This window comes from Orcinus orca, chromosome 4 (genome assembly GCF_937001465.1).
Source record: "Orcinus orca chromosome 4, mOrcOrc1.1, whole genome shotgun sequence".
Lineage (NCBI taxonomy): Eukaryota > Metazoa > Chordata > Mammalia > Artiodactyla > Delphinidae > Orcinus > Orcinus orca.
Window position 1 is genome coordinate 153,490,291 of NC_064562.1, and position 210,338 is coordinate 153,700,628.

At 48.3% G+C, this 210,338-nt stretch overlaps 5 protein-coding genes across 5 annotated transcripts; 4 read left to right on the forward strand and 1 right to left on the reverse strand.

Annotated features, from left to right (window-relative positions):
• Positions 1-3,129: 3,129 nt before the first annotated feature.
• On the forward strand, positions 3,130-17,421 carry MXD4 (MAX dimerization protein 4). The gene is made up of 6 exons (XM_004265178.3): positions 3,130-3,349; positions 3,454-3,553; positions 7,111-7,140; positions 12,591-12,705; positions 13,644-13,806; positions 14,120-17,421. Exons 1-6 carry the CDS (start codon positions 3,286-3,288, stop codon positions 14,272-14,274), a joined length of 627 nt encoding a protein of 208 aa, XP_004265226.1. The 5' UTR covers positions 3,130-3,285; the 3' UTR covers positions 14,275-17,421.
• Positions 7,147-10,574, forward strand: LOC117199577 (uncharacterized). The gene is made up of 2 exons (XM_033419606.1): positions 7,147-10,264; positions 10,503-10,574. Exon 1 carries the CDS (start codon positions 8,495-8,497, stop codon positions 9,470-9,472), a length of 978 nt encoding a protein of 325 aa, XP_033275497.1. The 5' UTR covers positions 7,147-8,494; the 3' UTR covers positions 9,473-10,264; positions 10,503-10,574.
• A 4,389-nt stretch (positions 17,422-21,810) lies between the features above and the next one.
• HAUS3 (HAUS augmin like complex subunit 3) lies at positions 21,811-34,118 on the forward strand. Its single transcript, XM_033419608.2, has 6 exons — positions 21,811-21,890; positions 22,656-22,711; positions 23,084-24,137; positions 25,100-25,539; positions 27,096-27,324; positions 33,794-34,118. Exons 3-6 carry the CDS (start codon positions 23,229-23,231, stop codon positions 34,025-34,027), a joined length of 1,812 nt encoding a protein of 603 aa, XP_033275499.1. The 5' UTR covers positions 21,811-21,890; positions 22,656-22,711; positions 23,084-23,228; the 3' UTR covers positions 34,028-34,118.
• Positions 34,119-35,867: 1,749 nt separating this feature from the next.
• Positions 35,868-193,781, forward strand: POLN (DNA polymerase nu). The gene is made up of 24 exons (XM_004265219.3): positions 35,868-36,006; positions 48,218-48,297; positions 50,245-50,748; positions 57,906-58,102; positions 61,551-61,663; positions 72,013-72,170; positions 74,729-74,797; positions 76,025-76,085; positions 76,779-76,843; positions 90,017-90,100; positions 90,412-90,507; positions 98,586-98,642; positions 99,540-99,593; positions 100,208-100,273; positions 131,292-131,349; positions 132,302-132,376; positions 133,290-133,404; positions 171,400-171,482; positions 176,228-176,359; positions 181,256-181,366; positions 183,618-183,696; positions 189,761-189,828; positions 192,370-192,431; positions 193,503-193,781. Exons 1-24 carry the CDS (start codon positions 35,868-35,870, stop codon positions 193,680-193,682), a joined length of 2,706 nt encoding a protein of 901 aa, XP_004265267.2. The 3' UTR covers positions 193,683-193,781.
• Positions 193,782-195,467: 1,686 nt separating this feature from the next.
• Positions 195,468-204,311, reverse strand: NAT8L (N-acetyltransferase 8 like). The gene is made up of 3 exons (XM_033419609.2): positions 203,831-204,311; positions 202,336-202,500; positions 195,468-200,273 (listed from the first exon to the last, which is right to left on the reverse strand). Exons 1-3 carry the CDS (start codon positions 204,204-204,206, stop codon positions 199,906-199,908), a joined length of 909 nt encoding a protein of 302 aa, XP_033275500.2. The 5' UTR covers positions 204,207-204,311; the 3' UTR covers positions 195,468-199,905.
• Positions 204,312-210,338: the final 6,027 nt, after the last annotated feature.

Sequence of the window (210,338 nt, forward strand, 5' to 3'; positions counted from 1 at the left end):
GCAGTAAGAGCTGGGTAGGTGAGGGGTTAGGCAAGGAGGCAGCAGGCCCAGCCTGGGCTCCCAGAAGTCTTCCTGGAGGAGGTGATTCGGCCTTGTTGGAGACCTGCCCTATGGAACAGGTCCTAGGGGCGGCACCTCGCGCTTTCCTCGGGCCTGGACCAGCCAGCGCCGACCCAGGGCCGCCAGCGGCACCCACACCGCCCCTCCCACCTGGGGGCAGGGGCTCACTGAGGCTCCGCGTGTGGAGACTTGACGGGTCCCGGGCAAGGCCATCACCCCATATATCCTCCCCCGTCCCAGCACCCCAACCCGCGGTTCATCGTCCTCCGGAATCTCCCCGGGGAGCTCTGGACTCGCTCACAGCTGCGCGTCGGGCCGGAGCGAGGTCCAGCTCGAGGACACGCCCGCTGCTCCCCTGGCCTCTCTCCTCCCCCCATCCGCCGTCCGGCCCACGCGGCGCCGCAGGGCTCCCCTCGGCCTGGGACCCCGACGTTTCACTCACTTCGTCGGCCCCGCCCACTTCTCCCCGCACTCCTCGCGGCGCGGTGGTGCCCACACTCACAGGCAGTGTGGACCCCGCGGGCACCGGGAGGTGGCCCGTCTCGGGTATGGCTGGGGGAGGGGTCCCCCAAAAGGCCTAGATGTAGTCGGAGGCAAGGTGGGGACCACGCCCCTCCCCTGCAGTTACACCTCGGCACCAGCACCTGTGCTGTCCGCTGTGGCACAAAGCGCACCTCATGCCCCGCGGCAGGAAGGACGGTGGGCGTCCTGCAGGTGCACTTACACCGGCATAAGTGCAGGCTTTAGGACTGGGGCCAGCAACCCACCCCTCACATAAGCAGGGATGGAGTGACCTTGCAAACACCAAGTGGTGAGCCAGGGGTCCTGCCGCCCACACCCAGAGCCCCGAATGCACCCAGCCCTCCCCAGAGCTGGGCGCCCTCCGTTTACCCGCACAGCCCTGAGCAGCTCTCCGGAGTAAGCTGGAGGGGCGCAGCACCCAGCCTGTGATAGGGCTCTGCCCTGGCCCTGGGGTGATTGTGGAGCAGGGGCAGAAAGGGCCAGGGTTAACGTCGAGGTTTTTGGTTTTGTTATTTTTATTTATTTTAAAAATTTATTTATTTCATTTATTTATTTTTGGCTGCGTTGGGTCTTCGTTGCTGTGCGCGGGCTTTCTCAAGTTGCAGCGAGTGGGGGCTACTCTTCGTTGCGGTGCACGGGCTTCTCATTGCTGTGGCTTCTCTTGTTGCAGAGCACGGACTCTAGGCACACGGGCTTCAGTAGTTGTGGCACACGGGTTCAGTAGTTGTGGCACACGGGCTCAGTAGCTGTGGTGCACAGGCTTTGTTGCTACGCGACATGTGGGATCTTCCCGGACCAGGGCTGTAACCCGTGTCCCCTGCATTGGCAGGCATCCGGATTCTTAACCACTGCACCACCAGGGAAGCCCTGGTTTTGTTTTTGGGGTGTTTTTTGGCTGCGCGCGGCATGCGGGATCTTCATTCCCCGACCAGGGATTGAACCAGGGCCCTCTGCAGTGAAAGCGCAGAGTCCTAACCCCTGGACCGCTAGGGAATTCCCTTCAGGTGTTGTTTTAATGTCCACACAGAGCTGTCTAATGCCAGTTTCCAAGTTCCTCACTGGGCCCTGACACCCTAGGGGGGCACACATTCCTAAGCCCATTTCTCAGATCAGGTTGTGCTGGTCCAGGAAATGATTTGGTCTCCACGCTCCTGTGTCACCAGCCCTGGGTCATGTGTATGACAGCCCTAATCTCCATTCCGCTGGGACTGCTGGGAGACCCTGGTGAGTCCCTAAACCTCAGGATTCCCAGCTTCTTGTCTGTAAATTGAGGGTACGGAAACCCAAGGAAACCCATATAGAGCAGTCAATAGGTCCTAGGACTGAAAGTGTTTGATTTTTAGTTTTCGTTCTGTTTTGTTGGCAGCAGCAGTGCGGGTGGGGTGTGGTGGGTGGGTACAGTCACTTATACCCCACACTCTCCAGCCTGAAGGTCCCCTCCGCAGAAGCCCCCAGGCCATCAATCTCAACCACCTGTGAGAGGGGACATCAAGGGGGACTGAGGCCAATCCGGGTTTGCCCCCAGGCTGCCAGTCCTGCTCCTATGGGCCAGCTTAGGGTCAGGAGTCACCAGGGCCATCGGCCAGCCAGCCAGCTGGGAGCTTGATGAGGAGCTCTCTCCCCTCCCAGGAAGGGCAATTCTCTTCCCTAGAAAGCGCTTCCGTGGCCAGAGGGGACAAGTGCTAGGCTCTTGGAATGTCCCCACCCTTTGGGCCAGACGTGAGCACGAAGTCCTCCACTCACGGGAGCCCTTCTTGGACTGTGGCGGCAGATCTCTGTCCCCTTCTCTTCTCAGACCCTTCCTTCCACTGGGCAGCACTGAGGCATCCCTCCTGCTCTGGGCCTCAGTTTCCCCACTGAGATCCTCAAGGAGGTCTGGCTCTTAGGCTCAGACCGTCTACGCCCCTTCTCCAAGCCCCAGCCTTTCCTGGGGTCGCGCTGTGTCCGGCGGGGAGGGTTGTAGTTTTGCAGCCCCACGGGAGACCCCGAGCTTCCGCGAAGCCAGTGTGGCAGCAGGCCCGGGGCAACAGGTTCCTGCGTAGAGGGTGCAGACCCGGCAGACCGACGAGGGTGTCCGGGACTCTCCCAGCGCCCTAACGGGCCCTCGCACGGGGCCCGGCGGCTGGCTGTCCCACCGCGCTCCGCTTCCTCTCGGCAACGAGTCCGGTCGCGGAGCCCTCATTGGCCGCGCGCCCCGCGGCCGGCCATTGGCCCGCCGTACCTACTTTACATAGACCGCTCTGGGCCAATCGGCGCGCGTCGCCTACTTAACATGCACGCCGGCCGCCAGTCAGCGAGCGCGGGGGCTGGGCCACCACGTGCTGTTGCTAAGCTTGCGCTTCTAAATTGTTACTATCGCGGCGGGCCTATCGGAACCGAGCTTCGCATCTGTCAACATTCTCGGCCCGGCCCGAGGCGTTCGGCCGGCTCCCATTGGCCCCGGCCCAGCCGAGCGCCCGCCCCCGAATCCGCAGTGCCGGCTTCCATTGGCTGCATCGGCCGTCGCTCGCCCTTATGTGTCAATTTGAGAGCCTGAGGCGGAGGGTGGCGGCCGAGCGCACAGCTAGTCCGCGGGAGTCGGGGAAGTGGGGCCGCCGGGCGCGCGGGGCGGTCGGCGAGCGGAGCCGGCCGGAGCGGGCCGGGCAGCGGCCGCCGCCGTCCCGGAGCGCGCGCGTGCGCGCGGTCGGGCTGGTGGGCGGGAGGATGGAGCTGAACTCCCTGCTGATCCTGCTGGAGGCGGCCGAGTACCTGGAGCGCAGGGACCGAGGTAGCGCCCGCGCCCCTTTGTGCGCCGGGCCGCGGGCGGGCGGGCGGGCGGCGGCGGGGCCGGGGTCGGGGCGGGGGCCCGCTGACCGCGCCGTCTGTCCGCAGAGGCCGAGCACGGCTACGCCTCGGTGCTGCCCTTCGACGGCGATTTCGCCAGGAAGAAAACAAAGGCGGCCGGCCTGGTGCGCAAGGCCCCGAACAACAGGTACCGCCCCCCGCGCGGCTTCCCCCGCCCCGGCCCGACACCAGGGCCTTACGCCCCCGGAGCGCCCTCCCCAGCCCAGACCCCAGCCTGTAGCCCGGCTGCCGCCGCGCGCCCCGGCGGCCAGCCTGGAGGAGGAGGCGCGTCCGGGCCGCGGCAGCCCCGCCCGGCCGGCCCCGCCCGCGCCGTCGCCATTTTCCTGCGGGCCGCGCCTCCTCGGCCTCTCGCGTAAACAGTGCCACGCGTACAGCGCCCGCCGCCCGGGGTCTCCTCCCGTAGCAGCTCCCCGCCCCCAAGTTGTTCTGGACTTTTCCGGGCAGGAAAAGTGTTGTTAGGGCCGCTGGCCGGTGCCCCGTGGGTCTGGGGAGACTGAGGCTCGGCGCAGAGCAGCATGGAGCTGCCCGCCCTGACCTCTGCTCGCCGCGGGCGGGTGGGCTGCATCTCTCCGACTGTCTCCGAGGGCCGAGCCCCGCTACTGGGCTGAGTCCACCCACCCCCAGGGGTTTGCACGAAGAAGGCAAGAAGGAGCGTGGAGGCCCTGCCCTGGGCCCCCACCCCTCGCATGGTGCCCACCGCCCCCACCCAGCCTCCTGACACAAGTGAAACTCCAGCGATCAGGGTAGGGGCACCCTTCTTGGGTCAGAAGGCCTTTTCTAAGGGACCGGAAGAGGCTGCAGGCTGCTCTGCAGCAGCCTCTCCTGGTGCCAGTAATCCACCCCTTCCTCTGGCCTTGTACCCAAGCTGTGGAATCCCGAAAGCCGGCGTGCACGTCCCTGGGTGGGAGAGAGGACCCTCAGCTAGGGCTCCCATGGGATTCCACTCTCCTGGCTGCCGTGGGGACCACAGCACACCTGGCACGGCACAGGGGCCCACTTCGGCCCTGGACCATGTCACCAGGCTGGGAGCCATACTTCCAGGGGCTTTGGGGCCCCTTGGCAGAGGGTGTGGCTCATTCCTGTGGCCTACTTGTTCTTGGGAAACAGAAAGGCTGGCACAAGAACCCATCTCCTGTGACGTCCTGGCGCCCTGGGCCTGGCAAGGAATTGGTTTAGTCTCCATCTGCTCTGGCTGGACATGCCTCTGAGTCCCAGCCCTTGGTGCCCTGCTGGGGACAGTTTGGGAAAGGACATGCATGGGTGGGGGGACACCACTGCCTCAGGCGTCCTTAGTGAGCGAGCTGGGCCCCTGCTGTTGTTTCTCACTTGTTGGTCCCAAGTGCCCTGCCACCCGTGGAAAACTTTGGGCTGTGACCCTTTACTTCCGTGGTATAGAGTAGCCAGAGCTGATAACCAGAATCATAGCTGAGGTTCTCACACGCGTGCTAGTTAGTAGTCACCCCACCGCCTGAAGGAGATGTTATTTTTGTCTCTACTTTAGGGCTGAGGCTCAGGGAGATTCAACTACTCGCTATCTAGGGCCATCTCTATCCCATCTCTAGGGCTCCTGTTCTGAGGTGGGATCCTGGCCTCCTACATTCTGCTGGGATGGAGACCTTGAGGGCACCGCGGAGGGACCGAGAGGGTCTCCCAAGCCAGGGTGCACCTCCCTGCTGCTCCTCTGGGTGGAGCCCGGCTCCCCCAGTGCTTCAGGCACCCCACGGCTCACAGGCGGCCCTGCGCGGCTGTCCTGGCCCAGCAGGGCCTCAGCCAGCCCAGCCCAGGGTCCAGAGGATGCAGAGCCCTGACTTGGCAGGGCAGCTCCACATCTCTAAGGCTCTGTGTCCCCTGAGGTGAGGGGAAGGAATGGGCGCAGCAAGGACCAGCATGAGGCGTGAGTCATGGGGCAGAAGGGCAACCTGTGTTGGAGGAGACGGCAGCCTCCACGGTTGCCAGGGCTTCAGCGAGGGCTTTTTGGGGGCAGTGGTTCAGCAGGAGGGGGCTGGAGCCAGCCTGCCAGGGATCAGGTCCTGCAGTGAAGTGGGCAGAAGGGTGCCTACTTCGAGGGGTTGAAGGCATGAGTGAACGGTGAAGCTGGGAACCCACTTAGCACGGCCCTGGCCAGGGAGTCCCTCCCCTCCCCAGGCCACTGTGCTCCTGGGACCTGAGTGACCATCTCCCCACAAGGCTCTACGAGTGTCTGGACCAGGGGAGGGCTTCAAGAGGGCTTTGGCCCCTCTGCGTCCCCCGGTTGCCCAAGCAGCGCCCCGTCCGTCCAGGATGGGGTCCAGCCCAGCCGTGAGGGGCAGGCTGGCAGGCTTCTCTGCACTGAGGGGCGCTCGCTGCACCTCACATCCCTGACAAGTGAGCAGACCCACAGATCCACAGCGCCGGGCTGTGGTTCAGGCCAGAGAGGAGCCTGACGGCTGTGCCCCCTCCTGGCCCCAGCCAGCCCTGGCAGAGGTTCGGAGGCTCCTTGCCCAGCCTATGTGACCAGCAAGGCCCTCGAGGCCCTGGAACCTGGGTCTGGAGGTTCTGAGGCTGCACAGGGCAACCCGGGAGCCGGCCGCCCTGCTGGGCCCCACTTGGCTGTGGTGGGACCGTGAACCGTGGCAGGTGCACAGGCAGGCAGGATGGGCAAGCTGGAGGTAGGGATGGGAGACACCTACTCCTGAGCTCCTGGGGCAGGAGGGAGTGAGGGCAGGTAGGCAGAGGCGGCAGAGTCTCTGGGAAGGAGTGCGGGGTAGGGGTTGCAGGGCCTGCTCTGGGTGTGCTCCAAGGGGACCTGGGTCCTCTGTCCCGTGTGAGGCAGCCTGGGAAGCCTCGGAGCCCTGGCTGGCCCACAGGATTCCTGCCTGGACGAGGAGGGTGACCTGGAAGTGGGAGCTGGCCTGTGCTGCCTCCCTGTCACCGTGCTCCTGCTCTCTGTGGCACTCAGACTCTGTGCTCCTGTCTGCAGGCGGGCAGGGCTTGGGCAGCAGGTGGGGCCGCCGCCCCCAGAGAGGCCAGTCCTGCCAGGCCCTGGCCCCTCAGGGAAGCAGAGGGGCCAGCCTCAGTCTCCCCACTGGCCCAGAAGCATCCCTATCCCAGAGGCCCCCTTAGGGGCTGATCCCTCTGTTGCCAGGTGTCCCCGTTGGCATGGTGGGCTGTGATCATGCAGGTGTATGAGCCGGATGGGGTGGGGATGGTGCTCTGTCTGGTGATACTGGGCCAGGACGCCCGTGTCCAAGTCCTGGCCTCTGTGGTCACCTGCCCTTGGCCTTGTGTGCCAGCCCAGGTGGCTCCCAGGACACCACTAGCCTCGGGGACTGGGGAGCTGAGAAGGCAGGTGGCTCAGTGCCCAGGCAGCCTTGGAAGCGCTGGGTGGCTCAGCCCCAGGACCGGCTACTGCGGCTCCTCGGGCCCGGCCCACCCCTTCTGAAAGGGACCTGGACCCTCCTGCCAGCCGGGCACCCTGGACACGGCTGCACCTCTGTCTCTCTCATGTTTGTCATTGGGTGTGAGGTCTTCCAGCTTTTGGTCAGTAGCTACTCACCTGCCCCAGCGCTGCCTGTCTTGGGCCATCCTGGGGCCCAGACGCTCTCCACACTGTCTGCAGGTCCCCGGGCCCCTGAGTAGGGCTCTCATCCTGTGCTCTGATGGTGGGCAGTGAAGTGAGCTCTGTCTTTGTGTCTCTCTAAACAGGTCTTCACACAATGAACTAGAAAAGCACAGGTAAGTGATCTCCTGTTCCGCACGCTCCGCCACGTGAGCCGCCTGGTACATCCCACCCGCCCTTCTGCTGCGGGGGTGCTGTGGCCAGCCGCCACCCCCTCTCCCTGCCTCTGTGTCCTGGCTGTGGCTCAGCACGCTGCTGGGCTGTGCCACCGTCTTGGGAAGGGGCCTTCTTGACGGAAGAGGCCAGGCTCTGCTCTCAGGCATTCCCATGCGAGCAGGCAGGGGTGGGGGGCCAGCCCCTGCTCTTGGGAGCTCAGCCTGGGGTCCGGAGCCAGGTGGGGGTCAGCGACTTGGGGCAGGGCCCCTTGTGCTGTGTGTCATTCAGGGCCAGCTCCCTGGAAGAGGAGCTCTATCTGTTTTGGGGTGTCTGAGCCCTTTTGGGAGCAGGTCCTTAGCCCTTAGGATGCTGGCCTGCCACCAGGAAGGTTCAGCCCTCTTGGACTGGGATCTCTTGTGCCCTGGGGCCTGCCTTCCAAGGAGTTCCCAGTAGAGTCTTGTCCACGGGCAGTGGGATGGGCAGCCAGTGCCTGGCCACGTGGGCCTGGTGGGAAGCTCTGGCCCAGGGCAGGATCCAGGGGAGTCCACTTCATGCCCACCCATCGGCCCCGGGGATGGGTCCATTCTTGTCCTCCTCTGAGGAGTTGGGGGGCTTGCAGTGAGAAGGAGGAGGGGCAGCGTGGCTGCCCAAAGAGCCTCTGCCCCCCAGCCCTAGTCCACCCAGGGCCCTGTGCTCGTGACTGCCGTCCTCTCTCCCTGGCTGGCTCAGCCCGCTGCTCTAGCTCCGGGCCTCCCTCTGCAGTGGGGACGAGGTGCGGTGGACAGGTGTCCTCATGGCCGATCGCAGCCAGGCTGTGTGTGCGTGCAGGAGCCCTGAAGCCAGGCCCAGGGGTGACTCCCAGAGAGATGCTCACGGTAGCTTTCTCCTGACCTTTGCTCCCATCTCCGGAATGGGCCAGTTCTTTCCTCCTTTCTTGGCTTGGGATGGGGTGGGGAATGGGGGTCTGCACACAAGATGAACTCTCCCAGGCTGCCGTGGAGCTCGGCCAGCCCTGTGTCCCCACCCCCATGTCTGCACCCACGGCAGCGCCAACTGCTTCTCCCCTGGGATCAGGGCCTCTGCTGGGCGGCGCTGAGCGGGGACAGAACGCTCTGTTCTCTGGAGGAGCCGCACTTCCTGGACTGTTCCTGTGCGTTTGGGGGGTTCCTGAGAGACCATGGAGGTGGGGCAGGTGCAGGGGCCTCTGTTCCTGGCTGGCCCATAAGCAGGTGTGGTCCGCCCTGAGGATCCCACAGACCTGGGGCTTGGGACCCTGTTGGGGCCCTCGGTCACGGCTGTACCTGCGGCTGCCTGATGCTGACGCCGGACGCTCCTGGTCGCTGGCCACAGGAAGGCCGTGTGCCGTCCCAAGGAAGGAAGGAAGCACCTGGCTGGGTCACCCGGCTGGCCCCAGGGAGGTTGGCCCTCGATGTCGCCTTCCCTGGGAGGCATGCCACGTTGGGCCTGCGGGACTTCCCCTTGCTGGTGCTGGGAGCTCGCTGGGAGCCAGTGGCCCACCCTAGGCCCACTCTAGCCTGCCCTGTTCCTCCTCCCCTCCCTCCCCTTCCGCTCAGAGAGCAGCTCCAGCTGGTCTGCTCAGGCCAGTGCTTGGCTCCTGACCCCGGGGACGGGTTTGTGACGGCCATGTGTTCCCGCCCAGGCTCAGCTCCAGGCTTTAGCTTTTGTAGGGGGGAGGGGGCCATCAGCATCCCCCTGGCGGGGCAGGACCCATCACAAAGGCCAGCCCAGGGCCTTCAGTGGAGCTGCCCACCTCTCCCCAGCATGGAGATGGTTATTCGGGTCCTGGGTGGGTCCTTCCGAGGGAGGCCTCCTGTGCAGCTGCCCCGTCTGCCTGATGCAGCCATGCAAGACCTCACAACAGCTAGGAAATACAGGGGGACAGGGACGACCGGGCTACCTCACTCCCCGTCCCACCCGCTGAGGAACCACGGGTGGGTGTCCTTGTTGCCTCTTCCCCGAAGCCAGGCTTGGGGAGGTTCAGAGCCTGGCTTTGCCCGGCGGCTGGGGGACCTGATGTGGGAGCTCTGGTCCTCTTCTGAGGAGCAGGGGGCTCTCGGTGAGAAGCTGGGTAGGCCTGCGTCAGGGCTGGGCTGTGGCCAGATGCACGGGCAGGAGCTGCCGTTCACAGCGATGCAGGTCTGCACAGGGTGCCTTCAGGAAGTGGCGGGTTTTCAAAGCTCCCAGGAATGCTGGGCGCAGCTGAGGGGCACTGGCGCAGGGCTGGGGCACTGTAGCTGCTTCAGACGAGGGCCGAGTGCAAGCCTAGTGTAGCCCGGGTCCTTGGCACCCCCTCCAGCGCCAGGGAGGTGGTGGCGATGCCCACTCCCCACAGGGGTGGGACCCTGAGGCTCAGATGGTTGGGGGCCTGCCCGGGGCCCCACTGGAGCTGCTTCCCATCCTTGCAGCCCCGCTGGACGCTCTCCGGGAGTTGGCTTGGCGTGTGGTCCGGTGTTGAACATGGCACGGCTGCAGCCGGCGGCCTCTCTTTGTCTCTCGAGAAGCCTCTGCTTTATGATTTCTAACGCGGTCTGTTCATGGACGTGCGAGGACCCCCCTGCACCCCACCCCAGAGACAGCATCCTAGGCAGTGGGGTGGCCAAGCCTGCATTCTCCTCCTCCATGCGGGTACTGAGGGATAAGAACAGAACTTCGTTACCTGCTATTTCCTAACTTGACCTTTCCCCAGACACCCCGCGGGCCCCGTCCACCTGTGTCCGTGCATTCTCCTCGTCCCCTAGGCCGGGTGCCCGCACAGGACATGCAGCTGTACCGCAGGGTTCTGAGTGATGGCTCTCCAGTAAACACAGATGGTGCTGCAGTCTGCTGGGTCTGGAGCCGGGGGGTAGATTTGTGGGGCCGAAATCCTAGACCTAGACATGCCGGTTGAGGGCTTGAGTCGCCTTGGTGGCCCTTCTGAACTTCCCTCCCACCAGGGAAGCTGGAACTGCCCGCTGGCCAGCTCGACAGCTAGTCGCACCTTTTCATTTCAGCCCAAATTACCATCTCTCCTCGGTAAGCTTTCCTGTTCTAGATCGCTGCCAGATGGAGTTGGTTTTGTGTTAGGTTAGCTGTTTGTGTTCTGCAACCTGCCTGTCTGTGTCCTTTGCCTGTTTTCACGTTAAGATCCTCCTCTTTTTCATTTTGGTGCGTATGAACTCCAAATGGCATGAATACTAACCGCTTGTCTTCTACGTGTATTTGCAGATGTTTTTTTGCTGTTACTTGTCGTTTACCTGTGTTTTTTCTTTCATGTACAAATATGTCCTTTTCTGATTGTAAAAGTGTTATGTGGATTTTTTAGCATAGAAAATCTGGAAAGTACAAAAAACGCACAAAGCCGAAGAAATAAACGTTGCCAACCACGTCACGTGGAGACGCGTGCTTCCTGCTCTTCATTGTGTCCCGTGGAGTCTCTCGTGTGCGTCTGTTGCTTTATTTTTTGACCCTATCTTGGGTCAGTTGTCACATAGGTGGTTTTGTGTTCTGATGTTTTCACTTCTGTTCGTGATGTGAAAACGTGGAATATACTGAAACGATGACATGCTTGCCTCTGGGTGGTAGAATTGGGGGGGTACTTTTCATTTATCTTTTTTCTTTTGATTTGCATCTTCCAATTTTCCACAAAGGTCACGTACCGTGTCCGTACTCGAATGGTAGATTGTAAGAATCGCCACTCATAGATGAGTGGACAAGGGACCCCCGCTTGTGAACTTGGTGCATGTGGTGGGTCGGGGGTCTCTGATTGTGAGCTGTGCTTGAGCACATAGCACCATTGGCTGGGGGGGCTTTGCGCCTCCTGCCCCACAGTCCCAGCACCTTGGAGGCGGGGAGGCTGAGGCTGCCAGGCCCTGGGGGCCACGCGGCAGTGAGCCCCCTGGTGTGCCCCCTTCCGCAGCCCTGTGTGAGCGTGGGGCAGGGCTCCTCTCTGAAGATCCTCCAGCCTTGAGGTGGACCCTGAGGCCTGCTCGGAACGCAGATCCCTGGTGTTCAGGCTTCAGGCCACTGCTCTGCCTGGCCTGGTGGTCGAGTGCAGCCTCAGTCTCGTGTTCTAGAAGTTCTTTCTAAGGTCAAACTCAGGTTCACCAGGAAAACTCTAGGCCCCGGGTGCCAGGGGCTGGGGTGCCGGGTGGGGAGGAGCTTCGTCAGCAGGAGGGTGCCATGTGGACGTGGGTGGCAGACGTAGGGCCCTCCTCCTGTCGGGTGGGGCTGTTATCGCTGCTCTGCAGATGGGCTGCTGCCCTGCACTGAGCTGCCCACTCCCTCCCTACGCTTCGGGGGGCCCCCTCTGTCCTAGGGACATGGCCATTGCTGCCCGATTTCCTTCCAGAGTCTAAGGGAGACTGGATTTGCCAGGGCTTTGGAACATGGGGGATGACAGGGGGGCCGCCAGGGTTGGCGTCCTTGCAGGAAGGAGCGCGCCGACAGTGGTGATGGGGGGCAGCGGTTCGTCAGAGCCTCGCGGGGAAGCCTGCCGTGTGCCCTTGCGATCCTCTCATAAGAGCTTCGCCTAAGCAGGGCATCTTTGTTTGGAAACCACCTGGGCAGCCTGCAGGGGCTCCGGTGGGTCACGTGCCATCAGCGTCCTTTGGGGGTGAACCTTGGCCGCCCTGTGCCCCCGCGCCCCCGTGGCCTCTGCCACCCACCCTCCGCAGACCAGATGAGCCAGGGAAGAAGGGCACATCTAGGTCACAGCTCCTCGCCCTGTATGTGAGCAAATGCTGTTGACTCTTACGGTTCCAGTTCCGTGGGAAAACTGCATTCATCTGCGTGGACACGGGGACAAAATCTAGAACGAAGCAGTTTCCAAAGGGGTCCCAGACTCGAGTAGGAGGGGTCTGTCCTTGGCCTTCCCTGACTTGGACGGACTCATGTTTCTGTGGTGACGACAGTGACCAGAGAGCTCCCTGCACTTGGCGAGGTGGGGGACGGAAGGCTTGTAGGGGGCGTCCCTGATCTCCGCCTGGGAGAGCGTGACCAGCACCCCGTGCCTCTCCCCCTCCAAGTTTCCCCCCACCACCTTCCGGACCCCACTGGAGAGGGTGGGGACAACAGGGTGAGCTGGGGCTCTGGGAGCCTGGCTGTAGCACTCGGAGGCTCTGGGGGCCATGATGGGCTGGCTGGCCACACGGGCCCAGCCACAGGCCCCGCCCTTTTACTGGGGCTTCTGGAGGGCCGTGGGTGCCAGGCTGCTCCAGGGGGCTGGAGGCGCTGCCCTCTGGGCTGGGAGGGGAGCCCGGGGAGGGACCCTCAGCAGGTCCGTGCAGGCTTCCGGCTGACCGCCCCCTGCCCCCTCCCCCCGCCCTCCAAAGCTCTTGGGCTGCTGTGCCGCACGGCCACCGTGCCAGGCTGTGCCGCCCCCGCCTGACCGTTCCGTCTCTGGTTCTTTCAGACGAGCCAAACTCCGGCTCTACCTGGAGCAGCTCAAGCAGCTGGTGCCCCTGGGCCCCGACAGCACCCGCCACACCACGCTGAGCCTCCTGAAGCGTGCCAAGATGCACATCAAGGTGAGCAGGGCCGCCCCCGTGCACCCGGGGGAGTGGTCAGAGGGCCTGAGGGTGGGGTGGGGAGCCCGCCCTGCAGGTGCGCAGCGGGCCAGCGTGGGGGGCACGGCAGTGGGAGCCGCTGAGGGTCGAGGTAGCGGCAGGCGCAGGCTGGGTTTTGTGGGGTGGGGGTGGGAGGCGGGGGTGGGCTGCACGTCGCCCCCCGGGCCCTGGGGTGTGAAGTGGCAGCAGCTGGAAGGAAGGCTGGCTCCTTCCATGCCGATGCCACCGTTGGAGGCCGGTGGGAAGCAGACGGCCCCGGCGTGTGCGGAGTTTCTGGGGCGAGGGTTAGGGGTTGCTCTCTAGGGGCTGGCGGTGGGGTGTAGACTGAGTGAGACGCTGCCTGGGGCTGGCCCCCTAAGTCTTAAGACTGAGACCTACTGTGTTGGGGGTCTAGGGACACTTGGGCCAACCAGGGAAGGTCTCAGTCCTCCCGCCGGCCCCTCCCGAGCCTGCGCAGGTGTGGGCTCCCCCAGGCCCCCGACGGAGAGGCCGCCCCCGACGGAGAGGCCGCGGCTCAGTGCCTGGGAAGGTGTGGAGCAGTTGGGCGGGCAGGGCGGCCGGATTGAGCAGGGAAGAGCCCCTGTGGGCAGGGCTGTTGTCTGGGACGGGTGCCAGGCCACGGCTGGGCGGCGCTGTCCCAGGGCTTCAGGCCCACACGTGACTCGGTTTGGCCAAGCTGGCTGGTGGCTGTAGGCCTTCTGGAGCTGGTCAGCAGATGCAGGGCACGGGGCTGGGAGGTGGCACCTACATAAACTCCTGGTGGGCGCGAGGAGGGGGTGCATCAGGCCTTTGGGGCCCAGGCCGAGTGGGGGATGGGAACCTGCCCTGGCCCTTGTGCCCTGGCGCGTCCCGGTGGCCGGGGCTGCCCCGCCCCGGGCTCACAGCTCCCGTGCCCCCAGAAACTGGAGGAGCAGGACCGCCGGGCGCTGAGCATCAAGGAGCAGCTGCAGCGGGAGCACCGCTTCCTGAAGCGGCGCCTGGAGCAGCTGTCGGTGCAGAGCCTGGAGCGCGTGCGCACGGACAGCACAGGCTCTGCCGTCTCCACCGATGACTCGGAGCAAGGTGGGGACGTGGAGGCCGCCTGCAGGGACTTTGGGCATGGATGTCGTGCAGCCCTGGGTGGGAAGCTGGGAGGGTGGGGCCGGCCTGGTGGAGGCCCCGGGGGGAGGATGGGTCGAAAGTCCCCGGCATGTCAGAGGGACGTCAGGGCCCCTGTGTGAGGTGGCAGAGGGGACGGGATGAGGAAGGTGAGGCGTGGAGGCCTGGTGACCTGCCCACGTGAGGGCCAGAGCTAGGCTCGGGCCCGGCAGCGTGCCTCGGGAGGCCTGGCTGGCACTGGCACGGCGTCTGACCCCACCCCGTCTGTTCTCTGCAGAAGTGGATGTAGAGGGTGTGGGGTTCGGCACCGGCGAGCTGGACAGTGTTGGCAGCGGCAGTGACGTGGACGACCACTACAGCCTGCGTGGCGGCTGCAGCCACGGCAGCTACGGGCCCCCCTGCAGGCGGCCTGGCCGCCCCGGCCTCTCGTAGGCCCTGCCCTCTGCTCCTCGGCCCGCCTGCCCGCCCGCCCGCCCAGCCGAGCGTGTCAACCCTCCGGTCCTTGAAGTCTCTCCACGGGCCCACTGCTGTGCCATTCTGGAAGCTCCGGCTGCCGCCTGGGCTGCCCGCCTCCGCCTGCCTGCCGGTCAGGGCCTGCCGCGCCGCCCACTCCTCCCACCCAGGCAGGGACCCCTATGGGGAGGCGGGGCCCAGCTCCCGGGGCCCGGAGCCCAGCATAGCCGCCCACGGTCTGTTCTCAGATTCCTAATCATTCCAGAAGTATTAAACATCATTGCTGCAAACCTCGGCGGGCGCCGTGTGAGGGGCTTAATGACCACCTCGGGGAGCTCAGACCCCAACCCCGGCCCCCAGGAGAAAGGAGCGGACCGAGGAAGGAAGGAAGGCGCGGCTCTCCGTCCATCCGTCCGTCTGTCTGTCGGTCCACGTAGGCTCCTGAGGCGTGGACAGAGGGATCCATGAAGGGCGGGACTCGGGTGAGCACCCTGGGGCAGGTGGGCGGACGGGGGCCTTGGCACCCCCAGGTGTCAGGAGCCAGGGCTGGGCTTCTGGGGGCTGCCAGGCTACCCCACTCCGATCTGGGCAGCTTCTGCTCTGTTGTTAGATCCCTCAGATGTACACACGCATATGCACCTAGGCACACACGCCTGCCCGCACACACGTGCACACATGCAGACACACGTGGTCACTGGACCCAGAGGTCCTTGGGAGCCAGAGGGCGCATGTCCTGGGGCCTTCAAGGGTCAGTCGGGCAAATGCTGGCCCGTGGCCTGTGCCTGGCTCCCCCTCCCCCCCCCCCCCCCCCCCGGCTCCCCTGCCCAGTCTGGCCAAGGCAGGGGACCTCCCCCCGCAGGGGCTGAGGAGTGCTGGGGGCTATGAGCTGGAACCACTGGGTCCTCAGAGGGCTTGCCTGTTTCCCTTTAAGAGACAAAAACAAAAAGTTGCTGCACTGCCCAGAAGCCCAGAACGAGGCTCCGGGAGGGAAGCTTTTCCCAAAAACCAAGGAGAAACATTTTTAAAAAGAGAAAGAGGCCGTGATGCCGGTGTGTGCCGCCTACTTCCTGTACGAGATTTCTCTACTCTATTTTCCTAGCCGTTATCGCGTCCTTGTTTGCTGAGGGGTGGGAGCGACCCAGCGTCTCAGGGACTCGTCTGTCTGTCACCGTTGTCCAAGCGTGCCTTGTGTCCCGTGTCTGGCTCCACCCGACCGCCACCACCAGCATCTCCCGCGTGGCTCACGGGACGCCCCCAGGTGCCCTCCTGGCCTCCTCCCCGTGGGGCGCCCCTCCTGGCAGCCAGGCCAGGTCAGGTCGGCGGCTGTGCAGCAGCAGGGCGGCGCTCTGTCACCTGGTGGGAGGGGCCGTGACCTGTGCAGCCTGGCCTCCTTGGGGCCGGGGCGGTGTGTGTGGGGTGTGGGTGCGGCCGCTACCAGAGAAGTAGGTTCCTCCCTGCACCTAGCTTGAAGCCTGCCTCCTCCCGACCTGAGCAAGGGCTCCGGGTGTCAGGCGTTGGCAGCTGCTGAGGACAGCTGTTCACCCTGGGCGGTCCGGCCTGGGCATTAGGAGGCTTCTCCTGGCCTTTTGTCCCTGGGTCTTTGTCCCCGGGGACCACACAGCAGCGTTCAGGTGGAGGGCTGTTGGGCTGACTCACAGCGTCGGCCTCCCTGTCTGGTGCATTGCAGACGATTTCCAGATCGCAGGGGCAAGATTTGTGTTTATCTTTGTCACGCTGACGGACACCCCAGGTGGGTGGCCTGCTGAAGCAGAAAGGGATCCCTGGAAACAACTCTGGCACAGAACCTGCCCTCCACGGGCCGGGGATGGCGGTGGAGAGCAGGCTTGTCGGGGGGCGGTGCACGCGGCCGGGGAGACCATCCGAACGTTTTGCCGGTGGTTGCAAGGCAAAGCGTTGTGTTGGCACCTCCTTCCGGCGCCCTCGGGGTCCCCTGGGGTCCAGCGTGCCCGGGAGGGGCTTCCGCCGTCTGCCAGAGCACGCCCACTGAGCGCTCCTTGCGAGGACCCCGCACCACCTGAGCGGGGCAGGAACACCCATGTTTAAGAGCCTTCTTCAGGAGATACAGCTCTAGGTCCCCGGGATGGCCCGTGTTCTGAATTCTTAAAGCATCCATTCTCTAGCCAGCCCCGACACGTGGGGGAGGTCCTGCTCCCCTCTCTGGCCGGCAGAATCCTACCCAGGTGACTAGCTGTGGCCCTCAGCCGACCTTCCGGGCAGCTCAGCCCATGGCTTTTCTGGCCTCGGTTCCCATGTGGACCGGGGAGTTGGCCTCACTGGCCATCCAGAGGTGCTGGGGTCCCAGATGCCACTCCTCGCCACCAGCAGACACCAGTGAGGGTCTGGTGCTAGAGCTACTCACGTACCCACACCCCTCCTCCCCCGGCCGTCGGCACAGTCCCTGCTGCTGGCCAGGGGGACCCACGGGGTTGTTAAGAGCAAACCTGAGTGTTGTGGGGCCCGTAGAGAGCCAGCGGGACCAGAACAGGGCCCCGGGCGTCCTGTGCCCTCTCTGCGTGTGCCCTCCCACGCCCACCTGGGCCTCGGTGGACGAGAGCTTGGAAGCCCAGGCTCAGGTTTGGGTCTGCGACCTCACTGTGAGGCGGCCCTCAAGCCTCAGTGCAGGCCCAGCCGGCTGGGGCGGCTGCAGGAAGGCTCTCCCCCCACCCCACCCCACCCCACCGTGGGCCCTGACTCTGTGACTCTGCCCGGGCAGAGCGGGTCTCAGAAACACGGCGCCCAAGCTCACTTCCTCGGGCGGATGGAGCTATGGCCCCGAGGGCCCCCGCCCTCGTGTCTGCCCCAGACAGTCCCCACCTGCTGGGTGGGAAGGCTCCTGCACTCTCCACCCCGTCTCTCTGGGCCAGCTAACCGGGTCCCCGCCACGGCCGTGCACAAAGGACTCTGACCACACGCAGCCACGTCTTGGGCGGTAGGGCAGGTTCTGCGCCAGAGTCTGGGGCCGCCCAGGGGGCCTGGTGCTGGCCAGGTGGGCATGTTACAAGAGCCACGCTGGACAGAGATGGGCCACCCACCCGCCTGTTCACCGGGAGGGACTGTGCTGTACCGTTCTGTCTTTGTAACATAAATACAGATTTTTATACCTCACCTCTCTGGCTTCCGGTTCTTTCCATCACCATGTTGGGCTCCCCTCCCCTCGGCCTCCATAGGGAGCCTGAGCCCACTGGCGGGCTTGGTGGTCCTTAGCACCCTGCCCATAGCCTTGGCTTTCTGGGAGTCCCAGGAGACCACGGGCTTCCCAGAGGGCTAGGTCGGGTCCCAGGAGACCTACTAGTCGGCCACCAAGACCCCACCATCACAGCTGCCTCTCTGGACAGTCACCTGGAGATGAAGGTGGGGGTCAAGGTGGAAGCCCCGCCCCCCCCAGCCTTGGCCTGTTTGCCAAGCAGGAGCTCTTGCTGGCCTCAGACTTTGCCTCTGGGGCTGGGGCACTGCCCCGTGAGGACAGCTAGGCCCTCAGGGTGCTCCGTGCCAGCCAGGTGTCCTCTGCTGGTGCCCGCAGCCCACCCGCGCGTGTCTGTGCCCTTTCTGCACAGCGGCTGCTGGCTCTAAGGGCTGCAGCTCGAGAAACCCTCCTTGTCCCCAGGACGTCCTGTTGTGCAGGGTAGGGGTGTGAAGCGGTGTGGCCCCAGGGAGCGCAGCCTGGGGAGGAAGTGCCCACCCAGAGTCGGGCAGCCAGGATGGGGCTTTCCCGGGGACCGGGGCTGCCATGCTGGGCTCAGGCACGGCGCGCACAGGCGGCTCCACGAGACCTGCCCGCGGGTTTGGTGCGCGTCTGTGGGAGAGGACCTAGAGGGACGCTGGGGCATCTGACTTGTCCTCCCTCCCCCAGCAGGAAGCAGTATTCTGGCCTCTTGAACCTGTGTGAGTCCCCTGGGGGCACCTCTAGAAAAGAAGGGAATCCTACTTGGGATGCAGCTGGGGCCTTGAGCCGCCAGGACTCGGGCATGAATGTAAGTGGGAGTATTTGAATCTAAATATTACTATGACTTTAAATCACCATCACTTTTTATTGAGGGCGTCAGGGCTAAACACTTGAGGTAGTTAGCACCTGAGGTCCTCACCCTGGGCCTGTCTCACAGGTAGCTGAGTCTCAGGGAAGGTGCCTGCCTTAGGTCGCCCGCCGGAAGGTGGTGGCCCTGGGACCCGACCTAGCCCTCTGGGAAGCCCTTCCACAGCCCAGTGCCATCTCTGAGTGTCAAGCCTGGATTATAGCAAGCACCACCCACGCCCCAAGCGGGAGGACACCTGCCTCAGTCTCAACCCTCCCGCCCACGCTCTCCTTGGCAGCCAGATGGCTTCTGGTGGTCCTGTTGCCCCCATCGCCTCCAGGATCAAAGCCAGGTGCCCTGCCCTCTCCCCACCCACTCCTGTGCCTTCAGCTCAGCCCAAGCCCACCCCGGCTCCCTCCCCCGTCCCTCCACACTCACCAACCCCTCGGCTCCCAGCTCCCGGTTCCCAACTCCTCTGGGAAGTGGGTCTTCCTATCGCACTTTTGCTGGGGTTATGGCCGCCCAGATCGGTGCTGGGGTAAGCTGGCTACTCAGTGGCCAGGCCCTTTTCAGGCTGGTTCCTTCCCTCCTTTCCCAGCTCCTCGCCAGGCCAAGCCTCAGGGCACACTAGCCTCAGAGGGATCTTTCCAGAATGTCACTGGGATTATCTTCTTACCCGTCTAGTTTGCGGTCTAGTTTGCGGTCGCTCTCAACCCCTCCGTCCTCATTGCCTGCCGGCTCCTCAGCCTGTCCTGGTGATCCTTAGGAGCTGCCAACCCCCTCCAGGTGCCTCGCTGCTCCCACCCCCGCCGGGTCATCTCGGGCAGCTCCTCACCCCCAGCCACTCAGGAGTTTGAGGACTGAGTTTTCACCTTCGCACATGATTGTCAACGTGATGGAGGACAAACGCGCTCTCCTCCCACCCTCCTCCAGCCCCACAGTGTAAGGTACACAGTGGTGTTCTTCTGAAGGGGAAGGACCAGGAGGGAGAAAAGGAACCAGAGCCACTTCTTACTCAGCTGCACACGGACAGTCATGCAGACTCTGGCTCTCCCTGGCCATCAGGCCCCAGGCGTCTGCCCTCCAGGCTGCTCTCTGCCCTACCCCCCCATCTTCACCCCCAACCCCCGCCAGTGCACAGGATGCTCCCAGCATCTGTCTCTTGCCACCGATGGTCACTTTCGTGACTGCAGAATCGAGCTTCTAACACTGTGTGAGAGTGTCACTCCCCCACCTGAAGGATGGACTCCCACCACCGTCACTGAAAGCTATCCACACATCTGAAAACAAAAGATCTTCAACATCAGTCTGCAGTTTAACGTATCTGAAAAGAAATCGTCCAAAACCTAAAATTCTTTTTAATATCAATAGGGGAAAAAAGATTTCCACAGGAAGAATGGAAATAACAAACACACTCACATTTTGGTCTGTTTAGTCCAACTGAGTCTCACGGGCTTTCGCAGGGAAGAATCATCACCGGTTCCCTTTACCTTTTGACTCCCTAGGTTCTCCACTAAAAGCCCAAATGATTTTGATTGGAGGAAAGAAAGCTTGTCCTGGGAGTACGTGTAACACGCTTGCTTTCTTAAATTCCGAATGCAGCCTCAAGTAGAGAAGTACCCTAATAACTCCAGTTCTCAAGGAGAACTTTCTGAGTCTGGGTAGTTAACCCTCTAGTATTTGTCATTTGTACCCTGGAGGCTAACACCGTTGTGATTTTTACTTTTTATATTTTTAGGGCTTTTTTTTTTTTTTTGACTCCACGAACATCTTTCAGGCAAATAACTGCGGTCAGCATTTCAAAGTCATACGCGGAATTTTGTGGGCCCAGGAAACGACGCAGGAGTCACTAGGAAAAGTGGGCTGATAGTTCAGCCTCCGTGTGCTGGGGTCTCACCCTCCCACGTCCCAGGGATCTTTCATGAAAGCAGCCCTTTTCTTTCTGCATCCTTACTTCTGTCTCCTCTGAGTTCCTCCTCACAGTCTATAAATATCCCCAAGTTCCTCCCATCTTAAAACAAAACAAAACCCAAGCCCTCCCCCCAGCTCTGCATTCCCACCCCCTCATCTCCTGTCGTCCTGCTGTTTTCTCTCTCCCTCAGTCTTTGCCTCCTCAGCAGAATTTCTTGAAGGCGCTGCCTCCACAGCCTGCCCTTCCTCCGCAGAAAGCTGCTCGGTTCCTCTCCCCGCAGCTCGCCCCCATCCCATCCCCATCCCCACGGCTGGGCAAAGGAGTGAGTCTTCACGGGCCCGGGGCTCTAACCCAGCCTCCCACCTCACACCAACAGGACCGTTCCCCGCCCGCCCGGGGCCAGGGCCCTGCTTTCGGGCCGGGCACTGCTCTGTGAATTTTTTCTCCTGTAATGTTTATTTTTCCGATCATTTTAGGCTTTATCGTCTTTTGGAAGAGGAGGATTAAAAAAGTAAAACGAATTAATAAATATGTGCAAGTCAAGATTAATTTCATGGTATCTGCCCCAGAACATTATTCTTTCTCTTCTTAAAAATACTAAGAAAAATTATCCGGAAAGACTTTTGCCCTTACGATGTCGCACTAGACAAGGACATTGTCTAACAAGCCACCTTAGGGCCATTTGATGCTGGGGGTGGGTGGGGGGGTATTGACTATGTAGTAATGACCAGGGCCCCAACCTTGCACATTTAGATGTTAATTTGTAGAAGATTGGTAACTTAAAAATGATTTGTGTCTGGTAGAGATGCAAATGAATTCTGCCCAATACAAATGATAACCCCCAAAAGTCTGGTTTCATTGGACGGTAGGGCGTCAACCAGATTTGCATCAAACTCGGCAATCTTATTTGAGCACTGCTCCTTTCGCTGACCACACATCTTCCGTTTCCGGCATCCTCCTTGGAAACCGTCTCCATCCCGACACATATCCACTGTATGTCTACATGAGTTATAGTTTCAACTTTTATTTAGAAGTCGTATGTGGAAAATGGGATTGTCAGGTGAGGGCTTGGTAACTAAGCGCTCCTGCAAAACAGCGTTCATCGTAAAAGGCTGTGAGGCGAATAAGTCCGCTCCGCGAGCTCGTCCACGCGCACTCCGGAGGGGAGCGCGGCCCCGCGGCCGGGGAGGACGGGACACAGAGGCCACGGGGCCGAGGCTGCCCGGTCACAGGGCGGCCGGCAGGGCAGGGCGGGGCTGGCTCCGGTGCGCGCTCCCGACCCAACGAGGCTGCGGCTGAAAGCCGGCTCCTCAGAGGGTGCAAACGGGGTACTGCGTGCAGGCGCAGCGACTGTGCGAGGCCGGACCTCCCGCCTAGGCGACCCCCAGACCTCACCCCACCCCTCCCCCTCGCGCGCCCCGGCCCCGCCCCTGAGGCAGGGAGTCAATCAGCTCGCTCCCTGCTGGTAGACGTCAGGCCGGGGGCCCGCCCCATCCAGCCCCGCCTCTTCCGACCCTGCGCCTGTGCAGAAGGTCGCCCCGCGACCCGACCTCGGTCTTCTGCGCGCGCGCGCGCGCGGGGGGCGGCGTTCCCGTGAGGCCGTGCGAGGCGTGGCGGCGGGCTGTTGAGGGGCACGAGCCGAGCTTTCTGAGGTATGTGGCGGCCGCCTCGCGGTTCTATCAGGCGGGAGGTGGGGCTGTGGGAGCGGCGCGGGTCAGCGGGCTGCGTCTTTCTTCTGGGCGTCCCTGGGGACGTCCTTCGGGCGCGCAGGTACTTGCCCGCGCGGCGCAGTCGCTGTCCGCAGGGCGAGGGCCCGGGGGTGCGAGTGGGGGCCGGGTGGGTGAGGGGAGCGTCCGGAGCTTGGCGGCTCCAGTGCGGTCGGGGGGCGGCGCCCGGAGGGTTGAGGAGAGCGGCGGGACACTGGGGGCTCCCTCCGGTGCGGGGGGGGGTGCCGGGGGCGCGAGTGAGGGGCGAGGGGCGCGGCCGGAAACGGGGGGCTCCAGTGCGGGCGGGGCGGGGGCGCCCGGGGCCCCGCCCGTCCAGGCCCGACCCTGAGGCGCTGCTAGGACGCGGGGGGGCGTACCTGAGCCCCGCAGGCCGGCCGGGCACCCGCCTGAGGTTTGTGCAGTTTGTCTTGGCGCCGATTCGGCGGCCTCTGTGGACGAGTAGTTTATTGACGCGCGTCCCAGTCGTCGCTGAATGCATCACCCCAAATCACCGAGTGCCGCAGATGTGTTACTGGGGCCCTCCTCTGTGCCTCCTGTTTCCGTCCTTGGAGTTCGCAGCGTGGACAGGTGGTCCCTGTGCTGAAAATAATAAATGCCTGAAGTACCTTTATTGAACGACTGCTCAGGCTTTTGGCCCTTCTCGACTCGGGGGTGGTTCTTAAACCTTAAGCCTGATTTTCTCTGCACTAGGTTCGTCGTGTCTGACTGGTTCTTGCGTGAATGCGGATGCTGACTGAGTTATTCAGGTAAATATTTAGTTGACTCTCGTAAAAAACTTACCATATTTATTTCTGTTTTCTCAGGAAGGACAGGGAAAGGAGGCTGCTTAGCCGCGTGATGGCTTGGATATATTTACATCCATGTATTTTGAATTAAAAACTGAACTGCTGCTTTCTAAAATACAACGTATTTTAAACCGTGTTATCTTTGGAAAAAATAGGATTTCCTTGTTAATTAGGTTTTCATTACTGTTGCATTGTTTTAAGTAATACTCTAATTGTTTATCTTCATCAGACTTTCCAGCTACAACTGTATCTTGTGATGTTTAGCTGTATCATCCTTTCAAAGATATAGTCGCCCTATTTGTGGTCTAACACTTGTTTTTTTTCCCCCCCCAGGAGAAATTATTATAGAGTCTAAAAATATATTTCTCCCTTCTCTGTGGACTTAACATAAAATTAGTTTTGTATGTATTTGGATTCATTTTCTAAATATCAACACTATAAAGCCTTATCAGTTACAAAAAATTTGGGTAGTTAGACCATGAGTTGTGGAAAGGAGTTTGTGGAAACGTTAAAAAAAATTGATTATCCCAAAGCTGATATTCTTAATGGGGAAGATTTTGACTGGTTGTTTGAGACTGTTGAAAATGAATCATTTTTGAAGTGGTTTTGTGGGAATGTGAGTGAACGGAACGTATTATCTGAAGAGGAATTGGAAGCTTTTAGCATTCTTCAGAAATCAGGCAAGCCCATCCTAGAAGGAGCAGCGTTGGATGAAGTTCTTAATACCTGTAAAACTTCTGATTTGAAGACACCTACCCTGAATGACAAAGAGCTGGAGAAATTAGAGGATGAGGTTCAAACTCTGCAGAAATTAAAGAACCTGAAAATTCAGCGACGTAATAAATGCCAGTTGATGGCTTCAGTAACTAGCCACAAGTCTCTGAGGTTAAATGCTAGAGAAGGAGCAGCCAATAAGAAGCTGAAGCAGAGTCAGCGAATTCTAAATGCTACCAATACTAAGATCAGTAATGAGCTTCACGCTCTTAGTGATGGAGTTGCAAAATTACTGGTGTTCTTCAGACATTCGAATTTGGGTCAAGGGACAGATCCACTGGTGTTTTTATCTCAATTTTCATTGGAAAAATATCTAAGCCAAGAAGAGCAAAGCACAGCAGCATTAACCTTATATACCAAAAAACAGTTCTTTCAAGGTGTACATGAAGTAGTTGAAAGTTCAAACGAAGAAAATTTTCAACTTTTAGATATACAAGCATCCTCTATTTGTGATAATCAAGAAGTTCTTGAGGAGAGACGGCTAGAGATGGCTAGGCTGCAGCTGGCATATATTTGTGCTCAACATCAGTTAATTCACTTGAAAGCAAGAAATTTGAGCCTGAAGTCAAGTATAAAATGGGCAGAGGAGAATCTTCATAGCCTCACTAGCAAGGTAAACATGAGAAATGGGACTGGATTCATATTGAAATTGTTGTTGATAATGGAGTAATGCTGATAGTAAAGTCTTTAGAAATGGGGATATAATAAGGAATCACAGTCTCTTATTTTCTGTTTGTTCAGTGTTTAGTTGTGATCTGTGTCATTGTTTCGTACAAATAGATCTTCATATTAGCCGAGGGCAGAAATAGTAATTATAATCCGACCACATTATCTAGTTCATTTTAAACAAAAGTACTTTTGCATTCTGTGTTGGTTCAGATACAGATGACCCTGACATTTCCTTTTTTATGATGAATGGGTAAAGAGCCTTATTGCTGTGTTACGGGTTTTCTGCCTTGTTTGCGCTGACCAGAGGATGGTGCTAATGAAGTTAGAGATCCGGTTCAGTGGATTGAAACCCTGATTCTTTTCTAAGAATGTATAGATGTATTATAGTTAGCCATCTGCACTCTTGGGAAGCTTGCTTTCTCGGTAATGTAACCACTAGATAGTTGAGTAAAAATAACAGCTTTTCTGAAGCTGAATACCTATAACTGACACAAACTTTGGAATGATGTGTGAAGTCCTGTTATTCTGTAGAAGTGCTGAAATCAACAGGCAGGCTGGGAGAATAGCTACTGAGATTATTTTAATTTTAAGAAAAACTTAAATAGTATACATTAGCATTCGGTGAGTAGTGTGCTTTTTATTAAGACAAACATGACAAGATGTCCATTACTGTGTCTAGTATTTTACATGGTAGTAATAGCATTAAAAGTTAGCAGTTCATAATGGCTTTACCCTTGGCTTAGTCTACACTTTGCTTTTTTAAACTGTGATTTTGGCTTCTGCTAATATGAAATAAGTTATTAGTGAGTATGCTATCTGATAACCTAAAATGGAAAGTGAAAATAATTTAAAAACTATTTCAACTTTATACTTACAGTTTGAAATGTAATTGTTTTCTTTGTGTAGGTTCTTGGCAAAGATATTTTGGATGCTAAAATTTCTAGCTTGAACAGTGAAATTCTGAAACTTGAAGAACAAATCACTCATATAAAAGACAAAATTTTGCCTGCTGTGGTAAGAGAGAATGCCCAGTTATTGAATATGCCAGTTGTAAAGGGAGATTTCGACCTGCAGATTGCTAAACAAGACTATTACACAGCAAGACAAGAGTTAGTTTTAAATCAGTTGATAAAGCAAAAGGCATCATTTGAACTTGTACAATTATCTTATGAAATTGAATTGAGAAGGCATTTGGACATATATCGTCAGCTTGAAAACTTGGTTCAAGAACTTAGTCAAAGTAATTTGATGCTCCACCACCAATTAGAAATGCTGACAGACCCATCTGTATCTCAGCAGATAAATCCAAGGAATACCATTGATACCAAGGATTATTCTACTCATAGGTAGGCTTCATTGTTTCTTTAGTGAGTAATTATTTTTCCATTCGTTTTTGTGAAATACTAGAGTTTGAACTAAAATTGTGGACGTTTAAAGAATTCTTTGCACTCCGTTTTTGGCCTTTGTATTCTTTCCTTCCACCTTTCTGTTATATTCGTATGTGTTTCTTTTTCCTTTTTAATTCTTGCTCTCTTTTTCATTTATGTTAAATCTGGAAGTAGCTGGTTTAGAGGTGAGGTGGATGGGTTGGAGGATTGAAAATATACAATACAAGGTCTTTATTCATGTTTAGGCGCTATTTATTGATAGATGTTTTTAGATTTGGGGCAGGAGTTTAACTTACAGCAGGAAGTTTGAATACAGCTGGGTGAATAGCAAGTATTGCAGAGCAGAGAATTGACTTCATGTGGAGAAGGCAGCAGTAGAGAGGAGAGAAGACTTCATTTTTGCGTCTAGTCAAGGTGAATCAGCAAGAATGAATGCTAGCTTCCAGTCTTTTCTGGATGTCTAAGCAATTGATGGTATGGGGATACTGAAACTGGAGGGCTAAAGTAGTCAAAGGACTCAAAAATCTCGATCCTACTCCTGATTTTTCTCTAGGCTAGAAGAAAATCATCTAATACTTTGTGTTCTTATTAATGAAATGAAGGGCAGGGATAGGGCTGCCTCACTGCACACTTTCAGAGGTGGCATTGACCTCATGATTCTGTGTAAATGGTGCCCCCTGGAATTGTGTAGTGACATTCCACAAGAGCAGAATTAGCCTTAGGCTTGAACCTGTTTTAGGAAACCTGTTGCAACTTGTTAAAATAATTAAAATAATACATTTAAGAAAAATTCTGAGAAAAAGAGCAGGCACTTTTTGTCATAAATATGTAGAAAGTGCTGCCTCACATTTTTCCATTAGTCTTGTAGGACATTTCTGCCATTAATGTTTGAAGTGTTAAAGTGACCTCATGGTTCATTAGGAATTTAATTTGTCAAGCAAATATGGACATGACTGGAGTAGCAAGTTTACTATTACTATTTACGTGGCTCTTTACTGTTTACTTTTTTAAACATTTTACATTGTTTATATTTTCATTTTTTCTCTTTTAAGTTTACCACAGTCCTTTAAAATTAGGTAGGTATTACGATGTGAAAATTAAGTCTCAGAGGTTGACTTGACTTAGGTCTTACATGGCAGCCAGAACTCAGATCTAGGTCTTCTGTTTCAAGTTCATTGCTGTTTCTACTACGTCATAGTTGTGTTCTGTGAAAGAATTGTTTTCTAGGGAGGTACCTCTGAAATGTTTGTTTGAGGTAGGTTAATGGCAGTTAAAGTCAAAAAATTTTTTGTCTAAAACTTGGAAGATGGGAAAACTGGGGATTCAGATATAGTAATTAGAATACATATTTCTGTAATGAGGTAGTATTTTAGTTGGAATGTTTTTAGTTGTTTGATTAATATTTATAGGTTGTTAGCTTTCCCCAAAGATGCCCCAATATATAGTGGATTATAATTTTGAAAACTGTACTGACTTGAGAATTTTTTTCTGTAATTTTTAATCTTACATTTTAGGCTTTATCAACTTTTAGAAGGAGAGAATAAGAAAAAAGAATTGTTTATAACCCATGGAAACCTGGAAGAAGTGGCTGAGAAATTAAAACAGGACGTTTCTTTGGTACAAGAGCAGTTAGCAGTATCTGCTCAAGAGCATTCTTTCTTTCTGTCCAAACTAAATAATGATGTGGACATGCTTTGTGATGCTTTGTATCAAGGAGGAAATCAGCTTTTGCTTAGTGATCAGGTGGGTGTTTGCTATAGTAATTAAAAATACTTAAAAAAATAGTGTTCAGGGCTTCCCTGGTGGCGCAGTGGTTGAGAGTCTGCCTGCTGATGTAGGGGACATGGGTTTGTCTCCCAGTCCGGGAGGATCCCGCGTGCTGCAGAGCAGCTGGGCCCGTGGGCCATGGCTGCTAAGCATGCGCGTCCGGAGCCTGTGCTCCGCAGCAGGAGAGGCCACAGCGGTGAGGGGCCCGTGTACTGCCAAAAAAAAAAAAAGTGTTCATTGTAAAAGATGCTAAAGAAAATGTTAACATGAGGAAAATATTAATCCATATCTCATTGCCCTAATAACATTTTCATACCTCATTTTTATTCATATAAAAACATGAATATATTTTTCAGATCGTTTTGATCAGTGCACAATTTTAAAAATTTATGAAATATTTCAGATGTAGAGGGATATATAATGTTTATGCTAAGAATTAAGAAAAATAAAACCACCCCTGTATTCTTTTCACCTATCTTAGTAAATAGAGGATTGCCCTTATATCTCTAAAATCCTCTGTACACTTAGTAATAGCGTGCTCCTCCTAATAGCATTCTCCTCTCTTCTTCAAAGAGTAACTACTACGCTTAATTTTGTCATTCGCTTTCTTTTGTTTATAATACAGACCATGTGTTATTTAGTTTTGTATGTTTCTGAATTTTATATAGATTGTATTAATGTATTCTTTAGTAACTTGCTTGTTTCTTAATATGATTTTGAGATTCATCCATGTTGATATTTGTAAAGCTATAGCTCATTTATAGTTTTCTCTTTTGTATAGTTAGTATTCTCTTATGTGAAATTCCACAATTATCTGTTCTGTTGACAGACATTTAGATTATTTCCAGTTTTTGCTGTTGTAGATCATACAGCTATGTATAGTCTTGTTGCATGTCTTGTAGATGCATGCCTACACACACACACACACACACACACACACACACACTCTCACACTCACACATCACTCGCTGTCCCCTCACACAGGCGTGGAATTGCTAGATAACAGGTTCAGTTTTACAGTGTACATCAAACTGGTTTCTAAAGGGGTTGTATCATATTGTACCAGCGATGTTTAAGAGATGATATGTATCCATATCCTGTTCATCACGTAGCACTGTCTGATTTATAATTTTCTCTCACTCTGTAGAGATGTAAAATAGCGTCCCGTTGAGATTGTAATTTGCATTTCTCTGATGGTTAGGGAGGTTGAACCCCCTTTCAGTAGGAGTTATTTATGTATTTCAAATACCAGTCCTTTGTCAGTGATGTGTGTTATGTATATTTGCTCCCTATTTGTGGCTTGTTTTTTTCTTTTTTACTGTTTCCTGTTAGTTTATTTTTGGCTTTTTTTTTTTTTGATGTTTTAATGTCATGTAATTTAATCACTCTTAAAGTTTGCCCTTTTTTATATCTTGTTCAGGTTTGCCCATAATATGATAATGATAGTCCCCTTTACTTTATCTTAAAGTTATGCTGTTCAAGTTCAGTTCTTTAATCCACCAGGAGTTTATTTTTATGTATGACATGAGAGGTAGAGTTCTCATTTTATTTTTATTTTTTCCCTATGAATAACCAGATTGTCCCATCACCATTTATTGAGGCATACAAATTTAAAATCAGTATCTTTCTGGTGAAGGGACCCCCTTACATTATGAGATAACAAAAGGATCCTTAAATGCCTTCTGCCTTCATGTATGTTTTGTTAGATATTTTGGGCACCACCACTTCTGAACCATAAACTGGGTTCAGACTCTGTTTTCGGAGGACCCAGGTGACTCCTATCTGGGCTGTAATTCTAACCAAGGGCTCTTCCACCTCTGGCCATCCTGATCTTAAGATTGTTGGTGTCCTTGGAGTCCTTAGTTTATTATGAAGAGTCTCCTGTTTGACTTCCCACCTTCTGTGGACCTTGGACTTTGATTTTTCTCCCAGGAATCATGGATTCTGATTTTCCAAGATTGGCAATTGAATAAGCACCTCCTGGGCTCCCTTACCAACCTGCATTGTTTTATGGTCTTGTAGTTTCTTTTAATGTCTTGTTACCTCTTTGTTGCTTTTAGGAAGCTTTTGTTTTGTTTGACTAAGTACTTCATTTCACCTTTCACATTTTTTCCTATAGAAGAATTGATCTGAGTAACTAGCTTACTTTTCTTGAAATAAGGCGGCTTATGATTAGTTTTTTTAAATAATTTTTTTACTGTGGTAAAATACACAAAGTGTAAAATTTACAATTTTAACCACTTTAAAGTGTGCAATTCAGTGACATTAAATACATTCACAGTGTCGTGCAACCATGACACCATACATTTCCAGAACTTTTTCCTCATCCCAAATGGGCCAATCTCTGTGCCTGTTAAATATTAACTCCCCATTCCTCCTTTCCCCCATCCCTGGTAACTCTATTCCAGTTTCTGTCTCTATGAATTTGCCTACTCTAGGTACTTCATGTAAGTAGAATTGTATAATATTTGTCCTTTTGTGTTTGGCTTATTTTACCATAATGTCCTTAAGTATCATCCATATTGCATGAGGTGTGAGAATTTTATTCCTTTTTGCGGCTGAGTATTCCATTGTGTGTATACATCACATTTTATCTGTTCATCTGTTTAATAGACACTTGGGTTGTTTACACCTTTTGGCTGTTTTGAAGAATGCTGCTGTGAACATTGTTGTACAAGTACTTGAGTCCCTGTTTTCATTCCTTTTGGGTATATACCTAGGAGTGGATGCTGAGTCATGTGGTAAGTCTCTGTTTAACTTTCTGAGGAACTGCCGAACATTTCCACAGCAGCTGCACCAGGGTTCCAGTTTCTCCATGTCCTCGCCTACACTTGTTATTTTCCCTTTTTAAAACATATGTAACAGTCATCCTAATGGATGTGAAGTGATATTTGTGATTAGTTTTTTTTTGTGATTAGTTTTTTAAAGTCTCCTATTAGTGATTTTTATCTTCTTGATTTTTTAAACAATTATGTGAAAATCCCATGATGGTGGATTTGAAAATTTCTCCTTGTAGTTCTGTCAGTTTTTTCTTTATATTTGAGTTTATTTTATAAGTTACATCCAAATTTAAAATCGCAGTGAAATATTCTGGTAGACTTAAATTGCAGTGAATTGAACCATTGAGCATTATATAATGACCCTGTGTTGTGCTTTTTGTCTTAATGTTCTCTTGTCTGATATTAATATTCCTATGCTATCTTTCTTTTGGTTAGTATTTGCAAGGTGAATGCTTTTTTCCTTTACTTAATGTATCTTTCATGTTCTTCCTTTATACTTAGCCTTATGAAATAAACATATCCATGCTAAACGATTTTAATTTTTAAAGTTTATAATACTCTTGATTTAATTACTGTGTCATAATTTGTGTAACCAGTCCACCATCTTGGAGTATTTTGATAGTCTTCGTTTTTTTCTTTTGTTTGCTCTTGAATGAGATCATGTATATCTTGTGTATATAGCTTTTTGTTGTTGGATACTTTCTTTTTTTTTTTTGATACATTCATTTGGATGAAGTCTTAGAAGTAGAATTATTGGATTTCTTGGGTATACACATTATTTTTTGGCCTTTGATACTGCCATATTGCTTTTCAAAGGAGTTGTACCTACTTACAATGTCACCAGCACTATTAAATGTCTGCTAGACACCACTTATCATATGATACACCATAATTTCATGAATTTCTAAGAAAGAAAAAACTTTTTCAGTTAAACTGACACAGTATTTCCTTATTTAGAATTTTTATTTCATGCCTATTGGAAGATACCTTTTAGGTGTGGGTTTTTATCATATCACTGTTGAATATACATTAAAAGGGAAAAAGCCAATTAAAATGGTTACGGTGTTTCTAAAGCTTCACATTTAGTGTCCACTTCTATGTTATATCTTGACTCAAAGTACTTTTAATATTTTTCCACATTATACATCAAGAATGTTGGTGATAGCAGAAAACTTAATAACCTGATTTTAAAATGGGCTAAGGACTGGAATAGACATTTCCTCAAAGAAGAAATACAGATGGCCAACAGGTTTATGAGTAGATGTTCGATTATCTAATTATCAGGGAAATGCAAATCAGAACCACAGTGAGATAACACCTTATGCCTGTTAGGATGACTGTTATCAAAAATCAAAAGACTAGGATTGGTGAGGATGTGGGGAAATTGGAACCCTTGTACATTTTTGGTGGGCATGCAAAATGGTGCAGCTGCTGTGGAAAACAGTATGGAATTTCCTCAAAAGTTTTTAAAATAGAACTACTGTTATAATCCTGTAATCCTACTTCTGGGTATATATCCAAAGGAAATGAAAACAGGATATTAAAGAGATGTCTGCACTCACATGTTCATCGCAGCACTTACTCATAATAGCTAAGCTGTGGAAACAACCTAAAAGTCCATCAGTGGAGGAATGGATAAAGAAAATATAGTACACACATACAATGGAATATTATTTAGCCTTAGAAAAAGAGAACTGCAAAATGCCACAACAAGGGTGAACCTTGAGGAGATTATGCTAAGTGAAATAAGCCAGTCACGAAGAAATAGTGCATGATTCCACTTATATGAGCATCTAAAGTAGATTTATTAGAAGCACAGAGTAGAATGGTGGTTGCCAGATGGGAAGTTGTTGATCAACAGGTCTAAAGTTTCGATTATGCAAAATGAACAAGTTCTAGCCATCTGCTATACAACATTGTGCCTGTAGTTAACAATACCGTATTGTACTCCTGAATTTAAGAGGGGAGATCTCATGTTATGTGTTCTTACCATAATAAAAAAATATATATATATTGGTGAGGGAATTCCTTGGCGGTCCAGTGGTTAGGACTCGGCGCTTCCACTTCAGGCGGCGCAGGTTCAGTCCCTGGTTGGGAGAACTAAGATCCTGCAAGCCTTGTGGCATGGCAAAAAATAAAATATTGGTGATAAAGTGCTTCTAATGAGTGTCTGGTCAATAACAGTTACATGATGCTCTTGATTGTACAGTGCATGTTGATTTCAGTTATATTAAAATGTGAAAGATTCCATCCTAGAATCACTAAAATATGGTGATTTCACTATAATATCATTGGGTATCATTATTTAATGTTTTTCCCTATCCCAGTGAGGTATAAAGTGTCATCCATATGAATTTTAACTTGCATTTTTATTAATGAAGTTGAATATTTTTCAGTATTTGTAGGAGTATTATTTTAGTAACTGTTAAGATCTTTAGTATTGAAACTAAAGGTTAGATGTTTCTGATTGTATTCAAGTTTACAGAGTTTTTCCTCAAAGAGAGACCAATTAATGTGGATATTACTTGATTTTTTTTTTTAATGTAGTTAGTTTAAGAAATACTCTCTGGAACTGGCATTTATGACAGGTGTGAAGCTGTTATTCATGAACTTGTACGTTAGAATCACCAAGGAGCCTGTTGAAATGTAGCTTCTGGCCCTGTTGCAGAGTGATTTAGTGTAGAATGAGGTGCAGGAAACTATTCTTAACAAACTCCCCCAGGTGATTACCATGCTGTGGACCATGCTGAGAGGCTGTGGGAGGTTGAGGTGTAGTTACAGCTACAGATTTTCTGAGAACCTCTTTGGTAATACTGGCTGAAAAATTATAGGAGTAGAATACATGACTAGAAGGCCATGGAAACTTGTTAATAAACTGCTTTTAATGTTAAGAAGTGAAGAATTTCAATTATTAACTGTGAAGGGTCCAGCATGTCTAGGTTTTTGAGAAGAACTACACGGTAAGTCAGGACTGTTGAATGTCACATATAGTTCCATCTTCTGTAACAATGTGAAAAAAGAAAAATGAGATTTTTGTTAAGGTAATTCTTTTATATTGGTAATTGCTTCATTTCAAGGTTTTCTCAGAACCTGTGATGTCTAGAGTAAACAGCTTAGGCTAAAACAAGGTTTGATTACTTAAGCAGAGTGTAAGTTCCAGGAAGGAAATGGTGCTCATTCTTCTATTTGTATACTCTAAAACAGTGCTTGGTGCGTGGTGGGCATTCAGTAATATTTGAATGTATGAATATGCAGAACAGTTTACATATCAAGTACTCTTCAGGGAGTAGGAGTTTGCTTTGAATCACTTAAAATTGCCTATAGGAAGTGGTTGCAGTGGGTCTTATCAATACATAGACTTTTTATTAATCCTGCTATGGATTTTTTTTTTTGCCCGGGGCCCGCGGCCATTGGGATCTTAATTCCCTGACCAGGGATGGAACCCCCCCCCCAACCCGCTGCAGTGGAAGCTCGGGGTCTTAACCACTGGACAACCAGGGAAGTACCCCCTGCTATGGATTTTTAATTGAGGTTCATTTATTGTTGAGATTGTGGGAATAATCATTATATCATTTAGATTCTTCTTATGTAAATTACATTTTAAATTTATAATTGGTAGTATGAATAGAGCTCTTGAATTAAAAACATTACTGTTTTCCTTTTAGGAGTTAATGGAGCAGTTTCATCAAGTTGAATCTCAGCTAAATAAGCTAAATCATCTTCTTACTGATATTCTTGCTGATGTGAAGACAAAAAGAAAAATTTTGGCATCTAATAAACTGCATCAAATGGAAAGAGAATTATATGTATATTTTTTTAAAGATGAAGATTATCTGAAAGATATTGTGGAGAATTTAGAAAACCGGTCAAAGATTAAGGCTGTTGGTCTTGAAGATTGAAAATGAAATCTTTACTGCACGTGCTGTGTTTTAATATTTTATATATTAGGAGGAGAATATAGCTAATAAACACTGAAAATTTTAAATTCGAGGTCAATGGAACGTTTCATTTAATGAATTCAAGTATTATATCAATTTGGTTTATTATATGTTTGTTCAAAGTCCCAGTGCTTTTTATGACTTGAACATTTGCTTGGTGGCACTTAGTCCTGGTAACTTTTAAGTTACAGGGAAAAAGCATTATTATATAATGCAGATATTTTTTACAGAGTTAATTGTATCTTTTTTTTTTTTAGAGATAGAAATTTCTGCTGTTAAATATTTTAAAAATTTGTAGGACTTTGAATCAGCATTGTTAAAGCTGTAGACCTTAATAAATGGAATAGTTAAGTCCCCTCATATTTGTCTATGAAGTAAAATTCTGCCACTCAAACTGTATTCACCCATAATTCCCTGCTGTAGACTTCGAGACTTAAATTTTAATGTTCCTGCTTGTACCACAAAGAATGTCAAGTCTCCATTGGCCATTGCTCATTTTAGCGGTTGGGTCCTAGGGATTCAACATATCTTCAGGACAGATCTCAGCAGTGCTTTGACTTCAGTCTGACTTACATATAATGAATGTCTTTCAAAATGAAATTTCAAAATTCCATGGAAGTGGTTGCTCAGATGATGTATAACACTATTTTAATCAATTTCTTAAGAGTGAAAATACCTAAGTGTTGGATTCTATTGGTTGGGATACAAGTGTAGTATTTGGACAATTAGAAATTATTTTAAGAGTTGAGGTAAAATAATTTGAAGTAGCTTATTTATCAGTTATTACATCAAATGATTCTTGAGTGCCTAGTTTATATGTGACCTCTGTTACATACTAAGTAAGCTTTATGGAGAAAAGAGAAGATTTAGACACTACTTTCAAGAAATATTACTGCTCCAAAAATGTATTACCTGCTTGTAATGTGGAATGCCTGTCTAAAGACTTCACATTTTAGGTGATGTTTATGGAGTTTTTTAGCTATAACCATCAGAAAATGGGTATGCTTAGATGACATATGGGCCTTGACAATTTTGAATTTGCTAATTATTGTATTTGTACATTTTTCAAATTTTGTATTTGTTAAGTAGATCTTAATATGCTTGAAAAATTTGTAGCAATAAGTTTTGCCTAAGATTTTGTTATTAACTCCTCACAGGTGACCTTTGTTTGTTCCTGTTTTTCCCTCTGCCCTACCTTGGAATTGAGAATTTACTTGAAATTTTTCTCCTCTCCAGTAATGTGGGAAAATGTCATCTGGTTTTCTGGTTCATGAAACAACAAATTCTGTTTAGATTAGTGCCAAATACATTAGATGTATTACCAGCTACTCGATGATTTGTACTGTCCCTTCTAGACCTTCACCTGCTCAGCCCAGGGGACCAGTACAGCCCAGCAGTGCGAGTGAAAGGATGTTAGGTTATGTGTCTGTCATAATAACCCAAGTCAGTTAAAAATAATTTTTATGTTACTAGATCTGTATGTTTGAAGATTATAATAGCCGTTTGTTTCAAACCTCAGGAAGTAGGAAATATTTGAGTAGATTGCTTGCTTCAAGATTGGAGATACATTCTTTACTTTGTTGTCTATTTACCATAATACCCAGTTGAGCCTCTAAATGTTTCACTTTCTTCTTACTATCTTATCTGTATTATGGAGACAATTAATACCTATTTCCTGTAGTGGTGAATATAGTAATTTTTATGAATGTCTCTATGTAAAAATTTTTACATGACTTGTTTCTTATTTTGAAGTCTCAAAATTAATATATGGGTATTATGTTTATCTTACGTTTAGGATTTTATGAAAATGGAAGGTTACGAGGCATTTGTAGGCTTTGACCTCTGTAAGATACCACTCTCCAGTGTTGCTCAGAAGATTATGTCTGCTATGCATTCAGGTGATTTAGTGGAGTCTAAGAATTGGACAGAGAGTGAAAAGAGTGAGTAATTTTTATGAACCTTCATATTTTTTGTTACCTGAGTCTTAATTATTCTTAAGACTAAGTTTTGAAAATCATTGACCTTAAAAATGAAAGAGTTATTTTACCAGCAAAAGTGGGTTTACTTGAGAATAGCAGAGAATTGCAATTTGGGACAAGCATGCTATACAAAGGCCAAAGGCAAGTCTGACAAAGGAGAGGAACATTATTTTATAGAGAAAAAGGTGGATGTTGGCAGGGGTTGTTTTGAATCAAAGTCTATTGGAGAAAAGTGAGAGTTCAAAGTGCTGGTGGTTTCCGGCTGAGTTGCTGGGGAAGTGGATTTCTTGTAGGAGATGCCCTGTACATCTTTTCCTGTGGGGACCTGTAATTGATGATTCTTTCCTGTTGATTCTTCCTCCTGCTGACTTTGCGTGGTACTGCATGAGAGCTCCCCCTTCTGGTCTGCCAACTCCACTTTAGTGAGCCTTCTTATTAATTTTCACAAAACGAAATGTAGCAGAGTTTTTCTATAGAACTTTTTATTGTGTAGGGAAGTTCCTGCCTACAAACAGTCCAGCTTCCCCTTGTTTTACTCTCATTCAGTGATGACTGAGCTTCTGCTCACTAAATTTTATATTCTCTTAGCCCTTACTGCTTTGAAAATGTGACACTCTCTTCGTTGTTTCAGGCATTTCTGCCAAACATTCCCTTAGAATCTGGATCAGCTGTTTAAGTAACTTCAAAAGAGATGGGCTCTTTCATAGTGTCCATTTCTAAACCCTTAGCTCTCAGGTCATTGAACCTGTATTTGCTTATTTGTGGTAGACAAGAGAAGTGTTCTTGACAGTATGTGTATTATACCGCCGTAGAAATGTATAAACTGTTACGTGACAGATCAGTGGATCTGTGTACATATGTTTATGACATATGATATAATAGTAAAAGCAGTGACATAATGCTCACAAGTGTGACTGAAATGGTTGGAATACCAGGTGTGTTTTTTGTTGTTGTTGTTGTTGTTGTTTTTTTTTTACTAGCAAAGCAGTTTTTATTTTAAATTGTAAGTCTGGACCGATAATTTGTTTTTCTCTTCTACAGAGTAGGTTATAAGTGAGTGAGATACAATTAATTATATTGAGATGAAATAATTGAGAAGTATTAACACATAGTGCAAAAGCTGTTATAAATGCAGTTTGTCGATTAAGATACAGTAACGCTTAACGTTTCAGTCTATTCATATTCAGACATCTGTTGCCCTTGTTATGGAAGTCAATAATGAAGAGTAAGAATTTTGGGGTATGGACTACATACCTAGCAATTGATAGTGTTTTAGGGGGAATGTTGGTGCTGGGGGAAGTAGTAAAGAAAGTTAACATCAAACAACAAAGAGCCGGGACTTCCCTAGTGGCACAGTGGTGAAGAATCCGCCTGCCAATACGGGGGACATGGGTTCGATCCCTGGTCTGGGAAGATCCCACATGCCGCAGAGCAACTAAGCCCATGTTCCACAACTGCTGAGCACACATGCCACAACTGCTGAAGCACACGTGCCTAGAGCTTGTGCTTTGCAACAAGAGAAGCCACTGCAATGAGAAGCCCGCGCACCGCAACGAAGAGTAGCCCCTGCTCGCCACAACTAGAGAAAGCCCGCGTGCAGCAACGAAGACCCAACACAGCCAAAAATAAGTAAATAAATTAATTAATTAAAAAAAAATCAAAGAGCCTTCTCCTTTATTCTGTATACTTGCTTTCCAAAATAAAAGAGCAGTGTGCACTTGACAGAGTTCAAAATATACTTACCTTCAAAAACTGAGAAAATAGGGGCTTCCCTGGTGGCGCAGTGGTTGAGAGTCCGCCTGCCAATGCAGGGTACACGGGGTCATGCCCCGGTCCGGGAAGATCCCACATGCCGCGGAGCGGCTAGGCCCGTGAGCCATGGCCGCTGAGCCTGCGCGTCCGGAGCCTGTGCTCCGCAACGGGAGAGGCCACAACAGTGAGAGGCCCGCGTACCGCAAAAAAAAAAACAAAAAAAAAAACTGATAAAATAATAAAATGCCTCTTGAAGCAGTAATGTGAGTCTCTGTTGAGAAAAATTAATGGCAGTCAGCCCCTGTCATGAGCTGTCTTGTCATGCTCTTAAAATACCCTGTTAAAATCCTAGTTTTCGTAAATTTATTGAGAAGATAAGGTATTTTCTGTCAAGTGTTCTTGGATTTGGAAAAAGAGTGGAATTTTCACAAAGATTATATTTGTTCCTGTGTCACACTCTTATTGTGAACTTAGTTAAAACAACACACATTTGTTACCTCATAGTTGCTGTGGGTCAGGAGCCTGGGCACAGCTTAGCTGGGTCCTCTGCAGGGCTGCAGTGCAGGTGCCAGTCAGGGCTGGGGTCTCATCTGCGGCTCGAAATGGGAAGCATTTGCTTGTAAGCTCACACGGTTGTGGGCAGAGTTCAGCCCCTTGTAGGCTCTTGGACTGAGGGTCTCAGTTCTTGGTGATGGTTGGCTAGAAGCCACCCTCAGTTCGTTTCCACGTGATTCTCTCCATAAGCAGCTTTACGTTATTGCAGCTTTTTCAAAGCCGGCAAGAGAGTGTCCCTGGCAAGACTGACGTTACATTCCTATGTAAGGTAATCACATTCTGTCACCGTTGCTCTATACTTTTGGTTAGAAGTAAGTCCCACCCACACTCAAGGGGTTACACAAGGGCATGAATACTAGAAGGCAGGGGACGTGGGACCACCTTAGAGTCTGTCTGCCACACGGTCCCACCAGTTTTATTCTTATTTCATGTAAATCTGAGTTAAAGTTGGATTGCTCGTGGGTTGTTGGTGAATGAATGATGCTGAACCTGAATTGATTCCCGGACTCTTGTCACATGCTGAGCTGTTATGTCAAATCCTTCTCTCTTATAAATAAAATCGTAAATCAGCATTTCATTTCTAAAAGCCCGTTTCATACCAGATAAATAGCGAAATTGAACTCAGAAATCAATGGAAATAAACGACAAATATTTGCTTTTACAAAAATGTATTAACTAAAACCAAACAATGTTATAGGTCATTTTGGGATATAATTTTCTGATCTGCTAGACTGACTGAGGTATACACACCCAGTAAGAATTGAACAGTGTGTATCTTCTTGAAGCAAGATTGGTCTTTAAAAACCCTTTGCTGTGAAAAAAAGATGCAAAAACTTAAAATACAGCTTAATGAATTAATATAAAGAGGACATCATGTAACTACCTCATGCATTGCCAATATCTCAAAATTTCCTTCTTTTCCTGCTCAAAGGTAACCGTTATGCTGACTTTTATGGCAGCCACTTCCCACTTCCTAATCATATGAGGGAGTTTTACATTGCTCCAAAGACCTTTCTGGCAGAGATTACTTGTCCGCCACACCGGAGTCCATCCATCCTCCTCGGAGGCATGCCAGCAGGTGACGTGGCTGAGTGTCCCTGCAGCCGGGTGTGGCCAAGTGGCAGGTTCCTGTCAGCAGGGTGTGCTGTTGCCAGGGCAGTCCTGAAGACACCTGACTTGCTTCCCAGCTGGCCTTTTTCCTTCCATCCAGTTGGAATCTGGAACGACGCCTTTCCAACCTGCAAATGATAACAGTGTCCTAGAGGACTGTGGACCAACGTGCTGGAGGGACCCCGGGTCCAGAGTGACTTCATGAAACAGCTGCTCCACCAGCTGAGACCACTCACCTCAGAACAAGAGAGAAATAAACTTCTGTGGTTTAAACCATTGTATGGGTGGGTCTTTTGTGACTGTGGCTTAGCTTTTTACCTTAACTCTTACACCTTTAAACTAGATTCAGAATTGGGTTCGTCTGACTTGAATTTACATTGCCGTTTTTTTTTTTTTTTTTTTTGCGGTACGCGGACCTCTCACTGTTGTGGCCTCTCCCGTTGCGGAGCACAGGCCCCGGACGTGCAGGCTCAGCGGTGATGGCTCACGGGCCCAGCTGCTCCGCGGCATGTGGGATCTTCCCGGACCGGGGCACGAACCCGTGTCCCCTGCATCGGCAGGCGGACTCTCAACCACTGTGCCACCGGGGAAGCCCTACATTGTCATTTTAGTGTTTAGTAATGCCACTGAAAGTCTTTGGGAAATACTAGGGGAGGAAGATTTTTCAGGGTGATTTCAAGGTTGTCAGCTGGCCTGGTGCTATGTATAACATGCATTTGATTAAGCACATGTTTATTAGACTACATCTCTGTATTTTCTCTAAGTACCTATAGAAATCAAATAACGTTTTCTAGTACACATTTATCCAAAATTGTTTTTAACTTAATAGAGCTTAGGGGTGAATATGGGTTTTTTCTAGTAAGATAAGAATAGTTTTATAGACATTACATATTTTTCTTTAAAGGGCCATTTTATTTAATTAATTTATTTAGTTTTTGGCTGCGTTGGGTCTTTGTTGCCGCACGTAGACTTTCTCTAGTTGTGGCGAGCAGGGGCTTCTCTTGTTGTGGAGCATGGGCTCTAGGCACATGGGCTTCAGTAGTTGTGGCATGTGGGCTCAGTAGTTGTGGCCCGTGGGCTCTAGAGCGCAGGCTCAGTAGTTGTGGCGCACGGGCTTAGTTGCTCCACAGCATGTGGGATCTTCCCAGACCAGGGCTCAAACCCGTGTCCCCTGCATTGGCAGGCAGATTCTTAACCACTGCGCCACCAGGGAAGCCCAGGCATTACAAATTAATACAGGTGTAAGGCTCCTCAAGGTAAATACTTGTCAAAATCCAATTCATTAATGTGAAGTGTGTCTTTAGTCCCACCATGTAGTGGAAATCTTTGCAATTTCAAGGACGGATAACATAAAGCTAAATGACAAAGTAGATTTATTTTTATTATATTCATTCTGGTCAAGAATAATGTGGATAAACGTTTTTATTTCTATCAAATAAACATAAAATCCTTATGTCCAGTCACTTAGCAAACCCTGCCAGGTGTTAGATTCCAATTCCCACTGCTCTAATTCAAGCCTTCGTTCCTTCTCACTTGAAAATTTGCAGAAGTTTCCTAATTGCCGTTTGCCGTCAATTTATTGCCACTTTGCTCCTGCCTTTGCACTGTTGCTGGGATTAGCTCAGCTCTTGTCCTTGCTCTCTGCAGAATTTATCTGTAGAAACATCCCCATGTGTTCCTACAGTGCAGCCTGGCCCTTGCCTGCCCTTTAAGTCTTAATGTCCCATCAATTTCCTTCTCTTTATGCCCCATTCAGATTTTTTTTTAATTAATTAATTTAACAGCAGGTCCTTTTTGGTTATCTATTTTAAATACAGCAGTGTGTACATGTCAATCCCAAACTCCCAATCTATTTTTCCCCCCACCACCCTTCCCCCCTGGTACCCAAGGCAATCTACAGACTCAGTGCAATCCCTGTCAAATTACCAATGGCATTTTTCACAGAACTAGATAAAAAAAATCTTAACATTTGTATGGAGACACAAAAGACCCTGAATAGCCAAAGCAATCTTGAGAAAGAAAAACTCAGCTGGAGGAATCAGGCTCCCTGACTTCAGACTATGCTACAGAGCTACAATCATCAAAACAGTATGGTACTGGCATATAGATGAAAGGAACAGGATAGAAGGCCCAGAAATAAACCCACGCGCCTGTGGTCAATTAATCTACGACAGAGGAGGCAAGACTATACAATGGAGGAAAGATAGTCTCTTCAGTAGATGGTGCTGGGAAAACTGGACAGCTACATGTAAAAGGATGGAACTAGAATATTCTTTAACACCATACACAAAAATAAACTCAAAGTGGAATAAAGACCTAAATGTAAGACTAGATACTATAAAACTTAGAGGAAAACATAGGCAGGGCACTCTTTGACATAAACTACGGCAATATCTTTTCTGATCCTTCTCCCAGAGTAATGGAAATAAAAACAAAAATAAACAAATGGGACCTAATTAAACTCAGGAGCTTTTGCACAGCAAAGGAAGCCACAAACAAAACAAAAAGACAACCCACAGAATGGGAGAAAATGTTTGCAAATGATGCGACCGATAAGGGATTAGTTCCCGTTCAGATTTGACTCTTAACTTCCAAACACGCGTCATTTCCTGACTTCATCCTCTGCTTACCTTTTCTTTCTCTCCTTCGTACATGACTCCGAGTGGTGAAATCATAGCATTTTACAAATTTCTGCTCAAATGATACTTCATTACCAGAATGCCTTATTGGAAGTAAACTGCATTTGATTCATTGGCAACTCAGTTTAGAGAATTTCCTGTGATGTAGTTTTGGGTTATTTGCATAATGCTTTAACTCTTGGTATGTTTTGAGCTTTTTGAAGGCAGGCAAAGGTGGTCTCATCTTTGATGCTGCCACAGGTGGGTTGATCTGTGAATTCAGCTCTTACCGATTTGTAAGAGCTTCATACAGACATGTAAAATATATAGGAAGGACTTTACTATTTCATTATTTATGTTGTATTTTCCTCAACATTTTGGGGGGTCTGTTTTTGTTTGTACTACTTCAGAAAAAGTTTTTTTTTTTTTTAAACAGAAAAATAAAGTCCATAATCCCACATTAAAAAAAAATTGGGGGTGGGGGACTTCTCTGGTGGCGCAGTGGTTAAGAATCCACCTGCCAATGCAGGGGACATGGGTTCAAACCCTGGTCTGGGAAGATCCCATATGCCGCAGAGCAACTAAACCCGTGTGCTGCAACTACTGATCCTGCGCTCTAGAGCCCGCGAGCCACAACTACTGAGCCCGCGTGCCACAACTACTGAAGCCCGCATGCCTGGAGCCTGTGCTCCACAACAAGAGAAGCCACCACAGTGAGAAGCCCGTGCACTGCAACAAAGAGTAGCCCCCACTCGCTGCACTGCAACAAAGAGTAGCCCCCACTCTCTGCAACTAGAGAAAGCCCACATGCAGCAATGGAGATCCAAAGCAGCCAAAAATAAATAAATTTATTTTTTTAAAAATTTATTTATTTTTTTTACATTTATTTTTTTCACACACACAGTGAAAGGGTTTATATGTACATTGTTTTCTTAGTTCAGGCTTTTTCTTTGTTGAAACATCTCCCCTTATTGCTTCCCTGTGTTAACAACTTAGCGTATGCCTTTTATGTTTTTGTTTTCATGATAGTAATTATAGCTTGTGTGTGTGTAGCTATGTTGTGCCACCCAGACCTCCGCCTCCTTGGATGAGATTGGCTGAGGGCTTTGTTGCAACTGTATCACATTTGAGCTTCCACTCCCTCAGTCCTTCTGCTCCCCAAGAGCATCCCCAAGTAAACGTTTGCAGGAAAAGCTCAGTCTGGTCCCCAGGGAACTTGATCTATGCAGTGGGTGCCAGTAGTGGTCTGAGAAAGCAGACATGGCATTTTGGAATTTGGTCACCCTTAGGTGGGCTGGCACTGATGACTTCATCACAAGTTGTAGGTGAAATACGGATGGCAGCGGTGCAGTTAAAACTTTTACTAGGGGTGGCTGGTCTGGCATACCAGTGCAAGCAGCTGTGCAAGCTGCTGGGCAGTGCTATGTATTTGAAAAGAATAGGACAATGGAAGAGAATGGCATTGGTGGCTGTGGCTGGGTCCTTTGGAAAAAGACAAAGGCCAAGCGTGGTTAATTAGCAATTAAAGGGTAAATGTGATAGCCAGAGGGCTCACCTGCTAGCCTGTGAAGAGACCACCTGCAGTCACAGCCCCCCCCACCCCCACCCCGCCCCAGCCTAGTATGGCTGGTAGAGCTCCAGAGGAGGTTGGATGCTCAGCCCTGGCGGGTGTTCTACCTCAAGGTCAGGGCCTTGACCAGGAAGAGGGACCTGACCCTGAGATGCAGGATGGGGACGTCTCGATTGGTGCATTCAAGTTTGAATCCCAGGTACCTCTGGGACCTGCAGAAGTAGCTACTCCTCTCTGTTAAAGGCCAGCCCCCTTCTCTCTCTACCCGCCAGTTCCCCAGCTTAAAGACAGTGCAAGAGGGTTCTATCTTGAGAAATAACACATCCTCCCTCAGGAAATGCCACCTCCTCTTTTGGCCATTAAGTCACTACATAACCTGGCCAAGAGGTACCAGGGCCTGTTAAGGGAGTGGATGAGACGGGCTGGTCAGGGAACAGAAACCCTATAGTCATTGGAACAGGGAAAGTTTAAAGCATTATTAACTAGTAATGGGATTAGCTGACAAGAAGTAAAGAAAACAGGATTACGATAATAGCAGGGAGCATCTACCTGCGGCAGTGTTGAAGGAAGGAACAAAACTGGAATGACCTGGCCAGGTGACGTCCACCAGCCTCTGTCATCTATTGTCCCTGTATGGGCAACTTGGGCTCTTTACTGGAGTGATCATGGGGCTGGGGCAGAGGCTATGCATGTGCCCAACAGCATGGCGCTCCCACTCCCCAGGGCCGATCTCGCCGTTGCCTCTGTTGAATTTCCAATGACACACTGAACTCTGGGTCCCCAATAGTACTGAACTTTGAGAACAGTCACTTGGGGGCTAGTTGGCAATACTGGACCCCTTGTGCCCCCAAAGGTGCCGTTATTCGTCTTGACTCGAATCCACACGTATTCCAGGCACGGGTTTGCCTTTCCCATACGCAGGGCCTCAGTGAGCTCCGTAATACAAGGCTCACAGAGCCTTTGACCCACTGACACAGAATCCTGCATAGCATTGCCCTGGATATAGGGACCCACTTTACAGCAAAGGAGCTGCAGTGGGCACATGATCGTGGGACCCACAGGTTCCGTCACAGCCACACACCCAGAAATGCCAGCCCAACAGAGTGGTAGAGTGGTGGGTAGCAGGCTGAGCTCAGGTGACCTCCAGGCTGCAGTATACACTGTACATCAGTGACCATTGCAGGATGCAGTGTCCCCAGTATAGATAATTAAGGGCTCTGGTAGCCAAAAGGTGGCAGTGGGAGTGGCCCTGCTTACCATCACTCCCAATGCCCCTCCCAATAAATTTGTGTTTCTCTCTCCAGATACCTCTGGGTTCTGCAGGTTTAGTCTTGACTCCCCAGGGGAAACCCACCAGGGACAAAGGAAGAGTACTGTTCGATTTCAAGCTATAGCTGCTGCACAGTCGTTCAAGTTCTGTACTCCAGTAGACTGGCAAGCAAGTGAGGTACTCTCCATCCTGCTAGGGGTGACCTCCTGTTCACCAGAGGTCAGGGCTGCCGTTACATAATGGGGCAGGAAAGCATCTACGTGGCACCCAAGTGATGTGATTGGCCACCTCTTGGTCCTCTGACCAAATTTGCTGGTAAATGCAGTGGCCGTGGCCTGAGAAGGGTATGGTGACCAGGGACTTACACCCCTCAGGGATGAGGGTTTGGGTCACGATCAGGCAAGCTACCTAGACCAGCAGAGGTGCCAAGCCAGGGTGAGGGGAACCTCAGAATGGGTAGGAGAGGGAGGTGAATAGCATTTGCAGCTTTGAGACCAGCTGCAGGACAAGGACAGGCAGTTCACCCCATTAACCTTCCTTTTAAGTTCCCTCAGGAAGAGGCCCAGCAGAGTCCCGAAGGAGCTGCTCCCAGAACATATCTGAGCTGCGCAGTGTAGTGAACCGTAGGCAGGACTGTAGTGAACACTGTGGATGCCCCGAGCCCCCCATTCATCACCCCAGCTGCTGCTCACCACACAGCCCCTCCCGATGGTTGCCTCAGCTGCAAAGAGCTTCTTTGCCCAAGGGCACACCATTTTCCCAGGAGCAACCAGGTAATGACTGGTGGGTGCTGGGGAATAAAGGCTCAGCTCCCTTGACCCTGTGGGGGACAACTATACAGGACCATGCCAGGTCCAGAGCAGGCCTTTGTAGCGGCCGCATCTTGGACCAGTCCTCCCTCCTTCACTCCCCTACAGACGTTGATCCTGAGAGCGCTACCCCAAAACCTTTCTGAATGCAAGCCTTCATCTCAGGGTCAGCCTCCCAGGGACCAGACTTGTGGCAGTGTATGGGTATAACATACTCATGTACATAAATGGGGAGATTTGGTCATTGTTTTAAAAAATGGGATCATATTTTCACAGATCTCTGCATCTTCAAGTCAACTAATACAGCTCATTCTTTTCAATGGCTCTGTGCTTCATGGTGTGGATGTTACATAATTTATTCATCGACTGTCCTCATGATTGTTTTCAGTCCTTTGCCGTAAAGCAATACTGTCATAAATGTTTTGCTTTAAACCTATTTACTGTTGCACATATTTCTGTGAAACAGATAGCCAGGAGTGAGGTGGTTTGGTTAGATGATTTATATGTCTTTGTTTTTATTGAGGTTACAACACACACACACAGAGCACAACTATCCTAAGATTATAGTTCAAAATTTCACAAACTGAACACCCGTATAACCTTCACCCAGATCAAGAAACAGAACATTGGTAGCATCTCAGAGGCCCATCTTTCCTCCCTTTGGGTTCGTTCTTTTCTTCCCAACTCCTGAGAGTGATGTGCGTATTTTTAATTTTAATAAGTGTTGACACTGTGCTTTCCAAAAAGATCCTAACCATTCACATTTTTACCAGCAGTGAGTGAGACTACCTCTTCTCCTTCATCTCCAGTTATGTTTAATTTGTGTTTCCCTGACTACTAGTGAGTTTGAGTATTACATAATGTTTGTTTGCTTTTTGGATTTGCTATTTTGTGTGTTGCCTCTCCCTGTCTTTTGCTCACTTTTCCATTGAATTGTTTCTTTTTTGGTCAGTGTAACTTGTATAATAAAAATATTAACCCTTTGTCTTTTTTGTCCCAGTTTTCCCAATGTATTATTTTCTTTCAGAAGTGGTGCTGGTTGTACTATCCCTATTCATTAATCTATCCTTCTCTACTGCATTAAAATACCATCTTCGTTGTATATTAAATTCTCATAAGTCCTGGGGTCAGTTTCTGGATTGTCTACTCTGTTTTAGAGATCTTTTTGTCTATTCCTATTCAAATACCTTGTGGATTTGGTTACAGTGCCTTTATAGTATGTTCTGATAATATGGCAAAGCAAGTCTTCTTTTATTTTTTTAAAAAAACTTACCTTTCTGGGTCCTGCCTGGTGGTCCAGTGGCTAAGACTCCACATTCCCAATGCAGGGGTCACAGGTTCGATCCCTGGTCAGGGAACTAAGATGCCGCATGCTGCACGGTGCAGCCAAAAAAAACCCTTACCTTTCTTCTCTATTTTCAGACATTTAATATTTCATATGTACTTTGAAATTATTATTTTTTTCAATTAAAAGAACCCTGTAGGGTCTCTGATGAGAATTACATTAATTTATATATATATATATATATATATATATATATATATATTTGGCTGTGCCGGGTCTTAGTTGTGGCACGTGGGATGTTCATTGCTGCGTGCAGGATCTTTTAGTTGTGGTATGCGGGGTCTTTAGTTGAGACACGTGAACTCTTAGTTGCGGCATGTGGGATTTAGTTCCCTGACCAGGGATCGAACCCAGGCCCCCTGCATTGGGAGCGTGGAGTCTTAGCCACTGGACCACCAGGCAAGTCCCTGCATTAAATTTATATTTAGGAGAATTAAATATTTTGTTCATATCTCAGTGCTATGTATTTGCATTTGTATAGATCATGCTTTATGCCATTTTATAAGATTTTAAGTTTCCATCATTGAGTGCCTTGTGCTTTTCTTGTTAAATTAATCCTGAGTATAACTTTCCTCTATCGTAAGTGAAAGATTTCCCCCATTTGCATTTCATCATTGTTATTGTTGCTATAGAGAGAACGTACATCCCAGAGGTTATGAGCCGAAACTTTAGTCATGTTGCCTGGGGTTGAACCCAGGTTCCATCACTTCCTGTCCAGCCCAAACTTATTAAAATTAAAACAAAATCTAAATGAGAAGTTTGTATTAATGATATTTTACTGAAGTTGTAATTGTTCCATTACAATATTATTCAGTCTAAGAATTTCTTCACCTTTAATACTTACAAGCTTTCTGTAAAATGGTGAACTTGGGTTTTCAGAATCAAGTATTCAAATGCAAATACCAGGTACTACTTTTTAATAAACACTGCATGATTACATAGATCTGTCTCCAGTTAATTTGAAGATACTTTGCATAAATGTTTACTACAATGGTAGTATGCATTTTGGTTGTAAATTTTACTACATTGTTTTAATTAAGTAAATAATGAGTAAATGATTATAGAGGCTATTTTCAATGTTTAGCTAATTATATGATTTTAATTTCTTTATTCCCTCATGCTTCCTTTCTGTGTCTTTTAAAGCTGCAGAAGTGGTGGACAAATCCAGTGTTAGGTATTCAGTACTACCTGAAGATGGGAAGAATCAGTCACTGGAAAAAAAGGTGAAACCTTGCAAGTATGACTAATTCTAAACAGATAACTTTCATTCATTCAATAAATACTTATCAAGTGTCTACTATATGCTAGGCACTGTGGATGCAACGGTTAAAAAAACGAAAGGAGTTCTTCTCCAGGAGCTGATAGTTTAATTTGTATGAGGGGACTAGGAAGACAGAGAAGCACAATATTTCTCTATGACGCGGTGAATTAGTGTCACTATGGGAGACAGGGCCAAGTGCTTTGGGAACGATAGGGGAGATGGCTAACCCAGTTTTTGTGCTGTTTCGTTCCGCTCTTTCTGGGAGGTGGGGAGAGGAATCTGGGACGTTTGTCTGAAGTATGAACACTCTGACTTGACGTCTAAAAGATGACTAAGAAATGGTCAGTCTAAAGAGCCTCACCTTTAGAGAGTGGGGGAAGGACTTTGGGAAAAGTTTTTAGGTTAGGGGAAGAGAGCTTAGAACTTTGGGGTAGTGGAAATAAAGAGAAGTTCAGAAAGAAAGGGGTATAAAATTTGCAATGGGTGAGTTACGTGGTTTGGGCTTGGGAGAGAGATGAGAAGAGGTCATGTTATTACCCAAGACCTTCTATAGGAAGCAGTGGTGGAGGTGGCGTAATAGTTAAGGGAGTGGGCTCTGGAGCAAACTACCTGTGTCCAAATCCAAATCTAACTTAGTCTAATGTAAGCTCCCTTAGTAAATCCCTGGATTGATGGGGTGGTTATTTGCCCCTAAAGTGGAAGGAGCGGCATCTTTGACAGAAAAGGGACTGTGCAGCCCTTTGAAAGTGAATGGAAATTCTCTATCCCAAAGGTGTTCAAACTGTGCTCCTTCGATCCCTAAGGCAGAGGTCTTCAAATCGTCTTGCTCCCTTTCTCACAAAAGCCTTTTGAAAAGCCATGTATCTCCTGACATATTTTTAAGTTGACGTTTAAAATATTTATCACAAGTTTAAAAAGTTTCATAGGACATGATTTCTGGTGGATTAATAATATTGACATTTAAAAAACTTATATCACAGTTTAAAATATGTCCACTAATATCTAAATACTATACTCTGATAACTTGATATCTACAATCATTCCTTTAAAAAATACATGAGCAGGATGTTCTTCAACAATCTGAATTTTTATATTTTCCTTTTCCTTCTTGACTCCTTTTCTTGTATACTTCTCCACAGAATTTTTATTTTGATATAATTTTATGTTTGGAAGTCTTTTCTTAAAAAGCATATAATATTTCTCTGCAATAAAAATGACTATAAGTTTAAATTTTCTGTGATCATGTGACTGTGTTAAAACATTTTCTTTCAAAATTATTTTTAAAGTATTATTGGTATATGTTTGTTCAGAATAGCATAAATATATCATAAAATCTGAAAAATAAACATAAAAAATAAAATTTTATTGTAAATGAATCCTACAATGAAACGGAGAGATGCTTTTTCCCCCTCAGTCTGTGAATTGATGAATGAATATTGCACATTGCTAGATCGAAACAGGAAGAGGATTGCTGCCGAGCTGTATTTTTAAAGAAATTTTAGTAGGTAGATTAACATATTATCGACTAGTTGTGGTGATTTAATTTTCTCTATAAATGGCCTTTGGTTGGAAGTTGTCAGTGATTCATCCTCACTCTTATGCACATGTGCAGCACAGTCCCCTCCACAGCATCTCCTGTTACACGCATGGTGCCAGCGCAGGGCTGTGGTGGGAGACTTTCTAAACTAACTCCTGCCTATTCCAGCCCAGGATGCAGATATGCACTCCTGCCTGGTTGAGAAAAAACACTGCTCTGGAAGACACTCCATAGTTCATTAGAAAGTTGGGTCATAGTTAATGTGAAGCTGTGTTCCCACTTTACCTTAGATGAGTTTTATCAGATTTTACTTTGGTTTAGACCTGTCTTATGAATCCATATTCTAGTGAAATATTTTCCATTTTTCTATAGACTCTTAATTCTCTTACGAGCCAGACATCAAGAGTTTCCATCAAGTTCTCGTCTCAGTCCTCCAGTATCAGACTCACAGATCAAGTGTCTACTGACCAAAACCAGAAGAATATCAGCTCATTGGCTTCTTCCCGGTGTTTAATTCCACAGTGTGACCAAGAGGCTTCAGTTCTACAGAAAATGGAACATAAGAGAAAACACGTACCAAAGGAAAGCATAAATAATGAAAACAATGAAGAAAGCATGAGTCTGAAAAGAAAACATATCACATGTAATAATTCATCAGAGAAAACAAGTAAACTTACGGCACTGGAAGAAGATGCTGATGAGGTTGAAACCTACCTAAATTCTAGGAACTCAAAAGCATTCACAAACAATTTTTGTGATATTAGGTATCTGGATGCTTTGGAGAAAAGCCAGCTGATTGAAATGCTCAAACAGGCAGTAGCTCTGGTGGTGACTCTGATATATAAGGATGGCTCAACTCAGCTGAGAGCAGACCAGGTTAGTAAACGGTGTTGGTTTTTGTTTGTTTGTTTTGTTGGCACCATGAAAGAAACCCATTTTCTTAGTGTCTGATTTTGATAGGAGAGCAAGAAGTAAGATTTTAAGCCTTCCCCTTTCCCCCAGGGGTGAGTGACTGACTCTGCATAGTTCTCATGAGGTTGTTAAGAAACTGCTGAATGGTTCCCATTTTCTATTCCACCAGCAAAGTGTGAGTTTCCAAATTCTCCACCTCCTTGTCAATACTTGTTGTCTTTTTTATTTTAGCCATTCTGCTGTGTGTGAAGTGGTATTTCACTGTGGTTTTAAATTGTATTTCCCTAATAACTGGTGACATTAAGCATCTCCTCATATGCTTACTGGCCATTTGTGTATCTTCTTTGGTGAAACGTCTTGAAATTCAAGTCTTTTGCTCATTTTTAAATTGGGTTATTTGTGTTTTATTTTGGATCTGTAAGGGTTCTTTATATATTTTAATACCAGTCTCGTCAGATATATGATTTGCAGTTCTCCAAATCTGTGGCTTGTTTTTATCAATTTCCTGATGGTGTCTTTTGAAGCACAGAATTTTTTAATTTGATGAACTCCAGTTTACCAAGTACTTTTTTATTGCTTCTGCTTTTGTTGTTAAATTTAAGAATGCTTTGGGACTTCCCTGGTGGTCCAGTGGCTAAGACTCCGCACTCCCAATGCAGAGGGCCCGGGTTTGATCCCTGGTCAGGGAACTAGATCCCACATACTGCAACTAAGAGTTCACATCCTGCAACTAAAGATCCTGCATGCCGCAACGAAGATCCCATGCGCCTCAAGGAAGATCCTGCATGCTGCAACTAAGACCTGGCACAGCCAAATAAATAAATAAATATTGCTTTTAAAAAAAGAATGCTTTGCCTATACCAGGTCATGAAGATTTACTGTATTTTCTTCTAAGAATTTATAGTCTGAGCTCTTACATTTAAACCTGTGACCCGGGACTTCCTTGGTGGTCCAGTGGTAAAGAATCTGCCGTACAATGCAGGGGACGTGGGTTCGATCCCTGGTCAGGGAACTAAGATTCCACTTGCTGCGGGGCAACTAAGCCCGCGCACCACAACTACTGAGCTCGTGTGCCTCAACTAGAGCCCATGCACTCAGGAGCCCGTGCGCCACAACTACAGAGCCCACGTGCCCTGGAGCCTGTGCGCCACAACTAGAGAAGAAAAAAAAAAACCCACACGCCACAACTAGAGAGAAGCTTGTGCACCACAACAAAAGATCCTGTATGCCTCAACGAAGATCCCGCGTGCTGCAACTAGACTAACTATGGCATACCCCACCTTCCGGGTTTCCATTTCTAGAAAACTGCTCCCATCAGTAAACCACTCAACCTCAGGGCTGTCAAGAGGCTCATCTAGAAGATCAGGCCTGCTGGAGTAAGTTTGCTCTCCGGTCTCTATACACTGATGCACTAAGTCTCCATTCTTGGCCGCTGGAAGCAGAGTTGCTGGGTTCAGGGTTTGGCACACCTTTAAGGGAATGTCGGGGGTTCCATTAGGAGGGCCTGATATCTTGTTAACCTTCCTCCAGTCAACTAGTGATGTCCTTTGACTTCTAGCACAGATTGTACCTGATGAGGGGTTAACACATCTGAGTGTTGTCCTAGGGTGAGCTTGAAAGCCTCATTAACCAATAGAGCCATGGCTGCTACTGCTCACAGGGAGTTTGGCCATCCCAGGGCCACCGAGTCCAGTTGTTTTGAAAAGTAAGCCACCAGTCTTTGATCTGGCCCCAGCTTTCAGGTCAGAAGTCTGAGCGCTATCCCTGACCTCTCATGGAGTATAGGGTGAAGGGTTTGTCTGACGTTGGAAGCCCCCATGCTGGTGTCCTACTCAACTCAGTCTTTAGAGTCTCAAAGGCCTACTGGTGGCCCCTATTCCCTTTCTTCCCCCTTCAGAGCCTCATATAGGGGTTTTGCTGTAAGGCCATAATTTGGAGTCCAGATACAATAGAACCCAGCCATCCTGAGAAAGCCTTGGAGTTGTCTCTTCGTGGTTGGAGATGGTAGTGCGCTAATTGCTGTCTTTCAATCCATGGCCAGGACTTGCGCTCCTGGGGTCAAAATAAATCCTAAATACTGAACACTGTTGTGAAATCTGAGCCTTTGTCAGAAAATTAGGACCTTAGCAGTATTCTGAGCTGAAACTTGCTTTGTCTCACTACTTATTAGCAGATCATCAATATATTGTAATAGAGTTCCATTTTTCAGGCTTAGTTCCCTCAATTCTTTTGCTAACGAGTTTCCAAACAAATGGGGACTATCCTGAAAACCCTGCGGAAGCACTGTCCAAGTGTATTGAGTAGCCTCCAGAGGGTCAGGGTCCCTCCGTTCAAAGGCAGAACAGGTATTGAGGGACTTCCCTGTGGTGCAGTGGTTAAGAATCCACCTTCCAATGCAGGAGACGTGGGTTCTATCCCTGGTCGGGGAACTAAGATTCCACATGCTGCGGGACAGCTAAGCCCACAGGCTCTAGAGCCTGTGCACTGCAGTGAAGATCCTGAACGCCACAACTAAGACCTGATGCGGCCAAATAAATAAATATTTTATATATATATATATATATATATATATATATATATATATATATATACACTTTCCTCCCTTTCCAGAAGAAATTTTTTTAAAAATGGTATTGAGATCCTGGATGTAGAGAAATACAGAAAAATGCATCTTTGAGGTCCAACACAGAAATACTGAGTGCTTCCTGGCACTTGGGCAAGGAGGGTGTGTGGGTTTGGCACCACTGGGTGAATAGGGATGACTGCCTAGCTCACTGCTTGTAAGTCTTGCACAAACTGATACTCCCCATCAGGCTTCTGAACAGGGAGGATCGGGGTGTTACAAGGGGATTGGCAGGGCCTAATGACTCTGTGTTTTAGGAATTTGGTGAGCAGCTGTTGGATCCCCCTCAGGGCCTCAGGCTTTAAAGGATAGTATCGCCAGGAGCTGGGGCCAGCTGGGGTTGTTGTTTGGCCATCCCACAGGAGGGTGCTCAGGACATTCCCTTTCCCGGTGCCCCTCCTTCCAGAAAAAGGCACACTGACTCCTGCCCAGGTGGTTCCTGGGCTGCTGGTCTGGTCTTCTCAGCTGTCTAGTGTCTCCTCAAGATGGCGGGTGGATCAGAGCAGCTAAGAGCTGTGTTTTCTTTGTTAATCTCCTATCCGTGTTGGCCTCCTTTGCCATGTCCTCGTTGTTATAGACCTTGAAGGCCTCCTCTACCAAGGTTGACAATGGGGTTTGGGGCCCAGCTTCAAGCTTTTGTAATTTCCTCCCGATATGAGGAGAGGACTGGGTGATAAAATGCATGGCCAATAGTGACCTCCCTTGTGCAGACTCAGGGTCTGTATTGGTGTACTTCCTGAATGCCTCTGTCACCCGACTCAGGAAGACTGCTGGGTTTTTATCTTTTTCCTGTGTAATCTCTTGGACCTTATCATAATTTACAGGCTTCACCATATGCCTTTTCATTCCTTCTGATAAACAAGTAATATAACGTCTCATCCTGGCTTGGCCTACATGATCCTCACAATCCCAGTTGGGGTCCTGTTGTGGGATTGCGTCACCAGTTCAATAAATCTGGTGCTGTGGGTTGGTGGCCACTAGGCTGTCTGTGTGTTCCCTGGCCTTTCTTAGTATACATTCCTTCTTGTCCAGGGGGCAACAGTGGTTCAGAATAACTGTAATTCTTGCCATGTCAGGGAAAACATTAACCCCAGCATGGTAAATTTGTCCCTAAACTTGTCAGGGTTCTATGAGAACCTGCCAACCCCCTCCTTACGGATTCCTAAGTCTCTCATCAAGAAGGAGACATGCACTCTAGTAATTCCCTATTCCCATCAGCTGCTTCCCAGAGGGGGTAAAGGCCCTGTGGTGTGAAAGTGGGGGCTAATTTTGAACCTGATCAGGGCCCCATTGGGGACAGCACTGGGGGCTCTGGTTTCAGGGCTCCTGGCTAAATGGGGTAAGGTGGGGGTTGAGGGACTGAAGGTGATGTTGAAGGGGAAGAAGCCCAATGAGAAAGAGGCCCAATGTGCCAATGACTAGTTGGCGTTTGAAAGGGGATCTATGAGAAAGTCTGGCTCTAAATCTTCTGGGGACAAAACAGAAATAGAGGCCACACACACAACAGGAATCCCTCAAACCGGGGTCTTGATAAAGTTTCATAAAGGCCTGCACGTAAGGGACCTCCCCCCATTTTGGGGACTGCTTACAATATTTTGGTCCAGTTGTAAAATGGTGCTAAAGTTAAGGGATCCATTCTGTGGCCAGTTCTTCCGGTCACCCAAGGCATATTGGGGCTAGGCTGTGTTGCAAAAGAAGATGGCTTTTAAACCATCTAATTTAAACTGTCCCGAATTTTTAAGAGTTTTAATCTTTGGGGGCATTTCCCATGTTTACATATAAATCTGGCGGCTAACAAACTGAGATCCTGCAGCTGGATGGAGTCCTCAAGACCCGGCATAACAAAACCAAAGGGTGAGATGACAAAGGAGATCTCAGAACTCCCTTCCCCACAGTTGAGCACACAGGACAGAGAAATATTGGGGGGTTGTGTAAAGTTCACCTCAACAGGGGCCTCGGGGGCTGGGGGTTTAGATGTATGAAGTAAGGAAAAAGAAATAGGAGAAAGAGAGAAAGCCTGCTGTTTCAGCCTGCCCCTCTGCGTGTGTCTATTCAGGCAGTTCCAGTCTGCCGTGCTCTTCCACAAGGGCCAGTGGAGGGAGGCACTCTGTCCACCACCCACCAGGGTGATCAGACCCAGAAACCAGTGCTGGTGGGACTCTAACCCACACCTGGGACTTTAACCCAGGAAAAAGAAGTTGAGAAGTTTGTGACGACTGGGCTCCCAGCCACTGCACAGTATGAGGATTGAACCTCTGTCACTCTCAGAAATCTCCCCTCAAGGAAAGCCCACCGGACCAAGATCTGCACGGTATGAGGCAAGCCTCTCCCACCTCTGTCACCTGTCAGGGTGGGCCGGCGCCAGCCAGAGGGAGCATGGTCTCACCAACTAAGGAGTTAGGCTGTAGGTGCCCAACACTCACTTCTCAGAAGGATGCGACAGAGAAGTAGGAGAGGACAGAGCAAGGAGTTGTAGAGAGAGAGAAAGAGATCAGGAGAGGGAAAATGGACACAGGGAAAATGGAAGGGGAAAGCTGCCTGAATGAGGATGGTGACACCCCTGGGGCAACCGAAGGCAGACTTACCAATCCCTGCAGCACTGAAGCAAAGATTCAGGTGGCCACGTGTCAGCTGCAAGGAAGCTGCAATCAGCTATACCAGATGGGCCCAGATCCTCTCTCAGAGGGGCAAGGAAAAAAAGAAGGCCCCACAGGTCCCAGCAGAGTTGCCAAAAAGTGTTACCAACCTGGGCCCTTGGACTCTTTAATCAATAGAAATTGACAAGAGGCCAGATGAGAATTTCAGGCAAGGCTTTATTGGGGCTTGTGCTACAGCACAAGGGAGCAAGAACAAGAGACAGGTTCCCTTGCCTGCCCCCTGAGAGGACCTGCTTGGGTCCTTAAATGGGGTAAAAATGGGGGTGGGTCTGTGCGTTGGGGTCTGCCCACCCCCTTGGTGCCATGTGCAGAGATGATGCACCGTGCCCTGCTTTTGCTCCCAGCACCTCAGAAATGGCAGTTTGTTTGTGGCCTTTTTGTATCCTATTGCTTATTATTGTCCCAGCTTGCCCATGCATCCGTTATTTTTAGTCACTTGTAGTTTCTTTGTATCCTGTTGCTCACGGAGACGTTTGTCCAGGTGCAAGCACTCTGGTGGAGGATCCCAAGTCCCAGCCTGGCTCAGTTTTGCCATCTTAGCAGTATTGAATTTTCTGATCCATGAACACGGGGTGCCCTTTCATTTATTTAAAACTTCAATTTCTTTTAGCAATGTTTTGTAATTTTCAGTGTACTGTATAAATCTTGCTTTACCTTTCACTTTTTTTTTTTTTTTTTTTTTTTTTGCGGTACGCGGGCCTCTCACTGTTGTGGCCTCTCTCATTGTGGACCACAGGCTCCGGACGCGCAGGCTCAGCCGCCATGGCTCACGGGCCCAGCCGCTCCGTGGCATGTGGGATCTTCCCGGACTGGGGCACGAACCCGTGTCCCCTGCATCGGCAGGCGGACTCTCAACCACTGCTCCACCAGGGAAGTCCTACCTTTCACTTTTGAAAGGCATTTTTATGGGGTAAAGAATTATAAGTTGATAGTTTTTTTCTTTCAGTAGTTTAAAGATGTTATGCTGCTGTCTTCTAACTTGCTTTGTTCCCCATAAGAAATCTACTATCACCCTTATCTTTGTTTCTTTCTAGGCAATGTGTCCCATCCCCCCCCCCCAGCTTCTTTTAAGGTTTTCTCTTTATCACTGCTTTCAAGCAATTTGATTATGATGTAACTTGGTGTAATGTTTTTCATGTTTATTGTACTTGGAGTTTATTAATCTTCTTGGTTCTACAGCTCAGCTTGGGAGAATTGACATTATTATTTTGAGTTTTGTAGTCCTTAAACATGTATGTATGTCTGTTATGGAGGTCTTCTCTGATTTCTTTCATGAGTATTTTATAGTTTTCAGTATACAGATCCCATATATGTTGTATTGATTTCTATCTAAGTATTTAATTTGGTGGAATAGTTATTATAAATGGTAATTCTTTTTTAAAAAGTTAATTTGTACATGTTCATTGTTAGTGTATGGAAATATAATTGATTTTTGTATTTTGATCTTGTATCCTGCAACTTTGCTAAACTCACATATTAGTTCCAGGAGGTGTTTTGTTTTGTAGATTCCTCTGGGTTTTCTACACAAACATTTATGTTATCTGTATATAGGGACAGTATAGTTCTTCCTTTCTAATTTATATGCCTTTTATTTCTTTTTCCTGCTGTATTTCATTGGCTAAGACTTCCATTATGATGTTGAATAGGGAGGAGACCAGATTTGGACAGTGAGATCATGGGTTTGGCTTTTGACCTTGATTGTCATTAAAAGAGGTGTTCATTTACAAATTTTAATTTTAGGCCTTTTCTTTCTGCTTAATTAAAAAACTTGACAGATCTTTTTTGAATAAATGCATTGTTTATGTTTGATTTTGGAACTTTATTTTATTGTGTATTCACAGGCTCTGGTTTCCTCTGTTGAAGGCATTGTGATGTTACCAAGGAGCCATGCAGAGAAAGGCAGTGGTCCTCTGGCTGCCCCAGTCTCTGACAGTGTTCTGGAGGAAGGCTTCATGCCCAGTGATCAGTGTATCTACATAAAAACTGAGCCCTCTTCCATTTGGGACCAAGAACAAGAGGCACATCATCAATTTGCCAGGTAAGAAATCTTCACTAATTACCTTAAATCCTACTTATTCACCTGCTTTATCCTAATTTAGAGTTTCCCAAGCTCCAGTTTTAGTTATTTAAACTTTCAGAAGTTTTGTATGAGCACATGAAAATAAAATGGATCTAAATGACAGAAACCACTACAAACACCCTCTCTCCCTCAAAGAGCTTCTGGAATGGAGAGTCCATCCATGGGAGCCTGCTCCGGGATTTGAGTCAACATCACAATGAGAGGTTGGTGAGAAAAGCATCATCTTAAGACGTGAAAACCCACTGTTGCTGCTGGAGCCCTGGCTGATTTCCTCATTACACTTGTTCTCTCACTCACGGCCTTAGAAAATGAAGTTAACACTGCCTTCAAAGAGTAAATAGTCCTCAATACCACCAAGATATTACTAATTTCAAAGCTTCATTCTGTGAAAATAGAGAAGAAATGTCTCACTTATATTTGCCTTCCTAGAATCTTAGAATTTCAGAACAGGCAGGGATGCTTCTGCTGCCCCTTCTCAGTCCTGAAAAGTCTCGTCGTGGGTTGGAGCCTGTGCCCCTCGTCACTGTTTCTTTGCTCACGTTGTCAGCCTGACTCACTTCTGCTTTGGGTGGGGACATCCACTTCCTGTTTGCCCAGCCCTCTGCACTCAAGTCAGTTAGGTGCCTGGAAGGAGCTCCTTGAAGCCACTGCCCTGAAGAGGGTGAGAAGGTGGGGGCCTGGTCCTGGCCCTTCCTGCCTAATACATTCTCGCTGGGCTCTGGGTGGGTTTTAGGTAGTTGTTGTGTCGGTTCCAGCCTACAGATAGTGATGCTCTCTAGGCTGGGAGTGCCTGAGGCACTGGTTCCGCCTGTATTCCTCACACCAAGCCCCCACAGACATTTCCTCCATAGGGGCCAACGCTGTAGCTGGACCAGCCCTTGTGGTTCTTATGATCACAGGACACGCTTCAGCAAAAACCATTAGGGAATTTGAGGAACAAGATTTATCATTCACAAGTTCTGGAGAGTACACAGAGAGGTTATGGGTAGAGAGAGAGAGAGAGAGAGAGAGAGAGTGCATGGACCTGGGCCTCTGCCTTTATTAGGGTTTGAAGGTGGGGTGTCTAGGTTTTCACGGATTCACCCTTTACTGGCTAATTTAAAGCATAAGAGCAGGAATTAGGGCACAGGAAGGTTGAGAAGCCGTGTCATCACACAGTCAGTTATCTGGGTTACCCAGGGCTTTCTGGAAGAGGGAGCTTCATCTGGTTCCTTCTCTGGTGGTTTTGCCAGCAGCTGTGTTGCATAGCTGGCAACATGTCTATTCAGGATGGATGTCTTTGAGATGGATGCCTTGGCAATCAAAGTGTGATGTCAGGCATGTACACCACAGTGTGTACATGGGATGATGTTTGACAATAGAGCGCTCTGCTCCCAAGAACCCGTAACCTTTTCTTCCCATAATTTTCTTTTGAAAGAACAATTGGGCAGGCTTTTTCTACGGAAGACCTCTGTGAGAATAGGGCCCTAATATTCGGACAGCGCTTTCTGAATTCTGGATTTATATATTCTACTCGACATTCTCCATTTGGACATCTGATGGTCACTTCAGCTCCGATCCTCCCTGTGCCTTTTATTTAGCAGATGTGGCATAATTGACTTCTGTAACTGACTTAGAAAATACACTGTGTTTTAGCCACTTTGTCTTACAAGATATTCTTTGTGTCGCTTGTCCTTTCTTAAGCTAGAAATCAGCTAGGGTTTGTCTCTTAGTGGGAGAGATCATAGTTGTTAGATGGCCTTATTGAGAACTTCCGGGTTTCCAGCTACAAGAGCATCAAAGTGGGAGGACGCTCCAGTAGTCCCAGCTTAACTCCCTCATAAGCTGCCCCCACTCCTACACACCTCTCCAGGTCCAGCAGAGGCAAGACCTAAAGCTATGCTGTCAGCAGTGGCCCTCTTCAAGGAAAACCAAAGTGAAAGCACACAGAAAAATGGAAAAAGCCTGAAAATGTCTGCCTGCGGAGCAAGCAGAGCTAATCGGACCCCAGGTTTCCTTCTTCCTCAGCCTTATCTGAAGACCCTCACTGATGTATTAATAAGCAGTTACCATAAAGGGGGATTAATACCTTGGGCCCTGGCAGCAGCAAGATCGGGTCTCAGACCTCAGCTTTGCCACTTCTCAGTTGTGTAAGGCTGTGAAAATTGTTTCACCCCTCCGAGCGTCAGTTTCCTCATCTGTAAAATGGATCTAGTGCCTGCCTAATGGGATTATGATGAGGTTTCAACACAGCAATCCTCGTGAAGTGTTTAGTGTGGTATTTGCACATGGTAAGTGTTTGATAAACGTCAACAATTATGAATCCCATATTCAAGGAGCTCGTGATTTAATGGGCCAAGGTAAATTACAGTATCGCAGATGTGGCCCCCGCTGTAGCAGGTGTGTGGCCAGGAGTACTAAAGGAACCGGGAACCGGGCAACTCCCTGCCCAGGGAATCAGGCACCTGAGCAGTTTGTAGAAATTGTGGGAGGGAAATTTTAGGCAGGAATACAGCATGTGCCTGTGGCCCTGGAGTGTGAGAGGACGTGCACAGTCTGGTGATGGAGGAAGGAGAATCCAGTGTGGGCAGAGGGTAGACTGGGGGTGTGTTGGGAGCGCAGGCTGGGGCCAGCTGGGAGGAGTCCAGGGTGCATCAGCTCTGCTCAGGAGCTGGAGGCTGAGTCTGTAGGTCGTCGTGCTGCACCCAGGGATTGGCTCTGAACAGTTGTGTGAACTTGAGTTCATTACTAGCCTCTTTGTGTCTTGGCTTCATCATCTGTAAATTGCAGATAATAAGTAACACCTACAAAAAATAACGCAGGAGACTGCATATAAGAAGTTTATTTGGGGTCTTAAGAATTGCAGTTCAGGAGACAAAGATTCAGGAACCCCCGAAAGAGTGTTCTGGGGAAGAGAAAGAGTCAGGGACTTATAAAAACAAAAAGCCACAAGATTGTCAAAAGTTGCCTGGCAGGAATTGGGGATTGACTCTGATACAAATCAGAAAACGTTTGTCCTTAAGGAATCACGAATTGTTTCAGGGTAGGGGTCTGACAAGTAGATAGGGTGTCCTGGGTTTCTGGCAGAGGTTCTGGATACCCTCACCAGGTTAAAAGGTCAGATTCCATCCAGGCTGAGACACACGAGTCCCACTTCCTCAGAGGCCTCCTGGCTCCGTTCTGGGGACTGAGCAATACCGTCCCTGCTTCGATTTTCCTTCCACACCTCTTAGGATTTGAGTTAATCTGTGGAAAGCTTGCAGAAGAAGAATGTCTGCCCATAGAACTGCATAAGTGACAGCTGTTAGTGGAGTAGTAATAATACTTTCCCAAAGTGACAGCTGTTAGTGGAGTAGTAATAATACTTTCCCAAGGTGAAGAGCTCCAAATTACTGTGTCAATCAGTGAATGTCTTTTCATCTTCTAGGAAGGTGCTGCTTCAAACACTGAAATGTAAATGTCCTGTTATTTGTTTTAACGCCAAGGATTTTCTGAGAACAGTGATGCAGTTTTTTGGTGATGATGGCAGTTGGAAGTGTGGTATGTTTTAGTTTTTATAATCTCCTAAACTTAACTTTCCAACAGTGATTCCTCCTGGGAATGGGAGCACGGCAAGGGCTGCTGTGTTTCACAACTCGTGGGTTGGGGGTGGAAGGGAGGTCGCACAGCTGCGATGCACTACCTGTGTGGCCATGTGCCCTGAGCGTGAGAGGCACTTTCCCTCTGTGTTTTAGATTATTTGAATTTTTTCAAGTATATGTTACTTTTGTAATTTAAAACAGGAAAGAAGTAAATTATGCAGCATGGGCAGATGGGATTTGTTGTTACCACAAATAGCTTATATATAAACTTTCTAAGAATTAAACTAAAGTCCAGAGTAATTAACATCAAAACAATATGAAACACGTTTTTTATCTTTCATTTAAAATTGTAAATAAGAATTTTTAACACCTTTTTTTATTAGATGCACAGATATGTAATAAAGCAAATATTGAAAGAATGTTCATTGTAGATTCTAGGTAGTAGATATATGAGTGTTGACTGTACAGTTCTTTTCAAGTTGAATGTTTGAAACTATTCATAACAAGATACTGGAAAAAATCTTTTTATTGTACAAAATTTCCAACACGTACAAAAGTGCCTGTGATACGACAAGAAATGTATATTTGGTCTTTGTCCCTGGTTCCCAGCACTCAGCTCCCAAAACCCATATGGTCTCCAGAGTGAGGAGTGTCTTTTGTATGCTGATGTAGGACTGGTGCCTGGAGGCCCCCATGGCTTTAGGGTGGGCGTCGTCAACAGGAAGAAGAGGCACCATTAGAGGAGTGGTGCTCAGGAAGGGGAGCAGGGCTGGAGAGCAAGTTAATCACCAGTGGCCAGTGACTTAATCAATCATACTGATGTAACAAAACCTCCATAAAATCCCCTCAACGGTGGGGTTCCTAGGTGAGCTCGTCAAGGTGCTGGGAGCATGGTGCACCTGGAGAGGGTGTGGAGGTTCTGCGCCCTCCCTATGCCTTGCCCTACGCATCCCTTCCATCTGGCAGTTCCTGTGTTGTAGCCTTTATAATAAACGGGTGTCGTAAATAAGGTGCTTTCCCGAGTTCTGTGAGCCATTATAGCAAATGATGGACCCTAAGGAGGGGTCGTGGGAACCCCCTATTTATAGCTGTTTGGTCGGAAGTACAGGAGGCCCTGGACTTGGGGCTGGTGCCTGAAGTGGGGCCATCTTGTGGGGCTGAGCCTTGACCTGCAGGGTCTGCACTAACCCCAGGTAGTTTGTGTCAGAATTGAATTGAGTTGTTGGACACTGGCTGGCGTGTGCAGAGAACAGCAAGTGTGTGGTGGGGAAAATGCAACAGAGTACACAATACCCAATTTCAACAGCTATTGACTATGTCCAGTCTTCTCTCCCCTATAACTTCCCACATTTCCAAATCTCCATCCCCTGGGTTATCTTGTAGCAAATCCCAAGCGTCATATTATTGACCTGTAAATACTTCAATTAGATGAGTAAAATATGAGGATTTCATTTTTCAGATGATGCCGTCATGCCATAATCTTTTCATATTATTAGCTATCCAGTCAGTGTTTGTACTTCCCCAGTTGTCTTTAAATATTTTTGTTTGTTTGTTTTTGTTGTTCACAGTTTGAACTGGGATCCAAACAAGGGTTAGTGTTATCCTATACTTGGGTTGGGTGTTTCTTTTACTCTGTATATTTTCTCCGTCTGTTGTATTTTCTTGCAATTATTTCGTCGTTTTTAACAGACCAGGCTTTTGTCCTGTAGGATTTCCCTTTCTTGGCATTTAGCATGTTCTCTCTCTTCTCTTTCTTGTAAATTGGCAATGAGATTCAGTGGCTTCATCAGATTCAGGCTAGATTTTGGGAGTGCAAGACTGCTTCATAGTCCTGACCCTAACTCCGAGTGGTGCTGTGTCCTTCTGTCAGGAAATACATAATGTCTGGTTGTTTATCTTTTTTGTGATGTTCAAATTGTTATTGTGACTTCATATGTTGAATCTTCTCCATGTTTCCTATTTATCACTTTACCTAGAATCCATTTTCAGTCTCTTCATTTTTTAATTTAAAAAAATTTCCTCTTTCCCATCTTCATTTTAAGAAAACTTAAGGGAGTTCCATGATGCTCTAGTGGTTAGGATTCGGTACTCTCACTGCCATGGCCTAGGTTCATTCCCTGGTCAGGGAACTGAAATCCTACAAACCACATGGTGTGGCCAAAAATTTTAAAAAATGAAAATAAATTTAGGAACTTCCCTGGTGGCACAGTGGTTAATAATCCACCTGCCAATGCAGGGGACATGGATTCGAACCCTGGTCCAGGAAGATCCCACATGCCATGGAGCAACTAAGCCCGTGTGCCACAACTACTGAGCCCGTGTGCCACAGCTACTGAAGTCTGCGTGCCTAGAGCCTGTGCTCCTCAACAAGAAAAGCCACCACAATGAGAAGCCCGCACACCACAATGAAGAGTAGCCCCCACTTGCCGCAGCTAGAGAAAGCCCACACGCAGCAACGAAGACCCAAAGCAGCCAAAAATAAATAAATAGATTTTTTTAAAAAAGGAAAAAGTTTAAAAAAACTTTTTTTAAATATAAAAATACTTATGGCATTATCTATTGCGCTTATTTGCTTTTGTGTATTGCCAGTTTAGTTTTTATTTCAGAAATTTTGTTTTGTTTTGTTTTACTTTGCTTTCCTGAATTCTTTCATTTCTTCATTAAGCTTTTCTTTTACTAAGTCACCTAATCTCTAAGTATTTCTAATTCTGAGTTCTTTGTTTTTCATAACTTCTATCATTCTCTTAATTTTTCTTAGCTCGTTTAAAATCTGTTTTGTTGGCATTTCTTTTTCAGTTACTGCCATTCTCCCCAGTGTGAGGCTTGTCCTGGTGGCTTCAGTTTATTAGTTATAAGAGTTTATAGGGACCAGCCCCCAGACCACTCCAGTGCTGTCAGAACTTCCCCACGGATTTTTCAAAAATATATGTTGAGCAGGAGTTCTTCTCGCCCTGCCCTGGACGGTGCCCCCGGAGCATCCAGGTCACCCCTCAGGTGCCTGAGGCTGAGCAGTGGCATCATTTCGTGTTCCCAGCGAGCCCCTTGGATCCCCACTGTGGTGGTGCATCCAGGGAGCAGCTTTCTTGGGGATCAAGATGCCATGTGGCTGACAGGGTCTTGGTGCTCCAGCTGGGTGTCAGGCCTGAGCCTCTGAGGTAGGAGAGCCGAGTTTAGGACATTGGACCACCAGAGACCTCCTGGCTCCAGGTAATATCAATTGGCGAGAGCTCTCCCAGAGATCTCCATCTCAAAGCTAAGACCCGGTTCCACTCAACAACCAGCAAGCTCCAATGCTGGACACCCTATGCCAAACAACTAGGAAGACAGGAACACAGCCCCACCCATTAGCAGAGAGGCTGCCTAAACTCATACTAAGTTCACGGAAACCCCAAAACACACCACCGGACACGGTCCTGCCCACCAGAAAGACAAGATCCAGCTTCATCCACCAGAACACAGGCACCAGTCCCCTCCACCAGGAATCCTATACAACCCACTGAACCAACCTTACCCAGTGGGGGCAGACACCAAAAACAACGGGAACTACGAACCTGCAGCCTGCGAAAAGAAAACCCCAAACACAGTAAGTTAAGCAAAATGAGAAGACAGAGAAATATGCAGCAGATGAAGGAGCAAGATAAAAACCCACCAGACCAAACAAATGAAGAGGAAATAGGCAGTCTACCTGAAAAAGAATTCAGAGTAATGATAGTAAAGATGATCCAAAATCTTGGAAATAGAATGGAGAAAATACAAGAAACGTTTAACAAGGACCTAGAAGAACTAAAGAGCAAACAAACAATGATGGAGAACACAATAAATGAAATTATAAATTCTCTAGAAGGAATCAATAGCAGAATAACTGAGGCAGAAGAATGGAAAAGTGACCTGGAAGATAAAATAGCGGAAATAACTACCACAGAGAAGAATAAAGAAAAAAGAGTGAAAAGAATTGAGGACAGTCTCAGAGACCTCTGGGACAACATTAAATGCACTAGTATTCGAATTATAGGGGTCCCAGAAGAAGAAGAGAAAAAGAAAGGGACTGAGGAAATATTTGAAGACATTATAGTCAAAAACTTCCTTAACGTGGGAAAGGAAGTAGTCAATCAAGTCCAGGTAGCGCAGAGAGTCCCATACAGGATAAACCCAAAGAGAAACAGGCCAAGACACATATCAATCAAACTATCAAAAATTAAATACAAAGAAAAAATTTTAAAAGCAGCAAGGGAAAAGCAACAAATAACATACAAGGGAATCCCCATGGCGTTAACAGCTGATCTGTCAGCAGAAGCTCTGCAAGCCAGAAGGGAGTGGCAGGACATATTTAAAGTGATGAAAGGTAAAAACCTACAACCAAGATTACTCTAGCCAGCAAGGATCTCATTCAGATTCGACGGAGAAATTAAAACCTTTACAGACAAGCAAAAGCGAAGAGAATTCAGCACCACCAAACCAGCTTTACAACAAATGCTAAAGGAACTTCTCTAGGCAGGAAACACAAGAGAAGGAAAAGACCTACCATAACAAACCCAAAACAATTAAGAAAATGGTAATAGGAACATACTTATCGATAATTACCTTAAATGTAAGTGGATTAAATGCTCCAACCAAAAGACACAGACTGGCTGAATAGATACAAAAACTAGACTCATATATATATACTGTCTACAAGAGACGCACTTCAGACCTAGGGACACAGACAGACTGAAAGTGAGGGGATGGAAAAAGATATTCCATGCATATGGAAATCAAAAGAAAGCTGGAGTAGCAATTCTCATATCAAACAAAATAGAGTTTAAAATAAAGATTATTACAAGAGACAAAGAAGGACAGTACATAATGATCAAGGGATCAATCCAAGAAGATATAACAATTGTAAATATCTATGCACCCAACATAGGGGCCCTCAGTACATAAGGCAAATGCTAACAGCCATAAAAGGGGAAATCAACAGTAACACAATAATAGTAGGGGACTTTAATACCCTACTTTCACCAATGGAGAGATCAACCAAAATGAAAATAAATAAGAAAACACAAGCTTTAAATGATACTTTAAACAAGATGGACTTAGTTGATATTTATAGGACATTACATCCAAAAACGATGATACACTTTCTACTCAAGTGCTCACGAAACATTCTCCAGGATAGATCATATCTTGGGTCACAAATCAAACCTTGGTAAATTTAAGAAAATTGAAATCATATCAAGTATCTTCTCTGACCCCAATGCTATAAGACTAGATATCAATTACAGGAAAAAAAACTGTAAAAAAATACAAACACATGGAGGCTAAACAATATGCTACTAAATAACCAAGAGATGACTGAAAAAATCAGAGAGGAAATAAAAAAAATACGTAGAAACAAATGACAATGAAAACACAATGGCTCAAAACCTATGGGATGCAGCAAAAGCAGTTCTAAGAGGAAAGTTTATCAATACAATCCTACCGCAAGTAACAAGAAAAATCTCAAATAAACAACCTAACCTTACACCTAAAGCAATTAGAGAAAGAACAAAAAAAACCCAAAGTTAGCAGAAGGAAAGAATTCATAAAGATCAGATCAGAAGTAAATGAAAAAGAAATGAAGGAAATGATAGCAAAGATCAATAAAACTAAAAGCTGGTTCTTTCCAAAGATAAACAAAATTGATAAACCATTAGCCAGACTCATCAAGAAAAAAAGGGAGAAGACTCAAATCAACAGAATTACAAAAAAAGAAAACTACAGGCCAATATCACTGAACAAAATACTAGCAAACAGAATCCAGCAGCACATTAAAAGGATCATACACCGTGATCAAGTGGGGTTTATCCCAGGAATGCAAGGATTCTTCAATATATGAAAATCAATCCATGTGATACACCATATTAACAAATTGAAGGATAAAAACCATATGATAATCTCAATAGATGCAGAAAAAGCTTTCGACAAAATTCAACACCCATTGATGATAAAAACTCTCCAGAAAGTAAGCATAGAGGGAACTTACCTCAACATAATAAAGGCCATATATGACAAACCTACAGCCAACATTGTTCTCAGTGGTTAAAAACTGAAACCATTTCCACTAAGATCAGGAACAAGACAAGGTTCCCCATTCTCACCACTATTATTCAACATAGTTTTGGAAGTCCAAGCCACGGCAGTCAGAGAAGAAAAAGAAATAAAAGGAATACAAATGGGAAAAGAAGAAGTAAGACTGTCACTGTTTGCAGACGACATGATACTATACATAAAGAATCCTAAAGATGCCACGAGAAAACTACTAGAGCTAATCAATGAATTTGGTAAAGTAGCAGGATACAAAATTAATGCACAGAAATCTCTTGCATTCCTATACACTAATGATGCAAAATATGAAAGTGAAATAAAGGAAACACTCCCATTTACCACTGCAACAAAAAGAATAAAATACCTAGGAACAAACTTACCTAAAGAGACAACAGACCTGTATGCAGAAAACTATAAGACACTGATGAAAGAAATCAAAGATGATACAAACAGATGGAGAGATATACTATGTTCTTGGATTGGAAGAATCAACATTGTGAAAATGACTCTACTACCCAAAGCAATCTACAGATTCAGTGCAATCCCTATCAAACTACCAAGGGTATTTTTCACAGAGTTAGAACAAAAAATTTTACAATTTGTAAGGAAACACAAAAGACCCCAAATAGCCAAAGCAATCTTGAGAAAGAAAAACAGAGCTGGAAGAATCAGGCTCCCTGACTTCAGACTATACTACAAAGCTACAGTAATCAAGACAGTATGGTACTGGCACAAAAACAGAAATATAGATCAATGGAACAGGATAGAAAGCCCAGAGATAAACCCACACACATATGGTCACTTTATCTTTGATAAAGGAGGCAAGGATATACAATGGAGAAAAGACAGCCTCTTCAATAAGTGGTGCTGGGAAAACTGGACAGCTACATGTAAAAGAATGAAATTAGAACACTCCCTAACACCATACAGAAAGATAAATTCAAAATGGATTAAAGACCTAAATGTAAGGCCAGACACTATCAAACTCTTAGAGGAAAACATAGGCAGAACACTCTATGACATAAATCACAGCAAGATCCTTTTTGACCCACCTCCTAGAGAAATGGAAATAAAAACAAAAATAAACAAATGGGATCTAATGAAACTTCAAAGCTCTTGCACAGCAAAGGAGACCATAAACAAGGTGAAAAGACAACCCTCAGAATGGGAGAAAATATTTGCAAATGAAGCAACTGACAAAGGATTAATCTCCAAAATATACAAGCAGCTCATGCAGCTCAATAGCAAAAAAACAAACAACCCAATCCAAAAATGGGTGGAAGACCTAAATAGACATTTCTCCAAAGAAGATATACAGATTGCCAACAAATGCACGAAAGAATGCTCAATGTCATTAATCATTAGAGAAATGCAAATCAAAACTTGAATGAGATACCATCTCACACCAGTCAGAATGGCCATTAGCAAAAAATCTACAAACAATAAATGCTGGAGAGGGTGTGGAGAAAAGGGAACCCTCCTGCATTGTTGGTGGGAATGTAAATTGATACAGCCACTACGGAGAACAGTACAGAGGTTCCTTATAAAAGTAAAAATAGAACTACCATATGACCCAGCAGTCTCACTACTGGGCATATACCCTGAGAAAACCATAATTCAAAAAGAGACATGTACCACAATGTTCACTGCAGCACTATTTACGATAGCCAGGACATGGAAGCAACTTAAGTGTCCATCGACAGATGAATGGATAAAGAAGATTGGCACATGTATACAATGGAATATTACTCAGCCATAAAAAGAAATGAAATTGGGCTTCCCTGGTGGTGCAGTGGTTGAGAGTCCGCCTGCCGATGCAGGGGGCACGGGTTCATGCCCCGGTCTGGGAAGATCCCACATGCCGCAGAGTGGCTGGGCCCGTGAGCCATGGCCGCTGAGCCTGCGCGTCCGGAGCCTGTGCTCCGCAACGGGAGAGGCCACAACAGTGAGGGGCCCGCGTACCGCAAAAAAAAAAAAAAAAAAGAAATGAAATTGAGTTATTTGTAGTGAGGTGGATGGACCTTGAGTCTGTCATACAGAATGAAGTAAGTCAGAAAGAGAAAACAAATACCATATGCTAACACATATATGGAATAATTTTTTTAAAAAGCTTCTGAAGAACCAAGGGGCAGACAGGAATAAAGACTCAGAATTAGAGAATGGACTTGAGGATACAGGGAGGGGGAAGAGTAAGCTGGGACAAAGTGAGAGAGTGGCATTGACATATATACACTACCAAATGTAAAGTGGATGGCTAGTGGGAAGCAGCCGCACAGCACAGGAAGATCAGCTGGTGCTCTGTGACCACCTAGAGGGGTGAGATAGGGAGGGTGGGAGGGAGATGTAAGAGGGAGGGGATATGGGGATATATCTATATGTATAGCTGATTCACTTTGTTATACAGCAGCGACTAACACAACAATATAAAGTAATTATACTCCAATAAAAATGTTTTTAGGGCTTCCCCGGTGGCGCAGTGGTTGAGAGTACGCTTGCCTATGCAGGGGACACGGCTTCGTGCCCTGGGCTGGGAAGATCCCACATGCCATGGAGCGGCTAGGCCCGTGAGCATGGCCACTGAGCCTGCATGTCCGGAGCCTGTGCTCTGCAACAGGAGAGGCCACAACAGTGAGAGGCCCGCGTACCACAAAAAAAAAAAAAAAAGAAAAAGTTTTTAAAAAAGTAAATTATAATTAAAAAAATGTTGATAAGAGCCCTTAATTTTGGAACATTACAGCTTTGAAAAGGCAAGTAGAATGAAATAATCTGGCTCGGTCAGTGTTGGCAGACATGGCTACATGAAGTCATGACGGCTGACTTGGGCGGCAAGTAGCCAGAGTGCCTACAGACTTCCTGTCAACCCAAGTTCCATATCTGCCAACATAGGAGACGTCCCACGCATCAAACAAAAAAGTGATGATACTGGCTGCTTTGGTAAATATAAATCTCTTCGACTACTATGATTTAAAGGTGCCAGAAAATATATTTAGTGTGATGTAATCTAAGATTACAGTTTTATTTAAAGGCAGAGTCCTTGTTTTTGTAAATCACACTTCAAAATGTTAAAGTAACTTCAGAAAGCAGTCACTTAGGATTCAGACTTACGTCCTAATTTATCAGTCTCCCCATCCTTTTATAACTCCTCTCCATGTCTAAAATACTCTGGTACTAAAATGTATTTAGCAAATATCACTTTATTTTATTTTTTTAATAATAGTAGGACATGCTCTTATAGGGCTCTTTTTTAAATTTGGTTGCACCAGGTCTTAGTTGCAGCAGCGGGCTCCTTAGTTATGGCTTGTGGGCTCAGTTGCAGCAGGCGGGCTCCTTAGTTGCAGCTTGCCAGCTCCTTAGTTGCGGCTCATGGGCTTCTTAGTTGCGGCATGCATGTGGGATCTAGATCCCTGACCAGGGATTGAACCCGGGCCCCCTGCATTGGGAGCATGGAGTCTTATCCACTGTGCCAACAGGGAAGTCCCCATCACTTTTATGTTTTGAAAAGCACCTTCATATGTGTCCCATGGATACTTACAGTGACTTTTCTCCCAGTTTTCAGACAAGAAAACTACACTTAAGGGGTGACGTGGCCTCCCAGGCTCACAGGCAGCCTTCTACCACCACTCTTTTCACACATCACGGTGCAGCACACGAGCTGTCTCACAGGGTTTCCTCACCTCAGGGTGACTGAACAGAATGTCCGGCATCTTCATCCTCGCGTACACTGCCCACCAGCCACCGTGTGCTCAGGCGGCTCCACCGCTCCTCCTTCACTCGAGAGACTTTTCTCCTGACACCCCGATGCAGGGTTAGGGGTGGCCTGGGAGGCAGCCCAGCAGGAGGGTGGGGGAGGGGAGGCTTGGAAAGAGTGGACGCGGGGACGTGTGTGGTTGAAAAGAGGTGTGTGGGGCAGAGAGGCTCCAGAGCGGGGAGAAGAGTTGGGAGGAGAAGGCAAGGGTGTGGCTGAGGATTCTGACTTCTGTCTCTTTCAGCGTTTTTGAGAGCGTTACTTTGGGATGGATTCCCCATGGAGATTGGCTGTGTGGGACCCGGTTTGTGGGGGCCACTCTTATCAAAGGCTCAGCATTCTTTAGGAGTGAGGGAGCATCACTTTGGTACTTAGGTCTGTGATTTGAGGGGATGGTAGTACCATAATTATTAATTTGAACCTTGAGAACCTTGTTAAAGCAGGGAAAAGTGTAACTATTCATTTTTCTTAGAATGATTAAATGATCTTTTTCTCTGTAGTTGCTGATTTTGTAGGGCTAGATCCCAGAATTGCTGCATGGCTTATAGATCCTACTGATGCTGCACCCTCTTTTGAAGATTTAGTGGCAAAATACTTTGGAAACTCCATCACAGTTAAGGTGAACAGCACATATGGAAATTCCTCAAGAACGACTGTGGTGAGTTGTTTTAAGATAAGGTTTATCAACCTTAATACAACCCAAATTTTCCTCTAGGAACTTCTTCTACTTCATAGATAGTCCAGTAGTAAAAAAAAAACATTGCTGACATTCATTTTTACTTACTCAGCAGAAATGCTGTTTACCCTGACATTTCTGGTAGAGGATACTGAATAAAGATGGGTGATCTCTGTCAACTGTTCCTGGGAGGTGCCGTCCGAAGAGTGGTTCTTCTAAATGGATTCTTTGTGTCAGAGAGTCGCCAGCTCTGTGAGCAGAGAGCTGCTTGTTTATAAATTCTTCATGCTGGTGACACAGCTGCTGTGGCCAAGGCCTGGGAAGGCCTCTCCTCAGTCCCAGCGGGGGGAACTGTAAGACTGCCCAGGTCTGTCTCTCTGACCCCCTCTTTCAAGATGCACCCAGTTGTTAGGAACCACTGCCTGGAGAAGCACGGGTGCTTGCAGCTCTGGAACCTGCCCGGAGCCCAGCAAGAGGGAGACTTGACATGGCCGCACAGCAGGGCCAGAGGAGGCGTCCCAGCGGGAGCAGCGCCGGCCACCATCAGGCCACTCTGTTCAGACTTCCCGGGTGTAAGTTAACAGGCACATGTTAAAAGCACGACTAGAAGGCCACGCAGGAGGCCACGTGAGCCTGCCCTGCGTGCCGGGGCTGAGCTGGGGCTGGTCGCTGCTTGGGGTGCTTGATCCTACAGACCCGCAGTTGAGGAGGGATCTGTGTCAGATAGAGGCTTGGGGTTGGAAATACAGAAACTCAGTCTCCCTTAATTTAAAAAGAGATTTGTCAGAGGAATGTGGGGTAGCTCAGAGCCTCAGAGGAAAAGCAGAACCAGGCTTTGGGAAGACAGGCGTCAGGCGGGTCTGGGGACCCAGGCAGCAGGAGCTCACGGGCCGGGGGTCAGCAATGAGCTGTGATCATTTTCTCTACACGTCACTTTTGTCCAAGATTCAAAGTTTTAGCACTTAGAGTCTCCTTTCCACGACTGTGTCACATGTCCGCCCCTCGGCAGGGCAGGCAGGGTGTGGAGATTGGCAGTCTCCCCAGATCCATGCTGCTGGAGTGGGAACTTCCCCAGACACAAGCCGAGATATCATTGCTGAAGGAGGGAGCTGTCCGCCTCTGTGTTAGCCCAGGTTTACAGAGGAGAACCCAGGTGCAGAAGGGTTCATGTACACGCACCTTGCCCAAGGTCATGGTTCAGTTCAGAGTTTGGATTTCTGACTCTAAAGTATAGTTTCTTTCCAGTATACACACGTGCAAGTTAGGGATGGGAGTGGCTGCACGGAACAAAGCACCAGCTCCAGCGGGTGTGTTTTCTCCCTGGCAAGAAGTTGGAGCCCCTCACCCAGGCCGAGCAGCTGCTCCCAGAGCTGTGCGACTCAGTCGCTACCCGCGCGGCCGTTGCCTTATGGTCCCACCGGGAAGCTTCGCCCGAGGCCCTCCTCCACACACCGGGCGGGAAGGAGGCTGCCTGGGATGAACTTCAGCTCGTATCTTGTTAAACAGGGCAGCAATGCGTCTGCTGGAGGTGGAAGGCGTCCCGCTGCTCCGCAGGGTCTCCTGCTGCCCTGGAGCAGTGGTATGAAAGGAGGGGAAAGGAAAGCGCGGTCCGGGTCAAGGAGCAGCAGGGAAGCAGTGAGGACTCATGAGAGTGTGGCTCCTGTCGGGGAGGCGGGAGATCTCGGATGGCGAGAAGGAAGATGACGAGCTGCGGCCGGGCTGAGCCGCGAGGGGCTGGAGCTCCGTCACCGAGCACGAGCCGTCCCGGGAAAGCCTCGCGGCTCAGCGCTGCCGTCGGGGAGGCGCGTTCAGGCAGCAGGGTGGTGGCCGTCTGCCGGTCACAGCCGACGCGTTCACGTGGACGTGTTCGTGGTGCCTCCCAGCTAGTGGTTCCCGGGAGAGCCAAGACCCGGGATGGCGGCAAGACAAACGCGGGGTGCACAGCCAGCCGCCGATCATCGTGGCGGGGGTGGCGGTGTGTGTGTCTCTAAACTGAGGCCAGGCACCTGGAGTCTGGGGGGCCGTGTGGCAGCAGGAGGGGTGCAGTGGGGACGCAGGGCTCTGCGCAGGGGGGCAGAATTCGACTGTCGGGGCCGCGGCTCACCACCGCCCTCTTGGTCAGCTGGACACAGACCCTGTTGGCCCACCTCCCAGGGTCTCTGTGTGTGTCTGGGACGGGGACCGGCGGTGAGTGTGGGCGAGGCACTGGCTCCCAGACGCCCACGGTGGGTAGAGGGGCAAGCCGAGGGGCCAGGTCTGTCTCTACCACCATGCGATCTTTGCACCTTGGGCACTTAGCTCCTTTGTGGGTCATTTCCTGTAAAATGAGGAAAACTGGGTTGGGGAGAAAGTAAGAAAGCAATAGGTAGCTTGAATTTGCCTGAAAAGTATCTTCCGAAGTGTGGGAACTGCTCTGCTTGAGGCGATGGGTGGCGGCACCAGACGTGTGCTCTCTGCCGAGGAAACACTGCCGCTTCCTAGATTGTGATGAACGTTGCTGCCAAATGTGCCTAATGTTGAATTCTTTTGATCTTTTAAAGAATCAGAATGTACATGCGAACCTGAGGGTGCTCTACAGACTTACGATGGGCCTTTGTTCCCAGCTCAAGGCAAGGCATTTCATTGTAACTTCACTGTCCAAGGGCTGTCTTTCATTCTCAACCATGCTCACAGGAAACAGTACCCTCAGTGTCTTTGTGCAGGAAACGGGGTTCTGAGGCCAAGTGAACCTGCGCATCACTCATAGAAGGGCAGTCCAGATGATAAGACCTGAAAATGTTTAAATGTTTTCTATAGGTTGACAACAATTGTAACATTTTTTTAAAGACTCAATTCAATTGGAATGTTTCTAACCCTGCAGTTAACGTAAAAGCTAAGAGTTTATTTCAGTTAGTAGTGATGGACACAGCTCCACTCAGTCTCATTGGGAAGCAGAGGTCATTTGAAGGACCTGTCAGGAAGGGTTGAGTGAAGGCGCTGTGAACCACAGCAAGGGCAGGAGTCAGGGGGCCAGAAGGGACGGAGAAGTCTGCAGGGCAGGCACTGGCTGGAAGCTTTCCACCCCTGGGCTCAAAGGGCGGGCTGTTACAGGGACCCTGGGAAAGCAGTGGCCATGCAGGGGGCTGCTGGCCAGGAGCTGGGTGCCAGAAGTGGTGGCTGCAGGCCAAGGACTGGGGCCAGAAGTGCACCGTGGGCTGGCGCAGGGGAAACCCGCTTCCCTCTCCTCCTGCCCCTGAATGGGCAGAACCAGCCCGAGGGCAGAGAAGGAGCCCAGCTGATGTGGCCTGGAGGGCATCTACCCTTCTTCCAGGGCCAAGAGCAGGACAGAGGATGGGTCCTAGGGGCAGCCGAGAAGGTGAGGGCACAGCAGAAGGACAGACGAGGCAGAGGGCTCTCAGATGGAAACCCTGATAAAGAGCGTGGGAGGTGATCCGAGTAGATGAAGGTGGTGCATGTCTCCCCACGTTAATTTATAAAGTCTGTGCAAAATCGAGGAAAATTCTAGTTAAATTTTTGGGAATTCAGAAAACCTATTTTGAAATTAAAATGGGAGACTAAAAGTCCACAAATACCTAAATCACACTTAAAAATAAGAAAGATTAAAGAAAATTGGGAGTGGGACTTCTCCTACCAGGTATTTCTGAATATCTCTACTAGGGCTTGGTAATAAAATAGGATACTTGACAAAAATAGGGATTTTATTAGGAAGGAGGATAGGGGAACCAACCATGCCCACCAGAGGAGTTGCTCAGTGAAATTAAGTAGGCTGTTCAGCAAACACAGGTAGGAATAATAGTTTAAAAGTAACACTGATGTCATTTCTTCCTATGAAACAGGTTTACGGTTTATGGCAACTGTTTTGTACTTTGGAGCTTCCTCTGATACCAATTTTGGCAGGTAAGGTACCCTAAAGATGATGCCCAGTCATCCTTCTAGGGAGTTCTTTGTACCTTTTGGGAAGACTGTTTTCTCTTGACTTAGTTTGGGGTGGGCAGTGCATCATATGGGCACCGAAGAGGTAGTGAGCCCTTAACTTTCCCTTTCTCTAACAAGAGGGATTGGACCGCATCACCTCTTGGGGTAGAAGGACTCTAAGGTTCTAACATCTGGGTCACGTGGTATCGCTTCTGTACTGCCGGTTCTGCAGGTGTCCTGCCAGACTCCCACAGCCCTGAGAGCAGTGGTGGGGGGAGGAGGCCTGTCTGGATGTTTTCCAGGTCAGCACTTGTCCTGGTCCTGGTGTGATGGACCCTTCTGCTTCGTGAGAACCCCCTGCAAGCAGTGTTGCAGGCTCTGCTCTGCCTTTGCTCTTAGCCCCTAACCCGCCCTGTCCTGCTGGGCACCTGGGAGAGCAGAGCCTCGCCCAGCATGGCAGCTGAGTGGCCGGAGGTGACTCTCCATCCAGAGTGTCCCCATGCCCACTGCCACCATTGCTGGGCTCCAGTACTGACCCTCATGGACGCTGCCGAGCTCGCACTGTCATCTTGGTCCTCATCGGGGGATGAGGCTTGCTCCTGGCACTGCAGTCTTTCTCAGAAATGATTTGTTGCTGCAGTACAGATTTTTATCTGCTTTGGTTTTGAATCACAGTGATGGAAAGCCACAGCATTCAGGTGAACAAGGAAGAGATGAAGAGGACTTCAGCACTTCTTGGGGTACATTCTTCTGTCAGACTGTTTGCATGTGTTAGCTCTCTCCTGTCTGATGAGTTGGTCTCCTTGGCAGTTCTCGGGTGACTTTCCTTTTCTTCCCTTCCTTGCTTGTCCCAGACTGATGTTGGCACTGTTCCTCCTATCTCTGACTCCTGCAGCGGAGTACCACGCTTTGAAAGGATTGAAACAAGCGTCACATCTGGGTACTCTCCATGTGGATGTGTGCATGGTTTAATGGATACCCACTGACCTTCTCCAAACTTAGGTTCTTGCAAGGACATTGCCCCTTGTAGTTGGTGACGTTTCTTGGATTCTTTAAAGAAGCAAAATCAAAGTTTTCTAACTGTGAAAAATAAACAATACAGAGCGATGCATAAAGATGCATAAAAAAGATGCATTAAAAGTTCCACTTAAGTTATTTTAAAGGAAACTCCGGTATAACCATCACTTAGGTCAAAGCAGAGAATTTCCAGAAGCCCTGCTTGCCCTGCCCTATCAGAACCCTCTTCCTGCTGCCAAAAGCAACCCCCGTCCTGACTTTTATAGTCGTTACGTTGTTGGGTTTCTTTACAGTTTTCCACTTCAAAACCTAAGTGATATAGTCGTCTCTCCTTTTGAAGGAACTGTAAGTTAGTGGTGGTGTCTGACCTCTCTCACTCAGCCCCTGTGTCTCAGCTTCTAGTCCATGTCCTTTGGTGCCTTGTCCTCCGTTGAAGGACTCCATCCCACTGTTGATGGCATCAGGGTCATTTCCAGTTTGCAGGCATTACAAACTGTGCTGCACGCCTGAGCACATCTCCTGGGCCCGTGGGCACATGCTTCTTAGGGTACAAGGCAGGGTGGGCTGCTGGTGCAGCTTTATCAGACAACACCGAATTGCTTTCCAAAGTCACAGCTGCCAGAATTGCACACGGGGTTCTGTCTTTGCGCATCCTCCCTCGCATGGGTCCACCGGCCTCTTAGTACAGCCATTTTGGTGAGGACGTAATGGTATCTTGTTATGATGTTGGTTTCTATTGTCCTGATTACTGAGGAGGTTGAATAGCTTTTACTTCATCGTTGGCTATTAGGAGTTTCTCTTTGGTAAAGGATCTGCTCAAAATTTTTACCTTTTTTTTTTTTTTGCGGTACACAGGCCTCTCACTGTTGTGGCCTCTCCCGTTGCGGAGCACAGGCTCCAGACACGCAGGCTCAGCGGCCATGGCTCACGGGCCCAGCCACTCCGCGGCATGTGGGATCTTCCCGGACCGGGGCACGAACCCGCGTCCCCTGCATCGGCAGGCGGACTCTCAACCAGTGCACCACCAGGGAAGCCCTTTACCCATTTTTATATTGAGGTTTTTGTCTATCGCTTTCTGGTTTTTAGGACATCTTGATATATATTCTGGTTACAAGCCGGTTACATATACCTTTGCCCTCTCTGTCTTACCTTTTTATTCTCCTAATGGGGTCTTTTGACCAACAGAAGTTCTTAATTTTTAATGTAGTGCACAATTTATCAATCTTTTTCTTTATGGTTAGTGCTTTTTTGCATCTTAAGAAAGCTTTCCTTACTTCAAGCTCATGAAATACTCTCATGTGTTATGTTTGAAGCTATTTTCATTAGCCTTCACACTTAGGTTTATAAACCTGCAACTGTTTTTTTTTTTTTTTTTTTTTTTTTTTTTGCGGTACGCGGGCCTCTCACTGTTGTGGCCTCTCCCGTTGTGGAGCACAGGCTCCGGACGCGCAAGCTCAGCGGCCGGGCCCAGCCGCTCTGCGGCACGTGGGATCTTCCCGGACGAGGGCACGAACCCGTGTCCCCTGCATCTGCAGGCGGATTCTCAACCACTGCGCCACCAGGGAAGCCCTGATTTTTTCTTTTTATGTAATTTTTTTATTGAGAAAGAAATTATACACAATAGTGCAAATCTTTTAAAATTTATTGTGATAAAGTACACTTCACATAAAATTTATCATCATAACCATTTGTAACTACACAGTTCAGTGGTGTTAAGTACATTCATGTTGTTGTGCAGCCATCACCACCGTCCATCTCCATAAATGTTTTCATCTCATAAAACTAAGACTCTATACCTATTAAACAATAACTCCCCATTCTCCCCCCCATACCCCCGCAGCTTCTGGCAAGCACCCCTCTTCTTTCTGTCTCTATGATTCTGACTACTCTAAGTGCTTCATATAAGTGGAATCAGACAGTATTTGTCTTTTTGTGACCAGCTCATTTCACTTAGCATCGTGTCCTCAAGGTTCATCCATGTTGTAGCATATTGCAGAATTTCCTTCCCTTTTGAGGCTGAATAATACTCCATTGTAGGGACTTCCCCGGTGGTCCAGTGGTAAAGAATCCGCCCTCCAATGCAGGGGACGTGGGTTCAATCCCTGGTCAGAGAACTAAGATCCCACGTGCCACGGGGCAACTAAGCCTGCGCGCCACAACTACTGAGCTCGCGCGCCTCAATGAGAGAGCCTGCATGCTGCAAACTACAAAGCCCATGGGCTCTGGAACCTGAGCCACAACTAAAGAGAGAAAAACCCCATGCCACGGCTAGCGAGAAGCCCGCGCGCTGCAGCGAAGATCCCGTGCGCTGCAACGAAGACCCGATGCAGCCAAAGAAATAAATATTTTTTTAAAAAAATACTCCATCGTATGTATATACCACATTTTGATTATCTGTTCATCTGTTGTTGGATGCAACCTAGGTTGCTTCCGTATTTTAGCTATTGTGAATACGGGCTATGAAAATGGGTATACAAATATCTCTTTGATATCCTGCTTTCAGTTCTTTTGAACATATAACCTGAAGTGAATTGCTAAATCTTGTGGTAATTCTGTTTTTAATTTTTTGAGGAACTACCATACTTTTTCCACAGCCCCTGTACCATTTTACATTCCCACCAACAGTGCACAAGGGTTCCAATTTTTTCTATATCCTTGCTAACACTTACTGTTTTCTGTTTTCTGATAGTAGCCATCCTAATGTGTATGAGGTGGTATCTCATTGTAGTTTCGATTTGCATTTCACTAATGATTAGTGACGCTGAGAATCTTTTAATGTGTTTATTGGCCATTTTTATGTCTTCTTTGGAAAAAATGTCTATTCAAGTCCTTTGCCCATTTTTGAATTGGGTGGTTTTTCTTACTGTTGAGTTTTAGGAGTTCTCTCTGTATTTTGAATATTAATCCCTTATGAAGATAATATGATTTCAAATATTTTCTCCCATGCTATGGGTTACCTTTTTACTCTGTTGATACTGTCTTTTGATGCACAAAAATTTTTAATTTTCATAAAGTCCAATTTAAAATTTTTTTCTTTTATTACCTGTGCCTTTGGTGGTGTATCCAAGAGGTCATTGCCAAATCCAATGCTGTGACGTGTTTTTCCTCTCTTCTTCTAAGAGTTTTATTATTTTAGGTCTTACATTTAGGTCCTTGATGAATTTTGAGTTAATTTTTGTATATGGTGTTAGGTAAGAGTCCAGCTTCATTTTTCTGCATGTGGACATCCAGTTTTCCCAGCACCATTTATTGAAAAGACTGTCCTTTCTCCACTGAATGGTCTTGGCACCCTTATCAAAATCATTTGACTATATATGCAAGGGTTTATTTCTGGGCTCAGTATTTTATTCCCTTGGTCTGTATGTCTGTCTTAATGCCAGTACCACACTATTTTTTATTATGTAGTTTTGTAGTAAGTTTTGAAAGCAGGAAGTGTGGGTCCTGCAGTTTCGTTCTTCTTTTTCAAGATTGTTTTGGCTACTTGGTGTCCCTTAAGATTCCATATGAATTTTAGGATGGATTTTTTTATTTCTGAAAAAGAAGTGTCTTTAGGATTTTGATAGGGATAGCATTGAATCTGTAGGTCACTTTGACTAGTACTGACATCTTAATATATTGCCTTCCAATCCATGAGCATGAGATGTGTTTCCATTTATTTATGTCTTTTTGAATTTCTTTCAGCAATGTTTTATAGTTTTCATCATATAAGTCTTTCACCTCGGTTAAGTTAATTCCTAAGTATTTTACTCTTTTTGATACTATTGTGAATGGAATTGTTTTTGCAATTTCCATTTCAGATTGTTCATGTGTAGAAATGAAACTGATATTTGTGTGTTGATGTTGTATCCTGCTATTTTGCTGAGTTCAGAAAGTTCTAACAGTTTTTTTTTGTGGAATCTTTAGAGTTTTGTATATATAAAATCATGTCATCTGCAAACAGGGATAATTTTATTCCTTCCTTTCCAATTTGGATGCCTTTTATTTCTCTGTCTTACCTAATTGCTCTGGCTAGAACTTCCATACCACGTTGAATAGAAGTGGTGAAAGCAAACATCCTTGCCTTAGAGGAAACGCTTTCAGTCTTTTACTACTGAGTGTGATGCTTGCTCTGGGTTTTTTATTAATGACTTTTGCTATATGGAGGTAGTTTTGTTCCATTTCTAGTTTTTCTGAGTGTTTTTATCATAAAAGGGTGTTATATATTGTCAAATGCTTTTTCTGCATCATTTGAGGTGATCATGTGTTTTCCCCCATCCATTCTGTTGATGTGGCATATTACATTGATTAATTTTCGTATGTTGAACCATCCTTGCATTCTAGGAACAAATTCCACTTGGTCATGATGTATAATCCTTTAAATATACTGCTGAATTCTGCTTGCTAGCATTTTGTTGAGGAATTTTGCATCAGTGTTCATAAGGGATACTGATAGGTAGTCTTGTAGTGTGTTTGTCTGGCTTTGGTGTCAGGGTAATGCTGGCCTTATAAAGTGAGTTGGGAAGTGTTTCCTTCTCTTCAGTTTTTCTGAAAAATTTTCAGAAAGATTGGACTACTTCTTTCTTTAAATGTTTGCTGGAATTCACCAGTGAAGCCATTGCATCCAGGGCTTTTCTTTGTTGGGAGATTTTTGATTACTGATTCAGTCTCCTTGCTAGTTACAGCTCTATTCAGTTTTTTTTGTTTCTCCATGATTTAGTCTTGGTAGGTTTTATGTTTCTACGAATTTGCCTATTTCATCTAGGTTATCCATTCTGCTGGTGTACAGTTGTTCATAGTTCTCTCTGATAATCCTTTTTATTTCTGTAAAATTGATAGTAATTTCTTTTTTTTTTTTTTTGGCCTCACTGTGAGGCTTGTGGGATTAGTTCCCTGACCAGGGATTGAACCCAGGCCCTTGGCAGTGAAAGTGCGGAGCCCTAAACACTGGACTGCCAGGAAATTCCCTGATAATAATATTTTTCACTTAAATTTCTGATTTTTGTAATTTGAGCCTTTTCTTTTTTCCTTAGGCTAGCTAGCTAATTTTGTTGATCTTTTCAAAGAACCAAATTTTGGTTTCATTGATTTTTCTTTACTGTTTTTATATTCTCGATTTCATTTAAGTCTGCTCTCATGTTTATTATTTCCTTCCTCTGCTATCTTTGGGTTTAGTCTGTTCTTTTTCTAGTTCCTTAAGTTGTGAAGTGAGGTTATTGAGTTCAGATTTTTCTTGTTTTTTAATATAAGCATTTATAGCTATAAATTTCCTCCTTAGCACTGCTTTTGCTGCATCCCATATGCAGGTATGTTGTGGTTTTGTTTTCATTCATCTCTGAATAATTTCTAAGTTTGCTTTTGATTTCTTCTTTGATCTTTTGGTTGTTTAAAAGTGTGTTGTTTAACTTATACAATTTTGTGAATTTTCTAGTTTTCCTTTTGTTATTGATTTCTAACTTCAACTTGCTGTGGTCAGAGAAGATACTTTCTATGATATCTGTCTTTTAAAATCTCTTGAGACTTAATTAGTGGCCTAACATGTAGTCTATTTTGGAAAACATCCCATGTTCACTTGAGAAGAATATCCCATGTGCATATTATTGTTGGGTAGAGTGTTATGTACATGTCTGTTAGCTCTAGTTGGTTTATCGTTGCTTAAGTTCTTATTTCCTTACTTACCTTCTGTTTGGTTGTTCTATCCATTATCATGAGTGAGGTATTCAAGTCCCCAACTATTACTGTAGAACTATCCATTTCTCCCTTCATTTCTGTTAGTTTTTCTTCATATATTTTAATGGTCTGTCATTAGGTATGTAAACGCTTATATTATATCTTCTTGCTGTATTGAAAATATAATGTCATCCTTTGTCTCTTGTAACCAGTTTTTATTTAAGTTCTATTTTGTCTGATATTAATACAGCCATCCCTGCTCTGTTTTCATTAATATTTGGATGGAATATCTTTTTCCATCCTTTCAATTTCAACCTGTTTGTCTCTTTGAATTTAAAGTGAGTCTCTTGCAGACAGCATATAGTTGGACCATGGTTTTTTATCCATTCTGCCAATCTCTGTCTTTCAATTGGAGAGTTAATCCATTTACATTTAATTAATTACTGATAAGGAAGGACTTACTTTTATCATTTTGCTATTTGTTTTCTATATGCCTTATAGCTTTTTTGTCCTTCATTTCCTGCATTACTGTCTTCCTTTGTGTTTAGTTGATTTCTTGTAGAAATGTTTAAATTCCTTTCTCATTTCCTTTTGTATATATTCTATAGTTTTTTCTTTGTGGTTACCATGGGGATGATATCTAACACCCTAAAGTTATAACACTCTAATTTGAATTTATATGAGCTTAACTTCAATGACATACAAAAACTGTGCTCTTTTACAGCTCTGTCCCCCCACTTCCAGTTGTTGATGTCACAAAATTACATCTTTATACATTGTGGGTCCCAAAATATAAACTAATAATTTTTAAAAATTATGTAGAAAGGAAGATTTGGAGTCACAAACTAAAGTTACAGTACTACTAGCTTTTATACTCATAATTGTTTTTTTCTTAAATCATATAGAAAACAAAAAGTATAGTTACAAATTGTTATAATACTGGCTTTTATAATTCACGTATTTACCTTTACTGAGATCATTATTTCTTCATTTGGCTTTAGATTACTGTATAGTGTCCTTTCATTTCACCTTGCAGGACTTCTTTGAGCATTTCTTCCAGGGCAGGTGTAGTGTTCACATCTCCCTCAGCTTTTGTTTATCTGGGAATGTCTTAATTTCTCTCTCACTCTTGGAGGACAGTTTTGCCAGATAAGGATTTTGGGTTTACAGTTTTTTCTTTTAGCACTTTGAATATATTAACCTACTGTCTTCTGGCCTCCAATGTCTCTGATGAGAAATCTGAGGATAATCTTATTGAGGATCCCTTGTATGTGATGACACTTTTCTCTCGTTGCTTTCAAAATTCTCTTTTGTCGTTGTCTTTTGAAAGTTTGATTATATTATGTCTTCATGTTCATCTCTTTGAGTTCATCTTACTTGAAGTTTTTGAGCTTCTTTGATGTTTGTATTCATGTATTTCATCAAATTTGAGGAGTTTTCATCTTTAGTTTTCTAAAGATTCTACCAGAAAACTACTAGAGCTAATCAATGGATTTTGTAAAGTAGCAGGATACAAAATTAATGCACAGAAATCTCTTGCATTCCTATACACTAATGATGAAAAATATGAAAGTGAAATAAAGGAAACACTTCCATTTACCATTGCAACAAAAAGAATAAAATACTTAGGAATAAACCTACCTAAGGAGACAAAAGACCTGTATGCAGAAAATTATAAGACACTGATGAAAGAAATCAAAGATGACACAAACAGATGGAGAGATATAACATGTTCTTGGATTGGAAGAATCAACATTGTGAAAATGACTCTACTACCCAAAGCAATCTACAGATTCAATGCAATCCCTATCAAACTACCAAGGGCATTTTTCACAGAATTAGAACAAAAAATTTTACAATTTGTATGGAAACACAGAAGACCCCAAATAGCCAAAGCAATCTTGAGAAAGAAAAACGGAGCTGGAAGAATCAGGCTCCCTGACTTCAGACTATACTACAAAGCTACAGTAATCAAGGCAGTATGGTACTGGCACAAAAACAGAAATATAGATCAATGGAACAGGATAGAAAGCCCAGAGATAAACCCACACACATATGGTCACCTTATCTTTGACAAAGGAGGCAAGAATATACAGTGGGGAAAAGAGAGCCTCTTCAATAAGTGGTGCAGGGAAAACTGAACAGCTACATGTAAAAGAATGAAATTAGAACACTCCCTAATACCATACACAAAAATAAATTCAAAATGGATTAAGGCCAGACACTATAAAACTCTTAGAAGAAAACATAGGCAGAACACTCTATGACATAAATCACAGCAAGAAATAGGTAGCTAGTGAGAAGGAGCTGCATAGCACAGGGAGGTCAGCTTGGTGCTTTGTGACCACCTAGAAGGGTGGGATAGGGAGGGTGGGAGGGAGGCTCAAGAGGGAGGGCACTTCCCTGGTGGTGCAGTAGTTAAGAATCTGCCTGCCAATGCAGGGGACACGGGTTCAAGCCCTGGTATGAGAAGATCCCACATGCCACAGAGCAACTAAGCCCATGCACCACAACTACTGAGCCTGCACTTTAGAGCCCGTGAGCCACAACTACTGAAGCCTGTGCACCTAGAGCCCGTGCTCCGCAACAAGAGAAGCCACCACGATTAGAATCCTGTTCACCACAACAAAGAGTAGCCCCCACTCGCACAACTAGAGAAAGCCTGCGCACAGCAACAAAGACCCCACACAGCCAAAAATAAACAAACAAACAAATAAATTTATTTAAAAAAAGAAGGAAGGCATGGGGCATATATGGATACATATAGCTGATTCACTTCGTTATACAGCAGAAACTAACAGAACATTGTAAAGCAGTTATACTCCAATAAAGATGTAAAAAAATTTTTGAGGGGTTTTCAGCTATTATATCTTCAAATATTCTTGCTATCCTTTTCTTTCTCTTTTCCTTCTGGGGCTCCCACAGTGTGTGTATTGGTCTGCTTGATGGTATCCCACAGGACCCTTAAGCTCTGTTCACTTTTCTTCAATATTTTTTTCTTTCTGCTCCTCAGCCTCAATATTTTCATTATTCTCTCTTCAAGTTCACTGATTCTTTCTTCTGCCTGCTCAAATCTCCCTTTGAACCCTCAAGTGACTTTTTAATTTCAATTATCATACTTTTAAGCTCCAAAAATTTCTTTTTTAGTTTCTTTTTACATTTTCTGTCTCTTTATTAATATTTCTATTTTGTTCACACATTGTTTTCTTGACTTTCTTCACACCTTTCTTTAGTTCTTTGAGCATCTTTAAGATGGTTGTTTTAAAGGTGTCTGGTATATATCTGCCATTAGGTCTTTTTTTTCAGTGATAGTTTCTGGGTTTTTTTTTCCTTTGAATACACCATATTTTCCTGTTTCTGTGTTTGTCTTGTGATATTTTTGTTGAACATTGGACATTTGGATCTAATCATGTGGTAACTCTGGAAATCAGATTCTCTCCTTTCCCACAGTTTGCTCTTTCTGTGTGTTATTGTTTCTGTTTATTGTCTTGGGTTTTTTAATTTGCTGTAGGTTGTCTCTGTGTTGAGGATCAACCTAAAGTATAAACCTAAGGTCTTCACAGTTCTTTTCTGAGCCTTTTCCTTGGCATGCACGGTCACTTTCTAATTTTCCCCATGTATGTGAAGTTATTTTTGAATGTCCTTGTCTTTAATATCTGGCTTCAAAGGAGAAAAAGCAAAAAATGCAGAGGGGTTAAAAAAGGCACTAGCCCTTTAAGTCCCCTGGAAGTCACTTCAGCTGGAGGGGGAGGGTCTTGCAATAATGGGGGAAGTGCAACAACAATGGCCTGTTCATCTGCACCTCTGTGATCAGAAGCAGCAATCAGTGATCAGAGCAGAGGCCCCCAGTATCTGTACAGGGTCTTTTTTGCCCCACCAGTTCCTGCAGGCTGTGGGCAGGCTGCTCCAGAAACAGGTGCATGGCCTCCTGGCCTCGGGCCTCCTGTCTGGGGGAGGTGGGGTGGGTAGCTTCTATGGTACCAAGAGCTGAAACTGACCAAAATGAACTGCGGTTTACCATCCAAGGCTTCCCCTGGAAGCCATCAGCAGACTCCAGAGTTCCCAGACCGTTACATCAGAGGGTTCTTCCCCTGCAGTTGCTGTCCAGGTGGGAGATGGAGTCTCACCTCACAGGTGCCTCCTACTCTGCCATCTTCCCTGAATCTGCTTGGTACAAATCTTAAGTGTACAGCTTGACGTATTTTTATATATGTACACATCCATGTAACCTCCACCCAGACCAAGGTATAGAATATTTCCAGCACCCGGAAGTCTCCTTCCTGTCCCCTCCCAGTCTGTACCCCCAGATAGCCATTCATCTGACCCTGTCCTTGGTGATTCTGAGCTTCATGTAAACCACACAGCATGGGCTCTTTGGTTCTGGCTCCTTTTGCTCACATTCTGTCTGTGGGATTCACCAGTTTGGTTGCATGTAGCAGAAGTGCATGCCAATGAAAATTGCTTGTAGCACCTATTGTAAGAAGGTGCCATAATTTCCTTACACCCTCTCCCATTGTTGGGCACTGTGATTGCAGTGGCTGCGACTATTCATGTGGTGTAACTATAACCTGTGGTGGATAAGAGAGCTCTTGGTTTTCTATCCAGAAGTGGAATTGCTGGGTTACAGGGTATGCGTATATTTAGCGATAGTAGGTACTTCCAAATAGCCCTTCAAATTGGTTATAACATTTTCTAGTCCCATTTGCTACATCCTCACCAGCGCAGTACTGTCAGTCTTTTTCACTTTAGCTATCCTGGTGGGTCTGTAGTCGCATTTCATTGTGGAGTTAATTTGCATTTCCCTGATAAGTAATAATAGTGAGCAACTTTTCATATGCTTGATGGTATTTCGGATATATTCTTTTTGTGATCCAATTTTTCAAAGAATTTGCCTATTTAAAAGTTTATGTCAGCTTTTTCTTATTTACTTATAGGAATTGTTTATATATTCTGTATGTGGGTCCTTTGTAAGATATATTGAAAGTACTTTCTCCCAGTCCAGGGTTTGACAAACAGTGGTCTATAGGCCAAATCCATCCTGTGGCCTGTTTTCATATGGCCTGAAATTAAGAATGGTTGTTACAATTTTTAAAAAACAAAAGTAGAGAAGAATATGTGACAGAGACCATATGTGACCCATAGAGTCTGGAGTATTTACTGTCTGGCCCTGTCTTTGTCTACAGCTTGTCTTTTTACTCTCTCAGTAGCTATGTCCTTTGATGAACAGAATTTCTTCATTTTCATGAAGTCCAATGAACCATTTCTTAAATGTTTGAGAATTTTTGTGTGCTAAGTACTCTTTGACCTCTAGTAAAGATATTCTCCTGTGTTTTCTTGTATAAGCTGTATTATTTTAAGCCTATCCTCCACTTCAAATTAATTTTTCTGCATGGTATAAAGTACAGTTAAGATTTTTCCCAGGTGGATTTCCATTCATTTAAGCACAATTTATTAAAAGTGCCACTGTTTCCTGCACTAAGAATTACAGTAGTGTCTTTGTCATAAATCAGGTCACTGTGTATGTGTGGGGTTTTTTCTGGACTCTTTTCTGTTTTTTTGTTTTGTGTGTCTGTCCCTGTGCTAATACTCCCCTGGCTTAGTTACTGTAGGCTTATAATATGTCTTGATATCCTACAGTCTTCCATCTTTGTTCTTCCACATGGTATTTATCAATCCAGGTTCTTCGCATTTCCATATAAAATTCTCTGATCTACTTTTTAAAAACCAGCTGGGATTTTGATTGTACTTTCAATGCATGTGATAAAGGACTCATATGCAGACTCTATAGATAACTCTTATAATAAGAAAAAGCCACTTAACACATTTAAAAAATATTTTATTTATTTATTTGGTTGTGCCAGGTCTTAGTTGCGGCAGGTGGTCTCCTTAGTTGCAGCATGCGAATTCTTAGTTGCGGCATGTGGGATCTAGTTCCCTGACCAGGGATCAAACCCGTGCACCCTGCATTGGGAGTGTGGAGTCTTAGCCACTGGACCACCAGGGAAGTCCCCATTATCTTTTTTCATGCTTTGTTCCTTGTTTTTCTTTTCATCATTTGTTCCCTTGACTATAGAATTCTGGCATACCTTAACTGAGGCCATTGTCTGTGGGTTCTTCTTTTTGCCTAGTGCTAGTTTTTTGTATCGTACTTGTCCTGCTCCTATTTGTAAACGTCTTTCAGTATTTCAGCCGAAAGGCAGTTCTTGTCTGGTAAAGGTAGAGTGCAGATGATATTTCCTAAGAGTTGGTTGATTTAGACTCTGCTCTCTCTTTTCTTTTATAATAATTTTTTTTAATAATAATTTTTTAAATATGTAAATCTATGTGTTTATTTTTGGCTGCATTGGGTCTTCGTTGCTGCGCGCTGGCTTTCTCTAGTTGCAGTGAGCAGGGGCTACTCTTTGTTGTGGTGCACGGGCTTCTCATTGCTGTGGCTTCTCTTGTTTTGGAGCACGGGTTCTAGGTGCGTGGGCTTCAGTAGTTGTGGCTCATGGGCTTAGTTGCTCCGCGGCATGTGGGATCTTCCCAGACCAGGGCTCAAACCCATGTCCCCTACATTGGCAGGTGGATTCTTAACCACTGCGCCACCAGGGAAGTCCCTATAATAATTTTTTAAAAGTCCTGGTCATGTTCTACTTTTCTTCTGACCAAAATGGTGAGGGGGTGAGGGGTTCATAAATTCAGCATGTCCTACTGCTCTGCTCAGCACCGTATTTATCAGCTGTTTCATAAGGTACCCTTGTCTTTTCCCACCTGGGCCTTGCATGCCGCCCACCCCTCGCCCTGGGCTGTGCCCCAGTTTGTGTGGTTGTTCAGAGCGTTGTTGCTTGTTTCCGCTGCAGCTGCTCCTCTGTTGGGAGGGAATGTCCTGCATCATGATCACTGTGGTCACCATGCAGTTTGGTCCTAGCTCTTCTGCCCTGGGATACTTTGAAAGTTTTGAGGTTTATGGTTTGATGCTGGATCCGTTTACTTGTCATAATGTTGCTGGAGAATTCCTTCTTCTTTCCCTCCTTCATTTTGGTGTGTTATTTACTATTTTTACTTCTTTAAGTTTGTTTCCTTGGGTCCACTGCACTTAAGAGAGTGATTCTGAGCCTGAGTATTGCATCATGAGTCAAAATATGTATTTTGTAATGTCCATTTTGGTAAATTTTAGATTATTTTTTATTCTTGCAAGATCTCATGTTGAGAAAAATAATCTTAAGTTGTGAAAACTATTAATAACATTGTGTCTGTCACATTCATAGTCTCGTCTCAAGGAACTGGAGCAAGAAGCCCATTTTGTTGCAGGAGAACAGTTTCTTATAACAAGCAGTAATCAGCTTCGAGAGGTAAAGCTAAATTTCAGTTCTTTTATTAAATATACTTCCTGTTCAGGGGTTAAAGGGAGGTTTATTCTGATTTTATAAACATTATTTTATGTGATCATCTGAAAAGTGTGTAACTTGTTCATGTCTTTCACATTGAGATTCATTACTTCAAAGCCTTTACATCTAAGAAAAGTACTGAATCAGAATCTAAGCATTTTGTCACACCTAGTCAGGTGTGTCCCCTCTGGCTGGTTGCTTTAACTCTGTTATAGTGATGTCAGGTCCTCTCAAATCTGGGACCCGCTCATCACGTGAAATGGCTTTTGTTGCAGATCCTGTTTGGCAAGCTGCAGCTGCACCTGCTGCGTCCACAGGAGACTCTTCCCAAAACTGGGCTCCGGAAACACCCGTCCACATCAGAAGCCGTGGTAAGGGTCGACAAGTGTCCCCTCACTCTCCGAGACAATAGCACCTCCCACCACGTGCGAGTCCCTTGCAGAGCCCCGTGCTCCTTGTGGTGGCACAAGCCGGCAGCAACCACCACGGAGCAGTTCCGTTCCATCACTTCCTTTCTGCGGCAGGAGAGGTGCCCCCACCCCAAGGTTGCCCTTCAGTTATGAAGGGAGGACAAAGAGGCTTATGGTACAGTTTTCCAGAGGCAATAAATTGCCTTGATTTCCTGCAGAGGATAATTTGATGGAACTTTGTTCTGGAAACCAAATTCTTGACAATGTAGTCGTGACTTCTTTGTTTCATGCCCTCATAAGAGACTGGAAATGGGAAAAGTCATCAGTCTTCTCCTTTCCCCAAGTTTGTTTTAGAAAAATTTAGCTGCCCTTCCCTTGAGAGGAATGCATTTTTTAAAAGACAGGGTGTAGTGAGATGCTGCTTTAATCAAATGGCAGAGTGTGAATAGATATTCAGAGCCCCGTGAGTATAATGATACCGCTGGAAGCCTGCAGCGAGGAGCTTGGCCAGTGGGCGAGAGGACATGTGTTGCTCTGCTGAGGGCCGGCTGTGGAGGCTCCAGCTTATCCTTTCTGTGCCTTGCTCAGCGTTGGATTTTGCAGCCGAGGAACGCTTCCCTCCAGACTCCTCTGTGCACATCGCCCTTCCAGCCCCGCACTTCCTGCTCGTCTCAGCCCTGGCGGGGCACCACGCTTGCCAAATGTCCCCACACCTGGCCCTCGGGGCCCAGGCATCAGTCACCGAGTGAACGCCCACCCCTGGGGAGCGCTGCTCCCGAGAGGGCCTCGCATCTTCCCTCTTCCCCAAGTCTTCCCCACCCTGGTCAGTGTCCCCCTCCTGGTCCTTGGGAGCCAGCAGTGAGCTTACCCCTGCTGGTGACTCGTCACATCCAGGCAGAATGATCTTTTAAAAGTGTTAGAAAAGTCATGTTGATCCCCTGCCTTCAACTTCAATGGCTTCCTGTTTTTCTTTTTTTTGTTTGGCTGTGCTGGGTCTTCGTGGCTGTGCGTGGGCTTTCTCTAGTTGGGGCGAGCGGGGGCTACTCTTGGTTGCAGTGCGTGGGCTTCTCATTGCGGTGGCTTCTCTTGTTGTGGAGCGTGGGCTTGAGGCTCTCGGGCTTCAGTAGTTGTGGCACACAGGCTCAGTAGTTGTGACTCGCGGGCTCTAGAGCACAGGCTCAGTAGTTGTGGCGCTCAGGCTTTGTTGCTCGGCGGCATGTGAGATCTTCCTGGACCAGGGCTCGAACCCATGTCCCCTGCATTGGCAGGCAGATTCCCAACCACTGTGCCACCAGGGAAGTCCCCCAGTGGCTTTCCATGCCACTTAGAATAACATCCAAGCTCTCGAGTGTGCCTCCCCCAGGCCCTGGGTCTGGACTTGGCCCTTCTTTGACTTCCCTCACTCCTCACTCCCAGCACCCCACTGAGGACACTTCTCACAGGCTCCTTCCTCAGTCTGGAAACTTCCCACGGAGTGTGCTCAGCTGTCTTCTGATTGTCAGCTTAAGCATTGCTTCCAGAAAGTCCTCCTCTGGTCACAGGTGACAGTAAGACCCCCAGCCACAACATATTCCTTCACCTCGATTTGTTTTCTGCACACAACTTGCCAAAATGCTGGAGAGGGCGTGGAGAAAAGGGACCCCTCCTACACTGCTGGTGGGAAGGTAAGTTGGTACAGCCACTGTGGAGAACAGTATGGAGGGTCCTTTAAAAACTAAAAAGAGAACTACCGTATGATCCAGCAGTCCCACTACTGGGCATCTATCCAGAGAAAACCATGGTTAGAAAAGGTGCATGCATCCCAGCGCTCACAGCAGCACTGTTCACAATAGGCAGGACATGGAAGCAACCTAAAAGTCCATCAACAGAGAAATGGATAAAGAAGCTGTGGTACATATATACAATGGAATACTACTCACCCATAAAAAAATAATGCCATTTGCAGCAACATGGATAGACCTAGAGACTATCATAATAAGTGAAGTAAGTCAGACAGAGAAAGGTATATATCACATGATATCACTCATATGTGGAATCTAATTTTTAAAAAATGATTTAAATGAACTTAATTTACAAAACAGAAACAGACTTACAGATATTGAAAACAAACTTATGATTACCAAAGAGGAAACGTTGGGGGGAGGGATAAATCAGGAGCTTGGGATGAACATACACACACTACTATATATAAGATAGAAAACCAACAAGGACCTACTGTATAGCACAGGGAACTCTACTCAGTATCCTGTGATAACCTATATGAGAAAAGAATCTAAAAAAGAAGGAATATATGTATATGTATAACCGAATTACTTTGCTGTACACCTGAAACTAATGCAACATTGTAAGTCAACTATACTCCAATAAAATTTTAAAAAATAAAGTTACCTAGTCACTTGTTTGCTTGTTCCAGTAGGATGTAGGTTGCACAGATCAAAGACTTCATCTGACTTGTTCACTACATCCCCAGAACCAAATGGCCTAGAACTAGCACTTGCTGGGGCTGAACTGTCGGCTGTGTGTTCACAGAGCACAGCGAGGGCAAGGGGCAGGACCCACCTTGCTGGAGAGACTCTGGAGTGGGTTTCAACGCCACATGGCAGTGTGCCCTCAAGTCCCAGGGGTGGCAGAACCTGGGAAAGCACACGTTTCCACTCGGACTGCACCTGAGCTGGGGGTCTTGGCCTGATTTATTCTCCATCTGGGCACCAGCTGGCAGTGTTGCCCTTCCCTTTGCTACTCCTTAGCTCTCCCAGACAACCAACAACAGAAGAGAGGAAATGTGATTCTCCTCTGGTGTCGAGGTGCTTCACTGTGCACAGAATTCAGACAATGCCCTGAATTTTTCTTCACAAAGACATAATCAACATGAATCATATTATATTAACTTTAATCTCTTACTTAGCTGAACAAGTCACACTATTCTGTACATTTAAAAAGATGAACCTGCGCTAGGCAACATGTGCACATGGTTCTCAGTTCAAAATTAGGACTCCTTCTTCCCACTTCCCTTCACCCTCCCTGTTCCCCTCCCCGTGGGAAGGGTTGTGGTCTTCTGGTGAGATGGACAGCCTGGAACAATTCAAGTAAGGGCGCAACTATGAGCTTAGATATGCTTTTATTAGACTTTGTTTTTTAGAGTAGTTTCAGGTTCACCGCAAAATTGAGCAGATGGTACGGAGAAGTCTCATATACCCCCTCCCCAGCCCAAACACACACAGCCTCCTCCACCATCAACATGCCCCACCAGGGGCTACATTTGTTACAGCTGATGAACCCACACTGACACATCATCATTGCCCAAAGTCTGTAGTTTGTATTAGGTTTCCTTCTTGGTGTTATACAGGCTATGGGTTTGGACAAATGTGTAATGACACGTATCCACCATTAGAGTATTGAACAGAGTGGTTTCACTGCCCTAAAAAGCCTCTGTTCTCCCTATTCATCTCTCCCCTCAACCCCTGGCATCCACTGTTTTTACTGTTTCCATAGTTTTGTCTTTTCCAAAATGTCATATAGGAATTATACATTATGTAGCCTTTTCAGATTTGATTCAGCTAGCAATATGCACTTAAGTTTCTTCCACGTCTTTCCACAGCTCATTTCTTTCTAGCACAGAATCATATTCCATTGTCTGGATGAACCACAGTTTTATTTATCTATTCACCTATTGAAGGACATCTTGGGTGCTTCCAAGTTTTAGCAGCTATGAATAAAACTGCTGTAAAACATTTGTGTTCAGGTTTTCACGTGGACATAAGTTTCCATCTTATTTGAGTAAATAAATAGCCTGATTTCTGGATTGTATGGTAAAAGTATATTTAGTTTTGTAAGAAACCACCAAACTGTCCTCCAGTGTGGCTGCACCATTCTGGTTCCCACCGGCAGTGACGAGGGTTCCTGTTGCTCCACACCCTCGCCAGCACATGGTGGTGTCGGTGTCCTGGATTGTGGCCGTTCTGACAGGCGTTAGCTATGTTTTAAAAAGACCACTCTCGTCACTGGTTGGAGAACGGAGGAGTCCCATTAATAGGCTGTCGCTGCAGTGTGGGCACTGCTGGCTCAGTGTCCAGGCGATGGCAGTGAGGATGGAGCAGAGCAAACACATGCTCAGAGCATTTTGAGAACAGAAAGGAGCTTCTCTGAGTGTGAGTTCACATGAGTGTGAATGCAGAGTAATTCCTGGTTTCCTTAGTTGTGCACCTGAGCAGATAGTGATGGCCGCTGCCCAGAGAAAACCAAGAGAGGAACAGTTTACGGGGGTTGGGGGTCAAGTGTTCAGCCTTGGACATGTGAAGACAGATGTGTGCACAAAACATTGATACAGAGCAGTTGGGTCTGTGAGGAGAAGTCCTGTGCTAGAGATGCACACCTGGAAGTAGTTGGCCCTGGGATGGTCGTCCTGTACCCTGGCAGTAGCGTTGGAAAAACACTCATGCCCAGGCCCACAACTGATCCACAAAATCAGAGTCTGTGGGCTGCGTGGCCCAGTCGGACATTTTTTTTCTATGGATTAGTCTTGCTTAATAATGTCTTATTTATCTATCTATCTATCTATTTATTTATTTATTTATTGCTGAGTTGGGTCTTTGTTGCTGCACGTGGGCTTTCTCTAGTTGCAGCGAGCGGGGGCTACTCTTCGTTGTGGTGCGTGGGCTTGTCATCTTGGTGGCTTCTCTTGTTGCAGAGCACAGGCTCTAGGCGTGTGGCCTTCAGCAGTTATGGTGCGCGAGGGCTTCAGCAGTTGTGGCTCGTGGGCTCTAGAGCACAGGCTCAGTAGTTGTGGCACACGGGCTTAGTTGCTCCGTGGCATGTGGGATCTTCCGGGACCAGGGCTCGAACCTGTGTTCCCTGCATTGGCAGGCGGATTCTTAACCACTGCGCCACCAGGGAAGCCCCAGACATGTTTTTGAAGCTCCCCCGCTAATTCTAGAAGCAGCCAGCACTGATAACCACAGAACTGAACTCTGAGAAACTGACATTTAGGGGTCAGAGAGAGAAGTGGTGCCAAGCAGAGGCTATGGAACGACCACAGAGAGAGAAGGGAGCTGAGAAGAATGTGGGGTCAGGAGCCAACAGAGGGAGCGTTTGATAAAGCTTGTAGAGCGGCAACGGCCACGGCACTCCGCCTCTGATCATGAACCAGTGCGGCAGGGCTTTATCCAAAGCGTTATGAGATCAAACACTTCATCCTTTTCAAGTGTTCTCAGACAGCTCGATTCGAGATATACAGGGAGACTGTGGTTAGAAAGTTATTTTGTGAGTAAGGTATCAGGATAAAGAGAGTTAGTTGATCTTAAGCAGTTTTCTTGGCTAAGATTTTCATGCACTTTCATCCCGCTAGGGATAGCTTTTCTGAGAAACTGCAGTTCTGGATTACACCGAGGCAGGAGTCCTCCCCCTGGGTAGAGCCCTGCTCCGAGGACACCAGTGTTGGCCCTCCTGTTTATGTTCTATGGCTGGCCAAGACTCCGTGGCCTCAGTCTATTACATAGAGAGTAATGCAGTTCCGTGGCTCATGCTAGTACATTAAAGTTATGTCATCAGTTCTCCCCCAAGTTGATTTTTAGATTCAGAATGATCCTGACTAATACCCTAGCAGGAACTTTTGGTAGAAATTGGCAAGCTGAATCCCAGATTTGTAGGGAAATGCAAACAACTAAGAAGAGCCAAGATAGTCTTGGGAAAAAGCACTATTGAAGGACTTGGTCTGTTGGATATCAAGACTAATCATGAAGCAATAGAAATTATGAGGAATTAATTAATCAGTACAAAGTAGTGTCAATTCCAGGATAAGCAAATAGACAAATGGTCCAGGATAGGGAATCTACAAACAGACCTGCACATGTGTGTATAAAGTGCATGTTCTCTGAGAGGGAGGGCTCATTACATAAGGGGCCAGTGCATCTTGACCCCTGTTTCACACCATATACAAAAATAAATTTCAAATGAATTGTATATCTAAATATAAAAAGTAAAACAAAGATTGTAGAAGATACCATAAGAGAATACCTTCAAGGCCTTGAGGTAGTTAAACATCCTTAAACAGGACACAAGATGCATCAGCCATAAAGGAAGAGATTGATCAATTGGGCAATAGTAAAATTAAGAATTTCCATTTATGAAAAGACACTATTGGACTTCCCTGGTAGCGCAGTGGTTATGAATCTGCCTGCCAATGCAGGGAACACGGGTTCAATCCCTGGTCCGGGAAGATCCCACGTTCCGCAGAGCAACTAAACCTGTGCACCACAACTACTGAGCCTGCGCGCTACAGCCCACGAGCCACAACTTCTGAGCCTGTGCGCCACAACTGCTGAAGCCTGAGTGCCTAGAGCCCATGCTCCACAACAAGAAAAGCCACCGCAATGACAAGCCCGCACACCTGCAACGAAGAGTAGCCCCCGCTCACCCCAACTAGAGAAAGCCCTTGTGCAGCAACAAAGACCCAATGCAGCCAAAAGTAAATAAAATTTTAAAAAATAAATAAATAAAAAAGACACTATTAAACAAATAGAAGAACAAGCCACAGAGGGGTAGAAGATATTTCCACTAAATATAGCCAACTAAAGAAAACCCTGTCCAGAAAAATGAATTCCTACACATCAAGAAGAAAAAGACATACAAACCAACATTTTAAATGACAAAAACATGAACAGGGTTTAATGAAAGGAGATATACAATTGGTCAATAAACATTTGAATCATGTCTGACTTTATTAGTCAGGGAAATACACACTAAAACTACATTGAAATGTCACTTCACATTTGCCAGAATGGCTAAAATTAAGACCTAGGAGAACATGTGTTGGCGAAGATGTTGAACAAGGAGAACTTTGTGCTGCTGATGGGGACAAAAACCATTGTGTTTACCTTGGAGAACTGGCTGGTATCAGCTCTGCTACAGGTGACCCAGCGCCTCTCTCCTCTTTACGTACATGTTCAACAGAACCATGGATGTGTGTTAACCAAAATCTGTGTACCAGAATGTTCACAGCAGCACTCTTTGTAATAGCCCTGCAGTGGAAACAGCACACATGTCCATCAGGGGTGGAATGGGTAAATAATTGTCCTGCATTCAAATAATTCCATACAGCAGTGCAAGTAAATCATACAACAAGGACCAACCTTAAAACCAGAATGTTGAACGAAAGAACCCACACACAAAGAGTACCTATCCTATTCCATTGATACAAAGCTCAAAAACTGGAAGAAGGGCTTCCCTGGTGGCGCAGTGGTTGAGAGTCCACCTGCCGATGCAGGGGACACGGGTTCGTGCCCTGGTCCGGGAGGATCCCACGTGCCGCGGAGCGGCTGGGCCCGTGAGCCATGGCTGCTGAGCCTGTGTGTCCGGAGCCTGTGCTCCGCAACGGGAGAGGCCACAACAGTGAGAGGCCCGCGTACCGCAAAACAAACAAACAAAAAACTGGAATAAGTGTTCTTGGTGGTGGAGGCCAGGGGACTGGTTACCTCTGGGGGAGGGCCAGAGGCCTGCCTGGGAACCTGGGATGTTCCCTCTGGGTGGCAGTACCCAGGTGTGTTCATTTTGTGATAATTTAACAAACCGTGTTTACATGATCTTGTGCTTTATGTACGTTGTATTTTGACTTTTTAAAATTAAATTTAAAACCCATAGTCATATTCCAGTGTTACCTCCCTGACTTTGTGCTCGATAACTGTGATGCAGATGTTGGGGTTCCTAAACTATTGAGTTACACATTTGTAGGCATTTTCCTAGTTTACTGTCCTACATGGTGCTTTACATGCCCTGGATTTAGATTTCAGGAATTTAAATCTCAAGAGGAATCTTATTTCCGAGCTCATGTGAAGTGCCTTTAGCTCCCACGTGTACAATAATGATTCTGTAAGGGATTAAAATTAAGACACTTGATAAACTGAGTTTATTATGAGTCTTCATTTTGGAAAATATGCTCAAGATAGACCATTTATTATTAGGACTTTTCCAGCTGAAAATAAGTGTTTGGAATGTTAAAATTAAATGAAGGAATTATATTGGTGATATTTATTCTTATTTTTTAGTTAAATGCTCTGCAAGACCTTCATCCATTACCCAAAATTATTTTGGAATATAGGCAGGTAAGTTAGATTTTTTTTTTTTTGTCAGTAAGTTGGTAATGAAGGGGGCCCACATGGCACCATCTCTGTTCACAAAATCCATCATCGCTGAAGTAGCCCTGACAGTGTCCTAAAGGGAATGCAGTTTGTTCACGTGGACCTCATATTAGCACTGCTTCTTGTACCCAGACATGATATTCCTCAGGGCTACAAACAGCCCTGCTGTGAATCAGAGGAGTCGTAAAGGGAAGAGGACAAACAAAAATTCTGAAGGAAGTATTTGGTGTGTCATCCTCGTGTGGCCACAGTGTGACTTCGGCTTCCATCAGCGCCGAGTTCAGAGGCCTGTCACACAAGCCTCCTCCCTCTCCCGGCCTGGTGGTGTTTTACCATCTCGCATTGACACTTACTGACTTACGGACATGCCCCTCTTTCTAGCTACCCTTCTAGCTCCTCCTCTTTTCCCCGTTCACATACCTGCCATCTGTTCACAGGTATGACTTGCTGCCGCTCGGACCATCGTTATTTACTGCTGTCCTTGTTAGGGCTGGGCAGCTGTGTGTGCGTGGGGTTGGGGGTGGTGGTGGTGAGTAAATGGTAGCACCTGAACTGAAAGAGGCCCCACGGGGGACACTGGGTGCTGGGACTCGGGAACTCTCCCTATATCTTTGCAACTTTTCTGTAAAAGGAATTATTCCAGGACAAAGTTTATTTTAAAAGGGGTAGGGTGACGTCTTTCTCTGTTGGTCATTGTTATTTAATTCTGGGCACCACATAAGGCCATTTCAGGGCCTCCTGGAGTCACCGGAGGTGACATCAGTGACACATGCCCAGCACTCTGTGAGACACTGCTTTGACACTTGTTCCTAATTTAAACACTTAAACACAGAAAGTGATTACTTTTGTCTTGTAATCTAGGTGCACAAGATCAAGTCAACCTTTGTAGATGGATTACTAGCTTGCATGAAAAAGGTAACTAAAGCTAAGAAAAAAGATACCATGATTGGGAATATGGCTTACACATGGGTTCAGATACATGTAGAATTTCTTTAAATAATCTAACATTCTTGAAACTATGAACCATGATTTTGTTATCATTTAGGTCTATAGCATAAGTTGACATTATACCTTAAAATCTCATATTCATGTGGAAGCTCTACTGCTGACCACGTGCTTTCACATCTGTTATTGCATCTCTTTTCCGTAGTCATTTGAGGGACATGTTGTTTTAGTTCATGCATGAGGAGTCTGCAGTCAGAGGTGTTCTGTGACTTGTCTGCGGCCACACAGCAAGTGACAGCCCCGGTCTGGGGTGCACAGCCCCACCTTGAGTCCACGCTGCAACCCCCATGGCACGTCAGCCCACGTGTCCTACTGCAGCTTCTGCATAGCCTGGGGGAGAATCTCCTTCACCCTGATCACATGCAGGAATTTGTAACCCCACGGACATTGGGTTGGGAGTGTAGGGCCCGTGGCTCCTGGTTCTCTGGACAGAGCAGTGAGCGTTGTGTGCTGAAGGGGCCAGCGTGTTTGTGACTTCGCACGGCACTGTCAGAGCATAAGCTGATTCTTTCCAACTGATAAAGGGCTCCGTTTCCTCCACGTGGAACCAGACTGGAACCGTGACCGGAAGACTGTCAGCCAAGCATCCTGTAAGTTAGCTCTTGTTAAATGCCTGTTTCTGTGTCGGGACTGCAGTTTTGCCTAGATGTGTGTTTGTCTGTGCACTTTTTGTTTGTTAGAGGAGACCCCATACTGATAGGCTGTGGAGTTTTTTCTGTTTATTAATTCAGCCAATGTTCATTTAGCACATACTATGGGTTTTTTTGTGGTTTTTAAAAAAAATTTTTATGGTAGTGTATAGACGTCCATGTCACTCTCTCACTTTGTCCCAGCTTACCCTTCCCTCTCCCCGTGTCCTCAAGTCCATTCTCTAGTAGCACATACTATGTTTTGGGCACTTAGTGGGGGATCAGGACACTACACGTGTGAAGTGTTGAGTTAGTGGGGGGGTCTTCACATCCAGAGAGGCACGCACTCTGGTGCTGAGGGCAGGAGGGACAGACACCTCTTCCCACCCCATTCTTCATTTTCAGATTTGTACTGGACAGGTGGCTTCCCCAGATTATCTCTCTTTTTTTTTGGCTGTGTTGGGTCTTTGTTGCTGCGCGGGCTTTCTCTAGTTGTGGCGAGTGGGGGCCACTCTTCATTGTGGTGTGCAGGCTTCTCATTGCAGTGGCTTCTCTTGTTGCAGAGCACGGGCTCTAGGTGCATAGGCTTCAGTAGTTGTAGAACACGGGCTCAGTAGTTGCAGCTCACGGGCTTAGTTGCTCTGTGGCATGTGGGATCTTCCCAGACCAGGGCTCGAACCTGTGTCCTCTCCAGATTATCTCTTGCTGAGCTTTATTCTCTTCCAGAAATTTCTCACGTCTCGGGCTTGCGAAAACCTTGCTAGCACTCCTCCCAGGTTTTCTGGGATGCTGTAGTTTTACTTATTTATTTTTCTGTTATTTCAATTGAATTTTTTGAAAAAGGAGATAAACATCATGTGTGCATTTGGCCCCCACCTTTGACTCAAAGTGTACATCATCATTTTAACAGCTGCATTGTACTCTACTTAGTGGCTGTCCCTACTGAGGGTCGTTTAGATCGTTTTCAGTTTTAATTATTTTATATGTGCCATAAACTTACTTGTACAAATATTTTTGGTATGTTTTCTGTTGATTTCCATAGCATAAATTCCTGGAGGTGGAACTTCTGAGTCAAAGTATATGTGTATTTTTAAGGCTTTGCATTGCCAAATTGTCCTCCAGAGAAAAAAAAGTTTTACGTTCCCAGTCAATTTGTAAAGTGTTTGGTTCCCTACATCCTTGCCAGTACAGGGAGTCTTCATTTTGATTACTAGTTCATGGCTTGATCTTTAAATATCTGTTCCTTTAAACATTAAGTGAGGTTGACTATATAAAAGTTAATCTTCTGTGAGTTGTCTGTTCATGTCATTTTGCACATGTCTCTGGAGGATGTATATTTTTTTCTATAGGTATAGAAAAGCTCTTTATATAATAAAGATCAACCCTTTGTAAAATACTGAGTTCTTTTTCTCCGTTTGTCTTTTGCCCCTTAATTTTTAAAATATATAATGTTTGCTATACTTAAAATGGCTTTTTCATTATACAAATAATATATAATTCTAAAGACTTCAAACAATAGATAAAAATATAAATAACAAAGTAAAAGTCACCTGAAATGCCACATCATTAACATTTTAGTGACCATACTCTATTTCTTTATGCACACACGTATGTGCGTGCACTCACACTGCACACACATTTACATGACTGGGATTATATCATACATGTTTTTTATTGCAGACACTCCCTCACCACACCCATATCTCAGCCCCTTACCCTCAGGCCCGGTGCCATTGGAAGCTCATGTTAGCAGCCTATAGAGTGTACATCCATATTTTCCTCCAGATTTATAATAAAATCTTATACAGACCCATATGTGTGTATATATATATATATATATATATATATATATACACACACAGAGACACAAAATGACTTTGTCATTCTTATTTTACAGAATTAGAATTCTATTTTTCTGCCTCTCGCTTTTCTCTCTCAGCAACAGCTCATGGAATCCCTGCAGTTCCTCTGACAGGGTCCTGTTTCACCTTTTTTAAAAATTGAAGTATAGTTAACTTGCAATATTATATTAGTTTTAGGTGTACTACATAGTGATTTGATATTTTAACATTACACACCATACAGCGTTATCACAATATTATTGACTATATTTCCTGTGCTGCACATTACATCCCTGTGAGTTATTTTAAAATAAATGCCCTGTTTCTCCATGTCCCTTTTGGAGTTGGGACCATCTTTCTTCTTTCCTGATGTCAATGGAAATAATTAATTAACAATCTAAAATAAGATAGAAAAGAGTTTTATTTGACCCAAACTGAGGACTGTAGCCCAGGAGACACAGATTCAAGAAGCACTTGAGTTGTGTTCTGTCAGACTACAAAATGGGGGAGGTGTATGAAGGCAAAATACTCAAGGTTACAGTTAGTTGCATGAGTTGTCTATAGGGAATTATAATTGGATGTGGCAAGAAGTAAGGGTGCTTGTTAAGCATGGATAAGTTGGGGTCTGAGATGGTTGCATAGTTACAAGCGGGGGTGGGGGGGACCTTGAGACCATAAGGTTGTAGCTGGCAGCTGCTAGCAGATATGGTTTTGAGAATGGCTGGCGGTGTCCTGGAGCTTTATACAGTTCAGGAAATTCACATTCTCAGTGATGTAGGAATGTGTCTGAAACCACATCCACACTGGCCACCCAACTTCATCCTGGATGCCTGAACCACAGTTGCCCCATTTTGATTTCTAAATGCATTCTTTTCTGTACTGGTTAAAGCAGATGTACAATGCCTATTTGACAGGCCATAAGAGAGGCTGTGCTAGTTAGCATAAAGTTCAAGCCAAATCATGTGTAAGCCAGGATGACTTCTCCAAACCTCAATATGTGAAAATTTCTTCCATCGCCTGATATAGGCATTCAGTGATATAAATTTAATCCCAGGTACTGCTTTCTGGCATTCAGTAAATTCTGGTATGTTGTATTTCACTTTCATTTAGTTCAGAATCTTTTCTAGTATGTCTTCTTTGACCCATGGGCTATTTAGAAGTTTGTTACTTAGTTTCCAAGTAATTGGTGATTTTCCAGTTATCTAACTGTTACTGATTTCTAATGTAATTTCACTGTGGTCAAAGGATATACTCTGCATGGCTTGAATCCTTTTAAATTCATTCAGACTTGTTTTCTTGCCCAGAAAATGGTCTATCTTGGTAACTGTTCCATGTGCACTTGAAAAGAATGTTCATTCTGTTAATGTGGGTGGAATGTTTTGTAAATACCAATTAGATCAAGTTGGTTGACGGTGCTGTCCGAGTCTACTATATCCCTGCTGATTTTGTCTGATTGTTCAGTCCATTGTTGAGAGAAGGGTATTGAAGTCTGCAGCACAACTGTGGAATTTTCTTTTTCTCCTTACAGTTCTACCTCTTCTATATTCTTGTAGTTTTTGCTCTTTTATAAGGAGCAGAAACATTAAGAATTTTGTCCGCCTGATGAATTTACCCTTTTATTTCTATGAAATGCCCTTTTTATACCTGGTAATATTTATTTGATCTGAAATATATTTTGTCTAATATTAAAATATTAATTTAAAAATAATTAACAAAATACATCAAAGATAATTTTAGAAATAATAAAATTAATAAAAATGTAATTTAATATTAATGTTAAAATAGCCACTGCAGTTTTCTTTTGACCAGCGTTAGCAGGGCATTTTCCATCCTTTTACTTTTAAACTATCTCATTATATATAAAGTACATTTATTGTAGGAAGTATGTAGTTGGTCTTGCTTTTTTATCCCTTTTGATAATATCTGCCTTTTGATTAGGATGTTCAGTCCATTTACATTTTTTTTGAATTTTTGAATTTTATTTTATTTATTTTTTTATACAGCAGGTTCTTATCAGTCCATTTACATTTATTGTGATTATTCATAGGATTAGATTTAAGTCTGTTATCTTGCTTTGTGTTTTATATTTATCCCAATTGTTCTTTGTCCCCCTTTTCCTCTTTTTCTGGATTTGGATTGAGTTTTTTAATGATTTTTTGATTTTTAATGATTAAAAATTTTTAAAGTTTAAATTCATTAAAGTTTTTTAATGATTCTCTTTTATCTTTTTTGATGTATTAGCTGTAACTCTTTGTTTTGTTATTTTAGTGGTTAATTTAGGGTTCACAGCCTACAACTTTAACTTACCACAGTCTATCTTCAAGTAGTTATGTCATCCCACATATAGTATTGTATAAGAACCCTACACTAGTACAGTCCCATTTCTCCTCCTGGCCTTTGTGCTATGATTGTCTTTTATTTTACTTTATACCTAAGTTATAAATTCCACAATATATTTTATTTTTGTTTGAATAGTCCATATCTCTTAAGTAGATTTAAATAATAAGAAAAATCTTGAATATTTGCCCATGTAAATTTTCAGTGCTCATTTCCTTGTGTACATCCAGATTTCTACTTGGTATCATTTTCCTTCTGCCTAAAGGATACCCTTTAACATTTCTTATACTGTGGGTTTGCTGTTGATGAATTCTTTCAGCATTTGTAGGTCTGAAAATATCTTTATTTCACCTTTGTTTTTAAAAGTTACTTTTGTGAGGTATAAAATTCTCAAATTCTCAGTTGAAAGTTTTTTCTTTCAATACTTTGAAGATGTTACTTCACTCTCTTCTCTCATTGTTTCTGCTGAGAAGTCTGTCATCATTATCTTCGTTTCTCCATCTGTAATGTGTCTTTTTTTTCTGGCTGTTTTTAACATTTTCTCTTAATCACTACTTTTGAGAAATTTGATTATGATGTACCTTGGTGTAATTTTTTCATGTTTCTATGTTTCAGTTTCTTGGATCTGTGGGTTTATAGTTTTAATCAAATTTGTAAAATGATTGGCAATTATTTATTCACGTACTTTTTGTGTTCCTTCTTTCTCCTCTCCTCTGGGAACTCCACTTATAATTACATATAGTAGGTCACTTGTATTTGTCTCATAGCTCACTGAAACTCATTTTTCCTCTTTTCCTTGGATATTTTTCCTGTTTCAATTCGGATAGTTTCTATTGTTATATCCTATAGTTCACTAATCTTTTATTTTGTCGTGTCAAATCTGTTGTTAATCCCATTGAGTATCTTTTCCACGTTAATTATATGTTACAGTTTTCATTTATAGAAATTTACTTTGGATCTTTTTTATGCCATCCATGTCTCTACTTCATCTTTAATATATTGGATACAGTTGTAGTAACTGTTTCAGTGTCCTTGTCTGTAATTTCAGCATCTGTGTCCATTATAGATGATGTGTCCATTCAGTAGATGATTACTCTAGTTAGGACTCCATTTTCCTGCTTCCTTGTGTGCGTGGTCATCTTTGTTTGGATACCAGACACTGTGGATTTTACATTATTGGGTGATGGAACTTTATGCATTACTGTAAATATCCTGAGCTTTGCTCTGGGTTAGGTTACTTGGAAACAGTTTTTTCCTTTCTGGTCTTGGTTTTATGATTTGTTGGGCAGGCCCAGAGAAGTGCTTCTTATAAAACTAATTATTCCCCATCCCTGAGGAAAGACCTTCTGAGTATTCTACCTATTGTCTATAGATTATGAGTTTTCTAAGAATGGCTGATGGGGGACTTCCCTGGTGGTCCAGTGGGTAAGACTCCACTCTCCCAATGCGGGGCGCCAGGATTCAATCCCTGGTTGGGGAACTAGATCCTGCATGCATGCCATAACTAAGAGTTTGCATGCTGCAACTAAAGAGTCTGCATGCTGCAGCTAAGAAGTCCACATGCCACAACTAAGAAGCCTGTATGCCTCAATTAAAAGATCCCGCATGCCACAACTAAGACCTGGTGCAGCCAAAGTATAAATAAATAAAAGAGCTTAAAAAAAAAAATGGCTGGTGGGAACAGGAGACTTTCCTGTCCGTGTGTGAGTGTTGTACACAGTTTCCAACCCCTTTAGATGGCTTTTTCCTAGCCTTTGGTAGTTTGCTCACAGGCGTGCACTATCAGTTCTCTGTTGGATACTCAGCTCTCTGCTGGGCTCAAGAAAATGATGATTTTATAGATTATCTGTCTTTTCTAATTATTAGGGTGCTTTTCAATTGTATACTTCCCAGGTGGAAGTAGAAGCTCCCATCTAATAATTTTTAATCCACCTAAAACCCTGCATTCTTTCTGTCCTCTTCGCCTCGGAGAGTACATTAATCAGTATTTGTTTTATCAGAACCTCAGTCTTGTGTCCCTCTGAGGTAGTCCCTGAACTCCCCCTTCGTGATGCTTATTACATTGTGGTTTAACTGCCTGTTTACTTCTGTGTACCTCACTGGATTGTAAATTTCATGAGAACAGGGACCTTTCCCGCCTGCTTCACTGACTATTTCCAGGCCTGGCTCTGTACCTGGAACACGGTAGGCGCCAAGTTTTGATTGAATGAAAAACTGGACGTGTGATCCACTCTCAAGTCGTCTTCCAGTGTCTCAGGGTCACCTGGTTCAGGACATCATCGAGATGGCAACGTGTTGACGATGGGGGCCAAACCCTTCTCTGTGCTGGACCATCACGCCTTCGTCCCTGGCCTGAGTTGGTCATTGGTCTCCCGTTGGTCTAGATTCCCCTCTTCCCCTGACTCTGATACTTCAGGGGTCACGCCTGTCAGTCTGTTTTGTGCGTCCCTCTCATGCCTACTGTGTTTTTACAAGACCTTCTCCTGGGAAGGTGCCGAGCACCTGCCAGGAGCCGCATTCTTACCATCTCTTCATCATCTAATACCTCCTTATCAGGCATGGCTTTAGATGTCCCTTCTAATGTTTCCACGTCGACAAGGCCAGTTTTTGTCAATGCCTGCATTTCACTGCAGTGCCATTCGCGGTACTGGCTCAGAATTTATCAACATTTTGTAATTCAAAATATCTGACCTTTCACATTGTATTTTTATGAATTCTCTAGTATCCAGAGTCCTCATTCTTCTTCTAGTTAGTGTTTAAAAAAAGTTTTTTAATGTTACAGTTTTAAAAATGTATTGATTGGAAATGTTAAAATCCAGCCATTGTTTAGCTGGATTTTTGCTTTAGTTCCTTTGTGAATCTTTTTTTTTTCCACATCTTTTTTGGAGTATAAATGCTTTACAGTAGTGTGTTGGTTTCTGCTTTATAACAAAGTGAATCAGCTGCACATATACCTATATCCCCATATCCCCTCCCTCTTGCGTCTCCCTCCCACCCTCCCTATCCCACCCCTCTAAGTGGTCACAAACCACTGAGCTGATCTCCCTGTGCTGTGCAGCTGCTTCCCACTAGCCATCCACTTTACATTTGGTAGTGTATATATGTCAGTGCTACTCTCTCACTTTGTCCCAGCTTCCCCTTCCCCCGTGTGCCCTCAAGTCTGTTCTCTACATCTGCATCTTTATTCCTGCCCTGCCACTAAGTTCATCAGTATCACTTTTTTAAATTCCATATATGTGTGTTAGCATACGGTATTTGTTTTTCTCTTTCTGACTCACCTCACTCTGTATGAGAGACTCTAGGTCTGTCCACCTCACTACAAATAACTCAATTTCATTTCTTTTTACTCATGAGTAATATTCCATTGTATATATGTGGCACATCTTCTTTATCCATTCATCTGTTGATGGACACTTAGGTTGCTTCCATGTCCTGGCTATTGTAAATAGTACTGCAATGAACATTGTGGTACATGTCTCTTTTTGAATTATGGTTTTCTCAGGGTATATGCCCAGTAGTGGGATTGCTGGGTCATATGGTAGCTCTATTTTTAGGTTTTTAAGGAACCTCCATACTGTTCTCCATAGTGGCTGTATCAATGTACATTCCCACCAACAGTGCAAGAGGGTTCCCTTTTCTCCACACCCTCTCCAGCACTTATTGTTTGTAGATTTTTTGATGATGGCCATTCTGACCGGTATGAGGTAATACCTCATTGTGGTTTTGATTTGCATTTCTCTAATGATTAGTGATGTTGAGCATCTTTTCATGCATTTGTTGGCAATCTGTATATCTTCTTTGGAGAAATGTCTATTTAGGTCTTCCACCCATTTTTGGATTGGGTTGTTTGTTTTTTTGCTATTGAGCTGCATGAGCTGCTTGTATATTTTGGAGGTTAATCCTTTGTCAGTTGTTTCATTTGCAAATATTTTCTCCCATTCTGAGGGTTGTCTTTTCACCTTGTTTATGGTCTCCTTTGCTGTGCAAGAGCTTTGAAGTTTCATTAGATCCCATTTGTTTATTTTTGTTTTTATTTCCATTTCTCTAGGAGGTGGGTCAAAAAGGATCTTGCTGTGATTTATGTCATAGAGTGTTCTGCCTGTGTTTTCCTCTAAGAGTTTGATAGTGTCTGGCCTTACATTTAGGTCTTTAATCCATTTTGAATTTATTTTTGTGTATGGTATTAGGGTGTGTTCTAATTTCATTCTTTTACATGTAGCTGTCCAGTTTTCCCAGCACCACTTATTGAAGAGGCTGTCTTTTCTCCATTGTATATTCTTGCCTCCTTTGTCAAAGATAAGGTGACCATATGTGCATGGGTTTATCTCTGGGCTTTCTATCCTGTTCCATTGATCTGTATTTCTGTTTTTGTGCCAGTACCATACTGTCTTGAGTACTGTAGCTTTGTAGTATAGTCTGAAGTCAGGGAGCCTGATTCTTCCAGTTCCGTTTTTCTTTCTCAAGATTGCTTTGGCTATTAAGGGTCTTTTGTGTTTCCATACAAATTGTAAAATTTTTTGTTCTACTGCTATGAAAAATGCCATTGGTAATTTGATAGGGATTGCATTGAATCTGTAGATTGCTTTGGGTAGTATAGTCATTTTCACAATATTGATTCTTCCAATCCAGGAGCATGGCATATGTCTCCATCTGTTTATGTTATCTTTGATTTCTTTCATCAGTGTTTTATAGTTTTCTGAGTACAGGTCTTTTGCATCCTTAGGTAGGTTTATTCCTAGGTATTTTATTCTTTTTTTATTCTTTTTGTTGCGATGGTAAATGGGATTGTTTCCTTAGTTTCACTTTCTGATCTTTCGTTGTTATTGTATAGGAATGCAAGAGATTTCTATGCATTAATTTTGTATCCTGAAACCTTACCAAATTCATTGATTAGTTCTAGTAATTTTCTGGTGGCATCTTTAGGATTTTCTATGTATAGTATCATGTTATCGGCAAACAGTGACAGTCTTACTTCTTCTTTTCCGAGTTGTATTCCTTTTATTTCTTTTTCTTCTCTGATAGCTGTGGCTAGCACTTCCAATACTATGTTGAATAAGAGTGGTGAGAGTGGACATCCTTGTATTATTCCTGATCTTAACCTGAAATGCTTTCAGTTTTTCACCATTGAGCATGATGTTTATTGTGGGTTTGTTGTATATGGCTTTTATTATGTTGAGGTAGGTTCTCTCTATGCACACTTTCTGGAGAGTTTTTATCATAAATGGGTGTTGAATCTTGTCAAAAGCTTTTTCTGCATCTTTTGAGATGATCATATGGTTTTTATTCTTTAATTTGTTAATATGTTGTATCACATTGATTGTTTTGTGTATATTGAAGAATCCTTGCATCCCTGGGATAAATCCCACTTGATGATGGTGTATGATCCTTTTAATGTGTTGTTGGATTCTGTTTACTAGTATTTTGTTGAGGATTTTTGTGTCTATGTTCATCAGTGATATTGGTCTGTAATTTTCTTTTTTTGTGATATCTTTGTTTGGTTTGGGTATCAGGGTGATGGTGGCCTCTTAGAAAGAGTTTGGGAGTGTCCCTCCCTCTGCAATTTTTTTGAAGAGTTTGAGAAGGATAGGTGTTAACTCTTCTCTAAATGTTTAATAGAATTCTCCTGTGAAGCCATCAGTACTAGACTTTTGTTTGTTGGAAGATTTTTAATTACAGTTTCAATTTCATTACCTGTGATTGGTCTATTTATATTTTCTAATTCTTCCTGGTTTGGTCTTGGAAGGTTGTACTTTTCCAAGAATTTGTCCATTTCTTTCAGGTTGTCCATTTTATTGGCATATAGTTGCTTGTAGTAGTTTCTTATGGTCTTTTGTATTTCTGTGGTGTCAGTTGTAATCTCTCCTTTTCATTTGTAATTTTATTTATTTGAGTCCTCTCCCTTTTTTTCTTGATGAGTCTGGCTAAAGGTTTATCGATTTTGTTTATCTTCTCAAAGAACCAGCTTTTAGTTTTATTGATCTTTGCTATTGTTTTCTTTGTTTCTGTTTCATTTATTTTTGCACTGATCTTTATGATTTCTTTCCTTCTACTAATTTTGGGTTTTCTTTGTCCTTCTTTTTCTAGTTGTTTTAGGTGTAATGTTAGATTGTTTATTGATTTTTGTTGATTGAGATTTTTCTTGTTTCTTGAGGTGAGCTTGAATTGCTATGAACTTCCTTATTAGAACTGCTTTTGCTGCATCCCATAGGTTTTAGATCGTCATGTTTTCGTTTTCATTTGTTTCTGGGTATTTTTTGATTTCCTCTTTGATTTCTTCAGTCATCTCTTGGTTATTTAGCCTCCATGTATATGTGTTTTTTACTGTTTTTTTTCCTGTAATTGATTTCTAATCTCATAGTGTTGTGGTGTCCTTCCTTATCTCTTGTAACAGTCTTTATTTTAAAGTGTATTCTATCTGATATGAGTATTGCTACTCCAGCTTTCCTGTGATTTCCATTTGCATGGGATATCTTTTTCCATCACTTCACTTTCAGTCTGTATGTGTCCCTAGGTCTGAAGTGGGTTTCTTGTAGACAGCATATATAAGGGTCTTGTTTTTGTATCATTCAGCCAGTCTGTGTCTTTTGGTTGGAGCATTTAATCCATTTACATTCAAGGTGATTATCGATATGTATGTTCTTATTACCATTTTCTGAATTGATTTGGGTTTTTTTAAAAAATAAATTTATTTATTTATTTATTATTTTTGGCTGTGTTGGGTCTTCGCTGCTGCATGTGCGCTCTCCCTAGTTGCAGCAAGTGGGGGCCACTCCTCCCTGCAGTGGCCTTTCCCATTGTGGAGCACAGGCTCCAGGCACATGGGCCTCAGCAGTTGTGGCTGGCAGGCTCTAGAGTACAGGCTCAGCAGTTGTGGCACACAGGCTTAGTTGCTCCACGGCATGTGGGATCCTCCCGGACCAGGGCCTGAACCCATGTCCCCTGCATTGGCAGGCAGACTGTCATCCACTGAGCCACTAGCGAAATATCTGGGTTTGTTTTTGTGGGTCTTTTCCTTCTCTTGTGTTTCCTGCCTAGAGAAGTTCCTTTAGCATTTGTTGTAAAGCTGGTTTGGTGGTGCTGAATTCTCTTCGCTTTTGCTTGTCTGTAAAGGTTTTAATTTCTCCGTCAAATCTGAATGTTATCCTTGCTGGGTAGAGTAATCTTGGTTGTAGGTTTTTCCCTTTCATCACTTTGATTATGTCCTGACACTCCCTTCTGGCTTGCAGAGTTTCTGCTGAAAGATCTGCTGTTAACCTTATAGGGATTCCCTTGTACATTATTTGTTGCTTTTCCCTTGCTGCTTTTAAAATTTTTTCTTTGTATTTAATTTTTGATAGTTTGATTGATATGTGTCTTGTCCTGTTTCTCTTTGGGTTTATGCTGTATGGGACTCTCTGCGCTACCTGGACTTGATTGACTACTTCCTTTCCCACGTTAAGGAAGTTTTTGACTATAATGTCTTCAAATATTTTCTCAGTCCCTTTCTTTCTCTCTTCTTCTTCTGGGACCCCTATAATTCAAATATTGGTGTGTTTAATGTTGTCCCAGAGGTCTCTGAGACTGTCCTCAATTCTTTTCATTCATTTTTCTTTATTCTGCTCCCTGGCAGTTATGTCCACCATTTTATCTTCCAGCTTACTATCCATTCTTCTGCCTCAGTTATTCTGCTATTGATTGCTTCTACAGTATTTTTTTTGTGTGTGTGTGTGTGTGGTACGTGGGCCTCTCGCTGCTGTGGCCTCTCCCATTGCGGAGTACAGGCTCTGGACGTGCAGGCTCAGCGGCCATGGCTCACGGGCCTAGCCGCTCCGCGGCATGTGGGATCCTCCTGGACCGGGGCACGAACCCGCGCCCCCTGCATCGGCAGGCAGACTCTCAACCACTGTGCCATCAGGGAAGCCCTTGTATAGTATTTTTAATTTCAGTTATTGTGTTGTTCATCACTGTTTGTTTGCTCTTTAGTTCTTCTAGATCCTTGTTCAATGTTTCTTGTATTTTCTCCATTCTGTTTCCGAGATTTTGGATCATCTTTACTATCATTACTCTGAATTCTTTTTCAGGTTGGTTGCCTATTTCGTCTTCATTTATTTGGTCTTGTAGGTTTTTACCTTGCTCCTTCGTCTATAACATATTTTTTTGTCGTTTCATTTTTTTGTTGTTGTTTTGATGGGTGATGCTGTATTCCTGTCTTACTGGTTGTTTGGCCTGAGGCGTCCAGCACTGGAGTTTGCAGACAGTTAGATAGAGGTGGGTCTTGGTGCCTATAGAGGTTAGATAGAGGCCTCTGGGAGGCCTCACTCCAATTACTATTCCCTGGGGTCTGAGGTTCTCTATTAGTCCAGTGGTTTGGACTCGGAGCTCCCACCACAGGAGCTCAGGCCCTAACTACAGCCTGGGAACCAAGATCCTGCAAGCCGTGTGGTGTGGCAAAAAAAGAAAAAGAAGAAAAAAAAAAGGAGCAATACAATAACAAAGAACAAAAATAAATAAAATTAGAAAGATAAGAACTATACTAGGAAAAATTAAAATATAATTGAAACAACTGCAACAAGGTAAAATAAAACCACAACAGAAAAAAGAAAAGAAAAGGGGGAGGGAACAAGCCAAAAGGAGCAGAACAATAACGAAGTGTAAAGAATAAAATAAGGGCTTCCCTGGTGGCGCAGTGGTTGAGAGTCCACCTGCCGATGCAGGGGACACGGGTTCGTGCCCCGGTCCGGGAAGATCCCACATGCCGCAGAGCGGCTGGACCCGTGAGCCATAGCTGCTGAGCCTGCACAACAGGAGAGGCCACAACAGTGAGAGGCCAGCGTACCGCAAAAAAAAAAAAAAAGAATAAAATAAAAGATTTATTAGAAAATATATATATATAAATGAATCAACAACAATGAACCAACAAGGTAAAACAGAACCCCAATCTAAAAGAGGAAAAAAGAAAGCCTTGGTGATGGGGGCGGAGTTTAGGCAGGGTTGTAACTTAGGCAAGGGCGGGCTTTGGGGTGGGGCGGGACCTAGGCGGGTGGGGGTTGACGTTCAAGCGTGGGGCAGGGCCTCTCCTTAGGACCTGCTCGGGGAAGGGGAGAGGCAGCACGTGGAAAGGAGGGCCTCTGGAGTGTGGAGTTCCGAAGTTTGGAGGTAGGGCCCTGAGTGAGGGTGTGTGGGTGGGGTTTAGGCCCAGCCGTTCTAGGGGGTCTCAGAGGGGGGTCTCCGAGTGTAGAGGTAGGGCCCTGGGTGGGGGTGTAGGGGCGGGGCTTGGGCTCTCCACGCGGGAGGGAGGCTTCGAGGGCAGATTAGTCCAGGGTGTCCAACAGGCTCCCCAGTGCCTAAGTGGACAGGGAAAGCATAGGGCCCCGTTCTCTTCTGTTCCTTCATGCCCCTCCCCCACTGTCCCTCCTAGGGTCTTCCCCGTCCCCACTGGACCCCTCACCGTGGGTGGGTCCTGCTGGGTGTAGGAACTCCTTCCCTCCCCCAGCCACCCCTCAGGGGTGCCGGTCCCGGAGGTCCGGCCTTTACTTTTGCTCCCCCTTCCCTCCCTCCCACTCACTCAGGATTCATGTGGCTGGAGGGGGCCTTGGTGGGCAGAGGATCAGGCCCAGGATCTCAGCAGGCTCCTGGGGGCCCAAGTGGGCAGGGGAAACCTGGCCACACTCCCTTTGGACCCTCTGCCCTCCCAATGGTCCCCCAATTTCCCCCTTCGGGTGTGGGATCCCCTCCCTTCCCCCAGCCACCCCTCAGGGGCGCCAGCCCCCTCCTGCCTCCACTTCTCCTCCCTCCTCACTCCCCCTCATGCCACACATCCTACCCTGTCGCTGGGGGTTCCTCCGTCCCCTTAGGTGTCCGTGGTCCCCCACCGGTGCCTGGTAGGTGCCCTACTTGTGCGGAGACACATCCTCCTAGTCCACCATCTTGACTCCACCTCTCCTTTGTGAGTCCTTTTTCCTCTTAGTTTTCTTTATTTTTCTAAATGTATGTCCAATATTTTATTAGCACATTTGTACTAGCCTTTTGGTATGTGAGTTGGAGCCAAATTAAGATTTTGTCATACTATGGGTGATAACTTCAAGATGGTTGATGATTGCTTGACCCCTCATGCTTCCCCCTGCCTTGAGCCTTTGTTCTCCTTACCTCTGTTAGATACCTTTTCCACTCCTAGATCCCTCAGCATATCCTCCTCCAGGTATGAGTGGCAATTTAGTTTTTGGGTTTTTTAAAATTTATTTTATTTTAGTTTTTTGGCTGCGTTGGGTCTTCATTGCTGCGCTTGGGCTTTTCTCTAGTTGTGGTGAGCGGGGGCTACTCTTCCTTGTGATGCACGGGCTTCTCACTGTGGTGGCTTCTCTTGTTGCGAAGCACAGGCTCTAGGCGCATGGGCTTCAGTAGTTGTGGCACTTGGGCTCAGCAGTTGTGGTGTGCGGGCTCTAGAGCGCAGGCTCAGTAGTTGTGGTGCATGGGCTTAGTTGCTCCGTGGCATGTGGGATCTTCCTGGACCAGGGCTCAAACCCGTGTCCTCTGCATTGGCAGGTGGATTCTTAACCACTGTACCACCAGGGAAGTCCCAGCAATTTAGTTTTGAAGACATCTGCGGTTTTCCATGTTTTGTTTATTTGTTTGTTTTTTTGCGGTACGCGGGCCTCTCACTACTGTGGCCTCTCCCATTGCGGAGCACAGGCTCCAGATGCTCAGGCTCAGTGGCCATGGCCCACGGGCCCAGCCGCTCCGTGGCATGTGGGATCTTCCCGGACCGGAGCACGAACCCGTGTCCCCTGCATTGGCAGGCGGACTCTCAACCACTGCGCCACCAGGGAAGCCCTCTGTGTTTTGGCTATAATAAATAAAGCTGCTATAAGCATTGATGTACAGATTTTTGTGCAAACTTAAGTCTTCATTTCTCTGGGATAAGTGTCTAGGAGTGCAATTGCTGAATCATATTTTTAAAAAATATATGCTGAATTTTATGTGCTAATATTTTAAAAGAATTTTTATGTGTTTATTCGTGATGGATATTGATCTGTTCTTATCTGGTTTGGTATCAGAATAATACTAGTTTCATAAAATGGGAAATGTGGAATTGTGTTAATTCTTTCAATATTTGGTAGAATTTGTCAATAAAATCATCTGGGCCCAAAGATTTATTTTTGGAGAGCTCTAAAATTATGAGCTCAATTTCCTTAATATTTATTGGCTTATTGATATTATGTTTCATATTGGATGAATTTTTATTGTTTGTACTTTTTGAGAAATTGGTCCTTTTTTTCTGAGTTGTGAAATTAATGTGTGTGTAATTGTTCATTAGCACTTCCTTATCCTTTTGATGTCTGTAGGGTCTGTAGTGATGTTCCCTATTTCATTCCTGACATTGGTAATTTGTGTCTTCTCTCTTTTTTCTTTGTCAATCTAGCTAGAGTTTTGTCAATATTATTGACTTTTTCAATGAAGCAGCTATTTGTTTCATTGGTTTTTCTCTGTTTTCAATTTTATCAATTTCAGTTTTTCATTATTCCCTTTCTTCTACTTGATTTGGGTGTATTTTGCTTTTCTTTTTCTAGGTTCTTAAGGTGGGATATTAGATTATTCCTTTAAGACTTTTCCTTTTTTCTCATGTATGCATTTTTAGTGCTATAAAATTTCCTTCTCACTGTTGCTCTAGCTGTATCCCACAAATTTTGATATGTTGTATTTTGTCAAAGAAAAAATGCACCAGACAGAGTTAAACAGGCAAGGAAGAGTTTATTCAGGATTATTGCAATAAGGGAGAGAGATTGAACTACTCCAAATGCAGTGAAGACAGCAGGAGATTTATAGCTAATGGGGAGGGGAAGGGGTCAGTGGGTGGAAAATTACTAAGAAGAACTTGGTGAGGTACGAGGGGTTGGGGGGATTCTTGCTAAACTGCTTGCTAAACTTGCTAAACTCAGCCACAGTTTTTGCCTGTGATATTTGAAATAGTACAGTTCTTGTCTAAAAATTTCCTATCCTGCTAGAGAGTGCAGGCCTTTGTTGGGGCTTTTGGTCAGTGGCCATCAGCATGTCTAGGTTACTGGCTTCTTCAACACCCAGTCTGAGACTTGTGAAGCAAAAGGAAACCCTGGGCCTCACCTTCATGTAATCCTTGGTCCTGTGGTCCCTGGCCAGTCTGCCTTCCTCTCTCCACTTGCAGAGCTGTCTTGTGTTTGTTTTACACACAATGGCTAGGGTTTTAGTTGTACCAGTGGGGGAAGAGGGGGAGTGTCCGTGCCGTCCTCCTGGAAGTGCAGTCTCCTTATTAGCAGCATTAATGGAACAAAAGATTTGCTTGCACAAGGATGGTTTCAAAACACTGTCTGCTGTGTATTTCATTCCCAGCACCTCTTGCTCCTATGAGACTGCCCACCCTTGGGGCTGAGGCCTCTATTTCTTCAGAAGGAGAGGGGGATACAGCTGAGGATAAAGAAGTCTGTGTTCAGCTCTGGCTTTCAACACAGAACTTGTGAAAGAGCACAGCAGAAACAAGAAAGTATCAGAAATGAAGATCAGAAAGTGTTTGGGGTGTTTTTTTTCTTTTTTTAAAAAAATTTCAGAAGCTTCCCTTTAAATACCAAGACTCAGAGACTTGTATTTTCAGAGTTTATAAGGTAAGGTATGCAAGATATGCTATATGGGCAGGTCCACTTCACTGGGAGGCATGAGAATGACTTGTGGGCTTGGAGGAAATGCTGAGAGGGAGACAAGCACTAGTATCTCCAAAAGGGCTCTGGCCTGGCCCCCTGGGGGAGAAGCCCAGAGGAGGGAATAGACCCCTGTAGACTATAACCCATGGGGATGAGGCTTGGCTTCTAGCCCAGAAGCCTGGGAGTTCCAACCCAAGACAGGGCATGGGCATTGGGCAGGGACCCTGAAGTGGCTTTCTCCTGCCAAGTCTCCATGGGCCCCAAGGGGCGTGAGTGAGAGCTGGAAAGTTCCCGTGGCCCCTTGGTCCTGTGGTCCTCTGTTGTGGAAATGCAGGACCACCATATTTGTCTGGGTCTGACTGGGCCACAGAGTGGGGCTGTGAGGTGGACAGTCCAAGGTCAAGTCCACACAGAGGAGGCATCTGAGTTTCAGCAGATCATCAGTGTCAAGCAGAGCCAAGGCCAGGACCAGGTCATCAGGGGAGGGGCCGTTGGATGCTGGCCATGGTGTGATAACAGGCTTCACCAGCAGAAGCAACAAGGGCAGCTGGCCCCAAGCTGGTGACGTAGGACCCACCCCTTCCTGATACCAAGCGGTTTGTGGGCTCCTCCCTGCAGACACAGCCTGGGGCGGGAGGAGCATGACTGAGAGGGAAGAAAGGCTGGGCTTTGAGGACTGTGGGTCCTACACTGACTGACTACTTTTCCCCAGGAGTCTAAACTGGTGATTAAAATACCTCTAATCCACGTATTCGTTCAAATACGTTCAGCTGCAAATGACAGAAAATCAGACTAAATTGATCTAAACAATTAAGGTATTTCTTAGCATACCTGACTTAGAAGTCCAAGGAAGGGCTAGCTTCAGGCAAGGTTTGATCTATCAGTCAAGTCATACAGGCAGGTCCCTCTTCTGTCCCCCATCTCTCAGCCTCTCGTCCTCAGCATCCCATCAGGTCTTGGGGATACCTGCTTAGTTTCTCTCCATGTAGCTTCCATGAAAGGAAGGGGAAACATCTTTTGCAGACGCCCTCAGCAAGCATCTCCTTGCATCTCTGTCTGGAACTAGGCCACCCTTGAACTAGTCGCATGGCCACAAGATGGGCTCTGCTGGCTGGCGTAAAGAGGGGAGAGCCCTAGTGAAAATCTGAGTGCCATTTTCTAAGGAAAAAGAAAAAGAGCATGCTTCAAGGCCCAAAACAAAGGGCAAGATTATGATATTTTTCATGCTATCAGCAGAAATAAGGGTTACACATTTTAAACCTACTATGTAAGATAATTGAACCAGTATCTTTTTGAATGCACTGAAAGAGGGTAACGGATATTTATTACTTATCTTTCTAGTTCTAGCAGCAAATGTTCTATTCTGTCTGCCTCTGTGCAGCCGTCCTTACGTTGTTATTTGGAAAAGAGCCTTAGGAAATTTGTCTTCAGGCCCAGACTCTGCCACCAAGTGTAGAGGCCTGGCTTTCCTGATACAATATTTAAGCCCTATATTCATCAGTACCTACATAATGTTACAGTAGCTAATTTGGAAAAATTCTAATCATGCTCTTTACATCGTTGGCTTGTGAATTTTTCAGCTTTGCTTATGAATATCCCTCCTACATGGTATTATTTAAATATCAAAATATTTATTAGCAAGATTTTTATAAATCAAATAATTATTGCTAAATCTGTGTCACTACTGGAAACCCAAATGAGATTTTTAAGCCTCTGTCCTTTGTCATTTTAGTGATGTATGACTTTCCTATTTCTATTTAGAGTGAAATGAGTAGTCCCCTCCTTGTCCACGGACCGCGTCACAGCACTTTTTGTGCATCTCCTTTTGATGGGGACCTTAGCAGCTAGAGGGTACCAGGAGCGAGTACCACTGTGAGCAATGCACAGTGATTCTTTATCCTATTCAATTTCATCTTCTTTTTAAATATTTATTTAGTTGCACCGGCTCTTAGTTGCATCAGGTGGGCTCCTTAGTTGTGGCTCACCGGCTCCTTAGTTGTGGCACGCATGTGGGATCTAGTTCCCCGACCAGGAATCGAACCCGGGCCCCTGCACCCGGGCCCCATGCTCCATTGGGAGCATGGAGTCCTATCCACTGCACCACCAGGGAAGTCCCTCAGTTTCATCTTTTAAAGCACTGGTGGTGACCGGCAGCTAAACGGACCATCAGAGCCCAAGAGCCGTCAGGGAGAGGAGCCTGTTCCTAAAGCCACTCTGCCCGGCTGCATCTCGGCCCCACTGGGCCCAGCCCCCTTCCCTGCTTAGCAGAGGCTCACCCTTTCTCTGGCGGCCTCTCGCTCCGCCTGCACGGTCCCGCTGCTGCTGCTGGGCCGGGCTGCTGCCTAGTTCTGTCCTTCCTCCTCGCCTGGCTTGGTCCTCCCACATCTGTCCCCTCTCCTCCAGGGTGGCCCCTCAGGGGCCTGTTTCCTGCTCCAACCCCCTCCTCCTTGCTGCACTCATGCAGCCTGGTGCTCCTCCCTCCTCTGAGCCCACCGCACACGCCACTCCTTCACCAGCAGCTTCCCACTTACATGCTTACGACACTTGCATCTCTCTCTTTACTTAGCTCTCCTTCAGATCTCTCAAACAAACAGTTACAGTCCCTGTCTCGGCTCCCTGGTAACTCAGGCAGGACCTGCATGTCTAGGATCACCAAGTACGTGGGGGTCTGCCTCCTGGTCCCCTCTGCTCCCCACTGCCTTCTCATTCCCCCTCCTAGGTCTCCACGCTCTAGTCCATCCACCAGCCGCCTGTGCAGCAGCCAGAAAACCTCTCAGATGGTAGCCTGATGCTTCTTCAGGCTTCAGCCGCTGCCAGGCCTCTCGGGGAAGTCTGGACACCCTGCCTCCTTCTCCAGCCCATTTCCTGCTGCTCCCCACTCACTGATTCATTCATGAGCACGTCGTGTGTGCCAGGCTGTTCATGGAGCTCGTGCTGAATGGACCAAAACCTCTGCCCTTGTGGAGTCTGGGGGGCTGGAGGGCACGAGCCAGACAGCAGACATACTAAATTAGTCATGATGTGGAAGATGATAAACACTGTGGACAGCACAGAGTCGGGGAAGGACCCAAAGCACAGGGGAAGGTGGTGTTGGCCAGGGCAGTCAGAGCAGGACTGATGGAGTAGGCTGCGTCCTGGGGGAGCACAGCTGTTCATTTATTCCCGACGGGCCAAGGTGTCTCACAGAGTGCTCAGAAGATGCTGGAGCTGCTGTCACGTAGTAACCAGGACAGAGGAAGCCAGCATGCTGGCTGTGGCCCCGCTGGATCCTCTGAGGACCCACCGAAAAGATGGGGCTGCCGTCACGGTGCCTGTCCGTCTGCAGCCTCCTCCGTGTTTTGCCTCCAGCGTGGAGACTGTGGCCAAACTGAAGGTGGCTGATCCCCGGACCAGCCGTTCTGCCCAGGCCACACATGCTGAGCAGAGACGCCGTGGGCCGGGGCCCATGGGTGCACCTCCTTCCCCACAGTTCAGACTATTGCCTGCTTGGCATGTTCACTTACAACTACTGACAATCGAACAGACGCCAAAGTATAGACTTAAAACGTCACCTCTGCACCTTGCCTTTTGCTGAATGTGAAGCGAAGGCCGTTAACATTGAATTTTTCCAGATCAGTTCTCTTATTTTTTCACACATGCCAGAGTTCACCATGAAAACAAATGCTAGGAGTGTGCCCAGTCTTCGTCACTCCAGACACCAACGGAGCCTTGGGCTGTGCAGAGCAGTTGACGGAAGCTGAGAAAAGGGGCTTGCTGCAGAGAGCAGAGCGCGTTTCCTGCAGTGGGTCTCAGCGTCCTGGAGAATCTGGCTGAGTTTGTTACACAAAGGAATTGGAAGTGGTTTTCATACATTTAAGTGTCCACATTAACGGCAGAAAATGTTATAGCTGACAATTTGCTTTCAATTTCCACAGTTTGGGTAAGTTTCAGAACAGTCCCCCTGACGTGTGGTTACATTGCTGTGTGCCCACGCTGATGCTCACTCTAGAGAGTCCGAGAGGCTCATGGACCTGGTCCCGCTCACTGCACCTTGGACCCGGGAGAGTAATGTCATCACTGATGGTGGAGCCAGGTTTCTCATGTTGCAGTAGAGAGGAGGTTTGAACGACCCATGCGGTGGATTAGAGTTGGAGACAGCAGTGTGGACTCATGTGTGGCTTCACACAGACACAGATGGCTATACCTAGAAACATTTATAGGTACGACTACACAGGGCAGCATATGTGCACATATCTCCTTGCTCTGTCAGCTGAGAGGGCCTAGAAGCAAGGACACCCCCTAGCACCCAGATCTTGGCTTCTGATACCATCTCCAGTGAAAGCAACCAGGGCTCCTTGAGAAACGGCTGATTCTACGACTGCGGCAGGAAACACACAAGATGAGCCTGGAGCATCCTGTAGTGCCAGAGAGTAAGGAAGTGATAAACACACACACACACTGCAGAGGTTAAGTCAAAGGGACACAGGAGCCAAGTGAAAGAGCTTCCACTGGCCAAAGCCGGAATAATGTGAATAACAAAATAAATAATGTTATGTTGGGTTATAACCCAAAGGATAGAATAAATGTCCATGAATTCATACGGATATAAATGACTGAATAAATACATAAATAAGGGAGAAAAGATGAATCCCCCATGTAGAATAATTTATGTAGGTATTAATACTTTGCCTTCAAGAAGATGGAGCATAACTCCCCACTCTGTAAGCATAGGGACTCTTTCCAAAGAGTATTGTATGAAAAGAGGAGAAAAAGGTAACTTTACAGTGGAGAAATTGAGCAAACACACCTCAGCCAAGTGATCAAGGCCAACATCAAAAGTGATAAACCATACTGCTAGTAAGAACCCTTATTATTATGATGTGATGAAACACAACTTACCTCTCCAGCCTTCCTCCTCAAAACCCATATCCCCATTCTAATCATGAGAAAAACATCAGACAAACCCCAATTAGGGATATTCTACAAAACTACCTGACCAGCAGTCCTCATTTTTGTCAAGGTCATCAGAAACAAGGAAAGTCTGAGAACCTGTCACAGCCCAGAGGAGCCTAAGGGGACATGACAACTAAATGCAGTGTGGGATCCTGGAACAGAAAGTGGACATTAGGGAAATATTGAGGAAATATGAATAATTTATGGACTTTAGTTAATAATAATGTATCAGTATTGGGTTCGCTAACTGTGACCAATGTACCATACTAATGTAAGATGTTAATAATAGGGAGAACTGGGTGTGGGATATATTGGCACTCTACTAGCTTCACAGTGTATCTCTAAATCTAAAACTATTCAAAAATTGAAATTTCATTTTTTAAAAAAGGAAGTCAATATTCATTTATGATAAAAGCTCAATAAAGTGAGTATAGAGGGAATGTATCTCAACATAATGAAGACCATATATGACAAGCTGACAGCTAACATCATACTGAGTGGTGAAAAGCTGAAGGTCTTTCCTCTATGGTCAGGAACAAGACAAGGATGCCCACTGTCACCACTTTTATTTAACATTGTATTGGAAGTTGTAGCCAGAGCAATTAGGCAAGAAAAAGAAATAAAAGGCATCCAAATTGGGAAGGAAGAAGTAAAACTGTCACTATTTGCAGATGCTATGATGTTATATATAGAAAACCCTGAAAACTACACACACACACACACATACACACACACAAACTGTTGGAAGCAATAAATGAATTCAGTAAAGTTGTAAGATACAAAATCAATATTAAAAAATCTGTTGTTTATATACACTAATAAACTATCAGAATGAGAAATTAAGAAAATAATCCCATTTTACAACTGCATCAAAAATAATAAGATAAAAAAATAATAATAATAATAATAATAAGATACCTCGGAATAAATTTAACCAAGGAAGTGAAAGACCTGTCTGTGAAAACCATAAAATGATGAAAGAAACTGAAAGCACAAATAAATGGAAAGATATTCCATGCTCATGGATTGGAAGAATTAATATTGTTAAAATGTCCATACCACACAAAGCATTCTACAGATTCAGTGCAATCTTTATCAAAATTCCAATGGTATTTTTCATAGAAATAAAACAAACAATCCTAAAATTTGTATGGAACCACAAAAGACCCCAAATAGCCAAAGCAACCTTGAGAAACAAGAATGAAGCTAGAGGCATCAAGCACCCTGATGTCAAACTATCTTACAAACCTAGAGTAATTAAAACAGTATGGTACTGGCATAAAAACTGGCATATAGATCAATGGAACAGAATAGAGAGCCCAGAAATAAACCCATATATATATATATGGTCAATTAATCTATGATAAAGGAGCCAAGAATATACAGTAGGGAGAGGATGACAGTCTCTTCAATAAATTGGGAAAACTATACAGCTGCATGCATAAGGATGAAACTGGACCACTATTTTACACCATATACAAAAAGTAACTAAAAGTGGATTAAGACTTGAATGTCAGACCTGAAACCATAAAACTCCTAGAATAAGACATAGGTGGTAAGCTCCCTGACATCAGTCTTGGCAATGAGTTTTTAGATCTGACACCAAAAGCAAAAGCAACAAAAGCAAAAATAAACAAGTGGGACTACTTCAAACTAAAAAGCTTCTGTACAGTAAAGGAACCATTAACAAAATGAAAAGACAACCTACCAAATGGGAGAAAACATTTGCAGATCATATATGTGATAAGGGGTTAATATTCAAAATATATAAAGAACTCATACAACTTTATAGTAAACAAACAATTCAATTTTTAAAATGCACAGAGGATCTGAATAGACAGTTTTCCAAAGAAGACATACGGATGGCCAATAGACATATGAAAAGATGCTCAACATCACTAATCATTAGGGAAATGCAAATCAAAACCACAATGAGATATCACCTCACACCTGCTATGATGGCTATTATCACAAAGACAAGAAATAACAAATGTTGGTGAGAATGTGGAGAATAGGGAACACTCATACATCTTTTAGTGGGAATGTAGATTGATGCAGCCACTATGGAAAGTAGTATGGAGGTTCCTCAAAAAAAAATTTTTTTAAGATTTAATTTTATTTATTTTTGGCTGTGTTGGGTCTTCATAGCTGCACACAGGCTTTCTCTAGTTGCGGTGAGCGGGGGCTACTCTTCGTCGCGGTGCACGGGCTTCTCATTGCAGTGGCTTCTCTTGTTGTGGAGCACAGGCTCTAGGCGGGCAGGCTCAGTCGTTGTGGTGCACAGGATTAGTTGCTCCATGGCACGTGGGATCTTCCTGGACTAGGGAATGAACCCGTGTCCCCTGCATTGGCAGGTGGCTTCTTATCCACTCTGACACCAGGGAAGTCACCTTCAAAAAATTAAAAATAGAACTACCATATGATCAAGCAACTCCACTGGGTATTTATCCAAAGAAAAATTTTAAATTAATTTGAAAAGCTATCTGCACCCCCATGTTCATTGCAGCATTATTTACAATAGTCAAGACAAGAAAACAACATAAAGGTCCATCCATGGATGAATGGGTAAAGAAAATGTGGCATATATATACAATATAATATTATTCAGTTGTAAAAAGAATGAAATCTTGCCATTTATGACACATGGATGGACCTTGAGGGCGTTATGCTAAGTGAAACAGATTGGACAGAAAAGGATAAATACCATATGATCTCACTTATATGTGGAATCTTAAAAAACAAAACAAGAAAAACAAAACAAAACAAAAAAACGAACTCATGCATATAGAGAACAGACTGGTGGTTGCCTGAGGCGATGAGTGGGAGGTGTGTGAAATGAGAGAAAGGGGTCAAAATGTACAAATTTCTAGTTATAAAATGAGTAAGCCATGGGGATGTCACGTACAGCATGGTGACTATAGTTAACACTGTATTGCATGTTTGAAAGTTGCTGAGAGAGTGGATCTTGAAAGTTCTCATCACAAGAAGAAATGTCTGCAACTGTGTGTGGTGATGAATATTAAATGGACTTTTTGTGGTGATCATTTTGCAGTATATACAAATATTGAATATGTTGTATACCTGAAACTAATATGTTATGTCAATGACACCAAAATTTTTAAAAGGAGGGGAAGGGGAGCCAGGATCACCAAGGGGGGCAGATAGCATGCTGCGCTGGGGAGACTGCAGGGAGCTCGGGTTGGCTGGAGCTGGCGTGTCTGTGGGGCAGTGGTGAGAGATGGAGTTGGCAGTGGTGATCAAGATCAAATCGTACGGGCACGAACTCTACCTCTGGGATAGTGCAAAACCACTGAGATATTTGAAGCCAAGGGGTGAAAAGGTTGGTTTAGTGTTTTTGCAAGCTTACCCTAGTGGTAACCCCGTTCCCAGCCTGGGTGACTCTGCTCTGAGGGGTGCTCTTTGGTTCCCCCTCCCAGTCAGAATGACAGCACCCTGTTATCGTCCTGCATGGGCACAGTTTGTAGTGATGCGACTTCTCTCTCTCTTTGTTCTCGCTAAACTGCAGTGTAAGCCCCTCAGGGCAGGACCCATGTCTGTCCTGTTTTATTTATTCTTTGCCTCTCCCCACTAGGATGGGAGCTCCATGGGAGCAGGGACTCTGCCTGCCATGTCCACCACTTGTTTTCCCAGCTCCTAGCAGAATATCTGGAATAAACTAGGAGCCCAATAAACAGTAGTTAACAGAGGGAATGATAGAGTTGCTTCACTCGTGGTTGGGAGAGTGTTGTTAGAACCCACGTAAGGTGTGACCAGGACACGGGCAGCGGAAAAGAGGCAGAGAATGTGGAAGGGAAGACGTCCAGGAGGAAAAGCAGGTCTGGGCTGTGCGGGGAGGGGGCCAGGGGGGAGGGTGCAGAGAGTGGACAAGAGCATCTAGAGCATCTAGAGACACATCTGTTGGACTTGGGAAACCAGCTGGAATGGAGGCACCATTCGTTAGCTGGTTCATTCATTCATTCATTCACTCATCCTGGGGGGCAGGTGGCCCATGGCTGTGTAGATACATAACACATTTACATTGTGATGAGTGCCAAGGAGAAAATAAACAGGGAAATGGGAATAGAGAGGGATGGGGGTGTGCTGCTTTGGCTTAGATGTTCCAGGAAGGCTTCACTGAGTAGGTGACATTTGAGCTGTGGCTTCAAAGCTGAGAAGGAGCTGGGCCTGCTAAGGTCTGGAAGAAAGACCATCTAGTCAAAGGCTCCAAGTCAGGATCACTTCCGGAGGATACGGCACCCTGTGAGATGCTAAAAGGCGTTCTGTGAAAAGGGTTCCATAGCCGACTAAATCTGAGGGGTGCTGCAGGCCAAGCTCTTTTCAGGGCTTTACTTCACAGCGTAGTTGAACGATTACCTGGTAGGGAATTTGCACATCTTGAGTTGCAGCCCCAACTGTGCCTCTTGCTGGCCTGAATCCACCTTTTGCTGCTGCAAAGCTCACCTGTCTCTGTCCGCGCCAGCAGCGTCCGTGCTGCGACTGACATCAACCCTCCCTCCTCTGGCACTGTTGCATGGACTTCAGTTTGCTGTTTGGTCAGTTAGTGTTCTCCCCAGATGGTAACCTTTCTCACAACACCACCCCTCTCACTTTGTCTCTGTCATTGCACAAGAAAAATACTTTCTGTGATCACTTCCCACCCTTAAGTGAAGGCTGTGCTCAGAAACTTGATTTCAAAGAGTACAGCATAGAAAGGGGGAAATAAAAAAGTAACTTTTCAATGGAGAACTTAGCAAACACCGCCTGAGATCAAAGTCGACATCAGCAGTGATAGGTCATGTCGACAGCAGGTGCCGTTGACGTGATGGGGCACTTTATCTCTGGGGTCTTCCTCCCCAAACCCGTAACCCCAGTCTAACCATGAGAAACAACAAGCAAATCCCAACGGAGGGATATTCTGCCTGACCAGTGCTCCTCAAAACAAGGTCGTAAAACACACAATCTGGGAAACTGCCACAGCCAAGAGGAGCCTAAGGAAACATGATGACTGAATGTGTCCTGGATGGGGTCTTGGAGCAGAAAAAGGACATTAGGTGAAAACTGGTGAAATCCAAATAAAGTATAGAGTTTAGTTGATAATAGTGTATTGATGTTGGTTTCTTAGTCGTGTGAAGGATGCCCTAGAAACGTAAGATGCTAGCAATGTGGGAAATTGGGTGAGGGGCATAAGGGGACTCCCTATACTATCTTCCTAACTTTTCTGTAAAACTGTTCTCAAATAAAAAGGTTATTTTAATTAAAAAAAAAAACATTTAACATAATAGAAGATTCCATAGATGTTTTTGGTCCTCTCCATCAAAATATTCTGGTTCCATTTTTATCAGCTGAGTTATTTAATTTTAATAACTGTTTATCTCTAGACATATTTGGGACACTTCATAAAAGCAATTCTGATTGAAAGTCATTTATGTTTTCTTATTCGGTGACTGTGTGCTCCTCTAGTCTCCAGTCAGTGTGCACAGCGTTTTTATTGGCTTGTTTTAAGGTTGGCTTACGGGAACTACTGTTCGTCTTCTTTCCCTGCAACTTGACAGTGAAAGACAGTGTTCGGGAGTTCCTTGGTAGCCTAGTGGTTAGGATTCTGGTTTTCAGTGCTGTGGTTCAGGTTCAATCCCTGGTTGGGGAACTGAGATCCCACAAGCTGCACAACGTGGCCAAAAAAACACAAAAAAAACCAAAACCATATACAGAAAGAAAGAAAGAGAGCGAGAGAAAGAAAGGAAGGAAGCAAGGAAGAAGGAAGGAAAGGGAGAGGGGAAAGGAAGGAAGGAAGGAAGGGTTCATGGTTGAGGTTCTCTGCTGTAGTCAGATGCCAGAGCACTCATTCATGCCTCGGCAAGTCACCGTGAGCAGAATGGCCACTGTGGGATAATAGAAACGAAGATGCCGTTTGAGACTAGTGTGAGTGCCTGGGAATTGGGCTCATGTCTATCGGCAACGGTGGAGAAAAAAAAGAGCTAAAACCTTCAGGTGCCTTCTTAGGATGCATTCTTCCGTATGGTCGAAGGATGAAATATACATTTTAATTTTCCTTAAAATGTTCAAATTGGGTCTTCCCTGGTGGTCCAGTGGTTAAGAATCTGCCTTCCAATGCAGGTGACACAGGTTCCATCCCTTGCCGGGGAACTGAGATCCCACATGCTGTGGGGCAACTAAGCCCATGTGCCACAACTACTGAGCCCACGCACTCTGGAGCCTGCACACCACAATTAGAGAAAAGCCCATGCGCTGCAACGAAAAGACCCCACAGGACTTCCCTGGTGGTGCAGTGGTTAAGAATCCACCTGCCAATGCAGGGGACACGGGTTCGAGCCCTGGTCCAGGAAGATCCCACGTGCCCTGGAGCAACTAAGTCCATGCACCACAACTACTGAGCCTGCGGGCCCTCATGCCACAACTACTGAGCCCACACACTGCAACTACTGAAGCCCACGTGCCTAGAGCCTGTGCTCCGCAACGAGAAGCTACCGCAATGAGAAGCCCACGCGCCACATCGAAGAGTAGACCCTGCTCACTGCAACTAGAGAAAGCCTGTGCACAGCAACAAAGACCCAACGCAGCCAAAAAAAAAAAAAAAGACCCCACATGCTGCAACGAAAGATCCTGCATGCCGCAACTAAGACCCGACGCAGCCAAATAAATATTTTTTTTAATGTTCAAATTATAGAACATATTTAACAAAGTCTGCTATATAGGTTAGATATTTAGTGAAGTTTCTGTTATTTTATTATTTGTTATATTGTAAAGCATAAAAAGTGGCATTTAATTATTAAAAAGCTTCCTTCATATTCTTCTGAAGATAATCAATTTAAACTTAGCATTTCTGCTTTCTCAGGACAAGTAAGAAACTTATTTATCCCTCTTTCCATTGGTAAAGGAACTTTCATTAAAAGTGATGTTTTATGTGCTGTGGGAGGGAAATGATTTCAGGAATCACGCCAGATGACCCTGACACCACGCTGTGCTTACCAAGAGCTTCTAGCTGGGCACGTTAGTTACAGTCTGGTCTGATCCCGATTTGACATGCTATTGGATAGAGAACACACTCTGTTTTATACAGCTGTAGATGCTGACATTACTCAAAGTGAGTAAATTTTATAGATGTTCTCTTATGAGTTTGAGAAAAGTCCCTTCTTTTCCTAGTTGAGTTGTTTTAATATGAATGAGTGTTGGATTTTGTCGAATGCTTTTAATATTCTGTGGTGGTGGTGATGTGCTTTTTGTCCTTTATTCTACTAATCTGATGTATTATATTAATTATTTTTGGATTTTAAACCAACCTTGTATTTCTGAGATAAATCCCACTTGGTCATGGTGCATAACCCTTTTTACATGTTGCTAGATTCAGTTTGCTAATATTTATTGAGGATCTTTGTGTCTATTTATGGAGGATGTTCTATTTGGTGTCCGGCTTTAGCGTCAGGATAACACCTCGTAGAATGAGTTGGCAATCTCCTCACTCTGCCATTCTGGAAGTACCTTTCATCGCTGAATTTTTTGAGAGTTCTTTATATGTTTTGAATCCAACATGATTTGCAAAAAAAAGTTTGATGGAGTCCAGTGTTTCACCGTTTTCTTTTACGGACCATGCTGATGGTGTGTATCTAGCAACTCTTCATCTAACCCAAGATTACAAAGATTTTCTCTTAAGTTTCCTTCTAAAAGCTTTAGAGTTTTACATTTTACCTTTATGATCCGTAAATTATAGAATCAGCTTCTTGATAGCTATGAAAAATCCTGCTAGTATTTTGATTGGGACTGTATTAAATTTATAGATCAACTTGGGAGTCATTGGTGTATTAAGGTTGAACGTTCTAACCCATGAACATGGTATATCTTTCCATTTATTTAGGGCTTTTAAAATTTCTTTCATCAGAATTCTGTAGTTTTCAACATACGGATTTATACCTAAATATTTTGGGGTGCTATTATAAATGGCATTGTTCATTTAATTTCAGTGTCCAATTATTCATTGGTACTATGTAGACATAGAATCGATTTTTGTATATTGACTTTATGTTGATACTTTGGTCAACTCATTTGTTAGTTCTGGAAAGCTTTTTTGTAGTCTCCATGGGTTCTTCTACATAAGAGATCACATCTAGTGAATAAGGGTCATTCTACTTCTTCCTTTGTACTGTATGCTTTTCATTATTTTCTCCTTCCTTATTGTGCTGACTAGGACCTCCTATATTATGTTGAATAGAAGTGTTGGAAGTGGACATCCTTGCCTGTTCCTGATTTTGAGGAGAATGCACTGAGTTTTCCGCCATCAGGATGATGTTAGCTTTAGGTTTTGTCACAGGCTCTGCTTATCATGTTAAAGGAGTCCCTTCTGTTCCCAGTTTGCTGAAAGTAGTTTTTGTCACGAATGGATATTTAATTTTGTCAGATGCTTTTTCTGCATCTATCAAGATGATCATGTGACTTTTCTTCTCTAATCTATTAATATGCTGAATGACATTGATAGATTTTCAAATGTTGAACCAGCCAAGGCTGGGGTTTGGGGGATTAACCCCACTTCATCATGACGGATTGTCCTATTGTTGGATTTGATTTGCTGATATTTTGTTTAGGATCTTTGTATATTCATGCAGGATATGGGTCTGTAGTTTTCTTTTCTTGAAATGTCATGTCTGGTTTTATTAGGATATGATTGACCTCATAAAATGAGTTAGGAAGTATTTCATCCTCTTTTTTTTTCTGGTAGGGATCGTGTAGGTCTGGTACAGTCAGCAAGCACTAAGACCAAGGCTGGTGCCAAGTGCCAAGAGCAATAGCCTTGGTTAGAGTGGAGAGACCCAAATACTCATCTTAAAATACCTTTTTAAAGGAAAGTACGGTGTACAGATTTCACAGAAATCTACATTAGCATATTATGGTAGGAATTTTAAAGGTAACTAAGTTCATAATTCAGGCTGCTGATGAAAGAATTACTGTATATAATTATGATAAGGGTCACACAGGCTAAAGTCAAAAAGAATTGTTCTCATATTTGCTGATAATACCTAGTGCTATACCCACCAAAATTATGTTTCAGTATTAGTTGTATTAAGTGTCAATACACTTATGCATAGTACATTGGCATTAGTTATTTTGTTAATGTTTAATAAAATGTGACACATTTTAAATACCGTTAAATAGTACAGATTAATTTAAGAGAAGATATTTCAACTAAAGCAATTTCCCTCTTATTATTCACAGAATATCCAAGGCATCTCCAAGCACCCAATTCAAATAACTAGACCTCAAAATTTTCAAGGTAACACATTTCTTTCTACTTTGCAGAAGTCTTGGGTAACATTTTCTAAAAACCTAGAGATGTTGTAATTGTTTTTCTGTGTAACTAACTGCTTTTCTTTCCTGAAGTTCTCCTCTGTATTTGCATGACCAGGATTTAAATATACATTGAAAAATAAAACACAGCTGAAGTGATATGGTACCTCCCCTTTAGCACTTTATAAGTTAAAATACATGATAATTATACAAGGGAAGTAGCTCCCCTCCTACTATCTCTCCCCCACCAACTTCCCAACAAAGAAAAAACAAACAGACATACAATAGAACTGATTTTATTAAAGTCTGAAAATTACTGGAAATGTTTATGAAAGCATAGTAACACTCTTCTTTCTCTTAAGCTCTTCCACTGTACTGCTGATGGTTACATTTCTAAAGAAGAAAAAGGTCAAAGCTGAGCAAAGTAGGGCTCTGTGGCCCATTCCCAGTAAACTCCTTCCCCCTTTGCTTTGGGAACTGCTGCTTCCGGAAGGTGAGGGCCAAACAATGAAGCGCGATAAGCAGTCCTCTTTAAAGTACACACAATCGTGCGTGAACACAACTCATGGGAGGTGAGCAGCAACTCCGCCTCCTCCAGCCCCTGTAAAATGCACTCAGCGGGGAAATCTTAGAATTTGTGCTTCCACAAAGGAGATCTTCTCAACGGAGAGGCCAGAGGGTCTCTCGGCGGCTCTTACTGCAATGTTTGACCTTTTCTTCATTCAGAATTCTACACAGAACAGGAGACTTTAACAGCAGAAAATCTAGTTTACTTTCAGTAGTCTTATGATGTTTTAAAATTACATTAAAAATATTAAGAGAAATCAGAAATCTAGACTCTTCCGACTTTAGAATGATGTTAAAATAACTTTGTATGAGGAATAGCTATGAGTCAGCTCATGACCAAATTCACCAAGTGCTCTTGAAATATGATTCAGGTAAAGACGAACTCCTTACCATCTCCCCGAGGGCCGTGTTTGTTTCATCCGAAGGCCACACCTTCCTAGCAGCAGGTATGTGCGGGCCATGGTAGAGACACCGTGTCACTGGATCCCACGTTATGCGTTTCATACAGTTCAAATATTTAGAAATTGAATAATCCAAAGGTGCTTACAGAACTCATTCTTTAAAATAGGTCCTGGCAAATATTTATATGAAGCAAAGATTTCTTATGCACAGTGAGAGCAACTCTGCTTCCTGGGTCCCTTCACTTTACCATGACTAGATCCCAAGTTCCTCTGCCTGGTCCCGCTCAGTCTTCCCCCCTTTCTCCTCTCTGTCCCCATCACCCGTGGCGCTTTGCCTTGCTCCCTTGCTGCAGTCCTGCTGGTCCCTGTGCTGTCCCCCAGCAACCAGCCAGCTCCACCTCGGGCCTGCATGGACCCCCCTCCCCAGATGAGGTCCCGCTCCCTCCTCCACCTCATACCTCTGCTGGAAGGTCACTTTCTTGATGACACTTTACAGCAGCTCCCTCTACACACACTGACTCCGGAAGCTCCTTCTCTTGATGAATCTTTGCCACTTCATTTCTCACCTTCTGACACGCTGAGTAATTTGAATTGCCTCCCTCCCCTCAAGTGTAAGTTCTACGCAGGAAGGGATTGTTGCCCGTTTTGTTCACTAGCATACCCCAAGCACACAGCCTGGCGCACAGCAGGCCTTTTAAATTCTGATGTTCCAATGAACTGATGAATCAATACAGCCCACCCTGGAGGCATGGGCAGTCTCGCAGAAGAGGTCTCGGGACTTTTAGACCCAGGGATGGCCAATAGACCCGAGGCCTAAGGACCCTGGCATATGAGAGGTGGGCACGTTGACCTTGATTCCTCAGTGGGGAGGGAAGATTGAGGGTCCCCTGGGGGTGGGTAGCAACAATGAGGGACATTGTTCCTAGATTCTGAATTAATGCAGAGCTCTATCTAACAGACTTTTCACAGATTGAATTGCGCATTCTTGCACACTTATCTGGGGATCCAGAACTTTTGAAGTTATTCCAGGAATCTGAAAGAGATGATGTATTTTCCACCCTGACTTCACAGTGGTAAGATATATGAGCTCATAATAGTATCAGATCCGCAGGAATGCTGACACGATTTTAAAAGCCTGAAGTTGTTCCAAACCTATTTTCATAAGAAAGAAATTATACTTTTCTCTAGTAGTTAATCTCTTTGAAAAGAAGAGTAGGTAACAAGGGTGCCAAGGGTTTCCTAATTGTGGAAGAAATGGTGATTCTTCACCACTAGAAAGGAAGTCCATTGCAAAGAATGTAATAGAAGTATGGAAAAGTCAAGCGTGAGAGGCACGCACGCCCTCCAGGTGAGTGTCACTCAAGACAAAGCCCAGGGCCTGGCGACCTGAGTGGCAGTCGTAGCTTCAGCCCCACTGAAGCCCTCACTTGCTGTTTGGGTACAAAACAGGTCTACACAATGCTGTGCTTTCTCACTGCCGCCTCATCCTTGCTTTTTTGAGTAAACTTTCATTTTGCCTACTTAGGCTTTTCTTCTTTCGGTTTGAAGCCTGGAACTCCTCCCATCTAAGGCCATGAATGCCTTTCTTCAGGGTGCAGTTGGTCCCGAGGTCCAAAGCCAGCAAGAGCAGGCTCAGACCCTGCCTGCCCCTCCCTGCCCACCCCCCAGCTCAGCAGCTCTCAGCTTGGGTTGACGCGGTGCCACCAGGTCCCGGTGCTTTCGCCCCGCCCGCCGCTCCCAGGGGAGCCGCTCCCAGCTGCTCCCGCGGCTCCTCCCTTCTCCTTGGTACGCACCGTTTATTCTTCTTAAAACTGAGATATAATTCACAGGCCATAAAATTCAGCCTTTCAAAGTGTACAATTCAATGGGTTTTAGTACATTCACAAGGTTTTGCAACCATCATCACTGTCTAATTCCAGAACATTTCCATTACCCTAAAGAGAAACCCCACACCCAGTAGCTATCATTCCCCAGCCTTCCCTCCCGCCTGGAAACTACTAATCTATTTTGTCTGTATACACTTGTCTATTCTGGGCATCTCACATTAATGGGATCACACAGCATGTGGCCTTTTGTGACTGTCCTCTTTCACTGAGCATAATGTTTTCAAGGTTCATCCATGCTGTAGCATGTATCAGTACTGCATTCCTTTTCATGGCCAGATAATATTCCGTTGTATGGAATAATGTGTTCTGTATATTTCAGTATAAACAAAAAAATAATATTCCATTTATTTATCCATTCATCAGTTAATGGGTATTTGGGTTGTTTCCACCTTTTGGCTGTTATGAATAATACCGCTGTGAACATTCATGTACAAGTCTTTGTGTGGAAATATGCTTTCATTTCTCTTGGGTAGATACCTAGGAGAAGATTTTTGGGTCATATGGTAATTCTATGTTTAACTTTTTAAAATTATGGTAAAATAACATAACATAAAATTTACCATCTTAACCATTTTAAAATGTACAATTCACGTCACAATGGTGGCAACTATATTTAATTTTTTGAGGAATTGCCGAAACAGTTTCCAAAATAACTACACCATTTTACACCCCACAAGCAGTGTATGGGTTTCCAATTTCTCCACCTTCTTGCCAATACTTTTTATCCTGTGTCTTTTTGATTCTAGCCATCCCAGTGGGTGTGAAGTGGTAGCTTTGTTGTTTGATTTGCACTTCCCTGATGACTGCCAATGTTGAGCAACTTTTTTATTCTCTATCTTTGTCTCTTTCCCTCCTCTACACCTTTACACAAGTGCACCTGGGTGTTTTGCTCACCCCAGCTTTCTCTGCGTACTTCCTGCCAGAAGATGGTCTCTCTTCTGTTTCAGTTCCTGTCCAGTTAGGATGTAAGATAACATAGAATTTTTAAGGCATGTGATAGATTTAATAATACCCCTGCCCTCTCTCCTGAGGCGTGGAAAGCCTTAGAAGATTGTTTCTACCTAGGAAGGAGGAGTATTTTGCTTATTTGTTTCACATATGAGCTTTGTTGCCACCTTAGTGCTTTGGTGGAAGGGTGCTATAGATATTCTCCTTGACAGTGTGAAAGGATCTGTCTGTGATTCAAGGTGAGTGCTTGTACATAGATCACTAAGCGTGTTTTTTGTTCAATGGGCCCAAAGCTACTCTGGCTGTTGCTGACCAAGTGTTACAGAAAAGTATTTTTGTCAAAGTATCAGGCAAAGGATGCAACTAAAGCAGTGCCAAGAGGGAAGTGTGCAGCACTGGTGCTTACATCAGAAATGAGGAAAGATCTCAGATAAATCATCAAACTTTCTGTCTCAAGAAACCTGAAAAAGATGATTAAGGAGGAAGAAGGAAGGAAATAGTAAAGATAAGAGCAGAAACCTATGAAACTGAAAAGAGAAAGCAATAGGAAAAATCAATGAAACAGAAGTTGGTTCTTCAAAAAAAATCAATAAAATTAATAAACTCTAGCAAGACTGAAAAAAATAAAAATAGAGAAGACACAAAGCACCAATATCAGGAATAGAACAGAGGATATTAGTACAGATTCTGCAGACATCAGAAGGATAATAAGGGGACACTATGAACAACTTTATGCTCAAAAATTCAACAATTTAGAAGAAATGGATCAATTTCTTGAAAACCACAAAGTATCAAAACCCAACTATGATGAAATAGATAACCTGAATAGTCCTATAAATGTTAAAGAAATTGAATTTTTAGTTTAAAATCTCCTGAGAAGGAAATCTGCAGGGCCAGATGCCTTCCATGGAGTATTTTACCAAACGTTTAAAGAATTAACACCAGTTGTATACCTCTTCCAGAAAATAGAAGAAGGAACACTTCCCAATCATACTGTGAAGCCAGTATTACCCTGATACCAAAACCAGACAAAGACTAAAAACAAAATAAAACAAAACACAATCCCATGCAGACCAATATCACTCCCAAATTTAGATGTAAAAACCCTCAGCAAAATATTAGCAAACCAAATCCAACAACATCTTAAAATGTTGTATGGGTATAATTATACGCCATGTCCAAGTAGGATTTATTCCAGGTACGCAAGGCTGGTTTAACACTCAAAAATCAGTGTAGTCCACCATGTAGTCAAGCTAAAGAATAAAAATAATATGATTTTATCAATTGACCTAGACAAAGCATTTGACAAAATCCAACGCCCATTCATGATAAAAATTCTCAGGAATTTAGAAATAAAGGGGAGCAACCCCAACTTGATAAAGAACATCTGCAAAAAACCTACAGCTAACAGCATATTTAATGGTAAAAGGCTAAATGCTTTCCCCCTAAGATCAGTAACAACTTATTAATATTGAATATTGAAGTTCTGCCCACTAAATAAGGCCAGGAAGAGAAATAAATGGTGTATAAATTGGAAAGGAAGAAATAACACTGCCTCTATTTATAGATGATATGATTGTCTATATAGAAAGTCTCAAAGTATGTATAAGAAAAAAACATTTTTTAACTCCTAAAACTAATAAGTGAGTTTAGCAAGGTTGCAAGACACAGTATCAATACACAAAAGCGCATTGCATTTCTATAAACTAACAACAAACATGCAGAAATCGAAATAAAAAATGCAGTACCATTTACATTCACTCCAAAGATAATGGAATACTTAAGTATTCAGTTAAAATATGTATAGTATCTGTATGTCTGAAACTACAAAATGCTGATGAAAGGAATCAAAGAAGATCTGATAAATGGAGTGGCATACTGTGTTCGTGGAATGGCAGACACAACGTAGTAAATATGTCACTTCTCCCTAAATTGATCCATGAGTTTAATGCAGTCCCTATTAAAGCCCAAGCAAATTCTGTAGACATAGACAAGCTCATTCTAAAATTTAAATGAAAAGGCACAGGCCCTAGAATACCTAAAACAATCTTGACAAAGAAGAAAGTGGGAGGAATCACACCTGATATTAAGACTTAGTACACAGCAATTGGGAACTTTGCTGGCGGTGCAGTGGTTAAGACTTCGCCTTCCAATGCAGGGGGTGCAGGTTCGATCCCTGGTTGGGGAGCTAAGATCTTATTACATGCCTCAGGGCCAAAAATCCAAAACATAAAACAGAAGCAATATTGCAACAAATTCAATAAAGATTTTAAAAATGGTCCACATCAAGAAAATCTTTAGAAAAAAATACAGAGTAATCAAGAGACTGTGGTGTTGGCAGAGGAACAGACACATAGACCAATGGAACAGAAAAGAGAACCAGAAATAGATCCACACAAACACGCACAACTGATTGTCGGGAAAGGTATAAAGTCCAGGCAGAAAATAATTCTCTTCAGATTCGTGTTAAGCTGATCACTCACAAAGCCACTTGGGAAGTTCATTTCTGCACTGGATATTGTATATGTCTTTCCTGCATTTTTTTATCTTGTGGTGGTTTTGGGGAGAACTTCAAAAATAAGAAGCTTCTAGTATTTGCATGGTGGTCGCTTCTAATTTCCTACCAGCAGTAGTAATCCAACACTTGTGACTTATACTATAATCAGTTGCTTTGGAAATGATTTTTATGTTCCAAACAGAGGACTAGAATAGCACATGGTGAAACAGCAGCAAATGCACTCTTAAAAATGTTTATTTCATGTAAATGCCTTATTGTTTGAAACACAAAAAGCAAAAAGGCAATTAGATGTACTCTGAAATATTTAGTAACATTTTCAAAGAATAACAATTTTCTTAAAAAAACCTTCAAGAATATGTAGATCATGTATAAAAATGGAGACTTGGAAGAGGTCTTGGAGATCATCTGTAAAGCTATGATGTGACTGATGAAAGTCTGACCCAGAGAGCGGGGCCCTGCCCACGGGTGCACGTCTGAGCCGGGTCAGAGCTGCCTCCTCCAGCTCCAGTGTTTTCACCTGAGCTCGGAAGACACAACCATTCTGCACGGAGGTGGCTTCCTTCACAGTAATCACCACACATGTGCCTGATTAGGTGGTTTCCTAAAAGTTCTACAAGGCAAATAAAAAAGCATTTCTTATCGGTTGTACGTTCAACTCAACATTTTCAGACTGAAACTTAAAAAATAATTTTTCACTGCAGAATATATTAGTTTTTCTTCTGCTTAAGGCGTTTCTTGAGTGCTTTTCTGAGATATTCTCTCGTAAGGCAGGTGTGGTAGATAGTCTTGTGGGCCTCTCTCCTTCTCTGGGGGAAGATGGTGCTTCCCTACCTGTTAGATGTCAGACTTGGGCGTGTGACTTGTTCTGGCTAACAAAACGTAAGCAAAAGTGACAAGGGTCATGCCTAAGCTGGGGCTTTAAGCAACTGCACACGGTTCCTCTTGATCTCTTTTGTCTCTATTTTGGCAAAATTGACAGAGGCTGCTCGATCATCCTGCATTATAAATGGTGGACCAGAATGTGATGGAAAGGTGGTGAAGAAGAGAAATAAAGTATTCTTGCTGTAGGCAGTAAGGTTTCAGAGTGATTTATTATGGCAGTATAACTTGACCTATCATAGCATCTACAGGACTGGGTGCCAGGACTAAGAGGCTGCTGTAATGAATCCTGAAACGCGTGGCACTGGCTTTGGGGCCAGGTGGCAGGCAGTGAGATGTTTATTGGAGGCTGGAGGATGGCACTTGGTAAATGGTATGACATTTGGCAAGACTGTCACCTGTGATAACTTGTGAAGCAAATAATACCCTAATGAGCTGAGGTTTGGGGCAGAGTGGGCCAGCAGAATGCTAGAACATGCTTTGGTTGCTGTTGTCTGCATGTGACAAGGTACCATAAGAAAAAACTCAGAAAAGAACTGGCCAGTGTACAAGTAGGAATGAAAAGAAATAAGAAGATTACAGAAAATTGGAGTTTTACATATTTGAATATAGAAATGATTCTCATCTCCAACCAGTAAAAGATGAATCTGAAGAGGGCTTTGAACAACAAAGGCCAGTTAAAACACTGCCTTTAACAAATGAAAGGTATGGCTTTGATGCCTACTGTTAACATCTCTGAAAGAAGGTGGCACCCATAAATCCTTACAGTTAGACAACACAGCGCTGAACAAAGAGACTAATGCTAGCTTTCCCCCAAGTTCCTGATAAGCTGCAGGCACCTGCGGTGGAGTATGGAGAGAGGATGCATCTCTAAGCGAATTGTGGGAACGTCTGTTGGCACGTGGAGCTGACTGGAGTTAAATAGGACTTACTGTGTTTCTGAGCACTGTACTTACCAAAGAACCTCCAGTCTGGGCCAAAGGAGACTGTGATTGCAAACCTGGGCCCCACGTAGTCTACAGCCAAGAAGCAGTCCGGGAAATATGCTCGTTCTCCCAAGGAAAGAAAATCCTTCAGTGCCCTCTTACATGTAGCCAAGAAAGATAATGGAAAAAGAAGTCCCAGGAGTGGAGCAAATGGCCATGGTGAGCAAGGGACTGAGCAGGGGTCCTTTGTGAGAAGGGCCCCTTCAGCGCCTACCCAGTGAGAATTCAGAATTGCTGTGGACCAATGACACCCATGTGTCTCCCACTCTTCCCCTTTCCACATGGGAGTGCTTATTGTGGGCGTCCTGTCCCTGCCCCACCGTTGCATAGCACATGTGTGGAGTGAAAGGTAGACTTGACCTTGGCCTCCCGATCAAGAGGAGCCCCATCAAGACCTGATATAAAGATGATCACAAAACCCTGATGCCCTATCAGATGGAACTTGGAATTGTCACTCTTGTCAAGGGGGAGGAAAGCCAATATGTGTGGTGGAATGTATTATTATTCAAGCATATTTGCTATCCCTCCCTAGAGGAAGAGTGTACTTCCTTGCCCGTTGACTCAGGCTTGGCCATGTGACTTGCTACCAATGACATGTGAACAGAAATGACATTTGTCACCAATGGGTAGAAATTTTAAGAGCCAACACATGGTTATCCATATTTTCTTCTTCCTCTGCCATGACAAGCATCATTGTTCCAGATGTAGGCTAGACTCTGCTCCTGAATCACAGAATGCAGATGACATGGAGCAGAGCCTCAGCTGACCTGTATTGGACATGTTGCATGAACAAGAAATAAGCCCTTGTGTTTGTAAGCCTCTGAGCATAGCCTAGCCTGTCCTTACTGTACAGCAAAGGTGCAGCCATTTGTGTTGTCAGTATTTGGGTATGTCTCTCTTAAAAATGAGCTTAAATACCACATCCTGTCTGAGTGCATCAGGAGGAAGGTGTAGGGGAGGTCGTGCTAACGTTCAAGGGCATGTGGCCTATGAACTTGGTTTCACTATCATGTGGCAGTGTGACCCAGGACCCTAAACCGCAAGGTCCCAAGGAGACTTTTCATCACCGTTAGTGGCAACCCAAAAGAGCTCCCCTCCAAAGCTGTTCTTGGCCTTCCAGGCAGAGACCCTCTCAGGTGGTCACCAAAAGTCAGCCTAGAGTACGCAGAGCACTCACATGATTCTCTTCAACACTAACCTGCTTACCCAGAGATTAATGAAGCCTTGTACAACTCAGTGATGAAGTACTGGATTATATGTCCTGAAACATAGCTAGTTTAGTTTTTTTAAGTTGTAATTTATGAGAAAATTAAAGGATGAATTTCTAGTTAAGATATAAAAAATCATAAGACTATTGCTCTAACCCTAACAATCAAACCAAGATAAATAAACTACAAAATTAGTTTTTCTAAACTTACCAGAAATCTGAGGATACAGCTGAGTTACAGAGCTCCAGAAAGTGATGAGCCCTTCACAGAAAAGAAGAAACCCCTGGCTTCTCTCATCCCTGGTGGAGTGGCAGGAGGAGGAGGAATCTGCCATAGAGGGGGTAAGAAGAGACCATCTAAACCCTACTTGCACATGGGCTAGTGTGACAGAATTCTAAAGAGAACCTTGAAAGCCACCCGAGGGAAGAAGACATTATATACAAAGAACAACACAAAATACAGCTGACTTTTTACAGAAACGGCAGAGACCAGAAGACGATGGAACAAACATCCTTACCGTGCTGAAAGAAACATTCAATCTAGATTTTTAGATCCAGACAATTATCTCTCAAAAATTAAGGCAAAATAGAGACAAGTTAAGATTTACAAAATCTGAAAGAATGTGTCTTAGTAGACCTGCTCTACTAGAAATGCTAATAGAAGTTCTCCAGGCTCAAGAGAAATGATACCTCATGAAACTGGGTCTTCAGGAAGGAATAAAGCACACCAGAATGGGTCAATACCAGGATAGATACAAAAAACATTTTCATCTTTATTTTACATAGTTTATTTTATATATATTTTATATAGTTCTATGTATAATTTATACATAGTTTGAATTCTTGAAAAGACTAAGATTTTTTAAAAGTTTGTAACGTAGATCTAAAATATAAGGCATTAAAAAGTACAAAGGGTAGGAAAGGGAGTAAATGGAATTATACTATTTTCAGGTTCTTACACTGTGAAGTATTACAATATTATTTAAAGGTAGACTATGATGACTTAAAGATGCATACTGTAATTTCTAGGGCAGCCTCTAAAACAATACCAAAAGAAGTATAGCTTAAAAAAATCAGTGGAGGTAGGGGCTTCCCTGGTGGCTCAGTGGACTCCATGCTCCCAGTGCAGGGGGCCTGGGTTCCATCCCTGCTCAGGGAACTAGATCCCACATGCATGCCGCAACTAAGAGTTCATATACCGCAACTAAAGAGCCCGCTTGCTGCAACTAAGGAGCACACATGCTGCAACTAAGGACCCCGCCTCTTGCAACTAAGACCTGATGCAGCCAAATAAATAAAATAAATTTTAAAGTAAAGTAAATTTTTAAAAAAATCAATGGAGGCAATAAAATGGGATATTAAAAAATATGTGATTCACCCAGAAGAATTCAATGAAAGAGAGACAGAACAAAATGCAAATGGGGTAAATGAAAATCAGATACCAAGATGGGTTGCTAACACTGCAAAACAAAGAGTGTGACCAGAAATAAAAACATTTCATAATGATGAAAGACTGACTCATCAAGAAGACACAGCAGTCCTAGATTTGAATGTATCTAATAAGAGAACTTCACAATACTTGAAGCAAAAATTGACAGAACTAAAGAGAGAAATAGAATTTACATTTCATTCATTCCTCCACTGAAAAGTCTTACTGCATTTCCCAGAAAGGAAACTTATTTTCAAATGAGGTTTATTTTATTTTTTTATAAATTTATTTGTTTTATTTACATATTTTTGGCTGCATTGGGTCTTCATTGCTGCACGCGGACTTTCTCTAGTTGCTGTGAGTGGGGCTTACTCCGCTGTGGTGCGTGGGCTTCTCATTGCAGTGCTTCTCTTGTTGCAGAGCACAGGCTCTAGGCACACGGGCTTCAGTAGTTGTGGCGTGCAGGCTTAGTTGCTCCGCAGCCTGTGGGATCTTCCCAGACCAGGGATCGAACCCATGTCCCCTGCACTGGCAGGCAGATTCTTAACCACTGAGCCACCATACATAATTAGGATGTCATGTTGTATCATTTGGATTATTGCTCTTTTAGGATACAATTTATGGCACTGATTTCAAGGTACACGCATTGTTAAACATTTGATGACCACAGATTATTATTTTTTTCCTAGATCCTGTGCAGTGCTTCCATAAGAAAGTTCTGCCATAATGATTAATTATAACAAAGGACTCTTCTCTTGATTAGCTCTGCTTCAGAGGTTTTGTTTTGTTTTTTCTTATCCAATCACTTTCTCCTTAGTGGTATTGTTTAATCTTTAGGATTCATCTATTAAAAAGTTGATCAGGGACTTCCCTGGGTGCAGTGGTTAAGAATCCGCCTGCCAGTGCAGGGGACACGGGTTCCATCCCTGGTCCAGGAAGATCCCACATGCCTCAGAGCAACTAAGCCCACACGCCACAACTACTGAAGCCCGTGTGCCTAGAGCCCGTGCTCTGCAACAAGAGAAGCCACCGCAGTGAGAAGCCCATGCACCACAACGATGAGTAGCCCCTGCTTGATGCAACTAGAGAAAGCCCGCGCACAGCAACGAAGACCTAACGCAACCAAAAATAAATTAATTAATTTAAAAATACTATTAAAAGAAACTATATAAAAAAAAAAGATCAGATCTCTGGCACATTTAATTCCTACCAATATTCCTACAAGTGCTGGCAATTTTAAAACAGTTTAGTGTTTTATCACCTCTCAGAGCTTCCTAAGGTTACATATTCTCCCAGACAGGACAGTAGTGACATGCAAAGGTTAATAGACAAAGCAAAATCGCCAACGCCTGTTGACGAAGAGCCACCACCTTCAGTGGGACAGAGTTATTACTATTCTTCTTGTCAAAGAGGAGAGAGTCCTGGCCTGCCCGGTGACCATAGCCATGTGGCTGATTCCCCGCCGAGGTGCCGAGAGCTATGTGGCTCGGATAGGGCCACCCCCAGCCTCTGTCCCCCGGGCAGCTCTGATCAGCACAGCTGAGTCTCAGCATTTGGGTGACAGAGTCTCACTACACCCCTCAGGGTGGAAAAACTAGGACAAAATCACCTGGAGAGTTTTCTCAAATTGTAAAGGACTTCAATACACGTAATGCAATGAGTACCTTACTTTGGAGCTGTAATAGAGATTCAGAAGGAAAAGCAGCAGAATCTGCACTTTGTTCTGACTGCCTGTGCCCAAGAGGTTTCTCTCCCTCTTTCTTCTCTGCTTTCTGTCCCTTTCACGGTAAAAAAACCACAAAACACGAATTCTTGCTGATTCTTACTGTATGCCTTGTGTTGTTTCAGGCACATCTCACTTAATGCCTGTGACAATGTTATTCCCCATGTTTTGGATAAACTGACACAGAGGTTGTTAAACTTGCCAGAGGTCACAGGGTCGCCGCCTTAGCAGCACGATCCACATCCAGTGGGATGGGTTCTAGGGCCGTGGTTCTTAACCCTTAGGGTTTCAGGGAGTCCGTGCCCCACACCTCTTTCTCAGCCTCCTACGTCTACAGCTGTGATAGTCAGAGCCTCCACCAGGATTTCAATTTCAAGAGGGGCCATTTGCAGAGGTGTGGCTGGGCGAGCAGCCAGGAGTGCTTGGAGAAAGGCAGTCCCGGAGCCTGGTGAGCGCCGGCAGGGCCCCGGGCAGCTGGTGACAGAGCCCGGAGGTCACATGAGGTCACAGACGCTGTCAGGGCAGCAGCAGCCAGGTGAGGGGCAGGAACACTCGGCACCTGCTTCTCACCTTCCCACCTGCCGGTGCCCCTGCTGGCCTAACCTGTGATGCCAGAGGGCACCAGAGCCATCTGCGGAGTCTGGTCCCTCAGGACACAAGACAGTGCAGGGATTTAGGGAGAAACCCCACTGAGAAGGATGTCCAGGGAATGAAATCCAAACACTGCCAGCTTTATTCTGATGAAGCCGATGGGAAAGCACAGCTTGCACCATGGTCAGATGGACTGGTCCCTAAACTGGACCCAAGTCCACACTGCAGAAGTTGCCCTGCAAGGGCAGGGCTCACCACATGGGAGGACAGACCCGAACGCGTCCGAGCTGGAGCCATCTGGCCAACTTGCTGGTTAGCCAGGCCGCCCTCCCACAGGGATAAGAGAGGAGGCATGGGGGGTGGGGCCTGCACCTTCTGCTCCCAGTGAAGGGATTCCCAAGGCTTTATCCAGGGCCCTTTTCCCTCCCCTGGTTCCATCTGGGCTGCAAGTCCACCTGTGCCCTTGGCTACTGGGAATAAGGACACCCAGCTCCTGGGATGATCATCCAGTTGCCCGCTCAGCAAATAACTGAATGTCAATCACGCGTTGATACAGCTTCGAGAAGACGGTGGCCATGCCCACAGAGCCTGCAGAGGACATTGCACAATGCAGCCGAAAATTTCGTTGCGATGGTCTAGAGGCCATACGGGCGAAGTCCAGGGCGCCGCACAGTCAGGAAGCCTTCCTTGAGGAGGTGAGGTGGCACTGGGCTCTCGGGAGCGAGGAGAAGGTGGGGAAGGAAGGTGCCTGATGGCACAGGGAGCGTGGATACCTTGGAAAACAGTGGCGCGTCCTCACAGCACCTCTGTCCTGAGCTCCGGGCCAGCGACTCTGGGTCTCAGCGGCAGTTTCCCTGGCTGTCCCAGGACACTTCAGACATGTCTGGAGAGAGCTCGGCACCAGGACCCAGTCCCCGCAAGGGCCGTCCTGACTCTCCCCTTCCTCCCTCCCAACCCCCTGTTCCAGCCGGGCCCGTGGTCCACTTACTGGGCCTCTTAAGTCTGCGACCTCAGCTCAGGCCTCGTTACTGCCCACACGGCTTCCTGACGGCCCTGCTCCACATCCACCTCCAGCTGCCTCCACCTTATCTCTCCGAGATGCAGTCAGACCACGTGGCCCCTCTAGGCCCCCCCGGCTGATGACCCTCACCCACCCCAAGCCAGCAAAGCACAGCAAGCCAGGCACGAGCCCCAGAGCAGCCCTGCGAGACCCAGGACCCAGGTGAGCCGCGGTCACCACCACTCTCCACGGTCGCTCTGGTTGGTGTGACAGAGGAGAAGCGTGACAGCTGGAAAGGAAGAGGCAAAAGGACCATTTGGGGCAATGGTGGGATGGTCTGCCTGGGAAGCCAAGAGAACAAACTGAAAGAAAAGGTTGGTCCTAGGATCCGCAAGAAGACCAGGTACAAGTGGACCTACAGAAATTGCTTCCCAAATATAAACAACAACCAGTTAGAAACTGTAATGGTAAAAAGCATGCAAAGAGAAAGACATAATACCTATGGTAAACTTAAGCAAAAGTGTGCAAAATCTAGATGAAAAGAAGATAAAAATAGAGAAACACAGAAAAGAAGATAGGGAATCTCATTTTTATAAAGATATTATTTACACTAATGTATAGATATAGAGATGTCCTAATAAATGTGCCAGAAATACCAGTAGGATTTTTTAGTAACTCGACAAATTAATCTGTAGTTTATGATGCAAAAATAATCCATAATAATCATGAAAAAAAATTTTAAGAGGAAAAATAAGGAAAACCAAGTCCTACGAGATACTAAGATTTATTATAAAGCCACAGTTACTAAAACATCATTATAGGATACAAAATGGGATAGATCAATTTAAGAACAAAGTCCCAGAATAGACATACACACACACACACACACACACACACACACACACACACACATAAATTAATACTTGATAAAGGAGACGTTAAAGTGAAAAATGGGCTCTCAAATGATTTGTTAAATAATCCTCTGATGGCCGTGGGTTTTTATTTAACCAATATTGTGTGTATTGGAAGAAGAGACTACCAGTAACACTTTTCTTATTTGACAGCCAAGTCTTATTTATAAGCATTTATACGAATTAGGAACACGGACATGCCAACTTTAGCATTATTCCCAGGGCAAAAAAATGATCAAGCAACAACCTATCAAAATGACAGGAGTCTTTTGAGATGATTCCCACAGGACCCAGCAGCAGACTGTGAAGTCTGGGGGCCTTTCGAGACTTCCAGGGGGAAATTCGTGAGAGAAAAGGGACGTTTGCTGCTGTTGAGGGATTCATGCCGGATTTCATACTTCTTGGGAAACCAGGAAGGACATTCATGTGAAATTCCCCATTTAGCGTCTTTTCAAATCGGATCTATGAATGCTGTTTTTTCCTCCACAGCTGCACAGAGGGAACATCTCCTTCATTTCTTTCTTAGATGCTTTTTTTTTTAAATTGTAGAAACTTGCACTTTTATGGCCAGACTCGAATTTCTTTAATTAGCATTGTGAGCACAAAGCAGACCTGTAGGGATGACCTTGGTGAGAAGAAATGCGGAGGAACCTGAGGAGGGGTTTACGCACCTAAGTGTCTTCTTCAGGGTCGTCCACGTGCACCCAGACTAAGGGGCTGCCCTGTTCGGTCACACGAGGGTCGTGGGAGCGCGTGTGGAACCAGCTTCAGAGGAGTGGCAGGCAGACCTCGGTGACGCACTCATCCGTTCATAGTTCAGAGTGACATGAAAGGGTTGGTCAGAGCTCTCTGTTCAAGAGCGGAGTGTTGGCCTGTGGGCCTCACTTCAGAATGACCAGGCTCCTGGGCACAACACACTGGGGACCCCCCAAGCACCCAAATACGGAGGTCACTTTTCTAGGGTCTTCAGTTTCTGTAGAGAGTTCTCTGGTTCATTTTACTCATCATCATCATCTCTGGGGGAGCAGATGCCCGGCTAGACTCATGTTGACCGTGTGGGGCTGGGGGCGATGGGTGGTGAGTCAGAGAGAGGGTGCCTGACCATCTGTCCCCCTCCTGCCTTCAGCCCCTTGTCTCTCTCCTGCCTGTGGCTGTACCTGATGGTCCCAGTTGCAGAGCCTTCCTAGGCTCCGCTGGGCCCAGAGCTCCCCCTGGGCTGTCACCCCTTGTGCACGTCCTCAGATGCAGCTGTGCCTGCTGAAAGCCCCTCTCCCATTCTCTTCTTTCTCGTAGATTTATACCTTTCAACTCCTTTGCTCTATTTTAGTGGAATCTCAGGAGGGAGCAGGTAGACATGTCTGACTAGTGTGCCATCTTTAACTAGGACCCTATCGATCGGTTTTCAGCAAGGAAGCGTTTACATTTCACTGTGGCTCTTGTGGGGGGGAGAAAGGCAGAGGGGCTGTTTCGTCTTTTGGGCTCGTGTCGGGGAGAAGTCGGTAGAGGTGGCAGAGCCAGCAGGTGTGGAACTGACCACACCTGGGATGTGGGGAGGGGGACGGTGAGTCCAGGGTGAGCAGCTTGGTGGGTGAAGGGCAGGTGAGAAGCCGGTGTGGCTGGTGGAAACAAGAGTCCGGTCTTGAACGTGTGGAACTTGAGCTATCTCTGCAGCATCCACGTGGAAATACCAAGAGAGAAGTTACAGGACCGAAGCCCAGAGGGAGGCCTGGGGGCTTGGTGGACGGTCAGCAAATGGTCACTGTGGGACCACGTGTGCCCTGCTTGTGCACATAGCTGAGGGGGGCCAGTCTGATTCACTGTCGCCCTAGCAGCCCCTGAATGGCCCTCACCTCACCTAAACGGGGGTGAGCAGGCAGAGGGGTGCAGGCCGCATGGGGGAGGGGGGAGGGGTGGCAGTGAGGCCTCGCCTCTGGCCAGAGCTTGGAGTCAGGCTGGAAGCTGAGGAGTGCACGGCCCTGACCCATGACCCGAGGCCATAATCTGCCATCAGGGTTCGCCTCTTCCCCGGGCCACAGAGGAGACTGCCGCGGCTCACGTGGTCTGACAAGGCAGTAGTAACCCCGCGGCCGGGCTCAAGGGCAGCAGGGGCCTCTGCTGCTCAATCAGCTCTCCCTCTGGAGCGCGTGCCTCACTCATTAAGGGCTCCAGGAGCGTGTTTTCTGGGGCAAAATTTAGTAAAGAGCTCAAGGACTGATCTTCTGCTTTCTCCGGGATAAAAGTCATCAATTCTTTTTTTTTTTCAAATTTGTTACAGGAAATCAGGATTTTTTTTTTTGGGGGGGCCACATTGGGTCTTCGTTTCTGTGCACGGGCTTCCTCTAGTTGCGGCGAGCGGGGGCCACTCTTCATCACGGTGCGCGGGCCTCTCACTGTTGCGGCCTCTCGTTGCAGAGCACAGGCTCTGGATGCGCAGGCTCAGTAGTTGTGGCTCACGGGCCCAGTTGCTCCGCGGCATGTGGGATCTTCCCAGACCAGGGCTCGAACGCTTGTCCCCTGAATTGGCAGGCAGACTCTCAACCACTGCGCCACCAGGGAAGCCCCAGTCATCAATTCTTATACATGGCTGGTGGGTAAAATGCTCTAGCCACTGTGGAAAACAGCCTGGCACTTCCTCAAAAAAAGCAAATGTAGGGCTTCCCTGGTGGCGCAGTGGTTGAGCGTCCGCCTGCCAATGCAGGGGACACAGGTTCGTGCCCCGGTCCGGGAAGATCCCACATGCCGCGGAGTGGCTGGACCCGTGAGCCATGGCCACTGAGCCTGTGCGTCTGGAGCCTGTGCTCCGCAACGGGAGAGGCCACAACAGTGAGAGACCAGTGTACCGCAAAAAAAAAAAAAGCAAATGTAAAGTTACCATATGACCCTGCCATTCCCTCCTAGGCATATGTCTAAGAGAAATGAAAACATGTCCACCCAGAGACTTGTACTTGAATGTTCGTACAGCACTATTCACAACAGCTGAAAGCTGGCAACAACCCAAATATCCACCAACAGCTGAATGGAAACCACAGTGTGGTCCACGCACATGGTGGACTGTTATTCAGCCATGAAAAGGAGCAAAGCACTGATGCACGTTACTACACGGATGAACCTAGAAAGCATGCTGCATGAAAGAGGCCAGTCAGAAAAGAGCACATGGTGTAGGAGTCCGTTATATGAGATGAGATGTCCAGAGCAGGCAAGTGTATAGACAGAAAGCAGAGCAGTGGTGGCCAGCAGCTGGGCTGTGACAGGGATGGAGAAGGACTGATTACTGGTATTGGGTTGGGTTTGTTTTTTGACTAATGAAAATATTCTGGAATTAGATAGTACTCATTGTTGACAGAGCATTGTGAATATACTAAAAACCACTGAATTGTGCGTTGTAAAAGGATGTGTTTTACAGCATGTGAATTATATCTCAAAAGTAAGAAAAAGGTGGAAATAATCAGTTCCTCCCTCTCACAATATTTTTAATTATAGTGATAAATGAATGGAAATATGGGTACGGCGTTTCAGTTTAGGATGATAAAAAAGTTCTGGAAATAAATACATAGTAGTGGACTTCCCTGGTGGCGCAGTGGTTAAGAATCTGCATGCCAATGCAGAGGACATGGGTTCGAGCCCTGGTCTGGGAAGATCCCACATGCCGCGGAGCAACTAAGCCCATGCACTACAACTACTGAACCTGTACTCTAGAGCCTGTGAGCCACAACTACTGAGCCCATGTGCCACAACTACTGAAGCCTGCACGCCTAGAACCCGTGCTCCGCGACAAGAGAATCCACTGCAATGAGAAGCCCGTGGACCGCAATGAATAGTAGCCCCCGCTCACCACAGCTAGAGAAAGCCCACGCACAGCAACAGACCCAACACAGCCAAAAAACAAAAAGCCAAATAAATAAATGCATAGTAGTGATTCACAACATTGTGAATATACTCAATGCCAGTAAAGGGTGCAGTTAACATGATTAAAATGATAAATTTTAAGTTACGTATATTTCATAATGACTCAACCGAGGGAACCATTCCTGAGTTGCGCACAAGCCATTGTAAATGAGAGCCTTCGGACACGAGGAAATTCAGAGGCCCTTACAAGTCCTGGCTCGAGTGGGGCCTGGAGAGGACAGCTCCCGCCTGGTCGCCCTGCCCACGATGGCCGCCCGCTGTGAGCCTCTCGTCCCCTCTCTGCAGTCACACTAGTTCCCTGCCTGCCTCAAGGGCGGGGGAGGTGCAGACAGGCCTGGCCAGTGGAAAGCACAGCCGCGAGGTGCTGTCCGAGGTCTGGGCGCGCCCTCAGGCCTGGCTCTTGGGCCAGTGTCAGATCCCCAGGAAGTTTGCTTTGGCTGGAGGCCAGTGTCTGTCTGCTTCCATGAGCTGGACGGCGGGTTCGAGTCTGCCCTGCGTCCCTCCCCGCCCCCCAGCTGAGCCCCGCGCTGCGCCCAGAACCTGTGTCCTCTGTCCTGGCCACTCCTCAGTGTGGGCAGACTTCGTGTTTGCCAGTCTCTTCTGTGGAAAGGGATGTCATGTGATCTTTTTTTGCATTTTACAGGACTAATAAGGTTCTCTTAGTTAGCCCTTCCAATTTCTACTTTTAGAAATTACTTGTTTGTATCTTTTGCCCAGTTTTCTATTAGCTTCTTTTTCTTAATGACTAATAGAGGTTCTTTGTATATTCTGGATATCACCTTATTTCCCCAGTGTATAATTTTTAATTTTCTCTTATGATGCTTTTTATCATACAGGATTTTCAAATTACGATGGAGAGTACTTTATCATTGTTTCTTATTATGGTTTATATTGTTAGTGTCTTTTTATCAATACTCTTCTCTTTGGGAAACTTATATTCTCCTTTGTTTTCTTTAACTTGATTTAAAATTTGCTCTTTTTTTTTTTCATGTGTAGGCTTTTAAATCCATCTGGACTTGGATTTTTTGATTTTGTGATACATGAAAAGAAAGAGCTAATTTGATCTTTTCAAACAGGGCAAGTCAGTCGCCCCAGCACTATGTGTGGGCATGTCTGTACTGTACCCACGGCCGGCCTCTGTCATGCACCGGGGCCCACGGGCTACAGGCCTGCCTCTAGGCTTTCCGTGCTGTTACGTATACATGTTTATCCTCATATTTTCTTGATACCTTCATTTGTCTCTAGCTTATTTTTGTGTATGATATGAAGTAGGCATTTAACTTTATAATTGTCCAAGTAGTTAATTAATTCCAACCCAATAGAGATTTGAAATGCCAAATCATACACTCTACTTCTATGTACACTGTGGCCTGTTTGGGGCTTTTCGTTTTCTTCTGCTCACCTGTGTGTCTTCCGTCAGTGTCAGTACTGAGCTTTCCCTGTCGTACACGACCGCCATTACCATTTGTTCACCCTTTGTAACATCATCAGGACTGTTCTCACGTGGATTGTTTTCGGATGGACTTTAGAATCACTTTATAAAGTTCTCACCTTATAGTCGCACTGATACTCTAATGATAAAACTTGCCATGGGGACTCGGCGTCTTTTCAGTGCCCTTTCAGTGCAGTGTCTCATCTTCAGGAGCGTGGCCTGCTCTCCATGCACCCCATGAGGTCCCCTCCTTCATAAAGAGCTGGCACATTTCTTCTTAAACTCACTGTCAGGTATTAGGGGGTTTTTTGCTATTGTGAATGCTGTCCTTTTATTATATTTTCTATCTCAGTACTGGTAGGAAAGTTGCTGATTCTTTTGTATTTACGGTGAGATTTTTTTTTTTAATGGCCTAATTTTTCTGTAGAATTACTGTTGGTTAGAAAACAGTTTAATTGCCAAATGTTAAAAATAACAAGAACCAAATAGCCATAAGCCCACTGGAGTTCCTCTTGTTTTTTCCCCACATATTTGTCTACAGTTTTGATTAAAGAAACCAATCATACTATATATGCTATTTTGTAAACTAGAGTAGTGTTATCTATTTTTAAAATAAACTTTTTATTTATTTTGGCTGCATCGGTTCGTTGAGGCATGTGGGATCTTTCGTTGCGGCACTCGGGCTTCTCTCTAGTTGTGACATGTGGGTTTTCTCTCTCTAGTTGAGGTGTGCAAGCTCAGTAGTTGTGGCACGCAGGCTTAGTTGCCCCGAGGCATGTGGGATCTTAGTTCCCTGATCAGGGATGGAACCTGCGTCCCCTGCATTGGAAGGCAGATTGTTTACCACTGGACCACCAGGGAAGTCCCCCAAAATAAACTTTTTATTTTAGAACAGTTTTAGATTTACATAAAAATGGCAAAGATAGTACAACAGGTTCCCATATGTCCCACACCTAGTTCTCCCTATTATTAATCTTGGATTAATATAGTACATTCGTTACAGTTAATGAACCCAGTACTGATACATTATTATCAACTAAAGTCATACATTATTCGTATTTCCTCAGTATTTCCATAATGTCCACTTTCTATTCCAGGATCCCATACTGCATTTAGTCGTCATGTCCCCTTAAGCTCCTCTGGGCTGTGACAGGTTCTCAGACTTTGCTTGTCTTCAATGACCGTGACAGTTTGGAGGAGTGCTGGTCAGGTGTGTTGTAGAATAGCTCTTAACTGATGTTTGTCTATGTTTCTCTCGTGGTTAGACCCGGGATATGGGTTCCGGGAAGGGAGACCAAAGAGGTGACGTGCTTTCTCCTCGATCACGACAAAGGTTCATACTGTCAACATGACCTACCACTGTTGGTGTCGACCTTGATCACCTGGCCGAGGTGGTGTTGGCCAGATTTCTCTACTATAAAGTTCCTCTTTTATCCCCGTAGTCACTAACCGCAGCCCACCCTTATGGAGTTGGGAGTTAGGCTCCATCCTCTTGTGGACCGAGTATCTATGTGAGTTATGTGGGATTCTTCTGCGTGGGCAGTGTGTCTATTCTCCCTTATTTATGTATTTATTCAATCACTTATTTATATCCGTATGAACTCATGGACATTTATTCTATCCTTTGGGTTATAACCCAACATAACATTGTTTATTTTGTTACTCACATTATTCCGGCTTTGGCCAGTGGAAGCTCTTTCACTTGGCTCCTGTGTCCCTTTGACTTAACCTCTTCAGTGTGTGTGTGTGTTTATCACTTCCTTACTCTCTGGCACTACACGATGCTCCAGGCTCATCTTGTGTGTTTCCTGCCACAGTCGTAGAATCAGCCGTTTCTCAAGGAGCCCTGGTTGCTTTCACTGGAGATGGTATCAGAAGCCAAGATCTGGGTGCTAGGGGGTGTCCTTGCTTCTAGGCCCTCTCAGCTGACAGAGCAAGGAGATATGTGTGTGTACGCTGCCCTGTGTGTGTACCCATACCTATAAATGTTTCTATGTGTAGCCATCCGTGTCTGTGTGAAGCCACACATGAGTCCACACTGCTGTCTCCAACTCTAATCCACCACATGGGTCATTCTAGCCTCCTCCCTTGCTTATCTATCTGGCATAAATTTAAGTTTACCAAGACCTCTATAGCATATTTTCATTTCAGTAAATATTCTTCTACAAAAGTGTCAAATAGCTATATGGGATTTCACTGTATAGATATGCACTAATTAAAACAAGTTCCCAAATGCCTTCTTAATAAATATCTTCAAACCAAATCTATTTCCTTAGGATAAATTCCTAGAAAAGGAATTTTGGGGTCAAAGAGTATATGCTCATTTTAAGGATTTTGATGTATACTCCCCAAATGCCTTCCAAAAAGGTTGTAATAATTTACTCTCCCACCAGAAGTATATCACCGTGCCCTTTACCTGCACCTGTGCTAACAGCACATATTTCAGTTTTGCTTAAAGTTTGCCAACTTGCTAAGTGAAAAAGTCTCTTATTAATTCACTTAATTGCATTTTCTTAATTATTTTTTTGAATTTATTTTATTTGTTTTTGGCTGTGTTGGGTCTTCGTTGCTGCGTGCGGGCTTTCTCTAGTTGTGTCGATGGGCTTCTCATTGTGGTGGCTTCTCTTGTTGCAGAGCACAGGCTCTAGGTGCACAGGCTTCAGTAGCTGTGGCGCGTGGGCTCAGTAGCTGTGGCTCGGGGCTCTACAGCGCAGGCTCAGCAGTTGTGGTGCACAGGCTTAGTTGCTCTGCGGCATGTGGGATCTTCCCGGACCAGGGCTTGAATCCATGTCCCCTGCATTGGCAGGCGGATTCTTAACCACTGTGCCACCAGGGAAGCCTGCATTTGCTTAATTATTAATGGAAGCTGAACTTTTATTTATTCATTGATCATTTCTTTTTCTTCTGTGAATTGCCTGTTCATATCATTTGCCCATTTATATCAGGATTTCTTTTTATTACTTTTCAGGAGCTCTTTCTGTAATAAATGTTATTAGCCCTTCAGCAATTATGAAATAAACATTTCTCCCTGTTTTTTAATTGGCCTTCAATTATGTTAATTCTTTTTAATGTTCAAACATTTAAAATTTTATACCATAAAATCTATTAGTCCTTTTATTGCTTGTTTTTGGTTATCATCTTTAAAATACTATTTCCCATCCCCAAATCATATAAATAGTCAAGTGCATTTTTCTGTCTTTGTGATTTAATTTGTTAAATCGAAAGGTTTGATCCATATGGAATTTATTCAGCTTATGGTGATTTGTAGGGGATCTGCCTCCATTTTGTGAGTTTCAGGTTTACAAGGTTGAGATAATCATACTCAACAGTTAATGACACATGATCATATTTGGTCTTGGAAAGGCCCCTTGGTGTTAAAAAAAATCATAGGAAATTAAGAAATGTTTGGAAATTAATGATAATAAAAAATACAATATGTGAAAACTTGTGGGACACAAAAGCAGTAGAGGGAAATTTAGTACTTTAAATACATTTTTCAGGAAACAGAAAATAAAAACAAATGAGATAAGTATTCAACTCAATAATCTGGAAAAAGAACGAGTCCAAATTTTTCTAACTACACAAAAAAGTCATTTATAAAGGGCAGCAATTTTAAAAATTAAGAAGAAAATAGAAAAAAATAAAATGCTAATTATTTTCCTTTTATTATTAATTTATTAGTGTATTGTAGTATAGTTAAAAATATAATTTGTGTAATATGGGTCCTTTGGTAGTTAATGAGGCTTCATTTTTGGCCAAGTATGCATCCTTGCTTTATTGGTCGTGGAGTTCTATGTATGTCTCACAACCTGAGCTTATTAATTGCTCTGTTCAGGTCTTCAGTTTCTCTTTTTGTTTGCTTGCTCACTTGTTGGACCTACAAGTTTCTGAGAGGAGTATGCTAGAATATCCAGTTTTACAATTGCTGATCTATCTGTTTCTCCCTGTGGTTTTGTTTTGTTTGGTTTTTGGTTTTTTTTGAGGTACACGGACCTCTCACTGCTGTGGCCTCTCCCGTTACGGAGCACAGGCTCTGGACGCGCAGGCTCAGCGGCCATGGCCCACGGACCCAGCCGCTCCACAGCATGTGGGATCTTCCCGGACCGGAGCACGAACCCATGTCCCCTGCATCGGCAGGCGGACTCTCAACCACTGCGCCACCAGGGAAGCCCCTTGTAGGTTTTTTCTTGAGAGGTTTGAGACTGAATTGTTAGGTGTTTATATGTTTTTGATGTATGTATCTTCTTGTTTTATTTTCAACAGAATGTAATCTTCTTTGTCCTTTATGACTTTTTCTTGGTTTAAATTAAATGTTGATCAATGTTAAGATTTCTCTTGGAGCATACTTGTATTTTTTTTTCTTGTGCTTTTATTTTAACCTTTATGTGTCTTTTTGTACGTTATATTGAAATTTGCATATTCAGTCTATGAGTCCCTTTCTCTTAATTGGTGAATTAACATTTCTTGTAATTACTGATATATTAAGCCTTTTCTGTCTTCTTATGTTATATTTTCATAACATATATGAGTTTCCTTTTCTTTCCTATTTTCCATTGATTAGATCATGCTTTCTTCTGCTAGTTTAAGATTTTGCATCTAAATTTATGCAAGCAGCCTGGCCATAATTTTCCTTTCTTTTAATTTCCTTGTCAAGTTTTTGAGTTAGGAAGTATTCCTTCTTTTTTTCATTCTCTGAAGAATTTATGTAAGAGTGGTCTTGTCTCTTCCTTAAATGTGTGAAGGAAATCATCAGTGAATTGGCTGAACCTGGAGGTTTTATGTGTGGGATACAACACACAAAACAGCTATATGACTAATAGCTATGTGGCCGCTCAGATTTTCTCCTATTTCTTGTATAAGTTTTGGTTTACTGTGTTTTACAGTGAATTTGTCCATTTTGTCTATATTTCCAAGTTAATTGACATGAAGTTGCTCATATATTCTCTTTTTATCATCTTAGTGAATATAGGGTCTGAAATGATATTCCCTTGCCTTTCTGGCATTGATAACTGTGCCTTCCTTTTTTCATTTTTATTCAGCCTTTCAAGGGACTTTTAAATTTTATTAATTTATTCAAAGAACCAATTACGTCTTTGTTAAATCTCTTTATTATACATTTATTTTCTATTATATTAATGTCTTCTCTTTATCATTTTCTTCTTCCTACTTTCTTTGAACTCAGCATGTTATTCTTTCTTTTTCCAACTGTTTGTTATGGTATTTAGATCATTGCTTTTCAGTCTTCTTTTCTAATATGGATTTAAGGCTATAATTTTCTTTCTGAGCATGACTTTATTTAGCTGCATCTCAAATATTTTGATATATCTATTTTCACTGTCATCCAGCTAAAAATATTTTCTAATTTTTATTGTGGTTTTTTTCTTTGACTCAAGACTTATTTAGAAGTACAATGCTTAATTTCCAAATATATGGGAATTTTCTAGTTTTCACTGTTACTGTTCCTGATGTGATTTTTAGTTTAATTCCACTATGGTGAAAGAACATTGTAGGATTTTCAGTCTTTGAAATGTGTCTTTCTTTTTTCTTTTTAAAGTATAGTTGATTTACAATACTGTGATAGTTTTCAGGTGTACAGCTAAGTGATTTGGTTATATATGTATATATCTATATATTTTTTTCCTATTCTTTTCCATTATAGTTTATTACAAGATATTGAATATAGTTCCCTGGGCTATACAGTAAATCTTGTTGTTTACCTATTTAATATATAGTAGTGTGCATCTGTTAATCCCATATTCCCAATTCCCTTCCCCCACCTTCCCCCTCTGGTAACCGTTAAGTTTGTTTTCTATGTCTGTGAGTCTGTTTCTGTTTTGTAAATATGTTCATTTGTACTATTTTTTAGATTCCACATATAAGTGATATTTTATAATATTTGTCTTTTTCTGCCTGACTTACTTCACTCAGTATGATAACCTCTAGGTCCATCCATGTTGCTGGACATTATTTCATTCTCTTTAATGGCTGAGTAATATTCCATTGTGTATATATACCACATCTTGTTTATCCATTCATCTGTTGATGGACACTTAGGTTGCTTTCATGTCTTGACTATTATTATAAATAGTGCTGCTATGAACATTGAGGTGCATGTATCTTTTAGAACTAAACTTTTCATCTTTTCCAGGTGTATGCCCAGGAGTGGGATTGCTGGATCATACAGTAACTCTATTTTTAGTTTTTTAAGGAACCTCCATACTGGTCTCCATAGTGGCTGTACCAATTTGCACTCTTACCAACAGTGTAGGAGGGTTATCTTTTCTCCACACCCTCTCCAGCATTTATTATTTGTAGACTTTTTGATGATGGCCATTCTGACCAGAGTGAGGTGATACCTCATTGTACTTTTGATTTGCATTTCTCTAATAATTAGTGATGTTCATCTTTTCATGTGCCTGTTGGCCATTGATATGTGTTTTAAATGGGTTCACAGACCAGCCCAAGGTCAGTTTTGATAAGAACGTCTTTAATAAGAACGTCTCTGTCGTCCTTTCTGTACGCGTCTGTTAGGTCAGGCTCATTACACGAGTCATTCCCATGTCCTATGTTGTTGCTAATATTGTGTGCTTGTTCTATGAGTATCAGAAAGTCGAGTCAGTCTCCCATTGTGATCATGGATTTCTCTGTCTCTCCTTCAGGTTCTGTCAATTTTTGCTTCATATTTTTGAAACTATATTAGTGGGCATATATAAACTTACAACTATTTTTTTCTGATATAAGTACAGCTGAACCAGCTTTCTTTTGGTTGGAGAGCATGTTATCTTGCAGTGGTTTTGTTTTTTTTTAATTTATTTTATTTATTCATTTATTTTTGTCTGTGTTGGGTCTTCATTGTCACACACAGGCTTTCTCTAGTTGCAACCAGTGGGGGCTACTCTTCGTTGCAGTGTGCGGGCTTCTCATTGCAGTGGCTTCTCTTGTTGCGGAGCATGGGCTCTAGGCGCACGGGCTTTGGTAGTTGTGGCACATGGGCTCAGTAGTTGTGGTTCGTGGGCTCTAGAGCACAGGCTTAGTAGTTGTGGTGCACGGGCTCAGTAGTTGTGGCTCGCAGGCTCTAGACCGCAGGCTCAGTAGTCGTGGCGCACGGGCTTAGTTGCTCTGCAGCATGTGGGATTTTCCTGGAACAGGGCTCGAACCCATGTCCCCTGCATTGGCAGGTGGATTCTTAATCACTGCACCACCAGGGAAGCCCCTAGGCAGTGTTTCTAACATGTAATCTGTTCTGCCAGTCTTTGTTTCTCAATTGGAGTATCTTTCTCATTTACATATAATTGCTGATACATTTAGATATAAATTGCTCCTTTTAGTGTTGTTTTCTATTTGTCCTATTTTTTCTGTACTTCTTTTTCTCTCTTTTTTTGCCTTTTTTGGGCTTAAGTATTTTTTGTTATTTCATTTCCCCCCTATTACCTTGTTAGTTATATATTCTTTCACTATTCTTTTAGAAACTATTCTAGAGACTACTACAAGCATCCTTCACTTATAAAAATGTAATATAAAGTCGTACTTTTACCCCTTCTCAGACTATATAGCACTTTAACTCCATTTATCTCCCACTCCTGCCTTTTGTACTATTGTTTTCATTTACTTTTAATTCTGCATATATTTTGAACTACACAAAGCATTATGAGATGGTTTTGTACAGTCAAGATTCGTTTTAACTTTGCTTATAAGATCCCTTCCATTGCTCTTTATTCCTTCCTGCATATCCGTGCTTCCACATGGAGTTGTTTTTCTTCTGTCTTAGCATTTCTTTTAGTGCAGGTATTCAATAGACAAATTATCTCAGTTTTTGTTCATCCAAAACATTTTTTATTCTGCCTTTATTTTTGAGGAATATTTGTGCTGGACGTAGAATTCTAGTTTTCCACATTTGAGTGTTTTTTTGTTGTTTGTTGTTTTTAGGTTTTTTTTTATAATTTCATTCGGTTTTTTTCTGTTTTACATTATTTTTGTCACTATTATTTATATTGTTGCTTTTTTGGAGGCAATCAATCATTTATTCTAGCTGTTTTATAGATTTTCTCTGCTGTTGGTTTTCAGCAGTTTTATATTATGCTTAGATGTGGTTTTCTTTGGATCTGTCTTGCTTGTGGTTGGTACTGTTCCCTTTATCTGTGGTTTTATGTCTTTCATCATCTTTGGAAACTCCTTGGTCATTATCTCTTTAAGTACTGCTTCTCTCTCCTGTCTCCTCTGCTTCTGGGACTGAGGTTACACCTACATTAGAACTTTTCACCATATTCCATGTGTCTCTTATTCTCTTTTCTGTATTCTCCATCTTTTTTCTCTACATGCCTCAGGCTGGACATTTTATCTAATCTTCAATTACTTTGTCTACCTTCCACCCAATAGCCTTTTCTACAGGCATGACCAATAGGCTGTTAAAGTTAAACCCTATTTGAGTAAACTTTTGAGTTCTTAATTTTATTTACTGTATTTTTCAGTTGTACAACCTGCCATTTAATTAATTTCTGTAGTTTTCAATTCTTTACTTAAATTCTCAGCTCATCATCTAATCTCTGAAACATGTTAATCACAGCCACCCTAATGTCTATAACTGATAACTGCAATACCTATGTCTCCCATAGATCTGTTTCTATTGTTTCTCTCTTGGTTTTTAGTCATTTGATCTTGTTTCCAAGGATGCCAGGTGATTTTGGATCAAATAGTGTGAATGAAAATGAGAGGTTACAGCTATGAATAGTGTTATCTTCCTCAAAAGATGGTATAGTCTTGCTTCTGGCAGACAGTCAGACTGAGGGCAGATTGCCTTAGTCCAATCATGGGTTGATCCATTGGGAAGATGAGCTTCAGTCTTTGTGAAAGCTAGTAAATTTCAAGATCACATTTTCCCCTAGAGTACCAAGGATCCTCTTTCTTTTTTTTTTAAAGATTTATTTATTTATTTTTAATTTTTATTTTTGGCTGCGTCAGGTCTTCACTGTGGCACATGGGATCTTCATTGCGGTGCATGGGCTTCTCTCTAGTTGTGGCATGTGGGTTTTCTTTTCTGTAGTTGCAGCATGCAGGCTCTCTAGTTGAGGCGCACGAGCTCAGTAGTTGCGGCCTGTGGGCTTAGTTGTCCCAAGGCCTGTGGGATCTTAGTTCCCTGACCAAGGATCAAACCCTCATCCCCTGCATTGTAAGACGGATTCTTTACCACTGGACCACCAGGGAAGTCCTGGATCCTTTTTTTTGATAAGCCCTGAACCTCAAGTTGTTCTCTAGTCCCATAGACTTCAGGAAGCTAAACTCAGCCGTTCAACTATCACTTCAAAATCAGCAAATTCCTCAAGGGAGAGTGTGGCCCCAAACATCAGGCTTACATTTCTACATGTTCCTTTCTCTGAAGCCATAGCCTTTCAAGTTCTTACTGCCTTGGGCTTGTTTCTTACTGTTCTCTCATGCCTTCAAACAGATACTCTTTAATATTTTCTCCAGCAATTATAATTGCTCTACATGGAAATTCATCTACAACATGCTAGTCTGCCACTACCAAAAGTAGACAACTCTCCAGATTGTTTAAAAGTTATATATTTAAAACTTGTTCTTATGCTTTTTGCCCTTAAGTATCATACCTATTTATTTCTTAGCTCATTCACTCACTAAATACTTATTGAATATTTTCTGTGTTCCAATCACTGTCTTAGGTGCTAGGGTAAATACGTTCTTTTGTTCATCCTTTGATTACTTAAAATGATCAATATTTACATCTTCTTTCTAAGAAAACACATAATTTAGCATGTCCTTATGTCCCTTTAATATCCCCTTTCCACGCCACTCCTATGTTAACATTGTCTAGAGTTTCTGTCTTGCAGTTACAGATTTCTCTGTTTCATTTGATCTGAGCTTTTTTGAGAAAAAGGAAAGCCAACAATGAATCTGCCAAAATATTGTATTCCCCTTACCTCCCAGATCTCTTATAGCAACTCCTGAAGTTGTTTATTTTATTATGGAATACTCCTTCTGAAGTTTTCTCTGAGGAGCTTTGCATGGCAAACTTTCCCACCCATCAGGTGTTTATCAAGTTCAGTTTCCTGAAGAAGTTCTTTCTGGAGCCTCTGCCCTGTTCCATCTGGACCGATTGCCCTCTAGGCCTGGTGTGTACCGTCAGCCTGTGCTTCCTCTCACCATCCTCCAGGGCCCCTCTGCTCCTCTGCTGTACTGGACTCCCTTTTTTGGGTTACTCCATTGTCTTGGTGGAGCATATCCTTATTTGGCTCCCTCAGAAATGGTACGTGGAAGGTTAATTTTTAGAGAACTTACCTGTCTGAAAATGTCTCACATTTGGTTGATAATTTGGCTGGGGATAGAAATCTATGTTGGAGATGGTTTTCCTTCCGATTTCTGAAGGCAGTGTTCCATTATAATATTTAGTGGGGGTTTTTTTCTTCATTTGCTAGAAGTTTTTCTTAACAGGTCTTTTCCAAGGTCTATCTCTTGCAAAAAGAGAAGTTACCATGTACAACTCTCTGCTAACTAATGTGTAAGTTTTAATGATATAAATGATTTTCTAGGAAAATATAAATTACCTACAAGGATCCGAGAAAAGGCAGAAAGCCCAAAAGACCAATAACCTTTTCAGAGGAAACAGAAAAAGAAGGAAGAACTGAAGTTCCACAAACATCAAAAGAAAAAAGCATCCAGGCCAAGCAGTGCCTTCAGACCTGCAAAGGATGGATGATTCCTGTGGTTGAAGCTGGTCCTCAGGCCCAGAACATGGAACAGCCCCACCCTTCTCTCTTTGGCTGGTCAGGGGAGTTGTTTCAGGAAGGCAGGGTGGCCGCCTGTAGGAAAGCGGGTTGGCAGAGTCAAAGGCAAGCCCACGACAGGGTCTTCCGGCTCCTTTCTGTCCACTGCATCGCCGCCCAGTTCACAACTGCAACCGTAACAGCAAGTCTGCCTCTGGAAACCAGCCTGTTCCTCCTGTTTTCTCCAGTCGCCGGCACTGGAACTGGGTGCTGCTCTCACCCCAGGGACAGAATTCACAGAGAGCCGCTGCCTGCGGTTGTGAGGGCTGCACGTTCTCTCTTGACAGTGTTTGCCCGGCCCTTTCTAGCTTTGGGATAATCCCCTTTCACCGAGGAAACAAAAGCAATAAGGAGCCCGTGTCCCTGGGCTCTCCCGTGTCTGCGGCCTCTGGGTGGGGGAGGGGGGCCATGTCTGTGCTGGGTCGGCCTTGACCAAACAGCCTGGCTGGTGGGGGGTGGGGGGCAGGGAGCTGGGGGAGCGGGAACACTGCCTCGGTGGTACTGAAGCAGTCAGGCTCTTCCGTAGGCTTGCAGCTGCCGCTGCCCTGTCACACATTTCGGGCCACTGCTCCCAGGAGACAACCAGGTGGGACCTTAGAAGGGGACACCTGGGAGCCCATTCCTTCCAAGCCGGTCTGCTCTCCCTCTGTGCCTGGGCTGTTGACCACCTCTGCTGGCCATGCCGTGGGGTGCACACTGGAGGCCTGTCCTAGCAGCCCTGATGCAGGCAGTGAGGTGCTTTGGCCTCCTTTTCCCTGTGGGATTCTGACTTACCTGCCCTGGCCCCTGAGGGGCCCCTTGTGAGCTTCTTGTGCTCGCGGGTGCAAAGCCGGCCCCTCTGTACTCCCTGCCCCCTCTCTACCTGGCACTCGCAGGCCTGACTGCAGTGTCTCCCCTGCTTCTCAGCTGCCCAGGGGCGGCCTCTGGCATAGCTGCAAGGTCAAGCATAGGTTTGACAAAGATTTAGATAGAATTTTACTTACATAATTTTTGTACAGATCTCATTTCATTTTTCTGTTTCTCACTAACGAACTGGAATCCAGGCTTGGCCTCATTGAATTGGGAAACCTCTGACCTCTCACACACCCTGGCCTCTGGACCACCCACTGTGACTGCATCCAGCTGTCGTTCATGGGCCAAGGCCATGTATGGGGGGCACTTCGTTCCTCACCCCACATCCAAGTCACTGTGTCCACTCAGCTTTGTCTTCCTTTGCCAGGTTCCATTCCTGTCCATTCTTTATCTGTCTCGGCCTCTGTCTCTCTTGTACACACACTTCTGTGCTTTTGATTCTTATTCCTTTGTTTTTTTGTTTTTGTTTTTCAAAACCTGGATCTCATTGTGTAAGCATTTTAAGTATTTTAAGGTTCATATGCTGTGGTAATCTGAATAATGGCCCCCCAAAGATATCTGCATCCTAAACCCTGGAACCTGTGAAGGTTGCCTTATATGGGAAAAGATCTTTGCAGCGTGATTAAGTTAATGATCCTGAGATGAGAAGGTTATCCTGGTTATCGGAGTGGGCTCTAAATGCCGTCACAGGGCCCTTGTAAGAGCCGGATGAGAGGGACTTGACACAGAGGAGAGGAGGCCCTGCGACCACAGGAGGGAGACTGGAGGGATGTGACCAAAGGCTGGAAGAAGCAAGGGATAGATTCTTCCCCGAGGGCATCCAGCAGGAGCAGGCCCTGCCGACGCCTTGATTTTGGCCCAGCGGTACTGACTTCAGACTTCTGACCCCCAGAACGGTGAGGGAATAAATATCCCTTGTTTTAAGCCACCAAATTTGTGGCAGTTCATTACAGCAGCCACAGGAAACTAATACATATGCCAACCTCTCAACGATTCTTTCAAGCTCCAGGTGTATGGAATATCTGCTCTGTATCTACTTAGTAGTGGCCACTGCAGCAGGTAAATGCAATTAATGAAAAGTTTATACTTTGCTGCTGGTATGCAGTCCCACGAGAATACAGGTGGCTTCTTTCCCTGTCATTGTGTCTGAGGACAATACAAGGAGCCAGAGAAACGTGCACTTCACAAAGGCCCCCAAACTCTCCCTAAACCTGGAGCTGGTAACGGGAGACACAGTGTGCAGTTCAGTGGGTCAGAACATAGACTAAAAGCCAGGAGATCAGGACTCACCAGATAAACATTTGAATGGCTGTTTTAGTACCAGACAGTTAGATTTCAGGGCAAGGACTATTGCCAGGGACAGAGAGGGACACTTCATAAAAGGGCCAGTTCATCAAGAAAACATAGCACTTCTATATAGGGTGCATCTAATAGGACGGATTCAGAATACATGAAGCAAACCTGATGGAGCTGAGATGAAACATGCAGAGATCCACAAGTCCAGTTGGAGATTTCAGCACCACTTGCTTAATAATAACAAGTACAAGGAAGGTCAGAAAGGTATGGAAGACCTGAATAACATTATCAACAATTGCAGAATATGCTGCATTTTACATGCACAATAAACCATTCATCAAGATAGACCGCATGCTTGGCCATAAGACGAGTGTCAGTAAATTTAAAAGGACTGAAATCGTAGAGACTACGTTCTCTAATACAGTGAAATTAAATATGGAATCAAGAACAAAAATATGTATAGAAAATCCCCACATATTTGGAAATAAAGAAGACATTTCTAAATAACCCATAGGTCAAAGCAAAAAGTCAGAAGGGAAATTAGAAAATATTTTGAGCTAAATGAAAATGAAAACACGTCAGAAATTTTGGGGGGCAGCTATAGAAGCACTTAGGAATTTATGACATTACATGTCTTAAGCGTCCACCTTAAGAAGCTAGAAAAATAAGAGGAATTTAAATCCTACGTAAGTAGAAGGAAGCTAGGAGGAGTGGAAACCAATTCAACAGAAACAGAAAAACAGTTGAGAAAATCAAGGATTTTCCCACAGAAGCAGGATTTTCAAAAAGATGAATAAAATTGGTAAACCCCTGGAGAGACCGATCAAGAAAAAGAGAGAAAACCCACAAATTACTATCAGGAGTAAAAAGGGTACATCAGGGGACTTCCCTGGCGGTCCAGTGGTTGCGACTCCGTGCTTCCACTGCAGGGGGCGCGGGTTTGATCCCCGGTCGGGGAACTAGGATCCCGCAAGCTGTGCAGCGTGGCCAAAAAAAAAAAAAAAGTACATCAGCATGATCTTTACAGATACTAAAAGAATAATGGGGAGATGTAATGAGCACGAAGACACACACACACAACAGATACGTTGATTAACTGTGTGGATGACGATGATTCACTCTTCAGTGCATGGAGGTGGATCATCACAGGGTCTCCGTCCTCATCGTCCTCACGCTGAGTGATGGGCGGGGGGCGGGAGGCAGGAGAGGCAGGTACACCTACTGTAACATCACGGAGATACGTCGTAATCTCTGCCTGACTTTCCTGCTTTTTCATCTCTCTAAAGATGTTTCTGTACGGCACCAATCCTTCTTCCAGCATTTGCTTCAGTTTCACGTCCCGAAAGAAGTCGAAAGCAGTCTGGACTATCAGAGCCCTTCTGCCAGGTCATCTAACGTCAGTTTGTTCCTGGCGCTGCTTCTTCTATGTCCTCCTCTTTGGCTGGCGCCAGTGGGGAAGCTCTCATCTTCATGGAGTTGTCTTCTGTTCACTTCTCTGGTGTGGTGTCTGTCAGCTCTTGAATTTCTCCAAGACCCGTATGTTGAAACCCTTCACCCCCTACCTTTTTTTGCCCAGCTCACAATTTCTTTCATGATTTCCTTGGCGGACTCCATCGTAAATCCTGTGAAGTCATACACAACACCTAGTCACAGTTTTCTCCAGCAGGCTTTTATTGTTTGGGGCTTGATGGCTTTCACAGCTTTTCTGTAACAATGATGGCATCTTCAATGGTGTAACCCTTCCAGGCTGTCCTGATGTTGTCTCTGTCAGGGTTCCCTTCCATAGCATTGACGATCCTTTCTGTAGAGCACCGTGTATAATGAGCCTCAGAGGTCCTTATGGCCCCTGATCTAGAAGCTAAATAGAGACGTTGTGTCCGGGGGCAAGCAGGCCACTTTGACACCTTCGGGGCTGCACCCATGGAGTTCTGGGTGGCCAGGAGGGCATTGCCCAGTATCAAAAGAACTTTAAAGGCAGTCCCTTCTTGGCAAGATACTTCCTAACTTCAGGGACAAAGCATTGATGGAACCAATCCAGAAAAAGGGCTCTCACTGTCCAGGCCTTGTTGTCCAATCAAAAGCCTGACAGCTGCTGTTCATCGTCTCCCTTTAAGGCTCGGGGGTCAGCAGATTGATAGGTGGAGGGCGGTCCTGACCATAAGCCTGACTGCACTGGTACCAAACAGGAGTCAGCCCTTCCCTTCCCGCCTTAAATCCTCCTGTTCACTTCTTCCTTACCCGTGAGTGCCCTTTGTGGCACCTTTTTCCAGAATAAGGCACTTTCATCTGCGTTACAAACCTGTTCAGGCAGATATCCTTTCTCCCCAGTGATTTTCTTAGCAGCGTCTAGGACCTCGTCTGCTGGCCCTTGGTCAGCAGAAGCTGCTTCTCCTGTTATCTTTACGTGTTTAAAGCCAATCCTTTTACTAAAATTATTAAACCATCCTTTGCTGGCATTAAATTCTCCAGCTTTAGATCCTTCACCTTCCTTTTGCTTTAAGTTGTCATTGTAATGACTTCACTTTTTCTCGAATCATATTAGAGTCTATAGCAATCCTGCACCCACATAAAAGGTGCATTTTCAATACACGATAAAGAGGTATTTTGCAAAAAGTCCAAGGTTTTTGTGCCTGCTGGCATAGCTGCAGCGACTACTTCACGAATTTCCTTTTCTTTTCTTACAATGGTCCTTACGCTGAATTCAGTTATCTTGAAATGGCAGCAGCCACAGCTGCAGACCTCGATCTACTGTACATATCATGCAATTCAACTTTTTCTCATAACGTCACAACTTTTCTCTGCTTCTTGGGAGCACTTCCAGCAGCACTAGTGGCACTTCGTATGGGCTCCATGGTGTTACTGAAGGTTTACGATATTGCACTAAACATGATGAAAAATGTGTGAGGACCATGAGAGATCACTTCTTACTGCCATTCCCGATTTACTGGAGAGACAGACTCCCCACATGGAAATGACCAGCGTCACGGGGCATTTTAAGTGGACACTTGAAACACTTGAGCTCAGCACAGTAGCAACAGGAGACTAGGAAATCGTTAACGGCAGCACAGGGTACACTGCAGTTCATTCATACGGGGATGATTTCATACTGCAGCTTCACTTTGTCAACGGCACCGTGTACGTTCTGTGTTTGTGTGCTTAAGTTTTGATAAATTTTAATATTTTATAATAGATTTGTGTCCATTTTATGGTAGTAAATGATAAACTAAATTATTATCTACATGTATTTTATGCATTCATGACACACCTAACCTTTTCTTAATATTTTTCAATATTCAGGCTACAAAGTTCATCTCCGAGTTTTTTCAAATTGTTGCAAATCTCCAAAAAAATGTTCAATCTATTTATTGAAAAAAATATACATATAGGTGGACCCACAGAGTTGAAACCTGTGTTCTTTGAGGATCAACTATACTTTCAGAACAATGTTAAATAGTGGCGGTAGTGGGCATCCTTGCCGTGGAGCTTCCCATGATAAGAAGCTAGCTTTAGGAGTGAGGTGTATTGCTTTGTAAGTTTAAGGAAGTATCCAGCTATTCCTGTTTTCTCAAGAGTTTTTACTAGGAGTAGGATTGGATTGGATTGGAGTTGGATTTTGTCACGGGGTTTTTTCCAGCAACAATGTAGATGATCATGTCGTTTTCTCCTTAGTCGTATTCATGTGGTGAATTATAGTAATGGACTTCCTAACACTGAACCAGCCTTGCTTTCCTGGTATAAACTCTGCTTGGCTGTGAGGTGCTATTTTCTTAATGTGGAGTTGGACTCTGTTTGCAAATATTCTATTTAAGATTATTACATCAATCAATATTCATAAATTTTATATTTTGAATAAATTTTAAGATTTTTAAAGAAAAAAATCAACATTCATAGGCAGTATAAGTCTATAATTTTCCTTTTTTATGCTATCTTTATCATGTTTTGGTATAACTGTTATACTTAATAAAATTAATTTGGAAGGTTTTGTTCATTTTCTACACTCTGCAACAATTTGCACAGCATGGGGACTCTCTCGTCTCTAAAGGTTTGATAGAATTCTCCTTTGAAACCATCTGGGCCTGGTGTTTTTGTGGGATAGTTCCTTAATAATTTTCTCTATTTCTTCTATAGACATTGGTCTGTTTAACTTTCATCTCTACTGGAGTCAGTTTTTATAACTGTGTTTTCTTAAGAAATTGTCCGTCTCACCTGGGTTTTAAAATGTACTTGCATAGCATTGTGCAAAATAATTTTTAAGGTTTTTTTTTTAACTTCCTACATATCTGCTGCTACTTTCCCCCGTTGTTTCTTATTTTGTATATCTGTGTTTGCCCTTTTGATTAAACTAGCTAATGGTTTATTTATTTTCTGTAAGAACCAGGATTTTTATTTACTAATGATCTGTTTTGCTGTTCTCTACTTAATTTCTTTTCCTCATTAATTTCTGCTCCCATCTTTTTTCTAGCTTTATTATTTCACTCCTTGTGTATTCTTTTGATTTTCTTGTTTTTTTCCCTTGTGTTTATTTAATTCATATACTTTTATTCTGTCATTTTTATTAACATAGGCATTTAGGGTTATGAAATTTCCTCACTGTTTTAATGTAATCCATTGGTTCTGACATAGGGTGTTTTCATTAGAAACTATGTGATTTCTGTTTATATTTCTCTTCAATCAAAAGTTGACTGATAGAAGTGTTTTCTGATTTATTTCTAGCTAGATGGGCTTTGGGGATTTTGTTTTTGTCTTTGATTTCTAGTTTTCTTATACTGTCATCAGAGTGTTATTTTAATATTCCTACAATGTGCGGCCTTTTGAGGTTTTTTGTGTGCCCTGGTGCATGATGTGTTATTGTGCGTGTGCCCCATGTGCTCAAGGACAAAGCATGTTCTCTGTTATTGGAACATGATGTCCGATATATGTCCCTAGCATCTATTCATTCTGTCACACTTTGGTTCTGGGAAGAAGCAAGTCCCAGGAGAGTTAACGCTGCTCCCTCAGACAACTTTCCAGCCCCGCATAGAGCTAAGGGGTCCCTCGTGTGGTTTGGTTGAGGGGCACCTGCTCCAAAATGCCTCCCTTGTCCCCTCCCTGCAGTGTCGCCAGACCCATTTGTTTGGGCCAGGCCCTCATCTGCCATCACTGCAGGTGGCCCTGAGCAGGTCATGGGGAAGCTAGTCTTAGGTAAGCTTTTCAGCAATGTCTTTCCTGAGCAGGTTTGGAGCGCCTGTGGGATTTCCAAAATAAAGGGAGTTCAGTGAGGACCAAGGGTGGCTGGTGACATAGGGGTTGACACACATTTGTTCTGGGCTTGGGTGCATTTTGGTGTTTTGCTTCTTATCTAAATACAGCTGTTGACAATACCAAGTTCAAGGGTGGGATTTTAAAACGTGGGCAAAATAGCTTAACACAGAAGGAAAAGGACAAAAAGAAATGCATCAGTACTTTAAAATCAGGTGGTAAAATGAATGAACTCTAGGACACCAATGAAAATGGTGAAGCAGGCAGCTCTGAGGGCCTGTCCACCAACAGAAGCATCTACAAATCAGGCAAAAACTGTTAGAACCAACTTGGCAGAACGCGGAAAACCAGTCAGCAGTTTACAGCAACCAAGCGAGTTCTGAATCAAGAAAAAAGCAGCTGAAAACAGTTAGGAGGGCTCTGTGGTGTTTTCCTTCGGCCCACACCACTCCCCCGACTCAGCAGCCTCCTGCCCAGAGTGGGACCCTGTCCCTGCTTCCAGGCACAGACCTTATTCGCAAAGAATAGTGTTTGTCTGTTCTAACTCGTCTGGGGGCTGACACAGGCATTGTTTCCCCATCTCGGAACTGTCTCCAGTCAGAAAAGTGGCCGCGTTGCTGGAAAACATCCTAAGGTCAACCACAAAAGACCTCAGTCGAGGCAAATAACAGAGCCTGAAAGCTTGGGAGGAAAAGCTGGGGAGAGAGGGTCTTTGGGAAATAGGGCATTCAAAGCCCCGTGCATACCGGGAAATCTAGAAGCCACGTGCAGGCCCGGGGCAGCCCATACACCCCAAATCCCTGCACAGATCCTAAGCTTCACCCCGTGGCCACGAGTGGAGGCCAGCCCTGCAGGAGGGCCCAGCGCAGGGCTGCCCACAGAGGTTGGACAGGCTCCTTTTTCTTCCTTTTCTCTCTGTCTCTGCTGATCTGACGTGCTCACTCCATCAGGGAGACTTGGGGTGTGCGCACGGCTAGGCGAGGATGGCCTAGCAAGGAGGAGGGGCCCTGGGTGCCCACTGGCCCCTGTGCTTCTCAGGCTCAGCTTTAATCTTTGGAGAGCGGCACGATTGCACGCTGCCGGGTGTGGAGTTGGTTCTTATTCTGTCTGAACGCCAGGACAGGGCCCTTCCTTCTGTAGGAGGCAAGGCACAGGCTGCTCATCCAATCCTGCAGGAGGCCCAGAAGCAGCCCCTACTGCAGCACCCACAGGCAGGCCCCAGGCCCCAGGCCTCCTCCTGTCTGCCTGGCACTCCGGTGGTGGAGCCACTTTTGGGGTTTGGGGTGTGGATACCCCAGAACCTGGCTGGCATCTGTTCAGAGGGGCCAGGCTGACACGGACGCTTTAGATGCTGACTGTCTCCCCTACCGTACTACAGGCCTGACCTTGAAGTGGTTCTTGGGGTGTGAGGGGATGTGTGTGGTTTGGACCCTTGAGGACCTCCTCAGACAGGTGCCAGCGTGCCTGACAACGTGCCATCTTTCCATGTAGGAAGGACATTTCCCCAGAGCGCGTGACGCACGCAGACAGGGAGCAGACCAAGAAGGTGGTGTACTCAGTGGTCTATGGAGCAGGTAGGCTGTGGGTGGGCCTGAGGCCTTGGTGTCACCTACAGGCCAGACGGAGGTGGCTCTAGTTGTGCATTGAAATGTGGCTGTGACTTACAGAAGTCACTCTCAGCCCATGGAACTCATTCTGTGCATCCCTGTGTGCCGCTGTTTACACACATGGTGGTGGTATTTGTGATGCACCAGACACCAGTCAGACCACTCACGCCCTTAACCCTCAGGGCTCCCAGCAACCTTTGCACGGAGAGTAGACGTGCAGAAGTGAGGGCCGACCAAAGCCTCCCCCTACCCCACATCACACCACCTGCTGGGGGCCACTCCTGTGCTTTGAGATGCTCCAGGAGCCCTTGTCGTCACCCTATTCCCCTCCCCTTTTCCAGACCCAGGACCCAAGGCAGAGCAACCTGCTCCCCTCCCCTCTCCCACCCTCTCCTCTCCCTTCCTGACCGTGGGCTCTCTGGGCTTTTTAAATTCTTTCTCCCTCTCGGTCTTGCTGCATCAGTGGGCCTGACGCCCCTCGGGAGTTGAGGGAGGGGGTCAGAAGAGGCTGTGGCCTGGCGGCCAGGCCTGCGTAGGCCCCTCCTGGATCAGTTCCATTTTGAGGAGCAGGGCTTGTGTAAAGACACGGAGAATAGGGTCCCTCCCTGCCATAGGAACCTTGTGTCCGTTCAGGGAAGAGCTGCCAGCGCAAAACCCTGGGCAAATGCGTAGTCAGCTGCAGGTAGGAGCCACCTCGGGCTTCTCCAGTGTGACTGCGGTGCCGTGTAACCTGCTTCCAAAGCGCCTCTTCCTGGACCGTGAGTGACCGACCTGCTTATGATGAGTCTGGAACCCGCTTCCAACCTGCCGGGGCTGTGGTCTCAGCCAGGACTCGGGCAGGGGCGCTTCGGCTCCAGTCTCTGGCCGGCGGGCCTCCCCCGCTGCCCCCGCTACCCGGTGCACCCAGAGTCAGCCTTTGCTCCTGTAGGTCTGGCACCTTCTGGAGTATTCACTTTGTTATTTTCTGTGGAGGAAAAGAGCTCCACTTTGTAAATAAGCAATGAGTCATTAGCCGCTGCTTTGAGCCCTAATGCTGACAGGGTTCCCACCCCGGGCCTTGTGTCTGCCGCTCCCGTCGCCACCTGACAGCCGAGCTTCTGTGCACCTGTCGGGCTGCGTCTGCCTCGTGTGTGAAGTGGGGCCTTCGTCTCCTGAAGGGCCAGGCGTCCTCGGCTGCTGGGGCCCTTTGGAAACTCAGCAGAGAAGCCTTCAACCGCCTGGCTCCTGTGGGTTGCAATGCTGCGATTTCACCTAAACACGAGGGGTCTGGAAGCGGCTGCTCTGGGTGCTGGGGGCACATGGCCCCGGCCTGGCTTCAGGGTCATGGTCATTGTGAGGATGACAAAAGGCTGTAGAGGGAGAGCAGGACCAGGACAAAGTGAGAAGACGTACCCCCAGCCCGCAGGCAGCCTGATCCCCACGCCTGCCTCAGCCCCTCTCCCCAGGGCTTGGGAGCCGCCAGGCCTCTGCCACCAGAGACCTGTCCCCCCCGAAATGGGAGTGCCTGCCCGCCTGCAGGCCTCGGCCCGGAGCGCAGGCCCTGGGCTCACCGCTGCCCTCAGCCCACTGGACACAGCCGCCTGCCCAGCACTGTGCCCCCCCAGGCCCACTGGCAGCAGAAACCCCTGCTCCTCCCGTCCTGCCCTGAGCTCCTGCTACTCTTAGAGTCAGCGTGACCCTTGATTCTCCTCGCTGCGCATCTTAAGCTCACTCCACGTCCCGTCACCGGTGCGCACCGAGTGCCGGGCTTCAGGCCTCCTGCTCCAAGGGGCCGACGCTTGTCCGATGAGACACACGAGCAGGCCTGCGGGGACGGCACTGAGTGATCGGCGACATCCAGCATGACTGCTGAGCCCAGGGGAGGCCCCTCGCCAGGCCGGGCTGAGTTTTAAAGGATGTGCAGGAGCCGGTCAGGCCTGTGCCAGCATCCCTGGAGGCCCATGAGTGCCAGGCTCTCACGAGGCCCTGAAGCTGTAACCAAGAGTGAGAAGCTGTTCTAGTTCAGCATGGGGCAAAGAGCACGTGGAGGATAGGGAGTGAAGGTTTCCTTCCTAAACTTAGAATTTCACCCCCCCCCCCAACACGGGAGGCAATTAGCCCTCTGTGGGGAAAGCCAAACTGTATGTTCACGTGGGACCTATGAGGTGGGGTATCTCGTGCTCCCGCCAAGGGGATCCGTGCTCCCAGGGATGCACCTACGGAGACAGGCCTGCATTTTCACAACTGAAACAGCAGGAACCTGATCAGTTGAATCAAAGTGTGAAGGGAAGTTGTGTCGGAAGTGGGGACCCATGAACATGAAGCACGGAACAGAAGCCCTCACAGAGCCAAACATTGTCCTACTTGGGGGGCAGGGGCACGGTGGCCTTAGAGTGTGACAGACCCCCCCCGGCAAGGGCATGGGGAATAAGGACCGGGGCCTGGAGAAGTGACCAGGCCCTCAGTCTCCGGCTCAGCCCATCTCTGCTTCTCTCAGAGTTGCCACATCACCGTCTTCTCTCGGAAGCAGGCTTTCTTCCTGTACAGAGACCTTGGGATATCCCAACAACTCAACAGAGGAAGGGAAAGGAATTCCTTCTCAGCCGTAGACACAGAAGGAGAAATGTGACTTCCGGCAGTGGCCATGGCACTCCGATCAGACCACCCTCCCACAGATATCAACTAGAAAGTATGCTAAAGTATAATAAACAACTACCTAAAGGTACTGAAAAGTGACCAAAAGCAGACAGAAATTGGAGGTGGGTTAACACTTGGAAGGAAGGAATAGCACAGGGTGAGTTTGCCGTTTTGTAGCTCTTCACCTGAAGGCAAGCCTCTGTCCGTGTTGTGTGTGGCTAAAACTCCCCGACAGAAATCCAGGGTCTTACTGGCTTCCAGAAGCAGAGGACGGGGGCTTCCTTGGTGGCACAGTGGTTAAGAATCCACCTGACAATGCAGGGGACATGGGTTCAAGCCCTGGTCCAGGAAGATCCCACATACCACGGAGCAACTAAGCCCGTGCGACACAACTACTGAGCCTACATGCCACAACTACTGAAGCCCATGCACCTAGAGCCCGTGCTCTACAACAAGAGAAGCCAGTGCAATGAGAAGCCCACACACCACAATAAAGAGTAGCCCCCCGCTCGCCACAACTAGAGAAAGCCTGCGCGCAGCAACGAAGACCGAAAGTAGCCAAAAATAAAAATTAATTAATTAATTGGGGAAAATAAAAGGCAGAGGAAAGAGGTCAGGGCAGCCAGTGAATCTGGAAAGTGAAGGGAGAAATCTCAGAAAGAGGAGAGTCAAAGGAGAACCCCGAATTCTGGGCTTGAGCTCTGCCCAGATCTCTGGCTGAACCCTGACTGTGTGTGAAAAGGGCAGACTTCAAACAGCCCAGCTACTGCTGAAAGGACTGATGTGTGCTTTCAGCTGCTGCTGACTGCAGGGGGACAAAGTTTGAAGTGTTTTTTTTTTTTTCTAAATCAGCACTGCTGAGAGAAACATAACAGGATCTAGAGTGTCTACAACATATCATTTATAATACAATAGCCAGAATACAAAACGTATGAAGAAAGAGGGTAACCCGGTCCATGCTCAAGAAAAGAGATGCGTATAACTGAGTCCCTTTGCTGTACACCTGAAACGAACGCAATGTTACCAATCAACTACACTTCAGTGTTGAAAAAAGCAACAGACTCTTGATAGACTATTGATACAGCTGTCAACATGGATGAACCTCAAAACATTATGGCCAATGAAAGAAGACAGCCAGACACAAAGGAGTATTTATAGTGAACAATTCATTACACCCTTCATACGAAATTCTGGAACACGAAATTAATTTACAGTATGGCATACTTTGTGTTATATATATTTTACCACAAAAAATAATGAAAAGAAAATCTGCACTGATAGAAAGCGAACAAGTGGTTTCCTGGGATCTGGAGTCGATTGCAACTCGCGTGTCGTCCTGGAACTCGGGGTGCTGTCCTAGAACTCGGGGTGCTGGCCTAGAGCTTGGGTGTCATCTAGAACTCGGGCTGTCGTCCTGGAACTTGGGTGTTGTCCTAGAACTCGGGGTGTCGTCCTGGAACTTGGTGTGTCATCCTAGAACTCAGGGTGTCATCCTAGAACTTGGGTTTCATCCTGGAACTAGGGGTGCCATCCTGGAACTGGGGTGTCGTCCTGGAACTCGGGTGTCATCCTGACCAGAGATCTTGCTATAAGAAGCTTCTCCAGAACGCCTGCGTCCTCTAGGGACCAAATATTGGTCTGGACCAAAAGTTTTTGTCTCAAAAAAACATTCCAAGGGTGGGAGCTCCTTGTATTTTGGCACTGGAAACTTCCCTTCCTCTTTTATTTGCTGGCCCTCTCCAGCCTCCCCCAGTTCTGGAAACTGGCTCCCTTCTGGACAGGCTGCAAGCAGGGACTACAGCTCCTTCACCAGGGCTTCACCTGCAGCACCTGCCAGGCCCTCAGTCAACATTGTTGAATAAATAAATGTTTAACAGGCTCCCGTCCAGACTGGCTGGCACCGAACACTTGGTCTGTAAAGCCAAAGCCAACACCATGCTGACCAATCAGAAGAGACCAGTGGTGCCAGTTGGCGAGTCTTCCAAGATCCCTTCTGTGGGCTCACTTCCACGCGTGGTGGCCACTGCCTGGTAGCTCGTGTCCTGGGAGCCCGCTGGGCGAGAGGCTGGCCTCTGATCACGCTTCTACTCACACAGGGAAGGAGCGACTTGCTGCTGGCCTTGGAGTTCCCGTTCAGGAAGCTGCCCAGTTTTTGGAGAGTTTTTTGCAGAAGTACAAGAAAATCAAGGACTTCACCCAAGCAACCATTGCCCAGTGTCACCAGACAGGTCAGCCAGCTGCTGCCAAAGCCGTCGGCAGGTCCCCCTCCCTCTCCCACGCCCTCTCTGCAGTAGCCAGGTGGTCTCCCAGACCCTGCTCCTCCGGTGGGTGGGTGAACAGATGGGAGGGTGGGGGGTTGTTGGGGGCTGGGTGGGTGGGGACTGGGTGAGCATCCGGCCCCTGCTGGATAAATGGGACCAAAAGGCTCCACGTAAGGAGGGTCCAGAGCCAGGCTCTTCCTGAGGCAACAATACTAAGCTTGAGTTAGAAATGATAGATGGATAGATACACAGAGAGAGATGTCCTGCACCTAAAAATGGAGAACTGTGTTCTTAGGAAAAGCATGTGGTATATCCACAACATTTCGCCACAGTTTGGTCACAGATTTCAAAGAATATCAAATAGAGCATGTTCTGTGACCACAGTGGAATAAAAAGGTAGTTTATATCAATATGTGTGGCCATCCATCCATCTGCCTATTTGGAAAAATCCTTGCACTCCTAAATGATTTAAGATTTTAAAAAGAAGTCCCAAGCCAATGACAAGCATTTTAGCAATAGATGACAGTATAAGTATCTCAGTGAAAAACCGTAAGACATGGCCAAGTGGACCTTCACCTAGAGATGAAGGAATTCTTTAAAAGAGTGCTTTAAAAGAAAGAAAAATTTCTGAACATAAATGACTATATTCAACACAAGACATTTGGGAACGAGCAGCAGAGTAGATTAAAGAAACAAGAAGGAAGGAAATCAACATAGGAGCAGAAGCTCATGAAACAGAAGCAAAACAGAGAGCAGTGGTCGCCACAGAGCAAGCGGAGGGTCAGCGCACTTGGGATCACGGAGGATTGGCGCATCCCGCAGGGCCCGGGATCCTCCCGGGGGCTCACTGATGACCTTTCTCTCGGGAGCCCGTGAGTGCAGGGCGGCCCCACAGGCTCCCCTGGGCCTGGCCACACATCCCGACAGCAGCCTGTGCGGGGTCAGCGCTCAGCTCCTGCAGCCTCCTGGGGGCTCGAGAAAGCCGGGAAACCGTTTCTATCCCCCAGTGAGCATCTCACAGGCCTCGGCTCCTGGGCCTGGGGGTGAGCCGTACGGAGGCTGCACAGCCCGGGTCGATGCCTACAGCCTCCTCACTGGGGCCCCACGCTTGGGAAAACTAAAATACTATCAATTATGAAATGTGAAAACAGTGATAGAACCCAGCGCTGCTGAGTGCACGGAGCCAGGGTCACTGCAGGAGGGGGGACAGCCACACTCAGGCCCTCGTGCCGCACAGCGCGGCCAGGCGTGGTGTCCACGGCTGCCCACAACTGGCTACGTCATCCTCACTGCAACTCAAAAGCTTGGGTCACATCGTGACCCTGCTTTACAGGTGAAGAAAATGAGCCCCGAGAGGTCAAGTAGCTTCCTGAGTTCACACAGCTAACAAAACAGGCAGTGCCAGGCCGGGACCCACCCCCCAGGCAGCTTGGCCCAGCCAGTGCCTCTCTGCTGCACGGCTCTGCATCCCTGCCCTGCACTGAACTTTCTCGAAGGGCCGTGGAGCTTTACGCTTGCCAGCGTGAAGCACGCATGTCCTTTGACGCAGCAATTACATTTCTGGGCAGACGCTCAACTGTCATTAAATTATGCTACAGACATTTGTTGGGTGCCTACCCGTGTCAGGCACTGTGTTGGCACCAGGGATAGGACCTCCTGGCTCTCCTGGAGACACAATCCAGGGAAACGTAACCCACAGTGAGCAAGTACATCCAGGCGGTGTCAGAAAGATGGGATCCTGGGTGTGGAAGAATCCCGGGGCACTGGGCAGAGAGCAGCAGAGGGCAGCCCTGGGGACGGTCAGCCACAGTGACACAAAAAGAGGTGACACCTGAGCAAGACCAGGTGAGAGGCCAGGGAGAGCCGGCAGGGAGGGGCGGGGCCAGGAAGAGGCAGGTGTGCGCCCAGACTCTGCACAGCACCACACGGGTCACGAAAAGAGCCTGGGTTTCATTTTTCGCAGACTGTTCCAGCAAGAGTGTGGAAAAGAGGTCGGGAGGGGAGCTGATCAGAGCCAGCACCTGGGAGCAGTGACACGGCTGTTAGCTCAGGAAGTCCTGGGAGGTGGGATGGAGGGGGACCACTGGTGAGAGGTAGACAGCAGGGCGAGGAGGGAAGGAGGTGGTGTGAGCCTGCGCTCTCCCTGCAGGCTCACTGACCTGCCCGGGGGTGGACAGGTGAGCCAGGCAGGTTGACCATGATGCTGATGAAGCTGTAAGTTCAGGGTCCTCCTTGTGTGGGCCCCTCCTCCCAGGCCCCGGGAGAGGCCCTGCAGTGTGTTCACGTGGTCACATCTTTTGTAGAATTGGCAAAAGCAGGGTACTTTAACTGCGATTGACTAAGACGCTGTCTCTTCCCCTCCACCCTCCTCCACCGTACTCCTTTCCATGGTATGTGGCATTGCTGTGGCCACAGCTATATTTTGAATCCGGCTTAAGGGGAAGTCAAATTGGTGCCTCATTTAGTTTGGATCTCAGTGTGGGTATTCCTGAGGTTTGTTGCTCTTTCCATGCACGATTGAGGGGTGCTAGCCGTCCTGGCACAGGGATGGCTTCCGGGAGCATTCCTTCCATGCCCTCCCACTTCCCGAGTGCAGTAACAGGAAGGTGCAGGGCCAGAGGTCATCTCGCAGTGTGAACAGGAACTATAATCGCCAGGACCGCAAGCCTTGGAAACAAGATTTGCAATGTATGGGACCAGGGGCTTCTGCTTTGGGCCGCAAAGAGGTTCAGACTTTCCTCCCACCATAAACAACTAGAAAACTGGGCAAAATGTATGAAGCAACTGTTCCAGACACTGGATCATAGGCAGTGTATTACTCTGGTCTCTGATAGAACAGAAGCAAAGGAGGGGAGCCCTCTGACACCCTGTGTCTAGGGCCACAGACCATAGTGCAGGAGGGGAGCCCAAGCAGATTACAGTGGCCTCGCTGAGTTGAGGAGACAAGGATTGGGTCTGGGAGGCAAAGGCAACCGGATCTTGCAAGGTAGACTATCAGAGAGGAGGAAGTTATAGAGAAAAAGTCTCCATGAACCTTCAGAGGAGTCCCCCGTCTGTCCTTAATACTGAGATACGTGTGCAGAGAGTGAAACGCCACAGGACTAAGCAGAATCATTTCTGGGGAGCAGAAGGCTGAACAACCTCAGAGTTCACACAGGGCCAGGAGATGTTTGGGTTCTGACCATTGGAATGGAGGGTGCTCAGTGGATATCTGAGACATTCACCCAGAAGGGTAACACTTCAGCAGTAGGTCTAAACTAGCCCTAGATTAAAGCTGCTCTAAACCCACCCTAACAAAGCTTAAAAGTCGGCCTCAAAAGGATCAGGCGATCTGCAGGTACCTCAGGCCTGCCTAACACTCTTGAAAGGAAAACACCAGGGGCTTCCCTGGTGGCGCAGTGGTTGAGAATCTGCCTGCCAACGCAGGGGGCGCGAGTTCGAGCCCTGGTCTGGGAAGATCCCACGTGCCGTGGAGCAGCTGGGCCCGTGAGCCACAACTACTGAGCCTGCGCATCTGGAGCCTGTGCTCCGCAACAAGAGAGGCCGCGATAGTAAGAGGCCCGCGCACCGTGACTAGAGGGAGCCCTCGCGCAGAAACGAAGACCCAACGCAGCCAAAAATAAATTAATTGATTAAATAAAAAAAAAAAAAAGGAAAACACCAAACCCCATCACTGAACAACATAAAACGCACAATACCCAGCATCCGGTCAGAAATCACTAGACAGGGCTTCCCTGGTGGCGCAGTGGTTAAGAATCCACCTGCCAATGCAGGGGACATGGGTTCAAGCCCTGGTCCGGGAAGATCCCACATGCCGCGGAGCAACTAAGCCCGTGTGCCACAACTGCTGAGGCTGTGTGCCACAACTACTGAAGCCCACGCACCTAGAGCCCGTGCTCCGCAACAAGAAAAGCCACCACGATGAGAAGCTTGTGCACCGCAACGAAGAGTAGCTCCCGCTCGCCACAACTAGAGTGAGCCGGCACGCAGCAACGAAGACCCAACGCAGCCAAAAATAAATAAATAAATATTTAAAAAAAGGAAAAATCACCAGACACGCACAGAGACAGAGACTGGAATGCGCCCGTCAGAAGCACGGCTCTCCCTGTTCTCGCTGCCTGTCACAGTGAGGGGACTTTAATTATACGTTGCCTGGCATTGGAGCAGGTGCTTAACACACTGTCATTTTTATAATTATTGTGTATGTGAGAAATTCTTCCAATCCTCAGACACATAACGTGTAAGTTGGGGATTTAGTTCTTACCAACACCTAGTAAAACCAAAGTTCTCACTGGTCAGGAACATAACCATTGCAGCACCTCTGCATTCATTCTCTTAAAGAGGACCCCAAATTATGGAAGCTTTGGGCCCCACAAAGCTTGGATGTGCCCTCATGTGTAGGGATGTGGTCTCTGACGCAGACCATCAACCCCTCCTTGAGTGAACTAAGGATTAATGCTTTTCTCCCCAACTCCAGCTGCCACACTGTCCAGAATTACTTCTGTCCCCAAGAACCACAAGTGGTTTTTCACCTTTAGAGTGTAAAAACCGCCCTTCCTGTCCTACATCAGATCTAAGCACGGCTAGAAGTTAGAAAGTGTGCAAAACATGCCACCGGGCAAGCAAAGGCCACTCTGCTGCTGTCCTTGCTTTCCCACCACAGAGCCCACCTGCCCTAGAGACAGACCCAGAGGCCTCAGGGCGGAGCTCCGGCACTGCTGCTCCGGCTGCAGCAGGGAGGGTTCCCGCGGGGCCCCAGGACCTAGTCTGAGAGCAGCTGTGCCCACAAGGGGAGGGTCCAGCAGGGCGCCGCGCCGCCCGCTCACTGCTGCTCTCATCTTGCTCTTCCTCCGTGTGACACAGGCTGTGTGGTGTCCATCATGGGCAGGAGGAGGCCGCTGCCGAGGATCCGTGCGCGCGACCCGCAGCTCCGGGCTCAAGCAGAGCGGCAGGCGGTGAACTTCGTGGTGCAAGGTGCCAGAGCCCCTCTGCTTCTCGGTTTCCAGCCCCAGGAGATGAGTGCCAGGGTGTATCCTGCTCTCGTCCTCCTGGCGGTTACTGCTGGGAGCCGCAGGGCAGGTGCTCAGCACCTGGTCCCCTTCCTGACTGCGACGCACCCCATGAGGCCAGACGGGAGACAGGCTCCAGGAGGTCATCCAGCCGGCGCCAGGGCCAGACCTGGAGCTCAGTCCCTTGACCCTCGGCCTGGTCTCTCCGCCACAGCCCTCATCCTTGGCAGGCATCCGAACCCTAGTGCACCCGCCACGGATCCGTCAGTCTTCCTTAGAATGGCCAAAGCCACAGTCTCTGCGTGGAGGGCAGGTGTGAGGCGGCGCTAGGCGCCGTCCTGATGAGGCCTTGGGGGCCTGGGGGTCGGGCAACGTCCCCACCTGTGACCCCAGTGGTCACGGATGGAGAACCAAGGTCCCTGGGCCCAGAGACGAAGACTGGAGGTACGACCCCAGCCCCCGAGGGGTTTCTGCAGCAGGAGGGTGGCCCGGGCCCAGCAGACGCGGAGTGCGAGGCGTGGATGGTGGAGCAGGAAGGTCAAGTCCCCAGCGAGTGCTGCACAGAGGCCGGTGCGGCAGCGCTGCCCGGCTAAGCTCAGCCTTGGCGAGCAGGAGAGGGGGTGGCAGCTGCGGGAGGACGGCTGGGACCGGCTCTGGGCTCAGTGTAGCGTCTTCCCGGGTCCTGCCCTGCTGTGACCACCCAGACGAGAGCAGAGCACAGCGACAGCCTCCAACCCTGAGAGGTCCCTGCGTCTCAGGCCGGCTCCCTCACGCGAGGCCGTGGTTGGCTCACAACCACCCACCTCTGTCCCTGGCGGCCTTGAAGCTGGTTTGGAGAAAAAACTGCACATAGACCTCTCCACATGGGACCAGGAGGCCTGGCCATGCTTTGAGCTCCCCCGGAGAGGTGATCTCCCAGCACGGGACAGCACGGGACAAGTGACCTGCCGTTGCCCGTGCTGAGCTGAGCCGGTGCCCACCAGGGAGCTGTCCCTCCACCTGGGCAGACACAGGGCCCGGCAGGCCTGCTCCCGCATCCCACCCCACCCGCGCTCTGCTCCCCCCGCCCCCTCACCTCCTCTCTCTTGGCTCTGCTCCTCCTCCTAAAGTAGCAAAGCCTCCCGACATCCCAGGCCCGGCAGAGGGTCCCCGTGGCGCTGAGACCCCTCGCGGCCGGCAGGTCAGTCGCAGAGACCAGACTTGCACGTCCAGCATTCCTGCTGCGCTCGTGGAAAGTGTGGCCCTGCAGTGGAGGGAGGCGGCCCACTGACTGGGGCCTTTTATTTCTTCGTGAACCTCAGGAGCCTTGAACAGCTAGAGCAGCTTAAAGCCAGGAATGGAAACCTGAACTTCAGTCTGTTTCCCGTGATCCGAACCGGTTGTTGAGACACCCACTGTTTGCCTGGCGCTGGAACAAGCGTGTCCCCTACGCTGGCCAGCACCTCCAGAGTGCCTGACTGACCATGTGATTGATCCCGGCCAAGTCCTAGAAGCCCGTATCATAGCCCCACTCCACACACTGGGAGGCTGAGGTTCTGCCAGGTTCAAGGGCTGCACAGCGGGAGGGCTGAGGGAGCGGGGGCTGAGCCCATGGCCGCCGTCCGGGCTCCGTCATCCTGTCGGCTGGTGCAGCGGGCACAGCCCAGGTGTGGTCAGAACCTGTGAGCATGCTGAGACACTGCTCCCAGGGGCAGGTCGTGTTATACGGCAGGTGTAGGGTCCCCAGTCAGCTGACTGGAGCGTATCAGAAGGGGACATCCCAGGTGGGCCTGGGCTGATGAGGTGGGCCCTTGAAAGAATGTTTAGGGGTCAGAGTCAGCGATTCTGGCCGTGGAGGGGCAAACACGCTGGGGAGAGGGCCCGTGGCACAGACCTGAGGGTCACAGCCGCCAGGAAACGGGAACCCCAGTCACGTGACTGCAAGGAAATGAATTTTGCTGGCAACCTGAGGTCATCTGAAAGTGGGCCTTCCTCAGGGGAGCCCCAGATGAGGACACAGCCAGGTCCACACCGACCTCAGCCTGCGAGGCCCTGAGCAAAGGCACAGCCACACGTGCAAGAACTGAGAGATGGTAGATCCTTGTGGCTCTCACCTGCTGGGTGTGGGGTCATGCGTTAGGCAGTGTAGAAAATTCAGACAGCCCTCCTGGGTGGGCAGGGCTGCGGGGCCCCGGGCCTCACACTGTTCCTGAACCAGCGCCCTTTGTGCCTCACAGGCTCGGCCGCGGACCTCTGCAAGATGGCCATGATCCACCTCTTCACAGCAGTGGCCACGTCCCCCATCCTGACGGCCAGGTCAGTGAGTGAGCGCCAGCCGGCCCAGGCCCAGCCCAGGGCGCGGACCTGCCCTCTGCAGGGCTCGGGTGGGCGGCCTGCTGCTCTGCGCCTAGCCCACGGGCAGACGCCTCCAGGACGCGAAGCCACAGTGGCCACTTCCCTCCGGGGCTTGGACCGGACAAGCTCGCTGACCCCCACGGAAGGACCCACTTCAGCCAAGGTGCTCCCAGCACTCCCAGGAGAACGCTTTGTTCCCAGCTGGGGCTGAGCAAGGCGGCCAAGGGCCCGCTCACCCCGGAGCACGCTGAGTCTCCCCAGGTTGCCTGGTGCAGAAATGTGTCTCCCCTCGGTGAGCCCGAACCCCTTCGGGCACGGCCCCAGGGGTACACACGCCTCAGAGTTGGGTGGGCCCCGTGGCCCCTCAGACAGGACATGGGGCTCCACACTGCGTCCGCTCCCAGCCCCTGATAAGTGAGCCAGAGGCCCGGCTTCTGCTGCCATCCCCTCCCCGAAGGCTCTCACCAGGCTCCACGTCTGCGTCGGTTGCTCTCCTGGGCACACACCCCGAGCAGAGGGAGTGTCCGGGTGACCAGGTGTGCTCGTCCCAGGCTCTGCTGGCCCAGAACCACCCCTCGGGCCGCCCAAGGTCCTGGCCTGGGTGCAGGTGGGAGGGGGTGGGTTCTCCTCCCAAATCCCAGGATCCCCTCCTGGCGGCCCACCTGGGCTCCCCAGAGGAGTGAGTATGTCCGACCCCAGGAGGTCTGCCTCCCTCCCTCTTTGGTCTCTATGTCTGTTTGCCACCCCTGCGGGCCCTCCCAGGCTCCACATGTGGGCCAGCGGGGGCCTGCCTGCTCAGGAGCCCTTCCCGGGCGTCAGCCTGTCTGCACCTGGGGAGGAAGCTCATGGCGGGTTAGGTGATGAAAATTTATGAAGCGTTAAGTGGTCTCATGGGCCGCACCCTGAGGGGCGTCTGCTCACTCCGCTGCGCTACAGGGCGTCACCAGCACAGAGGACAGCTGGCCCCTCTCCCGCCACCTCTGGGCCACGGGGCCTGCTGGCCTGTGGCCACCCTTTTCCATGTGAGCTTACGGTTTTCTCTAGGCTTCTGATACTATTTTATATCCTCAAGGCATGGGATTTTTCCTTGCCTGACATCTTTCATCTTTGCTTAACAAGCTTCCGCCTTTACTTCTTCAGATGTTTCCTCCTGTTCGTTTTGATGTTCTAGCCTACGTTCTTTTGTCAATTTCAGCAACTTTGTAGAGAAGTGTGTCCGGGGCAAAGGCCCTGGCCTGCAGGGTCGTGTCCTAGTAAAGGAGACGGGAGAAGACCTTCCCAGGCTCCACCGCTGTTGGCCTCCGCCTTCACAGCCCCTGCCCCGGGGCACTTCCTCTGGTCCATGGTTCACCTTACACCCCTGGGAAGGAGCAGCCCCACCCCGGCTGTCACCCCAGGGCTGGGAGGAAGGACAGAGGGTGAGAAGCCTGAGACCCGGCAGGATATAAGTGCTACCCCAGGTGCCCTGCGGTAGCTGCGCCAGGGTCTGGGCTGCTGTCTCCGGTTCCTGCAGCAGCTGCGGGAGGTGAGGGGGCAGGAGCTGAGTGGGAGATGCTCTCCTGTCGCCAGGTCTCTCCTGCCGGCCGTCCCCAGCACGCACACGCCGAGGCCAGACGCCTCTTCCATCCAGGGCTCCTCGTGGCTTTCTGCTCGACTCCTGCATCCTGTTCACTTGTGCCTTTTCTGAGGGTAAAACGCGTGAGGGTGTGTGGGGCCTGCGCTAGCACCGGTTGTTCCACGTCCGCGACATCTCACGTCTAGGAGGTCTGGTCCATCTCCAGTTTCTGTGGGATGGGTAAGGGAAGTGGCATACGAGGGCCTGGGGCTTTTTGGTGACAGTCCTCATCCAGGAATTCAGAAACCCGGTGGCCATCCCTTTTGCCAGCGCTGTGTTGTCTTCAGGAAACGCGTTTCATAACAGAACACATTAACCGCTTCGTGTCGTTTCAGAAACCGAAGCAGGCCAGTGTGGAACACGGCCGTCCACGCTGTGCGTGTGAACTTGAGTTGTTCTCCCTGGAGTGGCAGGAAAGGTCTAAGACGATGTCAGTGGTCGGGGTGGTGGGGGGGCAGATGCGGGCCACGCGTGAGCTGGTATCTGCCTGAAGCAACGTGACTGGAACACGTCCCTGGGGCTCCTGGCACCTGGTCCAGTCGCCCCGAAGTGCCCCGCGGGCTGGAACCACAGGACGGCCTCCACTCACTGCCCACGGGCTGGGGAAGGAAGGCCAGGGGGCTTGTGACCCCAAGCGCTGCCGTTGGCCGAGAGCTCACTTGGCCTCGTGCTGAGCTGTCGGGGGGCGGGGGGGGGTGGCCTCCTCTCTTCCGACGTGAGACCCCCACGACAGGCCCTTCCAGGTTTCAGACCATGTTGGGGCTGGAAAGAAGCTTTGGAGGCTGTCGATTCCAACACCTGCACGTAGAGAAGGGAACCCGAGAGCATGGTGCAACACGGCCCAAATCACCAGAACTAGACCAGCACTGGGCCCCCCGGCACGCTGCAGACTCTCCTCCCCTGGGCTCGTGCAGAGGACCGCAGCCCCACTGCTTCCCCACTGGACGGCGTGGCAGCCTCAGAGGACACTTACCCTGCTCCTTTGCCGATGGTTACAGGACAGCAGGGTCATCCCACCACACAGGCAGCCCTCTGCCCTCTGCCCACCTGGCAGCAACCCGAGGGCATCTGTGGTCAGGCTTAGCCCGGCATGTGGGCTCTTGCTCTCCCCATCTCAGGAAGGGACAGAGAAGGTGCCCGGGGCCCAGGGCAGGTGACAGGACCAGCCAAGCAGCGAGGAGCAGCCTTGAGGGACATGGGGGCAGCAGGCCCTGGACTTCCCACGGTGACAGGGCAGCAGGTGGAGAGGGCTCTGCAGCTCCTGGGCCCTTGAGGATGTATGGGAAGCAAGGCTGGGGCAGCCAGCAAGCCCCTGGACCATGGCCTGGACCACAGCAGCCACTGGCCGGAGTGGACGGATGGGAGGCTGGGCCTTTGGGGGCAGGAGGACGCCACGCTGGTCCAGCAGGAAGGACGCAGAGCCGTTAACAAAACCTGACCTTGACAGCACAGAGGGACTGCGGGGGCACTGAGACCAGGCTCCCCAGAGCGGCCGTCTGTGGTCACCTGCGCAGGTCAGGACAACAGCGTAACGGCAGGGGCGTGGGGCCTCGCCGTGTCTCTCAAGGACTGTGGCCAGGCCGCGGGAAGGCCTGGGGCTCAGCCACCGTGCGCCTGTGCTCTCAGATGAGTCCTCAGGGTGTGCTCAGGGCTGAGGGCGCCTGGAAGGGAGGTGAGGTGAGGAGGCCACAGCCGGGAGGTGAGGTGAGGCGCTCCTGGAGCGTCCCCACAGAGCACGGTTATGTGCGGCCTGTCCGCGCAGGACAAAGGGACGGGAAGTTCCTCAGCCATCAGCTCGCTTCCTGGGAAACAATGGGTCTGACACCTGTGTTCACCTGCCCCACCCGGGCGCCTCCTGTGCATTTCCTGTGCCCCAGTTTCCAACTGGAGATATGGTAATGTCGCAGTCAGCTGTGAGAGAGATGTGTGAGTGACTAACAATTCAAACCTATTCTTAGGTTGCTGGCATGCCAGCAACTCAGAATTTCACGATGTAATTTCAAAAAGTATGAAAACTCTCGGGAGCCCGAGACCCCACCAGAGGCCTAGAAGTCAGTTCAAGAAAGTAAGTGGCAATGCTGCCAGCCCGGCCTGGCTGCCCGGAGGACAGAGCCGAGAGCCCTTGGCCAGAGGCTGCGCGTAAAATACAGGCCCCCTCCTTGCGGGACTGCGGCGTCTGCCGGCCAGCAGCCTGCGGCCTGGGCTGGACCCAGCATGCCCTGGGGATTCACTCCCACGAGCAGGATGGGCTGTGCCTGCTCACGGCAGCTCAGACGTAAGTGGACTTTCCCCCATCGTGAGGGGTCCAGTTGCTGACTTCGGTTCAGAGGCTCAGGGCGGCAGGACTGGAGTCCCTCTGGCTCCCTGGCCGTTTCCCTCTTGGGGCCGTGATAGAGGCGGCCACTCCAGCCATCACAACGCATAGCAGGCAAAAGGAGAAAGTACTGGTGCTAGAAAGGGTACCTGCCCCCGCCCCCCCGCATGTCAGCCCTTTCAAGAGCCTTTCTGGGAGCTGGGGGGTACCCACCGCAGGTGGCTGGGAACACAGCCTCATCTCCCCCCGACCCAGCAACAGAGAAAAGGGGAGAGTGGTTCAGGGTAGAGCTCTGTGCTTCTCGGTTACAAAGTCCTGCACAGCTTCTGAAAGCGCCGGCACAGTCCGTCTCTGCACTGGGCTTGAAGACTGCTCCCTGCGCCCGGCCAGACTCACCACTGTGGTGACCCCTGTCCGGGGGCCTCGCCTCCCCTCCCTGTGCAGCCCCAGCTCCCTGGTGCCCCTGGGCCCACAGCTCTGCCAGGCGCTGCCTCTGCCTGCTGTGGACACGCAGTACAATGACAAGCGTGCACAGGCTGTACGGTGACAAGGACAGGACATGGCCCCTTCCCTCGGAAGCAGCGTCTTAGAGGCAGAGACCAGGTCACACAGAGGGCAGAGCACATGCCCCCCCACCCCCCCACATGCTTACCCTCCCTGAGGGCTACAGGCCCTCAAGACCATCCTGCACCACGCCTCCCCCCTCCCTGAGTGCACAGGGCGAGCCTCCTTCGTCCACCCCAAGGAGGGGCTGGCACCGGGTCTGAGGTCACAGCCCCCAGTAGGTGTCAGAAGCCAACCCAGATCCTACCTTCTTTTTTTAATCAATTTATTTATTTTACTTATTTATTGTTGGCTGCGTTGGGTCTTCATTGCTTCGCGCAGGCTTTCTCTAGCTGCAGCTAGCGGGGGCTACTCTTCATTGCGGTGCAGTGGGCTTCTCATTGCGGTGGCTTCTCTTGTTGCAGAGCACGGGCTCTAGCTGCACGGGCTTCAGTAGTTGTGGCTCGCGGGCTCAGTAGTTGTGGCGCACGGGCTTGGTTGCTCCGCGGCATGTGGGATCTTCCCGGACCAGGGCTTGAACCCGTGTCCACTGCATTGGCAGGCAGATTCTTAACCACTGGGCCACCAGGGAAGCCCCCAGATCCTACCTTCTAAGCGCGGGGCACGCCTGGCCCATGCTGGCCAGATCCTTGCAGACCGTGTTCTGTACGTCCAAGGAACAGCCTCCAGGGCCGATCCCTGGGGTGTCCCCCTCCTCCATCCCCACCCCATGCACACATGCGCACCTGCCAGTCCCTGGCGCTTGAGTCTGCGTCCTCCCAGGAGCCCTGCCCCTCAGCAGCACCTTTGTTGCCTACACACCTCCTTCCACTGCAGCGTCCACACCCCCCCTCTCTCTTCCTCACCCAGAGGCAGGTGGGGACAGACACCCCTCAAGGGGATGCCTGAGGGGGCTCAGAGAAGTGGGGCATCGAGCAAGGACTTGTCCAGCGGAGTGGGCTGGAGTGAGTGCTGACTCCTCCCCTGGAGCTCAGCCCTGGGCCCAGACCCAGGCGGGGAGCGTGGTGTCTCGGGGACAGGGAGTGGCCAGGAGGGCAGCAGCAAGGTGCCCAGGCCGTGGGCCAGGACCCAGGAGCAGGGACATGCTGGGGTCTTGTGCCTGCAGAATGGCCTCGAGTAGAGCCCCTGCCCCCGCGATGGTCCAAGGGGGGCTCTTCTTCCTCAAAATGCTCAGCCCCACTGTGTCCTTGTCAGGCTCCCCAGGTTGGGGGGGGGCAGGGGGTCGCCCAGACCCTCTTACCCTGGGCCCTCTGCCTCCAATGCATCATTCTAACCTGTGTTCTCCTCCTGCAGGCTGTCCTGGTGACGGTGCCGTGACCCCCACCCACCAGCCCCTGCCTGGGTCCTCTCACTCCCCACCGAGCCACATCCTCACAGGCACCTTGTGCCAAAACCTAGGCGGATTGGCCAGCACCGGGCAGTGCCCCACGCGCCCCCGTGCACATGCCCCCCATGCGCCCCTTGTCACAGGCAGGGACAGAGCACAGAAGGCCCACGCACGGGGGTGACTCCCTCCACCGCATGTCTTGCAGGTTGGTTGCCCAGATTCACGACGAGCTGCTGTTTGAAGTGGAGGATTCACAGATTCCTGAGTTCGCAGGTGAGCCCAGAGGAGCCAGGGTTGTTTCTATTTCACGAATAGTTACAGTATCTCCCTGGGGGCTTACAGGCCCCCTCCCTGCACCTGCTGTGTGCCCCCTGCAGAAGGGCCAGCCTTGTTTGGGGGCCCTCGAGAGGTCTGGACGGCCATTCCCTGGCCAGCAGCCCTTGGGGAACGCTACTGGGGGCCCTGCATCAGCCCCAGGGGCCCCGGAAAGATGGGGGCGACATTGGGACCCCAGGCCGGCGGGAGCCAGGCGGTGGGGCCGGCAGCAGGGTTAGTGCTGGAGCATCGGGGTGGCTGAGGCCCACAGGCTGAGCACAGACTCCAAGCCTGGGTCCCACCCTGCCCCCGCGACAGGCACCACCCGCTGTGAGCCCTCCGGGATTCTTTGAAGCTAGAGACCACCTGTCCCCGACTCAGTCCTCAGGTTGGGCAGGAGTCCTCCCCTAAACAACTACCACTGCAGTGGGCATGGGGGCCTCTCTTCTGCCTCTCTAGTGAGAGCAGGAGCCCTAGGGCCCTGGTCCTTCTAGGCCCTGCAGGGCCTGTGAGGGAGGTGGCCGAGGGTGGGGCGAGTACAGGTCTGGGCGTTAGGGCTGGGTACCAGCCTCCCAGCCAGCTCCCAAGTGACAACTGGCCAAGCCCTCCCCCAGCTCCGCCACCACCTGCAGAGACCTGCCCTGAAAAGTGGTGAGACCACTATCCTCAGCGCCCCAGCCTACACGCACCTCCATCCTACAGCTGGGAAACCAACCCATAGCAGGGCCCCATCCTACGCAGGGTCCTGTCCTACACGGGGCTTCAGCCTACACGGGGCTTAACCCTACACGGGGACCCATCCTACACAGGGTCCCCTCCTACACAGGGTCCTGTCCTACACGGGGCTTAACCCTACACGGGGCTTCAGCCTACACGGGGACCCATCCTGCACCAGGCCCCATCCTACAAGAGCTTCATCCTACATGGGGCTCCGTCCTACATGGGGCCACATCCAACGCAGGGCCTCATTCTACAGGGGGGCCCATCCTACATCATCATTTGAAATCTGTTTGGAAATAATGGGCCTGAAACAAACCATTTGATGGGATTGGCGGGTGCTCAGCTGCTGGTTAAAAAGGAAAGAAAAAGTCCTACATCTGGAGGGAGCCGTCTTAGGAACAGTCCAGTTCCCGTTCATCCTGGGGGCAACTGCTAACTGTTTCAGGCAGGCATCGAGGCTCTGCTCCCTGTGGCTCCCTGAGGGATGCAGGGGCCTCGGCCACAGGCCAGCACTCAGAGGCACCACCTGGCGCTGTGCTGGGAGAGCTCTGGGGTCTCGACCCAGCCACGGACCACGAGACAGGTGAACCCGGTGTGGGCCGGGGCTGGCTGCCATCTCTGAAATGCTGGGTGGTCAGGACACACCTGATGGCGGCCCAAAGGGCAGACCCAGGATGGGGCTCTGGGGCCCCCAGCCCAGGGACCCTGCCCTCATTGGGCCATCTGGTGCAGGCCGGGGACACGGGTCACCCCAGGGAGAGGCCTGGGAGAGAGCCAGCTCTGCCCGACTGCCACCGCCCCTCTGCCCAGTGGTTACTCGGGGTCACTCATTTAGTCAGTCGCACAAAGGAGGGGATACACAGGAGGACCTGGCGTTGTCTGCACACCCAGTGAGGGGGTGTCAGGGTCCGACTCCTCCCATTAGAAGCACCTGGACACCCTGCAGCTCCCCAGGGAGGCCGGGCCCTCTGCAGTGCTCCCCTAGAGTGGGCTGGGCCCACGCTGCCCGCCCACCTCCCCACAGCTGGACCCAGGAGCCACAGCAAGTGACTCCCCATTCCCCGGCCACACCAGTGTCCCTCTGCAAGCACAGAGAGGGTAGCGAGGCCTTCGGGCAGCAGCTGATCCTGCGCCAGACACCCCAGGCCCCGTGCCCCCGCGAGTCAGCCAGGGACCCCTGGGGCCGCGGAGGACAGAGGACAAGGCAGCCTCTGCCCATTCCTTGGGCGTTCCTTTGGCGATCTTTGTACTGAAATGTCAGATAACTTAGAGCAAACCCTGAGGAACACTGAGCCAGCCAGCCCTCCCGCCGGGCTGCACCCGGCCCAGCCCCCAGTGCCATGGAGTTGTCCTTGCAGCGTCACGGGCATGTGAAACTTCACAGGGGTTTCGGCGGAGGCACAGGTCTTCCTGCCCAGGCTTCTCGGGCCAGCGGGATTGCCTGGCCTGGCCACCCGGGGTGGGGTTGGCACAGGGGGCCCGCAGCTGCAGACAAGCGTGTGGGCGGGGCTACAGCGACGCTTGGGACCCGAGGGCCCTGCTCGCGGCACCCACTGTTGGGGCCCGTTAAGGCGCCTTCAAGCACGTGCCAGTGGGAGTTGGAGCCAGTCGGGGAGAGCCGCAGTGGCTGCCAGGGCAACCAGTACAGGTGACCATGACTGTGAACTTGGGAGAACCGGGGATCCTGGGGGCTGGGGTAGGGCTGGGGCCCGGGTGCCCTCCTGGCGCCAGCTCTGCCAGGCAGGCTCGGGCTGCCCCTCTGTCTTGCCTTTGTCCCAGCCCTCGTCAGGGGAACCATGGAGGCCCTGCAGCACGTGCCAGCGGTGGAGCTGCAGCTGCAGGTGAGGGGGCGGGGCAGGAGCTGGGCGGGGCCGGGCAGGGCCAGGCGTGGGGGAGGAATTCATCAGCCCTCCCCCCAGGCCACCACCACCTGCCCCAGGTGCACCTGGACGTGCCGAGCCAGTCCCAGCCAGACTGCTGGCTGTTGGCTCTCAGAGGGGCTCCAGGTCCCCACCAGGAAGACCTTCGGGTCCAAGCTCCCCCAGGGTGGTGGGGAAGGTGGAGGAGTAACAAGGAGGTGAGAGTCCTTGAAGTCTTGCACATGGGGCGCACAGGGTCAACAAGCACCTTGGAGCCCCTGGAAAGGCTGCAGGGAAGGGTGGCTTGCCCCTCGTCCCATGGTCGCTCCCTCCTCCCTGCCCTGGAAGCAGCCACGCTCTGTGCCCCTGGGGCCCAAGGACCCATCCCACGGTTAACTTCACCCCTCACCTCGCCCTGCGGGCGGCAGCTTGGCAGCATGAAGGAGCGCCCACACAGGCCCAGCCAGGGACGGGAACTCCCGTGTTCTGGAGTGGTTGGCGTTTGCTCCTGTGGCAGGTGGAGACGTGGGGGACCCGAGGTCCCCAGGAGCCCAAGAAGCCCCACCTCACCCCACTAGTAGCCCTGCAAGTGGCAGGGGGCTGCAGCTGTGAGCGGCCCCCTCCCGTTGAGAGGGAGCTCTTGAGCCGTGGTCAAGGGTGCTCTCAGGATCGGGTCCCTAGAGGGCTCTCCAGACTCCTCTGCACCTCTTGAAATCAGCTGATCCCCCTGGGGGGCCCCAGGTGGCCCCAGGACACACCTCCCTATGCCAGAGCCCCCTGCCTGGCCAGCCCCGACGAGCTCCTTGCGCACAGGGGCCCTGGCAGGTGAGGGGGGGTTCACACAAGGTCGAGGCATCGTGACAGGGTGGGTGTGCGGTGAGCCCGTTTACCTGTTGCCGTGTGTGCGTGTGAGCGTGCGTGAGTGTGCGTCTGTCCATAGCTGAGGTGCCGTGGCCGTGTCTAATTGTGTGTCTTGGGGCAAGTGGCTGCCCGCGTGGGGGTCTGGGCGGTGGCTGGGAAGGTCTGGCGCTCACCTCTGGCTGCCACCCGCAGGTGCCCCTGAAGGTGAGCCTGAGTGTCGGCCGCTCGTGGGGACAGCTGGCACCACTGCAGGAGGCCCCGGCCCGTGACCCCACCACCGTCCTGCCGAGTCTCCAAGCAACCGCTCAGCCACCGCCGGCCCCCGAGCGCCTACCCCCGTGCACGCATTTTTCGCCTTCATTTGGTCTGTAGCCGCAGGCAACAGCGGGGAAGAGAACTGGTTTCCACCAGCCCGCTGTGTGGCCTTCCCAAGGTCAGAGTCGAGCGCTTGGTACTCGGCTAGGGCCACCTTCCCTCTGGAGCTGGGGCAGCTGGGTGCCCCCCGGAGTAAACGCCTCTTGTGAATGTGCTCGGCCCTGTCCGCGTGAATTCTTCCCTTGGGTGGGATACGCCACGTGTGCAGCCCTCGGCCGCTTCGGCACAGCCAGGGCAAGCACCCCAGGCAGGAGTGGCCCAGCCCTAGGTTGCCCCAGGCTGACAGCTGCTCACCACCTCGCGGGTGCCCAGGAGCTGCCAGCAGCCTGGCTCCCAGGGCCTCCAGGGCCGGGGCAGTGACGTACTGGCCAGAGATCACGGCCTGACCGCCCTCCTGAGGGCCAGAGGGGCCCGTGCACAGGTGCTCACCGGCCAGGTGTCCACGGGAGCTGGTTCTCACAGACCCCCAGGGCCGAGGGAGGGCATGGCCCGTGCACCCCTGGAGCCTCACAGCAGCCTGTGACAGAGGTGCCACCCCCTGGCATGGTGGGGACACTGAGGCAGGGGAAGGTCACCTCACTGGGACAGGTGTCCCAGCAGGACTGCAGCTGGGCTCCCCCCGACCCTGCCCCGCACCACTGCCCAGCCGCCTGTCTCATCCCGGGGCCCCATTCCCAGACCCTGGTCTGGGTCCAGGCTCTGCATGCCACCCTCCAAGTGGGGTGCAGCGCCTACCCAGGGCAGGGCGAGCATGTTGACAGGGCCCAGATGCAGCTCCAGGAGTGGGCACGGGTCCCCCCCCCCCCCCACCGGCTGTGGACTCTGCTCCTGTTTAATGGCAACTAGAGCCCACGGGACATGGCATCATCTTTTCTGAGTGACGTGGATCGTCACAGTTTATCATGCCCAGGCCCGTTTTTCTCATGGCTTCAAGACCTCGTCACTGGTCTCATGGGCTGTGCAGCGTCCAGATGGCCAGGCCTGACCGCCATGTGATAGAACATTCCAGAACCTGGAGAGCTGCCAGGGCCCTCCACACCACTGCCTCTGTTGTGTGTCCGTATGTCTGAGTGGCAGCCTGTCTTCATGCTCTGTCACCTCAGAAGCAAGACCACTGCCGGGCTTCACAAGGAGCATCTCACTCCAGCAAACGACCGTCCTTGGGGGCTGACATCTCTGGGCCAGCGCAGACCGCCGTGTGCCTTGTGGGGGGAAGCCACGTGGGGTGGGCACGTCCCAGAGCATCCCAGTCGGACCCGCGAGAAGGGAACACGCCTGACACCCTCGGGGCTGGGGGGTGGATGGACCCTGCGAGGACGTTCCCTCCCACCCAGAAGCCAGGCCAGGGCAGGAGAGCGCAGCCAGGGGAAGGCCTGCTGTGGAGAGCCGTCCATGCTGGGTGGGCTGCAGGAGCCTTTGGACACGGCTGGGTGTATGTCCACCCTGAGCCCCAACGTCCCTGCCCCACCCCCGTGCCCTGCTCTCCAGCCTGATACCCCCATCCCATCACCCTCCCTTCCTTACAGACACTGGGGGTCCCACACCTCATGGCATCCCTCAGAGCCAACCTGCTCCAAGGAGGCGTCAGACAGACGGGCAGACCCCCAGGCCTGCAGGAGAGCCCGGCCGGGGCTGCTGACACAAAAACGGGGGCCTCTCAGCCCACAGGTCACCCAGGCACCTGCTCCAGCCTCCAGGAGGAGGGGCCCAGCATCTCCAGGAAAGCAGCCCTTCCTGGCCCAGCGTTGCACAGACGACACCTCAAGAAAGCATGGAGCCCGGTTCCATCAACTCCGGTTTTATTGAAAAACAGCAGCATTGGGGGCTGGGCAGGCGGAGGGACACTGCTCCCGGCCCCTCCCGTCGCTCACACACGCACAGGAAGCCTGGGACCCTCTCCCCAGCCCTGCAGCCTGTCTCCTCTGGACGCAGTGCACGGCCCCTCCGGGCCCTCTCGGGGGCTGTTTGGTACATCCTGGGATGTCAGGACAGACGCCTCAGTCCTGGGCTCACAAACGGTAAACACAGTAAGTGAAACCAGCCACCATGACACGTTCTGGGCTCTGCCTGCCCAAGGGCACCGTGTCCACGGCAGCCGTGGTCCAACAAATCTGATCTCGGCCAGTCTGGCTGAGTGTCACTGCCCTTGCCACCCTCCCCACACGGCCAGAGAGCTGGGCAAAAGCTCATCCTGGTCACCCCCCTTCACACAGGCCGTCCGGCACCCCTGGCCAGGGAGGAAGGAGCGCTAGATTCAAGGTCCGCTGGGTCCAGAGAAGGAGCGTGAACGAGGCCTCAGGCCAGCCGCACCGCGAGCACCTCCCGGCCGCCCCTTCCCAGCCAGAGCGGGCCCTCGGCCCCCAGGCTCCCTCCCTGCACACGCACACACGCACACACGCAGAGGCACACACGTGTGCGCGTACCCACAGGCACACATGCACACACACAGGCACACCCCTTCTCCAAAACGGCTAATTATTGCTGTTAAAAAACCACATCCAACAACAGTTAGCTTGGGGCTCCCCTCCCTGACCCTGGGCAGCCCACTTGTCAGTGGACCTCACGCCGTCACTGAGAGCCTGTCCTTGGCACCATGGAGCAAACACAGTCCAGGATCTGCCCCACACCCAGCCCAGAACTCGAACCCAAAAGCCTCGGCCAGAGGGCCACCAGCACAGGTACACAGCCTGTGGCCAAAATGATTCACAGAAGCGGCTTCAAACAGACACAGGAGCAGCAGGAACACGGAGGACATGGCCAGGGAAAGGCAGCAGGCTCCCAAGGCCTGGGGCCACTGTCCAGCCATCCCCCAGACACTGACAGGAAGGCGGCCCCAGCGGTGTGCCCAGCGCCCGAGGACGGGCAAAGACCCACACCCGCAAGTGTCAACATGCCTCCCAGAAGCCAGAGCCAGGCCCTGTGGCCCAGAGAGCCTCCCAAGCACTTGCCCGATGCCAGAGGGGCCACCTGAGAAAGGACACACAGAGCAGGGTGGGGGCCGCCCCAGGACCGTGTGGGCTCCCAGCCCAAGCCTTCTGCCCCCCGTCCCTCCCCCGCTCCACCCAAGGGCAGCAGGGGCAGGCCAGGCCGGACACGATGGAGGTACCAGGTGGGAGACGCTGCCACGGCCCTTCGTGGGGCCGGGCCACCTGGCTGGCCTCAACACACGCACACCACCCACCCTGGCTGCCCACCGTCGGGGGCCAGCTGTCTGAAGAGCCCATACCTGGGCAGGGGGAGCTACCCCTGGGATGGCCCGCCAGCCACATGCCAGGACCCTGGTGGCACTGGGCCATCCAGAGGTGCTGGAGCCTTCAGCTGCCCTGGATGCCACTGCCTGGACGTGCCCATCGGGCCTGTGTTCCAGGCTCATCTAACGCAGACATCCTGAGCGCTCTGCCTCCCGCTTTCCGCTCCAGACACAGACAACAGAAGCCCTGGAAGCCCGACCCCTGAGCACGGGTGCCGGGCCCAGGGCTGGTTTTCCAGTCTGGGAAGGCCCAGGAGCCAGCAGGGAGGGGAGGGGGCCCAGGGCCGCCCAGTGCAGAGAAGCCGCCCAGACGCATCACTGGGCAGGACCCCAGGAGGACGCTTCACAGAGGTAGAAGAAGTAACATCAGAATTTCTACAAAGGTATAAAATTCACATCTCAGTGCATGTTTGTGGAGCAGTCAGCTCCCAGGCTGGGGGAGGACGGGAGACCTGCCCCCCGTGCTCCCCGGGAGCCGCACGCCGGCCGGGCAAGGGTCCTGACCTGGGCTCAGCAAGCACCCAGCCTGGGGCACATAGGTGCCTCTGCCCACCTCAGGGGCCAGGCAGCAGCTGGACAGCAGAGTTCCGGACACATGGCCACCCTGCCACACCCCTCCTGGCATCTCTCCTGGCAGCAGCAAGAGGGCATAAGGAAAGGTCAAGAGCCCAGCCAGCACGCACCAGCCTCCGGGCCACCGACTGGGGCGCGGGGAGGACGCAGCATCAACAGACACCAGCAGGACGGGAGGGGCCACACCACTGCCAGAAGCATCACCAGAGAGGCACTTCGGTCGATGCCAGCAGACGTGGGCAGCCCGGGGGCTCCGGCGGCCCCACCCACGGGCCCCGCCCCAGGGACGGGAGGCCCAAAGGCACAGGATCAGAGGAAGCTGGCAGCGTCCCAGTGCCACCACCTGACACCTGACAAGACACGACCCACCACGCGGACGTCACGGGCCCCCGCCTGCCCTTCCCACCCGGCCAGGCCTCAGGTCAGCTGCAGCCCCAACTTGCCCCACGCCAACTAAGGCCACCCCAAGCCGACACCGAAGCAAACAGAAAGAGGAAAAAGGCACAACTGTTTGTTTTCCGTTTTGCTAAAACACTTTACGTCTGTCTGTATAATCCGGATTAACAAAATCTGAGAGCTGCAAGAAAATAGGTGCCGATTTCTGTACAGTCTACAAAATTCCCACCCCCGAGCGGGGACCGGGCGCCACCAGGGGGAATGTACAGGGGAGCACGGGGTCTGTACAGTGTTCTGCAAGTATCTCAGTTGCTGACAGCACAAAAGGCCCCTCAGGAAACTAGGCTTGTTCCGTCCATCTGCTTACTTCCAAAGCGCCTCTTTAAGAATGCTCCCTCCACGGTCCCGCCGCGTGGGACCCAGCTCAGTGGCCCAGGACGCCTGCCACTTCCCCTCCCCCAAATCCCCAAATAAGGGGGTCTTGGCGGGCATCTCTGCCCTCCTGCCACCAGGCGAGGTCCGGGCTTACAGCTGGACGTGCGGGCACTGCCAACCACCGCCTTCCTCTCCCCCTCTGGGCCACCCCCGCACCCAAAGGCCGCTGCCTGAGACCTCAAGAAGGAGAGGGTGGAGGCACAGGTCTCCCAGAGCCCACAGTGAACTCCTGCACTGGGAGGCTGCCAGGAACTTGCTCCCATCCTGCCCTCCGTCCTGCAACACGAGAGCTCGACAGGGGTAGCCCGGAGCCTCCTCACAAAGCAGGAATGCTCTTTGGGGGGAAATTATGTGAAGTCAGGGTCTCCCTCCAGATTCCAAACTGAAGCCCTCCACCCACCCGGCCACCCACCCCCACCCAACTGGGCCAGAAATAGTGCATTCTAGACCACACAGGTGTGTGTGTGTGTGTGTGTGTGTGTGTGTGTGAAGGTATAAACTACCGTTTTGTCCCAAGAATTAAAGTCATGCAGAGTGCTATTCTGTCTAAATAACTTATTAAAAAATAGGTCGGCTTCAGGCTGGGAGAAGCTGTGGGCTCGGTGGTGCAGGCAGCAGCCTGGGTTGGTAAGATTCACAGGACGGAGCCCGTCAGCCGCAAGGCAGGAGGTCCTCAGGGAGGTCTGGGGGAGGCCACCGGGATCAAGTTGGCACTGGGGGAGAGATGACCTCATGACCGCCTCCTACCCTGCTCTCCTGAAGGGCCCTGACCACGGCTGTACAACATGTTGCCATGGGAACCACACCTGGGCGATGCCACCCATCGGCAAAGCCCGGGCACAGGAGGGGCAGGTACCAAAAGGAAAGACAGGTGATCCGATGTCAAAGCAAAGCTGAACTGGGTGAAGCAAGGGGCAAGGTGGACAGTCAGGCCTCCCAAGAGGCTGGGCTGGGGCTGGGGGCGCTCACCAGTCTGGGTCCAGTCCAGGCAGGGCAGGGGGCGGGAGGCTGTGGGCATGCGGCATGCTGCAGCCAGGCCACAGCCTCAGCATGCACAGAGCAAAGCGGGCCCGCAGCCAGCTCGGCGCCCCGTGGGGCAGTGGCCGGCCGGTGCAGCAGGCCACACCTGCTGGGGACTGACGGCTGAGCCACCGCCTGGCTGGCGGCCAGGGGTCTGCCGGGCGGGGGCCTCACTACAGAGGCTCTGTGCTTGGTGGGCAAGGCTGGGCCCGCCCCCACCCCGGGGGTGGGCTGGAAGGGGCCCCTCGCGCCAGGGCCGGGCAGCCGCGTGAGCTCGCGGTGGTCCACGCTGTCACTCTTCAGGATGCGGCCCCAGCAGACTGGGGAGGGCAAGGGGTGTGGCTGGGAACAACCCACCTCCCCAAGTGTCACGGATGAGCAACGGCCCCGCACCCCCCCAAGAACCAGCCAAAGAACCGTGTGGTGCCGAAAAAGGAAAAACCCAACACAAACGCCAAGGTGAGCGTCTGAAAGCGGCCCGGGCGGCGGGCAGGAGGGCACAGGCGGACGGAGCGGTGGGCGGGGCAGCGGGCAGGTGGGTGGCGGTCACTCCTCGCGCAGCTGCAGGCGGTAGCGGTGGTAGCGGACCTGGAAGAAGAGGCGCTCGGCCAGCGAGAGGGTCATGCCAGGCATCACGTAGCGGTCACTTGAGCCCATGTGCCTGAAGCCCAGCGACTCGTAGAGCTTATGGGCGGCCACCTTGACGGCTGTCGTGCCTAGCACTACCGCAGAGTAGTTGTGCACCAGGGCGAACTCCAGCACCTTACGGCCCAGCGCCTTGGCGATGCCCTTGCCACGGAAGCGTGAGTCCACCGACATGCGTAGCAGCTCCACTGTGTTGTCCGCCGCGTGGGCCCGCGCTGCCACGATGCCCACCACGTTGCCATCCAACACGGCCACCCAGAAGCAGGAGCCTGCGGGGAATGGGGCGGTCAGGGCCACTGGCACTACTGCATGACACAGCCACCCCAGCAGAGGGAGCCAGGCCCAATCTGCCTGCTGCCCACAGCAGCCCTGGAGCCTCCCTGACCCTGGGCCTGAGGCTGGGCAGCCAGCCCTGTGCTCAGGCCAGCCGTCCCCACCCCTGGCCCAGACCAATCGCGGCCCCACGCAGGGCAGGAGGGGGAAGGAGGGGGAAGACCTCAGGGAGATGAGGGAGCAAGAGGGACAGAGGAGTGAAGACCAGAGGAGAGAGGCCTGCAGGGCACAGGCCACGGGGAGAGCCATCTCCTCTGGGGGCCCAGAGCCCAGGGGCTACAGGAGGCAAGGCCAGGGGGCAGTGCCTGTTCCGAGGAGCCCAGCCTGCACACGCCCTACCCACGGCCACACTAGCCTCCACGGCCATGCCAGCCTCCACGGCCGTGTCCTCCCGCCAGCCACCCCCCAGGCCCCCGCCCCAGCCTCCCTCCTGCAGTGGCCAAACCCTCCCCTGCTAACGCTCCTTCCCCGGACCCCCGCCCGGAAGAACTCTTCACCGCCCTATGCCTGGGGGTCCCCCACTACCACATCTGCCAACGCGGCCCCCAGCAGCCCGTCAGCTCTGCTGGGCAGTCTCCTGTCTCCTTCACCGTCAGACCCCAAGACTGAGACCGGGCACGTGGCCCGAGCTCGGGAAGGAGCTGACCGCCCCCTCCACTGGCTGACATGCCCACTGTCCGGGATTTCAGGCTCTCCCCACCTGCCCGGGCCCAGGTCAGAGGTCAGCACAGTCCTGGGAGCCTCGTGCCTCCCCAGGCCTTGGTTCCCCCGTTGCGGGAGCAGCTCCCACGAGTCCAGCACGGCCCCACCAGCCGCTGTCCAGCCTCTCTGCCCCTGTGGGATCTTCCTGCACACCCACCAGACATCTCAGGAGGGGCGAGCAGGGCCCAGCCCCCCATCTCACACCCAAGGACACTGCACTCCAATGAGGGCAGGGCCACGCTGGGCCCCAACCCCTCTTCTGCTCCTGCGGCCTGGGCTCTGGTGCCAGGTGGGTCTCACGCTTCTGTCCCCTCCCGTCCTGGGGGGAGCCAGGCTGAAGCCAGAGCTCCATGGAGGCTGATAAGATGCTTTGTTTGGGCTTGGGAAAGGGTCAAGGAGAGCCAAAGGTGCCCAAGGCCAGCCAGGCAGCCTCGGGGCGGGGAAAGGACCAGCCACCAGCGCGCAGGAGCTGGCCGGGCCAGAGCATGTCACCGCTGCTCCGGGACGCCTCGCCTCTCTTGTCCCCACTGCTCTTCCCTGGCACCCACCAGGATGCTGCTAGACCCTAACCAACCAGGCGCACTCTGTCCCTCTCCTCAGGGACCTTCCTGCACCTGGAAGGCCCTCATGCCCCAGCTCCAGGCATGGAGAAAAGCAGGACCCTGCCTCCCAGGACCCACCCTGCCTCAACGCCAGCCTGGAGAGTAAAGAATGGCTGCAGACCAGGTCCCAGCCCCTCCCTCTACAGAAGGCCAGGGCCGGGGCGAGACCCTGGGCTTACTAAGTGGCCCAGAGACCAGAAGTGGGACCCCTGTTCTCCTAGGGTCCTCATTGCCCCAGAGTGATCTCTGCCCTCTCCCCACCATATGGCCCTCTGCCACACAGGGCCCTAGCATTCCAGGCCGGCCCAGGATCCAACAAGGCAGCCGAACGGGACCGGAGAGAGGTGAGAAAGACCCCCTTCCCCCCATGAAGCACCAGGGCAGCACAAACAGCGGGGCCAGGACCCCATGGCCCAGGGCCAGCTCAGGCCACTCAGAGCCCTGCCCTCAGAAGCCCGGCCATACTCAGGGCAGAGGGCCCGGTCCTGCCAACCCCAGCGCCTGCCAGCCTGCGGCCAGAGCCCTTGGGCACCCAGAAGCCTCGGGTCACGGGGGTGCCCCAGCCCAGGCTGACCTGTGCCCAGCCCCTGCCCCAGCCCTGCCCCGAGGTTGCTGCGCTGGGGGCAGCTCTGCCAGCAGGAAGGGCAGGAGGGGGGAGGGGGGAGGAGGAGTCCAGAGACCCCCCGGGACTCACCAGGGGGCTTCATGTAATACTGCTCGATGTCGGCCATGTCTGTGTGCAGCGCGCAGTCCAGGTAGGCGAGGACCACCTTCCGGCTGTAGTAATAACGCAGGCCCAGCAGCCCTGCCGGCACCAGGCACGTCAGCAGCAGCGAGCGGGTCAGGGCAAAACAGAGCGCTGCGGGGAGAGGTGGCGCCCGGTGAGTGGTCGGTGGCGCAGAGCCCGTGGGGACAGCCCCGCAGACCAGCGGCCCACCAGCCCCTGGTAAGTAAGCCAGTTAGGGACATGCGCAGAGGAGGGACCATGCCAAATGCGCCAGGCCTGTTTTCTCCGGAAGAGCAAAGAACATCGCAGCTGCTCCTTGTACTTTTCCCTATTATCAAACTTCTCACCATAGGACACGTTACCTTTATAACCTGACATCATAGGATTTCTTAATACGCTGAGCACCGCAGTGGCCTCTGGGCAGGCTGCCCTCAATAGCTGGCGGGCACAGCCCAGGACAGGGCTACTGAGGGGTGGCCCCTGCCCATCGCCCCGGCCCGCTAGCTGGGGAAGGGGCTCTGTCCACAGCCTGGCCCACACGGGGCAGGGCGGGGGAGGGGGCCAAAGAGCTGCCTGGCCAGGCATCTGCAGGCCGTCCCACCCTTGGGAAGTGGGGGCCCCGCCTTCCCACAGGAGGGCCCCAGCCAAGAGCCCTCCCTGGGCCAGCCTCTGGGTGCTGCGAGGACAGGGGCCAGGGGGAAACTGCTTCCAGCCTAGGCTACCGGGATGCAGACGTGCCTGCAGCGAAAGTGCCTCTGCTGCGTGACCTTGGGAAAGTCCCACCCCGCAGCCTCAAGCTCCTCACCTCTGAAATGGGGAGAACCACCCGCCCGCGGCAGAGCCTCAAGGGGCAAAGCCCCAAAGCCCCTGTCGGGGCCGCCCACCGTGAGGGCCCACTGCCCCCTCGCTCTGCATCCTCGGCGCACACCCTCCCCCGGAACCCCAGGGAGCCGGCTGTCTTCCCCTCATAAATTAGCGCTCAGAGCCGCCGAGGCAGCCTCCCCCGCCCCGCGAATTATATATAGTTACACGCGCCAGGCGCTGGGCCTCGGCAGCGGGCGCTACCTGCCGTCACCCCGCCCCCACCGGGATGACCAGGAAGGGGACGCAGGTGGAGACCCCAGTTCCCCGCCCGCAGCCCCTGTACCCGGCCCGCACTGGTTCCCACGCCCCAGCCCGGCGCGCCTTGGCCGCGAGCCCGGGCCGGCCCCAGCGCTGGGGGCCACCTCGCCCCGGGCCTCCGCAGAACGCGCGGGTGCGTGTCCGCGCGCGTACGAGGTGGGGCGGGGGTCCGCTTCCGTCCCAGGACGAGGCCCGGGTCCGAGGCGGGGGCGAGCGGGCCGGAGGAAGTCCCGCGCGCGTCCCCAGAGGGCCGGGCGGGCGCAGACTGCGGCAGGCGGGGGTGCGCCCGGCCGGCCGCGGCCCCGACCCCGCCTTCCCCGCGGGGTCCCCGCGCACTGACCGGCCAGCAGGGCGTAGAGCAGCTGCGTGCGCGGGTGGTGCCGCAGGCCGCGGAAGGCCGTGTTGGGGATGCGCTCCATGATGCCGTCGTAGAAGATGCGGCGCGCCGCCTCCTGCTCCGCCGCGCGGATCTCGCGGATGTACACGCCGCGCCCCTCCGGAGGCTCCGCGCCCCCCGCGCCGCCGAGGGGCTGGGGGCCCGGCGCGGGCGGGGGCGCGGCGGGGGCGGCGGCCGGCCCAGGAGCGGCGGGCAGCGGGGGCCACATGGCGCCGGCGGCGGCGAGCAGCGCGTCCTTCTTGGCCCCCGGCAGCGCCTCATGGTCCTCGGCGGCCACGATCTTCGTCTCGCAGACCATGTCGGGAGGCCCACAATGCATGCACCCGGCCGGGCGGCGCAGCGCAGGGACGCGGGCCGGGCTGCGAGCGGGCTCAGCCCGGGCCCAGGGCAAGGGCGCGGCGCCCTCGGACCCGCGGCGGCGGCGGCAGCGGCGGCGGCGGCGGCGGCGGCTGTTCAGGAGCGCGGGGCGGAGGCGGCGGGCGGCCGGGGCGCGCGCAGGGAGCTACGCCGCATTTTGGAGAAGTATTTATAATGCAGCGGCGCCGGTGCAGTCGCGGCGCCCGGGGTCCCGCAGGGTCCTAGCGTCCACTGCATTGGCTGCCGAGGGTCACCATGTGATCTCGAGGGTGGGAGCAGACGCCGCCTCCGCGCCCGCCCGATGGCACACTTGGGCGCTGCGCGGCGGCCGGGAGGGGGCGGCGCGGGCGGCCCGGGGCGCGACGGAGCGGCCGAGCCCCGCGAGGTGGCCGGGGACGAACGAGCGAGCGTGCGGCCGGGGTCCCGGCCCGGAATGGGCGCTCCGCGGGCTCCGGGTTGGGCGCCTCCCGCCTGGCCCCTGCGTCCCCGCGCCGCCGCCGCTGCTCAGCGCGGGCCTGTGAGCGCCCGGACCTGGGGCCGCGCCACCGGAGCCCGCAGCCCTCCTCCTCCTCCTCCTCTTCCTCCTCGGCCGCCGGGCGCTGTCACGGAAGCATCTCCATCTCCATCTCCCGCCCCTTTGTCTGAACGCGGCGCCTGGCCGGGGTCCTGGGGAAGGGGGCGCCCCGGCTTCCCCGGGCCGGCGCCCCTGGGAACCTGCGCCCGGCGCCGCACGGGCTGCAGGCACGGGGACGCGGTCAGAGAGGGGTCTGATGCCCACGTCGCCCGCAGCCCAGCGCGTCCCAGCGCAGCGCAGTACGCCCCACTCGGATACCGGATCCCCACCGCCGGCGCGGGGATGCGGGACCCACAGGACCCATCCCGGCTCGGCCCCCGCCCTCCTCGGTCCGCGCATGCGCCCCACGATCTCGGTGCAGGTGCAGGGGGGGCTCTCGGCGCGTGCTCCGGGTCCCTGCGAGCCCCGCTGAAGCTGCGGGCCGGGGGCGAGGGGGAAGGTGAAAGCGGGAGGACAGGTAGTCCCAGGCCCGCCCCCTGCACTTTACGAACCCAGCCCCCTGCATCTCAGAATCCCCTTTCCTGCGTCGCCCCAGTTCTCCGCAGGTGACCCCACAGGGCAGCCTGGAGCTGAGTTCATACCCGCGCAGGTGGAGATGAGGCTTAGGGGTCCAGGTCTGAGGACCCTCAGCCCCCGTTGGGGCCCAGCGAGGCAGCTGTGGTCACCTAGAGGACAGGAAAGGGACTACCCCTCGCGGCGTCGTGCTGAGAGACCCAGGCGGAGTGAGAAGAGGGAGGACCCCGGACCCAGGAGCTGATCTGGGCCACAGGCCGGACCCCAGCGCTAAGTCGTAGGGGGAGGGCCAGCCAAGCTGGGAAGCCACCCCCACGCTGTGCTTCGGAGATGCCAGGATTTGTCTGGGCCCGGATTGTGACCTTCCAAGGGGGATCACGGAAAAGCTCAGAGGCACTCATCCATCCATTCAGAAACCCTCCACGTGCTGCCTGGGCACGTGCTGCCTGGGGGCCGAGTGACACTGACCGGACACAGCGGGACTAGGCTCTGAGGCGTCCTGAGGATGGCCAGCCGGACGCAGGAAGCACGTCCGAGCGGAGAGGACAGCATGCAAGGGGTCCAAGAAGGAAACACCCAGAAGGGGGTGGGGGAGGGGCGGTGATGGCAGCTGGTGGCCTGGAGGGTCAAGGGGCTTCCAGGAAGGCGAGGCTGGGCTCGAGTGCCAGACCAGGGATCAGAAGGGCACTCATCATGCTCCCTGATGCGGGCCAGGAGGGAAGAGAGCCAGGCCCACTGTCCAGGAGCTCTTGGGCGGCAACCTGACCCCAGATCCAGGTGTGAAGGGGTCCCTCAGAGCAGAGCGGCCCGGTCCCTACAGGGCCACAGCCTCTGCCGGCTAGTACCCACCCCACCTAATCCCCAGCCCTGAGCGGGAGGCTGCCCCTCCTCCACCCCCAACAGCCGGGCCCAAAGACGGAGGGCGCGGCCCGGGGTCCCACTCAGCCTGGCCTTGTGGGGCGCCCTCCCGTCCAGGTGGCCTGACCTCACGCTTCAGCCCCCAGAAGCCCCCGAGAGCCCCCGAGGCCTTGAGGCAGTGGTCCAGCCCCTGGTCCAGAGGGTCCTGGAGAGCGCCAGCACCAGGTGGGGGGCAGGGGCCGGACTCAGCTTGGAAGGGCCAGGGCTGGGCCCCAGGGAGGGCCACCTGGGAGCTCTTGGAGGTCTTGGTCCTGGACTTTAAGGGGCTGCAAGTTGGGGGCGGCCTGAGTGGGAAGAGGTGCAGGCAACGGGGTGGCCCCAAGCCCCACCGATGAGCCTCAGTTTGGGGCCCAGGGAGGTGGCTGCAGTCACCTAGAGGCCAGGAAGGGGACTGCGCCTCGCGGCATCGCGGGCTCAGGGACCCAGGCGGAGTGGGAGCGCCGGGAAGCGCGCCCTGTGCTGCCGTCAGGAGCCCATTTTACAGAAAACCTGGGGGGCGAAGTCAGGGGTCTGGTCTGTCCTCCCAGTGCCGGGGTGCCACCCCCGCCCCCCCGAATTCCACCCACTCCTCTCGCTTTGGCTGCCCCGACCACCCCGAGATTCCCTGGCCTGATACCACTGCCAGAGCCCCGCAGGTCCCTGACAGGGGTGGCAGGGGTCCTTGGCGCAGCAGCGAGACCACCGCCCCCAGATCCCAGAGGCCAGAGTGGAGAGGGCGCCCTGGGCCTCCACTGCTCCTGCGGGGAGGTGGCGCCCAGCACTGGCCGGTTCATTTAGCAAAACAGCCCTCCACCCCAGATGAAGAAAGGGACCCGCAGGCAGAAAGGTCGAGGGGGGCCTGGGAGGAGGGACTGGGAAGGACGGCAGAGGCGGTGGGAGTGCAGGAGGGAGTGGATCAGAGGGCCAGGGGGTGGGAAGGAAAAGGAACCAGGGCCAGGTCAGAGGCAGCCAACAGGAGCTCCTCCAAGAGAACACGAAGGGGAGGAAACAAGAAAATAAAGGTTATTATCAACACTATCTCCCCAACCGAAGGACAAAAACTCCTGCTTAGAACCTGTGCGGCACCTTGAGTGGCCCTGCAGTTCTGAGAGCCTCCTGAGGGCAGGAAGGAAGCGAGGCTCCCGAGACCCACCTGCTGCGGGCAGCTGCCGCCGCTGGACCCAAGCCGCTCGCTCACCTCCTCACCAGGAGCCCAAGGCCCAACCCCCATCCTTCCCTTCAACACACGTTGGGTGAGCGCCTACCTCTCTGGGGCCCTGAGAAGACCAAAGCTCGTTCTCCTGGCACTTCACAAGCCGGGGGGTGGGGTGGGGCAGGAAATACACCAGTAACAGAGATCAACACTCCAGCATCCCTTTGGGACAAAGAAAAATGAGTTGGGATAAGGGGCTAAAGAGTGAGGTGGGTGGTGGAGGCCAAGGGGGGAACCCCAAGGAGAGGGGACAGCACGTACAAAGGCCCTGGGGTGGCAGGGGCTATGAGCTGAACGTGCCAGCAGAAGATAACGTACTTTCAGACAGGCCAGCTCAGAAAAGGTTACTTACCACACTGTTTTCTAGGAAGCTACCTGAAGGGATGCCACAGGGAGAAGATGGCATGGAATCTAGGAAACAGTGGCTCCAAACCAGAAGAGTGCAAGGTGGGCAGTGGGCAGCGGGAATGCCCAGCTGGCTGGGGGCAGGAGGGCACGGGCCAGGGAGGGGACGTAACGGGAATGACTTGACTGACAGAGAACGTCAGAAGCAGACGAGGGGAACAATAAGGCAGACACAATCTCTAGGGAAAACAAATGCCGTCCCAAGGATAACGCGTTCCCAGCATGGAAGATGCTCTTGACCCAGTCAGCCAGAAAGCAGTATGGCAGCTCCAGGACAGAACCTGAACGCGTGGGCCCTGACCACACGCACGGCTAAGCTTTGCCAGTCATCTGTGCTGACTCTCCCATCTACTTCTCTAGTGACAACGCCCTTCAGGCCTTCCCCGCCCCCAACCGACCCTGCTCTTGGCAAGGCTGGCGAGGACCAGGGCTGCCCGACCCAGGGGTCCAGCCTTGGGCCTTGCTTGACGTCGGGAGCGTGAGACACGCCGACTTCTTTCCTAAGCCCTGGCCAGTCTCGGTTCTCTTCCTGTCTCATGAGAGCCCATCTCCTCGGGGGTCTCCCATCCCCCTGCCCGCTCAGCACATCACTCCTCTGTCCACACTCACCGCAGGGCTCTCGGCCAGCACTTGGGGCCCAGCCTTCTCTCTCCAGCCCCCTTCCCAGGTGTGTCTGTCCGGTAGCCTCCTGGACCTCTCTGGTAACTCCATCCCTCTTCCCCTCACCCCCTCATCCCTTTCTCTCAAAAAAACACACCCGCGGTTCCCACTGGCTCTACTTTCAGATACACCTGGAGCCCAGCTCCTCCTCTCACTGCTGTTCCCGCTGCCACCGCCCAGCCCCGGGCCCTCTTCAGCTCTGATGGCTTCATCACATCCCCACGGGCCCTGATTCTGCCCCTGACCAGAGTCCATCTTCAACCAGCAGCCAGAAACGTCCCGTTCCAACAGACGTGGGCTTGCCCAGACCCCGCAGGGCTCCGGGGAGCCTCCGTCCCTCACGCTGCCCCCTGCCCTCCTGCCTGATTCTGCTGGGCAGACCCTACACAGCAGCGCCCCCGGCCCTTCTGCCTGTGGTTCCACACCCGTCCGCCTGGGCTGTGCCCCTCCTCCCTCCCAGAGGGCAGCTCCCCTAAGACGCTTTCTACGGCCACCCTCGGCTGCCCCCATCATTTATGGTAACAGGAACCCCAGTCCGGGCAAGGGTTCATGGCTGCCCACAAAATACACGATGCCCAGTTAAACTTCAGTTTTGGATAAACCAATAATTTTTAATTTAAGTACGTCCCATATTGCATGGGACATGCGTATACTAAAAAGTACTTATACTAGAAGTACTGGTACTTTTCATACTGAGACGTGCTCGCTGGTCCTCTGTGTCTGTGAATCTGGCCGCAGGCCAGCAACACAGGCTGCATCCCGCCCGCCGGGCAGCCAGGAGTGGCCACATGACAGAGGCCAGCCAATGGAACATGAGCACCGTCTGGCAGCGCCCTGATGGGAAGGCACCTGCCTCTGCCACCCTCCGCTCCTTTCTGGGGCCCCAGGACAGGTGGATCCTGAGCCCTGCCCCTGCACCCCGCTCACAGCCAGGCCCGAGGGCCGGCCTAGGCCTGCCACGGCTTCAGCAGCCCCCACCGCGGGCGTTCTCTGGCCGGATGTAAAGCTCACAGGCTTCCTCGCCACCAGACACCTAGAGCTCGGCCTCCCACCACGGCCAAGGTAGGAATCTGGTTTGTTCACTGTGATCCTGACACCTGGATCGGCCCCTGCACGCCGGGCGGTTCCAGCAGAAGAGAACCGAGGACAGACGAGATCAAGGTCAAGGGTTGGGAAGCCCGTTGGGCAGGGAAGGGCCTGGGGCAGAGGGTCTGAACAGATGCCTGCATGTAGATCACCAAGACAGGCCAGGCTGGGCTGGGGACTGGTGCCGTCCTCCAGGCAGTGGACCACGAGTGTCCGGCTCCACCAACCCGAGAAGGCAGAAACGGGGCGGGGCACGTTGCACCGAGGCGGCCACAACCAGGGAACTAAAGCCCTTGAGAGCCAAGTGTCCCATAGAGGTCACTTCCAATCGCAGCCCTGCCGCGTTCCTGGATGTTTCTTACAGTGTGCATGCGTTACTTTGAAAAACAAGTATTAATTTTTACTTTAAAAACCATTCCCAGAATGAACGGAGGGAGGGAGGGAGGCCTCCCACCCGGTGCTGTGAGCACACGTGTGTGGATGCGTGTCTGAGCCAGGAGCTCCTGGTGCCCACGGGCCGGGCGGGGGTGCGCAGGAGGGACCCAGCAGGCAGGGTGGAAGCTGGGGGGAGGGCCCAGCCCTCTCTTCCCAGAGGAGCCCTCCCCGCCACCCAATCACCCCTCTCCCGACACCCTCAGGCTCCTTGGTCACAGTGGCCTTGCCGTGTGGGATCCACCGGCTGGACCTCCAGGGAGACCCTGACCACAGGCGTCCTCACTGCAGTACAGAAGAGCCTTTGGGAGGGT

Bases quoted from the DNA above. Each gene is read 5' to 3' on its own strand.
- LOC117199577 (XM_033419606.1), top strand. From the start codon at position 8,495: ATGCTGACGCCGGACGCTCCTGGTCGCTGGCCACAGGAAGGCCGTGTG.
- MXD4 (XM_004265178.3), top strand. From the start codon at position 3,286: ATGGAGCTGAACTCCCTGCTGATCCTGCTGGAGGCGGCCGAGTACCTG. The intron at 3,554-7,110 runs GTACCGCCCCCC...CTCTCTAAACAG, and splicing joins CGCAAGGCCCCGAACAACAG to GTCTTCACACAATGAACTAG. The intron at 12,706-13,643 runs GTGAGCAGGGCC...CCGTGCCCCCAG, and splicing joins GTGCCAAGATGCACATCAAG to AAACTGGAGGAGCAGGACCG.
- NAT8L (XM_033419609.2), bottom strand. From the start codon at position 204,206: ATGCATTGTGGGCCTCCCGACATGGTCTGCGAGACGAAGATCGTGGCC. The intron at 202,501-203,830 runs GTCAGTGCGCGG...CTCTCCCCGCAG, and splicing joins GCTCTACGCCCTGCTGGCCG to CGCTCTGTTTTGCCCTGACC. The intron at 200,274-202,335 runs GTGAGTCCCGGG...CATTCCCCGCAG, and splicing joins GTATTACATGAAGCCCCCTG to GCTCCTGCTTCTGGGTGGCC.
- POLN (XM_004265219.3), top strand. From the start codon at position 35,868: ATGAAAATGGAAGGTTACGAGGCATTTGTAGGCTTTGACCTCTGTAAG. The intron at 61,664-72,012 runs GTATGTTTTAGT...TTTTCTCTGTAG, and splicing joins TGATGGCAGTTGGAAGTGTG to TTGCTGATTTTGTAGGGCTA. The intron at 76,844-90,016 runs GTACATTCTTCT...TCACATTCATAG, and splicing joins GGACTTCAGCACTTCTTGGG to TCTCGTCTCAAGGAACTGGA.
- HAUS3 (XM_033419608.2), top strand. From the start codon at position 23,229: ATGAGTTGTGGAAAGGAGTTTGTGGAAACGTTAAAAAAAATTGATTAT. The intron at 24,138-25,099 runs GTAAACATGAGA...TTCTTTGTGTAG, and splicing joins TTCATAGCCTCACTAGCAAG to GTTCTTGGCAAAGATATTTT. The intron at 27,325-33,793 runs GTGGGTGTTTGC...TTTTCCTTTTAG, and splicing joins AGCTTTTGCTTAGTGATCAG to GAGTTAATGGAGCAGTTTCA.